General features: G+C 41.6%; 3 protein-coding genes and 1 long non-coding RNA gene across 11 annotated transcripts in view; 3 read left to right on the forward strand and 1 right to left on the reverse strand.

Annotated features, from left to right (window-relative positions):
- Positions 1-8102: 8102 nt before the first annotated feature.
- On the reverse strand, positions 8103-159349 carry pex5lb (peroxisomal biogenesis factor 5-like b). 7 transcript variants are annotated; one of them, XM_021612661.3, is made up of 14 exons: positions 158892-159347; positions 107390-107485; positions 96844-96958; positions 65819-66049; positions 61152-61281; positions 60721-60808; positions 60339-60437; positions 41153-41269; positions 32386-32529; positions 29900-29970; positions 27738-27953; positions 19361-19526; positions 19070-19227; positions 8103-14821 (listed from the first exon to the last, which is right to left on the reverse strand). In XM_021612661.3, exons 1-14 carry the CDS (start codon positions 158904-158906, stop codon positions 14626-14628), a joined length of 1842 nt encoding a protein of 613 aa, XP_021468336.3. In that variant the 5' UTR covers positions 158907-159347; the 3' UTR covers positions 8103-14625. The 7 variants fall into 7 exon arrangements, with proteins under 7 accessions (XP_021468336.3, XP_036841400.2, XP_090037887.1 ...); XM_036985505.2 differs by having other exon boundaries at positions 27738-28073; positions 158892-159318; XM_090181761.1 differs by lacking the exon at positions 107390-107485 and having other exon boundaries at positions 158892-159349.
- LOC118965520 (uncharacterized) lies at positions 71164-77333 on the forward strand. The gene is made up of 2 exons (XR_005052882.2): positions 71164-71425; positions 75488-77333. It is a non-coding gene; the product is annotated as an uncharacterized LOC118965520 (long non-coding RNA).
- Positions 159350-222246: 62897 nt separating the features above from the next.
- On the forward strand, positions 222247-257256 carry phb2a (prohibitin 2a). 2 transcript variants are annotated; one of them, XM_021612665.3, is made up of 11 exons: positions 222247-223816; positions 225804-225933; positions 240853-240937; positions 241233-241312; positions 242138-242322; positions 242668-242797; positions 250665-250768; positions 252062-252139; positions 254789-254874; positions 255673-256004; positions 256213-257256. In XM_021612665.3, the coding sequence occupies exons 1-10, from the start codon at positions 223796-223798 to the stop codon at positions 255995-255997; spliced, it is 1224 nt and encodes a 407-aa protein (XP_021468340.1). In that variant the 5' UTR covers positions 222247-223795; the 3' UTR covers positions 255998-256004; positions 256213-257256. The 2 variants fall into 2 exon arrangements, with proteins under 2 accessions (XP_021468340.1, XP_021468341.1); XM_021612666.3 differs by lacking the exon at positions 255673-256004.
- A 17723-nt stretch (positions 257257-274979) lies between these two features.
- Positions 274980-288358, forward strand: part of LOC110529968 (tetratricopeptide repeat protein 19, mitochondrial) — a 15952-nt gene continuing 2573 nt past the window's right edge. The window contains exons 1-7 of the mRNA XM_021612667.3: positions 274980-275662; positions 275931-276022; positions 277762-277872; positions 278055-278093; positions 281418-281474; positions 281765-281826; positions 284809-284903. Of these exons, the coding sequence (XP_021468342.2) occupies positions 275395-275662; positions 275931-276022; positions 277762-277872; positions 278055-278093; positions 281418-281474; positions 281765-281826; positions 284809-284903 (724 nt within the window). The 5' untranslated portion in view covers positions 274980-275394. The remainder of the gene's footprint in view (positions 275663-275930; positions 276023-277761; positions 277873-278054; positions 278094-281417; positions 281475-281764; positions 281827-284808; positions 284904-288358) is intronic.

Raw genomic sequence — 288358 nt, forward strand, 5'->3', positions numbered from 1 at the left:
GGGTTGTGTTTCTCTGTTGAAGCATGGGATGATATGACACGGTTACGAGTTATGTGATCCCTGCGCAAAGAAAATATTCCTTCAGGAAAAAAATAAAAAAGGACATTGTACAATAAAATGATTTGGTCAGTGAACTGGTAAAACAGTTGGTTATGATTGCGAAACCAGCTATACATTTAAAATTACATGGAGTAATGAAAAAATATTTTGATGGAGAAGAAATGTGTGTGTGTGTGTGTGTGTGTGTGTGTGTGTGTGTGTGTGTGTGTGTGTGTGTGTGTGTGTGTGTGTGTGTGTGTGTGTGTGTGTGTGTGTGTGTGTGTGTGTGTGTATTGACGAGACATTTATTTTAATGGACAAACGATTGACCGTATTTTGGTAATATGTGTTGTCAACCACAGTGATATTTGAAGCGCGAGACTGGTATAAGACATTAGGTCTTCCATGTTCTCTAGTAGTAAATTGGCAGACACTTTTGTATTGGTTCTAATACAAGGTATCAGGTGCCGTGACCAATTAAAAGGCACAAATACCATAACTATTCTCTGGGGAAGTGGGTATCACTAACTTGAAAATTGCAAAAATTGGCATATATTAAAACCATGAGTGAGGAAATCTAAACTCTGGACACTGTTGAGAGAGGTGCAGAAATAACCATCATAGAAGAGGTAAACTATAGCAAAGCAATAGAGGCACTAAAGGCAGTGCAAGAGAATTCTACCAATTCGTCTCGAATATGGGAAAAAAAACTAATCATGGATAAAATTGGGCAACATTTCTCTGCTGATGGAAAATTCCAATCTAATAAAGAATTCAGAGATGCTATTGTGAGTTGGCACAATGACATAAAATAAAAATCTAAAGCTCAATACATCAGCATTTTGATGTCAACGTTCTATCAACAAAGAACAAAAACCGTTAAAACCAAGTTTAGTACATTTAACATTACTCAGCATAACCGCACTAATCATACTATTTGTAAATTGAGTATGTAGTATGCTTATTGGTATTAAGATACAAATGAATAGATTTAACTAATTATGACTAATGTTAAGAACATGTTGAGCAATGTTATAAAGTAATGACTTTCATATAAAGTTATGTTGACTGACAATTTGTTGGTTACGCTATCCATATGAACCGTGTAACATGTCATTGCATCGAACTTGCTAGTATATTAACTATATGCTATTCAACTACCCAACGTTTTTTAACTTTATTATTCACGTCATTCTTCGCTTAGCTAAATGGTATTGTGCGTTCTCAATGGACATTGTTAAAACGGGTGCTTTGTAAATTCGCGCTGGCTATCTGCTCTGATTTCAGAGCACACTTGTCTGAATGTACCAGAGCCCAGACTAAGTGATGAATTTCCGAACGCTCAACACCCGTTGAATATGGCCGGTGTCATAACATGGAAAAAGCCTAACCAGCTCTGCTAGGGTGAGTAGAATGGTCAGAGTTAAGAGGCAGTTAGCTTGGGTGCTTGACTGCCTTTGTGAGATCAGAGAGCTTTGATCAACCCTTATCCTCATCCAGAGCGGGCAGTGTGCGCTCTGAAGAGTCTGACTTTCCAAAACACCTGATGTTGTAAAATGTCTAACTAGTCATTTGTTATGCTAACAAGCTACCAAGAGGCTGCATAGCAACAGCATCAACTTCCGGTAGACATGTAAAGCTCAACTGAAAGGTTACCGTCAAATCAAATCAAATCAAATGTATTTATATAGCCCTTCGTACATCAGCTGATATCTCAAAGTGCTGTACAGAAACCCAGCCTAAAACCCCAAACAGCAAGCAATGCAGGTGTAGAAGCACGGTGGCTAGGAAAAACTCCCTAGAAAGGCCAAAACCTAGGAAGAAACCTAGAGAGGAACCAGGCTATGTGGGGTGGCCAGTCCTCTTCTGGCTGTGCCGGGTGGAGATTATAACAAAACATGGTCAAGATGTTCAAATGTTCATAAATGACCAGCATGGTCGAATAATAATAAGGCAGAATAGTTGAAACTGGAGCAGCAGCACAGCCAGGTGGACTGGGGACAGCAAGGAGTCATCATGTCAGGTAGTCCTGGGGCATGGTCCTAGGGCTCAGGTCCTCCGAGAGAGAGAAAGAGAGAAGGAGAGAATTAGAGAACGCACACTTAGATTCACACAGGACACCAAATAGGACAGGAGAAGTACTCCAGATATAACAAACTGACCCTAGCCCCCCGACACATAAACTACTGCAGCATAAATACTGGAGGCCGAGACAGGAGGGGTCAGGAGACACTGTGGCCCCATCCGAGGACACCCCCGGACAGGGCCAAACAGGAAGGATATAACCCCACCCACTTTGCCAAAGCACAGCCCCCACACCACTAGAGGGATATCTTCAACCACCAACTTACCATCCTGAGACAAGGCTGAGTATAGCCCACAAAGACCTCCGCCACGGCACAACCCAAGGGGGGGGGGGGGGGGGCAACCCAGACAGGATGACCACATCAGTGACTCAACCCACTCAGGTGACGCACCCCCTCCAGGGACGGCATGAGAGAGCCCCAGTAAAGCCAGTGACTCAGCCCCTGTAATAGGGTTAGAGGCAGAGAATCCCAGTGGAAAGAGGGGGACCGGCCAGGCAAAGACAGCAAGGGCGGTTCGTTGCTCCAGAGCCTTTCCGTTCACCCTCCCACTCCTGGGCCAGACTACACTCAATCATATGACCCACTGAAGAGATGAGTCTTCAGTAGAGACTTAAAGGTTGAGACCGAGTTTGCGTCTCTGACATGGGTAGGCAGACCGTTCCATAAAAATGGAGCTCTATAGGAGAAAGCCCTGCCTCCAGCTGTTTGCTTAAAAATTCTAGGGACAATTAGGAGGCCTGCGTCTTGTGACCGTAGCGTACGTGTAGGTATGTACGGCAGGACCAAATCAGAGAGATAGGTAGGAGCAAGCCCATGTAATGCTTTGTAGGTTAGCAGTAAAACCTTGAAATCAGCCCTTGCTTTGACAGGAAGCCAGTGTAGAGAGGCTAGCACTGGAGTAATATGATCAAATTTTTTGGTTCTAGTCAGGATTCTAGCAGCCGTATTTAGCACTAACTGAAGTTTATTAGCCGGAAAGTAGAGCATTGCAGTAGTCTAACCTAGAAGTGACAAAAGCATGGATTCATTTTTCTGCATCATTTTTGGACAGAAAGTTTCTGATTTTTGCAATGTTACGTAGATGGAAAAAAGCTGTCCTTGAAATGGCCTTGATATTTTCTTCAAAAGAGAGATCAGGGTCCAGAGTAACGCCGAGGTCCTTCACAGTTTTATTTGAGACGACTGTACAACCATTAAGATTAATTGTCAGATTCAACAGAAGATCTCTTTGTTTCTTGGGACCTAGAACAAGCATCTCTGTTTTGTCCGAGTTTAAAAGTAGAAAGTTTGCAGCCATCCACTTCCTTATGTCTGAAACACATTCTTCTAGCAAGGGCAATTTTGGGGCTTCACCATGTTTAATTGAGATGTACAGCTGTGTGTCATCCGCATAGCAGTGAAAGTTAACATTATGTTTTTGAATAACATCCCCAAGAAGTAAAATATATAGTGAAAACAATAGTGGTCCTAAAACGGAACCTTGAGGAACACCGAAATTTACAGTTGATTTGTCAGAGGACAAACCATTCACAGAGACAAACTGATATCTTTCCGACAGATAAGATCTAAACCAGGCCAGAACTTGTCCGTGTAGACCAATTTGGGTTTCCAATCTCTCCAAAAGAGATTGTTTACAGTATACTAAACTCATAGTATGAAGTATATACTCATTAAGTCTGTAGTATACGTATCACGGTAGTCGTAGTCTGAAGAAGAGGAATCGGACCAAAGCACAGCATGGTAAGTGTATTTTTATTTGAACTGAACACTAAACAAAAATAACAAAGTGAATAAACGAAACCGAAACAGTCCTGTCAGGTGCAAAAGCACTAAAAAGAAAACAATTACCCACAAAACATATGTGGGAAAATTCTACCAAAATTTGGTTCCCAATCAGAGCAACGATAGTCAGCTGTCTCTGATTGAGAACCATACCTGGCCAAAACAAAGAAATACAAAACCTAGAAAAAGGAACATAGAATGCCCACCCAAATTACACCCTGACCAAACCAAAATAGAGACATGAAAAGCTCTAAGGTCAAGGCGTGACAATACGCTATATTAGTATTGGTATTCGAACACAGCTTGGGTATGTGAGTACATTGAAAGAATATGTACGTCTGCTTTGATGGCAGGTTTGAAACCTGTTATCAAAATGGATATTGTAGGGGTAGTGAAAAAAGCATAGTGTCATTGGAAAAGTGGATGTACGGGAAATAGAGCTTGAAATTGGTTAAATTAATGACAGGAAAAGTATTATATTTAGTGGGGAAACAGGCAGAATCGAAAGCAATGTGACTACTACCCATGTCTTTGAACATGGGACCAGCAACAATACCCAGATTATTTTACATGGCGATGGGTGTGGAACTGATTTTGAGCTTGGATAATCCTTGCGAGAATCAAAAACAGTGGATATTAGGTAACATATTAAAATTGGCTGTATATATGGGCGAGAGAACAAATTATGTTCTGAAAATAGTCTAACTTGTATCACCCCACATTTAAACAATCGCTAAATGGTGTGAATTTTAGGGTTCTGTGTTGATACAATATGTAGTGAATTTGAAACTCATATGCCAGACATCACCTCATTAGTAAACTATTTGGTAGAGCAGGGCCAAAAGGCATCATATGGGAACCAGCGAAACAAGATAACATATTTGGAGGTTTTCGATTTCAGAAGTTACGAAGCAAATTACACATGATCGAGTAGGAACAATGGAACTCAGGAAAATCCTAGGGGTTTTAATATCGTGAGACACCTTATTCCGAAATATATTAATAGAATTGATGAAAGGCAAGATGCGTCACAAGTAATTGAAGTGGCCTCCCTGTGAACAGAAATTATCATGTTTGTTTAGATTGTAATTTAAAACTTTTTGTTCATCTGGTATAGTAAGTTAATTGGAAAGTAAGAATTTCTAATTAGAATTGTTTGGACTGATTAAGATATAGCAAAATGGAAACAAATAAAATGTTCATTTCACTCCCTTTGAACTGTTTCCCGAGGCTGTTGCCTTGCGAGAGTAGTTAGTGAAATTCTGCAGTTTTATAAAAGTATCGGATCTGGCCATAGAGGGAGCTCCCAAATAAGTAAGGCCTGGCCATTGGTTTGTTTGTTTTGCCATATGTTTTACCAGCACAGGCGCACACAACTCCCCGGTTAGGATTATTTGTTAAGTCGTGTTAATACCATGTTTGATTTATTGTGTGGTGTCTTTTTATTTGGTTGTAAACTGGGTACGCAGAATGATGGAAGTGTTTTAAATGGTTTCTGAGGTACAGGGAAAGAAAAATAAAGAAAACACAATGGGGTTGAATGACCTCTGATTTGGCTCCCTGCTGAGGCCCGATCACCCTCACTAGAAAGACTGAGATTTAAATGGGCTATGTAAACACTAAAAATTAGGGAGAAGTTTATAATTTAGCAGTAGTCCCATGTGTTATTCGGAATACGAGAAGGAGAGAGCGAGCTGCCTTGAATGAGGAACACCTGTCTCTAGTCTATTTTACCATTACCTTATGGGATATACTTATTTCCTTATGGAGTTATCAATAGTTGTAATTCTAATTTGATTTGTTATTCTAATTTGGTTATTTTTGATTTAACAGACAGTGTTGTTTTTAATTACTGGTCCCCTGGGGCTTTTGGTAAATATGCTAATTTGTTTCTTCACATGTCTGCCTATGAAAGGAAGACAAGCTTTTCTTATCTCTAGTATTTTTGAAGAAGTGTATTGCTGTTGTTGTTGTTTTCGTCTTGTTTGACAAATCTCACCAGATTGGGACTGCTGTACGGTCTGGATTTCTCCCTAAGGGGTAACTCTGTGGGGAAGTCGCCAGTATGATAAGGGAATATAAACACATTTGCAAAATGGTTTCAACAAGTGTGTTATGCTCCTGAAGTTTGTCTTAGACATTTTGATATTAAAAAACTTCTTAGGGCTAGGCCCACTTTTTCCCTCAATTTCCGCCTGAATGACGTGCCCAAAGTAAACTGCCTGTTGCTCAGGCCCTGAAGTCAGGATATGCATAAAATTGGTACCATTGGAAAGAAAACACTTTGAAGTTTGTAGAAATGTTAAAATAATGTAGGAGAAAATCCAATCTGAATGTTGTTTTTGAGAGAGACCATCCTCTTACAATGGCAAGTATAATGTCATATGGGAAATTAGCTCCCTGGATGGAATTCCTCTGGCTTCCACAGAGTGTCAGCAGTCTATGTTCAAGGTTTAAGGCTTGTAACTTAAAAAATGAATAATAAATAACAGTTTTAGTACAGGGACACAATCTGAGAAATTCGTATTTGCGTGCGCCATGAAGACAGGATGCACCTGTTTCCTGTTGAACATACTTCTTTCCATAAGAAATATTATAGTTTGATTACATTTTAGGGTATCTGAAGAGTCAATAGGAACATATTTTGACTTGTTGAAATAAAGTTTAGCGGTAGATTTTCAGATTCCTTTCTCTGCATGTTGAGCGAGTGGATTGCTCAAATCGATGGCGCCAACTAAACAGAATTTTTGGGATATAACGACACTACATGTTATAGCTGGGACCCTTTGGATGACAAATCAGAGGAAGATTTTAAAAAAGTGAATATTTAATCGTAGTTGTGAATTTATGAAACCTGTGGCAGTAGAAAAATATTTTGATGTGCGGCGCCATCCTCAAACAATCGCATGGCATGTTTTTGCTGTAATAGCTTCTGTAAATCGGACAGTGCAGTTAGATTAACAAGAATCTAAGCTTTCAACCGATATAAGACACTTATACGTACCTTAATGTTTAATATCGATAATGTTTATAATTATTTATTTGAATTTGAATTGTTTCACCTTAAGAAGTATTTAATAGAAATCTAAATTACATCTGGGCTGGAATAATACATTATGGCCTTTCTCTTGCATTTCAAAGGTGATGTTTTTTTCAATGTATAATCTTTTACCAGATCTATTGTGTTATATTCTACTACATTTCTTTCTTATTTCCATAAACTTCAAATGTTTTCTTTCAAACTGTACCAAGAATATGTTTATCCTTGCTTCGGGGCCTGAGCTACAGGCAGTTAGATTTGGGTATGTCATTTTAGGCGAAAATTGAAAAAAAGGTGAGAACTGATTGTTTGAATCTCAGCTAATGCTTACTTATGCTATGGTGCTCGCTAACAGTTGATGCAACACTCAAGTTCCCTGTCTGAACTGGCTTTGCTTAATTCATCAAAACTATAATATGATAGTCTAAATTAAAATAAATTCATCAAAACAATACAACATAAAGATTAACAAACAAATGTATCTTGATTATAAACTGATTAAACATAAAGTAGGTCTTTCTTTTAAGAAATTACATTAGATTGAGATTTTCTTTGGTAAGAATGATTTTGTTCTGCATTTTTAATACAAGGTTTAAAACATGCAAAGTTATGGGCAATTACTCTAATTTTATGCATATTTCACCAAATGAAAAAGAAAATAAGCACAGGATTCCTGCATATTTATCTTCACAATCCAATCTTTTAAATGTATTTGTTATTTTACCAGGTAAATTGACTGAGAACACATTCTCATTTGAAGCAACAACCTGGGGAATAGTTACAGAGGAGAGGAGGGGGATTAATGAGCCAATTGTAAACTGGAGATTATTAGGTGACTGTGATGGTTTGAGGGCCAGATTGGGAATTTAGCCAGGACACCGGGGTTAACACCCCTACGTACCATGGGATCTTTAATGACCTCAGAGAGTCAGGACACCCTACACTACACAGGGCAATCACTGCCCTGGGGTATTGGGATATTTTTTTTAGACCAGAGGAAAGAGTGCCTCCTACTGGCCCTCCAAAACCACTTCCAGCAGCATCTGGTATCCCATCCAGGAACTGACCAGGACCAACCCTGCTTAGCTTCAGAAGCAAGCCAGCAGTGGTATGCAGGGTGGTATGCTGCTGGTAATAATAATACATAGGCCGGGTTGCTCACAGTGACTGTCACTGAAACAAGTTTATTTATTTTATTTTTGCAATAACTGTACTGTACAAAACACTGACATCATCTGGTGAGCACCATTACATTTAAAACAACTATGAGCAGGCAAAGTTAGTAAATTAACATTTTCCTGCTTAGTTGAATAATAAACCTCCTCTTGACTCAAACAAGGACAACAGTCTTGGCGTGTAGTGGTCCAGCTTCTCCATTATTAAGGTGAACTGAAGCTGGATGATTGTGATCCTTCTGATAAGTCACCAAAGTTACATATGTTGATGTTGGGGTGGTGCTGGAGATGATGAATAGTGGTGAGATTTCCATTTGAAGCATTTAACACAGTGTTGAAGATCAAGAGGAAAACTTATCCTAACCTTAACTTTAAAGAAGGATTAACACCTGTGGATTTATAGCATAGATAGAGCAAGGAGAGCTACATGTACTATTATTTCTTACACCTATCTAATACTCCCAGATCTCCACAAGTGCCAAGGGGGCAGGGCTCATAGGTTAAGCAGCCATACTTCTTTCCATTGTTGAAGTAATCACTGCTCTAACATCATTTGATATCTCTAAACAAAGGGTTCCATTGAATTTCTTTGACCCTAGTCATGTCAGATTAGGAAAGGAAGGAAGGATGCATTTTTTAGAGTATTTGAACAAGGCCCAGGTTTGTCACTCATAGCTGTGGCTAATTTTTCCACTACGCCATGCTGATGAAAAGAGGTATCAAATATCAAACGTCACCACTTGCTCACCTCAACTCAATTTGAAGAATTTGGATGTTCCAGATTTTTGGGGTCATACTTCAAAATTCTTTAAGCTCCAGACATTCTCTGGCTACTCTTGTTTTGTGGGACACTCTTAAAGTTATGGACATTCAATAGGATATAGAAGGCTTTGAGGATGAAGACATGTCCGATCTGGACTTGGACGATATAGAAACTTGGGAGTTTCTGGGCTTTTAAGATGATCTAGATTGCCTTGAGGCCATAAGCATGGTGAGAATGATGATCAATTGATTAATTGTTTTGTTGGATATCCTTTCCTTGTTTGTTCAAACTCATTTTGCCTAAAGATTTCCATGGAGTCAGAAGTTTACAAACACCTTAGCTAAATACATTTAAACTCAAACTTTCACAATTCCTGACATTCAATCCTAGTAAAAATTCCCTGTCTTAGGTCAGTTAGGATCACCACTTTATTTTAAGAATGTGAAATGTCAGAATAATAGTAGAGATAATGATGTATTTCAACTTTTCTTTCTTTCATCACATTCCCAGTGGGCCAGAAGTATACATACACTCAATTAGTATTTGATAGCATTGCCTTTAAATTGTTTAACTTGGGTCGAACGTTTCAGGTAGCCTTTCCACAAGCTTCCCACAATAAGTTGGCTCCTGACAGAGCTGGTGTAACAGTCGGGTTTGTAGGCTTCCTTGCTCGCACACGATTTTTCAGTTCTGCCCACACATTTTTTATAGGATTTAGGTCAGGGCTTTGTGATGGCAACTCCAATACCATGACTTTGTTGTCCGTAATTAAGCCATTTTGCCACAACTTTGGAAGTATGCTTGGGGTCATTGTCATTAAACCAAGCTTTAACTTCCTGACTGATATCTTGAGATGTTGCTTCAATATATCCACATATGTTTCCTATTTTAACAAGGGTTAAAAATAATTAACTTACTTGGGCCAAGAAACACGAGTAATGGAAATCTGTCTTTGGGCTGATGAGTCCAAATTTGAAGATTTTGGTTCCAACCGACGTGTCTATGTGAGATGCAGAGTAGGTGAACAGATGATCCCTGCATGTGTGGTTCCCACCATGAAGCATGGAGGAGGAGGTGTGATGGTGTGGGGGTGCTTTGCTGGTGAAACGGTCTGTGATTTATTTGGAGTTCAAGGCACAATCAAACAACATGTCTTCCACAGCATTCTGCAGCGATACACCATCCCATCTGGTTTGCGCTTAGTGGGACTATCATTTGTTTTTCAACAGGACAATGACCCAACACACCTCCAGGCTGTGTAAGGGCTATTTGACTAAGAACAAGAGTGATGGAGTGCTGCATCAGATGACCTGGCCTCCACAATCACCCGACAACCCAATTGAGATAGTTCAGGATGAGTTGGACCACAGAGTGAAGGAAAAGCAGCCAACAAGTGTTCAGCATATGTGGGAACTCCTTCAAGACTGTTGGAAAAGCATTCCAGGTGAAACTGGTTAAGAGAATACCAAGTGTGCAAAGCTGTCAAGGCAAAGGGTGGCTACTTTGAAGAATCTAAAATCTATTTTGTTTAACACTTTTTTGGTTACTACATGATTTCATATGTGTTATTTCATAGTTTTGATGTCTTCACTATTATTCTACAATGTAGAAAATAGTAAAAAGAAAGAGACCCATGAATGAGTAGGTGTCTCCAAACATTTGAATGGTACTGTATGTTTAATTTCAAATCAAGGATGTGGTAAGGATTCCAGTACAAGGGCGCCACTGGGCTGTAATAAGACTGTTATGTGTCTTATTTAATGAAAATGTGTTGCAGCTGTGAGACATCCAGAAAAAAACAATGGCATTCATCTTATGTAACAATACTTTAATTTCTAAAATATTATTTGAATATAGACAATAAACCCGTGTTTAATTTTTCTTTACAGGAATACTGTATGCTATACAGTGGCATGAACATTTGGAATAGCTAAGTGACAACTAATGATGGGTACATGCTTACAAAGGATATGACTTCACAACATGTTTACATGCTAAACATATTGCATATTGATAAGTACAGCTATTTTTAATTAAGTTGGCTTAAAGGGATAGTTCCGCAAATTACAAAGATAGATGATCAGATGTTTCTATTGACCAGAAGAGAATATTATCCATAGTGATGGCTGGCTCATAGTTGTTTTCTTATCATGCAAGTATACTAACTTATTTTGTAATTTGGGCAAACAATTCCTTTAATCACAAATATGCAAGTGCAGATTGAGTTTAAGTGCTTGTGGTTATAGGCGACATTTCAACTGTAGATTGTGAGTAAAATATATTCCGTTGCTAATACATGTAATAGTTGTTCTTAGAGAAATGCATTAAATATATATTGGTATTATCCTGTAAATACAATTTTTGATAGGTTTTGCTTTTTATGTACAGTGCCTTCAGAAAGTATTCAGACCCCTTGACTTTTTCCACATTTTGTTACGTTACAGCCTTATTCTAAAATTGACTTTAATTTATTTATTTTTTTATCTCAGCCATCTACACACAATACCCCATAACGACAAAGCAAAAAGTAGTTTTTAGATAATACAGAAATATTACATTTACATAAGTATTCAGACAATTTACTCAGTATTTTGTTGATGCAGCTTTGGCAGTCTTTTTTGGTATGACGGTGCAAGCTATGCACACCTATATTTGGGGAGTTTCTCCCATTCTTCTCTGCAGATCCTCTCAAGCTCTGTCTGGTTTTATGGGGAGCGTTTCTGCACAGCTATTTTCAGGTCTCTCCAGAGATGTTTGATTGGGTTCAAGCCCAGGCTCTGGCTGGGCCACTCAAGGACATTCAGAGATTTGTTCCGATGTCACTCCTGCGTTGTCTTGGCTGTGTGCATAGGGTCGTTGCCCTTTTGGAATGTGAACCTTCACCCGGGTCTGAGGTCCTGAGCCCTCTGGAGCAGGTTTTCATCAAGGATCTCTCTGTACTTTGCTCTGTTCATCTTTGCCTCGATCCTGACTAGTCTCCCGTCCCTGCCTCTGGAAAACATTACCACAGCAGGATGCTTCCACCACCGTGCTTCACCGTAGGGATGGTGCCAGGTTTCCTCCAGATGTGACGCTTGAAATTCACGACAAAGAATTCAATCTTGGTTTCTCACGATCTGAGAGTCTTTAGGTACCTTTTGGCAAACTCCAAACGGGCTGTCATGTGCCTTTTACTGAGGAGTGGCTTCTGTCTGGACACTCTACCAAAAAGGCCTGATTGGTGGAGTGCTGCAGAGATGGTTGTCCCTCGAAGTTTCTCCTACAGAGGAACTCAAGTGCTCTGTCAGAGTGACCATCGGGTTCTTTGTCACCTCCCTGACCAAGACCCTTATCCCCGATTACTCAGTTTTACTCAGCTGCTAGCTCTAGGAAGAGCCTTGGTGGTTCCAAACTTCTTCTATTTAAGAATGATGGAGGCCACTGTGTTTTTTGGGACCTTCAATGCCGCAGAATTATTTTGGTACCCTTCCCAAATTCCGTCAACCTCATCGCTTGGTTTTGGCTCTGTCAACTGTGGGACCATATATAGACAGGTGTGCCTTTCCAAATCATGTCCCATCAACTGAATTTTCCTTAGGTGGACTCCAAGTTGTAGAAACATCTCAAGGATCATCAATGGAAACAGGATGCACCTGAGCTCAATTTTGAGTCTCATAGGAAAGGGTCTGAATGCTTTGTCATTATGGGGTATTGTGTGTAGATTGAGCATTTTGTTTTTATTTAATCCATTTTAGAATTAGGCTGTAACTTTAATTTATACAGTGCATGCTATTTACAGTGTAGAAACAGTGGGGAAACTGTTTAGTAACTTTGCCATTTGATTTGTATGTACTGTACAATGTAAAAAATATTATTATACTACATTACACAAGCCAACATTCTCAAATTCCATGGCCAACATTCAACTTATTGAGAATCTGAGAAGGTAAAAATACCCAAAGTAAGTTCTAAGGAAATGGGGAATTGGTTAGTGTAAATCAGGGTCCACTTCCAGAGAAACAGGCTTTTGTTCCAGCCTGGCACTAAAAAAATATCGTAATGTCTTTAGCCTTTGCATGTGGACAGAAGTGCAAACTCCCAAAGAAACAATGTGTTTGGTTAATTGAACCAAATATGAGACAACAGTCAATGTTATACAAATATCCTGTATATTGCATAGGGAATTTACTGTCAATTCAACACACATGTCCACTACCAATTCAGTTGTATACCAATAATCACTTTAAACACCACACCTTTTTCTGGTAAGAAAGAGTAAACTGGAAAATCTATCATCAAAAACAGAATTTCTTAAAAAGCAGATGACTTATGCTTGAAATCATATCTCATCAAACACTGATTCGTAAAACCAATGAATGAACGGGTGACTTGCATAACTTGTTTTAAGGTCTTTTCAGTGCATTTTCCTCACTGTTGACTTAATCACTCTCATTTGAACATGACAGGCTGCTTTAGAGGGATTTCATTTTCAGCGGTTGTTGCCACAGTTTGAAGCCAGGATCACAAAGCACTGTTTGAACATCACTAGTTGCTACTGAGATGCTAGTAAAGATGAGAGGCAGAAATCCTTTCATGTGACTGATGTTGCAAAAACAGATGGAACAGGTGTCGCAAGCAGGTGTGTGCGGGTACTTACTACTTGAATAGTAAGTGGGTATTGTGGAAAAACACGACACTTATTGCTGTAGAGTGGTTGAAATAAAATCAAGCTACACACACACACACACACACACACACACACACACACACACACACACACACACACACACACACACACACACACACACACACACACACACACACACACACACACACACACACACACAAACACACACACACACACAAACACACCCCCCCCCCCCAAATGGTACAATGATTGTTCATCCAGAGGCAGTCTGTGTACCGACAAACGTGTGTGTATGTCCAAATTAGCTTATTTACTTTCCGGCCTATCGGACCTGTCAACCAGTCATTTATTACATACTGTACTTGGAGCAATGCATGGAAGTGATATTCCAAATAAATACAGGTATGTACAAAATGACAAAAAACTATACACAAGAGGACTCTAGTCTATACTATTACACACAATTTGACCATCAGTACCTGCTGTCTATAAAAGTGATTACGACTTGTGCATTTGATATAATTTCATTTAGTATAAGGCTTCAGTTCTTTCACAATGTGATTGCCGGGCATGCATGGCTTGTTTTTCCTCTACTTTACAGCAGACTCTGTCTTTCCTTTTCTCAGTCAACGTTGTGCTCTTCGGGGATAAAAATTAAATAGTAGTACCCCATTGCAGTGGTGCAAATCCGTTTCAACGGGTTAAAAACAATCTTCCCATCCACTTAAAGTAGATGGTATATGACCACACAGCAGAAGTTGTATACAGTGCCATACCAAAACAAATAGGGAATAAATGATCACGTTTGATCTATGGCTGCGTTATTGTAGCCTAATTTCAGCTGCTGGAGGCCAGTCTAAAATAAAAGAGTGTATTTATTTCCCAAGTTGGTTCAGGTCTTCCAATATTTCCACTATAATGGCATTTCAAATACTAGAACACCTCCATTATTCTACAATCCCACCTCTTTTTCCGATCTTCAATAACATTCATCTCTCTTCTGTCAGACATTAATTTAGCTTTACATTAACAGAAGCCATTCTTGGTCACCAATCTGGCAACCCTCTAGCCAATTAGCGAACTGTTTATCTGAGGAGCCCCACTAAACCTGGTCACATAACCCGCCCCATTTCGAAGGCCTTCATGAGTCGGTCCAGGTCTCCAAGGTTCGCAGCCTGGAAGAGCTCGGGCCGGTCCATCATGGAGAGGGCGATCCGAAGGGCAGCCCAGATGTTAGCCGACATGACTTGGTGACTCTGGCTCTGCCTCTGCTGGTTAAGGGCAGTCAGGAAGTTACTAGCTGCCTCCCTAAAAAAAAAAATCAGGAAAAAGATTTTAAAAAACAACAACTTTAAAGTATTTTAATTATTACTCTCTTTACTTTATCTTAAGAGAGAGTTCGCTGATATTACAATTTTACTTCATCTTAAAGGAATAGTTTTCCGTTATTACAACTTCAATTAATCTTATGGATAAGTAGAAAGTAGTACATGGACCAAGAGATTCTGTAACCCAAAATATGGGTTTGTTTACAAACAACTTTAATAGCATTAGCATTGTTCAGTGTAAAACAATTGGAGAGTTAGGACCCCTGTTAGCATTGGTAGGACGCCAAAGTATGGGATAGCTCAATTAAAAGTATATATACCTACTTTGATAGCAGTCTATGGACAAGGAAAGACTGTAATCATTGATTTGGTTTTGTCAAAGTAGCCAGTCCAGTCAGTCCCTCATTAGACTGCTTTCAAGGTATGGAAACAGTAAATTTGACTGAACTATCCCTTTAAACCTGGATATCCTATTCCTAACCCCACAGGACAGTAAGCCTTCAACAACATCGTTCTACAGTTGCCATGGCACCCTAGTAGCAGCCTAAGTGTAGCAGCGTGATGTTGTTCCCCTAGATTATGCACCAAGTCGCACACAAGGACCAATTCAAATTGGCCAGGTCAAGAGGGGATGTTAATAATTTGAAAATAATAATATTTCAGTGTGTATTTTATTTCATTACAGCTGCATAGCTAATGTTATTCTTTGGTGTACAAACACTTTTTTCATATCAATATTGTACACACAGTGAGGCAAAAAAGTATTTAGTCAGCCACCAATTGTGCAAGATCTCCCACTTAAAAAGATGTGAGAGGCCTGAAATGTTCATCATAGGTACACTTCAACTATGACAGAAAAAAAAATCCAGAAAATCACATTGCAGAATTTTTTATGTATTTATTTGCAAATTATGGTGGAAAATAAGGATTTGGTCAATAACACAAGTTTATCTCAATACTTTGTTATATACCCTTTGTTGGCAATGACAGAGGTCAAACGTTTTCTGTAAGTCTTCACAAGATGGTCAAACTGTTGCTGGTATTTTGGCCCATTGCTCCATGCAGATCTCCTCTAGAGCAGTGATGTTTTGGGGCTGTTGCTGGGCAACACGGACTTTCAACTCCCTCCAAAGATTTTCTATGGGGTTGAGATCTGGAGACTGGCTAGGCCACTCCAGGACCTTGAAATGCTTCTTACGAAGCAACTCCTTCTTTGCCCAGGCGGTGTGTTTGGGATCATTGTCATGCTGAAAGACCCAGCCACGTTTCATCTTCAATGCCCTTGCTTATGGAAGGTTTTCACTCAAAATCTCACGATACATGGCCCCATTCATTCTTTCCTTTACACGGATCAGGCGTCCTGGTCCATTTGCAGAAAAACAGCCCCAAAGCATGATGTTTCCACCCCCATGCTTCACAGTAGGTATGGTGTTCTTTGGATGCAACTCAGCATTCTTTGTCCTCCAAACACGACGAGTTGAGTTTTTACCAAAAAGTTATATTTTGGTTTCATCTGACCATATGACATTCTCCCAATCTTCTTCTGGATCATCCAAATGCTCTCTAGCAAACTTCAGACGGGCCTGGACATGTACTGGCTTAAGCAGGGGCACACGTCTGGCACTGCAGGATTTGAGTCCCTGGCGGAGTAGTGTGTTACTGATGGTAGGCTTTGTTACTTTGGTCCCAGCTTTCTGCAGGTCATTCACTAGGTCCCCCCGTGTGGTTCTGGGATTTTTGCTCACCGTTCTTGTGATCATTTTGACCCCACGGGGTGAGATCTTGCGTGGAGCCCCAGGTCGAGGGAGATTATCAGTGGTCTTGTATGTCTTCCATTTCCTAATAATTGCTCCCACAGTTGATTTCTTCAAACCAAGCTGCTTACCTATTGCAGATTCAGTCTTCCCAACCTGGTGCAGGTCTACAATTTTGTTTCTGGTATCCTTTGACAGCTCTTTGGTCTTGGCCATAGTGGAGTTTGGAGTGTGACTGTTTGAGGTTGTGGACAGGTGTCTTTTATACTGATAACAAGTTCAAACAGGTGCCATTAATACAGGTAAGGAGTGGAGGACAGAGGAACCTCTTAACCTTATCCGGGAGCGTAATCATAGCCTCAAGCTCATTACCATAACGCAACGTCAACTATTCATGAAAATCGCAAATGAAATTAAATAAATATATTGGCTCACAAGCTTAGCCTTTTGTTAACAACACTGTCATCTCAGATTTTCAAAATATGCTTTTCAACCATAGCTACACAAGCATTTGTGTAAGAGTATTGATAGCTAGCATAGCATTAAGCCTAGCATTCAGCAGGCAACATTTTCACAAAAACAAGAAAAGCATTCAAATAAAATCATTTACCTTTGAAGAACTTTGGATGTTTTCAATGAGGAGACTCTCAGTTAGATAGCAAATGTTCAGTTTTTCCAAAAATATTATTTGTGTAGGAGAAATCGCTCCGTTTTGTTCATCACGTTTGGCTAAGAAAAAAAAACGTAAATTCAGTCATGCCTGTAGCATCAGTTCTGTGGCACTCACAGATAATATCTTTGCAGATTTGGAAACGTCAGAGTGTTTTCTTTCCAAAGCTGTCAATTATATGCATGGTCGAGCATCTTTTCGTGACAAAATATCTTGTTTAAAACGGGAACGTTTTTTAATCCAAAAATTAAAAGAGCGCCCCCTATATCAAAGAAGTTAAATAAGAAGTTACAGGTCTGTGAGAGCCAGAAATCTTGCTTGTTTGTAGGTGACCAAATACTTATTTTCCACCATAATTTGCAAATAAATTCATTAAAAATCCTACAATGTGATTTTCTGGATTTTTTTTCTCATTTTGCCTGTCATAGTTGAAGTGTACCTATGATGAAAATTACAGGCCTCTCATCTTTTTAAGTGGGAGAACTTGCACAATTGGTGGCTGACTAAATACTTTTTTGCCCCACTGTACATGTGATTGTAAAAGTTTTGTTTATTTTGGTTTGGTCCATCGCGTACATCCGTACCCCCTTATTGTTCTCTTTTGCCTGACCTTCGGCTAGCAAGGTATGTTGTCCTTGTCTCCGCGATATTTCAATATAAAACCGTGGTAATGTTACACAATGTGCTGTTATGCAACCATAAGTGTGTTACAATGTGGACAAGATAAAGATTTATGTTAACAAGTTTCACCGAGCTCGCTAACTAGGGTATCTATTGTAACTTGTGAGTACTTGGGACCGTGTTTGAGTGAGTGTCCGTGTGCTTGCGCAGGTGCCTGAGCGCTATGACTGCGCCAAGGGCTAACATGTTGTGTGTTGTCTCTTCGTGTGCAGGTATGTCTTTTATTTTGTCTGAATTATGTTCTGTATCATTTTACTTGTATGGTATGGTGTGCTCTTGTGCACTGAATGTGTGCACGCAGCACCTGTTATTTCCTTTTGACGCTCTCTTTTGCCTGACCTTCGGCATAGCAAGGTGCCTGAGCACTATGACTGCGCCAAGGGCTAAAATATTGTGTGTCGTCTCCTCATGTGCAGGGCAAATAAAAACAATTCTACTAGCAGACCTCCAGTTGTGGCAGCGTCCTAATTAAAAGTACACAACGCAGAACGAACCACGCTACATAAGCCGAGTAACTTTTTTGTAAATATTTTTGTAATTCATTTGGAACAATTAGTATAGCTAATATCATCAGAATCCACCACAGCATTAAGACTGAAGCTGGCAAGTCATTTGTTTGTTTGGCTAGCAAGCTAATGTTAACAGGCTAGCTGGCAAATGTTTTGATTCAAATGCCAGCCAGTGTTCAGAGGTTGAGGATGAAGAGAAGCCTGAAAAGCATGACGGCAGAGGTGTCCAGTGATGAGGATCGTAGGGAGGACAAGTAGCATTATGAAATGTGGTGTGCTTTCTGGCGCCACGTGACTGCCGTAGCATCATCCAAGTGGGTGCTCCATTTCGGTAGTAGATGCGAGACACATTGATAAGACCGTGCTGCTTTCTTGCCCCCTCCCTCAGATGACCACTCAAGCCATGACCTTTCTAATGACTGTCCATCTCATGATGATGTGACGTTGTTTTTTCTAAATTGCATGTCTCATTTTAAACCTCAGATTCTTTAATGTAATGAAGAGCGCTATAAAGTAGAAAATTATTAATGCATCTGTTACTCCACTCTCTCCCTATCTGACTGCCCTCTCACTCAGCTCAACCCAACCCATCCCATCCCATACCCCTCGCCTACTTGTGCGCTCCCAGGTTGATGCAGCTGATGCCCAGGTTGTAGCGGGACCTGATGAAGCCCGGCTGGAGCTCCAGGGCCCGGGTGTATGCCTCCACTGCCTCCTCACTATGGTCCCCATTAGCCAGTGTGGCCCCCAGGCGGTTCCACAGCAGGTAGTCCTGACAGACACAACATAACCAGAATAGGTGGGGGTGAAAGGGTGTGTGTGTGCATGTGCGTGTGGTAGGTTTAGGTGTTTTTGTGATAGGTTTGTGCATAGTGTGTGTGTTTCTGTACTATATTAATGGATACCTCAGGTCTGACAGACAGGGCTGACTTGAAGGCCTCCACAGCCTTGTCAAACTCGGAGCTGAGGTTGAACAGGACCCCAAGGCCTGTCTGGAGGTCCGGGTCCACCCCATCTGTATTCAGCAAGACGGCCTCCTGATACAATCCCTTGACCTCCGCCAGCTGGCTGCTGCAAGCACACACACACACACTGTGACAATTGACACACTGTGCACTTGATGTGCTTCAAGACAGTAACCGAAGTGCATGGATTCAACAAGTTTAAGTAAATTATGCAGAAATGTTAAAATGAGCTCCATCAGAAACGAAGGACATAATCTTTTTGCCGGATAGGCTTAATATGTTAAGACATTGTTAAGATATCCTGAGATTGAAAGAAGTCATCTTGAGACTGAGGCTATCCTAAAATGGACACTTTACATTATAAAGGCTCATATATGCTTATAACAATGAATAATGCAATATATCTGCGAGCTATAGTGGTTCCTCCTTTAAAAGTTGTGTCATACTGCAGCACATCTTGCGGGCTGCTACAGCATTCTATGGCCCGTTATTTAATTGTCAGCCATTTTTTACGTTAATGCAAGTTAGTGCTAGTTTGACCACCAGAGGGCAACTTTGAGAAGCATTTGATAGTCTCCCATATTGGCATTACTAGAAAATGTTAAACCTTTTTTGTAATAACAGAGTACATGAGATTGATTTTTAAGAAATTTGGCTTAATTAATTTGATATTATCGTGTTTTTATTCCAAGAAAAACGAAACCCCCAGGATTTCCGTTAGAATTTAATGGAAAATATTGCGCTGTACAACGTGACGGTCGGGAGTAGACTACAGCATAGGAGGATTCTAAATTACTATCTAAGGGGTATAACATTTCCACACCCTAATTGTAGTGAAATAAATATTCATTTCACCTATGGTAGGCCTATAGCATATCTAAATTTATTTCAATGACAAGACTCTCTGCCAACAATTACATTTTCTGTTAGGATCTGTGAGACTTTAATATAATTCTAAATAAATAAATAATAATCACTTTCTTTAAAAAGTAACAATATTTTGGAGATTTCATTTTAATTTAACCTAGAGTGAGCGAGAAAAATGCAATTCTTGAACATGGTGAGACATCACTAATTTGTAAATAAAGCCAGTTTCTTATTTAAAATGATTTATTTCTGGAGAAACCTAACTTGATTATTTAGCAGACATCACTTGCTTATATTCAGTTAACACATTTATCTTAATATCATGGAATATAATTGAACATTTTCGTTTCACCATGCTTGTCTCAGAACAGTGCGAAACGGTGCTTAAATAGACGTCTAAAGGGGGAAGGTTATATACAGTTGAAGTGGGAAGTTTACATACACCTTAGCCAAATACATTAAACTCAGTTTTTCACAATTCCTGACATTTAATCCAAGTAAAAATTCCCTGTCTTAGGTCAGTTAGGATCACCACTTTATTTTAAGAATTGCCTTTAAATTGTTTAACTTGGGTCAAACGTTTCGGGTAGCCTTCCACAAGCTTCCCACAATAAGTTGGGTGAATGTTGTCCCATTCCTCCTGACAGAGCTGGTGTAACTGAGTCACGTTTGTAGGCCTCCTTGCTCGCACACACTTTTTCAGTTCTGTCCAAAAAATGTTCTATGGGATTGAGGTCAGGGCTTTGAGATGGCCACTCCAATACCTTGACTTTGTTGTCCTTAAGCCATTTTGCCACAACTTTGGAAGTATGCTTGGGGTCATTGTCCATTTGTTGGTTTTGGAGCAGTGGCTTCTTCCTTGCTGAGCGGCTTTTCAGGTTATGTCGATATAGGACTCATTTTACCGTGGATACAGATACTTTGTACCTGTTTCCTCCAGCATCTTCACAAGGTCCTTTGCTGTTGTTCTGGGATTGATTTGCAATTTTCACACCAAAGTAGGTTCATCTCTAGGAGACAGAACGCGTCTCCTTCCTGAGCGGTATGACGGCTGCATGGTCCCATGGTATTTATACTTGCATACTATTGTTTGTACAGATGAACGTGGTACCTTCAGGCGTTTGGAAATTGCTTCCAAGGATGAACCATTTTTTTTCCTGAGGTCTTTGGCTGATTTCTTTTGATTTTCCCATGATGTCAAGCAAATAGGCACTGAGTTTGAAGGTAGGCCTTGAAATACATCTACAGGTACACCTCCAATTGATTCAAATGATGTCAATTAGCCTATCAGAAGCTTCTAAAGCCATGACATAATTTTCAGCCTTTCATTCACTGCTCAATAGGGACGCATAGGAACGCAGAGCTTTCTAAATAAGAGTCCCTTCCTGATTGGACTTTTCTCAGGCTTTCGCCTGCAATATCAGTTCTGTTATACTCGCAGACAATATTATTAATTATATGCATATTCTAGCATCTTGTCCTGACAAAATAGCCGTTTACTTTGGGGACGTTATTTTTCCAAAAATGAAAATAGTGCCCCCTAGATTCAAGAGGTTAAAAGCCATTTAAAGGCACAGTCAACTTAGTGTATGTAAACTTCTGACCCACTGTAATTGTGATATAGTGAATTATAAGTTAAATAATCTGTCTGTAAACAACTGTTGGAAAAATTACTTGTGTCATGCACAAAGTAGATGTCATAACAGACTTACCAAAGCTATGGTTTGTTAACAATACATTTGTGGAGTGGTTGAAAAACAAGTTTAATTGACTCCAACCTAAGTGTTTGTAAACTTACGACTTCAACTGTATAATGACAGTGAGCGATTGTAATCTGAATAAAGGCCAAAATAATATTTATGAAAGCCAAAATATAGCCCTGCTAATAGCCATAATGATGCTGTACAACATGACCATGTGTGTTTGAAAGAGTATTTTCCAGTAAGCAACAATTTGTTTGCCTTCATTATACAACTTTGTTCCAATATTTCTGTAATTCAGTGCTATTTATTCTGACAATAATTTGTTATGGATCCGTAACTAAATCAACATCTGCATTTTGAAAGAGTATTTTTTATCATTATTTCATTAACAAAAGTATAAAGATGCTGATGATGAAATACAGTACTGTACAGTATATGCTTTTACATTTGGATAATAAAGCATTTAGAAGATATAAGTCACCTGCATTTGTTTATTAGGCTACTGTGCAGTCCGTCAAGTAAACAGCCTACAATACATACTGTAGAAAACATGGGAAGGTGCCTAATTCCTTACATAAGGGAGAGCAAGCCATGTCCAGACTTTCTTGGTGACCTCAAGTACCTTCAATAATGGCTGTACAAGAGAATGCTGGCACGCGGGAGACCGGGTTTCAATTCCCCGACGGGGAGGAGGAGTAGGTTGTCCTTGTAAATAAGAATTTATTCTTAACTGATTCCATATGTGTTATTTCATAGTTGTGATGTCTTCACTATTATTCTACAATGTAGAAAATAGTAAAAATAAAGAAAAATCCTGGAATAAGTAGGTGTATCCAAACTTTTGATTGGTACTTGGTACCCTCTGGGTTTCTGTTAGGATGGAACGGAAAAGATAGCGCTGTATAACGTGATGGTTGCCAGTACAGTATTGGGCTATTTAGCTAAAGAATCCCCATGTCCTGCGGGCAGGGCACGCAGAAGACCGGGGTTCAATTCCCCGACAGGGAGGAAGGAGTAGGCTATCCTTGTAAATAAGAATTTGTTCTTAAACGCCTTGCCTAGTTAAATAAAGGTTACACTAAGAGCATAACATTTCTGCACCCTCATTTTTTTATTCTAGTCTAACCAACACCCAAACGGAGATGAACTGAAAATAAAAATCTCATTGATTGATCAAGACCAGTCCCCATGTTTATCTCAGAGCAGCGCGAAACAGTGCTACAATAGTTGTAGGCTTATTGCTTTAACGTCAATATGCTCTTTAAATAAATAGGACCTACACCACTTTTAACAGCACATTACTCAACACTAGTGAGACTCATGTCACCTACAGTATATCGGAAAATATGACATGAATCTCCGCCAATAATTACATATAGAGGATTGGAGGACCCAGTTTTAGAGTTCTTTCTTTTCATACATTTTTACCTCCATTGCTGATAAACACACCCCGTTAAAGCGATTTAGGGTTAAAAAAAAATCTCCTCTGATTTGAAAATCCTTTTCCTGCAAAAGAATCAAGCATGGCTCTTGGCGAGGAATACTGGTGAAACAGCTGATTTTTTGGCAATTGAGAAATAAATGGACCCGAGGAATAAAAAAGGCCAAATCTAGTGCTATGACAGAGTCTGCTGGTGATCCCTCTAACTTATGGAAATCCGTTAACTCACTTAAAGGAGGAAACTCCTCGACGTCCCTACCAAAGCAAATTACATTAGAATCTGGGATCGTCAGTGACCAAACTGAAATTTGTGATGTTTTTAATAGGCACTTTATTTCTGCTGGTTTTCTTTTTGAAATAAAAAAATGGCCAATATGATCCTGACCGGTCTATTGTTTCAGCCCCTCGGCCACCAGCTGATGTGGAAAACAGTAAGCCGGTTTTTAATTTTCAAAAAGTCACAGAAGATGATGTCTTATCTGCTATAGATTCAAAGAAATCGTTAGGCGCTGATCATCTGGATCCATATTTACACAAGTGTGCAGCACCTATCATTGCTAGTGCAGTGACGCACATCTTCAAATCAAACATTAGTTGTAGGAAAGATTCCTGAAGCTTGGATAACAGCTTTTGTTATACCACTCCTCAAGGGAGGTGATGGTAGTGAATTGGATAATTATCGGCCCATCTCTAAGCTCTCCTGTTTGGCAAAATTTAATTGGTGAATAGGCAACTACAACCATTTTGAACTGTTATCAATACTCTTTCTAGCAATCAATCTGGCTTCAGACCTAAACACAGTACCACTTCGGCCACTGTGCATGTTGTAAATTATATTGCTAATGCCCTAGATAATAGAAAGTACAGTGTTCATAGATTTGTCTAAAGCTTTTGACACTGTAGGTCATGCGATACTTTTGGGTAAGCTGTCGTCAATAGGACTGGAATCGGATGCCTGTCGTTGGTTTCATGACTATCTAAAGGATAGAAGTCAGGCTGTTAGAGTTGACGCCATCCAGTCGGAGCCATTGGATTTGGTTAAAGGGGTGCCTCAAGGTTCAATACTTGGTCCATTATTGTTCACTCTCTGCATAAACAATATCGATGATGAGGTAATAGTGCCAAATTCATCTATATGCTGATGACACTGTCATGTACTCTATTGCTTCAACGGCTGACCAAGCATTATCACAGTTGGAGACCAATTTTAAGATATTACAAGGGTCTTTTTTACAGTTTAAACTTGTTTTAAATGCTAAGAAAACACATTTATGATTTTTAATAGGTCCAGTAAGTTGAAAATAGACTTGCACTTACGAGCTTAGATGGCTCTCAAATGAATCGGGTCTCTGCATATAAATACTTAGGGATATGGCTGGATGATAAACTGTCTTTTAAAATGCATGTTAATGAACATTGCAAAAAGCTAGGCTTCCTCTATAGAAACAGGACATGACAAATTGTGCAAGCTACTTTTATGTCTGTTATAGATCATGGGGATATTATTTACATGCATGCTACGGCATCCACACTTAAACCACTGGATGCTACTTATCGTTGTGCACTTAGGTTTATTACAGGTGCTAGTTACAGAACTCACCACTGTGTTTTAGATAAAAATGTGGGTTGGACTTCGCTGTCCATGAGACAAGAACAACATGATCCCATGTATGTCTATAAAGAACTTCTGAATAAACTACCTTCTTATTTATCATCATTGGAATTATAATTCATAAAACCAGGTCTCAAGCATGGATTACACTTAAGGCCCCTGAGATCTCTACAGAGTTGGGTATGGCTGCCTTTTCCTGTTACGCTCCTTGCTTATGGAATAGCCTGCAGACTAAACTTGAGACTTGTCCCCCTGTTGCACATTTTAAACATTTATTGGAGGATTTTTTGTATTGCTTGTAACTGCTTTGGGTAATGCAAGCTATTGTGCTATTAGGGGAATAACCTAACACTAACGTTCAAAAGTTTGGGGTCACTTAGAAATGACCTTGTTTTTGTCCATTAAAATAACAAATTGATCAGAAATACAGTTTAGACATTGTTCATGTTGTAAATGACTACTGTAGCTGGAAACAGCTGATTTGTAATGGAATATCTACATAGGTGTACAGAGGCCCATTATCAGCAACCATCACTCCTGTGTTCCAATGGCACGTTGTGTTAGCTAATCCAAGTGTATCATTTTAAATGGCTATTTGAATCATTAGAAAACACTTTTGCAATTATGTTAGCACAGCTGAAAACGTTTGTGCTGTTTAAAAACAGCAATAAAACTGTCCTTCTTTAGACGAGCTAAGTACCTGGAGCATCAGCATTTGTCGGTTTGATTACAAGCTCAAAATGGCCAGAAACAAATACCTTCCTTCTGAAACTGTCTATTCTTGTTCTGAGAAATGAAGGCTATTCCATGAGAGAAATTGCCAAGAAACTGAAGATCTCATACAACGCTGTGTACTACTCCCTTCACAGAACAGCGAAAACTGGCTTTAACCAGAATAGAAAGAGGAGTGGGAGGCCCCGGCGCACAACTGAGCAAGAGGACATATACATTAGTGTCCAGTTTCAGAAACAGATGCCTCACAAGTCTTCAACTGGCAGCTTCATTAAATAGTACCCGCAAAACACTAGTCTCAATGTCAACAGTGAAGAGGTGACTCCGGGATGCTGACCTTTCTAGGCAGAGTTGCAAAGAAAAAGCCATATCTCAGACTAGCCAATAAAAATAAAACACTGGACGGGAAGATTGGAAAAAAGTGTTATGGACAGACGACTCTAAGCTTGACGTGTTCGGATCACAAAGAAGAACATTTGTGAGACGAAGAAAAAATGAAAATATCCTGGTGGAGTGCTTGACGCCATCTGTCAAGCATGGTGAAGGCAATGTGATGGTCTGGGGGTGCTTTGGTGGTGGTAAAGTGGGAGAATTGTAAAGGGTAAAAGGGATCTTGAAGAAGGAAGGATATCACTCCATTTTGCAACGCCATGCCATACCCTGTGGATTGCACTTAATTGGAGCCAATTTCCTCCTACAACAGGACAATGACCCAAAGCACAGCTCCAAACTATGCACTAACTATTTAGGGAAGACGCAGTCAGCTGGCATTCTTTCTATAATGGAGTGGCCAGCACAGTCACCGTATCTCAACCCTATTGAGCTTTTGTGGGAGCAGCTTGACCATATGGTACGTAATTAGACGCTGTACAGTATCCTATTCATTTTGTCACTAATTTCTTGTTTTCATGGAAAACAAAGACATTTCTAATTGACTCAAAACTTTTGAACGGTAGTGTATGTGTAAATGTAACAATCTGCTGTTGTATTTTTTTAAATGTTATTTGTGATTTTTTTGTTTGTCTTGTGTAATTTTTTAATCACTGTACCTAAACTGTATGTGTAAACATGTATACGCAGGGCCCAGCTCAGTCTGTGTTCCTTGTTGAAATAAAGGTATAATAATAATATTTCTGTAATTTAGTGATTTTATTCCCATAGTAATTCGTTATGGATCCATAACTAAATAAACATCAGCATTTTGAAAGAGTATTTTATCATTATTTTATTAATGAAAGCATGAAGATGCCATTATTAGTTGCAATGTTTTAGTTTGAACGTGCAGACTGTCTCTAAGAACAGTGGGAACGTTTCCCTAGTCAGCACCATTATTAGTGCAGTGTCCCTTTAAATATTTTGGAGATTTGGTTTTCAAATAACGTAAAATTAGTGAAAAAAAGGTCATTCTTGAACATGGGGTGAGACGTTGTTACTAATTTGTAAATAAAGCCAGTTTGTTATTTGGAATAATTTATTTATGTTTTTAGACAGAGAAAAACCAAAAACCTACAGTCATCTCATGGGTCTCCCAGTTGAGGCCGGCACAGTTATTGAACCAGCATGTGTAGCAACACAGCTTGCACTGATATGCAGTGTCTTAGACCAATGCTCCACTCAGGCGCTGTACAATGTGACCGGTCGGGAGTGGCCTACAATACTACAGTAATAATCCAAACAAAATAAAATAATAAAAACCTTAGTGTAACAACAGTTTTAGTCAGTAATACTGAAGTCGCACACAATTTTCCATTTAGGTTTGTGTTGCCCAGTCAGTTAGAGCCACAGTAGGACCCAAAAGCATAATCAGTGCTCTAACTCCCCCCTGCACTAGTCTGGAGCAATGAAGTGGTGACGCAGGGTACTGTACTAAACAACAAATTACCTCTAAATCCTGCGGCGTAAGCTCGCAACTTTTAAAGGAGGAACCACTAAATATGCATTGTAACCAAGAGGTGGGCGTACCAAGAGGTTGGCGTATGGGGACGACCCCTACGCGGTGTGGTGGGGGACCCCTGCAGCAGTGGGCTCCGGCTCCCTGGCTGTAGGTGTTTATAACGGGGGTTGTGGCAGATCCATCGGTGCAGGGCCTTGCAAGCGTCCTGTTGCATGCCTGTGTTGGTCAAACTCACCGCCAGGGCCATGAGGGCCTGCAAGTTGTTGTGGTGGAGGTCTAGACACCTGCAGACAGGGACTGCTGTGATTTCTGTGCAAGGATGTGCTGGTTCTGTCTTTTTTGTGTGCACGCCAGGTGAGGTCGTTCCAGGTAGGATGGGGAGAGGATGGGGAGAATGCATCTTCCTTGGAAATGTTTTGAAATGTTTTAATAATCAAATTTTTTCTTTGCGAGAGACTCAATTTTTGCTGATGCACGTAACACCCATTGAATTAAGTTATTTGAGGATTGAAAAAAGGTAATGGATTAGGAATTTCCTTTTAAATTACTATGTTTGCTGTTAACCCTATCAAGTTAAACAACATAGTTGTGCTGTTGTAATGAAGGTGAGTTAGACTCTTACGACTTAAATCAGAACTGGAGACCAGGGTTCGATCCCACCTGTGACACTGTATACATGTATATACAGTGCTTTTCGTTAAGTACTCAGACCCTTTTACGTTTTCCACATTTTGTTACGTTACAGCCTTATTCTAAAATGTATTCAATTGTATTAAATCAAGCTACACAAAATACCCCATAATGATGAAGCAAAAAACAACATTTTTTTTTTTATTTTAGCACATTTACATATGTTTTCAGAACCTTTATTCAGTACTTTACTGAAACAACTTTGGCAGCGATTACAGCCTTGAGTCTTCTTGGCGCTGCAAGCTTGGAACACATGTATTTGGGGGGTTTCTCCCATTACTCTCTGCAGCTCCTATCAAGCTCTGTCAGGTTGAATGTGGAGGATTGGTGCACAGCTATTTTCAGGTCTCTCCAGAGATGTTTGATCGGGTTCAAGTCCAGGCTCTGTCTGGGCCACTCAAGGACATTCAGAGACTTGTTCCGAAGCCACTCCTGCGTTGTCTTGGCTGTGTGCTTAGGGTCATTGTCCTGTTGGAAGGTAAACCTTCGCCCTAGTCTGAGGTCCTGAGCCCTCTGGAGCAGGTTTTCATCAAGGATCTGTACGTTGATCCGTTACTCTTTGCCACGATCCTGTCTAGTCTCCCAGTCCCTGCAGCTGAAAAACATCGCCCACAGCATGATGCTGACACCTCAATGCTTTACCGTAGGGATGGTGACAGGTTTCTTCCAGATGTGATGCTTGACATTCAGGCCAAAGAGTTCAATCTTGGTTTCATCAGACCAGAGAAATTTGTTTCTCATGGTCTGAGAGTCTTTAGGTGCCTTTTGGCAAACTCCAAGCAGGCTGTCATGTGCCTTTTACTGAGGAGTGTCTTCCGTCTGGCCACTCTAACAAAGGCCTGATTGGTGGAGTGTGGCAGAGATGGTTGTCCTTCTGGAAGGTTATCCCATCTCCACAGAGGAACTCTAGCACTCCGTCAGAGTGACCATAGGGTTCTTGGTCACCCCCCTGACCAAGGCCCTTCTCCCCCGAAAGCTCAGTTTGCCCGTGCAGCCAGCTCTAGGAAGAGTCTTGGTGGTTCCAAATTTCTTCCATTTAAGAATGATGGAGGCAAATTTGCTCTTGAGAACCTTCAATGCTGCAAACATTTTTTGGTACACTTCCCCAGATCTGTGCCTCGACAAAATCCTGTCTTGGAGCTCTACGGACAATTCCTTCAACCTCATGGCTTGATTTTTGCTCTGACATGCACTGTCAACTGTGGGACCTTATATAGACAGGTGTGCCTTTCCAAATCATGTCCAATCAACTGAATGTACCACAGATGGACTCCAAGTTGTAGAAACATCTCAAGGATGATCAATGGAAAGAGGATGCAAAAAAATAATAATAATAATGTAAAAAGTGTGTTTTTTATTTTTAATACAATTGCAAAAATGTCTAAAAACCTGCTTTGCTTTGTCATTATGGGGTATTGTGTGTAGATTGCTGAGGATTTTTATTTATTTAATCAATTTCAGAATAAGGCTAACGTAACAAAATGTGGAAAAGGTCAAGGGGTCTGAAGGCATTGTAAGTAGAAACAACTCATTTTTTTACCTCTGGAGTGACACGATGGCTGCCTGCTCATTCTCATTCTCAGCCTGTGTGGTGCCCAGAACCTGCCAAGCCTAAAGACGCAGAAAGGGTTTCAACCAAACTAACACATCAAACAAAGTCAAACAATATTACATCAGTACTCCCGAGCTAACCAGTACTTCACTAAAGGAAATCTTATGCACAGTTCAAACATAGATTTTATGGCGAGTGGAACTGAATAGAAATTAAGAGCGGCCTGGCAAGGTTAAAAGCTTTGCTTGATGTACCGATTGGTTTCATACAACTGCTCTCAACACTGCAGCAGACTTCCTCGTTGGTTTTGGGGCGACATAACAGCAACCTCTTACAGAAGTCCTCCACCTGGAAATCCGAGACAATGATTGTGCTTCTGTTGTGGGTGTGGTAGTGAAGCAACTATTATTTGCATGCAATTAACACATATTAATATGTATTACCATATCTCCTGAAAGTGGAAGAACTGCTCTGATGTGCTGCATGAAACAAAAGCTTACTTCAACCGCACTGGGCCAAAAGAGAAGCTGCCGAACTATTGAAAGAATTTGAACGAGGCTCACTTAATGGTTTCAGACAGCTCTCTATCCCCGCTCTTCCAAAGAGAAATAGATTTTTTTGCGGCGATAGAGTGGTCTTTGAACTAGGGCTGAAACTCAACAAATACAAAGAAAATAAGACAAAATAACACACAAGATACATTTCTCGAATTGATTCAATAAAGTAAACTCAATACTTCACACAATGTTACCTACAATTAAAACAAATAAATGAGGCTGTTAACTGAACCTGAATTTCACAGGTTTCTGATTTCCCCCAAAAAGGCAAACTTTTTAAATAAAAAAACAAAAACAAATGTGGATGTTCTAAGTCCATTCTAAGTCCATAACAATGCTTTAACCACATCAGGAGACCACGTTTGAGGTCTGGGAAAAAATGCATGTCATTTATTTATTGTAGTTACCCTTTAGTTCAACTGCGCAGGCACCTAGAAATGTTGTTTGGTTAGTAGTGTTTCTTTAGCACATAAAATGGAAATTGCAAAAGAAATGGCCACCGGATTGACGCAAATAATCATGATATCATTATGCCAGGTAGGTGTGAAACGGATGTGAAACGGCTAGCTTAGTTAGCGGTGCGCGCTAAATAGTGTTTCAATCGGTGACGTCACTTGCTCTGAGACCTTGAAGTAGTGGTTCCCCTTGCTCTGCAAGGGCCGCGGCTTTTGTGGAGCGAACATTCAATTGAGAAGGTTTCTGAGAAAGCCTTTCCATCTACCAGAAGACGGTAACATCGCTACATTTTTCCTGTTTCTTAATTGTTTGAAACCTGGACGTTTTATTTCATATTCTAAGGCATGTCTTACCTTGCTTCAAAATACCTATAGCCAAAATTCCACCATAGAAACGTGTAGGCAATTATTTTATAGTCTTCCCCTATGTGTTCTCCTGTTCCATTGGTTTTCTTTCATTGTCTATCAGCCAAAGGCATTGTCCTATTCATATTAGAAATTAGTGATGAGCGATTATTGCTTTGAGGTTGGTTCGGATTCGGTTGGCTTATAAAAAAAAAGATCAGTTTTCCATATCAGTTTTTAAACATTAAATGCACAATGCATTTTGTGGGTTGAATGCAGTAAGAATACAAAATAATACAATTAATAAAAGTCCCATGATGGTAGTGACTGCACATTACTGATTATCACTTATCAATAATTTATTCACATTACTTTACTTCCATAAAATATTTCAGTTGTGTATATTACATTTGTTTTATTTGATGACTTCCAAGTCATCATCTCATCTCCATAGAGCTGTTACCTGACTGCTGAACTGCAACTATCAAATCACTTAGAGCATGTATTTTCAGTTAGAGATACCTCGCGAAGCATTCTTCTGTCTTCTTTTCATAGCAGGCTTTACCAAGTTTTCTGCACTAAACCATATAGAATATTGGCCTGTTGGAAACTACAACTCCCTACTACTACTTCGCATAGTTCTGGCTTGACCGGATGTATCTCTACAGAAACTGTGCAATGTGCACAAACAAAATGTCGGTTAATCGCTGAGCACTATTAGCAACCTGTGATAGTTCGTGCATCTTAAAATCTCCCCTTTCTAACGGATATTTCCATCTCTGTCCATGAAACCGCTTGTATGTGCAGTGCACATTTTAGAACAATGTTTTCTGCAAATTGCATTTTGGAACATTTGCGTGTAAGCCTACCTCTGTGTGTACATAGCTGCTCCTAAAATGTGAAGAAATAATAGTTTATCAACATTTTAAGCTAAACATTCTGATCTGTTCCATCAGACGTATTAATTTATACGACGTATACCTCCATTACACTACTTTAATAAGCATCGTGGGGATTAAGAAATAAATATACGCAATGCCCACTGAAAAATATGTGGGTATACGGCATATACTTGTGTATACCCTTCACTACACCACTGAACTCAACGATCTTTTACCTCCGAATCCGATGGGTCCTGCAAAATGGCCGCCTCCAGTAGCAGGACAGCATTGTTCAGGTCTCCATCTCTGGCCTTCTGCTGCCCTTCCTCAAAAGCATTGGGCCACTCTTTGTACGGGTTGTTGGTGTGAAAGTAGTAGCCCTGTAAATATCACAGGCATCTTTTTGAATGAATTGCATACGTTTGTGTAAATCATGTCTGCATGGTCATACGAATACAAGTACAATGGTTAATATGACATAATTGACAGTAGGGTATTTGCGGTATAACAGTTAATTCATGAAACAATACAAATGTATAATCTTCTGATCAGTGTTTCACACCTCGGTGTAATAACGGTCTCAGTGAGGCATTCAAATATGTGTTATTCATGAGGATCTATACTGTGTGGCTCATTCTATTTCAAATCATCCAATTATATGGATGAATTTCTATAACCGCAGCAAATGAAGTTAGGCATTGTGTTCAGGGCATAGCAGCAGTGTGCACCAGCGCCAGCCCTAACTGTCCCTCCACTCCCACCACTGCCCAACACTTACGCTAAGTCTCCATAAAGCAGATCATGAATTATTCTTATTCCATACCACAAGGGTAAAGATTTACTTTGACTACATATCATAACGCATTTATTACACATCTATAAGCATTTAATGAATGTGATATAACAGGTCCCAACAACATTTTTAAATGTAAGTGTATATCAATAGCATATCTATAATACATTCATGTCATGCAATAGTTCATATTACAATGACAATATAGTGTTATCATTATGGATGTTCTCAAAAGTGTTCGTGAATATTCCAAAAGGCCCAAACACATTTAGAAAATTATGCTGATATATAGGCCGGTATAGGCCCATAACTACTTCTTCTCAGAGGTTAATGGGGCATGAGGATCCCCACAGGGTTGAATCCTCCTATGTAGGAATTCTATGCGGTCAAAGTAAAGTTAAATCTATTTTCCTATTCCCATGAAGCATTTATAACGAAGCACTTCAAGGTAATTAACTGTAGTTTGCTACTGATCTATAACACCAACATTTAAGGTCTGAAGTGCTTAGTTGTGAGGTGCTTCTATGCAGTCATTGTACTGCCATTTGTATTTTCCCATTCATAAAGCATTTATAAATAATTTATAAACATGTGTCCGTATTATTTTTGATAAGTGAGACAACACAGAATGTTAAAGGAAATGTGAACATTTGATAGAAAATGAATCCTACTATTGACTATTCTTGAATATATTTAACAAAGATTCAAAATCCCATTTCAGACTCATAGCCATAACTTTTTTAGTGAGTAAACCATACAAACACAGGGTGGTAAAGCTAGCTAGAATTTCCTTGCCTGGCTACTCAAACTCCTTGCTCCGGCCAAACACTACGCCATGCCCACAGATGTTAGTTTCTTTTCCACAATGAGTCTGCTTCTGACGACCTCTCCGATGATTTCCAGAGCGCCTGACTAGTCAGGCAAGAACAAGCATAAGTAATGAGGTGTTTAGGAAATTTGTTATTGTCTTTGATTCATTTTATTTTTTACAACACTCCTCATTTTGACGTCACCACAAACAACTTCATTGATGGCAGTTTCAGATTGATGTACTGTATGTAGCGAACGATAGAGCAGTGGAATAATTCCATTTGAGTCGTCAGGCAAAGCATTTCCCCATTATTCACTAATGTTGCCTAACCGGCCACAAGATGGCAATATTATTCCTTTTACACCGTTTATCATCTTACGTACGACTTTAATGTACTCAGCCAGCAACACACTGCTTTCCCTCGTGGACCGGCTGGTACATAAAGCATCCTCCATTCAACTGCAAAGACATCGGTTTCCTCCTTAACCTGATTTACCTTGATTTAATGGCTCATCAGTAGAAATATCTTAACAAAAATACAATTTTCCACCACCATTTTCAGATTTTCTGACAACTTCCAGATGTTGCACATCGCGAGTCTGTTTATCCCTGGTTGAACGCAGACCGCAACACCAGCAAGTAGCATTAGCCACCCTAGCATGGTGGTGGAAAATTTTATTAAGATACTACAAATATTTTCACCATTTTTTTTCCCTCCAACGAGCCTTTAAAGAGAGTGTAGCACCTATTTCCCAATGCCAGAAATGCATATAATAATTACTAAGAGAACACAATGAAAACATTCCCAAATTGCAAACTTAAATCAATTGTTATACTATTGTAATGTTGTTTTAAAAGGTGAACTTTGGAAACAATCCCAAAGCCCCCCGCGGTCAGCGTCACACAGTGAAATGAAAAACTACATTCCTCTTAATTCAATACATTTGTGAGAATGAGGTGGTCGAATTGGGCGTCTACTCTCACGGATATCAATAATGGAAGGAGGGCTTCAAAAATAAGTTTCTTCTCAAAGTGGATGCTGTCCCTACCATCAACGTGACTTCTAAAGTAGGGGTGTGCCGAGTACTTGGGCAAAACGAGTATCGTAACAGATATGGAACATTTTCAGAATACGATTATGACAAGTATTTTTTGTAATTATCCGTGAAAGAAAAAATATAATAATTCAGCTGCCAGCACACTCTTTCACTCAAACAGTGTTAAGCGCTGTGTGCTTTAAACAACTATTGGCTAGTTATATTGTCTGTAAAGAATCAGATGGAGTATCAGTTGAGCCTGCTGCAACGATTGGATTAGAACAAGCCACTCTCCCTCTGCTCTCATTTCCCCATTTCACTCATCTCAGTGCACACGTCTCCCGATCTTCAAACATCATGTATGAATCAGAATCTGTAGCTAGTCATCGTTGTTCAATCTAGTTATTTCCTGTTGACTTTGCTGACACCATATGATTGTTTTTGTCTGTCTACTTGTCGTTGTTTAGTAGGCCTATGTTGTCTGTTCGTATAATTATTTCATTGCTGACGACGTCTGTCATTACGTCATGATCCAAGCCCAAGCTTGCTTGCTATTATTATTTATTCTCACCCAGGCATGTTTACCGAGCGACAGATCATTAGAAAATAAAATGACAAATGTAGATACTTTTTAAAATGTATTGTATAATGTTGGCTGGCATAAGTTGCGGGAGAGAAAAGTTTTGCTCCTCTCAAAAGTACAACAATATATAGCCGGCATTCATCTAAATCTGTGCCTGGAATAAATGCAGGCAGTAGTAGTACTATTTATTAGCCTATTTCATTAATAATTGAATAGAACTAAGTAAGTATCATGTGCATTTTCATCGGTCGGGGTCATTTAAAAGGAACATAATGCACTCTGAGATGCACTCTGAGTGAATGCGCACTTGTGGTATAGGAATTTACAGCACATTCCCGGGTTGTCTGATCACGACTAAATCCGATTATGACTATGAAGTGTGATAAAACGGATGCGATTATGAATACAATGAGATCGGCACACCCCTATTCTAAAACATCTCAAACAGCTAGCAGCATCAACAGAGAACAAGCATTTTTATAGGCTTCAGTGAGCATGGAAGTGAACAGGGTAAGGGAAAGACCTAAAGGTCAAGGACCTTTTAAAGGGTTCTTCGGCTGTCCCCATAGGAGAACCCTATGAAAAACCCTTGAAGCTGAAGAACTCTTTTGGAAACTTTTTTTTCTAAGAGTAACTATAGAGCTACCGTATTTAGCTCACGTTTTCCATCTAAATAACACAAACTAACCAAATGTAAACATGTCTGCCAGTTGTTGGTTGCTAACTGCTTGTGCTGTCATACTATAGATAGTACAAGCGTATGGGGAAGAGTAGTTTTGGCTGCGACTGAGGGACTGTGGATGGATGGCTTGTCAGATGGATCCACGTGGGTTGGCGAGACCCCTCCAGCATAATGTTATTCCGAAATCAGCTACGGGCTAGGGCATCTCGAACATATTCCCTACACTGGACTGATGGCAGATAATTTGGCCGTTCTGTGGCTCCAGGAGAGTTTTCTATGCGGCCTGTCGAGTGCAGGCTAAACTGAACTGCAAAGCTTCGGCCATGGATTCAATCGCGGATCTGGTGGAATTTCTGAGAAGCCCTGGGGCCAGGCTTTCTTTGGAGGGGGGGATTGTGGATTTTTTTGGGGGGGAAAGTTTTATTTATAAAAAAATGTTGTCTTACTCTTAGGATCGATTCTTGTTGAAGAAGCAGCAGCTAAGCTAACATTAGCTTGCTATAGCTAGCTATTCTCTTCCTCCGTTTTTGAATGAATGTGTTTTTTTTCTTTCTAGCTGGCAAAATAAGTGAGATAGATTTGGTTTGTATACTGCCAAAAGTCTATAACATAGCTAAGTTTGTCACTGGTATGAGCTAGTAAATATCCTAAACCTAGACAGTGATAGAATATCACCTGGGAGAGAAAGAGGAGAGAATTCACTTTCTGTTTCATCTGCTGCTGGCTTGCTAATGTTCACTTAAGTATGTTTTTTCACATGTAATTGATGAAATTAGATTTTTATTCTATAAAGATTGTAATTGTGTCAGTATGTTATGAATATTGTAGAAACATACCACTTGGTGCACACCAGGCTACAGGCAATATGTTCCTCCACTGTGTGAGTCATAGAAATTACCATCTTGCTTTCGGAGCTTTCCATCAGTCTTCGTGGTTTTTATATGGGGGGGAGCATAAATTGTACAGTTGTAAACTTTTCCAAGTTAGAATCCATTTTTCACGTTAGAACTCATTAGTTAATCTACAGCACCAACTACATAAATATATGACAGGGTCCATTATCTGCTACTTTAAATCGAGTTAAGGAGGAAACCAATGCCTTTGCAGCTTGAATGGAGGATGTTTTATGTATGAGCCGGTCCATGGGGGACATGTGTATTACCGGCTGGGCTGACTGTGTCCATACCTAACAGTAATACGACATCAGGAAGAACTACGCCCTCTAGGGGTTTCAGCGCTATCACTAATGTAGCTAGCTAGCTAAGCCCCTGGCACAATGTCAACACGTTAATAGTCATAATACTCGTTAAACATTTATTTCACAAGAGGTCAACAGGAAGTGATATTTCACTGACCTCTCACATTCTCCTCCTGATTAGCTTCACGTCAGGAGAAAGGGGCAGCTGCAGCCCAATATGGTGACCGGAGTATGGGCAAGTGGGTGTGTTGAAAGGAAAGTAGTGGGCGTGAGGAAAGGAGTGGGTGTGTCAAGCGCTCTACTATCTATAGTTTGATTTGATTGAGTTTTTTCCCTTCAGTTCCTTTAAGTTAGCACGCAACTATCATACGTTGAGCTACCGTACGGCGAGAGTTTGGACTTTGCTTTGAAGCCAGAGGATAAGTCTGAGTCGTATTTCACTGTTACAGAAATAATTGTAGATTTTCAGTTATAAAAGTGACAATGGTTTATTTTTGATTAAAAGTACTGATGATGGGTGTACTGTTTCTTGTATGTGTTGTCTGCTTACTGTGACTGTCACCCTGATATTGGCTACTAGGTAGCTACACTTCCCACGCCATTGCCAGTCAGTAGTGCTTGGCAAGCGGGAGCGAAGAGCACTGTGTCCCAGTGTTGTTGCCATTCATGCCCTCCCAATTGAGTAGTAGACTGTATGTATGTATCAAGGTGACATCTAGATTATTATCAATATTAGTTATTTATTGTGTAGGCTGCGATGCCGTAATACAGCTGCCCAGTGAGAAGCACCTCAGTTCGGCAGGCACGCTACAACACCGGTGCACTTGACTTGCCGGCTTATCGATCAGCCGTGCAGCAAAATCAGCTACGCAAGACTGTCTCGAGTGGCAAAAAAACAGCCCAATTAGCCGATTCGCATTTCATACACCCACTCCTTTCGACACACACACTCGCTGGGTTTCTTCACGGCATCCAAATCATAAATAGATTTAATGCATTGCTCAGTTATGTATAGAGCCATCGTGGAATGCTCTGCCACCAGAGGTTACTCAGGCAAAAAAAGCAAGGTTAGCTTTAAAAAACAGATAAAAACATATTGTATCACAGCGCCACCACTCTTTCTAAAGATCTAATTTAACTGTACTGTAAATAAGAATATGAATATGTATGTATGAATAGTGTGTATATAGTATTTTTGTTGTCTTTTGGTGACTTTTCTTTATATAACTCTTATTTTAATGAAATATCTTATCTTGTCCATTACTGTATGTTATGTGGACTCCAGGAAGAGTAGCTGCTCCTAACACACTCGCCCATACTCCAGTCACCATATTGGGCTGCAGCTACCCACATCCTTGACGACAACTTCCTTCACAACAGCTCTGTTCTGCAAAGTGCAAGAAGTATGAATGCCCTAATTTCTGCGGAGGCCAGATTGACCATGCGGACCCTTTAATTAAGGGGGAAATGCTAGCTAGCTTTACCACCCTGTGTTAGTACGTTTTACTCATAGTTATTGCTATGAGTCTGAAATGTGGAACTTGATTTCAATGCTTTGAATATTGATCTTTGCTAAATCTATTCAAGAAAAGTCCAAATGAAAAATGTCAATAGTAGGATTCTTCAGCAATTGTTTCTGTGTTACATCTGGAAAATGTAAATAAAATATTTCCCTTAAAGGGATACTTCTGGATTTTGGCAATGAGTCAGATGATACAATTTTTATCTCTGTGTGCAATTTGAAGGAAGTTGCTAACTAGCGTTAGTGTGCCGGTAGATAGCATAGACTTTCAGTCATTGCTCTATCACTAGTTAGCATTGACTAGAACAACTCTCTCTAACTTCCTGGATGCATGGTATCCATGAGTTCATCTGACTCTGGGGAAGTTGATAAAGGACTTCATTGCAAAAATGCTGAAATATCCTTTTAACATTTTGTGTTGTGTCCATATTCTTTTTGATAAGTGAAGCATGTTTATGAAAGAGAAAATAGAAATGACAGTATATTGACTGCATAGAATTCATACATAGACCTTTAATGTTGGTTTTATAGATCAGAGTGGCAAACTGCTCAGTTAAATGCCACGAAGTGCTTAGCTATAAATGGTTTGTGAATGGGAAAATTGATGACTACTTTGACTGCATAGAATTCATAAATAGACCCTTCATGTGTGCATTGAAGACCCGTTTGACCACCTTAATTGTGATGTAGAGGGCTGTTCATGAGTTACGAATGAGAACTACACCGTTTGAACCGTATCATTTACCAAGAGGATTCAACCCTGTGGGGATCTTTATGCACCATTGACCTCAGTGAGAAGAAGGTGGTAAGGTAAGTCCGTTGGGGGCAATGTCAGAAGCACACTTTGGAGAACAGCCATAATGATGACACTATGCTGTCATTGTAATGATGCATCTATTAAGATACATAATGAGCTCTTGCATACCATGACATGAATGTGGTATAGATGTCCTATGGATACATTTAATTAACCTTTAACAATGTGGTTTGGACCTGTTATAACACGTTCATAAAATGCTTATAGATCTGTAATAAATGCGTTATGATATGTAGTCAAAGTAAGTCTTTACCCATTATAGAAACAAAAGAGTATTTACCAGATCTGGGTTGAAATACTACAAATTGTATTTCAGTTATTTTAAGTAAGTATTTAGACAAACTTCCTTTGAAATTACACGTAGTAAAGTATGGACATGCATTTAAAAAAACTCAAACACAGAAAATAGCATTTTCAAATACAAATATTTAAATACTTTATGTATTTAAACCCAGGTCTGTTTGGTCCTATGGGTATTTGAAATGTATTTATAGAAAATTAGAGCCTTGTTCGATGCTGTTGACAGCAGCCATTTGTTTAGATAAGAATTCAAGAACAAAGGCAACCCTCCAATATATGAAGGTCTTTACCATGGAGGGTGAATAACCTATACAAAAATTGAAATATGATGCAAGTAATAACATAACGTAATAGCAATATAAATATGACAGATTTTCTTCATTTTGGGGAATGGATGTTGATTTAACATACCGGTATGTTTATTGTCATATACATTTTCACAATATATTCTGGCAGAATATGGTCGGGGCATTATGTGTTGTGGTGGGTAGTTATTATTACATATCAACTGGAGTGACAACTGCAGCATTATTTTTGATGAATGAATGTGAAACACAACCTTTCAGATTGAAAATAATAATAATTCCAGGAGGAAACATATTGACTGCAAAGAAAATAAGAAGTAAATGTATGTTATTAATAAGACTTAAACCAATGGGGGATAGTTGTCTACTATTCCACTACTGCCCCTTTCCATATCCCCTGTCTGTCTCTCTTCCTCCCTCTCCTTTTTTCTCCCTCATTATTGTGATCTCTCAACATTTGAGCAACAATCTGTTCCAATTGAGACAATAGTGGAGTTGAGAGAATTCTAGATTAAGTATCAGCCATCAGTGGTCTGTCATTCGAAGCAACACATCACTTTCTCATGTTAGCTCTACACTACCTATCACAAATGAGTGCAGTTGTGAGATTCCTAGGTTAGTGATAGGTTGAAGATGAATTCAAAGGTTTGGTGATTACATCGATATTACTGTTTTTCTCCATGTAAAATATTGGATTAGATAGCTTTGATGAAGGGATGGTGTTTTGTACCTACCATCGCTTGTGGTTTTAAAAGGTTATTTTGGGGGGTAATATCAGGGATTAGTATCAGGGATTATGGTCAGTAAGTGCATCTCTTTGAATGGATAGACATTTTGTGAATAAATTCTGGGATTGGTGGGAAAGTTTAGGTAAATGATATTGGAAACTCTAATGGGAGATTTTTCCAGATTAGTATTAGTGTTGAGGAAAGAATTAGGTGTTGGGGGAGTTTACCTTCTCAATTGGAGAGCTGCTGGGTGGTATCGGGCCTTCATTTTCTTCCTCGAGCCAATTCCTGCGAGCCAGTTCCTCCCATTCTGCCTGCATCTTATCCCAGAACTCTGTGTCCGACTGATGAGAACAGAAGAGAAAGAGGTGTTGGAATTGATTTCTGCTTCGTAATGGCCCAATCCCATAATCATCCACTGGACATATCCCATTCCCATGGCCCTTGGTGACACCCTTATGGGATCTAATGGGAGCTAGATACTACAGGGTCATGTTCATTAGAGCACACTGTAGCAAACTGTTTCTAAACAGAAAATGAGCGTTTCACCTTGTTCAGATAGAATATCCCCGTTTCACTCATTATTGATCTGTTTTCTTCCGTTTCGTTCATTTTGAAGTCAACTCTAGTGTAAGCAATATGGTATAAACTCCACATAGCCTTTGGTGTTTGTGACAATACAAAAAAACTATAAATACAATGCTAGTTAGCGCTAATAGGGAGGGACAACAATTAAAGGGTCTAGAGAGGTAAAAGCAATGGAATAGTTTAGGATTGGGTCATTGGCTTTATGTACCATTCTCTTCCAAATCTTCAATGAGCTATTTCCATTCTAACCATTATTGGCTGTCCCCGACCCAAAATAATATCTTGGTTGACAGAGGGTCATCTGTTCTTTCGACAAGTCAATTGGTAGATATTTTAAAACATGTATTTTTTCATTTATAAACATTTTAATAAAATCAACTATATGCACTGAGCTTGTTTGATGTTTAAGCACACTGTTTGATGAAATAATTAACACACACAAATGACTCAAGAGAGAGCCAGAGATAGAAGAGAAAAGAATTTGAAGAAAAATGTTCCCAACTCTCCTACTCCTGCTGCTACTGGCCTTCGCAGATTCTGCCGATAAACTCTTGAAGTTGCCGGGGGTCGGCAACCTTTTTCATGTGGAATGCCAATTTACAACTTATCTTACCATTTCTACCGATCTGCATGCAAGTTATGATTTTCAAAAGCATTTTCATGGAGCAGTTTCATGTAAATTTTTAGAACATCTTAGTATCTCAAAATCATTGTCATGTAGTTAATCTAAATTCTATCTAAATCGAAATGAAAATGATACAAATCAATCTAATGCAAGAGCACCAGCCTCTGCCAAATGAACACATTGTATGATAGCCTAAACCGTGAGCCATTAGCAGATAAATAACTTAGTGCAGAACACAGAGAGGCCTATATAACAATGCAAGTAACTTGTATTGCCAACTACGTAAAAGAAAACCGACAAATAAAAATAATTTTAGGTAGAAAATACCCTAATAAAAATAAATGTCCTTTAAATCACATTCGCTACGCATGGCAGTTTGTTCATGTTCTTTGAATCGCATCATCTCTCTACACCGCCTGTCTACAACGAACTTAAAATATTGTATCAACTATCAACTGGGTCCGGCCCACTGGATGAGGGATTGACATTTTTCCCTTTCACCCAGAGGCTCAGTGGTTATTGAAAGGGAGAGAGCTGGAAAGGTTTTTGAATACATTGAGGAACTATTGTCATTCTCAATAGATGTAAAAACAGACTTTACTTGCTGTTTAAGGTGAAGACACAATTACTTTTCATTCGTGGTGGTGAGATAAGACAATCAGAAATACTATCTGACATCCCCGAATGGCCACATTTATACATTTACGCACAGGATAGGTAGCCTATGCCTACCTCTATGCACAATCAGGTGTGCGTCCTTACTCAACATTGACAGGAGCGCTCCAAACAAAAGACAATGAATAAATTGACAAAACTAGTAAATTAAATAAACCAAAACGTGTCTTACTGGTATAGCATAGGTTGTGAGCTCTGCAAACAATGTGTCCACTCCGATAATGAGAACAGTAAACGACTGTAGAAATAAAATTGCCTATTGAATCTATTAACAGAAATTACCGAAACCAAAGAAACATTGTACATTAGAAATTATGGGGATTTATGGTAAATGTACTATTGGTGATATACACTACATGACCAAAAGTATGTGGACACCTGGTCGTCAAACATCTCATTCCAAAATCATGGGCATTAATATGGAGTTGGTCCCCCCTTTCCTGCTATAACAGCCTCCACTCTTCTCGGAAGGCTTTCCACTAGATGTTGGAACATTGCTGCAGGGAGTCATCCGTCAGACTTCCAGATGGTGAAGTGTGATTCATCCCTCCGGAAAACATCTTTCCACAGCTCCAGAGTCCAATGGTGGCGAGCTTTACACCACTTCAGCCGACGCTTGGCATTGCACATGATGATGTTGGGCTTGTGTGCGGATGCTCAGCCATGGAAATCCATTTCATGAAGCTCCCAACGAACAGTTCTTGTGCTGACTTTGCTTCCAGAGGCAATTTGGAACTTAGTAGTGAGTGTTGCGACCGAGGACAGACAAATCGTCTTTCCTCGGTTGCAACACTCACTACCAAGCTACAAGCTTCAGCACTTGGCTATCCAGTTCTGTGAGCTTGTGTGGCCTACCATTTTGTGGTTGAGCCATTGTTGTGCTTAGACATTCCACTTAACAAACTATGGAGATTGCATGGCTCAATTTTATACACCTGTCAGCAACAAGTGTGTCTGAAATAACCGAATCCATGAATTTGAAGGGGTGTCCACATACTTTTGTATATATAGTGTACGTAATGGGGAATTGATAGACAATAACAATCAAAGGGAAAAATGTTCACACAATTAAGGTATGAAACAATGAACGTGCACCAATTTGCAGGACAGATCGCATTCTGGAGGGAGACGTGCCTTGTGGATCTTAGCCACATTCCCCTTCTTCTTGACTCAACATTTGTATTTTTTTATTTCACCTTTATTTTACCAGGTAAGCTAGTTGAGAACAAGTTCTCATTTACAACTGCGACCTGGCCAAGATAAAGCAAAGCAGTGCGACACAAACAACAACAGAGTTACACATGGAATAAACAAGCGTACAGTCAAATTTAAAATGATTATCTTCACACATACTATACTATAGGTCTAAGGAAAACTTAAATGGTGTCATGTCCAAAGCAAAAGCTATTTATGGAAAAACCCATGCAATTTTGAAACAAATGCAATTTCCCTTTTTTTTCTTTATATTATAAAATTGCTTGGCGTGCCAAGGCAAATACCCTCGCGTGTGCCTTATGTTGCAGATGCCTGTTTTAGAGTGATGGACTGTGACATTCCCGAGGCCTCCGCAATGGATTAGTCCACTGAGACAGGCACGAATCAGACACGTGTTTCATGGGCCGCTCAACAAAAATAATCTGTCAACCAAAAGCCTTTTCAACAAACAACTGACCTGTTGGCTAAATGGGGTCAGCCCTAATATCCACAAACTTGCAAGGACCAAGCTAGTGCATTCGGAAAGTATTCAGACCCCTTCACTTTTTCCACATTTTGATATGTTACAGCCTTATTCTAAAATGGATTAAAATATTTTTTTCTTCAATCTACACACATACCCCAGAATGACAAAGCAAAAACAGGTACTTAAAAATGTTTTCATATTTATTCAAAATAAAAGTATTCAGACTCTGAAAAAAATAGAATCCAATTGCGTGTTTTGTTGCTTGTGTTTGCTTACTCAATTTGCATGCCCCCACTGGCCTCTGTCCAAGACAACACCCCAGAACAAAAATCCATAATTTCACCCATTTACTGAAGCATATTTCTCCCGCTGCTAAATGTGGGTCTTGTCAGTTCAAATTAGCCTCAATAGATAGATACGCTATATTTGGAAAGAAGCCATCTTCAATTGGAACAGAAGAAACAAATACATTGCCAAATCTTCCGATTACATTTTTTTAAGTAATCTTTTTTGGACAGAGAGTCTGCTGAGACCAAGGTCTATTGTACAGATGAGCCCTGTATCAAACAGACACATCAATATACAAAAAGCAAAACAAGAATATAAAACAAATGCATTCTTCAGTACAAAGGTCCTCAATCAGCCATCTGAATTGCCGTAGTGTTACAGTTTTCTGGTGAAAGAGAGGAGGACCAAAATGCAGTGTGGTTAGCTTTATACATCTTTAATGAAAAATGACCAAAACAAGAAACCGTGAAAAAACCGAAACAGCCCTATCTGGTGCAACAAAGACAGGAAACAATCACCCACGAAATACTCAAAGAATATGGCTGCCTAAATATGGTTCCCAATCAGAGACAACGATAAACACCTGCCTCTGATTGAGAACCACTCTAGGCAACCATAGACTTACCTAGAATACTATACTAAACACAACCCTATCAATCTACAAAACACCTAGACAAGACAAACACATGATCACCCATGTCACACCCTGGCCTGACCAAAATAATAAAGAAAACACAAAATACTAAGGCCAGGGCGTGACACCTAGTCACCAATTCTTCCAATTTTAGAATTTTGGAGATTATTCCATAAGTAAGGTGTAAAAAAAACTAGAAGCAAATTTACCTAACTCAGTGGAGATCGAAGGGATCTCCAGAGTAAACCATCCCTGAGGCTGAGTCTGGTAGCGCGTATGTCTGCAGGTTCCCAATGAAGTAAGACGGAAGTCTATGCAACAGTGCTTCATAAACAAAAAGAGTGCAATGCATCGATCTACAAGACTTCAAAGAGGGCCAGTCTACTTTCTGATACAGAAAGCAATGATGTGCACTGAACCTGTCACCCGTAATAAAGTGTAGTGCGTTACGATAAACTTTGTCCAGTGGTTTAAGCACAGTGGCAGCTGCATTCATATAAGCGATATCACCATAAACTATAACCGACATGAATGTTGACTGAATTATTTGTTTTCTGCTATTTAATGAAAGGCATCCTATTCCTCTCAAGGAACCCTGACTTAACACCATCAGAAGAAAAACATTGTGTCCTGTCTGTCAGGTAGTTTTCAAACCAAATGCAGGCTTCCTAACCCAGGCCAATTTCAGACAGTCGACAAATGAATAATGGTGACAGGTCAAGTGTCGAAAGCCTTCCACAAGCCTATAAGAAGGGCAGCACAATGCTGCCTTTTGTCCAAGCAATTTACAATGTAATTTATCACCAAAGAAGAAGCAGATATAGTACTGGCCTGAAATCAGACTGATGGACACTGGAAAATATCTAAGCTGTGTTGATTAAAGATTGAACATTTTTCAATAGGAAAGAGTTTAGAGATGAGGTGATAATTATTAATGTCAGAGCGGTCACCACCTTTCTGGAGAGGAGGCACATGGGCAGCCTTCCAGACCCTAGGGATAGCACCCAATATATTTCTCTGGTTTAAAATGTGTCAATCATTCTACAATTAGAGGAGCAGAATGCTGCAGCAAGAGAGGATCAAGCAAATTAGCCCCAGAAGTTGGATCTTCCTTCATGCCAACTAGAGGCTGGGAGAGGGAAAAGCAGTCGATTGACTGATCAGGGTAAATTAAACCACCATTTTTTTCAAATAAAAGTCCTGCGGAGATAACACATTGATTGAAATATTCACTTATCAAATGTTTCTCAGTAAATATGTTAGATCCACAGCTTTCTTAGGCAGGGAGAGATTCATTTTTGCATTAACTGTTTTCCAAAATTTAGACGGGACACCATCAGAATATGAGATAGAAAGTAGCATGATATAGCGTTCTTGATTGAGGAGGTGTATCTATTTCTCAATTGCCTGAAAAGCTGGCAATCAGCTAAAGAGTAAATCAATGAAACAGATAAATGCATATTTTGGTTTATGGCAAAACCTATAACCAAAAGTTTAAAATAAAAAAAAAAAATAATAATAATATGGGGATAGTGATATTTAGGTAACATGATGCCACAAGAGATGATTTCACATACTGTACCAGTCAAACGTTTGGACACACCTACACATTCAGGGGTTTTTCTTTATTTTTACTATTTTCTACATTGTAGAATAATAGTGGAAATCAAAACTATAAATAACATATATGGAATCATGTGGTAACCAAAAAAGTGTTTTTTATATTTGAGATTCTTCAAAGTAGCCACCCTTTCCCTTGATGACAGCTTTGCACACTCTTGGCATTCTCTCAACCAGCTTCATAAGGTAGTCAGTCACCTGGTATGCATATCAATTACTTGTTAAAATTTTAATTGTGGAATTTTTTCCTTCTTAATGCGTTTGAGCCAATCCGTTGTGTTGTAAGAAGGTAGGGGTGGTATACAGAGGATAGCCCTATTTGATAAAAGACCAAGTCCATATTATGGCAAGAACAGCTCAAATAAACAAAGATAAATGACAGTCCATCATTACTTTTGGACATGAAGGTCAGTCAGTCTGTACATTTTCAAGAACTTTGAAAGTTTCTTCAAGTGCAGTCGCAAAAACCATGAAGCGCTATGATGAAACTGGCTCTCATGAGGACCGGAAAGGAAGACCCAGAGTTACCTCTGCTGCAGAGAATACTTTCATTAGAGTTAACTGCACCTGAGATTGCAGCCCAAACAAATGAGTCAGAGTGCAAGTAACAGACACATCTCAACATCAACTGTTCAGAGGAGACTGAATGAATAAGGCCTTCATGGTCGAATTGCTGCAAAGAAACCATCACTAAAGGACACCAATAAGAAGAAGACACTTGCTTGGTCCAAGAAACATGAGCAATAGACTGGTGGAAATCTGTCCTTTGGTCTGATGATTCCAAATGTTTGAATTTTGGTTCCAAAAGCCGTGTCTTTGTGAGATGCAGAGTAGGTGAACGGATGACCTTTGCATGTGTTGTTCCCACTGTGAAGCATGAATCAGGAGGTGTGATGGTGAATTGCTGGTGACACTGTCAGTGATTTAATTAGAATTCAAGGCACACTTAACCAGCATGGCTACCATAGAATTCTGCATCCCATCTGCTTAGTGGGACTATCATTTGTTTTCAACAGGACAATGAACCAACACACTTACAGGATGTGTAAGGGCTACTTAACCGAGAAGGACAATAATGGAGTGCTGCATCAGATGACTCCACAATAACACAACCTCAACCCAATTGAGATGGTTTAGGATGATTTGGACCGCAGAATGAAGGAAAAACAACCAACAAGCGCTCAGCATATGTGGGAACTCGTTCAAGACTGTTGGAAAAGCTTTCCTCATGAAGCTGGTTGAGAGAATGCCAAGAGTGTACAAAGCTGTCATCAAGGAAAAGGGTGGGTACTTTGAAGAATCTAAAATAAAAAATATATTTTGATTTGTTTAACACTTTTTTGGTTACTACATGATTCCATATATGTTATTTCATTGCTTTGATGTCTTCAATATTATTCTACAATGTGGAAAATAGTCCAAACAAGAAAAACCCTTAAATGAGTACAGTGGTTGCTCCACTAAAAGTGTGATAATGCTGCGGGACTAATTTGTGGTTTAGTACGGTACCCTGCGTCACCACTTCATTGCTCCAGACCAGCGCAAGGGGGAGTTAGAGCACTGATTATGGTTTTGGGTCCTACTGTGTCTCTAACTGACAATGAATGGGCGACATAAACCTAAATAGAAACTGATAATTGTGTACAACTTCAGTATTACTTACTTAAACTGTTGTTACACTAAGGTTTTTATTATTTTATTTTGTCAGGATTATTTTCTCTTACTGTAGTACTGTAGGCCACTCCCGACCGGTCACATTATACAGCGTCTGAGTAGCGCAACAGTATAAGACACTACATAGCAGTGCAAGCTGTGTTACTACAGATGCTGGTTCAATACCTGTGCCGCCCATGACTGGGAGACCCATGAGATGATTGTAGGTTTTAAGTTTCTCTTGCTCTAAAATCAGAAAAATAATCCTAAATAACAAACTGGCTTTATTTACAAACTAGTAACAATGTCTCACCCCATGTTCAAGAATGGCCTTTTTCTTGCTCCTTTTACGTTATTTGAAAAAATGAAATAATCTCCAAAATATTTATATTTTTTTATACAAAGCGATTATTATTATTAATTTAGAATTATATAAAAGCCGTTGGATATTCTCAAAAAATATATTATTAACCTGTTATTAGCAGGACAATATACACTGCTCAAAAAAATAAAGGGAACACTTAAACATCACAATGTAACTCCAAGTCAATCACACTTCTGTGAAATCAAACTGTCCACTTAGGAAGCAACACTGATTGACAATACATTTCACATGCTGTTGTGCAAATGGAATAGACAACAGGTGGAAATTATAGGCAATTAGCAAGACACCCCGAATAAAGGAGTGGTTCTGCAGGTGGTGACCACAGACCACTTCTCAGTTCCTTTGCTTCCTGGCTGATGTTTTGGTCACTTTTGAATGCTGGCAGTGCTTTCACTCTAGTGGTACCATGAGAGTCTACAACCCACACAAGTGGCTCAGGTAGTGCAGCTCATCCAGGATGGCACATCAATGCGAGCTGTGGCAAGAAGGTTTGCTGTGTCTGTCAGCGTAGAGTCCAGAGCATGGAGGCGCTACCAGGAGACAGGCCAGTACATCAGGAGACGTGGAGGAGGCTGTAGGAGGGCAATAACCCAGCAGCAGGACCGCTACCTCCGCCTTTGTGCAAGGAGGAGCAGGAGGAGCACTGCCAGAGCCCTGCAAACTGACCTCCAGCAGGCCTCAAATGTGCATGTGTCTGCTCAAACGGTCAGAAACAGTCTCCATGAGGGTGGTATATGAGGGCCCGACGTCCACAGATGGGGGTTGTGCTTACAGCCCAACACCGTGCAGGACGTTTGGCATTTCTCAGAGTACACCAAGATCGGCAAATTCACCACTGGCGCCCTGTGCTCTTCACAGATGAAATCAGGTTCACACTGAGCACATGTGACAGACGTGACAGAGTCTGGAGACGCCGTGGAGAACGTTCTGCTGCCTGCAAAATCCTCCAGCATGACCGGTTTGGCGGTGGGTCAGTCATGGTATGGGGTGGCATTTTCTTTCCTCCATGTGCTCGCCAGAGGTAGCCTGACTGCCATGAGGTACCGAGATGAGATCCTCAGACCCCTTGTGAGACCATATGCTGGTGCGGTTGGCCCTGGGTTCCTCCTAATGCAAGACAATGCTAGACCTCATGTGGCTGGAGTGTGTCAGCAGTTCCTGCAAGAGGAAGGCATTGATGCTATGGACTGGCCCGCCCGTTCCCCAGACCTGAATCCAATTGAGCACATCTGGGACATCATGTCTCGCTTCATCCACCAACGCCACGTTGCACCACAGACTGTCCAGGAGTTGGCGGATGCTTTAGTCCAGGTCTGGGAGGAGATCCCTCAGAAGACCATCCGCCACCTCATCAGGAGCATGCCCAGGCGTTGTAGGGAGGTCATACAGGCACGTGGAGGCCACACACACTACCGAGCCTCATCTTGACTTGTTTTAAGGACATTACATCAAAGTTGGATCAGCCTGTAGTGTGGTTTTCCACTTTAATTTTGAGTCCAAATCCAGAACTCCATGGGTTGATGAATTTGATTTCCATTGATAATTTTTGTGTGATTTTGTTGTCAGCACATTCAACTATGTAAAGAAAAAAGTATTTAATAAGAATATTTCATTCATTCAGATCTAGGATGTTTTATTTTAGTGTTCCCTTTATTTTTTTGAGCAGTGTATATTGGTCATGGCTCCCGAGTGGCGCACAATGGGATTGCCTTGCAGTTCTCCAGCTGTATCCACTGAAAGTGTGCAAGGTTCAAGGCACGAGGGCATGGGATGGGCCGCAGAGCCACGTACAGACGATGGACCTAGCCCATGGGGAAGGAAGGAGGAGGAACCAGGAGGGGGGGTGGACCCCCACCCCGTGACACTGGCAACACTTTAAGGGGCATTGCACTAATAACGGAGCTGACTAGGGAAACGTTCCCGCTGTTCTGTTCTTTGTGCCAGTTTGCACGTTCAAACTAATAATGGAATCTTTATACTTTCGTTAATAAAATAAGGATATAAAAATACTCTTTCATAATGCCGGTGTTTATTTAGTTATGGATCCATAATGAATTACTATGGGAATAAATATCACTGAATTACAGAAATATCCTCCAATCCTCTATATGTTATTATTGGCGGAGAGTCATGTCATTTTTTTAGATATACTGTAGGCCTACTCTAGGCGACATGAGTCTCACTAATGTTGAGTAATGTTCTGTTAAAAGTGGTGTAGGTCTTATTTATTTAAAGAGAATATTGAAGTTAGAAGCAATAGGATTTGAAGCAATAGCCTACACATATTTTAGCACCGTTTCGTACTGCTCTGTGACAAGCATGGGGACTGGTCTTGATAAACCAATTATCTTTTATTTTCACTGAATCTCCATTTAGGTATTGGTTAGACAAGAACTAGAAAATTAGGCTGTAGAAATGTTATGCTCTAACTTTTATTTAACTAGGCAAGTCGAATAACTCGAATAAACGAATGTGCAGTTCGTAGCACACATAGCACTAGACCAAGACAAAACAATATCCCACAAACGCAGGTGGGAAAAGGACCACACTAAGTATGATCCCCAATTAGAGGCAACGATCATCAGCTGCCTCCAATTGGGAACCATACTCACACCAAAAATAGGAATTCAAGACTAAAACACCATAAAGTCACGCTCTGACCTATTGCACCATAGAGAACCCCAAGGGCTCTCTATGGTCAGGGCGTGACAGGATGTGTAGTGTCAGCATTTGTTTGTATGCCTAATTTTGCCAATGAAAAAATCATTAAAGTAGTTGCCAATATCAGTTGGTTTTGTGATGAATGTACCATCTGATTCAATGAATGATGGAGCCGAGTTTGCCTTTTTCCCAAAATGTAATTTAAGGTGCTCCAAACCTTTTTACTATCATTCTGTATGTAATTTACCTTTGTTTCATAGTGTAGTTATTTTTATTCAGTTTAGTCACATGATTTCACAATTTGCAACACGTTGTGCAGTCAGACTTATTTGCCATTCCTTTTGCCTCATCCCTGTCAAGCATAACATGTTTAAATTCCTCATCAATCCACTGGGATTTAACAGTTTTTACAGTCGTTTTCTTAATAGGTGCATGCTTATTAGTAACTGGAATAAGCAATTTCATAAATGTGTCAAATTAAGTGTCTGTTTGCTCCTCATTACACACCACGGACCAACAGATTCTTTAAATCATAAAACATAGGAATCACTACAAAACCTCTTGCATGACCTCTTATACACTATATTATGCCCAGCCTTTGGAACTTTGGTTTCCTAGATATGGCTACTATATTGTAATCACTACATCCAGTGGATCTGGATACTGCTTTAAAGCACATTTCTGCAGCATTAGTAAATATGTGATCAATACATGTTGATGATTTCATTCATGTGCTGTTTGTAACTACCCTGGTAGGTTGACTGATAATCTGAACCAGGTTGCAGGCACTGGTTACAGTTTGAAGCTTTTTCTTGAGTGGGCGAGCTTGATGAAAGCCAGTCAATAATTAAATCACCCAGAAAATATAATATCACATACATTATCAAGCATTTCAAACATTATCAAGCATTTCTGTAGCCATATTACTTCAACAGTATTTAACATGAGATCCTCTCTAATCTTTACAGGAATGTGGCTCTGAATATAAACAGCAACACCTCCACCATTGGCATTTCTATATTTTCTGTAAATGTTGTAACCTTGTATTGCTACCACTGTATCACCAAAGGCATTATCTAACTGAGTTTCAGAGATAGTCAGAATATGAATGTCATCTATTACTAGCAAATTATTGATTTCATGAACCTTGTTTCTAAGCTACATATGTTAACGTGGGCTATTTTGAGCACTTGTCTTCTGGGATGCTTACTTGTTTTATTGCTTTACTGGGAAGCTTATTATGTTATTTATGTTAGTGCAGGGTGAGCTGCATACAGTGGACTTCCTCCTAGGGCACACTGGATCAGTGCTAACAGTATAAATCTGGTTCATAGGCACATGATTACTGCATACAATAGCTGTAGGATAAGAGGCATTCAGAGCAGTTAGAGGGATATGAATTAGGTTACTTACATTGTATTTGCCAACGCCCCTGGTGTAATGTACATTTGTTGAAGCATTATGTCAACTCTGCGTGACAATGGTAGGGATTACCTGAGCTGGGCTTGGGTCATTGATAAGTCAGTCTCAACGCAGCCTTATAATGCTTTGAAAGGATCCAGGAACCCATATGATTTGGGTGGATCCCATCCCCTTTATAAAGGGAATTGTCTTTGCCTTTGTTTCTAAAAGGTATTGAAATTGTCAACGAAAGTTACACCCATTGAGCTGCAATAATCACGTAGCCAGTTGTGAAGAGAAAGAATCCTGCTAAAGCGATCAATGCCACGATTCAGAGAAGGCACAGGAGCAGATATTTGTTAGTGTCTAGCAGAGAGTCAATCAGCTCTTTAAAATCCAGTTTCAACTGCTCAGTGCTGCCCATCATAATGTAATTAAAACCCACATGGACTACGATACAATCAATTCCCATGTCCTGACGTAGTACATTCAGGAACAGCTTAGTAATGTAATTTACTCGAGTGCAGAATAAGTTGAGCCCGGCGCAGGCCTCCGACAGATGGAGAAGCCCACTCGATCCAGAGCAGGGACAGAAGGTTGCCGAAGTCGCCTTTGAAATTGTAGTAGTAGACATTGTGGCCCCACAGACACTGGCATCTCCAGCGAGGAGAGTGCAGGAAGATCAGGTTTCAGGACGGCAAAACTATTCATTGTTTGTATCCGCTCTGGGCCTCTCGTTGGGAGTGTAGACTGCTTTGCAAGAGGCAGATGTCTTCGGCTTCCTGGCTTGTAACATGTGACCATCTTTGATTGCCTTGCTCCTTTTACGGTGCAACTTCCATTCTGCTATCAGATGGGGGAGGTCCGGGCAACACTGGCGAACGCAAACGCCATCCTGCCACTGGCGTAGAAAATGTCACATTCCACTCCGCGTTTTCCCCAGTTTCTTACGTAGGCTGGCGACCAGCGTGATCAAAGAAGCAACCTCAAGCCTATAATCCTCGGCAAGTGCCGCATTGGAAGTCAGAATGATCCGGTTTGTCCTGAAACAAAGCGTAGTAGATACAGCTCTTACAGTGCTGGAACCGTTCATTTATTTCTCCAGACAGAGGGCTCCATTGCAAAACTCATCTGTTCCCAACTTTGTTAGTATGATGGCTAGCAGCTTAGCGTCTCCATCAAGCAGGCTTCAACCTGTCTGTCAAGCAGGCTTCAACAGGTCTAGAGCGGGATTCCGGCACAAGAAATAGCGACCCTAGCTGTTAAAAGCTAACCGTGTCGCGGAATCCATGCAAAAACAAGTTTGTAGACGTTGTAATCAGCAATGTCATGGTCCTTATCCGGGATCGAGCCATTTAGACAAGTCTCCAAGAGAATGAAAATATCCGGGCTCATGTCATGCACTCAGATATCAAGAAGGTCGATCTTTGACAAACTTTGCACGTTGATATGCAACAGCTCAAGCCTCCTACACGATTTAAAACAGTGGGGGTATCCATATTTATGGCATTTAAAGTATTAGCACTGGATGAGCTTACCACAGTGGGCTTCCCAAATGGACTAACAGTGGAATTGAACCTTATGGTCGCAAGATTATTACTGACAATACCTCTGGGAATATGGTTATCTTTTTTCAGTACGATGATATTCACTATTCACCTGTTTGATCACCTAAATTTAAATGACACGTGTCAAGAATTGTGCTGTTTAATGCAGCATAAATACAGCTTATATCAGTTGCAGAACAATTGGTGATTTAGCCAAAGTAAGGAAAGTGGGCTCGCTATTGTCTGAATTTCTTATCCTCTTTCTTACCTGACTGATGACTGAACTTGAAGCGAATGGTGGCGCACAGGAATAGCACACAGATCAAGAAAAAAAAGCAGTGGAACTGGCTTCGAGGTCCAGATTTGAAAATGATGGGTCAATAGTTGTTAATGAAATGGGATGCATACAGACACAGATGCATACACACATGGATGCACAGGTGAACACACACACATGCGCACCCACGTGCACACACACACACCTGGGACATTAATATGAGGGGATATTATTCCCTGGTCAAATTAACTAACTTTATAATGCATTGTGAGACAAATAAAGACAACTTCATTCACAATTGAACTTAACCATTGGAAAACAACACCTGCGGTAACATATCAGTTTGACAGCAAACAAAGAGGTCAGCATATTTACAGCACTGTACATATGGCATGGCAGAACTGATATCATGCCCCCATTAAACTGAAAGGGGAGACACAAGGGCGGAAAGGGGGAGAAGGTTAGGAGGAAGGTGAGGTGGAGAAGAATGAGGGCTCAACGGAGTAATCGAATACTTTGATGACATGCATCGTGTGCTTTGTTTCAGCTCCGATACCCAAACCTCCATAACATGTCCAGCTATTGGCTGTTGCAAGAGCTATAGATAGATATACAGAGAATCGTCAGATAATGGCAGTAAAAACTCATATACTGTATGTGACTTTTTTGTACTGTCTTATCAGCTTTGGCCTTTTATTTGCTTAGGATCAAGTAACAATTTTCCATACAGATGGAAAGGGGACGAGAGGCATACATTACATTCACCATTCACCAGACTTAGGTTCAAACCGTATTCAAAATCATTGCATTTGATTTGAATTACTATTTGAACCCGGGATGGACATTCACACACAAACAAATATCAATGCATACCTAACAAGATCTTTAAATATATCTTTAATATTTCTTGAATGACCCAAATATAATACAAACAACTTTGCATGCATTTAAAGTATACTGTGTCATGCATATTTTGAGCTATGGTAATTTCTATAAAACCCCTTTTCAGGACCCTGTCTTTCAAAGATCATTTGTAAAAATCCAAATGACTTCACAGATCTTCATTGTAAAGGGTTTAAAGACTGTTTCCCATGCTTGTTCAATGAACAATAAACAATTAATGAACATGCTGTTACGCGGAGTGGAACAGGGGAACCCAAGAGCAGACTCAGACGAGGAGACTGGCATGAAGTAACCAAGGTATTTTTTGAGACACAGGGGGGAGATGGGAGTGCAGGTCAAGGGAAGCTCGGCCGGGTTTCTGGAAACCAGGTGCGGAGGCTGAGGCTGGAGCGAGAGGGGTTGAGACAGGGTAAGTAGGTCCGGAGGGGAATCCAAGGGAGTAGCAGAGTGGGGAATCGAGGACAGAGTAGCAGGATGACGAGACGTGGACTGGAGACAGGGACCAGTGTCAGAGCGAACTGTAGCGGAGAGGAAAACAGGAACAAATGGATAACAGGGTCTGAATAGTAACAACCAGAGAGAGGGAGGGAGTACTGGGGGAGTGGCGGCAGGTCAAGGAGACACAGGATGAGCATTAAGAGGGCGTTGCAGGAGCAGATGGGACACAGGTGCCTGTGGAACGGTCGTTAAGACACTAACAGCTTACAGACGGTAGGCAATTAAGGTCACAGTTATGAAAACTTAGGACATTAAAGAGGCCTTTCTACTGACTCTGAAAAACACCAAAAGAAAGATGCCCAGTGTCCCTGCTCATCTGCGTGAACGTGCCTTAGACATCCTGCAAGGAGGCATGATGACTGCAGATGAGGCCAGGGCAATAAATTGCAATGTCCGTAATGAGAGACGCCTAAGACAGCGCTACAGGGAGACAGGACGGACAGCTGATCGTCCTTGCAGTGGCAGACCACGTGTAACAACACCTGCCCAAGTTACACCAGGAACGCACAATCCCTCCATCAGTGCTCACACTGTCCGCAATAGGCTGAGAGAGGCTGGACTGAGGGCTTGTAGGCCTGTTGTAAGGCAGGTCCTCCCCAGATATCACCGGCAACAACGTTGCCTATTTTTGCTGAGTTTACTTAAATCCGAACTGGTTCTCTAGCAGATTAGTAAGAATGGCCCACCCCATGTTCAAGAATGTCATTTTCTCCTTTATTCAGATTTCAACCTCTCACTTTGAAAATGTGAAAATATCGCTATTTTTAAAACAAGTCTTTGAAAGTTGGTTGCAATTTCAGTTTATTCCACCAGAAAATAACATATTACAACAAATATTACGACATAATCTTTGTAAATTATTTTCATAAATAGGACTGGTGGAGTTGTCACACATGCAGCTAACAAAAATATATGTAAATGTCTGCTCTACTCAAAATTACAACCACCTAATTGCAGCATTAAGGCAAAAATGAAGGAGGCAAGTGGAAGGGGGAGAAAGTAAGGAACTTATCTGTCTGCCCTGCATTAAAGACCAAAATTGGTAAAGACAATTGTGATAAATAAAAATGTATACTAGTTTAATTTAAGGACCAAAATACTGACAGCTGTACCATTCAGATAGCAAAATAGTTGGGAAGAGATTCTCTATGTACCGATTCCATGGCACATGGTTTATGAACTGATACACAAAACAACGCTGTGTTCAAAACGTAGAAATGTTCCATTTAAAATTATTATACAAAATTCTTGCAACCAATAGAATGTTATATATGGGAGATACAACCATCCCAGCTCTGCAACATTTACCTGGAGCTAACTCTGCAAATAGCACTGCTGGGTGATTTAAAAAGCAATAGTCAATCGATGAATAATATAATAATAATCTTAGCAAAAGTGTTTATCTTTAATTTGTAGAATCTATGAGAATAGAAAGGTTCAGAACTTTTGTGAAACATCACAGCCCAGTTGAAAAATATATGGCAAATATAAAAAACTGGATGGTGTTCAGAGATAGATGGGAGAGGTTGAGAGGAGCTGTAGGATGGGACTAAAAACAAATAAAATATAACTATTGTAAACTACTCTGTGTCCGTAAACTGTATATAGTATGTATAAGCTGGAAGTAGAAGCCTATGAGTTGTTTTTAATTTTTTAATGCTGATGAATTGCCTTGCACAAATAATCAAAATACTGGGAGGTGTTGGCAAGAGTCTATTGTCCTGCTAATAGCCCATAATGGCTATTAGCCTTTATGGGTCGGGAGTACGCTACAGTATTACAGTAAGAGCAAAATAATCCTAACATTTCCAATACCCTAATTGTAGTCTAACCAATACCCAAACGGAGACTTAGTGAAAATAAACATCTTGTTGATTTATCAAGACCAGTCCCCATGCTTGTCTCAGAGCAGTGCTGTCTTGACCTCTGAATGCTGTCTTTTCCCCCTTCCACTTGCCTCTTCCATTCATTTTTGAAATAGGTTTTTCCAGTAAGCAACAATTTGTTTACCTTCTTTAGCCTACTTTGTTCCAATATTTCTGTCATTCAGTGATATTTATTCCCATAGTAATTTGTTATGGATCCATATGGAAAATGATATGCGCAAGAAACGGTTGTAAAATTTTCCTTTTAGAGACACATGGTGTCCAGGTCAGAATAACCAAAACGTTTCTTTATTAAAGACTATCAGAAAGAATGTTGGTACTTATTTATTTTGATCCAAAGCCATGAATGAGTGAGTCACTCAGCTTTATGTATGTGCCGATGCTATATAACTGCGCCATCAACTTAATCATTTAGCAGACACTTGCTTCTATTCAGTCAATACATATATTTTAAGAATATCCTGGAATATAATTGAATTTTTTTGTTTCTTAGTGTAACAACAGTTTTAGTAAGTATGAATACTGATGAGTAGTAACAAAAAAATGTGTGCTTTTCCGGGTGTGCACGTGCAGGACAGAGGAAAAGCAATTCTTACATACTGGGTGGCAAATAGGCAAGTCAAACAAATTCTTATTTTCAATGACGGCCTGGGAACAGTGGGTTAACGGCCTGTTCAGGGGCAGAATGACAGATTTGTACCTTGTCAGCTCGGGGGTTTGAACTTGCAACCTTCCGGTTACTAGTACAACGCTCTAACCACTAGGCTACCCTGCCGCCCAGGGTCGCATGCGTCTGCGTTGCCAGGTGCTAAAATAGAAGTTGCTTCTATTTGTGGCACAGAACGTGCAGCAAGTCCTGCCTCTCCCATCTCCTCATTGGCTTTTAGAAGCATTTGCCCATGTGCCATCTCCTCATTGGTTATACCCACGTGGGTGATTGAGGTCAGTGGTGGTAATACACCTTATGAAAGTTAGTTGCCAATCGTCATATAAAGTCCAAAGAAGAAAAAGCCTGGAAGGAGGAGAGATGACTAGAAACGATTCAGTTGACCGTTTTATGTGTGGATTAATTGTCAGAGTAGAGAAATAACACCTCAACGTTCATAACAAATTAACTAGCAACAGCAAGCTAGCTAAATAGGACAAATTAGCTAGCAATTGCAAGCTAGCTAACTAAATTGCCATAAATGTTTAATGCTTTCCCGACCTGTCCCCAAATTAATATTCAGAGTTTGTTTTGATATTTCAACCTGCGTTTCGTGATCGCATTTGATGTGGGGGGACAAAATAAATTTGCACACGATGGCGCAAGCGGGTATGATATTACACTATTGTTCTCAATTCAATCACCTTCATCCTCATCATTCAGTTAATTGAAATTACATTTTGAAGAGTCGTGCACAATTATCAATTTCTATTTGGTTTATGTCACCCATTCATTGTCAGAGACACAGTAACGCCTTGGGACCCAAAATCATAATAAGTGTTCTAACTCCCCCTTGCGCTGGGCTTCAGAAATTAAGCAGTGATGCATGGTACCGTACCAAACCACAAATGACCTCTAAATCCCGCAGCATAATCTCAAAACCTTTAGTCGAGCAACCATAAGAACGAATCGAGGCGGTCGGTCACATATTACCATACGTATTTATATATTCCTGCTACCAGTCCCTTTTCAGCCATGTTTACATGTATATCCTACTACCAGTCACGTTTTATGTATAAACCCACCTCAACCACTCCAGTAGCCCTGCACATTGAATAAGGTACTGGTACTGACCTGGACTGTATACAAACTTGCATTCTTGTGTTTCTTTAACTCTCATTGTAGTTATTGTATGGCTTTTGTTTTTGCTTTCATTTTTTATTCTATTTCCTATTATTATCTACCGTATATTATTACTGCATTGTTCGGAAAGAGCTCTCAAGGTAAGTATTTCACTGTACCGTTTTACACCTGTTGTATCCTGTGCATGTGGAAACTTGTAGATAACAGATGTGTAGGATGTTTTTAAAGTTTTAGCCATTACCAAACTACTACTTCCAGCAAACAAATATCTTAGATTATGTGTGTGTGTATTAATCTCTCACCTCTACAGCAGCCTTTGCCCTTACAAACTCCTCCTCCTGGGAATGATGTCTGCCCAAGAGGTGACAGAGACTGGGCCGCACTTGTTGGGGTACTGGGTCCTGTAGGACACAGAAATGTGTACGTACACACACACACACACACACACACGCACACACACACAGAAATGCAAGATCAGCAAAAACACCCTCACCTGTAACTGTGTGAGGGGTCACACATAATCCCAGAAGGCAATGGAGACACCAATATATCATTTAAAATAGCTTTCAATACATCCTCACACTTTGTGATGAAACTTGACCTGTATATGGTTATTTTCAAGGAACATACCATAACTTCACATACTTTTCTATTAGTATACATGTTAATGGAGGTTCTGTAGACCTTTAGTGCTGATATGTGGTCCTCGTCATCATTGCTATTGACTTCAAATGAGTTTTTCACAGATGGATTTGTTTTAAACTCTGCTGACCTGGGGAGAAAGAAGGGTAAACATTTCTGGTATCGAAGGGAAATTATACTTCTACAATATACTCTAACACTACAGTTGTACAACAAAATAAAAAAATATGTTCACAACCACTATTCATATTTCTAGTAATATTTCATTTTTTATGTTTTGTTTCCTGTAACTTATAACACATAATTGATTGAACTCTATTTCTAATGTTGACGTTTAAAGTGGACAAGGTGGAAATTATAGCCATGGTAGGCCGTCAATGTAAATAAGAATTTGTTCTTAACTGACTTGCCTAGCTAAATAAAAGGTTAAATAACAAATAAAGCATTTTAAATGCTTATAAACATTTCTTTACCATATTAATTCACTGGAGGAGTGGTGTGAGGTGCACTTCTTTTCGTATCTTCTCTTCCTGCTGTCATTCAGGGCACCTTCAGGGTGAAGATTCACTTCCTCCCATTTCTCCAAAGGAGACGAGGAACTGACTGAGCAGAAGGAATAAAGGGTGTAGAACTGTTAGCAAAATGCTATCCACAAGATATAGGCAGAAACATAGAACTGTTAGCATAATGCTATCCACAAGATATAGACAGAAACATAGAACTGTTAGCATAATGCTATCCAACAACATGGACAAGAACATAGAACTGTTTGCATAATGCTATCCACAAAGTACTGTTAGCATAGTGCTATCCAACAATAGGAACATAACAGTGATGCAAATTTTCACACAAACCATACTAGAGCATATTCCAAGTAAATCACATATCTTGATGTTAAGTTCAAGATTTATAAATTACAATGGTTGGTGTGGATTTAGCTGTATGCGCAATTTACAATCAAATCTGTGTGTACGAAAGTTTTGAAAAATTGCCCCTAGGTCAGTCAGTGTCAGTAGCTAGGTTTACATTCATTTTCCCCCCAGTGGTGTGTTTCCCACCAAACAGACTTGTTGCGGATAGAAGTCAGTATGTGATGACATAGTGCACACAAAATGTAATTCTTTGCTTATGTTTTCCTGTACCAAATAAAGTTCAATGTGTTTCCCTCACATTTTTAACTCTACCGATAGTTTTGTCTCAAACTGTTGCGTTAAATAGCAAATGTGCCGATTCTAGTCTTGACACTTGCGCTCTAGCCAACAGCTCGCAGATACAGTGCAAGTAGGCTAGTCCCTGATGATGATTATTATGGATAAGAGCAAGAATAATTTTTATTTGTCAAGTGGCAGTCAAGCATCAATCATCATGTCACCAGAATAAGGCCCTCAATATTTATTAGAAAGGAGCATCAAGATCACTGTGCACTTTCACCACCCTGTGAAGTTCATTATAAATTATTTCATCTGTAGCCTAATAAACTACATGGTTTCCCAAGTCGTAGTAGGAGGACCACACACACCATATCATTGTGTGACTCAAAGTTTATTTCCATTTGATGGTTATTATATCAATATTTGCACAAAGGCGTTTCCAACTCCATTTCTCGCATAATTTATTTTACCAAAATAAAAAGATCCCACCACGTCGAATGAACAAATGATCTGTCAATATTTATACAATTTTACCGAAGCTACCTGTTTCCATCATAGCTTTCATGATTTTATTTTTTATACTGATTGACTTTACTGATTGACTTTAAAACTGTGGATGGAAACGTGGTTATAGAGACATCTAAATAAGACATTAGGCTAAGAACAGAGATTACAATCAATCAGCAGCAGCATTTAATCATGTCACAGCATAAATCAAATGACAGTACCATGATGATGTAGAAAATAGGATAGCTGTGTGGCTTGAGGCTTTGCACTGGTCAATTGACCAATTTATTACTTACTGGCAAACTGACATTTCCACATGAAAGGAATTTGTCAATCCAGTGAAACCTTAATCTGGCCTATTTTAAAGTAGCTCTGAGCAGTGATTTGGAACACAGGGATTTAAGCCAAAACAGTAATAGGAATGGAGTGAAGAGATTGTTATGCCTTTTGTATCCTTCTCATGAAAAGCACATTATTATTATTAAACACATTCAGTGCCTTCAGAAAGTATTTACACCCCTAGACTGTTTCCACATTTTGTTGTTACACAGTCTGAATTTAAAATTGAGCACATTAAAAATGAAAAGCTAAAATGCCTTGAGTCAATAAGTATCCAACCCCTTTGTTATGGCAAGCCTAAATATGTTAAGGAGTAAACATTTGCTTAACAATTAACATAAGTTGCCTGGACAATAACAGAGTTTAACATGATTCTTAAACAAATACCTAATCTCTGTACCCCACACGTACAATTATTTGTAAGGTCCCTCAGTCAAACAGTAAATTTCAAACACAGATTCAACCACAAAGACCAGGGAGGTTTTCCAATGCCTCGCAAAGACATTGAATATCACTTTGGGCATGGTGAAGTTATTAATTACACTTTGGATGGTGTATCAATACTCCCAGTCACTACAAAGATACAGGCGTCTTTCCTAACTAAGTTGCCCTAGAGGAAGGAAACCATTCAAGGATTTCACCATGAGGCCAATGTATAGAGTTTAATGGCTGTGATAAGGAGAAAACACTGTTGTTACTCCACAGAGTGAAAAGAAAGAAGCCTGTACATAATAAAATATTCCAAAACATGCATCCTGTTTGCAATAAGGCACTAAAGTAAAACTGCAAAGAATGTGGAAAGAAATTCACTTTATGTTCTGTTTACAAAGTGTTATGTTTGGGGAAAATCCAACACAACACATCACTGAGTACCACTCTTCATATTTTCAAGCATGGTGGTGGCTGAATCATGTTATGGGCATGCTTGTCATCAACAAAGACTAGGGAGTTTTTTATGGTAAAAAGAAATAAACATATCAAAAATATTTCAAGAGCCGGCTTTTTCATCTTCGCAACATTGCACATTGCACAAACCTGCTATCTCGAACCGCTCTTGCTCTCTTTTCTCTCCCTCTCTTCCCCCAGCACCTGCAGTCTTGACCTCTGAATGATAGGCTCTCCAACTGACAAATATTGTACAATTCTGTTGTGTAAATCTCTTAGAGCCTTTATTTTTTCTTATGGGGGAAAGAGATTAGAACCTTACCCAGAAAGACTTACAGCTGTAATCGCTGCTAAAGGTGACTAACAGTTTTACATTAGAGTATTTTGTGTACAGTGAGGGGGAAAAGTATTTGATCCCCTGCTGATTTTGTATGTTTGCCCACTGACTAAGAAATTATGAGTCTATATTTTTAATGGTACGTTTATTTGAACAGTGAGAGACAGAATAAGAACAAAAAATCCAGAAAAACGCACAACAAAAATGTTATAAATTGATTTGCATTTTAATGAGGGAAATAAGTATTTGACCCCCTCTCAATCAGAAAGATTTCTGGCTGCCAGGTGTCTTTTATACAGGTAACGAGCTGAGATTAGGAGCACGCTCTTAAAGGGAGTGCTCCTAATCTCAGTTTGTTACCTGTATAAAAGACACCTGTCCACAGAAGCAATCAATCAATCAATCAGATTCCAAACTCTCCACCATGGCCAAGACCAAAGAGCTCTCCAAGGATGTCAGGGACAAGATTGTAGACCTACACAAGGCTGGAATGGGCTACAAGACCATCGCCAAGCAGCTTGGTGAGAAGGTGACAACAGTTGGTGCGATTATTCGCAAATGTAAGAAACACAAAATAACTGTGAATCTCCCTTGGCCTGGGGCTCCATGCAAGATCTCACCTCGTGGAGTTGCAATGATCCTAAGAACGGTGAGGAATCAGCTCAGAACTACACGGGAGGATCTTGTCAATGATCTCGAGGCAGCTGGGACCATAGTCACCAAGAAAACCATTGGTAACACAATACGCCGTGAAGGACTGAAATCCTGCAGCACCCGCAAGGTCCCCCTGCTCAAGAACACACATATACATGCCCTTCTGAAGTTTGCCAATGAACATCTGAATGATTCAGAGGACAACTGGGTGAAAGTGTTGTGGTCAGATGAGACCAAAATGGAGCTCTTTGGCATCAACTCAACTTGCCGTGTTTGGAGGAGGAGGAATGCTGCCAATAACCCCAAGAACACCATCCCCCACCGTTGAACATGGAGGTGGAAACATTATGCTTTGAGGGTGTTTTTCTGCTAAGGGGACAGGACCACTTCACCGCATCAAAGGGACGATGGACGGGGCCATGTACCGTCAAATCTTGGGTGAGAACCTCTTTCCCTCAGCCAGGGCATTGAAAATGGGTCGTGGATGGGTATTCCAGCATGACAATGACCCAAAACACACGGCCAAGGCAACAAAGGAGTGGCTCAAGAAGAAGCACATTAGGGCCTGGAGTGGCCTAGCCAGTCTCCAGACCTTAATCCCATAGAAAATCTGTGGAGGGAGCTGAAGGTTCGAGTTCCCAAATATCAGCCTCAAAACCTTAATGACTTGGAGAAGATCTGCAAAGAGGAGTGGGACAAAATCCCTCCTGAGATGTTTGCAAACCTGGTGGCTAACTACAAGAAATGTCTGACCTCTGATTGCCAACAAGGGTTTTGCCACCAAGTACTAAGTCGTGTTTTGTAGAGGGGTCAAATACTTATTTCCCTCATTAAAATGCAAATCAATTTATAACATTTTTGACATGCATTTTTCTGGATGTTTTTTGTTGTTATTCTGTCTCTCACTGTTCAAATAAACCTACCATTAAAATTATAGACGGATAATTTCTTTGTCAGTGGGCAAACGTACAAAATCAGCAGGGGATCAAATACTTTTTTCCCTCACTGTAGATCATTGACAAAAAATGACAATTAAATCCATTTTAAACCTACTTTGTAACAACAAAATGTTGAAAAATTCAAGGGGTGTGAATACTTTCTGAAGGCACTGTAAGTGTCCTCCCAATATGAATGTCTAATGATATTGCTGTAGGTACACAGTATGAAGACAACTGCATGTTGTAACACTCAAACACACAACCCCCCCATGCACAAAACATTCACCCACCCCCCCTCAATCCAAACACACACATCTTGCAGTCAATACCTGACTCTAGGGAGACCCTCTCGGGGGCTCGTGTGGTGCGAGCACTCGATGAGCGCTCCACCTCCACATGGATGAGCTCTGTCTCATCTCGTCTATTCCCTCTCCGTGGGCTGTTTTTAGAATTTCCCTTACGGGGCCCCAAGGGGCTCGGACGCTCCCTGACGCTGACCTTCCTGCTACTGCGTTCACTGGGCTCGCTCAGGTCCACCAGGTCAAGGGCTGAGGATAGAACTGAGGAGACACACAAACAGAAGGTAATTTCTGTGTAGTCATAAATGTAGTTGTGTTACTGCTGAATTAACAACTTGGGTAACACTTTCTAGGAGAACATGTAATGCATACAAAAGACTTGTGAGACAACCTATTCTAATTATATCCATCCCCCTGACCCTATAACCCTTCCATGCTTGCAGATCTGAGTTGTCTGGATAAGTATAAGCAGACCGTGTAGTGGTAGGACTTCTACCATATTGTTTACTTCTTAAAGATCTGCAAACATCAAAGGGTTAGAGCAGTGTTTCCCAAACCTTTTACTTGAGTATTCTCCTCCCACTTCCACTTAGTTGATCTATTCGGTAACACTTTATTTGGATATTCCATCTATAGATGCTCAACAAACCATCTGTAGACTATCAGCAGCATTTCAACTGCATATCAGTTACATATTGGTTTCCTTTCATTGTAAGCCGTATATGGACAGCAATCCGTGCTTTGGTTTAGTTTCCTTAGCGGCACTGTTTCCACATGCTAATGCTTTAGCCTTTATAGCACAAATACCATTCAAGGCATGGCACCGATACTAGCATTTTTCACGCATAATGTTCAAATTATCTCAGTGACTTTGTTGAGCTTCACAATCGATTTTAGATACTTTCGTATGATTTGGACATGATGCGTGAAAGCCAATATCGTTCCAATGACTTGAATGTGATTTGAGCCACAAATGCTAAAACATTAGCATGTGGAAACAGTGTCAGAGAAACTAAACCGAAGCACGGATTGCTGTTATACCTTGTCCATAGACTGCTTACAGCAGAGGTATTCAAAGTCGGATTTGCAGTGGGGTCACCACTAGGAATTGCAAAAATTAAGAGTACAGTTTATTTTATGGGACAATATACATTGAGTGTACAAATTGAGACAATTGAAACATGGATTGTGTATGTGTGCCATTCAGAGGGTGGATGGGCAAGACAACAGATTTAAGTTCCTTTGAACAAGGTATGGTAGTAGGTGCCAGGCACACTGGTTTGTGTCAAGAACTCCAACGCTTGTTTTTTTACGCTCAACAGTTTCCTGTGTGTATCTAGAATGGACCACCAACAAAAGGACATCCAGCCAATGTCCAGCCAATTTAACACAACTGTGGGAAGCATTGGAGTCAACATGAGCCAGCATCCCTGTGGAACGCTTGACACCTTGTAGAGTTGACTCCAACTTGACACCCTGATGAACTGAGGGTGATCTGACGGGAAAAGGGGGAATGCAACTGAATATTAGTTTTCTTAATAATGTTTTATGTTTTATGTCTATCAACATTTTTGGCCTAATTGCTAAAGGCTGCCAGTGCATGTTGGGCCATTGCTCGAGGAGAGTGAGTGAAAGAGAGAGACATTGCAGCACCAGGGAAGTTGAATTCAATTTGGGGAAAAACTCAGGTACGTTTTTCTTTCTATCGAATGTAACAAAGTACAGTCTTCCTGCAACAAGGAAAACATGTTTTTCCTCATCTTAGTTGAAGGGGAAGTAGCTCCCCCTTTCTCTTCATCTCTGTGACCTTTACTTGATTATCACCCACCATGCATAACGTTGCCAGGGGTGTGTTCAGTTTGACAGAGTAGTGTGCAATGTATAATTAAAAGGAAACTGTACTGAACGACCAGTATAAGAACGGTGCGTTTATGGTGACCCATAGAGCGTTTGTGTATGTGTATGGTGTGTGCTGCACATGGGTGATGCACAAGTTTTGCGTTTCAAATGGTCAAAACCATCACAACCTCAGTTTTTCACATTCCTTATGTCCTTGAAAAGTCTACCAAGGACTCCATGTTTGTGTCTCCTGCCCCAACGTGTATCCACTCTATGAAGCAGAGCTTCCTCTTTAGGGACTTCTCTGACCGGTTTCCATGCCACACTTCCTTCTTGTAAATCTGCCACGCCCTCTCAATATTCTGAGTGTGCAGACCTGTAAGTGGGTCTACATAATTCTGACTGTGGTTGACCTGTAGTCCTCCTTTGAGAAACCTGCAAAGGCTCTCCACTTGTCACTGACTACCATAATCTAACGCTTCACATGCTTCTTGATGACTGCAACCAGGGTCTCCTTGTTCCTCCTCTTCACAAGCCGAGGGATTGTGACGACTGGAGTTGCACCGGATCGCCAACATTTCCGAACACCCATGTCTTTGTCCTCCATGTATTTCCAAAGTGTCCTCTGGTGTACTGGAATTAAATAGTGTCAAAGTATCGTTAGTGAACAAGGAATCAACCTACACATTAAAGAGGCAATCTGCAGTTCAAAAGATAAAGTGAAACCCCACCATAGTTTTGGTAAAGATCTGAACAGCAGTTTTCAAATAAAAAAGTTAGTTGTTATCACTGGAGTGTTTTGTTTATTTAGACTTACCATGAGAGCCAAAAGTATTGGGACACAGTAATGTGGATGCTACCATGATTACAAATAATCCTGAATTGTGAATAATTATGAGTTAGAAAGTTACCCCCCCCCCCAAAAAAAATGCTAACCTCCCCTTTTTCGTGGATATCCAAGTGGTAGTTACAGTCTAGTCCCATCGCTGCAACGAAGCGAAGGTCGAGACGCGGCCCTGAAGTTCGAAACACGGCCCTGCCAAGCCGCACTGCTTCTTGATACACTGCTTACTTAACCCGGAAGTCAGCCGCACCAATATTTTGGAGGAAACACTGTATAGCTTGCGACCGAAGTCAGCGTGCATGCGCCCGGCCCGCCACAGGATGCTCTAGAGCGCGATGGGACAAGGCCATCTCAGCCGCAAGACGCTGGGCCAATTGTGCGCTGCCTCATGTGCGGTCTCCCAGTCGCGGCTAGCTGCAACACAGCGTGGGATCGAACCCGGGTCTGTAGTGACGCCTCTTAGACTGCTGCGCCACATCAGGAGGCCCCTTTACTGTTCTTTATATATTCAGTTTCAATATGGTAACTATTGCATTCATTGTCTGTGTATCAAGTTAAAAACCATAATTTAAAGTTTACCAAAGTTTAATATATTCAACTTCTCAGATGCGTTCAGTTCTTAATTTCAGTTCTCTAATTTCAGATTCAAAACCAGAGACAACATCTTGGTACTGTACCTTGCCAGCAAGAAATGGTAAAAGAGAAAAGAGAATCAAACACTATGTTAAGCAGGTTTCTGGTGTTTTCTGAAGCCAATGTAGCATGGTGAATGTACAGTGCCTTCCGAAAGTATTCGGCCCCCTTGAACTTTGCGACCTTTTGCCACATTTCAGGCTTCAAACATAAAGATATAAAACTGTATTTTTTTGTGAAGAATCAACAACAAGTGGGACACAATCATGAAGTGGAAGACATTTATTGGATATTTCAAACTTTTTTAACAAATCAAAAACTGAAGAATTGGGCGTGCAGACAATGTAACTTGTCTCTGAAATGTTAGTTATCACGCAAATGTGGTCCCCGGACCACCTGTGTTACACTTCACCCCCCTTTGACATCTTCCTCGAAGAGACCAATCAAAGTAACATAACCAATGCCTAGGCTTTAGCTCAGTAGGCTAACAAAGTCTTAACCCAGTCACGTTACCCTTATAATGAGTACTTGAAACAAACCAATCTTCAGTTTCTCATCACATAAGCCTGGGTCACCAAAAAATTATCTTTTGATGATTAACCTTGCTGGATTATGCAGACTTGTATTAGTGTAGCAGATTGGGATCTGTGAAACTCACTCCTCAGCCTGAAGTGTGACCCCTTGCGCTATTGAAGAAGCCTTTTTTAAATGGCGTGATGGGATGGTATGGTACAGGAGGACGGTCACGTGTGTTTTTAAAGCAGAGGTCCCGAGTTTGAGTCTCTGTATAAGCTGAATCAGGGGGAAGCGGTACTCGCTAAGCAAGCTGGACTCTCACAACAGCCTGAAGTCACCCTATCAAGCCTAGCTAGCTAAGTTAGACCTGCTGGCTACTGGCCAAATTAGCTAACGTTCTTGATTCGAGTTAATAAGATAAATAAAACATCTCAAATTAGCTACTCACTTTAACTGCTTTGAGGTATTTTCTGAATAGTTTCTCACTTTGTTTTTCCAGTTGTCAGTTCGACCACAGCATTTACACACTCATTTGTGGCGCCCAAATAAAGAAAATGACGGTTTGTATTCTGCAGCAGAAAAAAAGTGGTTATTGTTGCTAGGCTACCAGTTACAGTGCTTGTAGCTTGCGGTTTGCACCTTTATGAATTATATGGATTTAATATATAACAAAGTATTGAGCATGTCCTCAAAACTCAAATAAACAGACAATGTAAATCAAAACGCATATCAAGATCCTGATACGGACCTCAGTCAAGAGCATATGCATTGTATTTGTTGAGAAAATATACTATGTAGCCCTATTGTTAGCCAACAGATCCGACCCACTTGCTTACAGTTGCAATAGGGTCAGACAGGCTTCCTGTATAGATTAAGACACTGTGGAGCCAGCGTGAGATATAGTTTGGAAAAAGTACATAAATCCAGGGATGAGAAATGCACTGTACTACGAATTGCCCCATTATTCCAACTACCCCAAGACGATTGAACTAATGCTAGTTTTTTGGTTTGTTATTAAAGTTGTATATATTTTTTCCACAAACACATTTTTTAAAAACAACATACAGCATAAAAATATTGAGCATGACATCCAGACATATCCTCTGAAGGGGTTAAACCAAGGCCTCATACCTTTTAAAGGTTTAATAAATTGTGTTAAATTGTGATAAACTGTAAGGAGACCTCTGGGTGTGTGGTAACATCTGTTTTGAGTGTTGTCCCCTTCAGACACTATCAGAAGGCGGAAACCGTGGCTATCTGAGTTTCTGCGAACACGACTGTTTCCCTGAGAACACAAGGCTGCCGCAGGCCTGATGAAAACAGCCTCCTGTCAGAAGATGCTTAGACTCGTCCACCTTGTTATGACCCTATTCTTGTGATGAAAAGTCATGTTTCGGTCAAACCCACTTCTGAGCTTTTAATTGCTGACAAGATGGTTGCTGCTGTCAGGGAGAGGTTAGATTTATTAAAATGTTGTTGCCAGGGAAAGTCACGCAAGGGGGACTGGGGAGGCTATATGAGTACAGGATGTCTTAGACACTGCAGAACCTGGGGAGAGAATCTTATACTGTACTCTGTACCAACTTCTGCCTATAATTGTATTACTAAAGGATATCTTAATACTTATTAAACAAAGAGTCAGTGTTTACTTTCTACTACAAATATATATATATAAGTTTGTAAATTATATAGACCTAATCATCTGTTGAAGAAATTGACCAACACTTTGGTGAGCTTTCCAGGATCGAGTGACCACTTCGCTAGACTGACCATTGATCCACGTGCAAGAGCTACAAAATTATAAGGTAAGCAAACGCATGTTATATCTAAAGTCTGTAAGTTTGCTATAGCACATTGTGGTTAATGAGTCATTCTGGCAAGTAAGTGGCACCTCGCTGTTAAATTTATACAAACCTACATTTCTGTGTAATGATGAAATAATTGAAAGTGTGAACCTATTGTTGTGAAATTCTTCAGAGGAAGCACAGACCGCCTAGGTAGAAATAGGTTATACATTCCTAGGTTAAATAACAAGTTAATGACTTTGACAAAGAAGATGAGATTTGGTGATAGGACTTAGGGCACAAATTCCAAGTATAAAACACTGATTGTTGAGATTATTGTGATGAGACTTGGTGATAGGGCATAAAATCCAAGTATAAAACACCGATATTTGATAGAATTGAGAGTTAAAATATCTTATAATAATTTAATTTGTAATTGTTCTGTTTATGATATTTTCTGTGTGTTATTACTGGATGGTGGGACATTTAATCAGGAGTTAATTATAAACAATATAATGCCCGTGTATTTGAGTTAACTGAGTGGACATTCGGATCAGACGCTCGAAGAGTTGCCTGTGGGGGTATAAACCTTAATGCATACACCCTGTTGTATTAGGAAATACACCTACCCGTGTGTTACTGACCCATGTTATTTTAGAAGGAACTAGTTTCGAAGTAGTAGTTTCTCCTTTGGAAGGAGAACATTATCACAGGGATACCAGAATCGTAGTGGGGGTTATACCGAAATTTATACCAGTTATAAATCATCTTGAACCTTTTACTGTTCCGTGGTTGCTCCATAGAGGATGTTTATATTACACCACCCATACATTACATGGTATTCAATTATCATTTACTTATCACCATGTTCTCAACACACTTACACGACGTAAGGGGTAGATTATACGCACATATAGGGATATTTTGCAGTTCATTTATCTTTACATTACACGCAGAGTCTAATTTAAAAAGAAATGGAAAACATTTTTGAGATAAGGCTGACGGGAGCTCAGAGTTGTCTCAACAGTTTTAAATTGGGAAATACCCCACTGTGGAAAAAGACAACCTGGGTTTTCAAGAAATGGCATGAGTGGACCAAAGAGGCTTTTGAATATAGATGGCCTACGGATGGATCATTTAACAAGACCAAATATCAACATGTGCAGGACATTGTGAAAAGAAGACAGGAAAATAAGTCCACCCTGTTTACCGTGACTGCTTTGGCAATGTTAAAAACTGAGGGTAACCTATTCTGGACTCAACAGAAAGCTACCCGTTTGAAAAAGGAATTGACAGAGATTAAAGACGCTGGCTCTCTTAAAAAAGAGAAGCTTCCTCTGGAGTGTAGCGCCCCTACCATATGTTCCACCGCCCCCTCCCTGCTGCGGAGATAGGTTTAAAAGAATGTATCCACTACTCCCAAACAAACTAGTAGCTCCAGGTGCTTGGTCTCCAGGACCAGAGGGAGGAAGAGCCCCGAGCCAAGGAGGGGATTCGGATGGTACCAGGAAGGTTGTCTTTACTGGAGACTTGACTTTTCTGAATTCGGAGACACGGGAATCTATTCCCCTGCCAGACCAAGTTGACAACTCTCCCCCACCACCAGGTAGAATGTATCAAGAACTAGGGGATATATGGAATGATGCCAGGGATCACTCAACACCTCTCTACCCTAGAGTTACCACAGCAAAGGTCCTCATGGCAGCTCAAGAAAAGAAGGTGCAGAGAGAAATGGATAAAGCTGTTGACAAAATCAGACGACATTGCAATGATGAAGACAGACAAAACGATGAGTGGAAGTAACATAAAGGAAGACTGAGGAAAGAGCAAGAAAGGCTGGACTTGACACACAGCTCAAGAAGGCCCAGCTAGCCCAGCTGGACAAAGGAAAGACCAACAACCTGACGGTGGCTGTAACTTCAGCCATCAAGTAACAACAACCACCAACACAACTTCCTCAACCACCTGCAGCTCAGTTCCCTCCTCAGCCATATGGGAACCCACAACGATACCTAGCACCACTTAGACAACTGCTGGTGTGCTGGAATTGTGGAATGACAGGTCATATGAGAAACATGTGCCCACAACAACCACAGCAGCAACTTTGGCAGCAGAGCGGAAGGTCAATGGAGAGGGAATGCTGGCAGAGAGAACTTGCAAGGTGGTAGAGGTGGAAGACCAGCCTACACTGGACAGCCTCAACCTGTTTCTTCCCCAGACTCTGAATGGTAGACAATATGGATGGCCCCAACAACCTCCTGCAACAAACCAGGCGTGGTTCCCACCGCAAAATAATCAACAATAGGGACGCCCTGACCCCCTTCTCCAGTGTCACCAGTACATATTCCCGGATGGTACCAAAGAACCAATCATTACTCTGAAGGTCAACGATCAAGAGGAATCATTTTTAATAGACGCTGGCGCTCACACCTCCTGCATTGGATCTACAGGCCAACACCTCGGCCTGGGACATCTAAGTCAGTGAAGACGATGGGAGTCGCTGGGATATCTCAAAAGCTGTACTGGACTGAAGATACAACAATTGACCTGGGGAAGGTAATACAATTAAGGCTCCCTTTCTGAACTCTCCAGCCACTCCCGTTAGCCTACTGGGTAGACATTTTCCTGATCAAGTCCAACATGATTCAAAGGCACGACCTGACCTTTATGATGAACCTCATGAGCTCCCTGATGTTGATCTCTTTGTTGAAGTCTCTGCCTTTATTGATAAGGACACTGGTAGGAAACATGCAGGTTTTGGTATAGTCTCACTGGATAGGTCACTGTTGACTGAACAGCCCATGCCTGAATATTGCTCTGCCCAACAAGCTGAGCTGTTGGCACTTACTGAAGCATGTCAATTATGTAGTGGTTTGAAGGTTAACATGTATTCTGACTCTGCATACACCATTGGTGTTTGCCTGTCTTGGATAGGGGTTTGGAAAGGTAGGGACTTTGTTAACGCGTCTGGTACTCCTATCAAGAACCGTATACAGATTGAATCCCTGATGGAGGCCATGTTGCTTCCAGCTGAGTTGGCTATTCTCAAGGTCCGTGCCCACACAGGCAACACTGATAGCATTAGTTTAGGTAATGCTGCTGCTGATGCTGCTAAGAATGCTGCTTCTCACTGCCATACTCATGCCGTTATGCTTACTACCCTGTGTAATTCTGAAATCCCTGATCTGGACCAACACCAGGCTACGGATGTACTTAATCACCCTTTGTGGGAGTCTAGAGGCTGCTCTAGGGCCCCTGATGGCCTTTGGAGGCAGTCCCTCTCTGGCAAACCTCTCGTCTCCTCTGAGTGTCGCTTGGCAAGGCGCCAAGGGGGAGATGGTAAGACTAATATCTGACACCTGGTTTTGTCCAAATCTGATTGGAATTTTCAAAACACACATGTATAAATGTACTACATGCACGCAATACAACATTGGTAAGTGTACCCTCGTGAAACCAGGGAAATGTCCAGCACCGGCCGGCCATTCATCCATTCATCCATTTAGCTATGGATTTCATAGACATGGCTGAACTAAAGGAAAGAAAGAGATACTGCCTGGTAATAATTGACTGCTTACCAGGTGGGTTGAAGCATTTCCAACCGTGCACTGTGATGCCAAAACGGTAGCAAAACTTCTGGTAAGGGAAATCATCCCTAGATTTGACCAGAAATTATTTCTGCAGACAATGACACCCATTTCACAGGAGATGTGGTTGCACAGGTGGCTGCCCAATTGGGGAGTTTGTCATCTACCAAGAGTTTGTTTGTATCTACCAACCACAAAGTAATGGGATTACTTTAAGAGCTAATCAAACCATAAAAGGGGGGTTTGCCAAAGCATGTCACTCCACAGGGCAGTCATGGGTAGAGTGTCTCTCCTTAGTCTTGATGAAAAAGCACAATAGCATAAACCGCAGAACAGGGCTTAGCCCACATGAGCGCTTATCTGACCATCCAATGAACATTCCTTTACACAGACCAATGACTCCAAAACTGACTGACCTGACTACACTGGATGATGATTTGAGTAAATATATGAAGGAACTAATCCATGCTGTTATGTCTTTGTATTCCCAACACAGGAAGGCCCAGGAAGTTCAAGAACAGGGCGACCCAGACAGCCTGCCTGTTGACGTTGGAGAGTGGATCAAGCTGAAGGTCCACAAACAAACATGGAACCACCCCAGATGGATGGGCCCATAACAGGTCATCTCAGCAACACCCACAGCAGTGAAGGTCCAGGAGCACCAGGGGTGGCACCACCTATCACACTGCCAGAAGACGTCACAGCCATCATAACAGATAAGAGTGCACAACCAGACCCAGATGTTGTCACACATGAACATTATGCTCACATTGTTAAAAACAAAACTTGGGGTAAACCTTTAAAAAGGTACATGTTTTTGGTTGTTCTTATTCTGCACCAGCAGTCTCTGCTCAGTGGAATAGAGATCCAGGAGAACCAATTGAAAACCAGTAATCAATGGGTAAACATGGTCCAAAACCAGAGTAGACGAGTCACGCCAAGTGGTTCGTATGTAGTCGTTTTGAAAAACCCTCGGAGTGAGTTGTTTGGATCAATTGTCGTAGGTGATTGGATTAACAACGTCACCTACTCCATGCAGGCCCATATGAATTTGACTATTGCTGGTTTTGCCCTCCTTTCCACTGATGTTCAGAGTCTTAAAGCTGTTACAGCCAGGTATAGCCTGGCATTAGACAACATCCTGGATAAGGAGGGGGGATACTGCAGGGCCCTAAATTCTATTTCCACCGACTGAATGTGCTATGCTTCTCCTTGACTCCTCTGACAGAGATTTTGAAAGAATTAACACGGTTGGCTGATACCTACACCCCCACAGGAGAAGACTCCTGGTTCCCGTTTGGGTGGTTGAAAGATAAATTAGGACATTTTGGATTTAAGTTGTTTTCCATTTTGGTTCCATTACTGCTCCCACTGATCGTTTTGTTAATTTGCATTTGTGCATTCTGTGCAGCTGGCAAATGTGTACTTCATAAGGCTATGCCAGGCATGTTTATGCTTCATGTTCCTCATCCCCCAGACCCTTATTTCTATTCTCAATCTCCTGAGGATTGCTTGCAATCTAACGCACCTTTTGTGGATGATTCTTATAATCATTATGCTTGAGTTACTTCACTTTTGTTGAGGCCTTGAGGCAGTTCGACCACAGCATTTACACACTCATTTGTGGCGCCCAAGTAAAAAAATGACGGTTTGAATTCTGCAGCAGAAAAAAAGTGGTTATTGTTGCTAGGCTAACAGTTACAGTGCTTGTAGCTTGCGGTTTTGCGCCTTTATGTCTAAGAATTATATGGCAATAATATTTCAAATTATATGTCAATAATATTTCAAATTATTGAACATGTCCTCAAAACTCAAATAAACAGAAAATGTAGTATATCAAAATGCACATAAATATCCTGATACGGAACTCAGTCAAAAAGCATATGTAGTGTATTTGTTGAGAATATATACTAAATTCGACAAAAAAAGACACGTCCCTTTTTCAGGAACCTGTCTTTCAAAGATAATTTGTAAAAATCCAAATAACTTCACAGATCTTCATTGTAGAGGGTTTGTAAAGGATAAACTGTTTCCCATGCTTGTTCAATGAACCATAAATAATTAATGAACATGCACCTGTGGAACGGTCATTAACACACTAACAGCTTACAGAAGGTAGGAAATTAAGGTCACAGGGCTTGTAGGCCTGTTGTAAGGCAGGTCCTCACCAGACATCACCAGCAATAGCATCGCCTATGGGCACAAACCCACCGTCGCTGGGCCAGAAAGGACTGGCAAAAAGTGCTCTTCTCTGGGGGTGATGGTCGGATTCGCGTTTATCATCAAAAGAATGAGCGTTACACCGAGGCCTGCACAATTTTAAAGGCACTGTACTACGAATTGCCCCATTATTCCAACTGTTACCCCAAGACGATTGAACTAATGCTAGTTTTTTGGTTTGTTATTAAAGTTGGATATATTGTTTTCCACAAACACATTTTTTTTTTTTAAATGTACAGCATAAAAATATTGAGCATGACATCCAGACATATCCTCTGAAGGGGTTAAACCAAGGCCTCATACCTTTTAAAGGGTTAATAAATTGAGTTATGATAAACTGTACAGAGACCTCTGGGTGTGTGGTAACATCTGTTTTGAGTGTTGTCCCCTTCAGACACTATCAGAAGGTGGAAACCGTGGCTATCTGAGTTTCTGCGAACAGCCTCCTGTCAGAAGATGCTTAGACTCGTTCACCTTGTTATGACCCTATACTTGTGATGAAAGGTCAAGTTTCGGTCAAACCCACTTCCGAGCTTTTAATTGCTGACAAGATGGTTGCTGCTGTCAGGGAGAGGTTATATTTATTAAAATGTTGTTGCCAGGGAAAGTCATGCAAGGGGGACTGGGGAGGCTAAATGAGTTACAGAATGTCTTAGCTCTCTCCCCAGGTCTTCGCCCCCCCCCCCCCCCCCAGTCATATACTGAACTCTGTACCAACTTCTGCCTACAATTGTATTACTGAGGGATAATCTACAGTGCCTTGCGAAAGTATTCGGTCCCCTTGAACTTTGCAACCTTTTGCCACATTTCAGGCTTCAAACATAAAGATATAAAACTGTATTTTTTTTGTGAAGAATCAACAACAAGTGGGACACAATCATGAAGTGGAACGACATTTATTGGATATTTCAAACTTTTTTAACAAATCAAAAACTGAAAAATTGGGCGTGCAAAATTATTCAGCCCCTTTACTTTCAGTGCAGCAAACTCTCTCCAGAAGTTCAGTGAGGATCTCTGAATGATCCAATGTTGACCTAAATGACTAATGATGATAAATACAATCCACCTGTGTTTAATCAAGTCTCCGTATAAATGCACCTGCACTGTGATAGTCTCAGAGGTCCGTTAAAAGCGCAGAGAGCATCATGAAGAACAAGGAACACACCAGGCAGGTCCGAGATACTGTTATGAAGAAGTTTAAAGCCGGATTTGGATACAAAAAGATTTCCCAAGCTTTAAACATCCCAAGGAGCACTGTGCAAGCGATAATATTGAAATGGAAGGAGTATCAGACCACTGCAAATCTACCAAGACCTGGCCGTCCCTCTAAACCTTCAGCTCATACAAGGAGAAGACTGATCAGAGATGCAGCCAAGAGGCCCATGATCACTCTGGATGACCTGCAGCGATCTACAGCTGAGGTGGGAGACTCTGTCCATAGGACAACAATCAAGTATATTGCACAAATCTGGCCTTTATGGAAGAGTGGCAAGAAGAAAGCCATTTCTTAAAGATATCCATAAAAAGTGCTGTTTAAAGTTTGCCACAAGCCACCTGGGAGACACACCAAACATGTGGAAGAAGGTGCTCTGGTCAGATGAAACCAAAATTGAACTTTTTGGCAACAATGCAAAACGTTATGTTTGGCGTAAAAGCAACACAGCTGAACACACCATCCCCACTGTCAAACATGGTGGTGGCAGCATCATGGTTTGGGCCTGTTTTTCTTCAGCAGGGACAGGGAAGATGGTTAAAATTGATGGGAAGATGGATGGAGCCAAATACAGGACCATTCTGGAAGAAAACCTGATGGAGTCTGCAAAAGACCTGAGACTGGGACAGAGATTTGTCTTCCAACAAGACAATGATCCAAAACATAAAGCAAAATCTACAATGGAATGGTTCAAAAATAAACATATCCAGGTGTTAGAATGGCCAAGTCAAAGTCCAGACCTGAATCCAATCGAGAATCTGTGGAAAGAACTGAAAACTGCTGTTAACAAATGCTCTCCATCCAACCTCACTGAGCTCGAGCTGTTTTGCAAGGAGGAATGGGAAAAAATGTCAGTCTCTCGATGTGCAAAACTGATAGAGACATACCCCAAGCGACTTACAGCTGTAATCGCAGCAAAAGGTGGTGCTACAAAGTATTAACTTAAGGGGGCTGAATAATTTTGCACGCCCAATTTTTCAGTTTTTGATTTGTTAAAAAAGTTTGAAATATCCAATAAATGTCTTTCCACTTCATGATTGTGTCCCACTTGTTGTTGATTCTTCACAAAAAAAATACAGTTTTATATCTTTATGTTTGAAGCCTGAAATGTGGCAAAAGGTCGCAAAGTTCAAGGGGGCCGAATACTTTCGCAAGGCACTGTAAATACTTAAACAAAGAGTCTGTTTCCTTTCTTCTACCAATATAAGTTTGATAATTATATAGACCTGATCATCTGTTGAAGAAATGGACCAACACCTCCAACATATCACATATAATCAGTCAAATAGTATCTTACAAGCTAAAATACTAAACTAAAATGGGTTCACACGCATAGGTTAATCACCTCCCAGTCTTAGAAACAACAACATGACAAATAAAATGCGACCAGCTTCTAGAATTGTCGTTTCTACCAGTGATCCTATCAAGCATTTGTTCATAAGATACTACCTCCAACATTGATTCTATCCACTGTTTTAGAGTAGGAGTGGCATGTAACGATAACAACAGCGATCAGTGCAAATTCATCATTTGTTACATTAGGTAACTCTGTTCTATCGCCCAAGAGACATTGGTATAACTGAAATTGTTAACCCCAACCATTCCTCCAGATATTTAAAAAACATCCTTCCAGAAAGGTAGCACTAATGTACATTGTCATATTGCATGTAAAAATGGCCCAGTGTCTTTTTGGCATTTCCAACACAGATACGTATGTTGGTCAAGCCCCATCTTATGAAGCCTTGTTGGAGTCCAATAAAACCTATGTAGTATCTTATATTGAGTAAGTTTCCCCCTGGCTTCCCTTATGTTCCTCCCTGAGCTGGACAAAACCTTCAACCAGGTATCAACACACTTAAGGTCAATTTCCATATTGTTGAGAGGTTTTTAGTCTTTACTCAGCAGATGACTAAATATTAAAAAGTAAAGTAAAAAAACATCTGCTTTATATTTGGGTAATTCCAAATATTCAGCTTTTGGGTTCTTTCCTGGATTTTGTTGATAGCCGTTTAACAAACACTCCCTCCATTGTGAATATTTCCAGAAATGTCCCTCGTCTCCCACATATTTTTGTACCAAAAGTATGACTTTAAAACATCTTCATTGTACAGATTACCTATAGTATGAATTATTTTCATTAGCCACTGTTTCCAGTACACAGACTTCTTTCCCATCAGTAGCCTAGGATTGTGCCACAAAGATGAGTACCCTTAGATGTGAAATTCTACATTGTGTACTGTTCTCCCCACCACTTGAGTGTAACAAATTTGGTTTGGGAGTTTCAACAGACCTCTCCCCTGTAGGACTATGTGACAGAGTATCAACAGGGGTGAAAGGATAACTTAGTTCTCATCCTATTGTTATCCAATCCAAGCCAGCATCCCTTTTACCCAATGCTTTGCCAATTTAGCCATTTCAAATGGTAAATTGTACAATTTAACATCTGGTAAAGCCAAGCCTCCTACATCCCTTGGTGAACACATCTTCATATTAATCCAGCATCTAAGGTGACAGCAGTGGTAGGAACTATGTTTGAGCGGTTTAACCACATGAGATGTAAGAGCCTCCTCATATTATCAGTTGAGGTCCTGTTCTTAATAAATCCTACTTGGTCACCATGTACGATATTAGGTAGTGCCTTCTCTAAGCATATCGCAAGGGTCTTAGTAAGAATCTTACAATCCACATTAAGGAGGTTGATAGCTCTAAATTTCCCAGGTTCTTTAGTATCGCTATCCTTTTTAGGGATAAGCGATATCAAAGCTTCATTAAAGGTGTCCGAAAGGGAGCCATTATTAATGACCCCTGTTAAACCACTGTCAATATAGGTACAAGAATGTCAATATACTTTTCAAAATATTCTACAGGAAGGCCATCCAGACCAGGTGACTTCCCAGCTTTCATACATAAAATGGCAGCTCTAACCTCATCTTCTGTTATAGCCAGGTAGACCTGGTCTGTACTATCTGATAATCTAGATAATACTATACCAGACAAAAAAGTATCCATATTTATGGGGCTTGCTGAACCGGAGGATGTATATTCGGAAAGTATTCAGACCCCTTCCTCCACATTTTGTTGCGTCACAGCCTTATTCTAAAATGTATTAAATAAAATGTTTTCCTCATCAATCTACATACAATACTCGATAATGACAAAGCTAAAACAGGTTATTAGACAGTTTGGGAAATGCATTTATAACAAAAAACAGGCCTGATTTACATAAGTATTTAGACTCTTTGCTATTAGCCTTGAAATTGAGCTCAGGTGCATCCTGTTTTCATTGATCATCCTTGATGTTTCTACAACGTCATTGGAGTCGACCTGTGATAAATTCAATTGATTGGACATGATTTGGAAAGGCACACACACCTGTCTATATAAAGTCCCACAGTTGGCAGTGCATGTCAGAGCAAAAACCAAGCCATGAGGTCGAATTAATTGTCTGTAGAGCTCCGAGACAGGATTGTGTCAAGGCACAGATCTGGGGAAGGGTACCAAAAAATTTCTGCAGCATTGAAGGTCCCCAAGAACACAGTGGCCTCCATCATTCTTAAATGGAAGAAGTTTTGAACCACCAAGACTCTCTCTAGAGCTGGCCATCCGGCCAAACTGAGCAATCAGGGGAGAAGGGCCTTGGTCAGGGAGGTGACCAAGAACCCGATGGTCACTCTTACAGAGCTCCAGAGTTCATCTGTGGAGATGGGAGTACCTTCCAGAAGGACAACCATCTCAGCAGCACTCCACCAATCAGGCATTTATGGTAGAGTGCCCAGACGGAAGCCCCTGCTCAGTAAAAGGCACGACAGCCCACTTGGAGTTTGCCAAAAGGCACTTAAAGGACTCTCAGACCATGAGAAACAATATTCTCTGGTTTGATGAAACCAAGAATGAACTATTTGGCCTGAATGCCAAGCGTCACATATGCAGGAAACCTGGCACCATCACTACTGTGAAGTATGGTGGTGGCAGCATCATGCTGTAGGGATGTTGCTGTGCTGCGACGCTCCCCATCCAACCTGACAGAGCTTGAGAGGATCTGCAGAGAAAAATGGGAGAAACTCACCAAATACAGGTGTGCCAAGCTTTTAGCGTCATACCCAAGAAGACTCGAGGCTGTAATCGCTGCCAAAGGTGCTTTAACAGAGTAATGAGTAAAGGGACAGAATACTCACGTAAATTTTTTAAAAATATATATACACACACATTTGCAAAAATGTCTAAAAACAAGTTTTTGCTTTGTCATTACAGGGTATTGTGTGTAGATTGATGAGGAACAAAAATGTAATCAATTTTAGAATAAGGCTGTAATGTAACAAATGTGGAAAAAATAGAGGAGTCTGAATACTTTCCGAACTGCACTGTAAATCACTTTTCTCCCAGGTAACCCGGGATTTCCTGCCAAAACCGTAAACATCATTCAAAAGCATAGGCCTGTGTCTGGATTTGATTGTAAATTCGAGCCTGATGCTAACTGAGCCTGATGAGCCATAATTCAAACAAATTTTATTAGCCCAACATTAAAGACATTTAATGAGCCCAAACCCAAAAATCACTAATGATTGAACCATAAAGGCATTCAAAAAGTATTAAGACCCCTTGACTAATTCCACATTTTGTTACGTTACAGCCTTATTCTAAAATTGTGTAACGATCCCACTTCTGACACCAATGTAATGAAACAGGCAGGGAGCAGGTCTCGAACCGTCGACCTTCTAGCCCGAGGTCCGGCGCGCTATCGACTGTGCCGCAAAAGCATGCTCGAGCAGCAGGGTCGATTTCCTCGCTTATAAACCCAGGGTCGTTACAATTGATTAAATTGTTAGTTTTTTTCCTCCAGACGTGACGCTTAGCATTCAAGCCAAAGAGTTCAAGTTGAGGGAGCATGCTTTTGGCATGCTGATTGCAGGAACGTCCACCCGAGCTGGTCCTAGAGAATTGATTGTTTCTTTACCATAAGCTGCCAACAACATAATTTTAGAGTATTTGGCAGTACGTTCAACTGGCTTTACAACCGCAGACCACGTGCGTGCATGGCGTCGTGTGGGTGAGCGGTTTACGGATGTCAACATTGTGAACAGAGTGCCCCATGGTGGGGTTATGGTATGGGCAGGCATACGCTATTGACAACGAAAACAATTGCATTTTATCGATGGTAATTTGAATGCACAGAGATACGGTGATGAGATCCTGAGAGCCTGATCCACACCAGACTTTTTTCAAAGTTATCTGTGACCAACAGATGCATATCTGTATTCCCAGTCATGTGAAATCCATTGATTAGGGCGTAATGAATTTATTTAATTTCACTGATTTTCTTATATGAACTGTAACTCAGTAAAATCGTATTTAATTGTATTACCTTTTCCTTAAAAAAAAAGCTAAATGTTCTTACTTTTTAAATCTGCATTGTTGGGAAAGGGCTCGTAAGTAACCATTTAATGGTAAAGTCTACACCTTTTGTATTCAGCGCATGTGCCAAATACAATTTAATTTGATTAGAACCATCCTTTCACCTCGTTTTGTTATAACATCTTTAGTCTGACAGGCGTTACTGTGACACCCAGAATGCATTGTTAGATGATAACAAACATGGTTCCACACTTAACTAGCAATTAGCTCATCATAACAGTACAACCTTGAAAAAGGATTTTACACACATCATACTGTATGTGTCCATTACAATCTATGCAAGAATCGGAATCCATGATTTGTCACCAGTACTTGAAAACATGTGAATAAAACACCACAAACCACTTTCTGATATTGATTTATTCATACAATTGGCGCGTGCCGGCAGTCAATCAAGTAAACTCTGACAGTCACTCAGAGAAATTCAGTGTTGTTGTTTATGTATGTAGCTAGTGGGCTAAGCTGTAGCATTAGCAATGTCTTTCAAAAGCAAAACATTCTAGAGATTTTCGTAAATTCTGAGTCGGAAAGTCAGGAATCAGTGAGGAGTTCAAGGAGAACGGTCAACAGCTGTATTTGTCCATGTCCTCTCCACTGTCCATATAGCAACCATGTTGCCACAGGAAAGGTGGACCACCTGACGGGAGAAAGAGCAAACCAGACTGCGTGCTTGACTAGAACATCAAAATGGGGACAGTGGATAAGGTGGACATGATAAACAGCTTTGTGGAATGTGCTCGGAAAACTACCAAGTGGTATAAGAATATATTTTTTCTTCAGGTCTACACTGCTGTTCTCAATGGCCACATAATTCACCGACAGCTAAGAGGGGAGATGAATATATAACAAGGATCCTTTGTAATTGGACATATAGTTCACATACAGTTCCTTTTATGCAATTATATTGACAATATCTCACCCACGTACCTACTCCCTCATTGGTGAGATGATCACCTACCAAAAGTATAGAGAGAACCTCATGAGAGAGCCGCTGAACGAGCACCACACACTTGTGTCCATCCACTGGCGGGTGTCCTGCTGATATGCCTCACGGCACTGCATTTTCCCTCCGAAGACCCTCAAACTGCTGCTCAAGGCAGTCGCATAAGGAGGCACTGCATAGTCTGCTTGTCCAGCATCAGGAGAAGGAAGCAGAGGATGTTCATAAAGGACATGTGTTTAGCTTGTGACGCACCCTGTGTTACGCCACGCTTTGGGGACTATTGAGCACATCTGCCGCAATTACTGACTGACTGTCTTGACAGGTGACCTGCCTTGATACTATGCCTTTAGAGGTGGGGGATGGGAATGCAGTTTTTGTTGTTCAATCACATTATTGAAATATGGGTTTTGCATATTAATAAGTTGTCAGTCTTTTCTTGCTGTTTCTGTTGCTCAATCACCACCAATACTTCAAAAAAAAATAGACAACCATTACATATAGACCTATTTTTTCCTCCACTAAAACTGTAAAGGAGTGTAAATTCAAACAGTATGTTGCTAGCATACAAAAGTTGGCCTCAATCTTCGGCAAGAAAGATGTCCAGTTATGATGTTCACAATTAATGTTTGTTACTGTTTATGTGTGTGGTTTCTGAAAGTACAGAATGAGGAATTGTTAGTAATTAGAATACAATATCAGGAAATAGCAATAAAACAATATTACAATGAAGTAACATAATAACACTGCTATAAAAATAAGTTGCAATAACAAAATCCCAATTATGAATTATATAAGAAACAGTAACTGAAGAGCTCCACAAGGGGGCAGGGCAGGGCTATGCTAAACAAGCCAAATCTTATTCTTAGATTTCTCACTTACCGTGCATATGTAACAACCTTCTTCATGTCTACCAGTCGTGTGTTCTCTCCCATTCTTCTCCCTACATCACGCCCAACCTGCATCCCAATCTGTCCTGGAATACCTGCTCTTCTAGGTGCTCTGCGTTTACAACCTTTACTGCTTCTGCATATGAGATTTCACGCTCACTCCTCACCTGCTGCACTTCTACTTGTCTTTTCATCACTGCACAGCAGTTTAACTGGATCTCCACATTCATGTTCGGCCCCACACTTCACAAATCTCATTTTCCCTTTAAACACCACTGCCACATACCCAAACCTTTAACAGTTATATCAATGCAATGGTTTCGGGAACATAAGCTTGCACATCTTAACTTTTTCTGCCAATACCGGATCCTCAAAGTTTAGTATCTCTGACAGGCTATCCACCTTCCCTTCTTTTGTCATCTGGAGGCACTTTGCATCAATAAGAGAGCCTCCCTTCAAGTGATTCTTTATTTAGTTTATGTTAACTATTTCTGGGTAAAATAATTCCTGTCAGCCACTACCTTCCGGTTTGATCCGGTATGCTACTATCAACCTCACGTTTACATACCTGCTTGAGTTTGAGAGCCTTCTCATGCTGTTTAGCATCAATACACACCACCACCAAACTTCCATCACAAAGACTTTTAGCAGACATACAAATACAGATACAAATCACGAGCCAATTCCATCGGACTCACCGCCATTACTCCACTCTTGTCCTTAAACTTAACCAACCCATTGAACTCCACTTCTCTCCATAAAACACTGATCGGAACCTCCCTCATTACCACTCTCCCCTGACGAGACCTGCAAAAGATCCTCAGTCTTCCGCTTCTTCATATCTACTCGCACTACTCTTCCTCCAACTTTCCCCCTCCACTGCTACACTCCATCACATCCTCCTCAAGTCCTAACCCCCTTACACTTCCATCCATCCATCTCTGCTCCAGTCACAGCGCAGTGAAGGATAAACACCTCCACATCAACACTCAAAAACCTGTCGCATTCCAATCCGAATCGGACACTGACAAAGCACAAACCAGCCGTCAACTGTTCGGTCTCCAGCTCCAACCAGAGTCTCTCCCGATTGGATCGAGCTAGCCCCAGCTGTCTCTCAGAATGGGCTTGCAGCAAATTCAAGATGGCACCTGTGGGTTGGACACGCCTCCAACCACATCCATAACTGCAGCCTTAAAGCACTACTACATAATAGGCCATTATAGTCACAACACAGTGTGTTAACATAGTCTTGTCGTGGCCAAAAGTTGAGAATGACAAAAATATAGATTTTCACAAAGTCTGCTGCCTCAGTTTGTATGATCGCAATTTGCAAATACTCCAGAATGTTATGAAGAGTGATCAGATGAATTGCAATTAATTGCAAAGTCCCTCTTTGCCATAAAAATAAACTGAATCCCCCCAAAAAACATTCACTGCATTTCAGCCCTGCCACAAAAGGACCAGCTGACATGTCAGTGATTCTCGTTAACACATGGGTAAGTGTTGACGAGGACAAGGCTGGAGATCATTCTGTCAAGCTGATGAGTTTGAATAATAGACTGGAAGCTTCAAAAGGAGGGTGGTGCTTGGAATTATTGTTCTTCCATGGTTACCTGCAAGGAAACACGTGCAGTCATCATTGCTTTGAACAAAAAGGGCTTCACAGGCAAGGATATTGCTGCCAGTAAGATTGCACCTAAATCAACCATTTATCAGATCATCAAGAACTTCAAGGAGAGCGGTTCAATTGTTGTGAAGAAGGCTTCAGGGCGCCCAAGAAAGTCCAGCAAGCACCTAAACTCCTAAAGTTGATTCAGCTGCAGGATCGGGGCACCACCAGTACAGAGCTTGCTCAGGAATGGCAGCAGGCAGGTGTGAGTGCATCTGCACACACGGTGAGGCGAAGACATTAGGAGGATGGCCTTGTGTCAAGAAGGGCAGCAAAGAAGCCACTTCTCTCCAGGAAAAACATCAGGGACAGACTGATATTCTGCAAAAGGTGCAGAGATTGGACTGCTAAGGACTGGGGTAAAGTCCTTTTCTCTGATGAATCCCCTTTCCGATTGTTTGGAGCGTCCGGAAAAAAGCTTGTCCGGAGAAGACAAGGTGAGCGGTACCATCAGTCCTGTGTCATGCAAACAGTAAAGCATCCTGAGACCATTCATGTGTGGGGTTGCTTCTCAGCCAAGGGAGTGGGCTCACTCACAATTTTGCCTAAGAACACAGCCATGAATAAAGAATGGTACCAACACATCCTCTGAGAGCAACTTCTCCCAACCATCCAGGAACAGTTTGGTGACGAACAATGCCTTTTCCAGCATGATGGAGCACCTTGCCATAAGGAAAAGGTGATAACTAAGTGGCTCGGGGAACAAAATATCAATATTTTGGGTTCATGGCCAGGAAACTCCCTAGACCTTAATCCCATTGAGAACTTGTGGTCAATCATCAAGAGCCGAGTGGACAAACAAAAACCCACAAATTCTTTCAAACTCCAAGCATTGATTATGCAAGAAAGGGCTGCCATCAGTCAGGATGTGGCCCAGAAGTTAATTGACAGCATGCCAGGGCGGATTGCAGAGGTATTGAAAAAGAAGGGTCAACACTGCAAATATTGACTCTTTGCATCAACTTCATGTAATTGTCAATAAAAGCCTTTGACACTTATGAAACGCTTGTAATTATACTTCAGTATTCCATTGTATATTTGTGTCATTCTCAACTTTTGATCACGACTGTACATCAACACATTATTTTCATATATTAATAATTTCATTTATTTTAGGGGCAACGTTTCATTTCACTTTCACGTTGTGCTTTCTTGGTAACGCATGTTACAATATAACATCCAAAAGTGCCTATCCAGATTTTTGGTGCCTATCCAGAAAACTCTAAAAACTCATTGGAAATTGTCTGTAATCTCTAGAATATCAATAACGTGTCATGTAAAGATGTCCCGTGTTATGGACACTTTTCACCCAGTGAAAAGTCTGACAATAATTATGTTTACACAAAAAAAGACCATTATAAGAAACTGGGTCTCTATGGACATGTAATAAATAATTTATAGCATGTATTATTGTCTAATGAAAATACAAAGCTATTTATTTTACATTTTCTTCACACATTTACCTCTCATCTCCCATTGTCAGTGATAACACAGAACTACCAGTGTATGTATTGCATCCACATAAAGAGGCTGGAGTGGGACCAGTACAAAATTGACCCAGTCACATATGACATGTATCGTATAATAACTAAACAGGGTTGCCAGGTCCTATTTGCTGTATCCATAGTCTGAAATGTGAAGACATTCCCAGTTTTCATAAATAGGAATTATAACGTACACAGGCCTTCAACAGGGGACATAGTTCCATGTTCTACCATTTAGTGTGATTACACAGTGGTGTCACCTATACGGTGGAGACCATATGTAACAGTATATCTTCCGTCCCTCTCCTCGCCCCTACCTGGGCTCGAACCAGGGACCCTCTGCACACACCAACAACTGACACCCACAAAGTACCCATCGTGCCACAACTACTTCAAGGTCTCAGAGCGAGTGATGTCACCGATTGAAACGCTATTAGCGCGCACCACCGCTAACTAACTGTACTCACTGGCTACTGCAGAACTCCACCACAGCAAATCAAATCGAAATGTATTTGTCAAGCGCTTAACTCTATTTCTTGAACTGCATTGTTGGATAAGAACATGTTTACTAAATAAATTAAAGTTAAAAAAAAGAATAAAAAGTAACAATCAAATAACATTAACGAGGCTATATACAGGGGGTACTGGTACTGAGTCAATGTGCGGGTGTACAGGTTAGTCGAAGTAATATTTACATGTAGGTAGGGGTAGAGTGACTATGCATAATGTGTCAATGTAAATAGTCCGGGGTGGCCATTTGATGAATTGTTCAGCAGTCTTATGGCTTGGGGGTAGAAGCTGTTGAAGAGCCTTTTGGACCACAAAAAAAACATTCAAAGCTCATATCTCTGAGTGACTCAGCAACACACCTCTCGGCCCAGACTGCAACACGATGGTTTATTAACATATCAGCTTGTTTTCCAGTTTATGGTCGACAAAAAATATTGATGGGCTGCATTATTACATATTTAAATTAAACATTGTTTCTAAAATAAATAAAAATACCACTTGCTTCCAGTTGATTAACACAGCTAACACTAGCTAACAATGACTTACCAGATGAAGATGTCTGTGCACTGGTATGACACCATCTTCATCTTCCGTCCACATTTCTTGCTTTTCATTTTTCCTTTCAGCAGACATTTCTCCTGCAGCCAGTTTATCAATTTCTATGTAGATTTTTTTTTTGTTTGACATAGACCATGCTAGTTAGTTTTATAACCAAACTATCCATTCGGGACAGGCTGGAATAATGGATAGTGTTTTGACTGGAATTGGCGTACCATTTGAATATAATTGGCACACTAATTTCATTGGCTGGGATCAAAGTGCATAACCATGCAGATAGATTTCACTGCTATCTTTCATGAGTGACGTCTATGTGGGTGTTAGTTTCTATGTCGAACAAGACGGGCCCCCTCTCCCCGCCTGCAGTAACGTTACATTCACCACTGCAACTGCATGAGGACCATATGGAGTGTCTACAAAGCAATAAAATAATATACAAGGTAAATTAATGTTAGGTGCCTAGCTACATTGTTGAAATATGATTCATGTCTGAGCTAAAAAATCTTGGCTAGCAAAATGTAAACTGCAAGTCAATTGCTGCTAGTATAATTGCTGTTGCTGTTTTCGGCCACAGCTAGTTAGCTACCTGGAGCTTGTTTAGCTAGCTAGCTCACGTTTTCATGTCCACTATCTTTTCTGCTCAGGGGACAAGAGCACGGATGTGTGACCATGCAAAGGAAGAGGACGAGGAGGGAGAATGTAAGTAATTAGCAAGCTACTAGCCTAGCTAATGTTAACAGTATAAGCAAAGATTATAAAACTAGCTAACCTCTTATCTATGGTATAAGCTATAAAAAGGTAGCTAGCTAACTAGCTAGAAAGCTAAACTTTGTGAAATACCATGTTTAGTTAGCCAGCTATACTTACCTAGCATTTGTCAATGTTAACGTTAACGATCACATGCTGAATCTCTTCAAGAGTTCAGATTGTAAAACATATATTTTCAGTCACCATTGGTCCTGAAATGGTGCTACAGTGAATAAAAAGCATGCAAACATAAAAAACAACCAAATTTGGTTATTGAATGTCTCGTGTCTGGCATGATGAACTTTCCCGTGCTATATTTTCCAACCAACTATACTGAACAAAAATATAAACACATGTAGTGTGTTGGTCCCACTTTTCATGAGCTGACATAAAAGATGCCAGAAATGTTCCATGTGCACAAAAAGCTATTTCTCTCAACGTCTGTGCACAAATGTGTTACCATCTGTTAGTGAATATTTCTCATTTGCCAAGATAATCCATCCGCCTGACAGTTGTGGCATATTATGAAGCTGATTAACCTGCATGATCGTTACACAAGTGCAACTTGTGCTGGGGACAATAAAACGCCATTCTAAAATGTGCAGTTTTGTCTCACAACACAATGTCACAGATGTTAATTTCTCTACCATAAACCACCTCCAACATTGTTTCAGAGAATTTGGCAGTACATCCAACAGGCTTCACAACTGCAGACCACGTGTAACCACACCACCCCAGGACCTCCACATTCGGCTTCTTCACTTGCGGGGTCGACTGAGAAGGGGGAGGGTGCTGAGGAGTATTTCTGTAATAAAGCCCTTTTGTTGGGAAAAACTCAATCTGATTGGCTGGGCCTAGCTCCCAGGTGGGTGGACCTGGCTCCCAAGTCGGTGGGCCTATGCCCTCCCAGCCCCATGGCTGCACCCCTGGACAGTCATGTGAAATCCATAGATTAGGGCCTCATTTATTTATTTCAATTGACTGATTTCCTTCTATGAACTGTAACTCAGTAAAATATATTTGAAATTGTTGCCTCTTGCGTTTATAATTTTATTCAGTTTATGTTGTTGAAGTTCAAGTGAAAAAATTAAGTAGATGAACCAGGAATTGGTTCAATGGAAGATTAAAGCAGAGATCCTCCAGGCTCCAGTGGAAGACCTGGAGGCTGATCGAGCATTTCTGGAGCAGCAACTGATCAAGTTGACTGCCGAAACAGAAGATAGGTGACATTATTCCAAATTAGGAACTCTGTTTAATTTAATATATTATGGTTTATGGATTCTCACTTAAATGTATTCTGTCAGTACAAAGAATACCAATAAGACAAATCTTCAGGTCTCTAGCACAACTCTCCCACTGACGATACACTCACACTTTCACTGGCAGCCTTTAAATCAAAACTCAGGATAAGACCCAGATGCAGACAGCTAGAGTCACAGAGGTTAATTGACCCAAACAGGGGGCAGGCAAATGACAGGACAAAGGCAGGCAGAGGTCCGTAAACCAAGGCAGAGTCAATAAGGTACAGAACGGCAGGCAGGCTCGGAGTCAGGGCAGGCAGAATGGTCAGAACCGGGGAAACTAGGGAACAGAACATGAGAAAGCAGGGAGATGGGAAAACGTGCTGGTAAGACAAAACAAACTGGCAACAGAGAACAAAAGGTATAAATACACTGCCGATAATTAGGAAGATGGGCGTCACCTGGAAGGGGTGGAGACAAGCACAAAGACAAGTGAAACAGACCAGGGTGTGACAGCAGCACCCCCCCTTCCATATACGGCGACATTACATCTGGGCCAAGGGTATGCCGACCTCTATCAGGGGCTGATACCCAAGAGAACACTCGAAAGTCGAGAGCCCAGTGGCAGAGCAGGGGAGGGTGTTGCGGGCGTATTCAACCCACACAAGTTGCTGGCTCCAGGTGGTGGGGTTGGCGGAGACAAGGCAGCAATGAGCCGTCTTCAGGTCGTGGTTGGCTTGCTCCGACTGGCCATTGGACTGCAGGTGGAACCCGGAGGACAGGCTGACGACCCAATGAGCGTGCAGAACTCCTTCCAGAACCGGGACGAGAACTGAGGACCCCGGTCGGAGACCATGTCCACTGGGAGTCCATGCAAACATTAGATGTGCTGCACCATGAGCTGGGCCATCTCTTTGGCAGAGGGTAGCTTGGGGAGAGGAATGAAGTGGGTGGCTTTGGAAAACCGGTCCACTACTGTCAGAATGGCGGTGTTGCCATCAGACGGGGGAAGACTCGTGATGAAGTCCAGGGACATGCGAGACCAGGGATGGTGAGGGACAGGCAATGGTTGAAGAATAGCCAGAGCTTGCCGAGGAGTCTTGTTCTGTGCAGAAACCGTGCAGGCGGCGACGAACGCGGAGAAGTCCGGGACCATACCACCAAAAGCGTTTCCGCACAAAGGTCAGTGTCTGACTGGAGCCCGGGTGGCAGGCAAGCCTGGAGGAGTGGGCCCACTCCAGGACCAAGGAGCGGACAGAGTCAGGCATAAACATCCAGATATCTGGGCCCCCTCCCCTGGGTTTGACTGGGAACGCTGTGCCTCACGAACCTGCTTCCCTATTCCCCAGATGAGTGCTGTCGCCAGACATGAGGTGGGAAGAATGGTCTCGGGATCTGAGAGTGTAGCGGTGGGGCTATAACGACGTGACAATGCATCCGGCTTGATGTTCTTGGATCCTGGTCGGTAGGAGAGGGAGAAGTTAAACCGGGTGAAAAGCAGGGCCCACCTGGCTTGCCTGGAATCTAGACGCTTGGCGGTCGGGAGATATTCCAGGTTCCTATCGTCTGTCCACACAATGAACGAATGTTCCACCCCCTCCAACCAGTGTCTCCACTCCTCCAATGCCATGTTTACAACGAGAAGTTCACGATTCCCCACATCGTAGTTCCTCTGTGGCGTTGAGGTGATGTGAGAAGGCGCAGAGATTTAACTTGAGGTACAGGGCAGAACGCTGGGACAGGACAGTCCCCACTCCGACATCCGAAGCATCGGCCTCCACCACGAACTGACGGGAGCAGTGGTGGCGTGGTGCTTAAAGTCCCGGAACGCCCGGTCAGCAGCTGCGAACCATGTGAACGAAACCTTCGGAAAGGTGAGTGCAGACGGGGGAAACTAGGGTGCTGTAACCCCGGCTAAAGCGGTGAATCCCAGGAAGCGTTGCAGCTGCATTCTGGACGTAAGCTGGGGCCAATCCCCCACTGCTCTCACCTTCCCGGGATCTGTACATTGCAGCGATGATGTAACCAAGGAAGCGGTTGGTGGGGCGATGGAATCCGTATTTCTCCGCTTTCACAAAAAGGCCCTGGAGGACCTATTGGACGTGGAGCACGTGTTCTTGGGCTGAATGGGAAGAAACAAGGATGTCATCAAGGTAGACGAAAACATACCAGCTCAACATGTCGTGGACAACGTCATTAACCAGGGCCTGGAACACAGCAGGGGCGTTGGTAAGTCCAAATGGCATTACCAGGTATTCGTAGTGGCCGCTGGCCATGTTGAAGGCAGTCTTCCAGTCATCCCCTTCCCGTAAACGCACCAAATGGTTGTTGTTCCGCAGGTCCAAAATGGAGAAAGCGGTGGGCCCCTGGAGCGGCTCAAAGGCCGAGCCGATGAAGGGTAGAGGTTAGTGGTTTTTCACCGTGATGTCATTGAGGACCAGGGCAACTTCGGTGCCTGCAGGAATATGTCCCGGGGCAGGCTGCCCCAGAGTCGGAGGGATTTTGACTGGTTCCCCCACAGCAGGATAGCATGGAAAGGTGTGCGAGTTAGGGGAGAGCAAAAGTTCTGTATGGCCCACTAGTGTACTCTTCTTTGATCACCTCCGATAATTTGTGAAGGAACATGTTTGAACAATGCTTACGGGTTCGAGGCACTCTCAGCAGCAAACGTGCAAAAATCAACCGCATAGTCTGCCACACTACGGGAGTCTTGATGTAGCTGGAGCAGCTAACAAGCAGCTAACAAGCAGCCGCTCTCCCGGACAACAAACAATCCTTCCAAACCTTCCGAACTGCTGCCACAAACTCCTCCAGACTGAGGCAGACGGTTGCACCAACACCACCACAGCCCAAGCGAGTGCCTTCCCGGATATCAGCGTTATGATGTACGCTATCCTCGAGCGGTCCAAGGGGAACGAAGAAGACTGCAGCTCAAAAATGAGGGAGCACTAGGAGAGAAAAGCATGGCAGGTTCCAGAATCTCCAGCGTAGCGCTCCGGAGGAGGCAAGCGGGGTCCTCGGGACACTGTGGTAGGCTGGGAGATTACTGGTGTGATCCGTTACCCAGTAGGGAATCTGTGGAATTGCTCCAGCAATGTATCAAACGCCTGGTCATGGTGTTCTACCAGGGTATGGAGTCTCTCCATAAGACATTGCAGTAGCTCCTTGTGTCTTCCAATGGTGGCTCCTTGCAGGGAGACGGCATTGTGGAGCTGGTCTGAGTGCTGGGTCAGTCAGGGCCAGTTCGTTCTATCAGAACTCAGGATAAGACCCAAATGCAGACAGCTAGTCACAGAGGTATATTGACCCAAACAGCAGGCAGGCAAAATCCAGGTCAAAAGCAGGCAGAGGTCAGTAATCCAGGTCAGAGTCAATAAGGTACAGAACAGAACAGCTTTATTTAGATGGTCCCAATGCATATCTACAGAGGGTTACTAGTGTTAGTCTGTAGACGTTCAACTAACTAAGTTGGATCTGGTTGGTCCCTAGATGGGAGACCAGATGCTGCTGGAAGTGGTGTTGAAGGGCCAGTAGGAGTCACTCTTTCCTCTGGTCTAAAAAAAGATCCCAATACCCCAGGGCAGTGATTGGGGACATTGCCTTCTGTAGGGTGTCGTCTTTCGTTAAACAAGTGTCCTAACTCTCTGTGGTCACTAAAGATCCCATGGCACTTAACGTAAGATTGGGGTGTTAACCCCGGTCTCCTGGCTAAATTCCCATACCATCACCCCCAGCTTCCAATTGGCTCATTCATCCACCTTCCACTCCACTGTAAACATTCCCCAGGTCGTTGCTGTAAATGAGAATGTCTTCCCAGTCAACTTACCTGGTATAATAAGGATTAAAAAAATATCAGGATGCATGTTCTCTGTACCAGCTTCCTTCTTTTCACTCTGTCATCTAGGTTAGTATTGTGGCGTAACTACAATGTTGATCCATCCTCGTCGCCTAAAATGACATACTCAAATCTAACTGCCTGTAGCTCAGGACCTGATGCAAGGATGTGCATATTCTTGATACCATTTGAAGTTTGTGGAAATGTGAAACATATTAGATCTGGTTAAAGATAATACAAAGAATAAAAGCGTATGTGTTTTTTTTCTTCTCCATCTTTGAAATACAACAGAAAGTGCAATATTTAACTTAGGAATCTAGGCACAATTTAGATTTTGGCCACTAGGTGACAGCAGTGTATATGCAAAGTTTGAGACTGATGCAATGAACCATTGTATTTCTGTTCAAAATGTTGTATCAAGACTGCCCAAATGTGCCTAATTGGTTTATTAATTCATTTTCAAGTTCATAACGGTGCACTCTCCTCAAACAATAGCATGGTATTCTTTCACTGTAATAGCTACTGTAAATTGGACAGTGCAGTTAGATTAACAATAATTAAAGCTTTCTGCCCATATCAGATATGTCTATGTCCTGGGAAATGTTCTTCATACTTAAAACATCATGCTAATCACATTAGCACACGTTAGCTCAACCGTCCCGTGGGGAGGGGGGGGGGACACACCAGGTTAACAAAGGGGTTGAATACTTACTGACTAATGAAATTTCAGTTTTACATTTTTTTTATGTGAAAAAAAAAACAATTCAACTTCAACATTATGGGGTATTGAGTGTGGGGTAGCTTTGAGATGCCTGCCAATTGGAACATTTGAGGTTTATTTGTATATTGAACGATGTCAAATGCCGTTGTTTAAAAACTCTGTGGATAGTCCTAAAACAATGACGTCATATCTGAATTCCGGCATCTTTATGAACCTTTGCCATTGATTCAGGTGTGCTTGTACTGGAATACTTCAAGTGTAACTGGCTGGGGGCCCTTGAGGAGAGCTATGGCAAACACTTGCCTAGGGGAAGGGTGGGGCAGGGAACAAATTGGGACTGGCTGAGAGAGAGAATGAGAGGAGAGGAGCAGATGAGGGCATTAATGAGTTGTGGGTAATGAGAGAGGGCTACCTGCTGTGTTGGAGGTGACCGGCCGGACAACAGGGCCATCAATGCGGCTCTCTGACAGGAAGTCGTCGATGGAGGGGCTCAGCAGCGGGCGGCTCTCTTGCTGCTCACCGACCAGCTGGGGAGGAGAGACGCAGTGAGGAAAACAGAAAACAAAAACGCTGCAGGAGAAGGATACTCCATAGTAGGAGTCTGCATCTCGTGGCTTGTGAGCCAAATCCAGCCCACAAACCGATTTGATGTGGAACACCAAGGTTGTCTTTTTTATGTTGGAGAATATCCCTGGTCAACAGTTGATGCCCTATTTTGTTTATGTATAACACTCTTAGGTTAGATACAGTAACGGAAGGCAAACTTGAGGGGGGCTAAAGTCCATTTCAATCTAAGAGTCAATTTAGAAACTACTATCAACTGGTTATGGAACACTTCAAGTTTATGCCTGAATTCATAGGGATTGAGATGAATCGGATCACAGCAAAGCTAAACACGTTGAGGATGAGGAAAATAACTGATTTTGATGAAGCAGAACCAAAAGAGGAGCGATGGTAAAACCTACACCTACACATAATGAAACAGCTGCCAACATCCCTTGACCATACGAGTTGAGAAACAGATCTTCAAATCATAAAACGGGAAAAATGAAATGTCATTTATGATTTTTCATTTGAGAATGAAATCTAAAAGTGAACGTGTAACCAAATTATATTTATTTACTTCACTAAATAGTGACCCTGAGTATTCCTTGATGTTCAATAAACACAGAGCAGCTTACAGTAAAATGTCATGTAATACAATATATGATATCCTTTACTTTCTATTGTTGTGGGATGATATATAGCACGACAGATATATATAGATCCCATATATGTCAGATTGTGCAACATTGGGGATGTTACATAGACCACTTACGGACATAAAACTATATATGGAACAGTGCATTGCCTTCAAACAGATAAGCAGGAGCTGGGAGATAGAGAGCACTGCTTCCTCTACCATAGACACCATCAAACCACTGTGCGTGTGTTTGTCCGTGCGTATTATGTTCGTCGAGGACATACATGCCCATGTGCACTATGGATGTTCGCCCATGTCTATTTGGGAAGGAAAATGATAGAGGGTCTGAGTGTGACCTAGAGTCATAACTGTCTCTGTGAGGTAGACTCTAATGACTCAGACATTACAACCCCTTTAATTAGGAATGAGAAAGACAATTTGGAATGGCTTTTATTTTTTAATTTCACCTTCATTTAACTAGGTAGGCTAGTTTACAACTGCGACCTGGCCAAGATAAAGCAAAGCAGTGCGACACAAACACAGAGTTACTCATGGAATAAACAAACATACAGGCAATAATACAATAGAAAAAGTATATACAGTGTGTGTAAATGAGGTAGGATAAGGGAGTTAAGGCAATAAATAGGCCATAGTGGCGAAATAATTACAATATAGCAATTAAACACTGGAGTGATAGATGTGCAGAAGATGAGTGTGCAAGTAGAGATACTGGGGTGCAAAGGAGCAAAATAAATAAAATAAATAACAGCATGGGGATGAGGTAGTTGGATGGGCAATTTACAGATGGGTTATGTACAGGTGCAGTGATCTGTAAACTGCTCTGACAGCTGGAGCTTAAAGATAGTGAGGAAGATATGAGTCTCCAGCTTCAGTGATTTTTGCAGTTCGTTCCAGTCATTGGCGACAGAGAACTGGAAGGAAAGGTGGCTAAAGGAGAGATTGGTTTTGGGGGTGACCAGGGAAATATACCTACTGGAGCACGTCCTACGGGTGGGTGCTGCTATGGTGACCAGCGAGCTGAGATAAGGCGGGGCTTTACCTAGCAAGGACTTATACATGACCTGGAGACAGTGGATTTGGCGACGAATATGAAGCGAGGGCCAGCTAACGAGAGCATACAGGTCGCAGTGGTAGGTAGTATATGGGGCTTTGGTGACAAAACGGACGGCACTGTGATAGCAAATTGGATGCAGTCTGAGTAGAGTGTTGGAGGCTATTTGGTAAATGACATCGCCGAATTCAAGGATCGGTAGGATAGTCAGTTTCACGAGGATATGTTTGGCAGCATGAGTAAAGGATGCTTTGTTGCGAAATAGGAAGCCAATTCTAGATTTAATTTTGGACTGGAGATGCTTAATGTGAGTCTGGAAGGAGAGTTTACAGTCTAACCAGACACCTAGGTATTTGTAGTTGTCCACATATTCTTAATCGGAACCGTCCAGAGTAGTGATGCAGGACGGGTGGGCAGGTACGGACAGCGATCGGTTGAAGAGCATGCATTTAGTTTTACTTGCATTTAAGAGCAGTTGGAGAGGGAGAGTTGTATGGCATTGAAGCTCATCTGGAGGTTAGTTAACACAGTGTCCAAAGAAGGGCCAGAGGTATACAGAATGGTATCGTCTGCGTAGAGGTGGATCAAAGAATCACCAGCAGCAAGAGCGACATCATTGATGTATACAGAGAAAAGAGTCGCCTGAGAATTGAAAAAAAGAGGCCTGAGGCCTGAGAATTGAACCCCCATAGAGACTGCCAGAGGTCCGGACAACAGGCCCTCCGATTTGACACACTGAACTCTGTCTGAGAAGTAGTTGGTGAACCAGGCGAGGCTGTCATTTGAGAAACCAAGGCTGTTGAGTCTACCGATAAGAATGTGGTGATTGACAGAGTCGAAAGCCTTGGCCAGGTCGATGAAAACAGCTGCACAGTATTGTCTCTTATCGATGGCGGTTATGATATCGTTTAGGACCTTGAGCGTGTCTGAGGTGCACCCATGACCAGCTCAGATACCAGATTGCATATCAGAGAAGGTACGGTGGAATTCGAAATGGTTGGTGATCTGTTTGTTAACTTGGCTTTCGAAGAACTTAGAAAAGGCAAGGTAGGATAGATATAGGTCTGTAACAGTTTGGGTCTAGAGTGTCTCCCCCTTTGGAAAGCTGCCGCAGTCATCCCCCCTCTTCAATTTTTGGGGATCTTGGACAATACGAAAGAGAGGTTGAAGAGGCTAGTAATAGGGGTTGCAATAATTTCGACACATAATTTTAGACGGAGAGGGTCCAGACTGTGTAGCCCGGCTGATTTGTAGGGGCCCAGATTTTGCAGCTCTTTCAGAACATTGGTTATCTGGATTTGGGTGAAGGAGAAATGGGGGAGGCTTGGGCAAGTTGCTGTGGGGGGTGCAGGGCTGTTGACCAGGGTAGGGGTAGCCAGGTGGAAATCATGGCCAGCCGTACTAAAATGCTTATTGAAATTCTCAATTACCGGGGATTTATCGGTGGTGACAGTGTATCCTAGCCTCAGTGCCGTGGGCAGCTGGGAGGAGGTGCTCTTATTCTCCATGGACTTTAGTGTCCCAGAACTTTTGGGAGTTTGTGCTACAGGATGCAAATTTCTGTTTGAAAAAGCTAGCCTTTGCTTTCCTAACTGCCTGTGTATATTGGTTCCTAACTTCCCTGAAAAGTTAAATATCGCGGGGGCAATACGCCACAGTATGTTTTTGTGCTTCTCAAGGGAAGTCAGGTCGGGAGTGAACCAAGGTCTATATCTGTTCATGGTTCTACATGTTTTGAATGTGGCATGCTTATTTAAGATGGTGAGGAAAGCACTTTTAAAGAATAACCAAGCATCCTCTACTGACGGAATGAGGTCAATATCCTTCCAGGATACCCGGGCTAGGTCGATTCGAAAGGCCTGCTTGTTGAAGTATTTTAGGGAGCGTTTGACAGTGATGGGGGTTGGTCGTTTGACCGCAGACCCATTACGGACACAGGCAATGAGGCAGTGATTGTTGAGATCCTGGTTGAAGACAGAAGAGGTGTATTTGGAGGGCAGGTTGGTTCGGATGATATCTATGAGGGTGACCGTGTTTACGGATTTGGGGTTATACCTGGTAGATTCATTGATCATTTGTGTGAGATTGAGGGCATTAAGCTTGGATTATAGGATGGCCGGGGTGTTAAGCATGTCCCAGTTTAGGTCACCTAACAGCACGAGCTCTGAAGATAGATGGCGGGCAATCAATTTACATATGGTGTCCAGGGCACAGCTGGGGGCAGAAGGTGGTCTATAGCAAGCAACAACAGTGAGAGACTTGTTTCTGGAAAGGTGGATTTTTAAAAGTAGAAACTCGAATTGTTTGGGCACAGACCTGGATAGTAAGACAGGACTCTGCAGGCTAACTCCGCCCAATTTGGCAGTTCTATCTTATCGGAAAATGTTATAGTTAGGGACGGAAATTTCAGAGTTTTTGGTGGCCTTCCTAAGCCAGGATTCAGATACGGCAAGGACATCCGGGTTGGCTAAAGCGGTGAATAAAACAAACCTAGGGAGGAGGCTTCTAATGTTAACATGCATGAAACCAAAGCTTTTACGGTTACAGAAGTTAACAAATGAGAACGCCTGGGGAATGAGAGTGGGGCTAGGAACTGCAGGGCCTGGACTGACCTCTACATCACCAAAGGAACAGAGGGGTAGGATAAGGGTACGGCTAAAGGCTATAAGAACTGGTCGACTAGCACGTTCGGAACAGAGAGTAAAAGGAGCAGGTTTCTGGGCAAGGTAGAATAGATTCAAGGCATAATGTACAGACAAGGTGTGGATGTGAAAACAGTGAAGGTAAACCTATGCATTGAGTGACGATGAGAGAGATAGTCACTTGGAGTCCACCTGTATTAAATTCAATTGATTGGACATGATTTGGAAAGGCACACACCTGTCTATATAAGGTCCTACAGTTGACAGCAAAAACCAAGCCATGAGATCGAAGGAATTGTCCGTAGAGCTCCAAGACAGGAATGTGTCAAGGCACAATTATGGGGCAGGGTACCATAACATTTCTGCAGTATTGAAGGTTCCCAAGAACACAGTGGCCTCTGACATTTTTAAATGGAAGAAGTTTGGAACCACCAAGACTTCTTAGAGCTGGCCACCCAGCCAAACTTGACAATCGGGGAGAAGGGAGTGAGGTGACCAAGAACCCAATGGTAACTGACAGAGCTGCAGAGTTCGTCTGTGGAGATGGGAGAACCTTCCAGAAGGACAACCATTGATGCAGCACTCCAACAATCAGATCTTTATGGTACAGTGTTTGGACGGAAGCCACTCCTCAGTAAAAGACGTGACAGCCCACTTGGAGTTTGCCAAAAGGTACCTAAAGGAAACAAGATTCTCTGATCTGATGAAACTAAGACTGAACTCTTTGACCTGAATGCCAAGTGTCACATCTAGAGGAAACCAAGCACCGCTCATCACCTGGCCAATACCATCCCCTCGGTGAAGCATGGTGGTGGCAGAATCATGCTGCGGGGATTTTTTCAGAGGCATGGACAGGGAGTCTAGTCAGGATCGAGGGAAAGACGAGAAGAGCAAAGTACAGAGAGATCCTTGATGAAAACCTGCTCCAGAGCACTCAGGACCTCAGACTGGAGCGAAGGTTCACCTTCCAGTAGGACAACAACCCTAGGCCCACAGCCAAGACAATGCAGAAATGGCTTCGGGGACAAGTCTCTGAATGTCCTTGAAGCACCCAGCCGGTGCCTGGACTTGAACCCGATCTAACATCTCTATAGAAACCTGAAAATAGCTGTGCATCGACGCTCACCATCCAACCTGACAGAGCTTGAGAGGATCTGAAGAGAAGAATGGGAGAAACTCCCCAAATACAAGTGTGCCACGCTTGTAGTGTCATACCCAAAAAGACTCGAGGCTGTAATCATTACCAAAGGTGTTTCAACAAAGTATTGAGTAAAGGGTCTGAATACTTACGTAAATGTGATATTCTATTAAAAAGATGTAAACCTGTTTTTGCTTTGTTTATTATAGGGTATTGTGTGGAGATTGACGAGGGAAAAAACAATTTAATTCATTTTAGAAATGTACATTTTTTGGGGAAAAAGTGAAGGGGTCTGAATACCTTCTGAATTTGATCTATTATCAAATCATAGAGGAGTAATCGTCCTACTCTTAAAGCTTAACCATGGCCTAATCCCTGGCTGTAAATATTGCCAGCATCACAGACGATCTGTTCTAGTCCCCAAATCTGCTCTGCTTTAGAAATCCTAATCACATTACATGAGATGTATGAAGTCAACTTCAATGTGAATGGCCGGAGACAGTACGTCACCAGGGTCGGGGTTAATTCCATTTAAATTCAATCAATTCAATGCTTTTCAATGAGGACAACTACGAAATTGACTCAATGTGCATAGAGTGGATACACATGGATGAGTGTCAAAATTGTAAACAGCACGTCAGTTTTGGATACATTGACACGGCAGGCACACTGTAGCTAGCAAAATAGGTGAAGAAGTGATTGCTAACTATTGTAAACAATTTTAGCTGGCGTACTAATCATCTTGAATAACTGTGGGGCGAAACAATTCACTTAAATCAGCCACCACAAATCTCTTTGCTAGCAAACACAACAGTTTCTCCAAAACGGCAAGGTAATTCCAGCAATGTTAACTTTTTGATTTTCTAAGCGTATTGAAATGGAATAGACTTCAACCCTGGTACCCATATTATTTGAAATGAATGATGAGGAGCAGCATATACGAGTGAAGTACTATGAAAGGAATCTTGTGTTATTGGAAGGAAAGCGACATTGCTCAGGTTAAGAAAAAAGGCTTTATAAATACATTTGATTGATTGATTGCCACTTTCTGTGATATATTTAATACTGGTTTAAGGCTCCAATTCCACAAACATTGGAGCTTCCAAAGATCATAGAGCACAAAAATACAGTTTACCATAGAATAATGCAGTATTTACTAGAGATCGGTCGATTATGATTTTTCAACACCGATACCGATTATTACCAACCAAAAAAAGCCAATACCGATTAAAATCGGCCGATTTTATATACATTTGAAATAATGAAAATTACAACAATACTGAATGAACAATTAACTTATTTTAACTTAATATAATACATCAATAAAATCTATTTAGTCTCAAATAAATAAAGAAACATGTTCAATTTGGTATAAATAATGCAAAAACACAGTGTTGGAGAAGAAAATAAAAAAGTGCAATATGTGCCATGAAAAAAAGCTAACGTTTAAGTTCCTTGCTCAGAACATATGAAAGCTGGTGGTTCCTTTAAACATGAGTCTTCATAAATCCCAGTTAAGAGGTTTTAGGTTGTAGTTATTAAAGAAATTATAGGACTTTTTCTCTCTATACCATTTGTATTTCATAGACCTTTTTTCTATTGAATGTTCTTATAAGCACTATCGTATTGCCAGCCTAATCTCGGGAGTTGATATGCTTGAAGTCATAAACAGCGCTGTGCTTCAAGCATTGCGAAAAGCTGCTGGCAAACGCAGGAACGTGCTGTTTGATTGAATGCTTACGAGCCTGCTGCTGCCTACCACCGCTCAGTCAGACTGCTCTATAAAATGTCAAATCATAGACTTAATTATAATATAATAAAGACAGAGATACAAGCCTTAGGTCATTAATATGGTCAAATCAGGAAACTATCATTTCTAAAACAAAACGTTTATTCCTTCAGTGATACGGAACCGTTCCGTATTTTATCGAAAGGGTGGCAACCCTAAGTCTAAATATTGCTGTTACATTGCACAACCTTCAATGTTATGTCATAATTATGTAACATTCTGGCAAATTAATCACGGTCTATGTTAGGAAGAAATGGTCTTCACGCAGTTCGCAACGAGCCAGTTCGCAACGGCCCAAACTGCTGTATATACCCTGACTCCGCTTACACTGAACCCAAGAGAAGTGACAATTTCAGGCACCGCATTGATTATATGCAACGCAGGACAAGCTAGTTAAATTAATAATATCAACCATGTGTAGTTAACTAGTGATTATGTTAAGATTGATTGTTTTTAATAAGATAAGTTTAATACTAGCTAGCAACTTACCATGGCTCCTTGCTGCCTGCACTCGCATAACAGGTGGTCAGCCTGACACGCAGTCTCCTCGTGAATTGCAATATAATCAGCCATAATCGGCGTCCAAAAATGCTGATCACCGATCGTTATGAAAGCTTGAAAAATCGGCCCTAATTCAAATCTGCCATTGCGCTGAATCGGTTGACCTCTAGTATTTACTATAGAATTCTGTAGTAAACTGCAGTATATTGCAGAAAATATAGTACACTCTGTAGTAGCCTTCAATCACGTGTAGTACTTACTATGTAATTGTGTAGTACACTGTAGAATACTATATTAACACTACAGTAATAGCTGAAAAAAAAAACACTAGTTAATATTATAGTAATGACCGCAAAAACACAACAGTTTAACTATAGTAATACTACAGTATTTAACTTGCATATACCCTGCCTATTCCCCTCGCACATATCGCAATGTGTGCCACCCATAAGTGAGAAACCTACATGTCAAGGATAGACCATAGACCAGCACTGGATGGACAAAACAGGGAAGTTTAAGTGGCGAAGATAGTTTATCATCACCTTTGTTGATAATATCAGATAATGTCAGATTTGGGCGTGTTCCATTTTAGATTGGCTTGGCACGCCGAGCACTTTGGTGCTGGATACCAAAGTGTGTGAACAGAGATGGATAATGGCAGTGGTGGGTCAGGATTGTGGCTGAAACAGGCGTACGTGACTTTGCACATTGTTGGGTTGAGCTTCATCTTGTTATGTTCTGACCAGTCAGCTAGTTGGTTAAGGAGCAGTTGTATGGTGGAAGTGTCACAATTTTTCCATGGGAAATTCCATAATTCTGTTGATGGTGGTGTAAAACACCGTCTCAGGCACCGCTCCAGAATCTCACATAAGTGTTCAATTGGGTTGAGATCTGGTGACTGAGATGACCATGACATATGGTTTACATTGTTTTCATGCTCAAAAAAACATTCAATGACCACTCGTGCCCTGTGGATGGGGGCATAGAAATGATTCACCACAGGTTGAAGGTGATCACTCAGAAAGGCTGCGCATTTATTGCCGTGTACCTTGCCCTCTAAGGGGTTGAGTGGCCTAAACCATGTCAGGAAAATGCACACCGTAACAGAGCCGCCAGAAGTGATTATTTATTTTGGCAGTTACTTGTATATAGGCTATACATATGTCAAGGAGTCATAAGGAAAATATACTGTAGAACTAACGGAAATGTAAGGGGCGAAACAGTGCATTCAGTGTGCTTCGAGACTGTTACTGGGGGCAACAAGCACATACATTTCTACCATCGGCATTTAAATAAAACAAGCTACTAAAACACCAAAAGCCTATTTCATTGCATAGTAGAATATATTGATGAGCCAAAATAGAAAAAATTTAATTATCCATTTCTGGGGTAACAAATATAGTATTACTGCATGGGATAACTAAGAGATCAGTTTTGCAAATACAGCATATTCGCAAAAATAAAATGTTGCATTAAAGCACACTTCACACACAAAATCATATAAAATAAAAACAAGATTGCTTGGATTGGAGCAGAAAAGAAAAGCTAAGCAGCATCTAAGTTTCTCATTTTGAATTTAAATGTTGAAATCATAGTCTGCATGCATGCATGTATAGATAGATATATTTATTTATTTATTTATTTATTTATGTACTTTTACCCCTTTTTCTCCCCAATTTCGGGATATCCAATTAGTATTTAGTCTTATCCCATCGCTGCGATTCCTGTACGGACTCGGTAGAGGCGAAGGTCGAGAGCCACGCGTCCTCCGAAACATGACCTTGACAAGTCGCACTGCTTCTTGACACACTGCACGCTTAACCCGGAAGCCAGCCGCACCAATGTGTTGGAGGAAACAACGTACAACTGGCGACCATGTCAGCGTGCAGGCGCTCGGCCAGCCACAGGAGTTGCTGGAGCCTGATGGGACAAGGAAATCTCAGCCGAATAAACCCTCCCCTAACAACGCTGGGCCAATTGTGCCTCACCTCATGGGACTCCAGTGTCTGTAGTGACACCTCAAGCACTGCGATGCAGTGACTTAGACTGCTGCGCCACTCGGGAGGCCCCTGGGGGTGGTTGAGTTTTAATTTAAAAAATATTACACATTAAGTAATTTCACCCCAGGTTTTCATGGTTTTAAAATTAACATGTGAAAATGTCATGCATTGTTTTAGAACGGTAATATAAATTGACGATACCAATATTTTTTAGAAGGCCTTGAGTGTATGTTGCAGTTTGTTTTCAGAAATAGAATGTTGCAGCTGCAGAACAGATTTGACATTCTCTTTTTACTTTTGATTGTTGTAAAGGGTCTAGACGCAGCTCCAGCTTGCAAAAATACAATCACATGCAGCCAGCAGCAAGCCAAGTAAACATTGGGAACAGCATTGGTGATATGTTGGTAGTTGTTTTAAGTCCCAAGGGGGCACTGCAAGAAACACTGCCACTGGCACTGCATTTAACCTTAATTGGTTCACTGCCAGGCTGTATATAAAAATGTGTGCAGAATTCTAAGTTGCTTAGCAGACACTGCAAGCCAAAGTAAAGAAATCGAAAAAAGCCGTTGTGTACAGTATACCAAACCAGGAAGTGATTGATTGCTGCTTCCTGTCGGTGGTCGTCATGCCCACCTTGGTTGTCACGGTGAGGAGGGGGTTTCCTTCTGAGGATGCCTTTTTACCCGGAAGCTCCTTCAGCACCATGGCAACAGCCCTTTCCCCTTTCCCCTATAACAGTGAGATCAACAATGACTTGTGTCAGCGGTGATAAATGGTTTCTATTCCACTTCCTCAATTTACCATTTAATGGCCTGTTATAACCATAGATATAGAATTACTAGAACAAAAAAAATTAATCTGACTGGCAACTTGACAGTGCACTCATGGGTAAACTCAATATGGCCACCTGTACACCTATCACAGAACATTGACTTGAATGTGAAAGTCCATTCTAATAATTCAAATTCTATGGTTTTAATTGAACTTATACTGTAGAAGAAAAAAACTGAAAGTGGATGCTGACAATGTCTTTTTATATCAAGGAATTTAATAGGCAGTTTGAAATAACTTAAACAGGTGGTCCACTACAGAAATCTGAATTTAAGTAGATCATTACCTTAAAAGGATTACTTAATATAAGGTTTCATGTTCAGATGATGACAAAAAGAAAAGGCATATAGAGTCTGATAAATGGATGGGCTGCCCCTTTAAACTGAAGACAACCGTGTGAGGGGCAGCATGACATAAGAGTTTAATAATCGTACCATAAAATATCAGGGTATCTTGAAATTGACTGACCTTCATGTCTTAAAGTAATGATTTACTGTCATTTCTCTTTGCTTATTTGAGCTGTTCTTGCGATAATATGGACTTGGTCTTTTACCAAATAGGGGTAGAATACAGAAGATAGCCCTACCTTCTCACAACACAACTGATTATCGCAAACACATTGAGGAAATGAATTACAGACATGAATTGAACAAGGCACACATGTTAATTGAAATGCATTCCAGGTGACCACCTCATGAAGCTGGTTGAGAGAATGCCAAGAGTGTGCAAAACTGTCATCAAGGCAAAGGGTGGCTTTTGCTAATATAAAATACATTTTGAAAAATATATTAAACAAAAAAATATATTTTGTTTAACACTATTTTTGGTTACTACATGATTCCAGGTGTTATTTCATAATGTTGTCTTCACTATTATTCTACATTGCAGAAATTTGTAAAAAAATAAAGAAAAAAAAGTCATGAATAAGGTGTCCAAACTTTTGACTGGTACTGTACGTACAGTGCAGTCAAAGTATTCAGACCTCAACTTTTTCCACATTGTTATGTTACAACCTTATTCTTAAATTAATTAAATCGTTTTCCCATCATCAATCTAGACACAATACCCCATTATGACAAAGAAAAAACCTTTAAGCCACTGAAATATCACATTAACATAAGTATTCAGACCCTTTACTCAGTACTTTGTTGAAGCACCTTTGGCAGAGATCTGGCTGGGCCACTCAAGGACATTCAGAGACTTGTCCTGAAGCTACTCCTGTGTTGTCTTGGCTGTGTGCTTAGGGTTGATGTCCTGTTGGAAGGTGAACTTTCACCCCAGTCGGAGGTCCTGAGAGCTCTGGAGAAGGTTTTCATCAAGGATCTCTGTACTTTTCTCAATTCATCTTTCCCTTGATCCTGACTAATATCCCCACAGCATGATGCTGCCACCACGCTTCACCGTAGCGATGGTGCCAGGTTTCCTCCAGACTTGACGCTTAGAATTCAGGCCAAAGATTTCAAGCTTGGATTCATCAGACTAGAGAATCTTGTTTCTCATGGTCAGAGTCCTTTAGGTGCCTTTTGGCAAACTCCAAGTGGGGTGCCATGTCCTTTTACTGAGGAGTGGCTTCCATCTGGCCACTCTACCATTAAAAAAGCCTAATTGGTGGAGTGCTGCAGAGATGGCTGTCCTTCTGGAATGTTCTGCCATCTTCACAGAGGAACTCTGATTCTTGGTCAACTCCCTGACGCATAGCCTACTCTCTGACGGTTGCTCAGTTTGGCCGGGGCGGCCAGCTCTAGGAAGAGTCTAGGTGGTTCAAAACTTCCTTTTAAGAATGATGGGGCCACTGTATTCTTGGGGACTATCAATGCTGCAGAAATGTTTTGGTACCCTTCCGCAGATATGGGTCTCAACAATTCTATTCGACCTCATGGTGTGGTTTTTGCTCTGACATACACTTTCAATTGTGGGACCTTATATAGACAACAGGTATGTATGTGCCTTTCCAAATCATGTCCAATAAATTGAATTTACCACAGGTGGACTCCAATCAAGTTGTAGAAACATCAAGGATGATCAATTGAAACAGGATGTACCTGAGCTCAATTTCTAGTGTCATAGTAAAGGGTCTGAACACTTACGTAAATAAGGTGTGTGTTTATTTTGTGTTTATTTTGCAAAAAATGTGGGGGTATATGGGGGTAATATTACCACGCAAAGGTTAAAGGCACAGTGTTGTATTTTGAGAGGTTATTGAGTAAGCTAAGTAGCCAATAGGCAGAGGGTAGCATAATTTGTCTGGTTCTCTGTAATAATGGTATGGGAATAATAACTATTTTGTAAAGTGTTTTTTTTTTATCAAACAAAACATTTTGTCACCCCCTTGTTTAAAGGACAAGTGGATAAACAGGTTAATGTTAAACCCTCCCTAGTCTCATGCAATGTAGGCCTACATTTTACACCAAACATTGGCTGGTACTGTAGGCTGAATAATAGAACAGCCATTTCCACGTAAAATGTTATAGAAAGCATTTTTTTTAATGGTATGCTAATCTGGTAGGTCTACATTATGATCAAATAGCCACAGTAGCCTACATGACAACTGTCTGAAACTAACTTAAAGCGGATACAGCCTCAGTGTGCATAGTAAACGCACACTGGAAGTTGCAGAATTTTCACTCAGAAGACAAAGAAATGTGCTTAACATTTGAGAGAACACTGGTCCAGGTTTCTATTATTACAACTCAATATAGAAATTAGTTGAGATGGAAAGATGAAATCAGTCTCCACTACAAGCCTTTGAGTGACAGAGCTAGAATCCTTAACTGCAACAATAACAAATCGTCTCCCTGCCCGTTTCACCCAAAAAGTTAAGGGATGGGGCTGGAGAAATGTAACCACACATTCATAGACAGAGCTATGGGTGCAAGGACTGACCATCCATGATATCAAATGCATAGTTTTAACCATGTTATGAGGCATAGTTTTAACCATGTTATGTTGTAAACAACATTTCTGTTGTTTACAAACAATGGAGTAAAACAAGATGATATATTTTGGGTTCTGATGAGGTACCGTTGAAATAAGCTCATGAGGCATTTGTAAATGATATATGCCCATTGATTATTGAAGAATATTATTAATATACAAGTCCTAAAATGGATGTAACAACTAAGGATTCTAGCTTTTGTTGGAATCGGGTTAAACTTTAAAACATTGAGATATTAAAGAAATGATAGATCAGAAGCATAGAATATAAGGAGTGGGTTTTATGTCAGAAGTTAATGGTTTTCTGTAGAAAGACAGATGGCTTTGGAATGTGTTGGGTGGACGGGAGGAGATCAAAGGATTGCTATAGAGGAAGCAGATGGACATCGGTGGATTAGGCGAAGGAGGGGTTGAAGTCAGGAGGTCAGGTCAGATCCCCTGAAGGGAGTAAAGGGTTTATTATCCTGTTACCCTCTTCCTGTGGAACTACAAGATGTAAGGATTGGAGAGAAGGAGGAGTGTATATATACACACACACCTGTGATGGTGAGAAATGTTTTTTTTTTGTTGTCTGAATACAGCTGTGTCGACACTTTGGGAAGAATTCAACTTTGTTAAGCTTCTCTAGTGTCCGTGAGTTATTTACTTTAAAAAATAAGATCCTAACACTTTAAAGAGTAAATAAGTATTTTGAAGTAGACACTCCACTTTAGTTATGATAAGGACATTGATCACCGAATGAGTGAATGTGATGCGTAACTTGTCTTGACAACTTACTCAACAATGTAAGAAATGATTGGTTCATTGCACTACATTTGCATGGTAAATAAACTTGTCTTAAACCTGAAGGCTCATGCTAGCTCCAAGAGCTAAACCAAGGCTTTAGCTCAGATGGCAAACAAGCTCTTCCATCATGCGGTCTGGGTTCGATACTTGGAGTGGAAAGAGTTCACTCTAGGACACCAGTGTCAACTCACAATTTCCTCACATCTGCACAGCCATATTTTAGGAAGCTTGGCAGCTAGTACTTTTACGGCTTGTCTCTCTGCTTTAGTATCTCCACTCATTTATTAAACATCTTGTTTCATAACAGCTCCCATAAAACTTTTCTTAAAAGATGACTAATAGTGGGAGGTGGATGAAATGTACATTTCAGTCAGTGACAGAGTTGCCACTGCTACAGTTGAAGTCAGAAGTTTACATACACTTAGGTTGGAGTCATTAAAACTCGATTTTCAACCACTCCACAAATGTCTTGTTAACAAACTATAGTTTTGGCAAGTCGGTTAGGACATTACTTTGTGCATGACAAGTCATTTTTCCAACCATTGTTTACAGAGATTATTTCACTTATAATTCACTGTATCACAATTCCAGTGGGTCAGAAGATTACATACACTAAGTTGACTGTGCCTTTAAACAGCTTGGAAAATTCCAGAAAATGATGTCATGGCTGTAGAAGCTTCCGATAGGCTAATTGACATCATTTGAGTCAATTGGAGGTGTACCTGTGGATGTATTTCAAGGCCTTACCTTCAAGCTCAGTGCCTCTTTGATTGACATCATGGAAAAAATCTAAAGAAATCAGCCAAGACCTCCACAAGTCTGGTTCATCCTTGGGAGCAATTTCCAAATGCCTGAAGGTACTGGAGGTCGACCAATGATTTTTCAACGCCGATACCGATTATTGGAGGACCAAAAAAAGCCGATACTGATTAAATCGGACGATTCAATTTTGTTTTTGTTGTAATAATGAAAATTACAACAATACTGAATAAACACTTATTTTAACTTAATAACACATCAATAAAATCAATTTAGCCTCAAATAAAAAATTAAACATGTTCAATTTGGTTTAAATAATGCAAAAACAGTGTTGGAGAAGAAAGTAAAAGTGCAATATGTGCCAAGTAAAAAAAATAAAAAAAAGCTAACGTTTAAGTTCCTTGCTCAGAACATGAGAACATATGGTGTTCATTTTCAATAGTCTTCAATATTCCCGGGTAAGAAGTTTTAGGTTGTAGTTGTTATAGGACTATTTCTCTCTATGTGATTTGTATTTCATATACCTTTGACTATTGGATGTTCTTATAGGTACTTTGGTATTGCCAGTGAAACAGTATAGTTTCCGTCCCTCTCCTCGCCCCTACCTGGGCTCGAACCAGGAACATATCGACAACAGCCACCCTCAAAGCAGCGTTACCCATGCAGAGCAAGGGGAACAACCACTCCAAGTCTCAGAGGGAGTGACGTTTGAAATGCAATTAGTGCGCACCCCGCTAATTAGCTAGCCATTTCACATCGGTTACACCAGCCTAATCTCGGGAGTTGATAGACTTGAAGTCATAAATAGCTCAATGCTTGAAGCACAGCGAAGAGCAGCTGGCAAAACGCATGAAAGTGCTGTTTGAAAGAATGAGCCTGCTGGTGCCTACCACCGCTCAGTCAGACTGCTCTATCAAATCATAGACTTAATTATAACATAATAACACACAGAAATACGAGCCTTAGGTCATTAATATGGTCGAATCTGGAAACTAACATCTCGAAAACAGTGAAATACGGGACCGTTCCCTATTTCATCTAACGGGTGGCATCCCTAAATCTAAATATTCCTGTTACATTGCACAACCTTCAATGTCATTTCATAATTTCGTAGAATTCTGGCAAATTAGGCAGCCCAAACTGTTGCATATACACCGACTCTGCGTGCAATGAACACAAGAGAAGTGACAATTTCATCTGGTAAATATTGCCTGCTAACCTGGATTTCTTTTAGCTAAATATGCAGGTTTAAAAATATATACTTCTGTCTATTGATTTTAAGAAATGCATTGATGTTTATGGTTAGGTACAGCAAATGCGCTTTTGTTAAATCATCCCCCGTTTGTCGAAGTTGGCTGTCTTTGTTAGGAAGAAAGTCTTCACAGTTCGCAACGAGTCATGTTAGCAGGCAATATTAACTACATATGCAGGTTTAAAAATATATACTTGTGTATTGATTTTAAGAAAAGGCATTGATGTTTATAGTTAGGTACCCGTTGGAGCAAAGACAGTGCTTTTTCGTGAATACGCACCGCATCAATTATATGCAACGCAGGACACGCTAGATAAACTAGTAATATCATCAACCATGTGTAGTTAACTAGTGATTATGATTGATTGATTGTTTTTTATAAGATAAGTTTAATGCTAGCTAGCAACTTACCTTGGCTTCTTACTGCATTCGCATAACAGGCAGTCTCCTCGTGGAGTGCAATGTAATCAGGTGGTTGGAGCGTTGGACTAGTTAACTGTAAGGTTGCAAGATTTAATCCCCGAGCTTACAAGGTAAAAATCTGTCATTCTGTCCCTGAACAAGGAGGTTAACCCACCGTTCCTAGGCCGTCATTGAAAATAAGAATGTGTTCTTAACTGACTTGCCTAGTTAAATAAAGGTGTAAAAAAAAAGATATATATATATATATATATATAATAATATGACAAATCGGTGTCCAAAAATACCGATTTCCGATTGATATGAAAACTTGAAATCGGCCCTAATTAATCAAACAATAGTACGCAAGTATAAACACCATGGGACCACACAGCCGTCACGCCGCTCAGGAAGGAGACGCGATCTTTCTCCTAGAGATGAACGTACTTTGATGCGAAAAGTGCATATCAATCCCAGAAAAACAGCAAAGGACTTTGTGAAGATGCTGGAGGAAACAGGCACAAAAGTATCTATATCCACAATAAAACAAGTCCTATATCGACATAACCTGAAAGGCCGCTCAGCAAGGAAGAAGCCACTGCTCCAAAACCGCCATAAAAAAGCCAGACTACGGTTTGCAACTGCACATAGGGACAAAGATCGTACTTTGGAGAAATGTCCTCTGGTCTGATGAAACAAAAATAGAACTGTTTGGAGGAAAAAGGGGTAGGCTTGCAAGCCGAAGAACACCATCCCAACCGTAAAGCACAGGGGTGGCAGCATCATGTTGTGGGGGTGCTTTGCTGCAGGAGGGTCTTGTGCACTTCACAAAAAAAGATGGCATCATGAGGCAGGAAAATTACGTGGATATATTGAAGCAACGTCTTAAGACCTCAGTCAGGAAGTTAAAGCTTGGTCGCAAATGGGTGTTCCAAATGGACAATGACCCCAAGCATACTTCCAAAGTTGTGGCAAAATGGCTTAAGGACAACAAAGTCAAGGTATTGGAGTGGCCATCACAAAGCCTTGACCTCAATCCTATGGAAAATTGGATGGCAGAATTGAAAAATCGTGTGTGAGCAAGGACACCTACAAACCGGACTCAGTTACACCAGCTCTGTCAGGAGGAATGGGCCCAAATTCACCCAACTTATTGTGGGAAGCTTGTGGAAAGCTTGTGGTTTGACCCAAATTAAACCATTTAAAGGCAATGCTATCACCAAATACTAATTGAGTATGTAAACTTCTGAACCACTGGGAATGTAATGAAATAAATAAAAGCTGAAATAAATCACTCTACACTATTATTCTGACATGTCACATTCTTAAAATAAAATGGTGATCCTAACTGACTTAAGACAGGGAATGTTTACTTGGATTAAATGTCAGGAATTGTGAAAAATTGAGTTTAAATGTATTTGGCTAAGGTGTATTCAAACTTCCGACTTCAACTGCATTTGTCCCACTTGAGATTTGATCTCACGTTAAATCCCTATGTGCCCCTTTCAACTTTGTTTTCCCTTCACTTATCTCCCATGGTTTCTACTGTCTGTCAATAAAGCATGAAAAAAATACTGGAGTGTGACTCTCCATGCTCCTTTATTAAAAAGAAAAGCAATGACACTTCACACTTCTAAAGCTAGTAAGCTAACCACTAGCCTGCCACAAACTGGTTGTGTCAACATAATGTGACGTAGAAAATATGTTGGATTTGAAAGAATTAACTGTTGTTTTGAGGGTGAAATTTAAAACCACAGGATAATGTCACCATTGTAACAAATTTTCAACATAGACAAACCTTATTGTAACGGCTGATTTCTTCCTCTGAAGAGGTGTAGCAAGGATCGGACCAAGATGCGGCGTGGTAAGTGTCCATGTTTAAATAAGAAAAACTCAACATGAACACAAAATACAAAAACAATAACTGTGAACAAACCGAAACAGTCCCATGTGGCACTGACACAGGAAACAATCACCCACAAACCAATAGTGAAAAACAGGTTGCCTATGTATGATTCTCAATCAGAGACAACTAACGACACCTGCCTCTGATTGAGAACCATACTAGTCTGAACACAGAATTTAGAAAGACATAGAAACACAAAACAGTCTGCCCACCCCAACTCACGCCCTGACCATACTAAAATAAAGACAAAACAAAGGAAATAAAGGTCAGAACGTGACACTTATATAAAATATGTTACATTTGTACCTTTGAAACAACGTAAGATCTTCAACGTTGTATCCACTATCCCCCCAAAAATAAGGCTGGGCAGTACCTACTACTGGAGAGTTGATCTAAGGCTATTCATTTAGTCTCCTATCCATGTTTTTAACCAAGCCCGGCTCTGCTTAGCTCTGCTTAACCAATGTTCTATCATGAGAATGATTATTAAGAGACCTCTTAATAACTAAATATATTCACTGTTGCTATCAAAGTCATTCCAAAGGGTAGGTTTAACAAAGCAAATTAAATGTAACCACAGCTTATAAGTCAGAAATCATGAATTATACTATTTAGGCCTATATATGATTTGCATCAACAGCTATCGTTTCAATTCAACCCAGGGTTCAACAAAAATTATAAACCGGGTTCTTCGAGCCATTAATGCTGAAAGCCGTGGTATATAAGACCATATACCATGGGTATGATACAAACGACTTGTTTACTGTTCTAATTACATTTGTAAAAATGTTATGATTTCAATAAGGCACCTCAGGGGTTTGTGGTATACGGCCAATATATCACGGCTAAGGGCTGTATCCAAGGCACTCGGCATTGCGTCGCGCATAAGAACAGCCTTTAGCCGTGGAATATTGGCCATATACCACACCTTTCGGGCCTTATTACTTGAATAGACAACATCCTGGTCCTGAAATTAAACTGGTATACTTTCCTATTTATGCTATTTTTATTCCTCCACCAGTTTTGATCCTTTATATTGGGCAGACAGACCACTTCCCTACCTCCTCCCGCTGCAACCTGCCTCTTCCATTTTTGGGGTAATGCTGAAATCAAATGGTTGTAATCTTCGATTGAGCAGACCTTCCCATAATATTCTGATAAACTCCATGAAAGACATAACGCTACCATTCCAATATCATTTAAAAACTAAATACCAATTTTCAAGCATATTTAAATACAGGTATTTTATCAACCAGAACATTTGAGTCCAGCCATTATATGTGTTCTATCTTTTCAAGCGGATGAAATTGTAGCCAGCTCTGCAATGCTTGTTTGAAAAAGAGAGATACTTCGAAAAAAAGTATTATTTTCAATTAATCAAAATTGAGACATGGCAATCTGCACAAAGGCAAAAAGGTCATTTAAAAAAAAAATTATAAGCTTTTCTTAGTAATCTACTTGGGAACCATTTAGGATACAAATACAACTTTTGAATAAGTGAAGCTTTTAGAGAGAGGTTCAATGCTTTTATATTTAATAATCTCAACCCACCCAGTTCATATTCGTTATATAGATCGGCATGCTTTGCTTTATCTTGTCTGGTTTAGCATCCCAGATAAAGCTAAATATATTTTGCTCATATGATTTGAAAAACAAATCATCAGGAGTAGGCAGCGCCATAAGTAAGTGAGTAAACTGATATGACTAACGAGTTATTCAGGGCAATTTATCCATAAATAGACAGGTATTTACCTCTCCATGGTTACAGGAGCTTGTCTATTTTTACTAGTTTTCTATTGAAATTCATTGTGGAGAGCTCATTTATATATTTTGTGATATGAATACCAAGTACGTCTACTTCACCTTCAGACCATTTTATAGGTAAACTGCAAGGTAATGTAAAAGTTGTATTTTTTATAGTTCCAATATGTAATATTGTACACTTATCATAATTAGGTTTTAGTCCAGTGTCCAGAAAAGTTATCTATATCTTCAATGAGACATTGCAGGAATTTAGCTTGCAGACTTAATATAGAATGTGAGTCATTGGCATACATGAACACCTTTGTTTTTAAGCCTTGGATTTCTAATCCTTCAATGTTATTTGATCTGATTTTAATAGCTAGCATTTCGATAGCCATAATGAATAGATATGGTGACAGCGGACACCCTTGTTTAACTACTTGACAATTCAAAACTCTGAGAAGTAGCCGCTATTTACATCTGGGGTTGCTATACATAACTTTTACCCATTTTATAAGGGAATCACCAAAATATAGATTAATGAGTTTTTCATCCACTTTCATATTCAAAAAGATTGCCCTTTCTTGCGAAACCATCCCACACCTGTATATTGACGCATCATTTTTGCAAGTCAACCATATCATGTCACTTGTTAACCTCCAGAAGAGCATATCAACATACGGGACTGTAGTGCAGCCACATGGGAAAAAATTGTTAAACCGTAACAGAGGTTCATTAATTTGGAATAAGCTTCTATTTTAATAAAATAAATGATATGTTAACATAAGACCAATAGTATTGTTAGGTTCTTAGTAAGTCACTCACGGACACTAGAGAAGCTTTAACCAAGTTTATTCTTCCCAAAAGGATCTGTACAGCTGTAACAAAGACACCCAACATTTTTCCCATCACAGATATATATATATTCCCCTTAAGACACTATTTCTCTCCAATCCTTACATCTTATGGTTCCACGGGAAACTGGTAGTAAACCTTTATTACTCCCTTCAGGGGATCTGACCTCACCTCCTGACCTCAACCCCTCCTTCGCCTAGTCCACAGATGTCCATCTGTCTCCCCTATGGCAATCCTTTGATCTCCTCCCGTCCACCCAGTCCACCCAGCACATTCCACATCCACTCGGTCTTTCTACAGATCTCACTCCTTACTATACTATCATGTCTTTAATATCTCAATGTTCAACATTTCGAATCCAACAGTTGGAATGACCAGGTACAATGCAACTCTGTAATCCAAGACTTCAATGTTTAATAGTAGAGTACTACTAATTAGGGAAAGGCAAAATCATAAAACCAGCATGGCACCTGCAGTCACACCAATCTCAAGACTGCCTAAATTAACATCTGCTCTTCTCTTAACCTCCAGAAGAGCATATCAAAATAAAAGTCACATGCTGTTCCTACAATAAAGGACCCACATTAACTTCTCTGCACTAGAGGCTTGTGGCCAGTTAGCATCCTCCATGTAGTCAGCACTTTTTTATGGATATAAGAAGGTAATGGATGTTGGCCTCACCTTAACTCGTCTCTTTCGTTCTCTCTCCAACTCTTTTACACATGCATGCATTTTATGCGGCTGTAAAGCTCTTCAGTATCGTTGTGGCTTGGGAGCTGCCGTCGCGTTTCAGACCTAAAAATAAACCTTCCATATGCTGAGCAAACAGTCTACCTCCGACCATTGAGACTCCCAGTAGTGCAGAGCCGAGCTGATCTGGGCTGAGGCTTAAACATTTTTTTCCCCACCACATCTGTTTCAACAAAACCATCCCACACCTGTATAATGATGCATCACTTTTGCAAGTCAAGCATATCATGTCACTTGTTAAATCCACTTCAAATCAGTGTAGATGAAGGGGAGGAGACAGGTTAAAGAAGTATTTTTAAGCCTTTAGACAATTGAGACATGGATGGTGTATGTGCGCCATTCAGAGGGTGAATGGGCAAGACAAAAAAATGTAAGTGCCTTTGAACATTCAGTAAATGTGTTAATATCGTCACACCTTTTGAGTTCCTTTGTCCATGACAGAAAATTATTTCACCACCCCATAACTTCATCAGGATGTAGTGAGTTTCCTATGTTATATTCCTATTATTTTAGCCACGTAAAGACTCATCTTCTCTTTTTATAATCTGCTACACCGTTACAATTATAACTGGCTATACTTATTTCACCCTTCACCATAACTAGATGCTATTCTCAGTCGAAATTTACCATAATAAGTGATTGTAAAGTTACTGCCATCAGAGTTATTATGAGGGTCAAAATGAGAGATTTCAAATGTCTGATATTTAGAATTCAAGAAACAGGTTCTAGCAATATTTGTTTTAGTCCCTTGCCTGTGAGCCAATGCCACAGATGTTAGAAAATTGGGTCAAGATATTGTGTGTAGTAAATCCGAGTAGGTTGATGTGTATGATATTAGATGTTATTAAGTAAGAGTGTGCACGATGTCTGGATAAAAGTAAGACTATAATGTGTGATGTCCAAATAAATAATAACCCAGCCAATTTGCATGTTTGAGTGTCTGTGTGTAACATGGAGTACAGTCTTAATATTCAGGATGATAATTGTAATCCCTATCGTATCACCATCATAGTTTCATCATAATTACCTTAAACATAATTTTCATAGAAAAACACATCCCAGCATTTCCATAGCAATTGATGTTTCACATGATAATGAAAGAGACCTTGCATTACTATAGAGACGGCTTCACTACAAACGTATCCCGTACAATGTTATTATTCCTCAATGTCGCTGTTCTGGTATCTTCCCCTTGTTTGTCGTAAACATAGATAAATATGTAGACAAAGACAGAAAAGATAAATTAGCAAAACACATTAAATTATAGAAAAGTTTGACAGAGAGAGAAAGAGAGGATAGAACAGAACAAGATCAAGTCTATCTGTCTGTGCGTGTGTGTAAGTGAGCATGTAATTGAGTGTGTGTGTGTTCATATCAACTTCATAGTGTTCAGATATTTTTACAGATCCCATACTTTTTTTTCTTTTTTTTGGAACCCTGACGTCTCCGTAGAATTTAGTACAGCCATGGTGTCATGGAGCTGTCTCGGAAGAGCTGTCCATCTATAAAGAGTTTGTCCACAATGAGAAAGGCACGCTTACCCCTCTCCCTTTGCTAACTCTGCACAGGATACAGCTTCTTGCAAAGTTCGTTTATCTCCCGGGGAAATTCGTCATTGAGAATTTGGTCTCTTCAAGCTCCCTTCCCCTGCTCTCGATCAGCTCCTTTTGTTGGTAGTGTTCAAATTTTGTGATGATAGGTTGGGGACTCTTGGTCTTGTCGCTCCAAGTCTGCACACTCGGTGGAAAGCCACCTTGTTTACAGCCTCTAAAGGAAGTTTCAAGGCGGATTGCATGAACTCTCTGATCACCCCCTCTGGATTATTGGGTGTCCTCGGGAATCCAAGAAAATATTTAGATTTTCATGCATGCTTTGTATGTCTAGTAGCGACTCCCTCATCGCTCTCTTTTCCCCGTGTAGACAACCCATGTTGGAATCAAGGGTGTTTACCTTGGCTGTAAGTACTTTGTTTTCTCCATGGAGTGTGAGAATTTCACTCTTGCGAAACTCCAAACTCCCCCTTAGCCCTTGTACCTCATCACACAACTTTAAGTGTTTCATAGATTCCAGAAAGAGCACTAGCCTCTAGTTCAACGGTAAGTAAATTGTCCGTGTCTATAGATGAACCTGTCTCTCTTTTCTTGTCAGGTTAGAGTTATTTTGTGAGTTAGCCAGATCTTTCCATGATGGAGTATGTTGATACTCATCGATTTCCCTCAGAATCTCCTTAGTATCCAGGTTGGCTCTGAACTGTAACCAGTTGTTTACAAATGTATTTAACGTTGCGTCTTTCCCACAACGACTGAAGATGTAATCATGAGTTGCAAAATGTTTCTCACAGTCAGAATCTTTAGGCGCCTTTTGGCAAACTACAAACAGGCTGTCGTGCCTTTTACTGAGGGGTGGCTTCTGTCAGGCCACTCAAACATAAAGGCCTGATTGTTGGAGTGCTGCATAGATGTTTGTCCTTCTGGAAGGTTCTCCCATATCCAGAGAGGAACTCTGGAGCGCTGTCAGATTGACTATCGCCCTGACCAAGGCGCTTCTTCCCCGATTGCTCAGTTTGGCCGGGTGGCCAGCTCTAGGAAGAGTCTTGGTGGTTCCAAACTTCTTCCATTTAAGAATGATGGAGGCCACTATTCTTGGGGACCTTCAATGCTACAGACATTTTATGGTACCCTTCCCCAGATCTGTGCCTCGAAAAAATCCTGTCTGGGAGCTCTACGGACAAATCCTTATAACTCATAGCGTGGTTTTTGCCCTGACATGCACTGTCAACTGTGGGACCTTATTTCGACAGGTGTGTGCCTTTCCAAATCATGTCCAATCAATTGAATTTACCACAGGTGGACTCCTATCAAGTTGAAGAAACATCAAGGATGATGAATGGAAACAAGATGCACCTGAGCCCCATAGCAAAGGGTCTGAATACTTATGTAAATAAGGTATCTGTTTTTTTATAGTTTGCAAACATTTCTAAAAACCTGTTTTCGCTTTTCCATTGTGGAGTATTGGGTGTAGATTATTTAAATAAAAATGTTTTCCTCATCAATTTTAGAATAAGTCTGTAACGGAACAAAATGTGGAAAAATCAAGGCGTTTGAATACTTTCCAAATGCACTGTATATTATTTGTTAAACTATCGAAGCATTAGATATTCTTTAAAAGTTGATATTTAGTTGCATTGTCAACCAAACACAATTCAATGATTTTGTAATACAGTAAATAGCCTAATGTAAGTGTTTATTCAACCTTAAAATGAGTAACATATCCATGGCCACATTGAGGTTAGCCTACTGTAAATATAAAAGTCTCATTTATGTAATCATAGAAGGCATGCATGTTCAAGATAGCATGCAAAGGTCGCAGGTCTGTGGCGATCCTCACAATTGCTGTAATAATCTGAACAGCATTGATCACTTGCACCATGTATTTTTTATGTAATCTCAACTACAATCCATGTCCTTTGGTTGTGCTTTTAGATGAAGCAAAGTGATAACATTACATTGCTGTAAAAATACAAAATATCTAACCTTGTTTTTCCATTGGAATTTGGTTTGCTTTTAGTTGTGGTTGAAAGAATAGTGATAACACATTGGGAATTCAACAAACTTCTGGCTGTCTGAGTGTGTGAATAAACTTCAACTTCTCAACCAAAATGTCCATGTTGAAATTATGTGGTGTGCCCAGTGGGATGGACCTGATCGGGCGATGGCGACACTACTTCAGGTCTCAGGGCAGGTAACCCACTGCACGATCAATGACAACACAGCCTAAGCTAGCAGTTTCACGCTTCTTTTCCATTTACTTTTCAGATATACACCAAAAACAGAAAAGGCTAAAAGGGACAGAAGTAAACAACAACAACAACAACCTCTAAACACCAAGCTGACATTTAGATTTTTTCCACTCCTCTGCCATGCTAACTTTAGGTTTGATCTCGTTTCTCAGTCTCTTTCTCCCTCAATCACGCTCAAACTGAGAGATGCACTTCTTTCGTCAATTGTTCGATGTTATTTGGCTTTCGACATCGAAAGTGTTGTTCAGTTTAAATGGCTCATGGTCCAAGTGCGAATTATACCTTAACATTCGGGGTATGTATGGGGCTAATAATAAAGACAGGAAAAAAGTAGGCTACCTGCACATGTTCATCCACTCCAAAATAATTCCAGCATCTATTTGATGAATGGAAAGAGACATCTGTTACAAAACACCAAAATTGTCTTGCTGACAAAATGATATTTTTTCTAGAGAAAAGTTGGGACACCTGAAAAGGGGCTGAGAAACAGGACTGTAATGCAGCCTCATGGGAAAAAAATAGTTCAACCATGACAGAGGTGGGGGGGCGGTTCATTTAATTTGAAATAAGCTTCTATTTTAATATATTTTTCTATGTTAACGTAAGACCGATAGCATGAATTATGACCAGGTACAATGCAACTCCGTAAGCCAATACTTTAATGTTTAATAAATAGCAGAGTACTACAATTTAGGGAAAGGCAAAATCATAAAACCAGCATGGCACCTACAGTCACACCAATCTCAAGACTGCCTAAATTAACATCTGCTCTTCTCTTAACCTCCAGAAGAGCATATCAAAATAAAATTCACATGCTGTTCCTACAATAAAGGACCCACATTAACTTCTCTGCACTAGAGGCTTGTGGCCAGTTAGCATCCTCCATGTAGTCAGCACTTTTTTATGGATATAAGAAGGTAATGGATGTTGGCCTCACCTTAACTCGTCTCTTTCGTTCTCTCTCCAACTCTTTTACCCATGCATGCATCTTATGCGGCTGTAAAGCTCTTCAGTATCGTTGTGGCTTGGGAGTTGCAGTCGCGTTTCAGATCTAAAAATAAACCTGTCGTATGCTGAGCAAACAGTCTACCTCCGACCATTGAGACTCCCAGTAGTGCAGAGCCGAGCTGATCTGGGCTGAGGCTTAAACGTTTTTTCCCCACCACATCTGTTTCGACAAAACCATCCCACACCTGTATAATGATGCATTACTTTTGCAAGTCAAGCATATCATGAGTCCCAATAGCCATGTCTGTGCCAGAATTAGAACCTGATTGGATTGAAAATCAATCCAACCAAATCATCTGCATTTGATTGAATAACCTGACCTCATGTTCTTTTAGAAACTTTGGAAATATTGGCAACACTTACACTGAGTGTATAAAACATTAGAAACCCCTTCCTAATATTTAGTTGCATAATATCCTTTCGAACAGCCTCAATTTGTCTGGACATGGACTCTACAAGGTGTCAAAAGACTTCCACAGGGATGCTGGCCCATATTGATGCCAGTGCTTCACACAGTTGTATCAAGTTGGTGATTTCCTTTGGGCAGTGGACCTTTCTTGAGACACACAAGAAATTGCTGAGAGTGAAAAACCCAGCAGCGTTGCTGTTCTTGACACACTCAAACAGGTGCGCCCGGCACCTACTACCATACCCTGTTCAAAGGAATTTACATGCTTTCTGTCTTGCCCATCCACCCTCTGAATGGCACACATACACAATCCAGGTCTCGATTGTCTAAAGGCTTAAAAATCCTTCTTTAACCTGTCTCCTCCCCTTTATCTACACTGATTGTAGTGGATTTAACAAGTGACATCAATAAGGGATCATGGCCTTCACCTGGATTCAACTGGTCAGTCTATGTCATGGAAAGACCATGTGTTCCTAATGTTTAGTACACATTATTCCAAGATTACTATGAGGTAATAGGTGATGTAATTATTGTGTACCAGGTACTGTATGCAAGTAAATGGATATCATTAGTGCTCATTGCTGTTTTTTTATTTTTAATGAAACACAATTAATACAGCACACATGCATGCAAGAGTCCTTGCGTATTCTAGGGTAATGACATACGCGGTATTCAACTGATACTGGGTCTCTGGAATGTGGCCAATATAATTTCGTGTGGGCATCACATTTCATAGTAGATGCAAACCGAAGTGCAGTGTTTTGTTTCAAAGACGTACATAAAAGGAAACATGGCCTATATCTATGTCACCACGACTCCTTCCCTTGTTCTCATTGGATCCAGTTAGTATTGAGGATAGGGATTCATTTGTAGTGCGTTTTCTGCAAGGACAGAATGGCATAAAATGAACATCCTCTTTGAGAAATTGCAGAAATGGTACTGAGTTGATATTAATTATTTAGGAAATGAATCATTCAACCTAATATGCATTATTATTTGCTGAGCTTTTAAAAATGTCAGACACTGATCATCAGCCTACTGCCAAGAGCATATGCATGCAGGCCAACAACCTCCTGAAAGCAAGCCAAGGGCAACAGGGGGAGGTGGGGACATGTCTCTAGCCACTGTCTATCACTGTGTGTCAGGTGAGGTTAAAAATTGTGTGGACTGAAATTAATTGACCCCAAAAGGTTTTATGTATTTATAACCACCAGTAATCAGGCAGAGTTCTTTCTAATAAATCTTGTATGAAAGCATCCCTCCTGTGGTTATTTCCACCTGAGTCTCTGTGACTAACTACAGTACAGATGCCCTAGAGGAGAGGACAGGCTCCCAGCTAAATAGTGGGAAGGTACTGTCCAAACCTGTCCAATAGGTTTGGATGGTGTGTGCCCTAATGAACACGACTACTTTTCAGGTGAGGATTGGGGTCTAATTTCCTGGCTCTAGTCTATTATGTGACGATGTCATTGTGTACCCTTGTAAAGGGGTTGAAATGGAGTGATGGAGTGGAGTAGTCACAGACCGTAGACAAGCCCGTCATACGTTCTTAATATCTACATCTAGATTATGGCTATGGTTGAGGTCAGTGATTGGGGGTAGGGGTTAGTTGTGCTAGGATTATTGTAGATTAAAGGCAGACAAAATTTGAAACATTAATTTCCCAGAATCTGCATATGCATTATTGTTCATTTTATAACGCATGGGTCAACCTCCGCAGTGGCATGCTCCAGTTCACCATTTACTGTAGACCACATATATGCACTCAACAGCATCATCTGCATTCTTTTTCCAGGATGGATTGAAAACCAGTGATGAAATTCCAGAAGGGTTGCAGCACTGTTATGGCACTTTAAATCAAGTCGCCTACATTAACACACAGTGTTCTATGGATTGGGAAGAATTGGTCATATGTCCACCATGAGGGTAGCTTAAAAAAAGCATCTGCCCAGCAATGCGAGCAAGAAAATGATGGACAAACATGGTATTTTATATTTTAACTAGAGCTTTAACTTGGAGAATGGACAGAGCAAGTGTGTTTGCGTATGTATGCAGCTGGCTGTGTTTTTGTGTTTTAAGTTAATGCGTTGGTTTATTAGTGAAAATGGACTGTCTTGTGAAGTGTGCAGACTGGCTTGGGGTCTTATTGAGTCGTATTGCTGGCTCCTGCCGTGCCCCACTTTAATACTGTGGAGCCTTAGAAAAAGCAATGCAAGTTAAAAAGGTTCTGTTTTTAACAAGCAATAAGAGTCAATGTGATAGGAAACAGCACTGCTACTGTACTTTGTAGGCTGCTATTTGGGCTGAATGCTTACCTTATCATTTGGAAACCTACTTTTGTAGCATTTCTGCCGCAGGCCTGAAATGTATGAAAATATAAAGGACCAGTGCAGTAAAACATTTGATTTTCATGTGTTTTATACACATTTCCACACTATAAAGTTGGAATAATACGGTGATAGTGAAAATGATAATGTCCTTTCAGTATAAGAGCTGTTTGAAAAGACAGACCATTTTAGTGGGATGGACTTTTGGCCTTCCTGGTGACATCACCAGGCAGGCCAATAATTAAGAATTCCAAACCACTCCACCAATACCAGCTAGTTTTCAGTTTTCCCATCCCCACTCATACCAATCCCAGAAAGTCTTAGCAAAATTCTTGCTTGAGAAATTGCTCTTATCTTATATGCTCTTTATTATTTTTGAACATTTCAATTGAAAAGTAAATTTCCTGAAAATATGCTCTTTATTATTTTTTTAACATTTCAATTGAAAACTAGAAAAAGTAAATTTCCTGAAAATGTGGTGTGCTGGCTTGTGAAGGACTGATTGATAGGATAACATGTACAAGTTTGTTTAGGTCCCTTTAGCTTGAACACTTCAAGAGTTTGTGTTAGTGGATATTTTTATTTTATGCAAATGTATATACAGTGCCTTGCGAAAGTATTCGGCCCCCTTGAACTTTGCGACCTTTTGCCACATTTCAGGCTTCAAACATAAAGATATAAAACTGTATTTTTTTTGTGAAGAATCAACAACAAGTGGGACACAATCGTGAAGTGGAACGACATTTATTGGATATTTCAAACTTTTTTAACAAATCAAAAACTGAAAAATTGGGCGTGCAAAATTATTCAGCCCCTTTACTTTCAGTGCAGCAAACTCTCTCCAGAAGTTCAGTGAGGATCTCTGAATGATCCAATGTTGACCTAAATGACTAATGATGATAAATACAATCCACCTGTGTGTAATCAAGTCTCCGTATAAATGCACCTGCCTTGTGATAGTCTCAGAGGTCCGTTAAAAGCGCAGAGAGCATCATGAAGAACAAGGAACACACCAGGCAGGTCCGAGATACTGTTGTGAAGAAGTTTAAAGCCGGATTTGGATACAAAAGATTTCCCAAGCTTTAATAAACATCCCAAGGAGCACTGTGCAAGCGATAATATTGAAATAGAAGGAGTATCAGACCACTACAAATCTACCAAGACCTGGCCGTCCCTCTAAACTTTCAGCTCATACAAGGAGAAGACTGATCAGAGATGCAGCCAAGAGGCCCATGATCACTCTGGATGAACTGCAGAGATCTACAGCTGAGGTGGGAGACTCTGTCCATAGGACAACAATCAGTCGTATATTGCACAAATCTGGCCTTTATGGAAGAGTGGCAAGAAGAAAGCCATTTCTTAAAGATATCCATAAAAAGTGTTGTTTAAAGTTTGCCACAAGCCACCTGGGAGACACACCAAACATGTGGAAGAAGGTGCTCTGGTCAGACGAAACCAAAATTGAACTTTTTGGCAACAATGCAAAACGTTATGTTTGGCGTAAAAGCAACACAGCTGAACACACCATCCCCACTGTCAAACATGGTGGTGGCAGCATCATGGTTTGGGCCTGCTTTTCTTCAGCAGGGACAGGGAAGATGGTTAAAATTGAGGGGAAGATGGATGGAGCCAAATACAGGACCATTCTGGAAGAAAACCTGATGGAGTCTGCAAAAGACCTGAGACTGGGACGGAGATTAGTCTTCCAACAAGACAATGATCCAAAACATAAAGCAAAATCTACAATGGAATGGTTCAAAAATAAACATATCCAGGTGTTAGAATGGCCAAGTCAAAGTCCAGACCTGAATCCAATCGAGAATCTGTGGAAAGAACTGAAAACTGCTGTTCACAAATGCTCTCCATCCAACCTCACTGAGCTCGAGCTGTTTTACAAGGAGGAATGGGAAAAAATGTCAGTCTCTCGATGTGCAAAACTGATAGAGACATACCCCAAGCGACTTACAGTTGTAATCGCAGCAAAAGGTGGTGCTACAAAGTATTAACTTAAGGGGGCTGAATAATTTTGCACGCCCAATTTTTCCGTTTTTGATTTGTTAAAAAAGTTTGAAATATCCAATAAATGTTGTTCCACTTTATGATTGTGTCCCACTTGTTGTTGATTCTTCACAAAAAAATATAGTTTTATATCTTTATGTTTGAAGCCTGAAATGTGGCAAAAGGTCGCAAAGTTCAAAGGGGCCGAATACTTTCGCAAGGCACTGTAGCTATGGTTGATATATAGTCATGTTAAATAGAGTTGAAGTAATATGGCTACAGGTTCATCTGCCTCGCCAAACGCCCATTCTGGTGGGAAGCTATCACCAAGTAAAGTCAGTATTTGGAGAACGTGTGAAATGCTTTATAATATATGTGATATCAACAGAGAAGTATATTTTCTGCATGATTTAAATAGACTGGCTTTCATCAGGCTGCCCACTCAAGAGAAACGTTCAAACTGTAACAAGTGCCTGCAACCTGATTCAGTTTATCAGTCAACCTACCAGGGTAGTTACAAACAGCACAGGAATGAAATTATCAACATGTATTGATCACATCTTTGCTAATGCTGCAGAAATGTGTATACATAAATAAAAAGATTATACACTATGAAACAAAGATAAATGACAGTAAAAACTTGCACATTGAATGACATTTTGGGCAAGGCAAACTCCGCTCCATCATTCATTGAATCAGATGGCTCATTCATCACAAAAAACGCTGATATTTCCAACTACTTTAATTTGTATTTTTTTTCCCATTGGCACGATAAGCAAATGTAGGCATGACATGCCACCACCAAACACTGACACTACATGTCCAAGTATATCTGACCAAATTATGAAAGACAAGCAATGTAATTCTGAAACTCGTATACGGAGTGTGGAAGAGGTGAAAAATGTTTCGTTGTCTATCAACAATGACAAGCCACCGGGGTCTGACAACTTGGATGGAAAATTACAATATTGCCACTCCTATTTGCCATGTCTTCAATTTAAGCCTACTAGAAGGTGTGCCCCCTCAGGCTTGGAGGGAAGCAAAAGTCATTCCGCTACCCAAGAATAGTAAAGCCTCCTTTACTGGCTCAATTTAGCCAACCAATGAGCCTGTTACCAACCCTAAGTACCTTTTTTGAAAAAATTGTGTTAGACCAGATATACATGCTATTTTACAGTAAACAAATTGCTTATAGGGAAAGAAATTCAACAAGCACACACAAATTACTGATGATTGGCAGAGAGAAATTGATGATACAAATATTGTGGGGGCTGTCTTGTTAGACTTCAGTGTGGCTTTTGACATTATCGATCAGTCAGCTGCTGAAAAAATGTGTGTAATGGCTTTACACCCCCTGCTATGTTGTGGATAAAGACTTAGAGAGGTAACAGAACACAGAGGAAGCCTATCCAACATAATCCAGGTAGAATCAGGAATTCTCTAGGGCAGATGTCTAGGCATCTTACTTTTTTCAATATTTACTAAAAACATGCCACTGGCTTGTCTATGTATGCGGATGACTCAACACTATACACGTCAGCTACTCAGCGACTGAAACATTTAAAGGGCTGCAGGTCAGAATGGGTGGCAAGGAATGAGTTCATCCTAAATAATTCAAAAACTAAAAGCATTGTATTTGAGACAAATCATTCACTAAACCCTAAATCTCACTAAATTGTTTCCATAATGTGGAAATTGATCAAGTTAAACTGACTAAACTGCGTGGAGTAACCCTGGATTGTAAACTGTCATGGTCAAAGCATATTGATACAACAATAGCTAAGATGGAGAGAAGTATGTCCATAATAAAGAGCTACTGTACCTTAACAACACTATCAACAAGGCAGGTCCTACAGGCCCTGGTTTTGTCACACCTTGACTACTGTTCAGTCGTGTGGTCAGGTGCCACAAAGAGTGACTTTGCAATTGGCTCAGAACAGAACATTAATATCATTAATAATATGCATGTCAATCTATCCTGGCTCAAAGTGGAGGAGAGATTGACTTCATCACTACTTGTACTTGTGAGAGGTATTGACATGTTGAATGCAACGAGCTGTCTGTTTGAGCTACTGGCACACAGCTCGGACACCCATGCATACCCCACAAGAGGTCTCTTCTCAGTCCCCAAGTCCAGAACAGACTATTGGAGGTGCACAGTACTACATAGAGAAATGACTACATGGAACTCTTTTCCACATCAAGTAACTCATACAAGCAGTAAAATTAGATAAAAAAAAAACAGATAAAAATACACCTTATGGAACAGTGGGGACTGTGAAGACAAAAGCATGGATACACACAATAACATACGCACTATACACACACACGTACACATAGATTTTGTGTTGAAGATATGTGGTAGTAGAGTGGGGGCCCTGAGGGCACACACTTAGTGTGTTGAGGGGTGTATTGTAATGTTTTTAAAATTGCATAAAAAAGTGTAACTGCAATAATTTTGCTGGACCCCAGGAAGACTGCTGCCATAGCAGAAGCTAATTGGCATCCATAATAAATACACATTTCAAGTTAGAATAGTCTGAACATATATATTATATACCTAGATTGCAGTGTTACTGTAATTCCAAAAGTGTACATTCAGATTTTATTTTATTTTGTATATTTTTTTTTATTTAGGCTGCTGATTTTGAACTTATTTCTGAACTTGATTTTTTTTTTTTGGTTTGGTGTCTCGAGCTTAACAGTTCAAAAGTTACTGTTGGTGAGTCATTTTATGCAAATGTATTCACATTTACAGTCATGTGAAAATGTACACCCTCTGGAAAGTTTTTACATATTTGGAAACATGGTTATTGCAGTGCTAGCTGTGCCACCAGAGACTCTGGGTTCGCGCCCACTGTCGGCTGCGCACAATTGGCCTAGCGACGTCCGGGTTTGGCCGGTATGGATATCCTTGCGCACCAGCGACTCCTGTGGCGGGCCGGGCGCAGTGCACGCTAACCAGGTCGCCAGATGTTTCCTCCGACACATTGGTGCGGCTGGCTTCCGGGTTGGATGCGCGTTGTGTTAAGAAGCAGTGCGGCTTGGTTGGGTTGTGTTTCGAAAGCATCTTTGTCAAAACAACAGCAGCAAACACTCCTGAAAACAGTGGGAAAGGAAATAAGGAAATAGCGGTGTATGGCCTCGGTTTGATCAATAGTGGTTCATAGAGATTACGGTCTTTAGAGACGTAGGAGACCACAACATTCTAATAGAGGCCAGGGATCAGATATTGCAGATTCCTTATGAGAAATTGGCTAAATTTGCCAAAGGAAAAACTATTTGGGGTTTTAGAATCTATACGATTCTAAAGAGGTAACAAATTTAAATTCTGTCCAAACACAAACAAACTTAGAAAACCTTGGGGTTTACATTTTATATCGTCTTATTCTGAAATTGATTTTAAGAACGGACGAAAGGGAGCAGTCATGAGGAATTAGATTGGAGTTAATTGTTCGTAGAGTTTAAAGAAGCAATTCCGTCAAGCGACAGCATTGGGGTTACAAAACCTAAAATTAACTTTTAAAATGTTTTGTTCGTGAACATGAAGGGCATTGTGGTGCAGTAGCATAGTGAATGCTAACAAAAAGTACACTTTTCCCGAAGACGGCGATTATCTCTTTGGGAAGTCTCCCAAGGCTAAGGTCAAGGCATATTCATGTGTGCGTTTTCGACCTACAATTTACCACACACACAAAACTCACCGGTTTGAATATGTGTCAGTGGTAGAGTTCGACCAATTATGATTTTTCAACGGTAATACCGATTATTGAAGGACCAAAAAAGCTGGTACCGATTACTCGGCCGATTTTTATATATATATATATAAAATCTACAATGGAATGGTTCAAAAATAAACATATCCAGGTGTTAGAATGGCCAAGTCAAAGTCCAGACCTGAATCCAATCGAGAATCTGTGCAAAGAACTGAAAACTGCTGTTCACAAATGCTCTCCATCCAACCTCACTGAGCTCGAGCTGTTTTGCAAGGAGGAATGGGAAAAAATGTCAGTCTCTCGATGTGCAAAACTGATAGAGACATACCCCAAGCGACTTACAGCTGTAATCGCAGCAAAAGGTGGCGCTACAAAGTATTAACTTAAGGGGGCTGAATAATTTTGCACGCCCAATTTTTCAGTTTTTGATTTGTTAAAAAAGTTTGAAATATCCAATAAATGTCGTTCCACTTCATGATTGTGTCACACTTGTTGTTGATTCTTCACAAAAAAATACAGTTTTATATCTTTATGTTTGAAGCCTGAAATGTGTCAAAAGGTCGCAAAGTTCAAGGGGGCCGAATACTTTCGCAAGGCACTGTATACTTGTATTGATTTTAAGAAAGGCATGGATGTTTATGGTTAGGTACACATTGGAGCAAAGACAGTCCTTGTTCGCAAATGTGATTGTTAAATCAACACCCATTTGGCAAAGTAGGCTGTGATTCGATGATAAATTAACAGGCACCGCATCGATTATATGCAACGCAGGACAAACTAGATAATCTAGTAATATCATCAACCATGTGTAGTTAACATAATCACTAGTTAAGATTGATTGTTCTTTATAAGATAAGTTTAATGTTAGCTAGCAACTTACCTTGGCTCCTTGCTGCACTCACGTAACAGGTAGTCAGCCTGCCACGGTCTCCTTGTGGAGTGCAATGTAATCAGCCAAAATCGGTGTCCAAAAATGCAGATTATCGATTGTTATGAAAGCTTGAAATCGGCCCTAATTAAATCGGCCATTCCGATGAATTGGTCGACCTCTAGTTAGTGGTGTTAATACAGTGGGATTTATTGTGTGGGGTCTTTTCAGTTTGGTTTTAAACTGGGTATGTAGAATGATGGAAATGTTTGAAATGTTTATAAATGATTTCTGAAGGACATGGAAAGAAAAGGGATAGGAGTGTGCAAAGCTGTCATCAAGGCAAAGGGTGGCTACTTTGAAGAATCTCAAATATAAAATATATTTGATTCGTTTAACAATTTTTAGGTTACAACAGGATTCCATATTGGTTATTTTGTAGTTTTGATGTCGTCACTATTATTCTACAAGGTAGAAACGGTAAAAAAAAAAAAAAAAAATGGAATGAGTAGGTGTGCCCAAACTTTTGACTGGTACTGTAAATATATATATTTTGAATACATTAACCAACATTTCTAAAAACCTATTTTCACTTCGTCATTACAGGGTAGTGTGTAGATTGATGGGTAAAAAAAAATATTTAATCCATTTCAGAATAAGGCTGTAACGTAACAAAATGTTGAAAAAGGGAAGGGGTCTGAATACTTTCCGAATGGATTAAGTATTGAAATATAGGCCTAAATGATGGTATTAAGACTAAACAGGATGCGCTCTTAGGCCTGCAGCTCAATGGTGGTTATACAAGGCTGCTATACTAAGCCTACTAATGATAACGACATTACTTATTATAATGATGATCATAATAATAACAACAACGAGATCAAGGAAGGGTTATAAATTTAACAATTTGGAACAGTGTAAACACTAAATAAATTATAATTCATACCGGAGAGGCTGTTCTAAAAACAAATGTTTAAAATGTTAAGCCTTTCTTACAGCATAGCAAATATTAAAAACAGCCGAATTTGTATACTTGTTCATCCGACATGTGGTTGCATGAGGCTTGGTGCTCACGGAATCAGTAGGCTATTAAACAAACACTCAAACAGGCAACACATGCAGGATATGCTTTATTTCTGTAGCTAGAGTTAGTCTGTTGATTATAGACCTAATTAAATTTGGGATTCCTCACTCCTCACTGTTCTTAGACAAATAAGTCAAGGGTTGTTTGCTCATCTCCTAAATCCACAGCTGCATTATTCTCAACACCAATATGCTGGGTAACTTTGCTACTATGCACATAGAAACATGTATAGGAAAAGGAGCCAATTCAACAACGCACTGATGTTTCAGAACCACGGACAGCGACCGCTACCCAATGCGGCAGAAGGTGAATTTGTTGTAAAATATTTTTATTAGTGTTGCACCATTGTTCTTATGTAATATAACCATATAAAATGTCAGTAGCAAATGCCTTTGAGTGATGGACTGTGCCATCCCCACGGCTTCAACAACAGACAGTGGTGTCTTTTTTTGTGCTACTGCTTGACTCAAAAAAAATCTCGGTCGACCAACAGCCTATCGATCAAACAATTGACCAGTCGCCTAAATCGGGGCAGCCCTAAATTGATGTAAAAAATATATATACAGTGGGGCAAAAAAGTATTTAGTCAGCCACCAATTGTGCAAGTTCTCCCACTTAAAAAGATGAGAGAGGCCTTTTCCACCATAATTTGCAAATAAATTCATTAAAAATCCTACAATGTGATTTTCTGGATTTCTTTTTCTCATTTTGTCTGTCATAGTTGAAGTGTACCTATGATGAAAATTACAGGCCTCTCTCATCTTTTTAAGTGGGAGAACTTGCACAATTGGTGGCTGACTAAACACTTTTTTGCCCCACTGTTACTGGAAGTTAGGATACCTTGAATATGTGTTGGCTTGGTGTCTCTAGCTTGAATATTTTATTTAACCAGGTAAGTTGACTGAGAACACATTCTCATTTACAGCAACGACCTGGGGAATAGTTACAGGGGAGAGGAGGGGCGGATGAATGAGCCAATTGTAAACTGGGGATGATTAGGTGGCCATGATGGTATGATGGTATGAAGGCCAGATTGAGAATTTAGCCAGGACACCAGGGTTAACACCCCTACTCTTACGATAAGTGCCATGGGATCTTTAGTGACCAGAGAGTCAGGACACCCGTTTAACGTCCCATCTGAAAGACGGTACCCTACACAGGGCAATGTCCCCAATCACTGCCTTGGGGCATTGTGATTTTCTTTAGAACAGAGGAAAGGGTGCCTACTACTAGTCCTCTAACACAACTTCCAGCAGAAGCTGGTGTCCCATCCAGGGAGACCAGGAGAAAAAAATAAAATAATTAAAGTCTATGGAGTGTTTTCCCCATTGAAATTCACTGAGCTAGCTAAATTAAATAGTTATATTTCCTCAAGCAATCTACATTGGGGCAGTCTGCATATTTGGAAGTTGGTTTGGTGTTAATATCTTAAAATTGTTTGAAACCAAGCCTAACAACATCTGCTCTGTCAACCTTATCCAACTGTCTGGAAGAGGTTAAATCCTGGCAGCAGAACAACTTCCTCCACGCATTAGTCTGGTCTGTAAAACGTAATTCTTTCACATGAAAAACATCTCCAGCCTAAGACCACTTCTGACGCTTTTTCAATTATTATGAATGCAGTACTTGGGTGCATGCCAGTAAACTCAATTAATAAATTACAGATTATTCAAAGCAGTGCTGCAAGGATTCTAACACCAACAAAAAAAACTCTGCTCACATCACCCCCATCCTTGACCACATCCATTGGCTACCTGTCCCTCAAAGAAATTACTTAAATTATTCTCCTGGTCTACAAAAGCCTAAATGAGATTGAATTTGCCTACCTGTCTGATCTACTCTCCCCCTATGAACCTCCACACACCCTACGGTCAAGCCTCACCAAACTGCTTCATGCACCCAGGACCTGGCTCCGAACAATGGGGAACCGTGCCTTTTCCTCCCACGCACCACGCCTTTGGAACTCCCTTCCTGTCAATCTCAGGGCTGTTCAGACTGTTTGAGATTTATCAGCTGTCCTACCTTTCCTCCTAGACGTTGTTGCTTTTATGATATGGTTATTTATGTTTGTTTGGGTAACTATTTTAACTTATTTTATGCAATTTGAGATTATTCTTGTATAATGAAAAGTGCTTAACAAATGTAATACATTATTATTATAAAAGTCTGATGATGTGCCATGAATGTCTCATGAGGGTTATGAATAACATTCGGCTCCAACGTCTACCCTGAAGTTAAGGCACCAATTTATTTCTCTACCTAAGAACCACGTGCTGCGTTCTTTCAGACAACCATCTGCTTTTTCTCTCAAGTAAATTGACAGGATGCATGACGAAGACCAATATCCAGAGCTTTAGGGTCCCTAGCCTGCTGATAAAGCATCCTCTGCTTTGATCATACTGAGCAGACAAAGTAGTTCTAATGTTGAACATTGAGCTTTCTCTCCGATTAAACCATTGTAGTGAGACACTTGAAACAGCCCTTTAGCAAAGTGGTGCCCTATGTCTGACCTTAACTGCACCTGGTAATGCATGTTTTTGTTATGTCTTTTCTTCTATACATCACACAATGTTTACGTTTCCACTACATCTCTCAAAAGCCATACAAGGCTTTGATTTTATTATTTGATGCTCTGTTGGTGAACAAAGACAAACACTGTTGCGAGACATAACATGTTCCGTGATTTTTGAACTGTTCAACATAATAGATCTTACAAAGAGCTTATGTCTTACAATGCATTATAACCACACCAGAACGCATTACATCTGTCAGATTTAAGAGGTACTACCAAACATCCTCAGTTTCTGCAGCTTCCTCCTTCCACCTACTCCTAGGAACCCAATCACAGCCCTTGGTGTTGGGGTATTCTCTGTCCATTGAGCGAACACCTTTTGATACTCGCTGTACAAATGTTTCATGACTCATGAGGATTACATGGGACTATACTCCTAATTTGAAGCAGTCAAAGGTCAACCTGATGCGAATCAGCATACTTACACATTCATAAAGTTTCCTTGAGTGTCCTTTACCTCACGTTGAGGTAAATCAAGTGACAGTTCAGGAGATTATGACCCAAAGTTTTAATGTGAATTCCCACTCACGCTGTCACTGTTGTATAGTTAGAAAAACCCTTTTTATTCCAGTTCTAGAAATCAACTCACTATACTTGTTAACAGAAAAGGGCAGCTTGTATTGACAGAGTAATAAAGAGCTTTGGGGCTTATTTCACACCCTCTGAATCTTCTCGGAGAACGTGAATGAGGTCTCTTTCAGAAGACTATGAGGAATTACAATATAAGCATGCTCAGTGAAGAGCAAAGAAAAAGGAATTGGAGTCACTGTCTTGAAACAGCTAACGGCTAAGGGAGAAAATTGCATGGACAACGCAAAATAAAAATACCCTTATACTGTAGAACTGTCTCTGTTTAGTACCATAAAAAAGGTGGAAATTAGGTTAAATCACTAATTGTAAGAACTCCCTGATGGGGCATACTAGGAATGCACGATATATCAGTAAGCATATCAGAATGGGACAGTATTAGCTAAAAATGCCAACGTCGGCATTGGCCCGATGTCAAGTTTGACGCCGACGAAGTAATGACGCCACATGAAATGCAGCGCTACACAGAACAAAAGTAGAAAAATACTAAGCACACACATCCTACAACCAAACAAATTCAAGTCGAGCAGACTTTTGAAAGAGTATGACATTTTCAGCGAGACAACTCAAAGGCGAAATCCGTCAAGATAATGGATTTCATTGCCAATCAACCGTTCTCTGTCGTGGATGATGTTGGCTTTCACCGACTGGTCGAGCACCGGTACACACTACCAAGTGAGCTATATTTCAGATGTTGCCCTACCGGAGTTACACAGTAATAGCGTCACTGCTATTAGCTTAACGACTGACTGACGATTTGGACCAGCGATGTCAGCCCCATGAGCATGTACAGTGGGTCGTGGAGGATTTCATACTGAGGAAAGTCGTATTGCATGCTCATGAATGTGCTGGTTGTCATACCACTGCTGCCATTTCAACATGTATGATGAAATCCTGGTTGAGACTGAACAAATAAACAACGACAGCACAGCAAGTAAGTGAAATAATCAAAACCTATTTATGTTTTACTGGTAATGGGGACATACGTAATGCCAACAAAATAACTTTTGGTCAATGTGTGTGTGTTTCAACTATTTAAATTGTACTAGAATGCTTAAAAAGGCCGCAAAACTTTTAAATATTGTTCTTTGGTATCGTTTTTTTTTTGGCAAGGAAAATATCAAATATCGGTATCGGCCAAAAATGTCATATCGGTGTCATATCAGAAGTATTCATAGGGCATACTTCTGTACCTAAAATAAAAAGCACTGCACCCGAATTCTGATCTCCAGTACCAGTCAAAAGTTTGGACACGTACTTATTCAAGGGTTTTTATATATTTTTACTATTTTCTACATTGCAGAATAATAGTGGAGACATCAAAACTATGAAATAACACATGGAATCATGTAGTAATCAAAAGTGTTAAACAAATCAAAATAGATTTTATATTTGAGATTCTTCAAAGTAGCCACCCTTTGCCTTGCATTCTCTCAACCATCTTCATGAGGTAGTCAACTGGAATATATTTCGATTAACAGGTGTGCCTTGTTAAAAAGTGAATATGTTGAATATATTTCCTTCTTAATGTGTTTGAGCAAATAAGTTGTGTTGTGACAAGGTAGGGGTGGTTTACAGAAGATGGTCTTTTACCAAATAGGGCTAAGTCCATATTATGGCAAGAACAGCTCAAATAAGCAAAGAGAAATGACAGTCCATCATTACTTTAAGACCTGAAGGTTAGTCAATCCGGAAAAGTTCAAAACCAGTCGCAAAAACCAAGCTCTGTGATGAAACTGGCCCTCATGAGGGCCGTCACAGGAAAGGAAGACAGAGTTCCCTCTGCTGCATAGGATAAGTTCATTAGAGTTACCAGCCTCAGAAATTGCAGCCCAAATAAATGCTATAGAGTTCAAGTAACAGACACATCAACTGTTCAGAGGAGACTGCGTGAATCAGGCCTCCATGGACGAATTGCTGCAAAGAAACCACTACTAAAAAGAAAACAATAAGAAGAATTTATTGGTGCAAGAAACACGAGCAATGGACATTAGACTGGTTTAAATATGTATTTTGGTCTGATGAGTCCAAATTTGAGATTTTTGTCTACCATCAATTTTTTTTCTCCAACTGCCATGTCTTTGTTAGATGCCGAGTAGATAAACGGATGACCTCCGCATGTGTGGTTCCCATCATGAAGCATGGAGGAGGTATGATGGTGTGGGGGTGATTTGCAGATGACACTGTCTGTGATTTATTTAGAAGTGAAGGCACACTTAATCAGCATGGCTACCACAGCATTCTGCATCTGGTTTGCGCTTAGTGGGACTATCATTTGTTTTTCAACAGGACAATGACCCAACACACCTCCAGGCTGTGTAAGGGCTATTTAACCAAGGAGAGTGATGTAGTGCTGTATCAGATGACCTGCCCTCCACAATCCCCCGACCTCAATCCAATTGAGATGGTTTGGGATGAATTGGACCGCAGAGTGAAGGAAAAGCAGCCAACAAGTGCTCAGCATATGTGGGAACTCCTTCAAGACTGTTGGAAAAGCATTTCTCTGAAGCTGGAGACTCACATCTCCCTCACTAGCTTTAATTAAGCTCCAGCTGTCAGAGCAGTTTACAGATCACTGCATCTGTACTTAGCCTATCTGTAAACAGCCCATCCACCTACCTCATCCCCATACTGGTATTTATTTATTTAGCTCCTTTGCACCCCAGTATCTCTACCTGCACATTCATCTTCTGTCGATCTACCATTCCAGTGTTTAATTGCTATATTGTAATTACTTCGCCACCATGGCCTATTTATTTCCTTAACTTACCTCATTTGCACTCACTGTATATATACTTTTTGTTTTCTTTTGTTCTACTGTATTATTGACTGTATGTTTTGTTTATTCTTGTGTAACTCGATGTTGTTGTATGTGTCGAATTGCTATGCTTTATCTTGGCCAGGTCGCAGTTGCAAATGAGAACTTGTTCTCAACTAGCCTAACTGGTTAAATAAAGGTGAAATAAAATAAAACAAATATTTACAAAATTAAGGTGAAGCTGGTTGAGATAATCCCAGGAGTGTGCAAAGCTGTCAGCAAGGCAAAGGGTGGCTACTTTGAAGAATCTAAAATATATTTAGATTTGTTTAACACATTTTTGGTTAATACATGATTCCATGTGTTATTTCATAGCTTTGATGTCTTCACCATTATTCTACAATGTAGAAGAAAAAAAACCTTGAAAGAGTCAGTGTTTCCAAACTTTTGACTGGTACTGTATATCAACTAAATATTAATACATTCACATCCAGGCTGAATGTAATCAATGACAGAATTATAGTTTTCTATCGCCATTATATGAGCACATTCATTCATACTTATGACACAATTGAAAAGAGTCTAATAAAGGCAAGCAATTGGTTAGACTAAGCCCCCAAGTCCATAATTTGTGGAGAGAAAATACCCTATTCCACACAGCACAGTCCTACACGGACAGGCTTCTCCTAATACAGCCTCGAGAAAAGCCATTTTAGCCTCAAGCCTATTTATTGCATTCATTTCAGAACCAAGGTCAGATTTGCCCTGTCCCTGTCACACTAGCTGCTCATTAAAATCCCCACCCATGCCAAAGAAATGTCTAAAGAAATATTCAACCCTGTCTGCAGAGGGTGGCTGGTCAGAATCTTCTATGCATTTTTCTTCTCTCCCACTGGGCACACCACGTCATTTAAACGCGGAAATGTGGGTCATATCTGGTTGAGACGTTGATCAATGAGATTTCAACCTCTAAAAAGGCCAGACAAAAGTTTGTTGAATTCCCAATGCATTATCACTATGCTTTCAACCATCTAAAAGCACAACCAAAATCCAACTTAAAAACAATGTCTGATTTTTGGTTTAGTTGTCATCTAAATGTGTTATCACTGCATTTTCAACCACAACAAAGTTCAAATGGGAATAAATTGTCAGATATTTTTGTATTTACAATAACAATGCGTTTTCACTATGCTTTATCTAATAGCACTTCTAAATAACCTGGATTGCAGTTGAGATTACATTAAATGTACATAGTGCAGGTGATCAATGCTGTTCGAGATTCTGCATAGATTACTATAGCAATTGTGAAGATTTCCACAGACCTGCGACCAATGCATGTTATGTTGAGCATGCACGCATTCTATGATTACATAAGACATTTATAGCTACAGTAACCGTAACATGGCCATGGATGTGTTAAATAAATACTGTTACATTAGTTTAAGACTGGCTATTTACTGTATTACAAAAGTAATATAGAATGTGTGTTTGACGAACGCAACCGAATATTAACATTTAAAATAGATCTAATGCTTGGATAGTTTTACTACTTTTATTTTACTACATTCCTTAAGAAAATATTGTACTTTTTGCTCCATACATTTTCCTTGACACCCAAAAGTACTCGTTACATTTTGAATGCTTAGCAGGACAGGAAAATAGTCAAATTCACCCACTTACCAACCCATCATCCCTACTGCCTCTGATCTGGCGGACTCACTAGACACATGCTTTGTTTGTAAATTAAGTCTGAATGTTGGAGTGTGCCCGTGGCTTTCCGTAAATTAAAAAAAACAAGAAAATGGTGCCATCTGGTTTAAGGAATTTGAAATTATTTATACTTTTACTTTTGATAAAGTATATTTTAAACCAAATACTTTTACTCAAGTAGAATTTTACTGGGTGACTTTTACTTGTCATTTTCTATTAATATTAAAAAGGTATCTTTACTTTTACTAAAGTATGATTGTTGGGTACTTTTCCCACCACTGCCTGTCAGGCCTAGAGTCAGTGTCCCTGTCAGGCCCAACGTTATCAGCACGAGGCTGCCAGCCTTCACAGCCGTTCTAGTTTTGCTATCTCCAGTCCTAAATCAGCCCTCAGTCCACTACTCCGCCAGACTTTAGGGTCGCTGCCATACTAGGTCCACAGCTTCTGCCCTCAGTTAGTCCGAAATCCCCAGCCTCAGTCGGCAAGCAGTCAGCTCCCTCATTGCTACAAGCCCAGCTCTGCCCCTCTAGTTCTGCAGTCTCTGCCCCCTGTCCTAATGCCAGGCACCAAGTTCCCTAGTCAGCTTGTTTCTCAGTCCCCTGCCCTGTCAGACCCTGGGTTTCCTTCCCTGCTAAGCCCTCAACCCCCTGACTTGGGGGACCCACCGTTTCCTGGCCTGGGGGCCCTGCTGTCACCAGATCTGGGGGGGCCACCCACCTTCTGCACTGGACGACCCCGACCCTCACACCTGGGAGACCACCTGACTGACTCTGGGGCCCAGCCTGCTCCTGCCTCCAGATCTCTCATAGGCCTCCCTGCTCCACCATGGGAGCCATTGCCTTCCTCTGCCACATTACGTAAGCCACCTCCTTCAGCTTTGGCCAGCCTCCGGCATCTTAATCAGTGCCCACAGATGTGCCCCAGCAGTCCTGCACCAGCTGAGTTACAGGATCCTCAGCCACCCGTGGCATTCCATGGGGCGGCCCAGGACTAACTCCACATCTCTGTGCACCTCCCTCATGGGGTCAGTCCCTAAGCTCCTTACGTGCGTTGGAGCCGGCACTCTCCTGGCCCCGATGGTTTTCTAGAGCAGTGTTTCCCAACTCGTCCTCGAGCACCCCCAACATCACACATTTTTGTTTTAACTCACCTGATTCAACTCAATGAGTGCATGATGAATAGTTGACAAGTTGATTCAGGTGTGCTTGTCCGGGGCTACAACAAAAATGTGTACTGTTGGGAATATTCAAGCAGTTGGGAAACCCTGCTCTAGAGTGACACTGGCTAACAGCTGCACCTCTAGTTCAGCCAAACATAAACAAGAACGAGAAAAGCAAACATTTAAAATTATGTGATCTTTCCGAGGCCAGTGTCATTAGTGGGACTTAGCACTTAAGCCAGAGCTTGACTACGTTCATCTTCCATTAGGATGGTTAGGTTAATGTGCACAGATGCATGCTTCCGTTGCTCCAAAACCACTACATAACAATAACCTTCAGTTTGATAAAAGATGGCATTCAGTTTTCCATGACCATAAATGACAATTCAAAACGAAGATTGTTTAACACATTTATAGCATGTTAATCCTATATAATTATATTACTTTCACTTTAAGCACTGCCCAGAATACAAGCAACCTTATATACACTGCTCAAAAAAATAAAGGGAACACTAAAATAACACATCCTAGATTTGAATGAATGAAATATTCTTATTAAATACTTTTTTCTTTACATAGTTGAATGTGCTGACAACAAAATCACACAAAAATTATCAATGGAAATCAAATTTATCAACCCATGGAGGTCTGGATTTGGAGTCACACTCAAAATTAAAGTGGAAAACCACACTACAGGCTGATCCAACTTTGATGTAATGTCCTTAATTAAAAGTCTAAATGGGGCTCAGTAGTGTGTGTGGCCTCCACGTGCCTGTATGACCTCCCTACAATGCCTGGGCATGCTCCTGATGAGGTGGCGGATGGTCTCCTGAGGGATCTCCTCCCAGACCTGGACTAAAGCATCCGCCAACTCCTGGACAGTCTGTGGTGCAACAGTTGGTGGATGGAGCGAGACATGATGTCCCAGATGTGCTCAATTGGATTCAGGTCTGGGGAACGGGCGGGTCAGTCCATAGCAAGAGGAAGGCATTGATGCAGGAACTGCTGACACACTCCAGCCACATGAGGTCTAGCATTGTCTCGCATTAGGAGGAACCCAGGGCCAACCGCACCAGCATATGGTCTCACAAGGGGTCTGAGGATCTCATCTCGGTACCTAATGGCAGTCAGGCTACCTCTGGCGAGCACATGGAGGGCTGTGCGGCCCCCCAAAGAAATTCCACCCCACACCATGACTGACCCACCACCAAACCGGTCATGCTGGAGGATGTTGCAGGCAGCAGAACGTTTTCCACGGCGTCTCCAGACTCTGTCACATGTGCTCAGTGTGAACCTGATTTCATCTGTGGAGAGCACAGGGCGCCAGTGGCGAATTTGCCAATCTTGGTGTTCTCTGGCAAATGCCAAACGTCCTGCACGGTGTTGGGCTGTAAGCACGGTGTTGGGCTGTAAGCACAACCCCCACCTGTGGACGTCGGGCTCTCATACCACCGCCATGGAGTCTGTTTCTGACCGCTTTAGCAGACACATGCACATTTGTGGCCTGCTGAAGGTCATTTTGCAGGGCTCTGGCAGTGCTCCTCCTGCTCCTCCTTGCACAAAGGCGGAGGTAGCGGTCTTGCTGCTGGGTTGTTGCCCTCCTAAGGCCTCCTCCACATCTCCTGATGTACTGGCCTGTCTCCTGGTAGCGCCTCCATGCTCTGGACACAACGCTGACAGACATAGCAAACCTTGCCACAGCTCGCATTGATGTGCCATCCTGGATGAGCTGCACTACCTGAGCCACTTGTGTGGGTTGTAGACTCCGTCTCATGCTACCACTAGAGTGAAAGCACCGCCAGCATTCAAAAGTGACCAAAACATCAGCCAGGAAGCATAGGAACTGAGAAGTGGTCTGTGGTCACCACCTGCAGAAGCACTCCTTTATTGGGGGTGTCTTGCTAATTGCCAATCATTTCCACCTGTTGTCTATTCCATTTGCACAACAGCATGTGAAATGTATTGTCAATCAGTGTTGCTTCCTAAGTGGACAGTTTGATTTCACAGAAGTGTGATTGACTTGGAGTTACATTGTGTTGTTTAAGTGTTCCCTTTATTATTTGAGCAGTGTATTATTGCTCAACAGCTTTGAAAAACAGCCAACCAATAACATCAAACCTCTGAACATTTCCTTTAAGTGTTACGTTTTACTGGTTTAAAATCAGAGATTGGTCAAAGTGATTTTTCCTCAGCGCAGGTGTGAAAAGTGTTAACTTAGGCTGAACAGTCAAGTGGAACCACATTGTATTGTCACACAGTTTTAAAAGACAGACCTCTGCAAACAAATTACAGAATCCCAACGCACTTAAGAGCATGTAATTGTGGCTAGAGCATTTTCGCTGTCCATTTTCTTATTTGAGCATTTATAGACAGCAAATCATAGGGTGTTCTGGTCATATAGGTTGTTTTACTTGGAAGCTGTGTTCTACAAAATGGACAGAGACATTTAAAAGGTAGGTTCACTTTTTAAACAGTTAGGATAGAGGCAGTATGGTTTGCATGTCCCAAATTTGTGGCCTAATCAGATCTTAGTAACTTCCAATCATGGCTTTTCTATGCAATTTTAAAATTGCGAACCACGCCCCTATCACTCCTATTGTTGTTTGGTTAGGTGGTGACTAACTTTGTTAGTCAGAAAGGATCTTGTTCAAAGCACTTTTTCCTTTTAAATCAGTGCTGGATTATAGTGATATTGTCTATATGCCTCAGCAAGTACCTTAACTCTGGACACAGTGTATCATGGTGCTTTAAAATGTATTACCAACGCTAGATCACTCACTCATCACTTATCTGTATGCTATTGTGCAATGGCCCTCTCTCTCCACCAGGAGGCTAAAGCACTGGGGCATTTCTGTGTACAAAGCATTGATGGGGCAAGTCCCTTTGTATCTCTGTTCCCTACTGACTAGATCAGTCACTCAATACAGTCTTCGTTCACAGTCGCTGCTGTCCTTGTCTGTTCCTAAGTTTAGAACTGAGATAGGTTTTGTATTTTATGTATTATATTTCCCCGTTTTGCCTTCTTGCCAGGTCACCCTTGCAAAAGAGGTTTTTAACCTCAATGGATCTTACCTTGTTGAATAAAAATGTAAAATAAACATTAGCTATGGTTATTTAAACAAATCTGAATCCAGGACTTAAACACTGTCTGAAAAACCATGAATATGTCTAAAAGGTCAACCTACCCTTTAAAAGCACATGCAAGACCAAGCCAGGAACAAGGACTGGACCTCAGACTCATTGAGTCACCAATATAGCCGTTTAGCCCAAATTAAACATTTAGCACTTTGTGCCGCCCGCACCTTTCACAATTGTTTTCTCTTCAGAGGCATCACCTTGACATGGCCATTAAATTCCTATCAAAGAGCTGGGACAAATCAACCTCGAGCCATAAACCGCAGGAGGGAGGACATTTATGAGTTAAGATGGGTCTCACCATCTTTTCTCCCCCTAAAGCTCATTCTTCAGCCCACAAAACAGCCATCTTCAGCTGCTGTGTCGTGCTCTCCCTTTGCCTCTTCGGCCACCCTCTGTAAAAATGTAGTCTCAAAACACCATGATTGTGTAATGAAACCATGAAAAGTAGTGCACCTAAGCTGAGATCTGGTGTTTGGAGGGTGTTTGAATGTAAACCCAATGTAGTGCTTTAATTAATACACAGAATGTGTTTTAAAACAGAAATGAAGTATACTAAAACACGCAAAGTGGTTATTCAACCTGAATATTGGTGTTTTTAAGAGAGCATTGTGAAAACACTTTCAGGGGATTCAATGCATGTAAAACGCAGAATCAAAATACAAAAACAATGTTTCTCATACAATCAATGGTTCAGAAATGCAAATGGTATATAGCCTAAAATTTGACTGATCAGGGCCTATGGAGAATATTTTTTGTGGATTTCCACCTTTATTTCTTTCCCCTGCTTTATTTAGACAGATTGGAAACAGGAGGGGTAATAAGATAGTACATTTCTTTGGAATGTTACCCACTCAACCACACTTAGAAATTATTCTGGGGTGAATTGAAATTGACAAAGAAAACAAAATAAACCTATTTAATAAAAATGAACGCACATCGTGCAGAGCCCGTGGTCTAGCAGTAACGCACCCGGCTTAGACACTTCATCCCTCTCCCTTCTGAAGACCGGGATTAAATTCCCCGCTCCAACCCTTCAAATCGTTTCCCCTACCAATCTGTACCCCCATGTCATTTCATAACTGTCTCAAAGTGTAAAAATAACCCCAAAAATCTATCTTTTTAAATGTGTGCAAGTTATTTCAATTTGTTCATTTAATTTTACCAAAAATAAATGCATGAAAAAATCCAACTTAATATATTGCTCAAATTGTAAGTATCTTCATGAGAATAACCAAAGAGAGAGAAAACAGTGATTGAACTAATCAGCTTGCATGTCCTATCTTGCCAGGAACTCTGTTTTTAAAGGATTGAGGGTAATTCAAAATTTGTAGACTTCATGATTCTTTCACACAATGTTGTATGCATGTTTGAAGAAAGAGTATATTTATATATTAGTATTAAGCTTGTTGTGCGATGAGGTGTACTGGATAATGATGAATGGATACCAAAACAGTCAGGCAAATTGCAGTTCAATAAGGACAGCACCCATTCATGATTGTCAACGGAAGAGGCAAGTGCAGAATCCTCAAATCTTGAATTTCTACCTCCAGTTACTGCTGGTGGTTTGAACACTGTGCTTGACAATACCAGCTAAAATGACAAATTATCAAATACATAAAACATTAAGACACTTCAGAAAAAGGGATCTAATTCTGTACTAAATGGAACTCGAAACACAAAAAAGGCATTTAAAATTGTTTCTGTTAGTGCTTCCAGTCCCTGGCAAGGTGTTGCACAAAACTTGATTTAGTAGTGTTACAAGAAACCATTTAATGTTTCAAAACATCTCAGGATGATGAGTTTCAAAACTCTAGCATAGTTAAGGTTTCGTCTCCTTCCAAGTTGTTTCTCTTACGAAGCACTTCATTTTAACAGCGCACTCTATACATCACCAACCCTCGAAGGCCCGAATTTGACATTGACGGAAATGGACAAGTACGCAGCCAATGCTTCTTCCATTAGAGATGACAGAGAGACAGACTTCTATGTGTATATAATAGCTATCGGTCAGACCTACATGACATATAGCCAGCCATGTGTGTAGGGTTGCAAAGGGTCGGAAAATTTCCGGGAAATTTTCCATGGGAAGTTAAGCCCTGGAATTTTGCTTAAATTCATTTAAAAAAAGTTAGCTTATAACAGTGAACCTTTTTTTGTGGGATACACATTAGGCAATTCTAGGTCTTGTGGCATATTTGGGTTAAACTATCCACAATTCAATGGAACTGCAACTATCTGCATGCACAGTGCATTCTTCCATCACATGTACAGCTGATTCTCAAGATCTTTCACACTAATGAGAAGCTATTGATCCCACACTACTACACTTTCTGAGCCAAGGACAACATGCTTTCTGGTAAGTTTTGATTACAACACTGGGTGGGGTATTGTAATCGAATAAAAGTCCCTCTATTTCTATTTGAGGTGAAAATGATGAATCAGACACCTTATCGATAGCAACAGCTCATGGTCATCCTGGAATCAGAAATTATTTGACTCAATGGAGGAACGTAGTCAGAGAAATGCTGATGAATGTCTTGCTTGAGCTGTGCATGCAACTGGTTCACCAACTGGCTCACAGGGAATGTGTATTGGAGGAGATTTCTGAATGTTCTTACCCCTCCAACCAGACATGCTTTATCTATTGATTTGCTGGATGCAGAGTTCAAGTGAAGGTCAAGCAAATCATAGAGAAAGCACAAAAGGACCAACTGACATGTAAGTGATTCTCTCGTTAACACAGGTGTGAGCGTTGACGAAGACAAGGCTAGAGATCACTCTGTCATGCTGATTGAGTTTGAATAACAGACTGGAAGCTTCAAAAGGAGGGTGGTGCTTGGAATCATTGTTCTTCCTCTGTCAACCATGGTTACCTGCAAGGAAACACGTGCCGTCATCATTGCTTTGCACAAAAAGGGCTTCACAGGCAAGGATATTGCTGCCAGTAAGATTGCACCTAAATCAACCATTTATAAGATCATCAAGAACTTCAAGGAGAGCAGTTCAATTGTTGTGAAGAAGGCTTCAGGGCGCCCAAGAAAGTCCAGCAAGCACCAGGACCGACTCCTAAAGTTGATTCAGCTGCAGGATCGGGGCACCACCAGTACAGAGCTTGCTCAGGAGGGGCAGCAGGCAGGTGTGAGTGCATCTGCACGCACAGTGAGGCGAATACTTTGAGGATGGCCTGGTGTCAAGAAGGGCAGCAAAGAAGCCACTTCTCTCCAGGAAAAACATCAGGGACAGACTGACACTCTTCAAAAGGTACAGGGATTGGACTCCTGAGGACTGGGGTAAAGTCATTTTCTCTGAATCCCCTTTCCGATTGTTTGGGGCATTCGGAAAAAAGCTTGTCCGGAGAAGACAAGGTGAGCGCTACCATCAGTCCTGTGTCATGCCAACAGTAAAGCATCCTGAGACCATTCATGTGTGGGGTTGCTTCTCAGCCAAGGGGAGTGGGCTCACTCACCATTTTACCTAAGAACACAGCCATGAATAAAGAATGGTACCAACACATCCTCCGAGAGCAACTTCTCCCGACCATCCAGGAACGGTTTGGTGACAAACAATGCCTTTTCCAGCATGATGGAGCACCTTGCCATAAGGCAAAAGTGATAACTAAGTGGCTCGGGGAACAAAACGTCAATATTTTGGGTTCATGGCCAGGAAACTCCCCAGACCTTAATCCCACTGAGAACTTGTGGTCAACCCTCAAGAGGCAGGTGGACAAACAAAAAAACACAAATTCTGACAAACTCCAAGCATTGATTATGCAAGAAGGGGCTGCCGTCAGTCAGGATGTGGCCCAGAAGTTAATTGACAGCATGCCAGGGCGGATTGCAGAGGTATTGAAAAAGAAGGGTCAACACTGCAAATATTGACTCTTTGCATCAACTTCATGTAATTGTCAATAAAAGCCTTTTGACACTTATGAAATGCTTGTAATTATACTTCAGTATTCCATAGTAACATCAGACAAAAATATCTAAAGACACTGAAGCAGCAAACGTTGTGGAAATTAATATTTGTGTCATTCTCAACTTTTGGCCATGACTGTACAAGAGGGCCAAGCAGCAATCTACCTCACCAAACAAAGTGAGAAGAATCAGTGCACCACATTGAAGCTGCCCAGCAACACCCGTTGGGGTGGTGTTGTCATAATGTTTGATAGTCTCCTGGAGGGGAAGGTGTCTCTGGCCATATCACAGTCTGCCGATATGAACAGCCCCATCAAGAGGATCTTCCTGGATGACGTATTTTGGGAGAGAGTGGTAAGCAGCCTGAAACCTATAGCAGTAGCCATTGCACAGATTGAGGGAGACAATGCCATCCTGTCTGATGTTCAGACTCTGCTTGCAGATGTAAGAGAAGAAATTCGTACTGCCCTGCCCACTTCACTGTTGCTCCAAGCAGAGGAAACTGCAGTTCTGAAATACAACAAAAAGCATGAAGACTTCTGCCTGAAGCCCATACACACCTCAGCGTACATGTTGGATCCCAAGTATGCTGGCAAGGGCATCCTGTCTGGTGCAGAGATCAACAAGGCCTATGGTGTCATCACTACCGTGTCTCGCCACCTTGGCCTGGGTGAGGGCAAGGTTCTTGGCAGTCTGGCGAAGTACACTTCCAAGTAAGGGCTTTGAGATGGAGATGCAATATGTCAGTCGTGCCAACATATCTCATCAGCCACCTGGTGGAAGGGACTTTGTGGATCTTAGGCTCTTTCCCCTCTTGCCTCCATCATCCTCCAAATCCCACCAACATCAGCCATTTTAGAGTGCAACTGGTCCTTGTTTGGAAACACACCAGCTGACCAACACAAGGGTTGAAAAATTGGTGGCCCTCTGGGCAAATGTGAGGCTTTTTGAGCCTGGCAACGAACCATCCTCAACAAGGCTGGAAAGTGACAGTGAAGATGAGGCCTCAGAGTCTGATGTTCAAGACGTGGACATTGAGGAGGTCCAGGGAGAAGAAGACATGGAAGCCTGACAGGAAGACAACCAAAGCTTTAGTTTCTAGAGTATAATTTTACAGATGTATGTTGAAAACATTTTTAGGAGATGGAATGGATCATTCAATATTCCCTTTTGTGTTCAGTGAAATCATCCCATGATATGGTAAATATATCCAGTGCAAAAAACATGGTATTAATATGTTTCTGTTAATTCCCACAGACAATTTCCACCTCTGAATATTCCCCAAAATGTGCAACCTTACATGTGAGGTAAAGGAATAGATCAATCTAGGGGGACTGAACAGGGAATCATGCACAGACAGGTTATAGTATAGAGAAGAAACAAATAGCCTACATGCCTGCCCTGGGTCACAACACCAATACACGTGCATGTAAGAAGCGAAAAGGTCTCCATTTTCACCATGATCAGAAATTAAATACTTGTGAGGATCAGTAATAAGGACCAGAATTATAGATTCTCATTGTTCCAACTTTGTTCTAACTTTCCATTACTGTGTACAGAATAGCTCTAGTAGCACTTGTGAAAGTTGTGTTGTGCAGATAATGCACCACCAATATTTAGGGCAGGGTTACTCAAAGCCGAGCTTTGCAAATTAATTACTTAAATATCATACAATGTGATTTTCTGGAATTTTGTTTTAGATTCCGTCTCTCACAGTTGAAGTGTACCTATGATAGAAATTACAGACCTCTACATGCTTTGCAATTAGGAAAACCTGCAAAATCGTCAGTGTATCAAATACTTGTTTTCCCACTGTATATACATTTTTGTAATAATGACAATTGCAACAATACTGAATGAGCAATGAACACTTTTAACTTAATATAATACATATTATGGGCTTTTGGATGGGTGTTCTTAAGGTGATTCCACAGGTTGGTGGTATTTTTTGATTTAGCCGTTGCTGACCCCATGCTTACATCTTTATCACAAATAAGACACCTTGCTTTCCCTGGTGCCAATTCCATGTAATAGTCCCACACTGGTGCTCTGCTTTTCTCTGCCATCTGTAAAACACACACACAGCTCTGAAGTGACAATGATACTGAAGAGTCTGCTTAGGAGACAAATACTCTCAACTGTTTGAATAAAAATAGAGCTTAAATTACCTGTGATGAATGTTGAAAACAAAAACTGTAATTTCTATATGCAGGAAATCCTATTTTAATAATGGACTACCAAAGTGCTAGTCATAATTCCCATGACACCTTCTAGCAAAATCTGAAAAGCGGTTCCTTCATTAATTTATTCCATAGGATATTTTTAGATTCACTTAAAATAAGGTCTGTGTTTCGTGTAGGATTACACCACCTTGCCAATTTTATAACTGTGTAGATATCCATAGGACAAGGTAACTCTGATCAATATTGGCTAAATATAAGCGAAGATTTAAAAAAATTGTAGTGGATTTATGAAAATATTTTGACAAACGTTACCTTATCCTAGTGAGATTTACACGGGTATCAAAACGCCAAGGTGGTTTAAGTTTGCCAACATCACCCACGACAGAGAAGGGCAATGAAATCCATTATCTTGGCGTTGTCTCGCTGAAATTTTCTTAATCTTTCAAATGACTCCTTGAGCCACACAGCAGACGTTGTGGGCTAGGTTAAGAATGCTGTGTTGCATGTGTAGCGCTACATTTTACGTGGTGTCATTGTCATGTGCCTACATTATATAGGTATGCACGTCAGCTTTGACATCGGTTTTGCACATCGGCGTTAAACTAGACATACATCGGCCGATTTCCGATAAGTTGACCAATATATCGTGCATCCCTAATCATGACATCACAATCTGATTATTTATTACCAATGATCAGAAAGCTTCTATTTGCATATGGATCCTCCTACTTTGAAGGGGTAAAGTCTACACCCCTCAAACTCAACTCTGGACCTCGAAGATAGTTCCACTGCATTTTTCCATTGTTCCGCTCTAATCAGGAACTGGTTTAAACCAGGGACGCCAGCTGTGTGCAATTAATTATCAGGTAGAATAGAAAACCAGCAAGCTCAGGACCTCGTATGGTAAGATTTGAGTACTCCTGGTCTAGACGATCCTATCCACCAATCAGGGCTGTGTATGTAAATATTTACAGTTGCATCAATACGCCCACACGATCAGACTGGGCATTTTAAATGGCAAAAGGACGCTCAGGGATATAAATAAGAAAAAATATATTTGGAGTTATTTTCATGAACAGTGACGATTTAAAAAATTTAATGTAAAAAAAAAAAGACTGCATGGGGTATTGTAAGTATTGTACAGATTGTCCACTTATCTGACTTCAAGGTTCTCACTGTCTCGTCTCAGTATTCAGGTGTATTTGCCCCTCCACCCTGACATCAGTATACTGTGCATTGAGTACTCATGTTCGTGAGATAAAACTTGATGCCTGCCAAATAGTGTCCCGTCATCATTTTTGCATGAGCTTGGTTTGAGGAGCATTGCAATATAGGAGGCTAGCATATGATGTATAGTGACAAAAAATGCACTTCCTTGGAATCTTCCAACAGACATGAATCAAATGCTGCAAACCTATCATGTTTGCCAACTTTTTCATCATATTCAGTCAGGGATCGTTACTCAAGATAATTCTTATCTAGTTTAAGTCTTTGCCTTGGCAAAATGCTTTTAAAAGATTAGAGCGCATAGTGCACAAAAAGGGATCTAAAAAGGCTTAAAGTGAAGTATCTGTAGCGCTAAATGTAGCGCTACACTTGCAACACAGCATTCTTAACCTAGCCCACAACGTCTGCTGTGTGGATCGAGCAGTCATTTGAAAGAATAAGAACTAGTTTCCATTGGCCATCCTTGAGATGTTTCTACAACTTCAATGGACTCCATCTGTGATAAATTAAATTGATTGGACATGATTTGGAAAGACACACACCTCTCTATATAAAGTCCCACAGTTGACAGTGCATGTCAGAGCAAAAACTAAGCCATGAGGTGGAAGGAATTGTCCGTAGAGCTCCTAGACAAGATTGTGTCCAGGCACAGCAGCATTGAAGGTCCCCAAGAACACAGTGGCCTCCGTTCTTCAATGGAAGAAAACTGGAACCACCAAGACTTCCTAGAGCTGGCCAAACTGAGCAATCAGGGGAGAAGGGAGGTGACCAAGAACACGATGGTCACTGGCACCGCTTCAAAGTTCCTCTGTGGAGAGGGGAGAACCTTCCAGAAGGACAACCATCTCTGCAGCCCACCACCAATCAGGTATTTATGGTAGAGTGGCCAGATGGAAGCCACCCCTCAGTAAAAGGCACGACAGCCCACTTGGAGTGTGCCAACAGGCACCTAAAAACATGAGGAAAAATTATCTTTGGTCTGATGAAACCAAGATTGAACTCTTTGGCCTGAATGCAAAGTGACACGTCTGGAGGAAGCATGGTGGTGGCTGCACCATGCTGTGGGGATGTTTTTCAGAGGGAGAGACTGGGAGACTAGTCAGGCTCGAGGGAGAGATGAACGGAGAGATCCTTGATGAAAACCTGCTCCAGAGGAGCTCAGGACCTCAGACTAGGGTGAAGGTTCACCTTCCAACAGGACAACGACCCTCAGCACACAGCCACGACAATGCAGGAGTATTTGTACTTATTATGGATCCCCATTAGCTGCTGCTTTAGGAAGAGCAGCTCTTCCTGGGGTCCAGCAAAATTAAGGCAGTTTATACATTTTAAAACATTACAATATATTCACAGAATTCAGAACACACTGTGTGCCCTCAAGCCCCTACCACATATATACAGTACTAAATCCATGTCTATGTACAGTGTGTATGTTATCATTTGTCTGTGCCAATGTTTGTGTTGCTTCACAGTCCCCGCTGTTCCATAAGGTGTTTTTTAAATCTAATTTTACTGCTTGCATCAGTTACTTGATGTGGAATAGAGTTCCATGTAGTCATGGCTCTATGTAGTACTGCACACCTCGGTCTATTCTAGAGGTTGACCGATTAATCGGAATGTCCGACAAATTAGAGCCGATTTTCATAATCTGCATTTTTGGACATCGATTGTGGACGATTTATTTTTTACCTTTATTTAACTAGGCAAGTCAGTTAAGAACACATTCTTATTTTCAATGACAGCCTACGAATGGTGGGTTAACTGCCTTGTTCAGGGGCAGAACGACAGATTTTTACCTTGTCAGCTCAGGGATTCGATCTTGCAACCTTCTGGTTCCTAGTCCAACGCTCTAACCGATAGGCTACCTGCCGCTTCTCTGGAGTGATGAATCACGCTTTACTAGTCCAACACTCTAACCACCTGCCTTACATTGCACTCCACGAGGAGCCTGTGTGGCAGGATGACTACCTGTTACGCGAGTGCAGCAAGAAGCCAAGGTAAGTTGCTAGCTAGCATTAAACTTATCTTATCAAAAACAATCAACCTTAACATAATCACTAGTTAAACTAGTAAATATCATCATCAGTAAATATGAGCTGCATATAATACTTTGCCAAACGGGTGATGATTTAACAAGCGCATTCGCAAAAAAAAGCACTGTCGTTGCACCAATGTGTACCTAACCATAAACATCAATGCCTTTCTTTAAAATCAATACACAAGTATATATTTTTAAACCTGCATATTTAGTTAATATTGCCTGCTAACATGACTTTTAACAAGAGAAATTGTGTCACCTCTCTTGCGTTCCGTGCAAGCAGAGTCGGGGTATATGCAGCAGTTTGGGCCGCCTGGCACGTTGCGAACTGTGTGAAGGCCATTTATTCCTAACAAAGACCGTAATTAATTTGCCTGAATTGTACATTATTATAACATAACATTGAAAGGTTGTACAATGTAACAGCAATATTATGCCACCCGTTAGATAAAATACGGAACGGTTCCGTATTTAACTGAAAGAATAAAACATTTGTTTTCTAAATTATGGTTTCCGGATCCGACCACATTAATGACCTAAGGCTCGCATTTCTGTGTGTTATTATGTTAAAATTAAATCTATGATTTGATAGAGCATTCTGACTGAGCGGTGGTAGGCAGCAGCAGGCTTCATTCAGTAAGCATTCATTCAAACAGCACTTTTGTGCGTTTGCCAGCAGCTCTTCGTTGTGCTTCAAGCATTGAAGTGTTTATGACTTCAAGCCTATCAACTCCCGAGATTAGGCTGGTGTAACTGATGTGAAATGGCTAGCTAGCCAGAGGGCTGCGCACTAATAGCATTTCAATCGGTGATGGCACTCGCTCTGAGACCTTGAATTAGTTGTTCCCCTTTCTCTGCAAGGGCCGCGGCATTTGTGGAGCAAAGGATAATGATGCTTCGAGGCTGGCTGTTTTCGATGTGTTCCTGGTTCGAGCCCAGGTAGGGGCGAGGAGAGGGACAGAAGCTATACGGTTACACTGGCAATACTAAAGTGCCTATAAAAACATCCAATAGTCAAAGGTATATGAAATACAAATGGTATAGAGAGAAATAGTCCTATAATAACTACAGCCTAAAACTTCTTACCTGGGAATATTGAAGACTGATGTTAAAAGGAACCACCAGCTTTCATATGTTCTCATGTTCTGAGCAAGGAACTTAAACGTTAGCTTTCTAACATGGCACATATTGCACTTTTACTTTCTTCTCCAACACTTTGTTTTTGCATTATTTAAACCAAATTGAACATGTTTCATTATTTATTTGAGGCTAAATTGATTTTATCAAATCAAAGACAATTATAATAACAGACAGAAATACGAACCTTAGGTTATTAATATGGTAAAATCCGGAAACGATAATTTCGAAAACAAAACGTTTATTCTTTCAGTGAAATACATAACCGTTCCCTATTTTATCTAACAGGTGGCATCCATAAGTCTAAATAGTGCTGTTGCATTGCACAACATTCAATGTCATGTCATAATTGCGTAGAATTCTGGCAAATTAGTTCGCAACGAGCCAGGCGACCCAAACTGCTGCATATACCCTGACTCTGCGTGCAATGAGAGCAAGAGAAGTTACACAATTTTCCTAGTTTAATATTGCCTGCTAACCTGAATTTCTTTTAACTAAATATGCAGGTTTAAAAATATACACTTGGGTATTGATTTTAATTAAGGCGTTGATGTTCATGGTTAAGTACACTTTGGTGCAACGACAGTGCTTTTTTCGCGAATGTGCTTGTTAAATCACCCGTTTGGCGAAGTAGGCTATGATTCAATGATAAATTAACAGGCACCGCATTGATTAAATGCAACGCAGGACAAGCTAGATAAACTAGTAATATCAATAATATCAACCATGTGTAGTTAACTGGTGATTATGTTAAGATTGTTTTTTTATAAGATACGTTTAATGCTAGCTAGCACCTTACCTTAGCTCTTTGCTGCACTCGCATAACAGGTAGTCAGCCTGCCACGCAGTCTCCTTGTGGAGTGCAATGTAATCGGCCATGATCGGTGTCCAAAAATGCTGATTACCGATTGTTATGAAAACTTGAAAATTGACCCTAATTAATTGGCCATTTCGATTAATCAGTCGACCTCTACTCCCCATCCAACCTGACAGCGTTTGAGAGGATCTGCAGAAAATAATGGTGGAAACTCCCCAAATACAGGTGTACCAAGCTTGTAGCATCATAACCAAGAAAACTCAAGACTGTAATCGCTACCAAAGGTGCTTCAACAAAGTACTGAGTAAAGGGTCTGAATACTTATGTAAATGTGATATTTCCGTTTTGTATTTTTATAAATTAGTAAACATTTCTAAAAACCAGTTTTTGCTTTGCTTTGCTTTGTAGTTATGGGGTAGTGTGTAGATTGAGGGGGGATTTTTTTTAAATCCATTTTAGAATAAGGCTGTAACATAACAAAATGTGGAAAAAGTCAAGGGGTCTGAATACTTCCCAAATGCACTGTAAGAGGGAGTGCTAAAATGTGCTTTCAGCAGGCACAGTCATGATACCTTAGATGTTGATAAGTGGTCCACTAATAGAAACCAAATAACGACTCACTCTCAATAAAGAAAACAGCAAGATAAACTGAAGTTTAAATCATTAAAAGATACATTGGTCTCACTCATTGAAGTAAAGGTTGTGGGCATTCCCTGGCTGGTACGTATAGACGGTGTACAAAACATGAACACCTTCCTAATAATTGAGTTTGCAGCCCCTTTGCCCTCAGGACAGCCTAAATTGGTCAGGCATGGACTCTACAAAGTGTCAAGACTTCCACAGGGATGCTGGCCCATGTTAACTCCAAAGCTTCCCATAGTTGTGTCAAATTGTATTAATGTCCTTTGGGTGGTGAACTATTCTTGATACACAAGAGAAACGGTTGAGCATGAAAAATCCAGCAGCGTTGCAGTTCTTGACTCACTTAAACCAATGCGCCTGGCACCTACTGCCATACCCCGTTCAAAGACAAATCTTGTCTTGCCCATTCAACCTCTGAATGGCACACATACACAATCCATTTCTCAATTGTCTCAAGGGTTAAACCCCCTTTATCAGGTCTCCTCCCCTTCATCTACACTGATCGAAATGGATTTAACAAGTGACATCAATAAGGGATCATAGCTTTCACCTGGTCAGTCTCATGGAAAGAGCAGATGTTCCTAATGTTTAGTACACTCAGTGTGTTACATGTTATTACTCTTGCAAAAACTACTTAATGTCTATCGTCATTCATCTTATGTCCGCACAATTTTTTTTATAGTAATTCATTTTACTTCCATAAAATGTCCTCAAGCAGTCTGTGGGCTATAGAATCACAGTTTTTTTACTAGGTTATGTAGCCTACACGTGCCATTATGGCGTGAAAAACTGGCTTTTGGAGGACTGCTTTTCAAATCGTAAGCTTACCTGCACCTGGTACATAATTCAGTCAAACAGGAGGATTGTTGAAGTCGAATAGGCTAGTTCAGCACTTGGTTGCTGAACCTTTTCACCACAGAAGGCTTTGACAGGCTGTCCCTTGCTCATGGAGTTCACTGAACACGGAGTTGACGCTGTTTTCGTATCCTGCTAGCTGCTACCCCATCGGCGAAGAGAGGTCCCGGACCATTAGTCAACGATCGGCGTTTCTCAAACCAGCCAAATTACTCACAAACTAACGTATTGATTCGGCAATGAGCCCGGGTCATGTTTCCAATATTTACACAATTGTAAATAGTATTAGTTTCAAAATTGCAGCAGCATTGCGCTCGGGGCTATATTTTTTAGTAGGATAGAATGAATGGAGCTTCGGTTGTCCCAACCCCTGAAGAGACAGCGCACTCTCGCTCTATGCGACTCGTCCGCTGACGTGCCCTCCGGAAATGAACGAGAATACAGCCCGAGTCAACGTGAGATGTCGTTAACCCGACATGGTCTTTTGAGAAGACGCGGCAACATGAATATTTTATGACATTTCATAACAAGTACTTGCACACAGTTGTGTTTTTACCCCCCCCCCCCCCCCCCCCCCCCCCCCCCAAAATGATATTCTACTATTTTGCACTGCAGACTGACACGTGTTATGAAGGTTATAAGAGCCTAAAAGCCAGCAAGATTCCCATGTCATCCATTTGTGCTTTTCAAAGAAATGGAGAAACAGAGCAGAATCTATGTAATTTTCCACTAGTCTACCAGAAGTGATAAAGAGTTAGGTTTGAGTGAAATCCCTTTCTAAGAATCATAAGTCAACCTCTCAACTGAGGCAGCCTAATCAATTTAGTCCTTGTCGGCAGTAGCTGAGACGTAATTTAGCCAAAACATGCAACCGTGGAGTGCAGGCAAGCTAGTGATGGGCGTTTCGGCTCTTTTCAGTGAGCCGGCTCGTTCGGCTCAGCTCACCAAAAAGAGCCGGCTCTTTTGGTTCCCAAACGGCTCTTTAAAAAGATGTTTTGTATTTTTTCAAGTCAAACAGTTTGCGATAGTTTGACTATGATTGGTGTTAAAACAATTCTAATTAAATTATTAAATGAAATCATACTCTAACTTAAGCACAATGTATTTAAAAATGCATTGGTTTGTTATGAAAAAGGATGCTATTAAACATTTGCATGTGAGCTGAGCTTGTGGAAGAACAAGGCCTCTGTCTACCGACAGCTTACTAAAGTCATGACAGGGAGACTCTGCATAGTGGCCTCATCCGTTCCTTCTCAAAAACAGGACAAATAATTACTGAGAGAAGAAACCGCATCAGCCCTTCGAAAGTGAGGCAGCTTGCATTTCTGAATGCAAATCGCTCATAAAAGCAACATATGGTCAGCATTGCTGTGTGCTGCTGGTTATAACATGGCAATAAAGAAGAGACAGAAAAGAGGGACCAGTTTAATGTTTTAAGTGGGATGCTGCAGTTTTGCACATTATTATTTATTTTTCTTTGATATGGTGCAATATTCTATTATTATGTTGTTCAGATTGTATTCATTTTGAATTGTTACATTTATATGCACTTTGTTTATAAACATTGAAAAAGTTATACTTTAAATGTACATGTGTAATAGCATCCTGCTTTTTTACATTCATTTCAATTTGTGGGATGCTGTTATTTTGCAAAAAAAAATATTTTTTTGATATGGTGCAATATTCTATTATGCTGTTCAGATTGTATTTGTTTTGAATGGTTAGATTTATATGCACATTGTTTATATACATTAAAAAGTTATACTGTAAATGCAAATGTTTAATAGCATCCTTTTTCAAAACAAACCAATGCATTTTTAAATACATTGTGCTTAAGGTAGAGTATGATTTAATTTAATAATTTCATTAGAATTGTTTTAACACCAATCATAGTCAAACTATCGCAAACTGTTTGACTTGAAAAAATACAAAACATATTTTTTTTAAAAGCCGTTTGGGAACCAAAAGAGCCGGCTCTTTTTGGTGAGCTAAGCCGAACGAGCCGGCTCACTGAAAATAGGCGGAATGCCCATCACTACAGGCAACCTTGTACCAATTTGCTCAGACAAGAATAGGAAACAGTCTGATTAAGTCCATTGAACTGAGAAATTGACTTTCCCTATCCCATAATTATTTACTGTATAAGATCTACTTGTGCAGTGGCAAGAGAATATCAGGCATCCCAATGAAAACTGATGTGGAATGAATGAAATGTGCTCTCTGTATTTTGCATAACATGTTTGTTTTTATTGGTTTATTTGGATCCCCATTAGCTTTTGCCGAAGCAGCAGCTATTCTTCCTGTTGTTGAGTGTTCATGTTATGCCTCTCTAGACGCTACTTTTTTTTTTTACTTAGTCTGCGTAGAAAATACATGTTTACACTTCCTGTATCAATGATTTAAGACCCTATTGACCCATATTTGCCCACATCATTATACTTAGGAAGGAAGATGGTTTTGTGTTGTGGATTTATAGGCTCAAAAAGACAACTGTTGACAAAAAGCTATTTCGATAGAGATTCTCCATTGACAGTCCTTTATAGTCCAGGACTAGGCTCAATCTGTTTCCCGGAAACCAGACAATATAACCTCTTCATTAAGCTTTTACTGACCTAAAACACTCCCACATCTACATCACAAAATACAACACAACATCATCACATTTTCCATGCATGACAATAATAGACCTTTGTTGACCTATCTATTTTCATCAAAGACTACCAAAGCAGCAGACTGGATTGGAGCCAGTCTCTTCATTTGGAACAGAGACCTCTGGATTACAGACAAATTTCCGTTTGGGATTAGGATTATCATTCAATTACATTTGATATTTTGTTCCCCCCATAAACAGCGAGACAATCTCATCCACAAATGGTGTGACCAAAAACTGGGCACCAGTCACCAATGTCAGAATCCCATTTTGGTGTGTTTACAGAGAAAGGGGCTTTCCCACTGGGCACACACCACATGATTTCATTGGGATAATATTTGGTTGAGACATTGATCATTAAGATTTCAATCTTTAGTCACCAATTTAAAAAGAAAGTTTGTTGAATTCCCAATGTGTTATTACTATGATTTCAACTATCTAAAAGCACAACAAAATTCTCATGGAAAAACAATGTCTGATTTTTGGTTTATTTGTCATCTAAATGTGTTATCACTGCACGTTCAACCATTTAAAAGCACAACAAAGTTCAAATATACAATGTCAGATATTTTGTATTTATACAACTTAATGTGTTATCACTATGCTTCATCTAATATCACAACCAAATAACCTGGATTGCAGTTGAGATTACATTAAATGTACATAGTGCAGGTGGTCAATGCTGTTCGAGATTCTGCATAGATTATTATAGCAATTGTGAAGATTTCCACAAACCTGTGATCTTTGCATGCTATGTTGAACATGCACGCTTTCTATGATTACATAAGAAGACATTTATAGCTACAGTAACCTCAACATGGCCATGGATGTGTTGAATAAATACTGTTACATTAGTTTAAGACAGCCTTCAATTTTCTCTCTTTACTGTATTACAAAAGTAATATTGAATTGTGTTTGGTTGACAACACAGCCAAATTTCAACATTTAAAATAGACATATCTAATGTTTCAAATCAAATCAAATTGTATTGGTCACATACACAGGCTTAGCAGATGTTAATGCGAGTGTAGCGAAACGCTTGTGCTTCTAGTTCTGACAGTACAGTAATATCTAACAAGTAATCTAACAATTCCACGACAACTACCTAATACACACAAATCTAAAGGGATGGAATAAGAATATGTACATATAAATATATGGATGAGCGATGACCGAGCGGTATAGGCAAGATGCAATAGATGGTATAATATTCAGTATATACATATGAGATCAGTAATGCAAGATATGTAAACATTATTGAAGTGGCATTATTAAAGTGACTAGTGATCCATTTATTAAAGTGGCCAATGATTTGAGTCTGTATGTAGGCAGCAGCCTCTCTGTGTCAATGATGGCTGTTTAAAGGTCTGATGGCCTTGAGATAGAAGCTGTTTTTCAGTCTCTCGGTCCCAGCTTTGATGCACCTGTATTGACCTCGCCTTCTGGATGGTAGCGGGGTGAACAGGCAGTGCCTCGGGTGGTTGTTGTCCTTGATTATCTTTTTGGCCTTCCTGTGACATCGGGTGCTGTAGGTGTTCTGGAGGAAAGGTAGTTTGCCCCCGGTGATGTGTTGTGCAGACCGCACCACCCTCTGGAGAGCCTTGTGGTTGAGGGCGGTGCAGTTGCTGTACCAGAATACAGCCCAACAGGAAGCTCTCAAATGTGCATCTGTAAATGTTTGTCAGGGTTTTAGGTGACAAGCCACATTTTTTGTCTGTGATGTGTACGCCGAGGAATTTAAAACGTTCCACCTTCTCCATTACATAGCTTCATCTGAGCCATTGGCTTAATCCTATTCTTTAACTTTTATTTTTGGTTTAGATGGAGATGTGAGTCCAACATATAATTTGTTAACTTGTCACCATTTAATTGGCTATTTACAGGGGCTGTGTGTGTCACGCCCTGACCATAGTAAATAGTTTATTCTCTATGTTGGTTGGGGCGTGATTGTGACTTGGGTGGGTCATCGAGGTGAATTGTATTTCTATGGTGGCCTGATATGGTTCCCAACCAGAAGCAGCTGTTTATCATTGTCTCTGATTGGGGATCATATTTAGGTAGCCATTTCCCCATTGTGATTCGTGGGATCTTGTCTACACGTCACGTTTTCGTTTGTACTTGTTTGTATTGTTTGGTGAGTTTCAGTTTATAAAAAAATGATGTGTAACTCTACTCACGCTGCGCCTTGGTCTACTCATTACAACGAACGTGACAGTGTGTCACGCCCTGACCTTAGAGATCCTAATTATTCTCTATGTTTGGTTAGGTCAGGGTGTGACTCGGGTGGGAAAGTCTATGTTTTCTATTTCTTTGTTTTTGGCCGTGTGTGTGCGTGTGTGTGTGTGTGTGTGTGTGTGTTTCCCAATCAGAAGCAGCTGTCTATCGTTGTCTCTGATTGGGGATCACATAAGTTGTCATTTTCCTTTTTGGTTTTGTGGGATCTTGTTTTTTGTTTCGTGTCTGTACCTGACAGAACTGTGCGCGGTCGCATTGTTATTTTGTTTAAGTGTTTGAATAAAAGGAATCATGAACACTTACCACGCTGCTCTTTGGTCCACTCTTCCTACCACCAACGAGAGCCGTAAAACTGTGACTATACCAGTATCGCAATATTTTGCCCATGGCAAAAATGAAAACACAAACCAAGCAGGCTAAACCCTTTGGTTTATGTAAACTATTGTGTGCTGTAGCTTGGAAAACAAAAAATAAAACTCTGGATGACATCATAAAGATGTTTGTTTCCAACATTAGGGCTATCGTCCCACGCTACTATTTACTGTATTGCAAAAGTGATATTGTGTTTGGTTGTCAATGCAAACAAATATCAACATTTGAAGGAGATGTATCTTTTGTGCCCCATACTTAGTCTGGTCTTAATTCAAGTTTGTCTACAGATGAATAATTTATATTTTGGATTCACATCTCCATCTCAACCAAAAATGGTTAATGAATTGAACTAAATCAAACGTTATAATTTAAAGTGCATTTAAAGTTGAAATGGAGACGTGAATCCAACCAATCTCTTATTCATTTGACAAACTGGAATTAAAGCCAGTTGCACAGATTGAACTATCAAAGCAGAAGATATATCTCCTTCAAATTATATTTGGTTGCGTTGACAACCAAAAACAATTCAATATCCAGTTTGTCCACAAACTAATAATTGCTGTGTTGGATTCACGTCTCCAGATGGAGACCAAATGGAAAGCTGTAGATAAACTCTCCAGTAGAAGGTGCTGCCCAGCCTTTTGTTTTTTTATAACATATAACATGATGACATAATTCTGTGGTTGAAATGTAACCTTAAAACAACCTTAAAATGAACCAATTTTCAACATAGAAAAACCCAAAATATGCTGAATTTGTACATAAAATCTGTTGTTGATTACTTTTTCAAATCCAATGTATTTTTCATGTAGATTCCACGTCACAATATGTTGACAAATTACGTTGAAACAATGTTGATTCAACCAGTTTGTGCCCACAGAGTTATTGCATTTTTGAGGCTTCTCGTGACCTTTTGTTGACCTTTGTTTCACGCATAGGAATCGGACCGAAATCAGACATAAATTGGTTTTCTATGTGAGTGATAGAGTAACTCGTTAGAAGAAGAGTTTTGTGATGAAATAGAAAGATCTTGGGGAAAAACAGAAAATAACTGAATAGAGCTACGGTTTGAGCTACTGAAATGAGCTATGAGGAAGAAACAAATTCCCCACAAACTAAAACAGCAGGGATGCCTAAGTAAAATCACTAGGGAAGACAAGCAAGGGGAAAAAAACGTATTGCAACCTATGTGTTGTAATAATTGCATTGTTTGCTCTTCAACCTGTTAGTTCATATGCCACCATAATATATAAGCATAGGGCAGAGACAATAAGAAGGCAGTCACACAGTAGTAGAATAAATTCAACAACTTGTTTCATCACAATACCGGAGAGCAACATCTGTCTAGTGAACAAAGCATATTGCATTTAACAAACAGTTACATGACCTACAGCATGGTCAAGCAAGTTAACATTTATGGACTACTAAACAACTACTGATTTAGAGCCACGAAGAGTTATCACCAGTCACAAAGAAAACAGGAGCTGCCTCCACCATTCCAGCATCATTTCAACTTCAACATTTCAATTGTAAATGAACAAAAATTTGACCAACTGGGGACATTTTGTTAGTCCCCATGAGGTCAAATGCTATTTCTAGGGGGTTTACGGTTAGGGTTAATGTTAGGGTTAAGGTTAATGCCAAGGTTAGAGTAAGGGTTAGGGTTTAAAAGGCTAGGGGGCAGTATTTGATGTTTGGATGAAAAACATGCCCAAAGTAAACTGCCTATTTCTCAGGCCCAGAAGCTAGAATATGCATACAATTGGCAGATTAGGATAGAAAACACTCTAAATTTTCCAAAACGGTCAAAATATTGTCTGTGAGTATAACAGAACTGATATAGCAGGCAAAAACCTGAGGAAAATCCATCCAGGAAGTGCTGTTTTTCTGAAACTTCTATTTTCCATTGCAAGTCTATCCTCCATTTAAAGGGATATCATCCAGATTCCTTTCCCTATGGCTTCCACAAGGTGTGAACAGTCTTTAGACTTTATTCTGAAAAATGAGCAAGAATGATCACATCGCAGCAGTGGATAGCCAGATGTCCTCAGATTTGTGCATGCATGCGCCGGGAGCGAGACCTTTTCTTTCTCTCTGCTATTGAAAAGGCTACTGTCCGGTTGAAATATTATTGATTATTTATTATAAAAACAACCTGAGGATTGATTATAAAAAACGTTTGACAAGTTTCTACGAACTTTACGGCTACTATTTGGAATTTTCGTCTGCCCGTCGTGACCGCATGAGTCTGTGGATTACTGAACAAAACGCGCCAACCAAATGGAGGTTTTTGGATATAAAGAGAATCTTTATCGAACAAAACAAACATTTATTGTGTAACTGGGAGTCTCGTGAGTGCAAACATACGAAGCTCATCAAAGTTAAGTGATTAATTTGATTGCTTTTCTGACTTTCTTGACCAATCTACTTTGCTGCTAGCTGTTTGTAATGTTTTGTCTGCTGAGAGCTGTCCTCACGTAATCGCATGGTTTGCTTTCACCGTAAAGCCCTTTTGAAATCTGACACGCCGGCTGGATTAACAACAAATTAAGCTGTGTTTTGGCGTATTGATTTCATGAAAATTAAATATTTTTAGTAATTTAATTTGAATTTGACGCTCTGCAATTCACCGGATATAGACGAAAATGATCCCGCTAAAGGGATCGGAGCGGCAAGAGGGGATTTTGAATGGGACTGAATTTTGTCCCCACAAGGTGACTTATACAAGACTGTGTGTTTGTGTGTGTGTGTGTGTGTGTGTGTGTGTGTGTGTGTGTGTGTGTGTGTGTGTGTGGACGTTTTTTACTATACTTGTGTAGACAACACAATAATTGTAAATGTACAAAAATGTCACCAGCTGGGGACATTTTATTAGCCCCCACAAGGTCGTATGCTATTTCTAGGGGGTTTACGGTTAAGGTTTAGGTTTAGGGTTAGGGTAGGGTTATGGTTAAGGGTTGGTGTTAGGGTTAGGGTTAGGTTTAAGGTTAGGGTTAGGGAAAATAGGATTTTGAATGGGACTGAATTGTATGTCCCCACAAGGTTACTTAAACAAGACTGTGTGTGTGCACGTGTGCGTGCAAGTAGAAAACACATGTTGACTCACCCTACTTGTAGAGGAACGCAAGTACCGTTCTCCTCTCTTTCATGTTGCCGAAACGGTCTATGACTCTGTCATACATGACACGCTTTTAGTTTTGTTGTCCTAGGCTCCCTGGCTAAAATGTTTGTTCGCTAGCCTAACTTCCTTTCATGGGCAACGAGGAGCCAGCTAGTTAACATTAGCCTACTACATCTAGCTACATATTGAACTTCCATCCTCTCAGGCCAGGGGCACAATGTATGAATTTTTGTTTGGATCCCAATCGCCTTTATAATCATTGGCCAGTACGGAGAATTAAGTGAAACAACAAGTCCAAATCCAAATCTCCATCCTATGGCTAATTTAGGAAAGGGATGATTTTAACTAGCTAGCTAGCCACCGGAGGACAACAACACAACGAGATGCAACAATTCACATTTTTTCTGTTTATTACGTTTTGCTTTCAAACTTATGTGATTGGTCTGAAGCCAAATTGGCTTCTCTTGACACTTTTGTTTGGTCTGCCAGGACCATTCACATTTGAGCCACTCAGTTTAGCTCAATGTTGATTGGCTATATTTTGTAATGTTTTTTTTTTTTATCAAGAGAGACCAAATGCTTGCTGGATTCCCTTGTTATTGAATTATATGCTACGGGCGGCAACAATGTCATACACCTTTTGGTCAGACTGTTTAACTTGGTGTTGTTTCACTCGTACGGAGGGTTTCTCCAGTGAGATACATTCAGCCTCTTGTGAATTGAAGGAAAATTATGAAAAAAGACGAAAGATAGTTTTTTATTTTGTAAAATGTTTTGTCCATTTTTTGGAGGGGGGCTTCCCTTGGCATCCATGAATGCACGCCACTGAACTACACTAAATCATGGCTGTTGTGTTATTTTATCAAATCAATTTTCTGTAATAATTATTTCATGATTAAACTAATCATGTAAATGCAATTAACTAGGAAGTCGGGGCACCAAGGAAAATCTAACTAATTACAAAGTTAGAATTTTCCTAATATAACTCTTCAGATATTTTAATAACTGATCAATTAGTCTTCTAATTAATGAATTATTCTTTACCTCACGTTAGTCTCATTCCAAACGTAGTAAATTGTTGGTAATCTGCACGAACCCAGCCTTTACTATGAATCATCCATACATCAATTGTCTTAATCATTTATTTGCCAACTCACTAAATAATCACAGGATTGCAAAAACAAACAACACAGTAGATATGGTTACAAGGAAATGATAAGGGAGGTGGGTTAAGCCGATATGATGGCTTGGTGGACAAAGGGATGTGGGTGTGGACTGAAAAGGCGGGAAAGAACAGAAGGAGTCGCTACACAGTTGATATTTATATTAATTGAAATGCTAATCCTTTGCACTTGAACGCTCACTCATTCGGGAATAATTGCAATCAATATATATTTACACCCTGTGTGTCGTCGTGATCTCTGTTGAAATCATCAGTCGTTCTGTTGGAAAGTTCATCCCAGCGCCTCTCTGCTTCCCTGAAGTCTTTCATGGTTAGATTGGATACTTCAGAGTGTCATTCAGAAATGTTCTTTATAGAATAGATGTTTCGGCGGTTGTAGGTCTTCGCATCCCAGGTTGACATAATTTCTAGCTGCAAACTAGTAAGTAGTATCTAAGATTTGCTCTTATTCTGTCAGGATCGATAGTCTCAGAGTTTAACCATTTCCCGCCATGTAGCCAATGCTCCACGTGGTATGGTTAGGAATTCAACAACCATTACAACCTAAGCTTATACTGAGGTTTTGTGGTCTGAACTCAACCTGTGCCCCCGGTGTTCATCGAGGGACATGTGGTCTGAAGAGGATTTCTTCAGGAGGGGGATTTATTCATAACAATAGGAAAGGGCTGTCCCATGAGCCAGATCATGTCGGTGCTCATGGGGCGGGCCAATGACTTAGTTCAACTTTAAAGGGAACACAATTCTCTCACAGTAACGGTTTAACGTCACATTACATCATTTCACAAATAGTTTAATCTTTACTCATTCATTTTAGGTGGCTTCTCCAAAACATGGATAATGTTGAGAACTGAACATGGATATTGTTCAGTTCTCAAGTTCTGTGATGTGGAAGGAGTTACTTTGTTCTACTGTTACAATCTTTCTGCATGGCCAGGGGAGAGAGTCTCCTCCAGGAATTTACAACCTGAGATAACAGAACCTGGGTGTAGGAGAGAGAGAGGGGGATGCCACGATCTATAACCAGAAAGGGCCACGTCATGACAGCTGCATCTCTATCTTCAAACCTAGCCCCATCCCTTTTTTCTTTGTTCATCTGTACTCCAAAATTCTGATCCCAGACCAGTGAAGGTTTCCCTAGGTAGGAAACAAAGGATAGAGCTCTGTAGATTTTTTTTTAGATTATATAACATACAGTGTATTTAATCTCCAGGCGCCCATCGTTTTCCCCACATACCACATTAGAGTAATGAGGTTGGTAGAACTCCTCACAGATAGCATGCTATTTGGCACATTACGCAGATTATGTAGTCCATAATCTCAAAATGATGTCGAGACAAGCAAATCCCACAAAAGTGAGCCTACATCTCATATTTATTTAACCCTCAACCTTCAACCCTTTAATCCTTTATTTAACCCTCAACATCGTATTAACTTGGTCCCAAATCTGTTTGTGCTGTACAATTGTAACAGTATAACTTTAGACCGTCCCCTCGCCCATACCCGGGCGCGAACCAGGGACCCTCTGCACACATCAACAACAGTCACCCACGAAGCATCGTTACCCATCGCTCCACAAAAGCCGCAGTCCTTGCAGAGCAAGGGGAACTACTACTTCAAGGTCTCAGAGCAAGTGACGTCACGGATTGAAACGCTATTTAGCTCGCACCACCGCTAACTAAGCTAGCTGTTTCACATCCGTTACACTCACCCCCCTTTTGACCTCCTCCTTTTCCGCAGCAACCAGTGATCCGGGTCAACAGCATCAATGTAACAGTATAACTTTAGACCGTTCCCTCGCCCATACCCGGGCGCGAACCAGGAACCCTCTGCACACATTAACAACAGTCACCCTCGAAGCATCGTTACCCATCGCTCCACAAAAGTCACGGCCCTTGCAGAGCAAGGGGAACTACTACTTCAAGGTCTCAGAGCAAGTGACGTCACCGATTGAAACGCTATTTAGCGCGCACCACCGCTAACTAAGCTAGCCATTTCACATTCGTTACACACACTTAGTAAAAAGGGTTCCAAAAGGGTTCTTTGGCCATCCCCTTAGAAGAACCCTTTTTGGTTCTAGGTTGAAACCTTTTTGGTTATATGTAGAACTCTTTCAACTTCCATGTAGAACCCTGTGTGGAAAGGGTTCTACATGGAACCCAAAATAGTTATACCTGGAACACAAAGGGTTCGACCTGGAACCAAAGGGTTCTCCTATGGGGACAGCCGGAGAATAAATCAAATTTCCATCAAATGTATTTATAAAGTCCTTTTTACATTAGCCGGTGTCACAAAGTGCTATACAGAAACGCAGCCTAAAACATCAAACAGCAAGCAATGCAGATGTAGAAGCACGGTGGCTAGGAAAAACTCTTTAGAAAAGCGGGAACCTAGGAAGAAACCTAGAGAGCAACCAGGCTCTAAGTGGTGGCCAGTCCTCTTCTGGCTGTGCCGGGTGGAGATTATAACAGTATATGGCCAAGATGTTTAAACGTTCATAGAAGACCAGCAGAGTCAAATAATAATAATCACAGTGGTTGTAGAGGGTGCAACAGGTCAGCACCTCAGGAGTAAATGTCAGTTGGCTTTTCATAGCCGATCATTCAGAGTTCAGCAGGCGCGGTAGAGAGAGAGAGTCGAAAACAGCATGTCCAGGACAAGGTAGCACGTCTGGTGAACAAGTCACAGTCCCATAACCGCAGGCAGAACAGTTGAAACTGGAGCCACAGCGCGACGAGGTGGACTGGGGATAGCAAGGAGTCATCAGGCCAGGTAGTCCTGAGGCATGGTTCTAGGGCTCAGATCCTCTGAGAGAAGAGGAAAAACTCCCTAGAAAGGCAGGAACCTCGGGAGAAACCTAGAGAGGAACCAAATTCACAAAGTAAACCAGATAAGACATAACAGATCTGACTGATCCTATAACAGACTGATCCTTTTTGTTTTTTTTATTCCGTCTCTCACAGTTGAAGTGTACCTATGATAAAAATGACAGACCTCTACATGCTTTGTAAGTAGGAAAACCTGCAAAATCGGCAGTGTATCAAATACTTGTTCTCCCCATTGTACATGTAAATATATGGATGAGCGGCGTAGGCAAGATGTAATAGATGGTATAGAATACAATATATTCATATGAGATGAGTAATGCAAGATATGTAAACATTATTAAAGTGGCATTATTAAAGTGACTGGTGATCCATTTATTAACTTCTTCGGGGTAGGTGACAGTATTCGGAAGTTTGGATGACTGAGGTGTCCAAAGTAAACTGCATGCTACTCAGGCCCAGAAGCTAGGATATGCATATAATTGGTAGTATTTGATGGAAAACACTCTGAAGTTTCTAAAACTGTTTGAATGATGTCTATGTGTATAACAGAACTTATTTGGCAGACGAAACCCCTTTTCCATTAGTTTTTTATGGGGATCTAGATTTGTAAAGCACTTACTTGCAGTTCCTATCGCTTTCACTGGATGTCAACAGTCTTTAGAAATTGGTTGATGTTTTTCCTTTGAGAAATTAAGAAGTGGCCCTGTTCAGAACGAGGGTAGAGTGAAGTGTACTGTTGTGGTTGGGGCGTGTGACCTGAAAGCTTTCATCCTGTATTGAACGCAGTTTATCCCGTCTTAAATTTGATTGATTATTTACGTAAAAAAATACTTAATGTTCTATTAGGAAAGTTGTTTGAAATGTTTGGACAAAGATTACAGGTAACTAATTAGGTATTTTGTAGTCATGTTGCGTGAGTTGGAACCAGTGTTTTTCTGGATCAAATGCGCCAAATAAATTGACATTTTGGAGATATAACGACGGAATTAATCACAAAAGGACCATTTGTGATGTTTATGGGACATATTAGAGTGCCAACAGAAGAAGCTCTTTAAAGGTAAGGCATGAATTATATCGTTATTTCTGAGTTTTGTGTAGCGCCTGGCGGGATGAAATATGATTGTCTGTGTTTGTTTCATGGGGTGCTGTCCTCAGATAATCGCATGGTTTGCTTTCACCGTAAAGCCTTCTTGAAATCTGACACCTTGGCTGGATTAACAAGAAGTTAAGCTTTAATTTGACATATTGCATGTGTATTTTAAAGAATGTTAAATATTTACAATTCTGTAGTTTGAATTTCGCGCTCTGCAATTTCACTGGATGTTGGCCAGGTGGGGGTCTACCGTCCCATGTACCCTAGAGAGGTTTTAAAGTGGCCAATGATTTCGAGTCTGTATGTAGGCAGCAGCGCCTCTGTGTCAATGATGGCTGTTTAACAGTCTGATGGCCTTGAGATAGAAGCTGTTTTTCAGTTTCTCGGTCCCAGATTTGATGCACCTGTTCTGACCTCACCTTCTGGATGGTAGCGGGGTGAACAGGCAGTGGCTCGGGTGATTGTTGTCCTTGATAATCTTTTTGGCCTCCCTGTGACATTGGGTGCTGTAGTGTCCTAAAGGGAAGGTAGTTTGCCCCAGGTGATGCATTGTACAGACCGCATCACACTTTGGAGAGCCTTGCGGTTGTGGGTGGTGCAATTGCTGTACCAGGCGGTGATACAGCCCGACAGGATGCTCTCAATTGTGCATTTGTAAAAGTTTGTGAGTGAGCCTTCTTCACCACACTCTCTGTGTGGGTGGACCATTTCAGTTTGTCTGTGATGTGTACGCCTAGGAACTTTCCACCTTCTCCACTGCTGTTCCATCGATGTGGATAGAGGGTTGCTCCCTCTGCTGTTTCCTGAAGTCCACGATCATCTCCTTTGTTAAGTTGACATTGAGTGAGAGGTTGTTTTCCTGACACCACACTCTGAGTGCCCTCACCTCCTCCCTGTAGGCTGTCTCATTGTTGTTGGTAATCAAGCCAACTACTGTTGTGTCATCTGCAAACTTGATGATAGAGTTGGAGGCGTGCATGGCCACGCAGTCATGGGTGAACAGGGAGTACAGGAGGGGGCTGAGCATGCACCCTTGTGGGGCTCCAGTGTTGAGGATCAGCAAAGTAGAGATGTTGTTTCCTACCTTCACCACCTGGGGGCGGCCTGTCAGGAAGTCCTGGACCCAATTGCACAGGGCGGGATTAAGACCGAGGGCCTCAAGCTTAATGATGAGCTTGGAGGGTACTATGGTGTTGAATGCTGAGCTGTAGTCGATGAACAGCATTGATTTGGTTGGGTCTAATTGTGTTGCTTTCCTGGGGCTCTGTGGGGCCTGTTTGTGCTCGTGAACAGAGCCCCAGGACCAGCTTGTTTAGAGGACTCTTCTCAAGGTTCACTCTCTGTAAGTGATGGCTTTGTTGTGGAAGGTTTGGGAATCGCTTCCTTTTAATTGGTTGTAGAATTTAACGGCTCTTTTCAATTGGTGGGTATCGGCCTAATTCATGCATTATTTGGTGTTTTATGTTGTACACGGATAATATTGTTTGCAGAATTCTGCATGCAGAGTCTCAATGTGGTGTTTGTCCTACTGTAAATTCTTCGTTGGTGAGTGGACCTCAGACCTCACAACCATAAAGGGCAATGGGTTCTATAACTGATTCAAATATTTTTTGTCAGATCCTAATTGGTATGTCGAATTTTATGTTCCTTTTGATGGCATAGGTCTTCTCTCTCAGCTCGTTCACAGCTTTGTGGAAGTTAACTGTGGTGCTGATGTTTAGGCTGAGGTATGTATAGTTTTCAGTGTGCTCTGGGGCAACGGTGTCTAGATGGAATTTATATTTGTAGTCCTGGCAATTGGACCTTTTTTGGAACACCATTATTTTTGTATTACTGAGATTTACTGTCAGGGCCCAGCTCTGGCAGAATCTGTGCATAAGATCCAGGTGCTGCTGTAGGCCCTCCTCTCTCTCTCTCTCTCTCTCTGGTCAAGTTAATAGGAGCATGTCAAGTTGGGTGTCAAATGAAAGCTAAGAGTCTATATTTTGTTAGAAATTAAGGCATATACACTAATATTTCGTTTTGGAGAAATTTCTTCTGCCTAAGTTTAAGGAACATTACCCTGTGCCTTGAAATTCTATTCTCAAAAACACATATATCTTAAAGATATTTTCTAATTTCTCTCCCTCATGAGGAGGGAGGATAATTGCATTTCACAGAAGTAAAAAGTAAAGGTAGACCTAGGTAAGGTAGACCTCAATTAGTTACAGTTGATTTACTGATATCAAATTTGCTGATGAATTACTGATTAAAACTTGAAATTCCATGACCGAATTGGAATTTCTGCAATAGAATTGGTTACAATGGGAAATCATAGTAGTCACAAACCACAGTTGGGTTCACAAGCTTGGACAGCACAGTACAGCACAGCACAGAAGAGCACAGTACAGTACAGTAAAGAAAGTATAGTTCAATACATTACAGTACAGTACACAGTAGAGCACACTATAATGTAATGTATTGTACTGTACTGTACCTTGCTCCATTAACCTTTCCCTCAATCTCCCAGTCCCTGCTACTGAAAAACCACCATGCTTCACTGTGGGGATGGTGCCAGGTTTTCTCCAGACTTGATGCTTGGCATTCAGTCCAAAGTGTTCAATCTTGGTTTCATCAGACCAGAGGTGGTCTGAGAGTCCTTTAGGTGCCTTTTGGCAAACTCCAAGCAGGCTGTTATGTGACTTTTACTGAGGAGTGGCTTCCGTTTGCACACTCAAGCATAAAGGCCTGATTGGTGGAGTGCTGCAAAGATGGTTGTTCTTCTGGAAGGTTGTGCTGTCAACTGTGGAACCTTATATAGGCATGTGTGTGCCTTTCCAAATAATGTCCAATCAATTGAATTTACCACAGGTGGACTCCAATCAAGTTGTAGAAACGGATGATCAATGGAAACAGAATGCACCTTGATCTCAATGTTGAGTGTCATAGCAAAGGGTCTGAATACTTATGTTAATAAGGTATTTCTGTTTTTTTTTATTTTTTATAAATCTGCAAACATTTCTAAAAAACAGTTTTTATTGCTGCAGAGGACAAGGTCATTTGTCAGAGTCTATCTAGAAGATAGCGAAGGAGTCAGGCGCAGGACACAGGTAAGAGTAAAAAAACAATCCAAGAACGGAACAAAAATCCCGTTATCAAACAAGGACAAAACAGGACTCGAACTCCAACACACGAAAGACAATCGCGCACAAAACAGAAAGGGAAACCAGAGGGTTAAATAAGGAACATAATTATGAGATGGGAACGAGGTGTGTAAACAGACAAAACAAAAGGAAAAATCAAACATGGATCGGTGGCAGCTAGAAAGCCGGTGACGTCGACAGCCGAATGCCACCCGAACAAGGAGAGGGAACAACTTCGGTGGAAGTCGTGACATCATTAGAGTTAATGGCACCTCAGATTGCAGCCCAAATAAATGCTTCACAGAGTTCAAGTAACAGACACATCTCAACATCAACTGTTCAGAGGAGACTGCGTGAATCAGGCCTTTATGGTTGAATTCTTGCAAAGAAACCACTACAAAAGGACACTAATAAGAAGAAGAGACTTGCTTGGGTCAAGAAACATGAGCAATGGACATTAGCCCGGTGGAAATCTGTCCTTTGGTCTGATGAGTCCAAATTTGCGATTTTTGGTTCCAACCGCCGTGTCTTTTTGAGACGCAGAGTAGGCGAATGGATGATCTCCGCATGTGTGGTTCCCACTGTGAAGCATGGAGGAGGAGGTGTGATGGTGTGGGGGTGCTTTGGTGGTGACACAGTCAGAGATTTATTTAGAATTTAAGGCACACTTAACCAGCATGGCTACCACAGCATTCTGCATCCCATCTGCTTTGTGCTTAGTGGGACTAACATATTTTTTTTCAACAGGCTGTGTAAGGGCTATTTGACCAAGAAGGAGAGTGATGGAGTGCTGCATTTTTTTATTTATTTATTTTATTTTACCTTTATTTAACCAGGCAAGTCAGTTAAGAACAAATTCTTATTTTCAATGACGGCCTGGGAACAGTGGGTTAACTGCCTGTTCAGGGGCAGAACGACAGATTTGTACCTTGTCAGCTCGGGGGTTTGAACTCGCAACCTTCCGGTTACTAGTCCAACGCTCTAACCACTAGGCTACCCTGCCGCATAAGATGACCTAGCCTCCACAGTCACCTGACCTCAACCCAATTGAGATGGTTTGGGATGAGTTGGACCGCAGAGTGAAGGAAAAGTATTCAACAAGTGCTCAGCATATGTTGGAACTCCTTCAGGACCATTGAAAAATAATTCCAGGTGAAGCTGGATGAGAGAATCCCAAGAGTGTGCAAAGCTGTCATCAAGGCAAAGTGTGGCTACTTTGAAGAATCTTAACACTTTTTTGGTTACTACATGATTCCATGTGTGTTATTTCATGGTTGTGATGTCTTCACTATTATTCTAGAAAGTAGAAAATAGTACAAATAAAGAAAAACTCTTGAATGAGTAGGTGTGTCCAAAATTTTGACTGGTACTGTATCTTCCCCAAAATATATGGGGGTTTGAAATTATGCAGATAATTACATTGATAGAAGCTACAATCTATCTGCAATATTAAAGCTGATCTACACCCTAAAAAAAATTCTAAATGAAAATGAAGGGAATGTGTCATGTCATAGCTGACACCCGATTATTTCTGCAGACATTGTTGAATCTTAATTCTTGTTTTTGGAAAACATGTACACATAAAAAAAACTGAGACATTTGACAGAAATTATCTTCCCAAACTTTGCATCTGCACAGTTCTCCCAGTAAATCCCTGTTTGTAAAATGTTCAATGTAAATTGTTAAAAGTAACTTTGAAATAAATGTTTTTTTGTTTCGAATTCTGACACCACTCTCTCACTCATGAACTATTTTTGTCAGTTTCATGAATTCTTACCAAGGACAAGTGATGTTGGCCTCTCAGGCAATCAAGTGGGTGAAAATCGATTAAGGGCCTGATTCTACCCTGGATTGTTGATTTGGAGGTAATACAATGACGGGGGCAGTCATCACTTCAGAATCACAAAGGAAGACGCTTGGTATCTCTCAGGATAGAGTCTCAAAGGTCTTACTGTGTGTGTGTCTGTACGTGTGTGTGTGTTTGTACGTGTGTGTGTCTGTGTGTGTGTTTGTACGTGTGTGTGTTTGTACGTGTGTGTGTCTGTGTGTGTTTGTACGTGTGTGTATCTGTGTGTGTGTTTGTATGTGTGTCTGTGTCTGTACGTGTGTCTGTGTGTGTGTGTGTTTGTACGTGTGTGTGTCTGTGTGTGTTTGTACGTGTGTGTATCTGTGTGTGTGTTTGTATGTGTGTCTGTGTCTGTACGTGTGTCTGTGTCTGTGTGTGTGTCTGTATGTCTGTGTGTCTGTGTGTGTGTTTGTACGTGTGTGTGTGTGTGCCTGTGTGTGTGTTTGTACGTGTGTCTGTATGTGTGTCTGTACGTGTGTGTGTGTGTGTGTGTGTGTGTGTGTGTGTGTGTGTGTGTGTGTGTGTGTGTGTGTGTGTGTGTGTGTGTGTGTGTGTGTGTGTGTGTGTGTGCATGCTTGTCCATGCTTGAGTACATGTAAATGTTTGTGTGCATGGTATTACAGTAAAGGGTGAGGAAATCCTGTGTAATAATTGAGAGGCTTTTCGGAATGCCTCGAGGTTCAAGTTTGGCAGCAGGGTTTGTGTGCTGCAGTATGTCTAAGCTGCTGTGAGATGCTAGCCTAGGGTGAAGTGGCATGGCTCTAAAAGGAGCACCCTCCGTAATAATTCACGAGGTCTACGTGGAATAATTCACGAGGGCTGTGTGTTTGTGTATGCGCACTGCACACTGTGTGTATGTCTCTGTATGTCTGTACACACAGATGCAGTGTGTACAGTACAATGACTAAGCACACATTCTACAAACAGAACAGAAGTTAACTTTAAAAAATTGCCATATATTTGCAAATTGCTTCTTTTTTTGGAGAGAAGGATTTTGTAAAAGTTATGACATACTGTAGCCTATTCATAGTGTGTGCATTATGACAATGACTATTTTTCTGTGTTGTATTGCCATCGACGTATGTTTGTTGTCGAATGCCGAAACCTGAACTAAAGACATCGGTTTGAGAGCTGACAGTGTTTTTATATACTTTTATATTATTTTGAATCCTGCGGCTCTGTTGGGCTAAATTACTATGAGCCCTGCTATCTGTCCTAGGATCTTGTCAGATTCCATATAGGGGAGAGACACGAAAGCCCAGCTCGCCTAGCTGGCTCGGCGGGCTCAAATGGAGGCCGCTATTGAACATTTCCAGCATTGCAGGAGCTCTGTTACTTTGCTTTGTTCAGGGACAATGTGGACCACGCTGACTTTCAATATAGCAACTGCTTGCTTGCGGAGGACAGGAGTGAAGTAGCTACTCTTAGCAAGTAAGAATCAAACCTACATAAGCTACTGGGGAACCCACGCCAACCTACATTTTATTTTTCTTCCACCCCAGTAGCAGGACGCCACTCTGGTCTGGTGGAAGTTTTGCCGCTGTGTCGACTCTCCACAGGCTGGTGCTCGGTATGGTTCCATCCCCGAAGGGGTGTCCCCTTCCCTGGAGAACAGGCTGTTCTCGACCCAACCAACCAGCCATGGAGGTACGTCACTCGCCGTGGAAGTCGAAGAAGGCGTCTCCATGAAGACGTTGAGCCCGGAACTGACACAGACCAGAAACAGCTTTGCTGCCCTGGATCCCGAGGTTCCTGCGCCTTCTTCCTTGGTGGCTTCCCAATCAAGATCGGATCCGGAGGTACCTGCGTCTTGGTTCTCGGTTCTGTCTCCCTCTCCGGTGACTTCTACCTCGGGTTCAGATCCTTGGAGCTCCCAGCCTCATCAGACCGTGAGGCTGCCTGAGATACCGGCCCTTTTCAACATCGCCAGCTGTCATCATAGGCAGCTCTATGGTGAGAAACATCTCGGTCCCCAAGGCAAAAACCCTGTGCTACCCAGTAGCACGAGTACAGGACATAACAAGGCTGCTTCCGACTGTTCTACCGCAGATTCTGGGAGCTGACACTGTCGTAGTCCATGTGGGGTCAAACGACATCAGGAGGACTAGCTCGGAACATTTGAAAATGGATTTTAAAGAACTGATTTTAGCAATTAAAGTCTACAAAAAACGGCCAATAATTTAACCTGATCCAGGTTGCAGACACTGGTTACAGTTTTAATTTTTTTCTTGAGTGGGCAGCTTAATGATAGCCAGTCAATATTTAAATCACCCAGAAAAAATACTTCTCTGTTGATATCACATTCATTATCAAGCATTTCACACATATTATCCAGATGCTGACTGTTATCACTTGGTGGTCTATAGCAGCTTCCCACAATAATGGGCTTTAGGTGAGGCAGATGAACCTGTAGCCATATAACTTCAATAGTATTTAACATTAGATCATCTCTAAGCTTTATAGGAATGTGGTTCTGAATATAGACCACAACTGTCATGTACTGTCATGTTGTGTCTTGTTTCTGTCCTTTCTCTTCACCCTGTCTCCCTCTGCTGGTCGTTTTAGGTTACCTTTTCTCCCCCTCTTTCCCCCAGCTGTTCCTTGTCTCCTCCTAACTACCTCGTCACCCCTTTTCCCACCTGTTCCCTTTTTCCCTCTGATTAGTCCTCTATATCTCTCTCTGTTTTTGTTTCTGTCTTTGTCGGATTCTTGTTTGTGTTATTCATGCCTGAACCAGACTATCGTCATGTTTGCTGCAACCTTGTCCTGTCCTGTCGGAATCTGCCGGTCCATCTGAGCCTACGTTTGTTTTGTAATTAAAGAAGCTCTGTTTACGTTAATTCGCTTTTGGGTCCTCATTCACGCACCGTAACAGAAGAATCCGACCAAGAATGGACCCAGCGACTTCGGATCCTCTCCACTCAGCCGTCGAGATCCAGGGAGCGATGCTAGGCAGACACGAGCAGGAATTGTCTGCTGCTCGACATGCCGTTGAGACCCTGGCCACCCAAGTCTCCAACCTCACAGAACAGGTTCACCATCTCCGCCTCGATCCACCGGCCACTTCCAGGGCTTTCGAATCTCCGGAGCCCAGAATCAATAACCCGCCGTGTTACTCTGGGGAGCCCACTGAATGCCGCTCGTTCCTCACCCAGTGTGATATTGTGTTTTCTCTCCAGCCCAACACTTACTCCAGGAGCACTGCTCGTGTCGCCTACGTCATATCTCTCCTTACTGGACGGGCTCGTGAGTGGGGCACGGCAATCTGGGAGGCAAGGGCTGAGTGTACTAACCAGTATCAGGACTTTAAGGAGGAGATGATACGGGTTTTTGATCGATCTGTTTTTGGGGAGGAGGCTTCCAGGGCCCTGTCTTCCCTATGTCAAGGTAATCGATCCATAACAGACTACTCTATTGAGTTTCGCACTCTTGCTGCCTCCAGTGGCTGGAACGAGCCGGCTTTGCTCGCTCGTTTTCTGGAGGGTCTCCGCGCAGAGGTAAAGGATGAGATTCTCTCCCGGGAGGTTCCTTCCAGCGTGGATTCCTTGATTGAACTCGCTATTCGCATTGAGCGACGGGTTGATCTTCGTCACCGAGCTCGTGGAAAGGAGCTCGCGTTCTCCGTTGCTCCCCTCTCCGCATCACTACCATCTTCCTCTGCCGGCTCGGGTGCTGAGCCTATGCAGCTGGGAGGTATCCGCATCTCGACTAAGGAGAGGGAACGGAGAATCACCAACCGCCTCTGTCTCTATTGCGGTTCTGCTGGTCATTTTGTCACTTCATGTCCAGTAAAAGCCAGAGCTCATCAGTAAGCGGAGGGCTACTGGTGAGCGCTACTACTCCTGTCTCTCCTTCAAGATCCTGCACTACCTTGTCGGTCCATCTACGCTGGACCGGTTCGTCAGCTTCCTGCAGTGCCTTAATAGACTCTGGGGCGGAGGGCTGTTTTATGGACGAGACCTGGGCTCGGGAACATGACATTCCTCTCAGACAGTTAAGGGAGTCCACAGCCTTGTTCGCCCTGGATGGTAGTCCTCTCCCCAGGATTCAGCGTGAGACGCTACCTTTAACCCTCACTGTTTCTGGTAATCACAGCGAAACCATTTCTTTTTTAATTTTTCGTTCACCTTTTACACCTGTTGTTTTGGGCCATCCCTGGCTAGTTTGTCATAATCCTTCCATTAATTGGTCTAGTAATTCTATCCTCTCCTGGAACGTCTCTTGTCATGTGAAATGTTTAATGTCTGCTATCCCTCCTGTTTCCTCTGTCTCTTCTTCACAGGAGGAGCCTGGTGATTTGACAGGGGTGCCGGAGGAATATCACGATCTGCGCACGGTGTTCAGTCGGTCCAGGGCCACCTCTCTTCCTCCACACCGGTCGTATGATTGTAGTATTGATCTCCTTCCGGGAACCACTCCTCCCCGGGGTAGACTATACTCTCTGTCGGCTCCCGAACGTAAGGCTCTCGAAGATTATTTGTCTGTAGCTCTTGCCGCCGGTACCATAGTCCCCTCCTCCTCTCCCGCCGGAGCGGGGGTTTTTTTTGTTAAGAAGAAGGACGGGTCCCTGCGCCCCTGCATAGATTATCGAGGGCTGAATGACATAACAGTGAAGAATCGTTATCCGCTTCCTCTTATGTCTTCAGCCTTCGAGATCCTGCAGGGAGCCAGGTTTTTCACTAAGTTGGACCTTCGTAACGCTTACCATCTCGTGCGCATCAGGGAGGGGGACGAGTGGAAGACGGCGTTTAACACTCCGTTAGGGCACTTTGAATACCGGGTTCTTCCTTTCGGCCTCGCTAACGCTCCAGCTGTCTTTCAGGCATTAGTCAATGATGTCCTGAGAGACATGCTGAACATCTTTGTCTTTGTTTACCTTGACGATATCCTGATTTTTTCACCGTCACTCCAGATTCATGTTCAGCACGTTCGACGTGTCCTCCAGCGCCTTTTAGAGAATTGTCTTTTTGTGAAGGCTGAGAAGTGCTCTTTTCATGCCTCCTCCGTCACATTTCTCGGTTCTGTTATTTCCGCTGAAGGCATTAAGATGGATCCCGCTAAGGTCCAAGCTGTCATTGATTGGCCCGTCCCTAAGTCACGCGTCGAGTTGCAGCGCTTTCTCGGCTTCGCGAATTTCTATCGTCGTTTCATCCGTAATTTCGGTCAGGTGGCAGCCCCTCTCACAGCCCTTACTTCTGTCAAGACGTGCTTTAAGTGGTCCGTTTCCGCCCAGGGAGCTTTTGATCTCCTCAAGAATCGTTTTACATCCGCACCTATCCTTGTTACACCTGACGTCTCTAGACAGTTCATTGTCGAGGTTGACGCGTCAGAGGTGGGCGTGGGAGCCATTCTTTCTCAGCGCTCCTTCTCTGACGACAAGGTCCACCCTTGCGCGTATTTTTCTCATCGCCTGTCGCCGTCGGAACGTAACTATGATGTGGGAAACCGCGAACTGCTCGCCATCCGCTTAGCCCTAGGCGAATGGCGACAGTGGTTGGAGGGGGCGACCGTTCCTTTTGTCGTTTGGACTGACCATAGGAACCTTGAGTACATCCGTTCTGCCAAACGACTTAATGCGCGTCAGGCGCGCTGGGCGCTGTTTTTCGCTCGTTTCGAGTTCGTGATTTCTTATCGTCCGGGCTCTAAGAACACCAAGCCTGATGCTTTATCTCGTCTCTTCAGTTCTTCAGTAGCCTCCACTGACCCCGAGGGGATTCTCCCTGAGGGGCGTGTTGTCGGGTTGACTGTCTGGGGAATTGAGAGGCAGGTAAAGCAAGCACTCACTCAAACTCCGTCGCCGCGCGCTTGTCCCAGGAACCTTCTTTTCGTTCCCGTTCCTACTCGTCTGGCCGTTCTTCAGTGGGCTCACTCTGCCAAGTTAGCCGGCCACCCTGGCGTTCGGGGTACGCTTGCTTCCATTCGCCAGCGCTTTTGGTGGCCCACCCGGGAGCATGACACGCGTCGCTTCGTGGCTGCTTGTTCGGTCTGCGCGCAGACTAAGTCCGGTAACTCCCCTCCTGCCGGCCGTCTCAGGCCGCTTCCCATTCCCTCTCGACCGTGGTCTCACATCGCCTTAGATTTTGTCACCGGACTGCCTTCGTCAGCGGGGAAGACTGTTATTCTTACGGTTGTCGACAGGTTCTCTAAGGCGGCTCATTTTATTCCCCTTGCTAAGCTTCCTTCTGCTAAAGAGACGGCACAAATCATCATCGAGAATGTTTTCAGAATTCATGGCCTTCCGTCAGACGTCGTTTCGGACAGAGGTCCGCAATTCACGTCTCAATTTTGGAGGGAGTTTTGCCGTTTGATTGGGGCTTCCGTCAGTCTCTCTTCCGGCTTTCACCCCCAGTCTAACGGTCAAGCAGAACGGGCCAATCAGACTATTGGTCGCATCTTACGCAGTCTTTCTTTTCGCAACCCTGCGTCTTGGTCAGAACAGCTCCCCTGGGCAGAATACGCCCACAACTCGCTTCCTTCGTCTGCGACCGGGCTATCTCCTTTTCAGAGTAGCCTCGGGTACCAGCCTCCGCTGTTCTCATCTCAGTTCGCCGAGTCCAGCGTCCCCTCCGCTCAGGCTTTTGTCCAATGTTGCGAGCGCACCTGGAAGAGGGTCAGGTCTGCACTTTGCCGTTATAGGGCGCAGACTGTGAGGGCTGCTAATAAGCGTAGAACTAAGAGTCCTAGATATTGTCGCGGTCAGAGAGTTTGGCTCTCCACTCAGAACCTTCCCCTTAAGACCGCTTCTCGCAAGTTGACCCCGCGGTTCATTGGTCCGTTCCGTATTTCTCGGATCATTAATCCTGTCGCAGTTCGACTTCTTCTTCCGCGATATCTTCGTCGCGTCCACCCGGTCTTCCATGTCTCCTGTGTCAAGCCCGTTCTTCGCGCCCCCGCTCGTCTTCCCCCCCCCCCCCCCCATCCTTGTCGAGGGCGCACCCATCTACAGGGTCCGTAGGATTTTGGACATGCGCCCTCGGGGCCGTGGTCATCAGTACCTAGTAGATTGGGAGGGGTACGGTCCTGAGGAGAGGAGTTGGGTTCCCTCTCGGGACGTGCTGGACCGTGCGCTGATCGATGATTTCCTCCGTTGCCGCCAGGTTTCCTCCTCGAGTGCGCCAGGAGGCGCTCGGTGAGTGGGGGGGTACTGTCATGTACTGTCATGTTGTGTCTTGTTTCTGTCCTTTCTCTTCACCCTGTCTCCCTCTGCTGGTCGTTTTAGGTTACCTTTTCTCCCCTTCTTTCCCCCAGCTGTTCCTTGTCTCCTCCTAACTACCTCGTCACCCCTTTTCCCACCTGTTCCCTTTTTCCCTCTGATTAGTCCTCTATATCTCTCTCTGTTTTTGTTTCTGTCTTTGTCGGATTCTTGTTTGTGTTATTCATGCCTGAACCAGACTATCGTCATGTTTGCTGCAACCTTGTCCTGTCCTGTCGGAATCTGCCGGTCCATCTGAGCCTACGTTTGTTTTGTAATTAAAGAAGCTCTGTTTACGTTAATTCGCTTTTGGGTCCTCATTCACGCACCGTAACAACAACACCGCCTCTGTTGGCATTTCTGTCTTTTCGGTAGATGTTATAACCATGTATTGCTACCACTGTATCGTCAAACATATTATCTAAGTGAGTTTCAGAGATAGTCAGAATAGGAATGTCATCTGTTACAAGCAAGTTATTGACTTCATGGACCTTGTTTCTTAGGCTACGTATGTAAATATGGGCTATTTTTAGCACTTTTCTCGATAATTTACCAGTCATTGTTTCAACGCAGCCTTGAAATGCGTGGAGAGAGTCCAGGAGTCAAGATGATTTGGGTGGACGTAATTTCGGTAGAGTATCTTCTGTTTCCAGAAGGTGTCAAAGCTATCGATAAAAGTGACTCCAGCAGAGCTACAGTAGTCTTTTATCCAGATGTGTAATGCCAGCAGTCTGCTGAATCTTTCACACCCGCGGCCCAACGATGGTACTGGACCTGAAATTAAGGTTGTCAGTCAATCTACCAGGGTGGTTAAAAACAACACAGGAATTAAATCATCAACATTTATTGATCATATCTTTACTAATGCTGCAGAAATTTGCTTTAAAGCAGTATCCAGATCCATAGGATGTAGTGATCACAATATAGTAGCCATATCTAGGACACCAAAGTTCCAAATGTTGGGTCTAATATAGTGTATACAATAAGTTTTGTAGTGATTCATATGTTGATGTAAATCATATTTGCTGGTCCATGGTATGTAATGAGGAGCAACCAGACACTGCACTTGACGCATTTATGAAACAACTACTTATTCCAGTTGCTAATAAGCACGCACCCATTAAGAAAATGACTGTAAAAAACTGTTAAATCTCCTTGGATTGATGAGGATTTAAAAAACAGATTAAAAAAACAACTTATGGAACAGTGGGCACTGTGAAGCAACACAAACATTGGCACACACACACACACACACACACACACACACACACAATAACATACGCACTATACATACACATGAATTTAGTAATGTAGATATGTGGTAGTGGTGGAGTAGGGCACACAGTGTGTTGTGAAATCTGTGAATGTATTTTTAAAATTGTATAAACTGCCTTAATTTTTCTGGACCCCATGAAGAGTAGCTGCTGCTTTGGCAGCTTAATTAAAGACTACAAAAAATGGCAAATAATTTAATAATTTCACATCTGTAATTTTATGTTGTTTACACCCAGGTTTCATTGAAATGAATGGGAGTGCCTCACGCTCTGCTAAAGTTCTGCATCCAGTGTAGCCTGCCTGTGAGACTCGCAGATTTGACATGACCGAACAGCAGTGTGACCAATGATATTACAGGAGCGCCAAGCAATATTGCAGCCTCTATCAGCAGAGTACACACCGGTACTCCCCGTGTCACCAACTGGGGTGGGTGTGAAAATGACTTTAATTGAATTTCCTCACATCCTGACGTGTCCCCACTAAGTTTGGCTCCGTTTCTATAGCTGCCCTGCTGAGTTGGAGAACTGAGTGCCAACTTTCAGAGCTCTGTCTGCCGTTCAGAATGGCAGCACTGGAGGGAGGGAAGGAAGGGGGGAGTATTGGGACATATGGGGTGCTGTCAAACCTCCATGCCTCTAAGGTCAGACGATGAGACAGCGATAACAGGGACATACTGTATGTCCCCAAAACAGCACCAGTAAAGTGAGAGACAACTTTCATTTAGGTCATTATCCACTACTCCCAAAACTGCAGCATGTTGGGAAATCTGGCGCTGTTGAAGATCGTCTTCATTACTTTGAACCAAAAGACAAAAAGCTTCTGGTATAGATTGTTGTTTGCACCTAAATCATCTGCTGACAACAAGTAACAGGTGATGGTCATTTCCATGTGCAGTAAAAAAAACATGAGCACCAACATGTGAAGTTCATATCAACACTTATATTTAGTTTTGGAGGAATTTCTCTTCCTTCTGTAAGTTTAAGAAAACATTGCCTTGTGCCTTGAAATTCAGTTTCCAAAAACATACATATCTTTAAGATATTTTCTAATTTCTCTACCTCATGAATAGGGAGGGAGGATAATGAAAGTTCAAGAAGTAAAAAGGTAAAGGTAGACCTATCAATTATTTATAGTGTTTTTACTGATATGAATTGCGTTTATGAATTATTAAGTGATTAAAACTCAGAATTCCTCGACCAAATCGGTAATGGAATTTCCCAAAAATTGGTAACGGAAGTTCTGCAATTGAATTGTCTACAATGGGAAATCATAGTAGTCACAAACCACAGTTGGATTCACAAGTTTAGACAGCAGAGTACAGCACAGCACAGTACAGTAAAGAAAAGTAGAGTATAGTTCAGTAGAGCGCACTATATTTTGAGTACCCTATAATCTACTGTACTGAACTATACTCTACTTTACTGTACTCAACTGTACTCTACTGTACTTTACTGAACTCTATTGTGCTGTACTGTTATGTCCAAACTTGTGAAACATATAGTAGATGTCTATGATTAGTTTAGATTTGGTGAGACCCGGACCAACCAAAATAATAGCCATTGTGTAGAATAATACCCAAATTTGCATAGGATATTGCATATTTACACATTTGTGTACCTATTTAAGATACATCACCATGAAGAGAATGACAATCGTATCCATAAGTATGCATTTCTGTGTAGTACAGATCAGGGACCCATGATGAAATTCTGTTAAAGCGGTATAACATACTATGGGGGAGACAATCACATTCAGCTGAAGAAAACTGAAATCAAACCAAAATAGCCAATGGATGCCGAGCCCGCCCTCGGATGCCCCCGCCTTCCTGGCAATAAATTATTCGCTCTTCAGCTCGCAACTTACAAACTTTTGAAGCACATGAAGACTACGAGATTTGACGCCCGACTTACGTGTAGGCTAGTGGAGCGAGAGTACTCGTCCCCCTAGATGTTGTGAGTTTTGGGTTTTGGTATCGGGTTTTGTGTTTGCTAAATGCTACTTGCTGCTTTGCTTGTGTAGCCAGTGCTTCCTTGCTTGAGTAAGATGGCCAGTGGTAAGAGTAAGTTCAAAAAGGCTAACCAGCCAAGTCCGGATTGTAGGGATGATATACTAGTCCTGGTTGGCTCTGGAGGGTTTTCAGAGTGTGAACTGGCTTTGGATTCAATGGGGGAGAGTGAACCATTGGTGGTTAATGCACCTTTGATATAGTTGTGTTGTAGGGTGGCAGATCACCCGGGGGTGGATTAGCCGTCTTATACCCCAGCTGTGAAGCGTTGTTTACTCTTGTTTAAAGATCTTTGCAGATGAGCTAAAGGCAACCTGGGATTCCCCTCATCCAGCCAGGCTGGTGCTAACATATTATGGCGAGTTCATGAATGTAGAGAGTTAAGGAGGGGGCCGGGCTCGTTTCCACATCACCAATAGATGGAAAGCTGATGAGTAACTCCTAGCATGGTGCTTCCGAATAAACAGTGCTGGCTCTCTGCAGATGAGCTGGGCAAAGTGTAACAGGCTGAGGGTGTTGCGACCCGGTCATTGAGTGTGGTCAAAATGCTGAAGATGTATCATTTCAATCTGCTGCAGGAGCTGAATAAGACCATGGAGGCGGGAAGCCGGTTTCAAAGATTCTTGATCAAATCTGGGCTGTGGCTGATTTTGTGCTGCATCTGTCCCGGCGGTACTATCATGGCTGTGGGGGGAAGTATGGGGATGACAGTGGTGGCTCAGTGCCACTTCTGGTTTAAATTGTCCCGGATTCCTGAGAGAAACAGGCAGATGTATTTGGATGAGCCAGTTTCGCCAACAAAGTTGTTTGGCTCGGCTATGGACTCCTTACAGGCGAGAAGAAACAAAAACAGGACGCTGCTCTACGGGTCCTTTTCCTACTAAAATCCTTCAATGTCCTAGTCCTTAGGGTGGCACTCTGCCCCTTTAAGAGATAAAGTATGGGAGACTGGCAGCGTGCTCCATCCAGAGGCAGGCATATGTAGTTTCTCTACTGGTGATGAGGAAGGTGACAAGGGGGTACGGTCTGTAGTTCGCTGCGTGTTCATGGTGTCATTACGTCATTGGTCCCAGAGGTCCTAGCGCCTGTCTTGAGAGAGGAGATTTCCACTCTCCTTCTAAAGCAGGCTATTTGGGTGGTCCCACGTGTCAAAAGTACAGAGCGTTTGGTACAACTGGTACTTCTTAGTTCCCAAGAGTGATGGAACGTTGCATCCCATCCTGGACTTGTGTACAAGCACCTCAACATTTGCAAGTTCAAAATGCTCACACTTTGAGGGTGTGGCCTACAAGTGTTTGGTCCTGCCTTTCGGGCCCTTCCTATCCCACGCACCTTGTCTATGGTGGTGGAGGCAGCTTCAGCACCGGTGGGGTGCCAGGGAGTCAGAGTATTGGCCTAGCTTGAATGATTGGCTGGTCGTAGAGGAGTCAAGGGAACAGGTGTAACTCCACACTGCCACAATGGTTTCCCATATTCAGTCTCTGGGGTTCATAGTGAATCACAAGAAAAGTTGTTTGACTCCTGCTCAGCGCATTCAGTTTCTGGGTCTTGTTCTGGACCCAGGTCTGAATCATGCGTTTTTGTCCTAACAGAGTGTTACGAACCTCGCCAAAGATGGTGCCTCTTCCTGTTCGGGCGGTGCTCGGCGGTCGTCGTCGCCGGCCTATTAGCTGCCATCGATTCCCTTTCCTTTGTTTTGGTTATTGGGTAATTGGGTACACCTGTTTTGTATTAGAGTTTGTTTGTAGGGTATTTAAGGGCACTACGCCCGCTGGGTATTTGTGCGGGCTTGTTTTTTGTTTCGCTGTGTTTGATGGTGTGATTTATTCGTGTCTCTATTCTCCGGACTATTTTTGTCCTGTTGTTTGGACTGGCAACTTATATACGCCCTGTGTGTTGGCGTGACTGTTTTGTTGCGCTGGTGAATAAATTTGACAAACGACTGAACCCTGCTCTCTGCGCCTGATTCCACCCACCACTCCTAGTTGATCGCAACAGAAGCCCGCACCACCAGAAATGGAGTCAGCAGGAGCAGCGACCACTCTTCTCCCTACTATGGAGGAGCGCGTCCATCACCACACAGCTGTCCTCCATCGGATTGGTACCGCGATGGACCAGATGATGGAGAGGATGGAACGATGGGAGAGGAGTGGTCTACCGACGTCTACCCCAGCTAGAGCTCTACCTGGCTACCGTGCGTCCGGCTCCCTCGGTGAGGAGAGTGTGAGCCTCCTCGTCTCCTGTTTAACGGGCAGGGCCCTGGACTGGGCTAACGCAATCTGGAACAGTCCAGACTCGGCTCGGGACAACTACCTGGAGTGCGACTGTTCCACCTCAGACAGGAGACGAGGAGCGCGCAGGACTTCGCGTTGGAGATTAGGACCCTAGCTGCTGGTGCTGGGTGGAATGACAGGGCCCTGATGGACCATTACCGGTGTAGTCTCCGGGAGGACGTCCGCCGGGAGCTAGCTTGCAGGGACACAACTCTCTCCCTGGATGAACTAATAGACATGTCTATTCGATTGGACAACCTGCTAGCTGCCCGCGGGCGTTCAGAAGGGGTCCTGTTAATTCCACCTTCCAGCTCTCCCACTTCCACTCCGATGGAGTTGGGAGGAGCTGCATCTAGGGGGATCAGAGGGGGCTCCTCCTGCTCCTATTGTGGACGGAGAGGACACACTTCGGACCGGTGTTGGAGGAGTCCCTCTGGGAGTCGAGATGGTCGGCGGAACACTCCTCGGCCAAACCAGGTGAGTAAGCACCAAACTCACCCAGAGCTCCCTGTTGGTCACATGTTTTTGTAAATTTTTTCCCCTGCGTTTTTCCCCTCTCTTCAGCATAAGGCGCTAGTCGATTCAGGCGCAGCTGGGAGTTTTATGGATCGTGGACTCGCCCGTAAATTGGGTATTCCGTTAGTGCAGATAGACCCACCTGTCCCCGTGCACTCCTTAGATAGCCGACCGTTAGGGTCAGGGCTGGTCAGGGAGGCCACGATTCCGCTGGACATGGTAACGCAGGGGAATCATAGGGAGAGGATCAGTTTCTACCTTATTGATTCACCTGGGTTTCCAGTGGTGTTGGGGGTTCCCTGGCTGGCTATTCACAATCCCCTTATTTCCTGGAAACAGGGGGCTCTTAAGGGGTGGTCAGACGAGTGTTCAGAGAGGTGTATAGGAGTTTCCATCGGTGCCACGACGGTGGAGAGTCCAGACCAGGTTTCCACTGTGCGCATTCCCCCAGAATATGCCGATTTGGCTATCGCTTTTAGTAAGAAGAAAGCGACCAAATTACCACCCCATCGACGGTGGGATTGCGTGATAAACCTCCAGGAGAACGCTGCACTTCCCCGGAGTCATGTGTACCCACTGTCACAGGAGGAGACGCTGGCTATGGAAACACATGTCACGGAAGCTCTGAGACAGGGGTGCATTCGGCCCTCCATGTCACCCGTCTCCTTGAGTTTATTTTTTGTGAGGAAAAAGGAGGGAGGTCTGCGTCCGTGCATTGATTATCGAGGTCTCAATTCGATCACAGTGGGTTTTAGTTATCCGCTACCTCTCATCGCTACGGCGGTGGAATCATTCCACGGAGAGCGTTTCTTCACAAAACTGGACCTCAGGGGTGCGTATAATCTGGTGCGTATTCGGGGAGGAGACAAGTGGAAAACAGCGTTTAGTACCACATCAGCCCACTATGAGTACCTCGTCATGCCGTATGGGTTGAAGAATGCTCCAGCCGTCTTCCAATCCTTTGTAGATGAGATTCTCAGGGACTTGCACGGGCAGGGTGTGGTAGTCTATATTGATGACATCTTGATTTATTCTACCACACGCATGTTTCCCTGGTGTGCAAGGTTCTTGGGCGACTGCTGGAGCATGACCTATACGTCAAGGCTGAGAAATGTGTGTTCTCCAAACCAGCCGTCTCCTTCCTGGGTTATCGCATTTCCAGCACGGGGATGATGATGGAGTGTGACCGCGTTAACGCTGTGCGTAATTGGCCGACTCCGACCACGGTAAAGGAGGTACAGCGGTTTTTAGGGTTTGCCAATTACTACCGGAGGTTTATCCGGGGTTTTGGTCAAGTAGCGGTGCCCATTACCTCACTGCTGAAGGGGGGGCCGGTGCGTCTGCGGTGGTCAGCAGAGGCTGATGGAGCCTTCAACCAGTTGAAGGCACTGTTCACTGGGGCTCCCGTGTTGGCGCATCCGGACCCTTCGTTAGCATTCATAGTGGAGGTGGATGCGTCCGAGGCTGGGGTTGGAGCCGTGCTGTCTCAGCGCTCGGGCACGCCACCGAAGCTCCGTCCCTGCGCTTTCTTTTCTAAGAAGCTGGGTCCGGCGGAGCGGAACTATGATGTGGGGGACCGGGAGTTACTAGCTATGGTAAAGGCCCTGAAGGTGTGGAGACACTGGCTAGAGGGGGCTAAACACCCTTTTCTCATCTGGACTGACCACCGTAATCTGGAGTATATTCGAGCAGCGAGGAGACTGAATCCGCGTCAGGCTAGGTGGACCATGTTCTTTACACGTTTTAGATTTACGATCACTTACAGACCAGGTTCCCTCAACACTAAGGCCGACGCGCTGTCCCGTCTCTATGACACCGAGGACCGGTCCATCGAACCCACTCCCATCCTTCCAGCCTCTCGGCTGGTGGCCCCAGTGGTATGGGAGGTGGACGCGGACATCGAGCGGGCGTTGAGGGTTGAACCTGCGCCTACACAGTGTCCGACTGGTTGAAGTTACGTACCGCTTGGTGTCCGTGATAAGTTGATTCGGTGGGCCCACACACTACCGTCTGCGGGTCATCCGGGGATTGATAGGACAGTGCGGGGTCTTAGGGGGAAATACTGGTGGCTCACCTTAGCTAGGGATGTGAGGCTCTATGTCTCTTCCTGTTCGGTATTCGCCCAGAGTAAGGCTCCTAGGCACCTTCCTAGAGGGAAGTTACAGCCCCTCCCGGTTCCACAACGGCCATGGTCCCATCTCTCGGTAGATATCCTTACTGATCTTCCCCCATCTCAGGGGAACACTACCGCTCTGGTCGTTGTGGATCGGTTCTCTAAGTCCTGCCGTCTCCTCCCATTGCCTGGTCTCCCTACGGCCCTACAGACTGCAGAGGCTCTATTTACCCACGTCTTCCGGCACTATGGGGTTCCAGAGGATATCGTCTCCGATCGGGGTCCCCAGTTCACGTCCCGGGTTTGGAAGGCGTTTATGGAGCGTCTGGGGATCTCGGTCAGCCTTACCTCTGGTTACCACCCCGAAAGTAATGGGCAGGTGGAGAGAGAAAACCAGGAAGTGGGTAGGTTTCTGAGGTCGTATTGCCAGGACCGGCCAGGAGAATGGGCGAGGTACGTCCCGTGGGCAGAGTTGGCCCAGAACTCTCTTCGGCATTCGTCCACGAATATGTCGCCATTCGAATGCGTACTGGGCTACCAGCCGGTCCTGGCTCCGTGGCATCAGAGTCAGACCGAGGCTCCTGCGGTGGAGGAGTGGGTACAGCGCTCTAGAGAGACCTGGCGGGCAGTCCAGGATTCTCTCAGGCAGGCCAGTGAACGGCAGAAGAGAGACGCTGACCGCCACCGCAGTGAGGCCCCGGTGTTCGCACCAGGGGACAGGGTCTGGCTCTCGACCCGAAACCTGCCCCTCCGCCTGCCCTGCCGGAAGCTGGGGCCGCAGTGTGTGGGGCCATTTAAAGTCCTGAGGAGGATAAACGAGGTGTGTTATAGATTGCAACTTCCCTCTTATTATCGTATTAACCCCTCGTTTCATGTGTCTCTCCTCAGGCCGGTGGTAGCTGGTCCCCTACAAGACAGTGAGGTACCGGAGGTCCCTCCACCCCCTCTGGACATCGAGGGGTCCCCGGCGTACACAGTACGAGCTATTCTGGACTCGAGACGCCGGGTGAGGGGCCTGCAGTACCTCGTGGACTGGGAGGGGTACGGTCCGGAGGAGAGGTGCTGGGTACCGGGGAGGGACATTTTAGATCCTTCCCTCTTGAGGGATTTCCACCACCTCCACCCGGATCGCCCTGCGCCTCGTCCTCCGGGTCGTCCTCGAGACCGTGGTCGGCGCGCTGCGGGAGCCGCGCGTCAGGGGGGGGGGGGGGGGTACTGTCACGAACCTCGCCGAAGATGGTGCCTCTTCCTGTTCGGGCGGTGCTCGGCGGTCGTCGTCGCAGGCCTATTAGCTGCCATCGATTCCCTTTCCGTTTGTTTTGGTTATTGGGTAATTGGGTACACCTGTTTTGTATTAGGGTTTGTTTGTAGGGTATTTAAGGGCACTAGGCCCGCTGGGTATTTGTGCGGGCTTGTTTTTTGTTTCGCTGTGTTTGATGGTGTGATTTATTCGTGTCTCTATTCTCCCGACTATTTTTGTCCTGTTGTTTGGACTGGCAACTTATATGTGTGTTGGCGTGACGCTTTTGTTGCGCTGGTGAATAAATTTGACAAACGACTGAACCCTGCTCTCTGCGCCTGATTCCACCCACCACTCCTAGTTGATCGTAACACAGAGGAGGGTCGCATTCCAGCTCTGTCTAGTACAGTTCCAGCTGAGGCACTCGGTGCCTTTTCACTTGAGCCTGTGATTATTGGGTCAGATGGCCTCTATGATAGCTGTGGTGCCTCTGGGACTTCTGTTGATGTGTCTGTTTCAATGCTAGGTGATTGCTATGCATCTGGAAGCATCTTGTGACTGCCATCGGTGGCTCAAAGTATCCCTGTCGTGCCTAAGGGACCTGCGACTGCTGTTGCATGGGGTTCTCATGAGCCGGGTAGTGTCCCACAAAGGTGATCACAACAGACGCATCCTTACTAGGAGGGGAGCGCTGTTTGTGGGCTACTCGAAAAGAGGGATTTGGTCAACAGCGTAAAGGGCACTGAATATCATTAATCTAGAGCTACTGATTGTTTTGCTAGCACTGAGGCATTTCCTTCCGATGTTGGAGAGCCAGCATGTGTTGGTAAGGTTCGACAACAGGATGGCAGTAGAGTACATCAACAGGCGAGGGGACGTGGTCTCTCTCTCTCCAAAACCTGGCCGTTATCTGCTTGTATGGAGCAGTGCACATTTCCTGTTGCTCAGGGTGACGTATCGTCCCCGATCCCTCAACGTGGGTGCGGATCTACTTTCAAGAGGGCTCATATCTCTCTGGGGTGGGGTTCGGCAGATCCAACGTTGATCTTTCCGCATCGCGCAAAAACGCACACTGTTGTCTGTACTTCTCAATGAGGGACCTTTGAGAATGGATGCTTTGGAGTATCTGATTCAGGCCACCGTGGAGAGGGTCCGTCAGGATGGTCTGCTGTTGAGTCTGGCGACTCTTCGTTGGTTCCCGGATATGAACTTCTTGTCAGGCGGGGATCCGTGGAGGGTTCCGTGTCTTCTGGATCTATTGTCCCAGGCGCACAGGAGAGTGTGGTACCCACGACCGCAGATATGGGATCTGTGGATTCGGCCCCTGAAAAGTTGAATTTGAGGCCTAGGGGTTTACCCTCGAACGTGATTACGACTATACAGTCGGCACGTGCTCTCTCTACGAGAGAGTTGTATACATACGTAGTTGTGCTGTTGTAGCAAAGGTGAGTCGGACTCTTCCGACTTATAAATCAGAACTGGAGACCAGGGTTCAATCCCACCTGTGACACTGTATACATGTATATACAGTGCATTTGGAAAGTATTCAGACCCCTTACCTTTTTCCACATTTTGTTCGTTACAGCCTTATTCCAAAATGGATGAAATACATTTTGTTCCTCAATCTACACACAATACCCCACAATGACAGAGGGAACGTGCTTTTAGAAATGTTTGCAAATTCATCACAAATAGAAACAGAAAACTTATTTACATACATTTTCAGACCCTTTGCTATGAGACACGAAATTGAGCTTAAGTACAACCTGTTTCCATTGATCATCCTGGAGATGTTTCTACAACTTGTTTGGAGTCCACCTATGGTCCATCTGTGGTAAATTCACCTGATTAGACATGATTTGGAAATTGTCCATAGAGATCCTAGAAAGGATTGTGCCGAGTCACAGATCTGGGGAAGGGTACTAAAAAGCATTAAAGGTCCCCAAGAACACAGGGCCTCCATCATTCTTAAATGGAAGGAGTTTGGAACCACCAAGACCCTTCCTAGAGCTGACCGCTATGCCAAACTGAGCAATCGATTCAGGAAACAGTAGTTATATTCATAACTGTACGTTTTCCTAGCCTATGGGAAAATACCACTTACCCATCAGATTTCATGTGAGGATTCAACTTGAGTTTACTTTCTGCATTGACATGGAACATTTCATTTCATTCCATAGAGTACTGTCACATGCTAAAAGCCAACCATGTTTAACAAGCTGGATGTGTCAATCAAAGATTAAATCGTCTGCCTAGAACTATGCCAGTTTCATAAAAGTTTGTGCCATCTGTTAACTTTATGCTATAACCATGCACTGGGCGAAATGAGTCAATATCAGGGGACAACTTTACATGACACGTTTTTGATATACTACAGAATTACAGGCCATTACCAATGCATATTTTCTGCTTTGTGGATATGCACCATATCCTGACCATTTCTGAATACAAATGTGTCTTTTAGACATATAGGATATTGGGATTACTCCGAATACCACATATGGACATTTTCTATGGCCGGATATGGACTCATTCAATATCCTGACATATGTGACATCCCATTTTCCCTCTTCATGTTGATTAAATACTGACTGTATATATATCACGTATCTGTGTTTTCTCAGTACATTCAAGATATGAAACTATATTGATTCCAGATGTGCTTATTTTGGCTGAGGTCCATATCCGGATTTTGAAATGCTGAAAATAAGGATGATTTCTGAGTTTTCACCACATGCTCAATCATTTCACAAACATGATATCCATATTTTTCTTTCATGCACAAATAATTGTTTGATACACTCTGGATTATATCTCCTGAGATGTGGACATTTATTTTCTCTTTATGATGACAAATACTGACAGTAGGGCTACATAGTATATATCCTCAGCACATAATGCATATTCTCCTATCAGGATAGGCTAAATAAGGACCATTTCTGATGCTTATTTGAGTTTTGAAGACATTCTCAATAATTTGACAAATATTAAATCAACATAATTCTTTCAGACACTAGTTATAACGTTTATATTCCTTATGGATAAAGCCATGCGCAAAACGCAAGCTAAAAAGCACTGTATTGATAGTTTAACAACAAGAATCACGTATTTTCTGCTGTGTACTTTCAACTGTCTTTTTAATTTTTTGGGGTGCCACAAATGAGTGTGTAAACGGTGTGTAGTCGAACTGACAACTGGATAAATAAAGAAGTGAGAAGCTGTTCAAAAAATACCTCAAAGAAGTTGACGCTAAAGTTAGTAGCTAATTTGAGAAGTTTTATTTCTCTTTATCTTGGGGGGGCAGGTAGCCTGGTGGTTAAAGCGTCAGGCCAGTAACCGAAAGGTTGGTGGATCGAATCCCCAAGCTGTTGTTCTACCCCTGAACAAGGCAGTTAGCCAACTGTTCCTAGGCCGTCATTGTAAATAAGAATTGGTTTTTGACATGCTTACCTAGTTTAAATAAAGGTTTGCAGCCAGTAGGGCTAACTAGCTATGCTTGATGGGGGGTAAAAGCTACCTGGTAGCTTAGCTAGCTAACAAATAACGAAATTGCCTTCCCTTCAGGGTAATGTCCCCTATCAATCCTCAAGGTGACAGCTAAGGTTTTAAATCGTTTAGGCGTATTTTCTATTACTGGTTAATATAAGCTAGCAAGTTTACTAACTTAGCTAACTAGCAACTTGGCCAGCTAGCTAGCTTCTTACAGTTAACGTTAGTTTTCTTGTTATGAATGAAGCAGGTAGAGTAACTACCTTGTGGTGTGGTTATTTTGATTAATGATTTATGTATTGACAGTTTGGAGTGGATCACAGACCAACACTAACACCACGTTGGGTCTGGACTGCGAGGAGGGGTATTGAGGCTGTGCAACTTTTATTTTCTGTTAAATAAATAAAAATACATTTTTAGCAATGATTGGTCTACGTTTGCATCTTTACAGAAAACATGTGTTGTGATTGGAGCTCTGGATTTGCTATACTGCATCTTTTTCCATACAGAAATAGCAGAGAGATGCTTTGGAAATAGCAACTTGGATTATATATGCCGATTTTTGCCTTTCCGTGTCTTGTGTAGCCTACTACAGAGTATGATGCAATTGTACGCTCAGATATGTCACCATGTGAAGAAGCACAATGGTTTTTGGCCCCTGAACAGGTAAAATGATTTGGTAATTCGACCTTCCTTTCATGAGTTGGATTTAGCTCATTTTCCATCATACATATTTGTATTTGTACTTATTATGGATCTCCATAAACTGATGCCAAAGCAGCAGCTACTCTTCCTGGGGTCCAGTAAAATTAAGGCTGTTTATACTATTTTAAAACATTACAATACATTCACAGATTTCACAACACACTCAGGCCCCTTTTTCACCACTACCACATGTCTACAGTACTAAATCCATGTGTATGTATAGTGCGTATGTTATCGTGTGTGTGTGTGTGTGTGTGTGTATGTGCCAATGTTTTTGTTGCTTCACAGTCCTCGCTGTTCCATAAGGTGTTTTTTTAATCTGTTTTTTTTAAACAAATTTTACTGCTTGCGTCAGTTACTTGATGTGGAATAGAGTTCCATGTAGTCATGGCTCTATGTTGTACCGTGTGCCTCCCATAGTCTGTTCTGGACTTGGGGACTGTGAAGAGACCTCTGGTGGCATGTCTTGTGGGGTATGGATGGGTGTCCGAGCTGTGTGCGAGTAGTTTAGACAGACAGCTTGGTGCATTCAGCATGTCAATCAATACCTCTCATAAATAAAAGTATTGGGAAAGTCAATCGCTCCTCCACTTTCAGCCAGGAGAGATTGACATACATATTATTAATATTAGCTCACTGTGTACATCCAAGAGCCAGCTGACCATTAATTATAATTCACAAAATTCACATTTCCTGTTGCTGCAGGATTATTTTCCTGCTGTAGCAAGTTGTAGCAAACTCAAATTAAGATCCTACATCTGTATAGCCATAGTTGGTAGTACCAATCACCATTCACATTTTTGATGTGAATAGTCCTAACCACCATGTGCAAAAGCATCATACCATTGTTACGTCTGTTTGTTTTTTTGGTCTTCCTGAAAACTAAAATGTCTGTGAGCCGAATTTCGAGGTAAATACTCTGAGCTGACCCTCTGAGCTGGCTCTAATCTCTTGATGCCTTCGGATTTCAGAGTAATCAAATAATATTCAATCAGCTCAGTTGGCAGCATGCTATGGCCAGAGTGGGCGGCCGGCAAAGGTCGCGGGCAACGTCTGGAATCTGGCAACCCAAGCTGGTGCTGACGTCAGGGCAGGCCTCTGGTGGATTGCCAGGTGTCTGTGGCGATGGGGAGGATTTCGGGCCAATGTAGAGGTCAGTCTGGGTTGGACATGGAGCTTGACAAAAAATACTCCCCCTCCTGTTCTCCCCACCCTTCCCCCTCTTTTTCTCCCTGTCTCTCTCTCTACCCCCCACCCCCCACCCCACCCTCTGTCCCCCTCTCACACTCTGTCAATGGCGATCCTCCCAGGGCCATCTGTCTCTCTGCAGACCTAAGCATAAATCTCTCTCAAGGTGGTGGGTAGCAGTCCATCTCTGAGGGGTAAGTACAACAAATGAAACTGGGTGGAAAGTCCTTTCACTAGGGAATGTCTAAAGGCCAAATTCAATCTGATCATGGTTAGTTCGCTATGCACGTTATGCACGCTATGCACGTTTTACTGACCACATTCACGGTAAACGCTGAATATGTTGGCTCAATTGGAAATGACCTATAAATGTCAATTGCATTATAACGAGGATGTACAATATTCTCTGTCGTTCCGTGCCGTTTTGGGTGCTAAATCCCTCACCTGTTCTGTGCGTGAGTACATTTGCATATTCATACAGAACCTGCACGAACTTGTTGTACGCATCAGCACATTTTCCCCCTGGCACACCTTTGCCTTTTGTTGTTTCCTAACCAATAATACATGTATGTGTGCTTTTATGCAACAGTAAGCACCTTACCATAATGCATATGTCCAAAACCAAAGTTATTTCAATCCCAATACCACAGACACAGGCAGGAGGCAGACTGTCAATGTTTACGGTTCTTTAATATCTCTATTTTTTTCTTAATATTAAAAGGGGGCTATTGTATGAAAGCAACACAGAACTAAACACAAGGACAGGCCCAGGCATACTCACACCACATACACTTTAGAGTCCATAGTTGTTTGGCATGGAGCGTTAGTTGCTTCAGCATCATGGGGTTCCGGGTCATGTCTGGAGAGGGTGGAGAAAGCTTCATCAGTAACGTCATCATACTGGAAACCATTGGTACGCCCTCACACGTCATTCGGCTCTTCATCCCGAGCAGGGTCACACTCAAATAGTCACTCAAACAAGTAAAAATAAATCAACCAAAACAAAAGCACACAATATGATAAATATTTAAAGCACACGAGGGAATAAAGCAAAACAAACTAAATAGAACCACAGGCACAAGTGACAAATATTTCCTTGTTGTATATTTCATTAAGTTTTCTACTTTAGCACACAAGTTAAACTAATCGCTAATTGATTTCAGTGGTGGCCTAATGCCCAATTGCGCATATGTATAGTGAATATGTAAATCATCATTAAGTGGAGACATTGACCACAGAACCCCTCTTCCTGAGGACCAACCTGTATAGTCTACCACACCCTGTCTCATTAGCACCACCAGTTGAAGAGAGTTTTCTCTCTAATTGTCTTTCCCGTGCCCTATATGAACTTGTCTATTATCTTTTTGTGATTATTCTCATAAAGGCCATTGAAGGCTGAAACGTTAATCTTCTAACCTTGCTTAAATAAACAATGCATTTTTAATGGTGCGCCTTTTCAACAGTATGCAGGGTTTTTGTTATAACCGCGGACATGTATTTTACCGCAAGGTATTTTTCATAACCTTTATTGCATCCTATTGTGTCCATGTGCTTATGTACATTCCTCCACTGGTTCTTTGTAACTTGTATGCGAATATGGAGATGGAGAATTGCTGGCTCCTATTGCTAATTGCACGTTCAAGACTAATCGGAACTTGGAAAACTCAGACATTTTCGACATGGAAACTCGTAGAAAGATGAGCTCCGAGTTTCTCACTTGGAAGATATCATAATCAACAAATAGGAAGCTCTACACCAAAAAAAGTTCTGATTTTCCGAGTTGTCTTGAAAGCACCACATGACTGCCTCCTTCCTCGTCGTTTGAAATTGCTGTCAGCTCCACGCTGAAAGCCATTTGGCCTGTTTAGTTATAGCTCTGCCCTGCCCCCTTGTGGAGCTTTACAGTTATGGTTTCCCTATGTGAATCACTGACTCAATTATAACTGTAATTGTTAATGTGACATATTATTGTGCTCTAGCAGTTATGTTACTTCATTGTAATATTGTACTATTGGTGATAACCCGATATTTTACAAAATCATCTTAATTCTGTACTACCAGAAACCAAATGTCTTTGCTCACGAACAAATAATATGTAATTAAACATCATAACTGGAACTGGAGTTGCTGACATTCTTCTTACCGAGAGTTTAGACAAAAAAATGTGTAAGACTAAAGACATTAGTGAACGTACACTCCTTTACAGCACATCTTCTGCAGTCTGGATTGAATCTAGGCTTAGGGTCATGATATGTGGGTTTGCCAAATTAAAGTTATTTCTTATGATTGTGTCCTTGTACAGTCTTTCAAAATCTATTTTTGTGACCGTGTCTGGAGAGAACAAGTGCAGCTCTCGCTCATGAAGTAAAAACATCCTTTATTTAGGAGAGTAAAAAAATATAGACATTTCGGACACCTTGGCCTACATCTGAATGAGAACACGTAGCAGACACAGAGTAAACATGTTGTAGACAATTAAGTAAAGTTGGTATCAGGTGTGTGTATGACTGGAGCTGTGATGACCCTGATGTTTTGTTGGGACTGATGTTTTTTTTAGCTAAGCCTAACCCAGCTACGGACAGAAATTACTTCATGTAGCAGGTTAGGAGAACTAACGCAGCAGATTAGGAGAGTTAACGCAGCAGATTAAGAGAATTCATGTAGTAGGTTACAAGAATGAGGTTAAGGTTAGGAAAAGGGTTAGGCTTGGCTAAAATGCTACAGTTGTCAACTGCTGTTAAACCCCTGACGCGACAACTAGATAGAGTTGTACTCCATTTATTTAACCTTTATTTGACTAGGTAAGTCAGTTAAGAACAGATTCTTATTTACAACGATGGCCTAGGCCAATTGTGCGCTGCCCTATGGGACTCCCAATAATGGGAGGTTGAGATACAGCCTGGAATCTAACCAGGGTCTGTAGTGACGCCTCTAGCACTGAGCTGCAGTGCCTTAGTCCACTGCGCCACTCGGTAACCCAAATCTAGCCACAACCTTACAAACCATCAGTATCATAACCCGGTTCAGCATGAGTCCATGCATTGACATACAGCACCACTATGCTGAAATTGTTTGAGCCCCATAGAGACTGTGCAGCACTTGAGGACAGCGACATGGTGCTGAAATGGGACCACAGAGCACTAGACTAGGTGACCATGTCTAAATCAGGTGCACTCTTACCTGTAACATTGTTCAGAACGTTTTTAAAGAAAGGAATGTTGCCATAAAGGGCAGGCAAATCAAGTGTTTTGTTCAGTATAGCTATGACTTCACTGTAAGGTAGAGAATTGGACTGCAACCATTGTCTGCCTACAGTGGTGTGCTGCCATGTCCTGTAGATGAGAAGTCAACACATATTGTCATATCAACATTTTCAGGGTGTAAAATCAAAATGCAAACCCAAAATGTTGTGTACTGTCAATTGTGTTCTACTAGTCATTCGTTGGAAAGATAGGATCATCCTACCTGCCCTTTTCTCCTTGCGTATGAATCTGCCTCTTATCTCTCACATTATTTTCCAGCAGTATGTATTTATTTTGCCTTTATTCAACCAGGTAAGTCATTCTCTAGACTAGACACCACATTGCCACAGTGTAAACTGCATTACATCAGCACTTTTCCAAATATCAGCACTTTTCATATGCAAATCTACATCATCCATAATTTAGCACATGCTCAAACTGCCTAGACCTGTAGCACTATACTCGCCAAGGTCAAAACTGAGTTGAAGCACCTTTTCTTACACATTCTGTAACTAAGCACTGATGACAATAACCTATTACATTAACCTATTAATTATGCCTTGTTCACACTGCAGGCCTTAACCCTCATACTATCAACATACAGTATTTCACATACTGAAATACTGTATGTCATTTTGGATGTCATTTTGACCCCAAAAATAAACTATTCGAGAAAACAACAATCATAGCTAAATATAAACTCAATTCTTATCAAAACATCATTAGACATGTAAATTATGTTATCTAAAAAAAACAGACTTAAGTACCTTTAATTTACATATTCTGTAAAACAAAAATATAAATGTTTCCCTTAAATAATGTGCAGCTTCTTGCCAAAGTACAATCCACATAAGTATCCACATAAAAAAAGCTAAAGCTAAAAAGTGATCCTATTTTTGTGGTAAAAATGACTGCAGTACACCAGAATTTGAAATACACTTAATTTATCCATTGATCCTGAGAGTCAATGACCAAAAATATGACTTAGTTTTATTAATCTACTTACCCCACAGCCAGCATTAGCATTGCTCCTAGTGAAGCAACTGGAGTGGAAGGGCCTATGGCAGGATGCTTAAAAAAGCATGCCCAAATCCTCAAAAGTCACTTCAAATCAAATGTTATAGCAACCCAAATACCATAATAGGTTGCACATACAGAATTTTTGAGAATATTATAGGAATTCTGATATTTATAAAACATTTCCTGTAGAATAACTTATTTGGGAGAGAATATACACCAATTGTCACACCCTGATCCATTTCACTTGTCTTGTGCTTGTCTCCACCTCCTCCAGGTGTCGTCCATTTCCCCCATTATCCCTTGTGTACCTGTGTTTTCTGTTTGTCTGTTGCCAGTTCGTCTTGTCTCGTCAAGCCTACCAGCGTCTTTCCCATACTCCTGTTTTTCTCTCTAATCCGTTTTCTAGTTTTCCCGGTTTCGACCATTCTGTTTGCCCTGACCGTGAGCTTGCCTGCCGTTCTGTACCTTGTGAGACTGCCCTGGATTACTGACCTCTGCCTGCCCTGACCCTGAGCCTGCCTGCTGTTCTGTACCTTTCGGACTTTGCCTGCCCCCTGTTTTTGTAATAAACTTTTGTTACTTCGAACTGTCTGCATCTGGGTCTTATCCTGAGGTCTGATAGTACGAACTGGTCATGACTGACCCAGCAGACTCGGACCAGCTCCACAACGCCATCTCCTCCCAAGGAGCCACGATTGGGAGACACGAGGAGTTACTCTGAGGTCTTATGAATGGATTCCAGGCCTTGGCAGAATGCCATGACTGTGCCTTGAATTCATTGCTGGAGCAATTCCGCTGATTATCTGTGAGGCCGCCGGCTACGACAGTAGCCGCCCAGCCCCCCAGCAACACCGCTGTCAGCAGTGCGTCTCTCCAGGCCACCCCTGCTTCCTGAGAACCCTGCTTACCTCCTCCGGAACGCTTCGCTGGACAGGCAGGAACCTCTCAGGCGTTTCTCTCCCAGTGTTCCCTCATCTTCGAGCTGCAGCCCTCGTCCTTCCTCTTGGACTGCTCGAAGACAGCCTATCTCATAATGCTAATGTCCGGGAGGGCTCTCGCCTGGGCTACTGCAGTGTGGGAACAACAATCTGCCGTGTGTTTCAGCCTGGAGCAGTTTGTGGCTGAGGTGAAAAAGGTTTTAGATTCTCCGTTGTCCGGGAGAGAGGATGCACTGAAGTTACTCCAGCTTCGCCAAGACTGCCGCAGTGTGGCGGACTATGCAGTTGATTTCCGCACGTCGGCTGCCGAGAGTGCCTGGAACCCGGAATTCCTGTTCAACACATCTCTTCATAGATTATTTGAGGAGGTTAAGGACGAGCTCGCAGCCCTGGAGCTGCCTATGGATCTCGATTCTCTTATCGCCTTGACCGTCCGGCTCGATGGGCGGTTACGGGAATGTAGGAGGGAGAGGAGGTCGGATTTTGGTCCCAATCCTTTGCCCAAGGATCCCACATTGCCTCTAAGGAACTACGGAAGTCCCTGGCATCTACGTCCCCAAGAGGATCTGAGCTTACCCGAGTTCCCCCGAGAGTCTCGGAGGTCTGCCGACTCTTTTCTCAGAGGCTCCAGCCGAACGCTTATGCAGACCCAGAGTTGTCTGTATTGCGGAACTGCCGGTCATTATGTGTCTACCTGTCCTTTAAAGAGATCGGGCTCATCAGTAGGAACGAATACTCTGGTGGGCCATAAGGAGAGTTTTTCTTCTCCCCTTACACAAACCTCTCTCCATGCCATCCTGCTGTGAGGTGACCAGTCTAAATCTCTCCGGGTTCTTATTGATTCTGGGGCTGACAAGAGTTTCATGGACGCCACACTGGTGTCTGAGCTGGGCATCCCCACTCAGCCCCTCTCCAGTCCCCTGGACGTTAGAGCACTGGATGGGCGCTCTATAGGCAGGGTTACCCACAAAACTACTCCTATCCACCTGCATGTTCCCGGGAACCACAGTGAGTCTATACAGTTTATGCTCATCAAATCTCCTCAGGTTCCTGTTGTATTGGGGTTTTCTTGGCTCCAGCGCCACAATCCCCTTATCAACTGGACTGCTGGTACTATCGTGGGCTGGAGCCCGTTCTGCCACGCCCATTGCCTAAAGTCGGCGCAGCCTGCCCCGGGACGTCTTCCTGTAGGCTTGGAAGAAGCCTCGGACCTCTCCGCTGTTCCTGCGGAGTTCCAGGATCTCCGGGAGGTTTTCAGCAAGGCCGGGGTCACTTCGCTTCCTCCGCATTGACCTTATCACTGCGGGATCGACCTACTCCTGGACACTACACCCCCCCGGGGACAGCTGTATTCACTGTCGGATCCGGAGACCAAGGCTATGGAGACGTACATCGAGGACTCCCTGGCTGCAAGGGTTATCCATCCTTCTGCCTCCCCCGCCGGCGCAGGGTTCTAATTTGTGAAGAAGAAGGACAAAACTCTGCGCCTGTGCATGGACTACCGGGGCCTCAATGACATCACGGTTAGGAACCGCTACCCGCTGCCACTCATCGCCTCGGCTTTCGAGTGGCTCCAGGGGGCCACTATCTTCTCTAAGTCAGACCTGCCGAACGCCTACCACCTGGTACGGATATGGGAAGGTGACAAGTGGTAGATAGACTTCAACACTGCTAGTGGACGCTATGAATACCTGGTGATGCCATTCGGTTTGACCAATGCTCCTGCTGTGTTCCAGGCCCTGGTTAATGACGTTCTCTGGGATATGCTGAACCGGTTTGTGTTCCTCAACAACATCCTCGTCTTTTCACACTCGTCTCAAGAACACTTCCTCCACGACCGACAAGCCCTCCAGCGTCTCCTGTCGAACCCTGGCCGTTGTGCTACAAAGCTTTTGGTTGCCCACCATGGTTCCGGACGTCTCCGCGTTCGTCGCCGCCTGCACTGTCTGTGCTCAGAACAAGACTCCTCGGCAAGCTCTGGCTGGCCTCCTTCAACCTCTTTCTGTCCCTCACCATCCCTGGTCAAATATATCCCTGGACTTCGTCACTGGTCTCCCTCCACCTGATGGCAATAACACTATCCTCGCAATGGTGGACAGGTTTTCCAAAACAGCCCATTTCATCCCCCTCCCCAAGCTAACTTCAGCCAAGGAGACGGCCCAGCTCATGGTGTAGAACGTCTTCCGGATTCATGGACTTCCGGTGGAGAGGAGGTAAACCCAGCCCCTGCATGTCCCCAGGCACCCTCATTTGTTGACTTCTGTGATTGAAAAAGCCTTGGTTTCATGCATGTCAACATCAGAAGCCTCCTCCCTAAGTTTGTTTTACTCACTGCTTTAGCACACTCTGCCAAACCTGATGTCCTTGCCGTGTCTGAATCCTGGCTTAGGAAGGCCACCAAAAATTCGGAGATTTCCACACCCAACTATTACATTTTCCGTCAAGATAGAACTGCCAAAGGGGGCGGAGTTGCAGTCTACTGCAGAGATAGCCTGCAAAGTAATGCCATACTTTCTAGGTCCATACCCAAACAGTTCGAACTACTCATTTAAAAAAATACTCTCTCCAGAAATAAGTCTCTCACTGTTGCCGCCTGCTACCGACCCCCCTCAGCTCCCAGCTGTGCCCTGGACACCATTTGTGAATTGATCGTCCCCCATCTAGCTTCAGAGATTGTTCTGTTAGGTGACCTAAACTGGGATATGCTTAACACCCCGGCAGTCCTACAATCTAAGCTAGATGCCCTCAATCTCACACAAATCATCAAGGAACCCACCAGTTACAACCCTAAATGTGTAAACAAGTGCACCCTCATAGACGTTATCCTGACCAACTGGCCCTCCAAATACACCTACGCTGTCTTCAATCAGGATCTCAGTGATCACTGCCTCATTGCCTGTATCCGCTACGGGTCCGCAGTCAAACGACCACCCCTCATCACTGTCAAACGCTCCCTAAAACACTTCTGTGAGCAGGCATTTCTAATCGACCTGGCCTGGGTATCCTGGAAGGATATTGACCTCATCCCGTCAGTTGAGGATGCCTGGTCATTCTTTAAAAGTAACTTCCTCACCATCTTAGATAAGCATGCTCCGTTCAGAAAATGCAGAACTAAGAACAGATATAGCCCTTGGTTCACTCCAGACCTGACTGCCCTCGACCAGTGGCGGACTGCAATAGCATTGAATAGTCCCCGCGATATGAAACTGTTCAGGGAAGTCAGGAACCAATACACGCAGTCAGTCAGGAAAGCAAAGGCCAGCTTTTTCAAGCAGAAATTTAACTCCAAAAAGTTATGGGACACTGTAAAGTCCATGGAGAACAAGAGCACCTCCTCCCAGCTGCCCACTGCACTGAGGCTAGGTAACACGGTCACCACTGATAAATCCATGATAATCGAAAACTTCAACAAGCATTTCTCAACGGCTGGTCATGCCTTCCTCCTGGCTACTCCAACCTTGGCCAACAGCTCTGCCCCCACCGCAGCTACTCGCCCAAGCCTACCCAGCTTCTCCTTTACCCAAATCCGGATAGCAGATGTTCTGAAAGAGCTGCAAAACCTGGACCCGTACAAATCAGCTGGTCTTGACAATCTGGACCCTCTATTTCTGAAACCATCCGCCGCCATTGTCGCAACCCCTATTACCAGCCTGTTCAACCTCTCTTTCATATCGTCTGAGATCCCCAAGGATTGGAAAGGTGCCGCAGTCATCCCCCTCTTCAAAGGGGGAGACACCCTGGACCCAAACTGTTACAGACCTATATCCATCCTGCCCTGCCTATCTAAGGTCTTTCGAAAGGCTAGTCAACAAACAGATCACTGACCATCTCGAATCGCACCGTACCTTCTCCGCTGTGCAATCTGGTTTCCGAGCCGGTCACGGGTACACCTCAACCACGCTCAAGGTACTAAACAATATCATAACCGCCATCAATAAAAGACAGTACTGTGCAGCCGTCTTCATCGACCTGGCCAAGGCTTTCGACTCTGTCAATCACCATATTCTTATCGGCAGACTCAGTAGCCTCGGTTTTTCTAATGACTGCCTTGCCTGGTTCACCAACTACTTTGCAGACAGAGTTCAGTGTGTCAAATCGGAGGGCATGTTGTCCGGTCCTCTGGCAGTCTCTATGGGGTGCCACAGGGTTCAATTCTCGGGCCGACTCTTTTCTCTGTATATATCAATGATGTTGCTCTTGCTGCGGGCGATTCCCTGATCCACCTCTACGCAGACGACACCATTCTGTATACTTCTGGCCCTTCCTTGGACACTGTGCTATCTAACCTCCAAACGAGCTTCAATGCCATACAACACTCCTTCCGTGGCCTCCAACGTTAGTAAAACCAAATGCATGCTTTTCAACCGTTCGCTGCCTGCACCCGCACGCCCGACTAGCATCACCACCCTGGATGGTTCCGACCTAGAATATGTGGACATCTGCAAGTACCTAGGTGTCTGGCTAGACTGTAAACTCTCCTTCCAGACTCATATCAAACATCTCCAATCTAAAATCAAATCTAGAGTCGGCTTTCTATTCTTCAACAAAGCCTCCTTCACTCACGCCGCCAAACTTACCCTAGTAAAACTGACTATCCTACCGATCCTCGACTTCGGCAATGTCATCTACAAAATAGCTTCCAATACTCTACTCAGCAAACTGGATGCAGTTTATCACAGTGCCATCCGTTTTGCTACTAAAGCACCTTATACCACCCACCACTGCGACCTGTATGCTCTAGTCGGCTGGTCCCTGCTACATATTCGTCGCCAGACCCACTGGCTCCAGGTCATCTACAAGTCCATGCTAGGTAAAGCTCCGCCTTATCTCATTTCAATGGTCACTGGTCACGATGGCAACACCCACCCGTAGCACGCGCTCTAGCAGGTGTATCTCACTGATTATCCCTAAAGCCAACACCTCATTTGGCCGCCTTTCCTTCCAGTTCTCTGCTGCCTGTGACTGGAACGAATTGCAAAAATCGCTGAAGTTGGAGACTTTTATCTCCCTCAAACATCTGCTATCTGAGCAGCTAACCGATCACTGCAGCTGTACATAGTCCATCGGTAAATAGCCCACCCAATTTACCTACCTCATCCCCATACTGTTTTTATTTATTTACTTTTCTGCTCTTTTGCACACTAGTATCTCTACCTGTACATGACCATCTGATCATTTATCACTCCAGTGTTAATCTGCTAAATTGTAATTATTTGCCTACCTCCTCATGCCTTTTGCACACAATGTATATAGACTCTTTTTTTTCTCTCTACTGTGTTATTGACTTGTTTATTGTTTACTCCATGTGTAACTCTGTGTTGTTGTCTGTTCACACTGCTATGCTTTATCTAGGCCAGGTTGCAGTTGTAAATGAGAACTTGTTCTCAACTAGCCTACCTGGTTAAATAAAGGTGAAATAAAAAAACATGGTTTCCGACCGTGGTCCTCAGTTCTCATCCCGGTTCTGGAAAGCGTTCTGCACACTCATTGGGTCGTCGGCCAGCCTGTCCCCTGGATTTCATCCCCAATCCAATGGCCAATCAGGATCATGCCAATCAGGACCTGGAGATGACTCTTCGGTGCCTCGTCTCGGCCAACCCCACCACCTGGAGCCAGCTGTCTACTCGGGATCTGCCCCTCTGGGTAGAGTCCCGCAAACTTTCCCCCCGTTTTATCTGCCCTTTCCCCATTTCCAAGATCCTTAGCTCCTCTGCTGTTTGTCTTCTGTTGCCCCGCACTCTCTGTATACATCCCACGTTTCATGGATCAAGGATCTGTCTCACAGCCCTCTGTCTCCCTGAGCCTGCATGCCATCCTTTACCTTGTGACACTGCCCTGGATTACTGACCTCTGCCTGCCCTGACCCTGCCTGCCGATCTGTACCTTTCGGACTCTGCTCTGGATTACTGACCTCTGCCTGCCCTTGACCTATAGTTTGCCTACCCCCTGTTTTTGTAATACATTTTTTGTTACCACAAACTGTCTGCATCTGGGTCTTATCCTAAGGTCTGATACCAATAGAGTGTACATTTAGAGGGTTGCTGATTTCTTCAGTTCTACCAAGTATTCATACCACTGATGTAATGATGTGCACTGAGAGTCGGGAAGCATGTTCAGGGAGTGAGTGTTTAAAAAATAAAAAATAAACATAATACAAAACAAGAAACACAAACAACGAACAGACGGGTATCAGCCTGGGGAAGGAACCAAAGGGAGTGACATATATAGGGCAGGTAATCAAGGAAGGGATGGAGTCCAGGTGAGTGATGAAGCACAGGTGCGTGTAACGATGGTGACCTCCACCCTACCTGACACCCTAGACCCACTCCAATTTGCTTACCGCCCAAATAGGTCCACAGACGATGCAATCTCAACCACACTGCACACTGCCCTAACCCATCTGGACAAGAGGAATACCTATGTGAGAATGCTGTTCATTGACTACAGTTCGGCATTCAACACCATAGTACCCTCCAAGCTCGTCATCAAGCTCGAGACCCTGGGTCTCGACCCCGCCCTGTGCAACTGGGTACTGGACTTCCTGACGGGCCGCCCCCAGGTGGTGAGGGTAGGCAACAACATCTCCTCCCCGCTGATCCTCAACACTAGGGCCCCACAAGGGTGCGTTCTGAGCCCTCTCCTGTACTCCCTGTTCACCCACGACTGCGTGGCCACGCACGCCTCCAACTCAATCATCAAGTTTGCGGACGACACAACAGTGGTAGGCTTGATTACCAACAACGACGAGACGGCCTACAGGGAGGAGGTGAGGGCCCTCGGAGTGTGGTGTCAGGAAAATAACCTCACACTCAACGTCAACAAAACTAAGGAGATGATTGTGGACTTCAGGAAACAGCAGAGGGAACACCCCCCTATCCACATCGATGGAACAGTAGTGGAGAGGGTAGCAAGTTTTAAGTTCCTCGGCATACACATCACAGACAAACTGAATTGGTCCACTCACACAGACAGCATTGTGAAGAAGGCGCAGCAGCGCCTCTTCAACCTCAGGAGGCTGAAGAAATTTGTCACCAAAACCACTCACAAACTTCTACAGATGCACAATCGAGAGCATCCTGGCGGGCTGTATCACCGCCTGGTACGGCAACTGCTCCGCCCTCAACCGTAAGGCTCTCCAGAGGGTAGTGAGGTCTGCACAACGCATCACCGGGGGCAAACTACCTGCCCTCCAGGACACCTACACCACCCGATGTCACAGGAAGGCCATAAAGATCATCAAGGACATCAACCACCCGAGCCACTGCCTGTTCACCACGCTATCATCCAGAAGGCGAGGTCAGTACAGGTGCATCAAAGCTGGGACCGAGAGACTGAAAAACAGCTTCTATCTCAAGGCCATCAGACTGTTAAACAGCCACCACTAACATTGAGTGGCTGCTGCCAACACACTGACACTGACTCAACTCCAGCCACTTTAATAATGGGAATTGATGGGAAATTATGTAAATATATCACTAGCCACTTTAAACAATGCTACCTTATATAATGTTACTTACCCTACATTATTCATCTCATATGCATACGTATATACTGTACTCTATATCATCGACTGTATCCTTATGTAATACATGTATCATTAGCCACTTCAACTATGCCACTTTGTTTACATACTCATCTCATATGTATATACTGTACTCGATACCATCTACTGTATCTTGCCTATGCTGCTCTGTACCATCACTCAGTCATATATCCTTATGTACATATTCTTTATCCCCTTACACTGTGTATAAGACAGTAGTTTTGGAATTGTTAGTTAGATTACTTGTTGGTTATTACTGCATTGTCGGAACTAGAAGCACAAGCATTTTGCTACACTCGCATTAACATCTGCTAACCATGTGTATGTGACAAAAAAAAATTGATTTGATTTGATTTAGGTGTGCGCCATAACGAGCAGCCTGGTGACCTAGAGGCCGGAGAGGGAGCACACTTGACAACTGACAGATGTTTATGAACTGTTTTGACTGCAACTAAGCATAAATGAAAGGCAATTTAGATGTTGTACATGGTCATACCTAGTGATAACCAGGTATAAACATAGGTGAGTACATAAGGTGCGCCATCTCTGCAGGTGATCTGTCTATTAGGTCAAGATCACTCCAACAGGTCCCCCGTCCACCCTCTAAGGATATGCATAACTTAATATTATGTCTCCAGGAAATCTGGATTCAAATTTTTTTTTTTCAGATTTGCCCTAGAATAACTACTTTCGGAGAATACACACCAATACATCTCTCTGCCTAGATTCAGAGCACATCGGAGTTCTGTATTGCAGTTCTATTAAGTATTTATACTGTTGACAGACATTGTGTTTTCTTTTGTGAACAACTTTTTATAATTTTGTACCTTTTTTGAGGGGCTCAAATCACACAGGCAATCTTTTTCAAAAAGTACTTAGGTCCCCCTCCCGGTGACCAGAGAAAAACCCTTCCCCATACCACCCCTTCGCTGTGGGCCTGAAATTAAAGAGAGTACAAAATATGAAAATAGGTATACAGTATATCTGTATATATAATGTATGTATGAGTTGGGCTTTATAGATGGTTTATTTATGTGTTTAGCTGAGATTATTTTTTACAGAGTCAAGTATATTTTTCCAGGCCTCAAATGTTCCATTCATTTTTGCTGTCGATAATTCTAATGCTATGACTTCTGAAAGTAACTGTATCCACTGGCGGATAGGGAGAGAGTGGGGTGATTGCCATCTAAAAGCCAACATATTGTTTGCGGCGGTGCTGCCTGCCAGTAGTAATCATCTCTGATTGAGACATTCAAGGAGCTAAGTAACATAGCAGAAGCAACAACATTGAATATTTATATTCATGCCCTTTGAAATAACTTTGTACCAGAAGCTTTTAACTGCAGGGCACTTCCAAATCATATCAAGGAATGTGCCAACCTGAATTAGGGGACACAGAGAACAGTTGGGATTTGGGGCCAATTTCATCGCAAAACTTTTCCTTGGTGTTAAATACAGTCTGTGAACAAATTTAAAATGTATACATTTATGGTTCGCATTACGAGATGCCAAGGTCATATTTTTTAATTTTCAGTTCCATAAAATCGCAAATGAAATGAAATAAATATATTCAAACACAAGCTTAGCCTTTTGTTAACAACACTGTCATCTCAGATTTTCAAAATATGCGTTACAGCCAACGCTAGACAAGCATTTGTGTAAGTTTATCATGGCATAATGCTATGCTAGCTCTGCTGGCAGCAGGCAAATTTTTCACGAAAATAAGAAAAGCAACCAAATTAAATAATTTACCTTTGAAGAACTTCAGATGCTTTCACTCAGGAGATTCCCAGTTAGATAGCAAATGTTCCTTTTTTCCAAAAACATTATTTTTGTAGGCGAAATACAGTGCCTTGCGAAAGTATTCGGCCCCCTTGAACTTTGCGACCTTTTGCCACATTTCAGGCTTCAAACATAAAGATATAAAACTGTATTTTTTTGTGAAGAATCAACAACAAGTGGGACACAATCATGAAGTGGAACGACATTTATTGGATATTTCAAACTTTTTTAACAAATCAAAAACTGAAAAATTGGGCGTGCAAAATTATTCAGCCCCTTTACTTTCAGTGCAGCAAACTCTCTCCAGAAGTTCAGTGAGGATCTCTGAATGATCCAATGTTGACCTAAATGACTAATGATGATAAATACAATCCACCTGTGTGTAATCAAGTCTCCGTATAAATGCACCTGCACTGTGATAGTCTCAGAGGTCCGTTAAAAGCGCAGAGAGCATCATGAAGAACAAGGAACACACCAGGCAGGTCCGAGATACTGTTTTAAAGCCGGATTTGGATACAAAAAGATTTCCCAAGCTTTAAACATCCCAAGGAGCACTGTGCAAGCGATAATATTGAAATGGAAGGAGTATCAGACCACTGCAAATCTACCAAGACCTGGCCGTCCCTCTAAACTTTCAGCTCATACAAGGAGAAGACTGATCAGAGATGCAGCCAAGAGGCCCATGATCACTCTGGATGAACTGCAGAGATCTACAGCTGAGTTGGGAGACTCTGTCCATAAGACAACAATCAGTCGTATATTGCACAAATCTGGCCTTTATGGAAGAGTGGCAAGAAGAAAGCCATTTCTTAAAGATATCCATAAAAAGTGTCGTTTAAAGTTTGCCACAAGCCACCTGGGAGACACACCAAACATGTGGAAGAAGGTGCTCTGGTCAGATGAAACCAAAATTGAACTTTTTGGCAACAATGCAAAACGTTATGTTTGGCGTAAAAGCAACACAGCTGAACACACCATCCCAACTGTCAAACATGGTGGTGGCAGCATCATGGTTTGGGCCTGCTTTTCTTCAGCAGGGACAGGGAAGATGGTTAAAATTGATGGGAAGATGGATGGAGCCAAATACAGGACCATTCTGGAAGAAAACCTGATGGAGTCTGCAAAAGACCTGAGACTGGGACGGAGATTTGTCTTCCAACAAGACAATGATCCAAAACATAAAGCAAAATCTACAATGGAATGGTTCAAAAATAAACATATTCAGGTGTTAGAATGGCCAAGTCAAAGTCCAGACCTGAATCCAATCGAGAATCTGTGGAAAGAACTGAAAACTGCTGTTCACAAATGCTCTCCATCCAACCTCACTGAGCTCGAGCTGTTTTGCAAGGAGGAATGGGAAAAAATGTCAGTCTCTCGATGTGCAAAACTGATAGAGACATACCCCAAGCGACTTACAGCTGTAATCGCAGCAAAAGGTGGCGCTACAAAGTATTAACTTAAGGGGGCTGAATAATTTTGCACGCCCAATTTTTCAGTTTTTGATTTGTTAAAAAAGTTTGAAATATCCAATAAATGTCGTTCCACTTAGCTCTATTCCATTTATTTTTATTTTAAAAACTCCCTTGTTTTTGCCGATGACAGCATTCCCTTAATATGATGCTCATCCATATCTTTATATATTCTTAATTCCATTCCTTTACTTAGATCAGTGTGTATTGTTGTGAAATATTTAGATATTACTTGTTACATACTACTGCACTGTTGGAGCTAGAAACGCAAGCATTTCTTTACACCCGCAATAACATCTGCATGTGACCAATAAAATTAGATTCGATGCCACCAAGCTTGAAAATACCGTATGAAGAGCGGCACTCAGTGATGTGTTGGATTTGCCCCAAACATAACACTTTGTAGGGGCTGAATAATTTTGCACGCCCAAATTTTCAGTTTTTGATTTGTTAAAAAAGTTTGAAATATCCAATAAATGTTGTTCCACTTCATGATTGTGTCCCACTTGTTGTTGATTCTTCACAAAAAAATACAGTTTTATATCTTTATGTTTGAAGCCTGAAATGTGGCAAAAGGTCGCAAAGTTCAAGGGGGCCGAATACTTTCGCAAGGCACTGTAGCTCCTGTTTCTTCATCGTGCTCGGCTGAGAAATCGACCGGAAAATGCTGCAACTATAACGCCAAACTTTTTTCAAAATTTGCTCCATAATATCGACAGAAACACGGCAAACGTTGTTTAGGATCCATCCTCAAGGTGTTTTTAACATATATATTCGATAATATATCGGTCGAGGCAATTGGTTTCTCATAAGAAGCGATTGGAAAAATGGCTACCTCAGTATTTTACGCGAGATTTTCTGCGGGAGACACCATGTGACCACATGCTATATATGGTCCCTGACGGCCATTCTTCAATGGAAATGCCTAAAAAGACGTCACAATGCTGTAGACACCTTGGGGAATACGTGGAAAACGTAAGCTCATTCGTAGCTTATCCACAGCCATATAAGGAGTCATTGGCATGAGGCGGTTTCAAAAAATGCTGCACTTCCTGGTTGGATTTTTATCTGGATTTCGCCTGTAACATCAGTTCTGTGGCACTCACAGACAATATCTTTGCAGTTTTGGAAACGTCAGAGTGTTTTCTTTCCAAAGCTGTCAATTATATGCATAGTCGAGCATCTTTTCGTGACAAAATATCTTGTTTAAAACGGGAACGTTTTTCATCCAAAAATTTTAATAGCGCCCCCTAATGCATAACTGGTTTTAAAACTTCTTAGGGCTTGGCCGCTTTTTTCTCCCACTTCCTGCCTGAATGACGTTGTCACGGTCTTCCTCCTCTTCATCTGAAGAGGAGAGGCGAGAAGGATCGGAGGACCAAAATGCGGCGTGGTTTGTGTTCATCTTGATATTTAATAAAGAAAACACTGAACACTGAAACACACTATACAAAAACAATAAACGAAATAACGACTGTGAAGCTAATGAGAACTGTGCTGACACAAGCAATCAACATAGACAATCACCCACAAACAAACAATGAAACCCAGACTACCTAAGTATGATTCTCAATCAGAGACAACTAATGACACCTGCCTCTGATTGAGAACCATACTAGGCCGAAACATACAAATCCCAAAATCATAGAAAAACAAACATAGACTGCCCACCCCAACTCACGCCCTGACCATACTAAATAATGACAAAACAACGGAAATAAAGGTCAGAACGTGACAGACGTGCCCAAAGTAAACTGCCTGTAGCTCAGGCCCTGAAGCCAGGATATGCAAGAAAACACTTTGAAGTTTGTAGAAATGTTAAAATAATGTAGGAGAATATAATACAATAGATATGGTAGGAGAAAATCCTAAATGAGAGACCATCCTCTTAGAAATTTAAGAGAAAGGTCATATTGAAAATTAGCTCTCTCGATGCAATTTCTATAGCAGCTTCCACATTGTGTCAGCAGTCTATGTTCAAGGTTTCATGCTTGTAATTTCAAAAATGAATGAGAAATAACAGTTTTAGTTGAGGGACACTGTCTTGGAAATTTGTGTTTGGTTGCGCCTTGAAGACATTATGCACCTGCTAAAATTTGTTTCCTATTGAACATACTTCTTTCTGAAATAAATATTATAGTTTGATTACATTTTAGGGTATCTGAGGAGTAAATAGAAATGTAGTTTGACTTGTTGAAACAAAGTTTAGGGGTAGATTTTCGGATTCGTTTCTCTGCAAGTTGATCGAGTGGATTACTCAAATCGATGGCGCCAACTAAACTGACTTTTTGGGATATAAAGAAGGATTTTATTTAACAAAATGACACTACATGTTATAGCTGGGACCCCTTGGATGACAAATCAGAGGACGATTTTCAAAAAGTAAGTGAATATTTTATTGTTATATGTGAATGTATGAAACTTGAGCCGGTGGAAAAATATTTTGATGCGGGGCGTCGTCCTCAAACAATCGCATGGCATGTTTTCGCTGTAATAGCTAATGTAAACCGGACAGTGCAGTTAGATTAACAATAATTTAAGCTTTCATCTGATATAAGACACGTATATGTACATAAATGTTTAAAATCCATAATATGTATGATTATTTATTTGAATTCCGCGCCCTCCAGTTTCACCGGAATTTGTCCCACTAGTGAAACACTGATCCTTAAGGTTGTTCAGATTCAGTTAGATCTGTGGACCATACTTTTTAATGGCTCAGAATATGAGCTTTCCAAAAGTTGCTTATACTTTAAAGAGATCAGTCCTTTCGGGAGCCAAGATAATATATTTATAAATCCCATCATTAGATGGTCCGGCAGTTGGGTTTCCTAAGGGATTCCATAGACCAGCATAGCTGACCTAAGTGGGCAAATGCAGAAAAAACAGAGTTGAACGGTAATGTGTATGTGTCTTTCAAATTTTGGAATGTGCTCAAACAATTACTGTCCATGTTTTCGGCAAGGGTACGGATTACACATTTGGACAATTGGGGGAATGCAAAAAAGGCTGTCGTTCAGATCGCAAGGAATTCTTGAAGTATTAGCATGCCATTTTGATACCCAGTTACATTGTTTTTCAATTTTGCATAAAACCAATTGTGTGAGCAATAATTGGGCCAAAGCGTAGTTGACATTGTTTATGGAATGTATCATGTCTAAACCTTTAGGATGGGATGAAATGCTAGTACCGGGAAATACAACTTAAAAGTTTGGTACGGATAGTCCTCCTGTAGTTGGATGGAAATGATCCAACCATTATGTAGAAATGATGTTGAATATAATCATAAACTACATTTATTCATCTGACTCCATTATTATGTGAATCAATGCAACAGGCTCTGTGAGTCTCTAGAGGATCTCGTGAAGGTAGCGAGCCTTGCGTCACCACTTAGTATGACTATAATGAACATGTGTCTAACTTGCACCATTATGCAATTATTAAGAGACTAGAATCAAATAACTAATCCTGGTGACCAATAATCTAGTATTAATTTGAGACAAGCAGATCTGCACTCTATACTACTCTGTAAACTGGTCATCTCTGTATACCCATCACAAGACCCACTGGTTGATGCTTATTTATAAAAACCCCTTAGGCCTCACTCCACCTTATCTGAGATACCTACTGCAGTCCTCATCCTCCACATACAACACCCGTTCTGCCAGTCACAATCTGTTAAAGGTTCCCAAAGCACACACATCCCTGGGTCGCTTGCAAAAAACACTCCAACTGGACCGTTTTATCTCTTCATTCAAAGACTCAATCATGGACGCTCTTACTGACAGTTGCTGCTTCGCGTGATGTATTGTTGTCTCTACCTTCTTGCCCTTTGTGCTGTTGTCTGTGCCCAAAAATGTTTGTATCATGTTTTGTGCTGCTACCATGTTGTGCTGCTGCCAAGTTATGTTTCTACCATGTTGTTGTCATGTTGTGTTGCTACCATGCTGTGTTTTCTTTTGAAGCCAGAAGGAGGCTAGTATCAGCTACATTCATGCCTATACTAGACTATGGGGATATTTTACATATGAATGCTTCCGGTCAGTGTTTGAGATCAATTGACACCATTTACCATGGAGCATTGAGATTTATTTTAAACTGCAAAACATTTACGCACCACTGCACTTTATTATATACCAGGGTTGGCTGGCCTTCTCTAGTCATTCATAGGCTCAGTCACTGGTATACTTTTATTTACAAAGCCATTTTGGGTTTACTACTATTTTATATGGGCATTTTTATTGTTCAGAAATGTGGTGGGTACTCTCTTCGTTCGCAAGACTTTATCCTGCACACTGTTCCAAATGTCTGAACTGAATTTGGTAAAAGGGCATTTATGTACTTTTAAACTGGAAGATCTTGTCCCGATTGGTGTTTTTAAAGCATTGATGAAGAATTTTGAGGCTGATTCCCTGACCTGTCAATGTTTTTAATTAGCTGTTTTATGATTTTATTATTCTCTTGTGAATGTTATGTTTTTTTACTAGATTACCTGTAGTTTTTCATGTTGTCTGTCTGTAATTGTGTAATGACTTTGTGCTGCCTATCTTGGCCAGGGCGCTCTTGAAAATTAGATTTCAAATCCCAATGAGCCTTTCCTGGTTAATTAAGGGTTAAATAAAATAAATATTTCAAACCAACATGGCTAAAATGGCAGCGAAATGAAAGAGGGCTGCCTTGCTTCTAGCTCTTAGGGCGGGACCTCAGTGGAGAAGGTGTACAAATCACTGACAAACTAAAATGGTCCATCCAAACAGATAGTGGCTGAAGGCTGAAGAAATTTGGCTTGGCACCTAAAACCCTCACAAGCTTTTACAGATGCACAATTGAGAGCATCCTGTCGGGCTGTATCACCGCTAGGTGTGGCAACTGCACCGCACGCAATCGCAGGGCTCTCCAGAGGGTGGTTCGGTCTGCATAACACATCACAGAGGGCAAACTACCTACCCTCCAGGACACCTACAGCACCAAAGATCACAGGAAGGCCAAAAAGATCAAGGACAACAACCACCTGAGCCACTGCCTGTTCACCCCACTATCATCCAGAAGGCGAGGTCAGTACAGGTGCATCAAAGCTGGGACCGAGAGACTGAAAAACAGCCAAGGCCACCAGACTGTTAAATAGCCATCACTAGCACATAGAGGCTGCTGCCTATATACACTACCGGTCAAAAGTTTTAGAACACCTACTCATTCAAGGGTTTTTCTTTATTTTTACTATTTTCTACATTGTAGAATAAAAGTGAAGACATCAACACTATTGAAATAACACATATGGAATCATGTAGTAACTGTCACGTTCTGACCTTAGTTCTTTTATCATGTCTTTGTTTTAGTATGGTCAGGGCATGAGTCGGGTGGGTTGTCTATGTTAGTTCTTCTATGATTTGCTATTTCTATGTTTGACCTGGTATGGTTCTCAATCAGAGGCAGCTGTCTATCGTTGTCCCTGATTGAGAACCATATTTAGGTGGGTTTTCTATTGTGTTTCGTGGGTGATTATTTTCTGTTGTCTGTTGTGTGTCTGCACCAGCCAGAACGGTTTTCGGTCGTTTCTCTTTGTTATTTTGGTTATTTCCGTGTTAATTCTAATAAATATGGACACATACCACGCTGCACTTTGGTCCTCACCTTCTTCCACCAACAACGGCCGTTACAGTAACCAAAAAAGTGTTAAACAAATCAAAATATATTTTATATTTGAGATTCTTCAAATAGCCAACCTTTGCCTTGATGACAGCTTTGCACACTCTTAGCATTCTCTCAACCAGCTTCACCCGGAATGCTTTTCCAACAGTCTTTAATGAGTTCCCACATATGCTGAGCACTTATTGGCTGCTTTTCCTTCACTCTGCGGTCCAACTCATCCCACACCATCTCAATTTGCTTGAGGTCAGGGGATTGTGGGGGTCAGGTCAATTGTTATAGCACTCCATCACTCTCCTTTTTGTTCAAATTTGAATTTCGCTATACCCGCAATAACATCTGCTAAACATGTGTATGTGACCAATAAAATTGTATTTATTTGACCTACGAAGGTGGTTTGAAACACCAGCACACCTCCTCCTCCATGCTTCACGGTGGGAACCACACATGCAGAGATCATCCGTTCACCTACTCTGCATCTCACAAAGAGATGGCGGTTGGAACCAAAAATCTCAAGTTTGGACTCATCAGACCAAAGGACAGATTTCTACTAGTCTAATGTCCAATGCTCGTGTTCTTGGCCCAAGCAAGTCTCTTCTTATTATTGGTGTCCTTTAGTAGGGGTTTCTTTGTAGCAATTCGACCTTGAAGATCTGATTCACACAGTCTCCTCTGAACAGTTGATGTTGATGTCAAATCAAAATCCAATTTTATTGGTCACCTACACACGGTTAGCAGATATTAATGCGAGTGTAACGAAATGCTTGTGATGTGTCTGTTACTTGAACCCTGAAGCATTTATTTTTAGGCTGCAATTTCTGAGGCTGGTAACTAATGCACTTATCCTCTGCAGCAAAGTTAACTCTGGGTCTTCCTTTCCTGTGGCGGTCCTCATGAGAGGCAGTTTCATCATAGTGCTTGATGGTTTTTGCGACTGCACTTGAAGAAACTTTCAAAGTTCTTGACATTTTCCAGATAGACTGACCTTCATGTCTTAAAGTAACGATGGACTGTTGTTTCTCTTTGCTTATTTGTGCTGTTCTTGCCATAATATGTAGTTGGTCTTTTACCAAATAGGGCCATCTTCTGTATACCACCGTTTGAGTCCATGACAACTGATTGGCTCAAAAGCAATAAGGAAAGAAATTCCACAGGCACACCTGTTAATTGAAATGCATTCCAGGTGACGACCTCATGAAGCTGGTTGAGAGAATTCCAAGAGTGTGCAAAGCTGTCAAAGGCAAAGTGTGGCTACTTTAAAGAATCGGTTTAACACTTTTTTTTTAATACTACATGATTCCATATGTGCTATTTTATCGTTTTGATGTCATCACTATTATTCTACAATGTAGAAAATAGTAAAAATAAAGAAAAAACCTTGAATGAGTAGGTGTTCTAAAACTTTTGACCGGTAGTGTATGTAACAGTATAACTTTAAATGGTCCCCTCGCCCATACCCGGGCTCGAACCAGGGACCCTCTGCACACATAAACAAGTCACCCACGAAGCATCGTTACCCTTCGCTCCACAAAAGCCGCGGCCCTTGCAGAGCAAGGGGAACCACTACTGCAAGGTCTCAGCGCAAGTGACGTCACCAATTGAAACGCTATTTAGCGCGCACCACCGCTAACTAGCTAGCTATTTCACATCCGTTACACTCACCCCCCTTTTGACCTCCTCCTTTTCTGCAGCAACCAGTGATCCGGGTCACGGCACCAATGTAACAGCAACTTTAAACCGTCCCCTCAGCCATATCCGGGCGCGAACCAGGGACCCTCTGCACACATCAACAACAGTCACCCACGAAGCATCGTTACCCATCGCTCCACAAAAGCCGCTGCCCTTGCAGAGCAAGGGGAACCACTACTTTAAGGTCTCAGCGCAAGTGACGTCACCGATTGAAACACTATTTAGCGCGCACCACCGCTAACTAGCTAGCTATTTCACATCCGTTACATGTACTTAGACTTGAAATCACTGGCCACTTTAATAAATGGAACACTAGTCACTTTAATAATGTTTTCATATCTTGCATGACTAATCTCATATGTATCAACTGTATTCTATACTATTCTACTGTATCTTAGTCTATGCCGCTCTGACATTGCTCGTCCATATATTTATATATTCTTAATTCTATTCCTTTACTTAGATTTGTGTGTATTGGGTATATGTTGTGAAATTGTTAGATATTAATTGTTAGATATTACTGCACTGTCAGAGCAAGAAACACAATTTCGCTACACCCGTAATAACATCTGCTAAACACGTGTTTGTGAGCAATAAAATTTGATTTGACCTATGAAGGTGGATTGAAATGTGTTTAGAAATATCTGATTGCATGTGCTTTTTGGCTGTTCAGACTGCAGGAAAGAGATCAGATTCAATTTGGCTATATACGGAACACTTGAGTTACTTCAAACTGCCAGTGTGAACAAGGCTTTAGAGACTCATAGGGGCCAATAGACCATGTAGGGACTGGATACATTTGAGTCACATTTATGTACAATGTGTAAAATGTAATTGTCTACAGTGAATTCAACTTCTGTACATTTCAGAATGAGACCATTGCTTTACCTCCGTTTTGTAATAATTGTACAATTTCAGCATACTGAATTGCATCATACTGGAATCTGTGCATTTTGAGCTTCTGTTTGCAGCAGCAGGTGTGTTTAGCTCGCTGAAATAAATAAAGCCTACATTTTTCAATGATGCTCCACCCACAGGAAGTGCTACTTTCAACACACGCGACCTTCGATTCACTTCAAGTTACGTTTTCCAACAAGAACAAAGCATGGCGAATAAAGAGCCCGGTGTAAGTTGAAACCGTCATTTTTAAGCAGCTAGCGAATACAGTAGCTACATTATTTGGGCAATTAACTTGTGCAATATTGAACAAACGGAACGCCGTAGAAGCAACCATGTTAGCCAGCTATGCAACCTAGCATTAGCTTTTGAATGAGAATGATAGCTGACTTAACTAGCAAGATAGACAGTGGTTTGCGAGGTAGACCATTCATAGCTGAGACACCAATTCGTATAGATAGTAACTACATTATCCTGTAAGTATACTGCAAGCTCGAGCTTATCCGTTTGAGAATCTTTGCTAGTTAACGTTAGTCCACACCCACTTGTTTTGTAATTGTCCATTATTACAGGATGAAGTTGAAGGTTGCCACGAAGATAACATGACACTAGTCTGATTAATCAGGCTGTAAAAAATCGTTACAGCCTGAGAAGTGTGCGCAAAATCGTAAATGTTCCTTACAAGCCAGAGTGTTGCATAAAAGTACAGTATACTCTACTCGAAATTTGAGACACAATATCCACAGTAAACTTGGTTCCAATAGTTTTTTGGCACCATTCATTTTCCCCATATGTGATTTTAGGAACACTTCAAATTAGGTCTCGGTTTCGTGTAGGCTTACCTTAGCATGACCTTTTGATAACCGTGTAAATCTCTCTCGGTCAAGGTGATGTATTTACTCCCCCAAAATGAAACGCTAATGTGGCTATCATTAAAAATGACAAATGCCATGATATGGCTGAGACTGCCGAAACGAGCCAAATGTAAGAATCTCTATCTAATGTTAGTTAAATGTAGTAATGAATCATCAATTGGTTACATTTCTTTAAATGGACAATTCTGTGCACTGTCTTGTGCAAGTTTTAAATTGACACAATTTAGCAAAGATGTCAGCTAGAGATGACCTGCAGGGATTTGTAGTCTTGCATGAATTCTATGTTGATGCCAATTTAGCAGTTTTTTTTATTTTTTTTTATCTGAAAGTAAATGGAGTCAAATATAAGGATGAAAGTCAGCTTGTCGGAGAGAGATTTACATGGTTATCAAAATGTCACGCCAGGGTAAGGCTACACGAATCACAGCCCTTATATTAAGTGTTTCTAAAATCCCTTATGGTGGAAAAACGATTGGAACCATTTCCCTGTTTGACCTCTAGGTTTTATTGGTATTATGTGGGGCTCTATTGTGTCAGTTCAAATCATGCACAAGACAGTTTACAGAATTGTCAATTTAAAGAGATACAACTACATTTAGCTGACATTAGATAGTTAATCCAGAGATTCTTCCCTTTGCCTCGATTCAGCAGTCTCATCCAGATCATGGCATATGTACATCTTTGTTAGCCATATTAGCAGTCAATTAGCATTTCATTTTTAGGGGGGTAAATACAGGCAAATATATTACACGGTTGTCAAAACGTCACCCCAGGGTATGCTTACATGAAACACAGCCATTTCTAAAATTCCCGTATGGTGAATTTGAACCATTTCCCTGTTTGCCATCAAGGTTTTATGGGTATTATGACTCAAACTGTGGTATTCTATATGGTTTTACCAAGGTAAAATTAGTTTTATATTCTGCCCTGATTCCAGATATACCACTTTCATTGTCATTAATTGAATATCAAAGATAAAAACTTTACCTCTGTGCCTAACTCGGGTAAAGCATAACCTCTTGTGGATATGTTGTCAAATTTTGAGTAGCAAAAGGAAAAACCGTGCTAACGTTACCGATATCGTAAGTTTAAATGTCATTCAACATTGTGGCTTGTAAGGAAAAGTTTGCACACAAATGATTAATCAGACCATCATAACAATATCTACAGATTTTGCTAGTAGTAGATGTTACACAATTTATTTTGAAGTCTGCTCCATTATGTGATAACCACATGCTCTTAAAGTCCAGCTAGCTACCACCGTGACTGATTTAATCTCTGTCTGACTGTCCTGTAACTGCCATTGTTTGAGCTTTCTCTTTTCTCTCCCTCATTTTACAGGGTTTGCTAGGGCAGTTGAGGCAGATGGCTAGCAGAATGGGCTCTGGTCCAAGGGGTGCAGGTCTTGGGTTCAAGCTGCTTATAGGGGCAGGAGCACTTGCCTATGGAGTCAAGGAAGCCACATACACAGGTAAAGGACAAGACATACTATTAGAGCCTGACCAATTTATCGGTTAGCCTTTCACCGATGTCTATGTGTATCGATTATTCCACCGATCGTGCCGATATAATGAACAAATACGCCTGCAACTTAAATGCGTTGATGTTCTAAAATGTTCAATGGTTGCCTGAAGAGGGTGCGCTACGTGAGCTGCTTATTGAATATCATTCAGTCCTGTGTTATAATGGGAGAAAGTATGGTGGTTTGATGTTGAGTGGCCTGCACTGCCAGAACATTTGAAATAATCAAAAGTACATTTCACCGAGCAAGCAGGCCTGTCCTTATCACGTCCTCACTTAGCTAGTTAACATTAACTGTCTAGTTAACCCTTGTAAATCTAGCCAGCCAGCTAGCTAGCAATCCTTTGCTGATGTGCTAACAGCTGTTAGCTAGTGCTGGGCTGGCGCATAAATGAACTCGTCTTTTGACTTAATACAAAAATAACACTTTCTGTCTGGGCTTGTCGGTTTAGTTAGCTTTCCGAAATATGCAATCTACAAAAAGCAACAGTTGGTGCAGTTCCTTTAGTCCATGTGCTTGCCTTCATGATAAGGTTGTTGTAACTAGCCAGCTACTGTTGACGAACCCCATTCCGTACGGCTTCAATGAAAACAAATGGGACTGATGCCAACAGTTGCTACAATCTGGACGTTTCTATTCTAGCGTTGATTTACATGGTAATAGCCCGATGAGTATTGGGGGAAAGTTGAAAATACTGACCACTCTGACGCTGTACGTTAAATTGTGACGTGTCATGACGTAACGTACAGCATGCATAATGCAACTTTTTCTGTCGTACAGCCTTTCTCCACCAGGTGTAGCGCTTCTCTCACAGATTAAAAACAAGAAGGGGATAGTGATCGGGTAACCTAGTCAATTGTACAACTGAATGCATTCGTTTTTTGCATCGAGACATCATGACTCTCAAAAGCCGCAACAGACGCTGTTTACTTCTGAGGATAACTTTAGCGCCACCCTAAAAACCTTATTCAAATTTGACACAAACCTTCAAATGGGTATGTAATGACACATTAACTCTTTAGTGTTTTATTTACATTTTAGAGGTGATAAGTTGGACAGATCAGGTATAAAAAGCAGTTTGCCCACACAGCTTATCTCCCCCTATCACGCTGTAGGTTTCGCTTCCCCACCTGCCATTTTTAAAAAGACCAGACGGAGCTCATTTTCTTCAATCATGCAGAGACGGGCAGCATGACGGTCTCGTCATTGATTTTGCTGGAAAGGGTCGAGATTGTGGTACTCAACTGTACTACAGTTGACCTGGAAGTATTATGTTTTTTGGGCGCTAATATAAGGTCAATTGTACGTTACAACGCGATGTACAAAAGTGCGTCAGCTAACTATAGCTTGCTAAATTAATAAATGCGTGTTATTAAAACCAGTGCAAGTGTTTGCCTGCATACATTTTTTTTTGTATTAATCAGTGCATGAAATTTGCAGTTGAGAGAGAGAGAGAGATATATATATATATATATATATATATATATCTCCATCCATCCATCCAATACTTTTTGTATTGAGTAACAGTGTAATATTCATAGGGTTTGGATAAGTAATGAACCGCTAACTTATGAGAGCTCTTGTGGCTGTGCCATCAAGTGGAAACAAAGTCAAAATTGTCTATTGTAAAGTTGGCTTCACTTAAGTTTAGGCATAAGGTTAGCACTGTGGTTAGGGTTATGTTTAAAATAACATTTTAAGAAGAGACATATTTTTAAGTGGGCCGGGATTCTGACTTTGTAACTAGTGATGACTGATTGTTTGCATGACCTTTGACTGTAGGAAAGCACTGTAGTAAATGTTCTCAATACAAATAGTGACGCTTAGTGCTAACATTATGAACTGCATGTTACTGCAATACATATTTCTGAACAGCACGTGTCAGCACACCCCCGCTGCTTTTTTATTTGTGCTTTTGTTGCTTCAGGATGCTCACGTCTGCATAGCCCTTATTTATTCACTGCCCTAGACAAAGCGTGAACTCGTAGCTAAGAAGGTAAACTAAATAAGTGTTATTTTTGTATTGTTCAATTAAAGAAAGAAATGCATAAAATACAATCAAAATGTAAAATAAAAACGATAACCCTTAACAAAAACATAGTGATACGAACAAGACTTGACAGACACCGGTTGGCTTGTTTGTGTATTTTGAAGGAATCAGTTTATACAGTGCATTCTGAAAGTATTCAGACCCCTTCCACATTTTGTTACATTACAGCCTTATTCTAAAATTGATTACGTTTATTTTTTTTCCATCAGTATACACACCACCATAATGGCAAAGCAACAACTGTTTTAATACATTTGAAAACTTTTTTTTTTTTTTTTTTTAAAGGTAAAAACGGATACCTTTTACATAAATATTCAGACCCTTTGCTATGAGACTGGAAATTGAGATTAGGTGCATCCTGTTGCCATTGATCATCCTTGAGATATTTTTACATGATTGGAGTCCACCTGTGTTAAATTCAATTGATTGGACCTGATTTCAAAATGCACACAACTGTCTATGTAAGGTCCCACAGTTGACAGTGCATGTCAGAGCAAGAACCAAGCCATGAGGTCGCAGGAGTTGTTCATAGAGCTCCGAGACAGGAATGTTGTCGAGGGACAGATCTGGGGAAGGACACAAAAATGTCTGCAGCTTTGAAGGTCCCCAAGAACAGTGGCTTACATCATTCTTAAATGGAAGAAGTTTGGAACCACCAAGACCTTTCCTAGAGCTGGCCGCCCGGCCAAACTGAGCAATTGGGGGAGAAGATCCTTGGTCAGGGAGGTGACCAAGAACCCAATGGTCACTCTGAAAGAGCTCTGAAATGGCACACACCTGTCCCACAGTGCATGTCAGAGCAAAAAAACAAGCCGTGAGGTTGAAGGAATTGTCCGTAGAGCACCAAGACAGGATGTTGAGGCACAGATCTGGGGAATGGTACCAAAACATTTATGCAGCATTAAAGGTCTCCAGGAACACAGTGGCATCCATCATTCTTAAATTGAGACGTTTGGAACCACTAAGACTGTTACTAGAGCTGCCCCACCAGCCAACCAGCAATCGGGGGAGAATGTCCTTGGTCAGGGAGGTGACCAAGAATCTGATGGTCACCCTGACAGAGCTCCAGAGTTCCTCTTTAGAGATGGGAGAACCTTCCAGAAGGACAACCATCTCTGCAGCACTTCACCAATCAGGCCTTTATGGTAGTGGCCAGGCGGAAGTCACTCCTCAGTAAAAGGAAAGATGAACAAAGCAAAGTACAGCAAGATCCTTCATAAAAATTTTAAAAAAGACCTGCTCCAAAGCGCTCAGACTGGGGCGAAGGTTCACCTTCTAACAGGACTACGATCCAAAGCACACAGCCAAGACGACGCAGGAGTGACTTCGGGACAAGTCTCTGAATGTCCTTGAGCGGCCCAGCCAGAGCCCGGGCTTGTACCTGATCGCCCATCCAAACCGACAGAGCATGAGAGAATCTGCAGAGAAGAATGGGAGAAACTCATACAGGTGTGTGAAGCTTATAGCGTCATACCCAAGAAGATTTGAGGCTGTAATCACTGCCAAATGTGCTTCAACAAGGTACTGAGCAAAGGGTCTGAATACTTGTGATATTAGACATGTGATATTAGACAATTCTATGTTCTTCCCAGACAGCTGCCCGAGGTTCTTCGTCTGTTGAGCAATATCTTTCTAGCGTTGTATTTTTCGTGTGTATAGAGTACCATTCAAACGTTTGGATGAACCTACTCATTCAAGAGGTTTTCTATATTTTTATTTTCTACATTGTAGATTAATGGTGAAGACATCACAACTATGAAATGACACAAATGTAATCATGTAGTAACCAAAAAAGTGTTAAACAAATCAAAATATATTTTAGATTTGTCAAAGTAGCCACCCTTTGACAGCTTTGCACAGTCTTGGGATCCTCTCAACCAGCTTCACCTGGAATACTTTTCCAACAGTCTTGAAGGAGTTCCCACATGCTGGGCACTTGTTGGCTGCTTTTCCTTCACTCTGCTGTCCAACTCATCCCAAACCATCTCAATTTGGTTGGTGTTGGGGGATTGTGGAGGCCAGGTCATCTGATGTAGTACTCCATCACTTTCCTTCTTGATCAAATAGCCCTTACACTGCCTGGGGGTGTGTTGGGTCATTGTCCTGTTGAAAAACAAATTTATAGTCCCACTAAGCGCAAACCAAATGCAGCCTTCAGAATGCTGTGGTAGGCATGCTGGTTAAGTGTGCCTTGAATTTTAAATAAATCACAGACCGTGTCACCAGCGACGCACCATCACAGCTCCTCCATGCTTCATGGTGGGAACCACACATGCGGCGGTCACCCGTTCACCTACACTGCATCTCTCAAAGACATGGCAGTTGGAACCAAAAATCTCAAATTTGGACTCATCTGACCCAAGACATTTCCATTGCTTGTTTCTTCACCCAAGCAATTCTCTTATTATTGGTGTCCTTTAGTAGTGGTTTCTTTGCTGCAATTCGACCATGACTGTTTCACGCAGTCTCCTCTGAAGTTGGCATTAAGATGTCTGTTATTTGAACTCTGTAGCAATTTTTGGCTGTAATCTGAGGCTGGTAACTCTAATGAACTTATCCTCTGCAGCAAAGGTAACTCTGGGTCTTCCTTTACTGTTAGGGTCCTCGCAAGGTCCAGTTTCATCATAGCGCTTGGTTTTTGCAAATGCACTTGACAAAACGCTAAGTCTTGACATGTTCCGGATTGACTGACCTTCTTAAAGTAATGGACTGTCATTTATCGTTGCTTTTTTTGAGCTGTTCTTGCCAATATGGACTTTGCCATATTTGGTAAAAGACCATCTTCCATATACCACCTTACCTTGTCACAACACAACTGATTGGCTCAAACGCATTAAGAAGGAAATAAATTCCACAAATTATCTTTTAAAAAGGCACACCTGTTAATTGAAATACATTCCAGGTGACTACCTCATGAAGCTGGTTAAGAGAAAGCGTAAAGCTGTCAAGGCAAAGGGTGGCAACTTTTTGAAGAATCTCACACAAAATATTTTTTTTTTTTGTTGGTTACTACAGGATTCCATATGTGTTAATGGTTTTGATGTCTTCAATTCTACAATGTAGGAAATAAAGAAACCCTTGAATGAGTAGGTGTCCTAACTTTTTTTGTGTATTGCGAGACCAGTTCTTTACATCCAAGATGTTTTATGTAGTCATTTATATCCTGTTTTAGTCTGACAAAAAGGAACAAATTCTAACGGACGCTATTGACTGACAGAACATTTGTCTTGGGTGATGCCTAATTTAATGCCTAATTTGTCTTGGGTGATGCCTAATTTTAAATTCCAATCGACCCTGACACAGCCATGGCACGATAGCCACGAATACATGCAGTACGGATCATCCAGAGCGAGGTAAAACCAACCCTCTCCACCCATATTTTGTGTTTATTCCATGGTCGTTTATCACCTCGGCTATTTTTTGTTTTAATTAGGGCAGAGTTTCAAGTTTTCATAACAATCGGTAATCAGCCTTTATGGACGCCGATTACATTACGAGGAGACCTGCTTGGCAGGCTGACCACCTGTTGTGGGTGCAGCATCAAAAGGACCTTCTGGCTGCAAGGAGCCAAAGTAAGTTTAATGGTAACTTCACATAACTAGTGGTTAACTACACGTGGTTGATATTACTAGGTTAACTAGCTTGTCCTGCGTTGCATATAATCAATGCGGTGCCTGTTAATTTATCATCGACTCACAGCCTACATCAACTTGATGATTTAACAAAAGCACATTCTTGAAAAAAGCACCATCGTTGCAATGTACCTAACCATCAATGCGTTACTTAAAATCAATACACAAGTTTATATTTTTTTTAAACCAGCATAAAAATGTCACTACACCAGCAGTAATAGGTGCCGCACACTTGAGTAAATATGGATCCAGATTGTCAGCGCCTAATGATTTCTTATAATCTATTGCAGATAAGACATCTTCTGACTTTGTGAAAATGTAAAAAACGGTTTACTGCTTTCCACATCAGCTAAAGGCTGAGGGGCTAAAAAATATACCAGTTGGCCATTTTTTCTTTCAAAAAGAAAACCAGCAGAAATAAAAATGCTTTTTAAAAACATCACAAATTTCAGCTCGGTCACTGATGAGCCCAGATTCCGATGTATTTTACTTCGGCAGGGAAGTCGGAGTTTCCTCGTTTAAGTGAGTTGACAGTTTTCCAGAATTTATCGGGTTCACCAGCAGACTCTGTCATAGCATCAAGGAAATACCTAGATTTTGCCTTTTTTATTCCCCCGGTCCATTTATTTCTCAATTGCCAAAAAAGCAGCCAATCACCAGTTTTCCTCGCCAAGGCCCATGCTTGATTATTTTGCAGAAAAATGATTTTCAAATCACAGAAGAACCAAGGATTAGTTCAATTTAAAAACATTTTTTTATATTTTTTTTACCCTAAGTCGCTTTAACGGGGCGTGTTTATCAGCCATGAAGGTAAAAATTGGTGAAAAGAAAGAACGCTAAAACTGGGTCCATTATGCAGTTTACGGATAAAAGCTAAAGGTCATGGATAAAGGCTTGCTCTGAGAAGTGTTTATAGTTTCTCTTAAGAATTATACGTGGGTCATGTTTTTTTAGCCTAGTATCTCTGATATATGCAATAGGGCAGTGGTCACTGATGTCATTAGCAAATAACCCACTAGCTATATATTTGTGAGGTGTATTTGTTAAGATAAGGTCTATTAATGTACATTTTGGGGGGTCTTTTGGATTAGGACTGGTAAGATTTATTTAGTTACAAATGTCTTTTAATTTAAACGATGCTGGCATGAGCCAATCCAGATTGAGATCTCTTATAATCAATTATTCAGAGTTTACAAAAGACATTAACTCAAGCAATTTTCTTAGTGCAGATACCAGAGCTGAGGGTGGGAGATAAGCTCCCACTAGCGTTAATAGTGCATTATGACCAAGGACCACATTTAGAACTAAGCATTCATACTGTTTCAGAACAGAAGTTGAAATGGACTCAGGATTCAAATATAATCATGTCAGCATGTGATTGTGAGACCAGTATTTCAATCAAATCTAGCTTTTGGCTCAAGCTTCTAGCATTCAAATGAAAAATTCCTAGGCCACTATTTCGAGAGCTCATATCAGATGGAGCATTCAAGGTAATATTAGATGAGCGACACTTCCTTGTGTAACTACTGACAGGCCTGAGTTGGATGGAAATAAGATTACTTCTAACAATACCCCTCTGCCTGTGTTAACCTGCACGCCACACACTAGTAGAGACAACAACCCTGTTGACAATACCCATTCCTTATTAATTTTTAATATTGGGATTTAGTTTAATGTAAAAGGATGACACCAATTATTTTAGGATCTTATAGGCCTACTCCAATAGAGAATCTAGGCACATTTTATTTAGCTCTATAATTCTTTATCCTAGCCCTACAATAGATCTCTACCTATTAAGTTTTATCTTAAAGCTAATCGTCTCATTCACATCCGTGAACAAGTGCCGCACTACATAACAGCTTTTAAGTCATTAATATACATGATCTCTACATTTAGCCATATGTCAAACAAACTACCTTGGTATTGCTAATGTACTACCTGTGCAATCCTCTTCAAATTTAATAAACAGCCAAAGAATGAAGGTCAGCCGGCTGACGACACCGCTCGCGTGTCCGAGCGTTGCAAAATAAATGTAGAAATCTGTTATTCAATTCATGCTCGCGCACCGCAAACGAGCGTGTTGCCAAGGGCTAAAATAGAAGTCAGTTCTATTTCTGACGCAGATCGCGCTGCAAGTCCTGCCTCTCCCATCTCCTCATTGGTTATACCCACGTGGGTGACAAAGACGACCGAGGTTAGTGGCGGTAATGCAACTAATCGCATTATGAAGTCAGGAAGGAGGAGAGATGACTAGAAACAACTCGGTTGACCGTTTTATGTGTGGATTAATTGTCGGATTAGAGGACCTTGTGCATTTCAGGTAAAATAACAACTCAATGTTTATCCCAGGACAAATTTGCGGGATAATGGGATATTAACCATATCATATGGAGACAGAAACATAAACCTTTTTCTTTAAGTAGACATATAGTTGAAATCGGAAGTTTACATACACTTAGGTTGGAGTCATTAAAACAAGTTTTTCAACCACTACCCAAATTTCTTGTGAACAAACTATAGTTTTGGCAAGTCGGTTAGGACATCTACATTGTGCATGACACAAGTAATTTTTCACTTATTTCACTGTATCACAATTCCAGTGGATCAGAAGTTTGCATACACTAAGTTGAATGCCTTTTAAACAGCTTGGAAAATTCCAGAAAATTGTCACGGCTTTAAAAGCTTCTGATAGCCTAATTTACATAATTTGAGTCAATTGTAGGTGTACCTGTGTATGTATTTCAAGGCATACCTTCAAACGCAGTGCCTCTTTGCTTGACATCGTGGGTAAATCAAAAGAAATCAGCCAAGACCTCAAATAATTGTAGGCCTCCAAGTCTGGTTCATCCTTGGGAGCAATTTCCAAATGCCTGAAGGTACCACGTTCATCTGTACAAACAATAGTACGCAAGTATAATCACCATGGGACCACGCAGCTGTCATATTGTCTCCTTGAGATGAACGTACTTTGATGCAAAAAGTGCATATTAATCCCAGAACAGCAAAGAACCTTGTGAGAATGCTAGAGGAAACGGGTACAAAAGTACCTATATCCACAGTAAAACGAGTCCGATATCAACATAACCAAAAAGGCAGCTAAGCAAGGAAGAAGCCACTGCTCCAAAACCGCCATAAAAAAGCCAGACTACGGTTTGAAAATGCACATGGGGAGAAAGATCGTTCTTCTTGGAGAATTGTCTGATGAAACAAAACTAGAAATGTTTGGCCATAATGCCCATCATCATGTTTGGAGGAAAAAGTGTGAGGCTTGCAAGACAAGGAACACCATCTCAACCATGACGCACGGGGGTGGCAGCATCATGTTGTGGTGGTGCTTTGCTGCAGGAGTGACTGGTGCACTTCACAAAATAGAACATTTGTGGGCAGAACTGAAAAAGCATGTGCGAGCAAGGAGGCCTTCAAACCTGACTCAGTTACACCAGCTCTGTTCGGAGGAATGGGCCACAATTCACCCAACTTATTGTGGGATGCGTGTGAAAGGCTACCTGACACCTTTGACCCAAGTTTAAAAAATTTAAAGGCAATGCTACCAAATGCTAATTGAGTGGATGTAAACTTCTGACCCACTGGGAATGTCTGAAAGAAATAAGCTGAAATTAATCATTCGCTCTAATGTTATTCTTACATTTCACATTCTTAAAATAAAGTGTTGATCCTAACTGACCTAAGACGGGACATTTTTACTAGGATTAACTGTCAGGAATTGTGAAACTGAGTTTAAATGTATTTGGCAAAGGTGTATGTAAACTTCTGACTTCAACTGGAGTTACAAATGTATTTAAATCCTTCCAATAGGAATACAATTTTGTTACGAATTGAACGTTAAATGAGTTGACTTCACATCGGATGATTTCACTGAACAAAAGGGAATATTGAATGATCCATTCCATCTCCTAAAAATGTTTTCAACATACATCTGTAAAATTATACTCCTTTTGGTTGTCTTCCCCTCAGGCTTCCATGTCTTCTCCCTGGACCTCCTCAATGTCCACCTCTTGAACATCAGACTCTGAGGCCTCATCTTCACTGTCTCTTTATTTTTCCAAACTGGTTGATGGCTCGTTGTCAGGCTCAAAACCTCAAATTTGCCCGGATGGCACCAATTTTTCAACCCTTGTTGGTCAGCCTGTTGCTTGCTTTGGTGTGTGTGTGTGCCCAAATGAGGACCAGTTGCGCTCTGAGGTGGCTGATGTTGGTGGGATTTGGAGGATGGAGGCCACAGGGGAAAGAGCCTCAGATCCACAAAGTCCCTTCCATAAGGTGGCTGATGAGATATGTTGGCACGACTGCAATATGCATCCCAAAGCCCTTGCTTGGATGTGCACTTCGCCAGACTGCCAAGAACCTTGCCGTGAGACATGGTAGTGATGACACCATAGGCCTTGTTGATCTCTGCACCAGACAGGATGCTATTGCCAGCGTACTTGGGGTCCAACATGTACGCTGAGGCATGTATGGGCTTCAGGCAGAAGTCTTCATGCTTTTGATGCATTTCAGAACTGCAGTTTCCTCTGCTTGGGGCAACAGTGAAGTGGGCAGGGCAGTATGGATTTCTTCTTACATCTGCAAGCAGAGTCTGAACATCAGACAGGATGGCATTGTCTCCCTCAATCTGTGCAATGGCTACTGCTATAGGTTTCAGGCTGCTTACCACACTCTCCTTAAATACATCATCCAGGAAGATCCTCTTGGTGGGGCTGTCCATATCGGCAGACTGTGATATGGCCATTTCTTGGAGAGACTCCTTCCCCTCCAGGAGACTGTCAAACATTACAACACCACCCCAACAGGTGTTGCTGGGCAGCTTCAATGTAGTGCTCTTATTCTTCTCACTTTGCTTGGTGAGGTAGATTGCTGCTATAACTTGATGACCCTTCACATACCTAACCATTTCCTTGGCTCTCTAGTAGTGTCCATTGTTTTACTCATGCATGAGCACCACAGCCAATGGGTGTGATGTGAGGGGTGTCCTCCAATGTAGACCAATCAGCCTTCATGTTCTCAGCATTTTCTGTCACCAGTGCAAATACCTTCTATGGTCAAGGTCATTGATGGCGGCTTTCAGCTCATCTGCAAAGTAGAGACCGGTGTGTCTTCTTCCTTGTGTCTGTGCTCTTGTAGAATACTGGTTGAGGGGTGGAGAGGTAGTGTAATTATTCCTTGCCCACAAACAAACATTTGACCACCCATCAGAGATGATTACAATACAGTCTGACCTTCAAGTGAAGGTCAAGCAACTCGGCATCCAGCGAATTAGTAGATAAAGCATATCTGGTTTGAGGTGTGTATGCTGGGCGAAGAACATTGAGTAATCTCTTCCAATATACATTGCCTTTGAGCATCAGGCGAACCAGTTGCATACACAGCTCGAGCAAGACATTCATCAGCATTTCTCTGACTACGTTCCTCCATTGAGTCAAACGTCTGATTCCAGGAGGACCATGAAATGTTGCTATCAATAAGGTGTAGAGGGACTTTTTGTCAGAGGCTGCTTGTTGTGAGTGTTAAGACACTCAATCAACGAAACAGCGGGCAAATCATTGGTACACAATGATGTCATGACTTGTCTTCAAATCGGTTTCTTTCAGTCAATACGTCCTGCGAAATGGCCCATCAGGTTTGATTGTGTTACAAACAAACCAGTTGATTGCAGTGAAACCAAACATGACTGGAAAAGTCACGTTCTGTGTGGGTTATTTACCTGGAATGTGTTGTCAAATGGAATGTGACGGAATTCACGACACACGCGGTTCACAAAATGTTTCGTGTTAGGCTATAAAAACGGATTTTATCAAACAAAAGATCATTCATTGTGTAACAATGAGCATTGGAATTGCAAACAGACGAAGATCGTCAAAGGTAAACAATTTATTTTAATGCAGTTTGATTGTTACGCCCATGCTGGTTAAAATTGTTTTTTTAATGGGGCCCTATGCTCAGATAATCGCATCGTATTATTTTGCATTAAATCCTTTTTTAAATCTGACAACGCAGTTGGATTAGGAAGGTTCTATGCTTTCGATACATGTGAGACACTTGTATTTTCATAAATGTTTAATATGACTATTTATGTAGCGATCACCGTATGTTGAATTTCAGCCCGCTAGCGGAGAGGTGCGCAGAGGTGTTAAGGGAACTTTATGCACTTGGCCAGATGATTCTGCATCTTTGTTGCATTCTTCACATATGATTTAGCACAGTATTTTTGCAAATGTACATAGCTTTTCCTTCTACATGCCACAGTACCCGTGGCATTTTCCTATAAAATAAAAAAATTACAATTCCATGTACAGATAAATATGTAAAATCTCTGAGGCCGCTACGTAAGCTTAAGGCTGCAGGGGCAGTATTGAGTAGCTTGGATGAAAAGGTGCCCAGAGTGAACTACCTGCTCCTCAGTCCCAGTTGCTAATATATGCATATTATTATTATTATTATTATTATTATTATTATTATTATTATTATTATTATTATTATTATTATTATTATTATTATTATTATTATTATTAGTATTGGATAGAAAACACTGAATTTTCTAAAACTATTTGAATTATGTCTGAGTATAACAACTCATGGCAGGCAAAAACCTGAGAAGAAATCTCCTGAGAGAAGATTGAGTCACAGGTCTGCCAGCAGTCACGCGCATTTCACATGAGAGCTAGCTGCGTTCCTTTGCTTTTCTGAAGACAGAAATTCTCCGGTTGGAATATTATTGAAGTTATGTTATAAACATCCTAAAGATTGATTCCATACATCGTTTTATCATACTGTAGTGTCTTTTAAAGGAGTCCACGGTAGTTTTCAATCTTATTTTCCGCTCGTATTTCTTCCATTTTATTACTGTAATCCATTCCTGTTTAAGGCCTCAACCTCCCTCAGTAGCCAGGCAATAGATCCAGCTTTTTTTAACCTCTTAGAGCCATGTGAGACGCTAGCGTCCCACCTAGTCAACAGGAAATGGAAGTGCAAAATGCTAATAGTATTCAATAAAACTCAAACTTTCATTAAAACACACATGCAGGGTACTGAATTAAAGCTACACTCGTTGTGAATCTAGCCAACATGTCAGATTTTTTAAATGCTTTTCGGCGAAAGCATGAGAAGCTATTATCTGATAGCATGCAACACCCCGAAATACCTGAAGGGGACGTAAACAAAAGAATTAGCGTAGCTGGCGCTACACAAAACGCAGAAATAAAACATTCATTACCTTTAACGAGCTTCTTTGTTGGCACTCCTATATGTCCCATAAACATCACAATTGGGTCTTTTTTCCGATTAAATCCGTTCATGTATACCCAAAATGTCCATTTATATAGCCCGTCTGATCCATGGAAAAGAACCATTCCAAAACGCAACATCAATTTTTTAAATTAAAAAAGTTGGCTATAAACTTTGACAAAACACTTCAAACTGCTTTTGTAACCCAACTTTAGGTATTTGTAAACGTTAATAATCGATCAAATTGATCACGGGGCGATCTGTATTCAATAGCAGCTACTCTTGAAATCATCGTCCATTGTCTCTCCCCCATAAGCCTCTTCCTGTATACTGGATGAGAGGACGGGTCTATTTCTCATTCCACCAAGTATTAAATCCCATGAAATTGACAGTACTGGCGACATCGTGTGGAAGCTGTAGGAACTGTCAACTGATCGCCATCTATTTTCTCTTGCCATAGACAATTCAGAGACTGGCGGATGAATACTTTTTTTTTTTTTTTTTTTTTGACCAGGTGTTTCTTGGGATTTCGCTTGCTGTTCACGTTCTGTTATAGTCACAGACATGATTTAACCAGTTTTAGAAACGTCAGTGTTTTCTATCCACACATACTAATCATATGCATATACTATATTCCTGGCATGAGTAGCAGGACGTTGAAATGTTGCGTGATTTTTAACAAAATGTTGAAAAAATGCAGGGGAGCCTTTTAACTGCTCACTTATGCTTGTAAGCAATGCTTTATCTTCTGGGGACGCAGTTATAAAGACAGCGGCTTCCTTTCAGTTTCACTCGCAGAGCTCGAGGAAAGGTCTTGTTCTCTTCGATGTATCTGATTCTTTTCGAGCATATCAAAATGCTGATCAATAAATAAAGGTTCTCTATATTATCCAGAATGTTTGTTTCAGTTATCATCAAATCCTCAATTATGATTAATTCATGGGACAATCTGTGCCTACCACGCTGCCACGTCATCAACTCACATTCGTCTTGAGACTTCTCCTTAGCAGCAGATTAATTTAAATGGTTGTAAAACACGTTCTCTAATCTCAAATATTTGGTCACATGATTAATTTTGTGTATGGTTTCCTAGAAAAAAGGCTTGGCTCAACTTACCATGCTCTTCCCAAATCAAAGTTATGTGCCTATAGTTAAAACGTGATAGCTGCAAGACCCAGTTTAGCCTCACTTCAATGCTCGAAGTTGTTGCGTAAATCAACCGTATATTGCTATTTTATTTAACTAGGCATGTCAGTTAAACAAATTCTTATTTACAATGACTGCCTACACCGGCCAAACCTGGACGAAGCTGGGCCAATTGTGTGCTACCCTATGGGACTCGCGATCACAGCCGGTTGTGATACAGCCTGGAATCGAACCAAGGTGTCTGTAGTGATGCATCAAGCACTGCGTTGCAGTGCCTTAGACCGCTGCGCCACTCGGGAGCCCGTGCTGACTCATTATTTTTAATGGTTAATGGACTACCTTTTAGCTGGGATAGCTTTGTAAATTAAAGGAGAATTGGGGGAGGTTGACCTTACTGCTTGACAGACTAGAGACAACACTGCGCTACAAGGACCCAAGGGCTCTTTCTCAATTCGTCTTAACTCGATTCCTATCTCCTTCACTCACCACCATCTCATACATTGGGGGAAAGGTTCAAAAGTAGTCATTGGATGTTCTCACGTGCGACTTAGAAGAGATCGGACAAGAGTAGAGGAAAGCACAGTGTTGTCTGTTTGTCAAACAGTACGGCCCCCTCCCCCTAATCAACCTTAATTCACACGGCTATCCCGGGGAGTTGTCAGACATTTTCTATTAACGCTATTGTATCGGTGGTCCTTATTACCATGGGATGCAAATAACCCCTGGATCATGTTTTGAAGCGTAATTGCTAAACTGTACTGCAACTGGTTTTAAATGAGTTGTTCCTTTTCTCCTCAGTGGAAGGTGGTCAGAGAGCCATCATCTTCAACAGGATTGGTGGGATGCAGATGGACACGGTACTCGCTGAGGGGCTCCACATTAGGTAGATGTCCTTCGTTATCACTCACCTTTTTGACCTTGACTGGCAGGGCGTTGTCGTGTTCATTAGGCTCATGATGGAGGAAAACTGCAATAGGGAGGGACTACCTGCACATGTCCAACAAGAAACTCATGTTCGTTTTCCTTTTGCGAAATGTTTTGTTTTCGGTTGTGTGCCCTAATGAACACGAACGACCCTGAACTGTTTTCACAGCGGGGGATGAGGGTGATCCATGTCTTTGGTGGACTGTTTAAACAAGGCTATATTCATTGTCCTCACCCTACATTCTTGTTGACAGGATACCATGGTTCCAGTACCCTGTCATCTATGACATAAGGGCGAGACCAAGAAAGATATCGTCCCTAACCGGAAGCAAAGGTGACTTGGTTGGACACGTATTTCTGAACATTTAATCCTGATCAAAATTATCCTTTGTCTTGGGATCAAATAAAACCTCTTGTTGCATATGAGATGTTGTTTAGTTTATGGAACACATCTAGGAACAAACTGTACCTTTTTTACAAAAATACTTTTTTGTGATTTGATTGACTCCACAACAGCACTTCAGTCTGGGCCATTCTAAACTATTGTATATTTGTGGAGAATGACATTCACCAAAACTAGATCCACATTTACTGAATTGTAACAAGGTCCATTATTCCTGCTGTTGCTATTGCAACACACTGATTCCATGGCAGGATGGATTTAATGGATTGATTTTTTTTAAATTATTGCTGTTCGTACAGAATGTATTCATAACAGTATCTTGCCTCCTGGCTGCAGTGAGACGAGTGGAAAAATATTGGATAAAGAACATTCATTATTTTCATAGAGAAGGAAAGAAAGACTGGCAAACAGTGAATGGAGGCTATGTTAAAGGACCACTCTGATATTTACAGCCATTTTAGCCTAGTGGTTAAGAGCGTTTAACCAATTACCAAAAGGTTGATGGTTTGAATCCCTGAGCCGGCACGATGGACAATCTGCTGTTCTGCCTTAGAGCAATGCAGTTAACCCCCCAAAACAACTGCACACCGGGTGTGGATGACATGGACGTTGATTAAGGCCTTGCCTCTCTGATACAGAGGGGTTGGGTTAAATGCAGATGACACATTTCGGTTTAATCCTTTCTCCTATTGAGTCTTGAATATCACCTAAAATGGCTCTGACTCGCTCTTCCTTATTGTCGCTGTCCTGGTACAGACCTGCAGATGGTGAACATCGCCCTGCGTGTGCTGTCCCGTCCTGTGGCCTCCAACCTGCCTGCCATGTACCAGCAGCTCGGCAAGGATTATGATGAGAAGGTGCTGCCATCCATCGTCAATGAGGTGCTGAAGAGTGTGGTGGCCAAGTTCAACGCCTCGCAGCTCATCACACAGAGAGCTCAGGTATACAGGAAGGGGTGGTTTTGGGAATGCTGTTTCTCTTAAAGTGCTATGGTAAAGTTGTAGTTGCCACATTAGACTTTTGCGCTATTGGTATGCACTTTATCACCTTTTATTTTGTAAAAAAAATTTTTTTTTTAGATTTGAGTCTGAAGAACTTTTCTGCGTTATACAAACATTTACACTACATTTGTCCTGGCTCCATGCACCTGCAGCTTACTGAATGTACTTTAATGAATTGAGCTCAGTAATGGCCTTCTCAATTGAAACAGGTTTTTATAGTTTTCCAATCGAAATGCATTTTAGAATGATGGACCAATGGCAATAAAAGGGTTCTTCTGTCGTTAGGTGTCCCTGATGATTCGGCGGGAGCTCTTTGAACGGGCCAAGGACTTCAACATCATCCTGGACGATGTGGCCATCACCGAGTTGAGCTTCAGCAGGGAGTACACTGCCGCGGTGGAAGCAAAGCAAGTCGGTGAGGAGGCTCACGCTCATTCCCTTGCTATTGCATATATAGTACACTACCTTTTTACCAGAACTCTATGGGATTTTTCAAATACTAAAAACTACATTCTGGTATTTGAAAAACTGAATTGGGCCCCCACTGTTTTTGTATACAGCCTATGGATGGGACTGGGGAAATGTAACCACTCAAATTCATAGACTGCACTCTAGAGTGGTGAAAAAACATACACGGAACAAAGAATAAGTAAAAAATATTAACTTGGCAGCAGAAAAAAATTCAGTTTCAAAGCTTATCTAATACAATTCTGCCATGGAGCTGAAAGAAAATGTTGCAGTTTCAAGCCAGTTTCCTGCAATTCTATACATTTTTGCCGTGTAGCTTGAATGTATTTTTCAGGAAAGCTAATTTCCTACAATTGTAGGAAATGATCAAGAAGTGACTGGTTGGTACGAATTCTCCGCTGCGCTCTATCAGCACCATGGACAACGCCCAACATACAAAAGCAAGATTTTGACCAACCAGCTAGATTGTTTCTTACCTTTTCAGAAGAGCAACATTTACGTGTCCTTTAAAAATAGCCTAGAACTAATTACTAAAACACTTCCTTATTTGGACCTGTAGTGTATGCAAAACTTCAGTCTATTTTATTGGTTTTTACTTTCCTAAAACAATTCATTACAGGAATCATAAGGATAATGTACTTTACTGTTTAACCAAATGGTTTTAGCCTCCTAAATAAATAGGATTTTTTTTAATGAGGTGAATGATTAATGATTTATTTTATTGACCAAAAGCCAGCAATTACCGGCTAATGGAAATCCTGCACCCCAGTGCCTTTGTATAGCCCCCCTACATGCTCCGTCCATTGTGCTGACATCGAGCAGTGAAGAAGCATATTTTTAGCTATTTTTATATGGGGACATAACTAAAATTGACCAGGTACACGTTTCAACTGAGGGGGCTAAGCCCCATTTTGCCCCATCGTTTAACCGGGTATGAGGTTCTCCATGATTTTCTATTTGGTTTAAATAGTTAAGTTTACACTGAAAGCCTTTTTTTATATATATCTCCATCCAGAAAATGTATTCCCCCCCCCAATGTCATTCCGCGACGTCCCGACCAACCGTTTGGGAACCACTGCTCTAGATGCAACGGATGACAGTCAATGATATCCAGTGGTGTAAAGTACTTAAGTAAAAAATACAACTTTTACTCCACTAAATTTCAGAAGAAAATACTTTTTACTCCATTCATGTTCCCTGACACCCAAAAGTACTTGTTACATTTTGAATGCTTAGTGAGACATGAAAATGGTCCAATTCACGCACTTATCAAGAGGTCATCCCTATTGCCTCTGATCTGGTGGACTCACTAAACACACATGCTTTGTTTGTAAATGGAATCTTAGTGTTGGCGTGTGCCCCTGGCTATCTGTAAATTAAACAAAAAAAAAGAGCATTGTGCCTTTATGTTAGATTAATATAATAAATTCAATGATTTTTTAAAACTTAAGTATATTAGCAATTTCTTGTTCAATTATTTTCACTTTTACTTGAGTAATTGTCTACGGTGTCTTTACTGTTACAATCAAATAGTGTCTATGGGGTCATATTGCACTTCCTAAGGCTTCCACTAGATGTCAAGTCTTTAGAACCTTGTTTCAGGCTTCTACTGTGAAGGAGGAGAGAATGAGAGCTGTTTCAACCAGAGGTCTGGCAGAGTGCCATGAGCTGATCACGCGCGCCCCTGTGAGTTAGCTATGTTCCATTGCATTTCTAAAGACAAAGGAATTCTCCGGTTGTAACATGAGGACTCGTTTTGCATCAAAGTACGTTCATCTCAAGGAGACGATAGGACAGCTGCGTGGTCCCATGGTGATTATACTTACGTACTATTGTTTGTACAGATGAACGTGTTACCTTCAGGCATTTGGAAATTGCTCCCAAGGATGAACCAGACTTGTGGAGATCTACAATTTTATTTTCTGAGGTCTTGGCTGATTTCTTTTGATTTTCCCATGATGTCAAGCAAAGAGGCACTGAGTTTGAAGGTAGGCCTTGAAATACACTGCTCAAAAAAATAAAGGGAACACTTAACTTCGATATAGGGGCGGTCTTTTAATTTTGGATAAAAAAAACGTACCCATTTTAAACAAGATATTTTGTCACAAAGCTGCTCGACTATGCATATAATTGACAGCTTTGGAAAGAAAACACTCTGACGTTTCCAAATCTGCAAAGATATTATCTGTGAGTGCCACAGAACTGATGCTACAGGCGAAACCAAGATGAAATTTCAAACAGGAAATGCCCCAGATTTTGAAGGCGCTGTGTTCCAATGTCTCCTTATATGGCTGTGAATGCGCAAGGAATGAGCTTACACTTTCTGTCGTTTCCCCAAGGTGTCTGCAGCATTGTGACGTATTTGTAGGCATATCATTGGAAGATTGACCATAAGAGACTACATTTACCAGGTGCTCGCTTGGTGTCCTCCGTTGCAATTATTGCGTAATCTCCACCTGCGTGTATTTTTCCATTTGCTTCAGAGGAGAAACCCAACTGCCACAAATGATTTATCATCGAATAGATATGTGAAAAACACCTTGAGGATTGATTCTAAACAACGTTTGCCATGTTTCTGTTGATATTATGGAGTTAATTTGGAAAAAAGTTCGGTGTTGTAATGACTGAATTTTCGGGTTTTTTTCTTAGCCTAACGTGATGAACAAAACGGAGCGATTTCTCCTACACATAATATAATACATAACATTTTGCTATCTGAGAGTCTCCTCATTGAAAACATCAAGTTCTTCAAAGGTAAATGATTTTATTTGAATGCTTTTCTTGTTTTTGCGAAAATGTTACCTGCTGAATGCTAGGCTTAATGCTATGCTAGCTATCAATACTCTTACACAAATGCTTGTGTAGCTATGGTTGAAAAGCATATTTTGAAAATCTGAGATGAGTGTTAACAAAAGGCTAAGCTTGTGAGCCAATATTTATTTCATTTCATTTGCGATTTTCATGAATAGTTAACGTTGCGTTATGGTAATGAGCTTGAGGCTATGATTACGCTCCCGGATACGGGATTGCTCGTCGCTAGAGGTTAAACAACACAATGTAACTCCAAGTCAATCACACTTCTGTGAAATCAAACTGTCCACTTAGGAAGCAACACTGATTGACAATAAATTTCACATGCTGTTGTGCAAATGGAATAGACAACAGGTGGAAATTATAGGCAATTAGCAAGACACCCCCAATAAAGGAGTGGTTCTGCAGGTGGTGACCACAGACCACTTCTCAGTTCCTATGCTGGCTGGCTGATGTTTTGGTCACTTTTGAATGCTGGCAGTGCTTTCACTCTAGTGGTAGCATGATACTGAGTCTGCAACCCACATACGTGGCTCAGGTAGTGCAGCTCATCCAGGATGGGACATCAATGCGAGCTGTGGCAAGGTTTGCTATGTCTGTCAGCGTTGTGTCCAGAGCATGGAGGCGCTACCAGGAGACAGGCCAGTACATCAGGAGACGTGGAGGAGGCCGTAGGAGAGCAACAACCCAGCAGCAGGACCGCTACCTCTGCCTTTGTGCAGGAGGAGCACTGCCAGAGCCCTGCAAAATGACCTCCAGCAGGCCACACATGTGCATGTGTCTGCTAAAACAGTCAGAAACAGACTCCATGAGGGTGGTATGAGGGCCCGACGTCCACAGGTGGGGGTTGTGCTTACAGCTCAACACTGTGCAGGACGTTTGGCATTTGCCAGAGAACACCAAGATTGACAAATTCGCCACTGGCGCCCTGTGCTCTTCACAGATGAAAGAAGGTTCACACTGAGCACGTGACAGACATGACAGAGTCTGGAGACGCCGTAGAGAACGTTCTGCTGCCTGCAACATCCTCCAGCATGACCGGTTTGGTGTGCCAGTCATGTGCTCGCCAGAGGTAGCCTGACTGCCATTAGGTACCGAGATGAGATCCTCAGACCCCTTGTGAGACCATATGCTGGTGCGGTTGGCCCTGGGTTCCTCCTAATGCAAGACAATGCTAGACCTCATGTGGCTGGAGTGTGTCAGCAGTTCCTGCAAGAGGAAGGCATTGAAGCTATGGACTGGCCCGCCCGTTCCCCAGACCTGAATCCAATTGAGCACATCTGGGACATCATGTCTCGCTCCATCCACCAACGCCACGTTGCACCACAGACTGTCCAGGAGTTGGCGGATGCTTTAGTCCAGGTCTGGGAGGAGATCCCTCAGGAGACCATCCGTCACCTCATCAGGAGCATGCCCAGGCATTGTAGGGAGGTCATACAGGCACGTGGAGGCCACACACACTACTGAGCCTCATTTTGACTTGTTTTAAGGACATTACATCAAAGTTGGATCAGCCTGTAGTGTGGTTTTCCACTTTAATTTTGAGTGTGACTCCAAATCCAGACCTCCATGGGTTGATTACATTTGATTTCCATTGATCATTTTCGTGTGATTTTGTTGTCAACACATTCAGCTATGTAAAGAAAAGTATTTAATAAGAATATTTCATTCATTCAGATCTAGGATGTGTTATTTTAGTGTTCCCTTTATTTTTTGGAGCAGTGTACAGGTACACCTACAATTGACTCAAATTATGTAAATTATCCCATCGGAAGCTTCTGAAGCCATGACATTGTTTTCTGGAAGTTTCCAAGCTGTTTAAAGACTCAGTCAACTTAGTGTATGTAAACTTCTGACCCACTGGAATTGTGATTAAGTTAAATAATCTGTCTGTAAACAAGTGTTGGAAAGATTTGATGTCCTAACCGACTTGCCAAATCTATATTTTGTAGTGTTTGGAAAATGAGTTTTAATGTTTCCAACCTAAGTGTATGTAAACTTCCGACTTCAACTGTAGCCTTAGGAACAAGGTCCATGAAGTAAATAACTTGCTTGTAACAGATGGCATTCATATTCTCTCTGACACTCACTTAGATAATACCTTTTGATACAGTGGTAGCAGTACATTGTTATAACATCTACCGAAAGGACAAATGCCAACGGAGACAGTGTTGCGGTCTATATTCAGAAACACATTCCTGTAAAGCTTGGAGACTATCTAATGTTAAATACTGTTGATGTAATATGGCTACAGGTTCATCTGCCTCATTATTGTGGGAAGCTGATGTAGACCACCAAGTGCTAACAGTCAGTATCTGGATAATTTGTGTGAAATGCTTGATAATGTATGTCAACAAGTATATTTTCTGGGTGATTTTTAAATCTTGACTGGCTATCATCAAGCTGCCAACTCAGGAAAAAAAAAACTGTCACCAGTCCCTGCAACCTGGATCAGGTTGACAGTCAACCTACTAGGGTAGTTATAAACATCACAGAAATTAAATCTTCAACATGTATTGATCACATCTTTACTGCAGATATTTGCTTTAAATCGGTATCCAAATCCATAGGATGTAGTAGTCATATCTAGGAAAGTTCCAAGCGCTGGGCCTAAAAGTATATGAGGTCATACAATAGTTTTTGGAGTGATTCATATGTTGATGATGTAAAGAATATTTGCTGGTGTGTAATGAGGAGCAACCAGACACTGCACTTGCCGCATTTATGAAACCACCACTTATTCCAGTTACTAATAAGCACGCACCCATTAAGAAAATGACTGTAAAAACTGTTAAATATCCTTGGATTGATGAGGAATTGAGAAGGATGAGGCAAAAGGTATGGCAAAAGGCAAAAGGTATGGCAATTAACTCTGGCAGCCCAACTGATTGGCAAATGTACTGCAAATGAAGAAATCATGTGACTAATAAAAATAAACTACACAATGAAATAAAGAATGATAGTAAAAAGCTTTGGGGCACCTTAAATGAAAAAGCGACCTCTGCTCCATTCATTGAATCAGATGGCTCATTCGTCACAAAGCCCACTGATATTGCAAACTACTTTAATGACTATTTCATTGGCAAAATAAGCAAACATAGGAATGACATGCTAGCAACAAACGCTGATGCTACACATCCAAGTATATCAGACCAATTTATGAAAGTCAATTGTACTTTTGAATTGGGTAAAGTTAGTGTGGAAGAGGTGAGAGTTGCCGATCAACAATGACAAGCCACATGGGTCTGACAATCTCTGGATGGAAAATTAGAGGATAATAGCACAAGATATTGCCTCTTCAATTTAAGCCTACTAGAGAGCGTGTGCCCTCAGACCTAGATGGAAGCTAAAGTCATTCCTCTACCCAAGAACAGTAAAGCCCCCTTTACCGGCTCAAATTGCTGACCAATCTGCCCGTTACCAACCCTTTAGTAAAGTTTTCTTTTTTTTTGTTTGTTTTCCCCTTCCCCTCATACAAAGCTATTTAACAGTAAACAAATTGACAACAGAATTTCAGCATGCTTATAGGGAAGGACACTCAACAAGCACAGCACTTACACAAATGACTGACTGGCTGAGAGAAATTGATAATGATTGTGGGGGCCGTCTTGTTAGACTTCAGTGCAGCTTTTGACATTTTATTGATCGTAGTCTGCTGCTGGAAAAACGTATGTTATGGCTTTACATCCCCTGCTATAATGTGGATAAAGAGTTAGACAAGTAACAGAACAGAGGGTGTTCTTTAATGGAGGCCTCAAATATAATCCAGTTAGAATCAGGAATTCTCCAGGGTAGCTGTTTAGGCCCCTTGCTTTAAAAAAACAACATTTTTATTAGCTACATGCCACTGAGTAAAGCCAGAGTGTAATATATGCGGATGACTCAACACTATACACGTCAGCTACTACAGCAACTGAAATGACAGCAACACTCAGAGCTGCAGTTATTCAGAGTGGGTGTCAAGGAATAAGTTAGCCCTAAATATTTCTAAAACTAAAAACATTGTATTTGGAACAAAACACTCACTAAACCTCAACGAAATCTTGTAATAAATAATGTGGAAATTGAGCAAGTTGAGTTGACTAAACTGCTTGGAGTAACACTAGATTGAAAACTGTCATTGTCAAAACATATTGATGCAGTAGTAGCTAAGATGGGGAGAAGTCTGTCTATAATAAAGCAATGCGCTGCTTTAACAACACTATCAAAAAGGCAGGCCTTAGTTTTGTCGCACCTGGACTACTGTTCAGTCATGTGGGCAGGTGCCTCAAAAAAGGACTTAGGAAAATTGCTAATGGCACAGAACGGGGCAGCACGGCTGGCCCTTGGATGTACACAGAGAGCTAATATTAATAATATGCATGTCAATCTCTCCTGGCTGAAAGTGGAGAAGAGATTGATTTATGAGAGAGCTCAGTGCAGTAAACATGTCTGTCTAAACTACTGGCACACAGCTCGGACATCCATGCATACCTCACAAGACATGCCACGAAGTCTCTTCACAGCCCCCAAGTCCAGAACATACTATGGGAGGCGCACAGCACTACATAGAGCCATGACTATATGGAACTCTGTTCCACATCAAGTAACTGACAGGAGCAATAAACTTAGATTTAAAAAACACCTTATGGAACAGCAGGGACTGTGAAGCAACACCCATATTGGCGCATACACACACACATACGCACTATACATGAATTTCGTACTGTATATATGTGGTGGAGTAGGGGCCTGAGGCACAGTGTGGTGTGAATGTAATGTTTTTTAAATTGTATAAACTGCCTTAATTTTGCTGGACCCCAGCTTCGGCAGCAGCTAATCGGGATCCATAATAAATATTTTAAATTGGGGTTGGACTGAAACGACAGGACAGTAGAGCTCCAAGAGGGTTGTGCAGCCCTGCTTTATGCTATGCTTCATTGAGCTTATCTGATGTAGTAAAGAAAGTTCTGCAATCAATTCTCTTGTCATGGTAATGTGACCACCTTGCTCTGTATTTTCAGCCCAGCAGGAGGCACAGAGGGCCTTCTTCTATGTGGAGAAAGCCTTGCAGGACCAGAGGCAGAAGATCATCCAGGCTGAAGGCGAGGCAGAGGCTGCTAAAATGGTGAACTCTGAAGAGGAGACTCCTCTGAACACGCACAGCTAAAGCCGGTCCCAAATCTCTTCCTAACCCTTCAATGTTATATATGAAGGGTTTGGTTAGGTTTAGTGGAAGAACCTCTACAATATTGCTACCACCTTTACAGATCTGCAAATATTGAAGGGCTTAGGCCAAATGGAGGTTTTAGGGAGTGATTTGGACCAGCTGTTACACATTCCCTTCCACTCATGTTGGTCGACCATACAGCTGAGTACACACACTGCTGTATCCATAGACATGGATGTATTATTTTATCTATTTCTATGGCAGCACATCATACTCTTGTGGTTTTTAGGTTAAACACTAGTGTGCTTTTGCTCTTAATTTTAATCTCACAGATGTCTCCAGTGGTGTATAGATAAGATTTGTGTTACGAAATTCTGGTCGTTTTCCAGAAATCCCATTTGGAAGATTCCCGGAATCAGAATGGAATAAGCAGGATTTCTGGAAAACCAGGGAATTCTGGGAAAGTTGCCAGAATTTTGCAACCCTAGATAAGATGGTAATGCTGGATAAAAAGGCATTGCAGGTATGAGACTGTTCATTGATTTGTTGTCTTTTTAAAAATCCAATACAGGCAGGGAGTAATGCATCTCCATATTTTGTAAAAGCAATGCTTAATTTGACTTCTCCAAATGGATGTTCAGTTCCTGTTTACATCAGTTGTAGTTCCATCTCAAACAAGATGCCAGAGACCTTTAGTCTCAAAAGTGATGTGCTCCTGTCTACCTTGGGAACTCTACATTATTGTCGCTTTAAGCTCTGACTGCTCTGAAGTGTTCTGACGAGATCAAGTGGATACGACATTTTGCTCACTGACGCTTATTTACGTTTCTAGATGTTTTCAAATATAGCTGATGTCTGTCAGGCTTTATTTTTTTGTCATAAAATGTTAGGTTAAAATGGAATACACTAAAGGTACCTTCCGTTCACCTTTTTTAAATTTATTTTAAAAACATGAACCATTTTGGGGCTATACATCATTGATTTAAAGAGAACAAGTGAACTGGGTTTATCCTAATTTCATTCACTTTGAAATACCTTTCTGCTTTTAGGACATGTGCGTGCCAAATTTAACTGACCCAACTTAATGAGTTGACTAGTGTGATTTGGGATCATGGCTGGATCATAGGCAAAGCCAGAGTCAGACCAGTAAAACCTGCTGGATGTGGACTAGGCTATGCCCTCCGGGGTATATTGAGGTGCCAAGATGGCATACATTAACTCATTTGCATTTTCTTATTTGTGTAACTATAGTTGGGTGAGGCGGTGACAAAGAACCCTGGCTACCTGAAACTCCGGAAGATCCGAGCAGCTCAGAACATTGCCAAGACGGTACGGAAATCCAGCTTTTTGTTAATCGTTCGTAGGCCCTGTTTTTAAATACTTTAAGATTGCGTTCTTCGTTCCTCCCTTACCTAATCTGACATGGTGGGATTGGTGAAAGCTATGTGATGAAACCAGTGTTACATCTATCAATTTGTGTGAGATCAGTGAACAAGGTAGGAAGGAAGGGTGGTCAAAAGGGCCATAGTGATTTTTCCTTAGCCCACTAGATGGTGCACAATGACCACTTTCTAAAGCAGGATGCATCTGGATTTTTATAGTCCTGTAGGCTACATTTGAGTGCAATGAGAAACCATTAGGTCTATTTTTATATTTGTATTTTTTTATTTTTTGAAACTATGTCTTAGGGCTATCTAAAGGTTTCTGGCAAGGACCTTAACTCGCTTGTGAATGTTGATGGCGGTTTGTAGTCTGTCCATCCTTTGCCCTGAATCTTTTTGCATATTCTGCAAGTGACTTTGGTCAGGTCTGCTGGCTCACCTTTTTCATTTGGCCTGAAACCTGAAGAACTGCAGAACTTGAGAAGATGTGCTTTTCTTTCCCACCAAGTCAGCTGTCATTTTTTCTGATTTAGCGTAAGGCAGGCTGTACTATAGTTACTAAGTGAAATCCCGTCACTTCCTTTTTTGTTTTTTTACTGTCGGAAAGCAACCTAATGGAAGAAAAAATATTGCAAATGCGCTTACCCAGATGAGCAAGATGAAATAACAATAGCCTACACTTGATACGTCTATAATATTTGTTTTCAAAAGGTAGGCTAATATCTGAGTATTTTTATGGACAAGAGAAACAGCCCTTCCAATTTGAAAATCATTCTGCAGCCTGGACTAGATTAAAACACAACTCCACCTAACACTGTTTTGAACAATTATTTAATTAGATTGTTTATCTATTGTAACCATTTGAATAAGAATTACATTACAGTGGGGCAAAAAAGTATTTAGTCAGCCACCAATTGTGCAAGTTCTCCCACTTAAAAAGATGAGAGGCCTGCAAAATCACATTGTAGGATTTTTAATGAATTTATTTGCAAATTATGGTGGAAAATAAGTATTTGGTCACCTACAAACAAGCAACATTTCTGGCTCTCACAGACCTGTAACAACTTCTTTAAGAGGCTCCTCTGTCCTCCACTCGTTACCTGTATTAATGGCACCTGTTTGAACTTGTTATCAGTATTAAAGACACCTGTCCACAACCTCAGTCACACTCCAAACTCCACTATGGCCAAGACCAAAGAGCTGTCAAAGGACACCAGAAACAAAATTGTAGACCTGCACCAGGCTGGGAAGACTGAATCTGCAATAGGTAAGCAGCTTGGTTTGAAGAAATCAACTGTGGGAGCAATTATTAGGAAATGGAAGACATACAAGACCACTGATAATCTCCCTCGATCTGGGGCTCCACACAAGATCTCACCCCGTGGGGTCAAAATGATCACAAGAACGGTGAGCAAAAATCCCAGAACCACACCTAGTGAATGACCTGCAGAGAGCTGGGACCAAAGTAACAAAGCCTACCATCAGTAACACACGACACCACCAGGGACTCAAATCCTGCAGTGCCAGACGTGTTCCCCTGCTTAAGCCAGTACATGTCCAGGCCAATCTGAAGTTTGCTAGAGAGCATTTGGATGATCCAGAAGAAGATTGGGAGAATGTCATATGGTCAGATGAAACCAAAATTATAACTTTTTGGTAAAAACTCAACTCGTCGTGTTTGGAGGACAAAGAATGCTGAGTTGCATCCAAAGAACACCATACCTACTGTGAAGCATGGGAGTGGAATCATCATGCTTTGGGGCTGTTTTTCTGCAAAGGGACCAGGACGACTGATCCGTGTAAAGGAAAGAATGAATGGGGCCATGTATCGTGAGATTTTGAGTGAACCTCCTTCCATCAGCAAGGGCATTGAAGATGAAACGTGGCTGGGTCTTTTCAGCATGACAATGATCCCAAACACACCGCCCGGGCAACGAAGGAGTGGCTTCGTAAGAAGCATTTCAAGGTCTTGGAGTGGCCTAGCCAGTCTCCAGATCTCAACCCCATAAATCTTTGGAGGGATTTGAAAGTCCGTGTTGCCCAGCAACAGCCCCAAAACATCACTGCTCTAGAGGAGATCTGCATGGAGGAATGGGCCAAAACACCAGCAACAGTGTGTGAAAACCTTGTGAAGACTTACAGAAAACGTTTGACCTCTGTCATTGCCAAGAAAGGGTATATAACAAAGTATTGAGAAACTTTTGTTATTGACCAAATACTTATTTTCCACCATAATTTGCAAAAAATTCATTAAAAATCCTACAATGTGATTTTCTGGATTTTCTTTTCTCATTTTGTCTGTCATAGTTGAAGTGTACCTATGATGACAATTACAGGCCTCATCTTTTTAAACGGGAGAACTTGCACAATTGGTGGCTAACTAAATACTTTTTTGCCCCACTGTATGCACCAAATAACAGTTCTGATATAACCAATGAGTCCTTTTTAAATTGCGTTCTTCTCGCAAATTGTCCCCTCTGTATGCAACAAATTGTTTTTTTACGATACAATCGTAGATCCACGCTGTTTGGACAGGACGTTGGGACAATGTCATTCCGGACATTGCCCAATCCTACTGACTGTGTCTGCTCTCCAGGTGGCGACATCGCAGAACAAGGTGTACCTGAGTGCAGATAACCTAGTGTTGAACCTCCAGGACAACACAAGCAACAGCTTCAGCAAGTAGGTTCCCTTCTGTTACCCTAAGACTGTTCCTATTTAACTGGGTCGTGTTCATTAGACACCAAATTGAAGACAACAGGGTGGAATTACTTAGACTTGTCCAATAAGAAACGCTCCTTGTTTTTCGTGTTGTAAAACATTTTCCATTGTGTGCCCTAATTGATTTATTTTATTTGTATAATAGCACTTTGGTTTAGTTTTAATCTCAAAGTGCATTAAATTATAAATCATATTAAAAATATAACAAAACAAGAAATATGACAATATAAGACTGATGTACACAGTTGACAAAAGGGGGAAGGTGGGCCAGGGGTGGAAATAAGCCTTAAAGGCTCAGTGTAGTCAAAAATGTGATTTCCCTGTGTTTTATATATATTTGCACACTGAGGTTGGAATAATTCTGTGATATTGTGAAAGTTATGATGATGCCCTTTTAGTATAAGAGCTTTTTGAAAAGACACTGACATTTCAGCCTGTTTTGGTGGGATGGTGTTTTGACCTGCCTGGTGACATAACCAGGTCGTAAAGTAGTTAATAAACCAATAAGACCGTTAAGTCTCTCTGCTAATAACAGCTAGTTTTCGGTTTTCCCTTTCCCTACTCAGACCACTCCCAGACAGTCCTAGCAAAATTCTTGTTTGAGAAATGGCTCTTTGCTAAGAAGCTATTTCTATTTTTTTATTTAAATAATTTAAATTGAAAGCAATCATTGGCACGGTACTTAATTGTTACCCAGAAATGATTTGATTTTTGAGATGAAAACGGCTGCAATTGGACCTACTTTAAATGCCCCAACAGTTTGAGCAGGTTGGGAGAAATAGGCTGGACGAGCCCTGAGATTATCAGCAAGGCTGTTCAAGAGACTCTTCCAGAGATTGAGGGAGAATTGAAGACCCCTGAGACAGCCAGTGTTCCTGCAATGCTTCCAGGGATTGAGGAACAACACTTCTCGAAGAGCCCTGATATTGTCAGCATGGCTGTTCCAAAGATTGAGGAGGAACATGAATTGAAGTTCCATGAGATGGTCGTTGTTCCAGAGACATGGAGTGAGGCGGGAGAATACCCGGTCCCCCATATTGCGGCGGCGGGTCCTGGGGACGTGGCGCAAAATGGCGAGGCTTGAACGTAGGGTGCGTGGATGGGGAGGGGTTAAGACAATATCTTACCCAATGGTGAAGAGAGAGTACTGGTAAAATGCATGGGAAAGAATAATTATTTGATCAACTAAAATATATACAAAGAATATCATCAAACTATCTGATTGCTTGTGAACGGCCTTGTCTTAAAATGTAGGTTTCCTCTTTTTATTGATATGCTTTTTTTCCATTTTTTTTTCAGTTTATCGTTGCCGAGGTAAAGGGAAGCGTCCCTGAAGAGTATGCATTCCGTATCTTCAATTTGAGCCATCTCTACACATTATACCTCTTCGCCACACAGTGGTTTTCAACACTAGTCCTGGAAGACCCCTATGCGTACAGGTTTTTCTGTCTAGTCATTCCCTTGAATAATGTTATGTTCAATTTGTCTTTGAAATGGCTTTCCACATATGGTATCATGTTACAGTTGCCTGGCTTTAAATGTAATGATGTACAGATGAATAGAAACCGGATTGTGCCGGGGTACTCACAGACCAGCACAAAGGAGCACTTATTTGTTTCTACAAAGTGTATCTCCTTGTCACAGTGCCTAACTCTTGGCCTGTATTCACAGAGCCTCAGAGTTGGTGTGCTGATATACAGTAGCATTAGTTTTAGATTATATAGAAAGAGAGCGCTGATCTAAGATCAGGTCCTCTTCTCCAATATGCTTTTTGGATGTGGGCCCTGGTTTGAGTTAACAACTCCATAGTGGCACGAAATCAACTAACTACACAGCAGGTGCAACCCAGTGGTTTCTTACACTCCAAGTGTCATCACCTCCCTGCCTTTATTATTTAGTTAAATTTCGATGTGACAACATCATGCATCGGAGAACCATCCACAGAGTCCTACTCTGACATTGCTAGGAGACGGGCTCCTCCGTACTTTTACTATATTTGTGTTCTGTAACACTCAACATAAGCCGTTTTTGTCCTGGATATACCTGTTGAAAGTGTCATGCCGGATCTTCGCGAAGTGTCGTGAATGAATACCAATGAATCTTAATGTCCTGTGTCACGAAACAATGTTACACCAGCGTAATACATCTAATTGTAATAAATGCTTATTTTCTTTGGTTCATGTCCCCCCCCCCCTTTTCATTTACATTTTTTTTTCACTGCATTTCAACCTATTTGTTCATCTTTGCTTGAGGAAAAAGGTCCTCATTACTGTGTTCGTAATCCTAACTAGAGGCTGAAGCACTCACATTGGGTTTGAATAAATACATGTTTTTGGATCACAACAGCGTCTACGTGATCTCTAACTTCTGACTTGATACAAAACTGTTTAATCCTTTATGCACAATAATATCAGACTGTCCTGTGCTGTCATGATACCATGCAACATTTGCAGCAGTGTGTTCCATAACCCTTATACTGGCTACTTTAACACATTTGGGTGTAGCAGATTCTAGGCTTGGGTGATATATTGGGTATTTTGAAATACTGATGGTATAAATTTCAATATCGTTTAAGCTGTTAGAGGAGTTGATCCTGGTTCGATAACACTGTCTTCCTTGAGCTCGTTAATAGTAGAATGTTAATATCTGAAGATGGCAGAAAGGCTTGTCTCTTTTTGGCAATGACATGGAGTGGAATGTTAGCTAAAAAGACTGGTACCAGACAAGACATTCAATCCACTCCTGGATCAAGATCCCTGTTGCCTAAAATTGTGTGCACTTCCAGAAATACCGTTTACCCCAGTATTGTACAGAAATGCTATGACTGTATTAAATTCTGGATACTGCCCAACCCTATCAGATGCCTTTAATGTGAATTTGTATTTATTTGTTTATTTTTTGTAGAGCAAAACATTTGAGTGGGCATGCCCCCTTGTAGAAGATGGGGATCTGTGAAACTCACTCCTTAGCCTGAAGTGTCGCCCATTGCGCCGTTGAAAAAAACGTTTTCAATAGTGCGATGGGTTGGAACACTTCAGGAGGGTGGTCTAGTGTTTGGGAGACAGAGGTCCTGAGTTGGCGTCTCAGTATGAGCTGAATCAAGGGGAAGCTGTACTCTAAGCATGCAGCGTGAAGTCCTTTGCACAGGCTGCTTTTATTGCACTGGCTACTATTTCATCGATTTCAGATCTAATTGTCACTATTGACCCTGATATTTTAGTAGTACTTTTCACACCCTTAAAGGGTGACACTTCCTGATTTAGCTTTGTAGCTTTTTAGATTGGGTTAATTTTAAGAAATACTAGTAGCCATGACAAAATGCAAAAGTGAGTTGTTTTCGGGGTGTGGTTTGATGTGTTCGGCAGGTGGGAAGATTTAGCCAAATTATTTCGGCAATTAGCTTCATCTGGCTGGTGTGCGACCATGGCAAAGTTGGTTTCACTTAGGCTATCCAAAGTGAAATCAATCTCCATGGCTAGTTAAGAACCGTCAATAAATTACACACTGTAAATGAGACTTATGTTGCACACCTTTTTTAGTTCTCCTTAAGTTCTTTCAATATTTGTATATATTATATTTCTACAATTTAGTTAGTTTGATTTTTAAATCATTGGAATTTTCGAATATTGTTCCATGTACATTGTGTAATTTACCTTAACTCAGCACGTTGGTGATATCCAAAGTTAACCCAAATGTACCACAGGCATTACGATTGGGTCACGTGCAGCTACGAATTGATGGTTACTTGTGGGCAGGTTTGACGCAAACCCAACCTTCATTTACAGTCATGACCACAAGTCTCAACTCAGTTTAGGATGAGACTGACTTCATGATCAAAATGTTCCTATTTACATTTTGTAGCAAAATTTGACAGTTGAATAAATGTTCCTTGTGCATATTGATGCCAAAGTCTGTTTTCTACATGAGAAGTTGGTTTTTATGGGCAGTTGCTCTATAAAGGCATAGTTCATTGATTGTTTGGTTAGAAAATGCTTACATTAGCTGTTTGGGGCTAGTTCAACAAAAACCAGAGCGTGGGTAGCAGTCTCTCCTTGTCCTTAGACTGCTTTCAATATAAGGAAATAAATGTAGACATTTGGCTGAATTATCCCTAAAGCCAGTGTTTCCCAAACTCGGTCCAAGGGGTTCATGTTTTTGTCCTAGCACTACACAGCTGATTCTCAAATAATCACTGCTTGATGATTAGTTGGTTATTTGAAACAGCTGTGTAGTGCTAGGGCCAAAATGTGCACCCCTTGCGGTCCCGAGGACAGAGTTTGGGAAACACTGCCTTAAGGCATACTATACTGAACAAAAACATATGTAGTGTGTTGGTTTTATGAGCTGAAATAAAAGATCCCAGAAATGTTCTACACACACACACAGCTTATTTCTCTAATTTTGTGCACAAATGTTTACATCCCTGTTAGTGAGCATTTCTCCTTTGCTAAAATAATCCATAGAGGTGACAGGTGTGGTATATCAATAAGCTAATTAAACAGCATGATCTTTACACAGGTGCACCTTTTGCTGGGGAGAATGAAAGGCCACTCTAAAATGTGCAATTTTGTCTCAAGTTATGAGGGAGCATGCAAAAGGCATGCTGACTGCAAGAATGTCCACCAGAGATGTTGCCAGAGAATATCCAGTCTCATTTTCGAGAATTTGCAGTCCAACCGACGTCACAACCTCAGGCCACGTGTACGGTGTCGTGGGCGTCAAGCAGTTTTCTGAAGTGAACAGAGTGACCCATTGTGGGGTTAGGTTATGGGCAGACATAAGCTACGTTGAAGAGGAGTGGGACAACATTCCACAGGCTGCAATTAACAGCCTAATCAACTCCATGCGAAGGAGATGTCGCACTGCATGAGGCAAATGGTGTTCACACCAGATGGTTCTGATCCATCCCCCTACCTTTTTTTTAAGGTATCTGTGACCAACTGATGCATATCTGTCTTCCTCGTCATGTGAATTCCATAGGTTAGGGCCTAAAGCATTTCAATTGGCTGACCGACTTAAGAGCAAAATATTTGACATTTTTGCATATTGTGATTTTGTTCTTTGTGCAGTATACTTATGCATAAGTACTCTGTATAGTGATTTACTCCTACAAAGAGCACATTGAATAAGAGAGAACTGTAGTGCTTTGAAGAAACTAGGGACTTCAAATGCTACTTTGTCAAAGGTTGTATTTAATTTTCCATTGGCATTCAGGTTACTATCTTAATAGGGGTTTCATTGATTGGTTCCCTCACAATGACTTTGCTTGAGAATAAGCCTGCAGACATTGAATTTTCCCTTCCCACAAGTCCCAGAGATTAAAGACAAGGCAGGAAGGAAGCCTTGCATTTGATTTAACTGGGCAAGTCAATTAAGAACAAATTCTTATTTTCAATGACCGCCTAAGAACAGCGGGGGCAGTTCAGGGGCAGAACGACAGATTTTTATCTTGTCAGCTCGGGGATTCGATCTCACAACCTTTCGGTTACAAGTCAAACGCTCTAACCACTAGGCTACCTGCCACCCCTATATGTTATTTCTATCTGCAAAGTCGTGAACATTTTGCCTCACTGAATACACCCATGGTGTTCTGTTCTCGTTCCTCAACTGAGAATTAGCGAGTCTACTCTTCAGGGTGGTTAAAAACGGGGGATAAGGGCTCTCGACAGAGCTCCAGAGTTCCTCTGTGGTGACGGGAGAATCTTCCAGAAGAATAACCATCCCTGCAGCACTCTACCAATCAGGCCATTATGCTAGAGGGGCCAGACGGAAGCCAATCCTCAGTAAAGGGCACATGACGGCCCGCTTGGAGTTTGCCAAAAGGCACCTAAACGACTCTCAGACCATGAGAAACAAGATTCTCTGGTCTGATGAAAAAAAGATTGAACTCTATGGCCTGAATGCCAAGTGTCACGTCTGGAGGAAACCTGGCACCATCCCTACGATGAAGCATGGTAGTGACCGCATCATCCTGTGGGGATGTTTTTCAGTGCTAGGGACCGAGACTGGTCCGAATCGAAGGCAAGATGAACAGAGCAAAGCGCAGAGAGATCCTTGATGAAAACCTGCTCCAGAGCGCTCAGGACCTCAGACTGGGGCGAAGGTTCACCTTCCAACAGGATAATGACCCAAAGGACACAGCCAAGACAAGGTAGGAGTGGCTTCGGGACAAGTATCTAAATGTCCTTGAGTGGCCCAGCCAGGGCCCGACTTGAACTCGATCTAACATCTCTGGAGAGACCTAAAAATAACTGTATACTTATGTACAGTGCCTTGCGAAAGTATTCGGCCCCCTTGAACTTTGCGACCTTTTGCCACATTTCAGGCTTCAAACATAAAGATATAAAACTGTATTTTTTTGTGAAGAATCAACAACAAGTGGGACACAATCATGAAGTGGAACGACATTTATTGGATATTTCAAACTTTTTTAACAAATCAAAAACTGAAAAATTGGGCGTGCAAAATTATTCAGCCCCTTTACTTTCAGTGCAGCAAACTCTCTCCAGAAGTTCAGTGAGGATCTCTGAATGATCCAATGTTGACCTAAATGACTAATGATGATAAATACAATCCACCTGTGTGTAATCAAGTCTCCGTATAAATGCACCTGCACTGTGATAGTCTCAGAGGTCCGTTAAAAGCGCAGAGAGCATCATGAAGAACAAGGAACACACCAGGCAGGTCCGAGATACTGTTTTAAAGCCGGATTTGGATACAAAAAGATTTCCCAAGCTTTAAACATCCCAAGGAGCACTGTGCAAGCGATAATATTGAAATGGAAGGAGTATCAGACCACTGCAAATCTACCAAGACCTGGCCGTCCCTCTAAACTTTCAGCTCATACAAGGAGAAGACTGATCAGAGATGCAGCCAAGAGGCCCATGATCACTCTGGATGAACTGCAGAGATCTACAGCTGAGTTGGGAGACTGTCCATAGGACAACAATCAGTCGTATATTGCACAAATCTGGCCTTTATGGAAGAGTGGCAAGAAGAAAGCCATTTCTTAAAGATATCCATAAAAAGTGTCGTTTAAAGTTTGCCACAAGCCACCTGGGAGACACACCAAACATGTGGAAGAAGGTGCTCTGGTCAGATGAAACCAAAATTGAACTTTTTGGCAACAATGCAAAACGTTATGTTTGGCGTAAAAGCAACACAGCTGAACACACCATCCCCACTGTCAAACATGGTGGTGGCAGCATCATGGTTTGGGCCTGCTTTTCTTCAGCAGGGACAGGGAAGATGGTTAAAATTGATGGGAAGATGGATGGAGCCAAATACAGGACCATTCTGGAAGAGAACCTGATGGAGTCTGCAAAAGACCTGAGACTGGGACGGAGATTTGTCTTCCAACAAGACAATGATCCAAAACATAAAGCAAAATCTACAATGGAATGGTTCAAAAATAAACATATTCAGGTGTTAGAATGGCCAAGTCAAAGTCCAGACCTGAATCCAATCGAGAATCTGTGGAAAGAACTGAAAACTGCTGTTCACAAATGCTCTCCATCCAACCTCACTGAGCTCGAGCTGTTTTGCAAGGAGGAATGGGAAAAAATGTCAGTCTCTCGATGTGCAAAACTGATAGAGACATACCCCAAGCGACTTACAGCTGTAATCGCAGCAAAAGGTGGCGCTACAAAGTATTAACTTAAGGGGGCTGAATAATTTTGCACGCCCAATTTTTCAGTTTTTGATTTGTTAAAAAAGTTTGAAATATCCAATAAATGTCGTTCCACTTCATGATTGTGTCCCACTTGTTGTTGATTCTTCACAAAAAAATACAGTTTTATATCTTTATGTTTGAAGCCTGAAATGTGGCAAAAGGTCGCAAAGTTCAAGGGGGCCGAATACTTTCGCAAGGCACTGTAAATGTGATATTTCCATTTGATTTTTTTTTTTATAAATTAGCAAAACAAAATCTAAAACCTGTGTTTTGCTTTGCCGTTATGAGGTATTTATTGTGTGTAGATTTATGAGGGGGAAAAACTATTTAATATATTTTAGAATAAGGCTGTAACGTAACAAAATATGGATAAAGTCAAGGGGTCTGAATGCACTGTAGGTGGTGGGCTGTAGCAAGCTATCTGCTATAGTTTTTCAGATGATTGATCTCGGTCAAGGGAGGACCTTGTTTTTACATATAGTGTATTTATTTCTTCTGAACACACTTCTGTTTGTTGGCAATGTCGATTCTTGCAAATCTTTTCAAAATACTTACTTTTATGGCCAACGCCACCGAGTACTCAACTGTAAACCAATGAAATAGTGTGTACTATCCATGGTACTCTCTCTGCTGATCACGTCTGATAATCACGTTATCCGTATCTAAGGTAGTAGACAGCTGGTGACACCTCGAGAGGGATCTCCGTCCAACAAAATACTACCAAGTAAAGAGATTTATCACTAGCTACTGTATCATTCCGGGAAAATGAGCATTTTAGCTTTGTTTATTCCAAGTAATAATTTAAGACCACAAAAATGTATAGGACAAGTAGTGTAAATCTGATACAGTCATCAAGGCAGGACCCAAACATTTCAGTCCCTACTGACAAATGAGAAATGCCACATTATCCCTGTCAATAGTTGGAGTGGATGATTGTTGAGCACCCTGCCGCTAGCTCGCAAACCACAATCCTTTTGCTGTGAATTATTTTATTCACTTTTGTATCTCACTTTTGCCTCACATGATCTATTCAGCTCTCCCGTGTCCTGCTCCCAGAGATCAACTTAGTGCTATTCACCAATAATGGGCTGATTCACTCACCTGTGAGGAGAACCATCCTACTGCAGTGTGATCTAGCCCTGCTGTCTCTTTTTAAACATTGGGACCACATTTGCATTAGCCTGTTTTTCTTTTTCTGGATTTTATCTTAGTCTAGTGCATTTTAGAGTTGACGAGCACCCACTACAGATACACATGCTTGATTGAGCATCTTTATTCATTATTGTCTCTCACTTTTGTCTCCCATGACCTATTCACCAAGTCCTGCAGTTTGAACTAGCCCTGACCTCCCTATTGAGACCTCTTACTGTACCTTCAAAAAGTATTCACACCCCTTGACTTTTTCCAAATTCGGTTGTGTTACAGCCTGAATTTAAAATGGATTAAATTGAGATGTTTTGTCACTGGTTTACACACAATACCACATAATGTCAAAGAGGAATTATGTTTGAGTCAATAAGTATTCAACCCCTTCGGTATGGCAAGCCTAAATAGGTTAAGGAGTAAAAAATGTCTTAACGAGTCACATAATGAGTTGCATGGCCTCACTCTGTGTGCAATAATAGTGTTTAACCCACACAATTATCCCTCAGGTCCCTCAGTCGAGCAGTGAGTTTCAAACACAGATTCAACCACAAAGACCAAGGAGGTTTTCCAGTGCTACGCAAAGAAGGACACTTATTGGTAGATGGGTAAAATAAAGGTTGACATTGAATTACACTTTGGATGGTGTGTAAATATATCCAGTCACTACAAAGATACAGGCATCCTTCCTAACTCAGTTGCCGGAGAGGAAGAAAACGGCTCAAGTACTTCACCGTGAGGCCAATGGGGACTTTAAAACAGTTAGAGTTTAATGGCTGTGATAGGAGAAAACTGAGGATGGATCAACAACATTGTAGTTACTACACAATACTAGAATAAAGACAGTGAAAAGAAGGAAGCATGTACGTAAAAATATTCCAAAACATGCATCCTGTTTGCAATAAGGCATTATAGTAAAACTACATGAAATGTGACAAAGAAATTAACTTAATGTCCTGAATACAAAGTGTTATGTTTGGGGCAAATCCAACACATCACTGAGTGCCGCTCTTTATACGGTATTTTCAAGCTTGGTGGCATCGAATCTAATTTTATTGGTCACATGCAGATGTTATTGCGGGTGTAAAGAAATGCTTGCGTTTCTAGCTCCAACAGTGCAGTAGTATGTAACAAGTAATATCTAAATATTTCACAACAATACACACTGATCTAAGTAAAGGAATGGAATTAAGAATATATAAAGATATGGATGAGCATCATATTAAGGGAATGCTGTCATCGGCAAAAACAAGGGAGTTTTTAAAATAAAAATAAATGGAATAGAGCTAAGCATAGGCAAAATCCTAGAGTAAAACCTGGTTCAGTCTGCTTTCCGTCTGCTTTCCAACAGACACTGGGAGACAAATTCACCTTTCAGCAGGACAATAACCTAAAACACCAAAAGGCCAAATATACACTGGAATTGCTTACCAAGATGATGGTGAATGTTCCTGAGTGGCCAAGTTACAGTTTAGACTTAAATCAGCTTGAAAATCTATGGTAAGACTTGAAATGGCTGTCTAGCAATGATCAACAACCAACTTTAAGAATGTTCAATACATTTGCTAAAACATGTTGGAATAAGTCAAGGGGTTTGAATACTTTCTGAAAGCACGGTATCTACTGCTTGGATAGTTCCATCTGAGCAACTGGCTTAATCTTTAACTGATTTTTGGTTGAGTTGGAGACGTGAACACAACATATTTGTTAACCTGTCAACAAGCTAGTAGGCTATTGGTTATCAATGCAACCAAACATCAACATTTGAAGGAGATTTATCTTCTACTTAGAACTATCTGTGCCACTGACTTAAAGGCTCTGCATTATCAATCTGACATCTGCAGTGTCCGTATAGCATTTACTCTGATGCGGCCTCCGCAGAAGTCAGAGCATTCATACTTCTTACAGGACCTCCTGCCCGCCCCCACCTACCGACAACCAATCATGTCAATGCGGAGCTATACGGAGCCCTCCGCATTGTTACAACAATTGCGTGACACTCCATACTGAGTCTCTCCGGGCCACATTGCTGGATCAAGCATAAATTGGCTTTTAGTCTGTCTTTAATTCCGTTTGTCTGCAAATTAATAATTGATACTGTATATGTTGGATTCACTTCTCCATCTCAACCAAAATAACAGTTAAATAAAGGTTTGATTTAGTCCTATTTTTTTTTTATCGTTTACACTTGTACACGTATAAGGGTTTATAATGGTAGATTTGGGCACTAATAAGTACCTAAATTGGAACGTAGTGGCTGTACAGTAACATTACGTCAGAGCTCTGGCTCTGCACTTCACAGCACTGTATGGGTTTTGACTGACAGCCGTTCTGAACTTGAGCACCGTGTGCAACAAGAAGGTGCCCCCCCATCCTCCCGGTAATTGGGCAACTTTTGCAAATTTTTGGTTGTCAGACTGAGGAAAATGCTGTAAATGAAGGTGACTCAATGCATTCTGAAAGATGAGACATTGAGGATTATAATACATGCAGGGCTCTGTTCCGAACACAACAACTACAAGTGTACTTAAGGCACAGCTAGGAGAGCTATAGTTGAAGACTTCATACGCTGATTAAAACACCTGTTTTTCTGAGCATTCTTTCAAATTATTAGGACATGTAAACAGCTTAATCGACGTTTCAGGGGTGTATTTGATCTGTGCATTTGCTAGCACCGGTTGCGAAAGCCTCCATCTCTTTGTTGTGTGAAGTGAGTTTTGAAAAACTGAAAGTATGCATCTTAGAGTTTTCACATACAAACTTTATATGTCCGATCTCAGAATCAAATAGGCTTTGCAAAAATAACATGGTCACTGTGGTAGAACATTTATTTTGATTGGTGATTTTCTGCATTTATCAAAAGTCCCATCAGGTAGCCTGATTTCAGATGTATCCATGTAAACAGGATTATTAGGGAAATCGTCAAATAGCATAGCTAAGCAGGGCTGGTCTTGGTTAAAACACTGGATGGGAGGCCAAAGGGTATCTGTAGATAGATCAATTCTTTCAGTAAGAGGTGCTGCCCAGCCGATAGTTTTTTTTCTGATAGTGGATATAACGTTGAAGATCTGATGTTTTGTAAGGTACAAATTCAACATATTTATACAAGGTTTGCCTATGTTGACATAATTCTGTAGTTGAAATTTCACCCTCAAAATTTCCCCCCCAAACAACAGTTGATTACTTTGTTCAAATATGAAACAGGAAGTACCCGCAATTAACTCCATTGAGAAATGGTCACCAGAATCAGAGGGGGTCCGGCTTCAGGCCTTTTGCCGAGAGAATGTGGCCATGGAAGTGGACGTCTTTCACCTTGAACTGCAGCTTCTTCAGGCCAAGATGAAGCTTAACTGATCGGCAGAGCTCCATCAGTGCCAGGAGCTTCACATCGTGGTCGCGTTCTGCTTCTTCGTCTGTGTCACCACAGCCTACGATCAGGACATCATCGGCGATGGGTTCAATGCCCTTGATGTAGTGGGATCGTTTCAGTGCTTGGTTCAGATGCTTTGGGTTGATGCAGACCCTCAGCTTCTCTGGTTTTTTCACTATGACCATATTGCTGATCCAGTCAATTGGTTCAGTCACAGATGTCATGTGGCCATCGGCCTCATACTTGTCCAGCTGGGCCTTCACAGCCACTTTCATTGCAATGGGCACATTGCGAGGAGCACACTGGACTGATGCTCTCATCCACTTCAAAGTGTACCTCCCCAGGCACAGATTCAATGGGCATGTTGAATACATCGTCATATCTGCTGAGTAGTTGTTCTTTGGACAGGGGTCCATGCTGGACATGATCCACAATGTGCAGGTAATTTGGTACAGTGAACTGCATCAGTCCCAGGCGTTCGCATGTAGAGCCTGAGAGGAGAGGATGTTGACTGGTTTTTACAATCTCAAACTCCAGCTTGTGTTTGCGTCCCCGAATAACACATTCGGTCTCAAAGGTGCCCATAGAGCTCATTAGCTCTCCTGAGTACAGCTTTAGTCTAGTATCGCTGGGCAATAGATGTGTGTCAGGTGCCAGATTGATTTTGTCTTTGTAGCTCATTACGTTGCATGTAGCACCAGAATCCAGTTGACATTGTTGTTGCTTGTTGTGTAATCGTAGTGTCACAAACCATTTCTTCCCTCTTGAGTGTACAGCCCCAATGGATTCATGCATGTAAATGACACTTTCACTGTTCAGCTCTGAACATTGAGTGACATCATCAACACAGTGAATCTTGCCCTCACTCACCCTTCTTTTGCTTTTGAGACACACTTTTGCAAAATGATTATTAGTTCCACAAGCACTGCATGGTTTTCCGTAGGCAGGGCAGTGCTCTTTGCCACGTGTGTGTGTATTCCCACAGTATTTACATGCTACGGGGCTCTCTGTGTTCACCGTTCGTGGTGAATTGCTCTGCCTCGATTGGTTTAGTCTGAATGTCTGCCTAGCAACAGCGTGAACAGTATCAACGTCGGAGCGTGAGGTTTCGATTTCCATTGCTCTCATTCTCATGTCAGTGACTTCAGCAGTGCGGCACATTTCGATGGCAGTTACTAATGTTAAGTCTCTCTCAGTAGACGCCGGCGTGTATCCTCATTTGCAATTCCCAGCACTATTTTGTCACGAATCAATTCATCTTTCAATCCCCCGTATTCACAAGTGGCGGATTTCTCTCTCAAACGGGTTACAAAGTTGTGTACTGACTCACCCTCTTCCTGTTTGCAGCTTCCGAAAACTAACCGCTCATAAATTAAGTTTCTGGCGGGTTTGAAATAATTCTCCAATGCATCCAATATAGCCTTTGCATCACACTGTTGTCGAGCTGTGAGGGTGAGATTGTGCCGGTAGATATGCCTGCATTCGCTGCCCATTAAACTCCTCAGAGTTGCAGCTTGTACCTCGTTGGGTTTCTCATGTAGACCGGTCGCCAGCGCATAGTCCTCATTCATCCCCGCACACAGAGCTATTGTAGACAACCCTGATGCTACGGCCGAGGACAGGAATAAGTACAAGAAGTCCTGCTATGGGACTATACCGGAATAAATACAAGAAGTCCTGCTATGGGACAATATAGGAATAAGGTGGAATCATGCCAGCCGCATGTGGCAGGGACTACAGTCCGCTACGGATTACAAAGAAAGACCAAACCGTGATCTGCCCAATGATGCCTCTCTACCAGACAAACTCAATGCATTTTATGCATGCTATGCCAACAACATCGAGCCTGCATTTCAAATAACAGGTGTGCCTTGTTAAAAGTTTATTTGTGGAATTTCTTTCCTTAATGCGTTTGAGCCAATCAGTTTGGTATATAGGTATGGTTGGTATATAAAAAATGGTATTTTACGAAAAGTCCATATTATGGTAAGAACAGCTCAAATAAGCAGAGAGAAACTACAGTCCATCATTACTTTAACACATGAAGGTCAGTCAATCCGGAAAATCTCAAGAACATTGAAAGTTTCTTCAAAATCCATCAAGTGCTATCATGAAACTGGCTCTCATGAGGACCACGAAAGGAAGACCAAGAGTTACCTCTGCTGCAGAGAATAAGTTCATTAAAATTACCAGCCTCAGAAATCGGCAATTAACTGCACCTCCGATTGCAGACCAAATAAATGCATCACATAGTTCAAGTAATAGACACATCTCAACATTAACTGTGAATGTTGTGAACTGTGAATGTTGACCTGTCTAAAGGTCTTACTCACGCTCTCCGCAGCCGATGTAAGTCCTATAGACAGATCAACATTCACAATGCCGCATGGCCATACGCATTACCAGGACGTGTACTGCGAGCATGCGCTGACCAACTGGCAAGTGTCTTCACTGACATTTTCAACCTCTCCCTGTCAGAGTCTGTAATACCAACATGTTTTAAGCAGACCACCATAGTCCCTCTGCCCAAGAACACTAAGGTAACCTGCCTAAATGACTACCGACCCGTAGCACTCACGTCTATAGCCATGAAATGCTTTGAAAGGTTGGTCAAGGCGCACATCAACACCATCATCCCAGAAACCCTAGACCAACTCCAATCTCTATTGCACTCCACACTGCCCTTTCCCATCTGGACAAAAGGAACACCTATGTGAGAATGCTATTCATTGACTACAGCTCTGCGTTCAACACCATAGTGCCCTCAAAGCTCATCAATAAGCTAAGGACCCTGGGACTAAACACCTCCCTCTGCAACTGGATCCTGGACTTCCTGACGGGCCGCCCCCAGGTGGTAAGGGTAGGTAACAACACATCCGCCATGCTGCTCCTAAACACAGGGGCCCCACAGGGGTGCGTGCTCAGTACTCCCTATTAACTCATATCTGCACGTTCAGGCACAACTCAAACACCATCATTATATTGGCCGATGACACAACAGTGGTAGGCCTGATCACTGACAACAACTAGACGGCCAGTAGCGAGGAGGTCAGAGACCTGGCTGTGTGGTGCCAGGACAACAACCTCTACCGCAACGTGATCAAGACAAAGGAGATGATTGTGGACAACAGAAAAAAGAGGACCGAGCATGCCCCCATTCTCATCGACGGGGCTGCAGTGGGAGCAGGTTGAGAGCTTCAAGTTCCTTGGTGTTACACATCACCAACAAACTAACATGGTCCAAGCACACAAGACAGTTGTCAAATCAAATCAAAGTTTATTTGTCACATGTGCTGAAAACAACAATACCTTACAGTGAAATGCTTACTTACAGGCTCTAATCAATAGTGCAAAAAAATTATTATGTGAACAATAGGTAGGTAAGGAAATAAAACAACAGTAAAATGACAGACAGTAGCGAGGCTATAGAAATAGCAAGGCTACATACAGACACCGGTTAGTCAGGCTGATTGAGGTAGTATGTACATGTAGATATAGTTAAAGTGACTATGCATATATGATAAACAGAGAGTAGCAGCAGAGTAAAAACGAGTTGGGGGGGGCACGCAATGCAAATAGTCCAGGTAGCCGTTTGATTACCTGTTCAGGAGTCTTATGGCTTGGGGGTAAAAACGGTTGAGAAGCCTTTTTGTCCTAGACTTGGCACTCCGGTACTGCATGCCATGCAGTAGTAGAGAGAACAGTCTATGACTGGGGTGGTTGGGGTCTTTGACAATTTTTAGGGCCTTCCTCTGACACTGGTTCTGGATGGCAGGCAGCTTAGCCCCAGTGATGTACTGGGCAGTACGCACTACCCTCTGTAGTGCCTTGCGGTTAGAGGCCGAGCAATTGCCGTACAGAGCAGCTGTAGAACTTTTTGAGGATCTCAGGACCCATGCCAAATATGTTTAGTTTTGCTGAGGGGGAATAGGCTTTGTTGTGCCCTCTTCACGACTGTCTTGGTATGTTTGGACCATTCTAGTTTGTTGTTGATTTGGACACCAAGGAACTTGAAGCTCTCAACCTGCTCCACTACAGCCCTGTCGATGAGAATGGGGCGTGCTCGGTCCTCCTTTTCCTGTAGTCCACAATCATCTCTTTAGTCTTGGTTACATTGAGGGATAGGTTGTTATTCTGGCACCACCGGGCCATGTTTCTGACTTCCTCCCTATAGGCTGTCTCGTCGTTGTCGGTGATCAGGCCTACCACTGTTGTGTCATCTGCAAACTTAATGATGGTGTTGGAGTCATGCCTGGCCATGCAGTCGTGGGTGAACAGGGAGTACAGGAGAGGACTGAGCAAGCACCCCTGGGGAGTTCCAGTGTTGAGGATCAGAGTGTTGCTACCTACCCTCACCACCTGGGGGCGGCCTGTCAGGAAGTCCAGGATCCAGTTGCAGAGGGAAGTGTTTAGTCCCAGGATCCTTAGCTTAGTGATAAGCTTTGAGGGCACTATGGTGTTGAACGCTGAACTGTAGTCAATGAATAGCATTCTCACATAAGTGTTCCTTTTGTCCAGGTGGGAAAGGGCAGTGTGGAGTGCAATAGAGATTGCATCATCTGTGGATATGTTTGGGCGGTATGCAAATTGGATTGGGTCTAGGGTTTCTGGGATAATGGTGTTGATGTGAGCAATTACCAACCTTTCAAAGCACTTCATGGCTACAGGCGGGAGTGCTACGGGTCTGTAGTCATTTAGTTAGGTTGCCTTTGTGTTCTTGGGCACAGGGACTATGATGGTCTGCTTGAAACATGTTGGTATTACAGACTCAATCAGGGACATGTTGAAAATGTCAGTGAATACACCTGCCAGTTGGTCAGCGCATGCCTGGAGCACACGTCCTGGTAATCCGTCTGGCCCCGCAGCCTTGTGTATGTTGACCTGTTTAAAGGTCTTACTCACGTCGGCTACGGAGAGCGTGATCACACAGTCATCCGGAACAGCTGATGCTCTCATGCATGCGTCAGTGTTGCTTGCTTCGAAGCAAGCATAGAAGTGATTTAGCTCGTCTGGTAGGCTCGTGTCACTGGGCAGCTAGCGGCTGTGCTTCCCTTTGTAGTCTAATAGTTTGCAAGCCCTGCCACATAAGACGAGTGTCGCAGCTCTACCCTTTTGCTCAGTTCAAATGTTGCCTGTATGGCTTCTGGTTGGGGTATGTACGTACAGTCACTGTGGGGACAACGTCCTCAATGCACTTATTGATGAAGCCAGTGACATAGAATATGTTCCAGTCTGTGAACACAAAACAATCCTGTAGTTTAGCATCTGCATCTTCTGACCACTTTTTTATTGACCGAGTCACTGGTGCTTCCTGATTAAATTTTTGCTTGTAAGCAGGAATCAGGAGGATAGAGTTGTGGTCGGATTTACCAACTGGAGGGCTAGTGAGTGCTTGGTACGCGTCTCTGTGTGTGGAGTACAGGTGATCTAGAAAAAACAATCCCTTTGGTTGCACATTTAACATGTTGATGGAAATTTGGAAGAACTGATTTAAGCTGGCACGACAAAACATATTCCCTGTCAGGAGACTGAAAAGATTTGGCATGGGTCCTCAGATCCTCAAAAGGTTCTACAGCTGCACCATCGAGAGCATCAAGACTGGTTGCATCGCTGCCTGCTTATGGCAACTGCTCGGCCTTCAATCGCAAGGCACTACAGAGTGTAGTGCGAACGGCCCAATACATCACTGGGGCCAAGCTTCCTGCCATCCAGGACCTCTATACCAGGCGGTGTCAGAGGAAGGCCCTAAAAATTGTCAAAGACTCCAGCCACCCTAGTCATAAACTGTTCTCTCTGCTACCGCACAGCAAGCGGTACCAGAGCGCCATGTCTAGTTCCAAGAGGCTTCTAAACAGCTTCTACCCCCAAGCCATAAGACTCCTGAACATCTAGTCAAATGGCTACCCAGACTATTTGCATTGCCCCCCCCCCCCCCCTCTCCACACCACTACCACTCTGTTATCATCAATGCATAGTCAATTTAATAACTCTACCTGCATGTACATACTACCTCAACTAACCGGTGCCCCCGCACATTGACTCTGTACCGGCACATGTATATAGATATTTTTTTACTGTTATTCTTTAATTACTTGTTACTTTTATCTCTTATTCTTTTTTTAAAAAATCTTTAAAAAAAAAATTGACCCCTTTTTCGTGGTATCCAATTGTTAGTAGCTACTATCTTGTCTCATCGCTACAACTCCCATACGGGCTCGGGAGAGACGAAGGTTGAAAGTCATGCGTCCTCCGATACACAACCCAACCAAGCCGCACTGCTTCTTAATTAACACAGCGCGCATCCAACCCGGAGGCCAGCCGCACCAATGTGTTGGAGGAAATACCGTGCACCTGGCAACCTTGGTTAGCATGCACTGCGCCCGGCCCGCCACAGGAGTCGCTGGTGCGCGATGAGACAAGGATATCCCTACCGGCCAAACCCTCCCTAACCTGGACGACGCTAGGCCAATTGTGCGTCGCCCCACGGACCTCTCTTATTCTTATCCGTATTTATTTTTTTAAGCTGCACTGTTGTTTAGGGGCTCGTAGATAAGCATTTCACTGTAAGTTCTACAGCTGTTGTATTTGTCGCATGTGACTCATAAGGTTTGATTTGATTTGAACTGTTCAGAGGAGACTGAGTGAATCAGGCCATCATGGTCGAATTTATGCAAAGAAACCATGACTAAAGGACACCAATAAGAAGACTTGCTTGGGCCAAGAAACACAAGCAATTGACATTAGATGGAAATTAAATGAGAGATTTTTGGTTCCAACCGCTGTGTCTTTGTGAGACGCAGAGTATTTATTTATTTTTTAAATTGGACTTTATTTAACTAGGCAAGTCAACTAAGAACAAGTTCTTATTTACAATGATGGCCTATACCGGCCAAAACCAGGATGATGCTGGACCAATTGTGCACCGCCCTATGGGACTCCCAATCACAGCCGTTTGTGATAGTCTGGATTCAAACCAGGGTGTCTGTAGTGACGCCTCTAACACTGAGATGCAGTGCCTTAGACCGATGTGCCACTCGGGAGTAGGTGAATGGATGATCTCTGCATTTGTGTTTCTCATCATGAAGCATGGAGGAGGTGATGGTGTTGGGGTTCTTTACTGGTGACACCGTCTGTAGTTTATTTAGAATGCAAGGCACACTTAACCAGCATGGCTACCACAGCATTCTGCAGCGATACCCCATCCCATCTGGTTTGGGCTTAGTGGTACAATAATTTGTATTTTAACAGGACAATGACCCAAAACACACCTACAGGCTGTGTAAGGGCTATTTGACCAAGGAGAGTGATGGGGAGCTGCAATCAGATGACCTGACCTCAACACAATTGAGATGGTTTGGGATGAGTTGGACTGCAGAGTAAAGGAAAAGCAGCCAACAAGTGCTCGCATTATGTGGGAACTCCTTCAAGACTGTTGGAAAAGCATTCCAGGTGACTACCTCATGAAGTAGGTTGAGAGAATGCCAAGAATGTGCAAAGCTTTCATCAAGGCAAATGGTGACTACTTTGAAGAATGTAAAATGACACTTTTTTGGTTACTACATGATTCCATATGTGTTATTTTATAGTTTTGATGTCTTCACTATAATTGTACAATGTAGAAAATAGTCAAAATAAATAAAATCCTTGAATGAGTATTAAGTGTCCAAACGTTTAACTGTTTTGTACAGATAATTATCAGACTCGGGTTACAAACGCTGGTAAACACTCTAATACATTTCGTTAAAAACAATCGACACAAGTAGTGCATTGGGCCTTTACTAGTCTTGTAGTAGAGGACCAATTTACATGTCTTCAAGGCAAGCCATCGTTATTTTATTGTTGCAATGTTTAGAATCCTGTTGACCTTGAACGTGGAGATTCATTTCCGGGTTATGTTTTTTCATGGCCTTCAAAATAAATGCCCTCTATAATTGAAAACTTGGATTTATTCAATAAATAGGCTAAAATATTTGTATGATGAATAATATTATTGTAACTATAAGGTACAAATGCACTTTGTGTGGTTGATCGCTTTTTAATTTGATTTCCGGAAGTAACTTTTTTTTCTGCCTCAAACTTCCGACGAATTGTTTACGACTAGAACGTTTACCGCTTGTGTCAAGTTAAAGTCTGAGTTGATTTTTCGTCGCAAATAAAAGGCAAACTTACGAAGCAGTTTATGAAAATTAACATGGCAGGTTAGCGTAATTTTATTGAAATTGTTGTGCTTTTTACTTACATTTTCCAATAACTGGATCCCTTCTAACCATTACCAACTGATTTTTTTATATATGATATGACGCTACCGGCTGTCAATCGTGCGCTCTTTGCTAATAGGAGTCAAATACAACTATTTATTTCAGAGGTCTTACGCAACCTGTCATTAAGTAGCCGATTCAATTTTAAGACACAATCATTGCAATGTCTGAAAACGGTGACTTCTCAATCTAATGCTGTTACGGTGCACAGAAGGTCACAGCTATACCGGCGGATATGCGAAAGCAATGGGGATGAAAATAGTCGTGCTACGAGTAACTGGACTTATGCAATGTGGAGTGCAATTGGTAAGTAAGTTATTGTCGTGTTAGATATGTTACAGTACTCTTCCTTATTGGGTGTCATTGTCAGTATTTTAAATTGCAGTCAAAAGGCTATCATCAATCATATTTTCCATTGATGTGCATATGATTTGCGTAGCTATGAGTGCTTTATGAAATGCAATTACAAGAACATGTATTTGTATTTCTACATGTGAATACTCATAACCGGCCATTTAAGTCATTAAGTGACATTAATGTTTTATAATGCATCCCTCCCTCTCCTTCGTGATAGCGTTTTCTCTCTTCAGCAAAGCTGAGGAGGACACCAGAACTGAGGCTCAGAAGAAAGAAGATGAGATCATTTTACTTTTGAAGAGAGCCAAGGTAGTTAATTGTCATCGCTGTAGGCAACTTTGAGAGCTGCACTACCGGTCAAAAGTTTTAGAACACCTACTCATTCAAGAGTTTTTCTTTAGTTTTACTATTCTCTACATTGTAAAATAATAGTGAAGACATCACAACTATGAAATAACACATATGGAATCATGTAATAACCAAAAAAGTGTTAGACAAATCAAGATATTTGAGATTCTTCAAATAGCCTCCCTTTGTCTTGATGACAGCTTTGCACACTCTTGGCATTCTCTCAACCAGCTTTGAGGTAGTCACCTGGAATACATTTTAATTAACATGTGTGCCTTGTTAAAAGTTAATTTGTGGAATTTCATTCTTCCTTAATGCATTTGAGCCAATAAGTTGTGCTGTGACAAGATAGGGGGAGTATACAGAAGATAGCCCTATTTGGTAAAAGACCAAGTCCATATTATGGCAAGAACAGCTCAAATAAGCAAAGAGAATTGACATATCATCATTACTTTAAGACATGAAGGTCAGTCAATTTCAGGAACTTTGAAAGTTTCTTCAAGTGCAGTCGCAAAAACCATCAAGCGCTATGATGAAACTGGCTCCCATGAGGACCGCCACAGGAATGGAAGACCCAGAGTTACCTCCGCTGCAGAGGATAAGTTCATTAGAGTTACCAGCCTCAGAAATTGCAGCCCAAATAAATGCTTCAGAGTTCAAATAACAGACACATGTCAACATCTGTTCAGAGGAGACTGTGGATCAGGCCTTCATGGTTTAATTACTGCGAAGAAACCACTACTCAAGGACACCAATAATAAGAAGAGACTTGCTTGGGCCAAGAAACACGAGCAATGGACATTAGACTGGTGGAAATTTGTCAATTTTAGATTTTTGGTTCCAACCGCCCGTGTCTTTGTGAGACTGGGTGAATGGATGACCTCCGCATGTGTATTTCCCACCGTAAAGCATGGAAGAAGAGGTGTTATCGTGTAGGTGTGCTTTGCTGGTGACACTGTCTGTGACTTATTTAGAATTCAAGGCACACTTAACCAGCATGGCTACCACAGCATTCTGCAACGATACGCTTTGGGCTTAGTGGGACTATCATTTGTTTTTCAACAGGACAATGACCCAACACACCTCCAGGCTGTGTAAGGGCTATTTAACCAAGAAGGCGAGTGATGTAGTGCTGCATCAGATGACCTGGCCTCCATAGTCACCCAACCCCGACCAAATTGAGATGGTTTGGGATGAGTCGGACCACAGAGTGAAGGAAATGCAGCCATAAATGGCTCAGCGTATGTGGGAACTCCTTCAAAACTGTTGGAAAAGCATTCCAGGTGAAGCTGGTTGAGAGAATGCCAAGAATGTGCAAAGCTGTCAAGGCAAAGGGTGGCTTTTTGAAGAATCTCAAATATAACATATAGTTTGATTTTGTATAGCACTTTTGTTTACTACATGATTCCATATGTGTTATTTCATAGTTTTGATGTCTTCACTATTCTACAATGTAGAAAATAGTAAAACTAAAGAAAACCCCTTGAATGAGTAGGTGTTCTAAAACTTTTGACCGGTAGTGTATGAAGCATGCTACTCTTTGCCAAAAGATGATATGCAATCTCATGAACCAAAAGTGTCAAGTCAATGACAATTTTTATTGCATCAATTCAGAGTGAACTGTTTATCTGTCAATGACATGTGTATAATGTCTTTCTTTACATTATGTCCGAGTAACATTGATGTGTCTTCTGTCCCAGCTCAGTATAATGCGTGGGCAGCTTCATGGAGCCAATGGATTCCTTCACCAGGCAATTGCGCTGGCCCACCAATCTCGCAATACACAAGCAATCATCTACACCTACAGCCTGGTAAAAGCCTTGATGATAAAAACAAATGTTTTTAAAGTCTCTTCTGTGCTCATGTTGTCAAGATGGAATAAGGTTTATTTTGCTTACGGAGGCATTTTTGTAAGTGTTTTTAATTTGTCATAGCAAAAAGGTTTGTATGAAAACTCTGCAGTAGATAATTTTATTTTCCCATGTCTCTACAGATGGCAAACCTTGCCTATGTCCAAGGTGAGCTGGATAATGTAAGTAATAGCAGAGGTTGCCATCTTTCTCGTTTCAGTGAACTATTTGCTCTCCCACTTTGGGTATTTACTTTTAAAGGCAATATGACAATGTCAGTCACTGCGTGGTAACTTCCTGCTGATCGAAATCAACAACAAAGTTGACTGCCACTATTTGCGCTTCCCTGTTTATGTATGCTTCAAAGGAGGGCAGAAATTAAGAGCCAATAGAGGAAGTCTTGGCATTTTTTATTTGTGTTGTCGATGTCTGTTAGCTAGAGGTCAAGGTGATGTCATATTGCGGAGTCTACCGTAAAAATAAATAATAATACATTTATTTTATATACAGTTGAGGTCGGACGTTTACGTACACTTAGTTTGGAGTCATTAAAACTAGTTTTTCAACCACTCCTCAAATTTCTTGTTAACAAACTATTGTTTTGGCAAGTCGGTTAGGACATCTACTTTGTGCAGGACACAAGTCATTTTTCCAACAATTGTTTACAGACAGATTATTTAATTTGTAATTCACTGTATCACAATTCCAGTGGGTCAGAAGTTCACATGCACTAAGTTGACTGTGCCTTTAAACAGCTTGGAACATTCCAGAAAATGTCATGGCTTTAATAGGCTAATTGACATCATTTGAGTCAATTGGAGGTGTACCTGTGGATGTATTTCTCGGCCTACCTTCAAACTCAGTTCCTCTTTGCTTGACATCATGAGAAAATCAAAAGTAATCAGCCAAGACTTCAGAAAAAAATTGTAGACCTCCACAAGTCTGGTTCATCCTTGGGAGCAATTTCCAAATGCCTGAAGGTACCATGTTCATCTGTACAAACAATAGTACGCAGGTATAAACACCATGGGACCACGCAGCCGTCATACCGCTCAGGAAGGAGCGGTGTTCTGTACTTTGGTGTGAAAAGTGCAAATCAATCCCAGAACAACAGCAAAGGACCTTGTGAAGATGCTGGAGGACACTGGTACAAACGTATCTATATCCACAGAAACAAGTCCAATATCAACATAACCTGAAAAGCCGCTCAGCAAGGAAGAAGCCACTGTTCCAAAACCACCGTAAAAAAGCCAGACTAAGGTTTGCAGCTGCACATGGGGACAAAGATTGTACTTTTTGGAGAAATCAGCTCTGAAACCAGATTGCATAGCGGAGAAGGTATGGTCAGTAATCTGTTTGTTGACTTGGCTTTCGAAGGCCTTAGAAAGGCAGGGTAGGATAGATATAGGTATGTAGCAGTTTTGGCCAAGAGTGTGTCCCCCTTTGAAGAGGGGGATGCTTTCCAATCTTTGGGAATCTCAGACGGCATGAAATAGAGGTTGAACAGGCTAGTAATAGGGGTTGCAACAATTTCTGCAGATAATTTTAGAAAGAAAGGGTCCATATTGTCTAGCCTGGCTGATTTGTAGGGTTCCAGATTTTGCAGCTCTTTCAGAACATCAGCTGACTGGATTTGGGAGAAGGAGAAATGGGGAAGGCTTGGGCGAGTTGCTGTGGGGGGTGCAGTGCTGTTGACCGGGGTAGGGGTAGCCAGGTGGAAAGCATTGCCAGCCGTAGAAAAATGCTTATTGAAATTCTCAATTATAGTGGATTTATCGGTGGTGACAGTGTTTCCTATCCTCAGTGCAGTGGGCAGCTGGGAGGAGGTGTTCTTATTTTCCATGGACTTCAGTGTCCCATACATTTTTTGAGTTTGTGATGCAGGAAGCAAATTTCTGCTTGAAAAAGCTAGCCTTGGCTTTTCTAACTGCCTGTGTATATTGGTTTCTAGCTTCCCTGAAAAGTTGCATATCACGGGGGCTGTTCGATGCTAATGCAGAACACCATAGGATGTTTTTGTGTTGGTTAAGGGCAGTCAGGTCTAGAGATTCTACATTTCTTGAATGGGGCATGCTTATTTAAGATGGTGAGGAGGGTCTTTTTTTTTTTTAAAGCCAGGCATCCTCTACTGACTGGATGAGATCAGGATACCCCGGCCAGGTCGATTAGAAAGGCCTGCTCGCTGAAGTGTTTCAGGGAGCGTTTGACCGCTGACCCATTACGAATGCAGGCAATGAGACAGTGATCGCTGAGATCTTGGTTGAAAATAGCAGAGGTGTATTTAGAGGGCAAGTTGGTTAGGATGATATCTATGAGGGTGCCCGTGTTTACGACTTTGGGGTGGTACCTGGTAGGTTCATTGATAATTTGTGCGAGATTGAGGGCATTAAGCTTAGATTGTAGGATGGCCGGGGTGTTAAACATGTTCTAGTTTAGGTCGCCTAGCAACACAAGCTCTGAAGATAGATGGGGGCAATCAGTTCACATATGGTGTCCAGAGGACAGCTGGGGGCAGAGGGTGGTCTGTAGCAGGCGGCAATGGTGAGAGACTTGTTTTTAGAGAGGTGGATTTTTAAAAGTATAAGTTCAAATTGTTTGGGTACAGACCTGGATAGTAGGACAGAACTGTGAACTCTGAACTCAGAATTTAAAGGCAATGCTACCAAATACTAATTGAATGTATGTAAACTTCTAACCCACTGGGAATGTGATGAAAGAAATAAAAGCTGAAATCACTCTACTATTATTCTGACATTTCACCTTCTTAAAAAAGTTGTGATCATAACTGACCTAAGACAGGACATTGTTTTTCACAATTCTTGACATTTAATCCTAATAAAATAGTTTTTAAATGTATTTGGCTAAGGTGTATGTAAACTTCCGACTTCAACTGTAGCTCTTTTCATTACAAACAATCTCAAAGACGCTTTAAAAACAAACATATGTAGGGGTTTGGCAGTTCATAGTTGGTCTTCCACAGCTTCAGATGTCTAGGCAGTTTGGAAAGGCATTAAGTCAGTTGGTGGCTTGAGTGGAGGGAGCATCAATGATACAGACGGGTAGGGAGACAACGTCAGTCAGATAATGGTAGACAGGCCCGGAGCTCTTCATCAGGCACCTTGTCTCCTTTTCCAGAAGTAGGCTCGGTCATCCACTATCAAAGCATAGCACCCACCTGGGTAATGTTTTGGCGACTGTAAAAGCGGCAGAAAAGACCAACACACTTCGACAATAGTCTGGAACGGGCGAGCCTCTGCCATTGCCTCACATCACAGTCCCCACATCCTTCCAGGAACCGGAACAGGTGGAACAAAAAGCCAGTGATGTGAAGCCATTCAGTTTTACTAAGCTCATAATGCATTAAGTATATTCTTAAAGAATCAATAGTATATAATTAATTGAAATGACCATTGAGCAGAGGTAAATATGCTAGATTGTACCATTTAAAAAATATATTTGGTGTTTTGCCTACTTCCAGTGGTCACCCCTGTGCTCTTCTCCCCCAGGCAGAGAAACTGTTCAAAGCGGCCATGAGTTTCATGTTGTCCGGAGGAACACCAGAGGTGAGGGTTGGTCATGTGTTTAAGTAATAGGTTAATAGAAGAGGAATGTTGTGACAACTGGACAGTAGAGTCACTGTGGCATCTTTCTGATTTTGAAATGAAGAGGATAATCTGTCATTTTACATCTTTTGTCAATCTGAACAAAGGAAGACTGTCTGGAATAAATAGGCTTTGGCTCATTCTGTTTCAAAATCATTGGTGTTGAATTGTTGTGGTGTATGTTGCGTTGTTGTCTAGACACTCAATGCTATTGCTACTTCAGTTTTTATTCCTTTTCCTTCTTTTCAAAGGACGACAATGGGGTCATTGAGATGTCCTTGAAGCTTGCTACCATATATGCCGGCCAGAATAAGTAAGTGGACTTCAAAAGTGGAGCAATTGAATCAATTTCGTTATTTTACAACCAAACGTACACTACCGTTCAAAAGTTTGGGGTCACTTAGAAATGTCCTTGTTTTCCATGAAAACATGCATGAAATTAGTTGCGAAATTAATAGGAAATATAGTCATGATGTTGACAAGTTTATAAATAATGTTTTTTTTTATTGAAATAATAATTGCTTCCTTCAAACTTTGCTTTTGTCAAAGAATCCTCCATTTGCAGCAGTTACAGCCTTGCAGATCTTTGGCATTCTAGTTGTCCATTTGTTGATCTAATCTGAAGAGATTTCACCCCATGCTTCCTGAAGCACCTTCCACAAATTGTATTGGCTTGATGGGCACTTCATACCATAAGGTCAAGCTGCTCCCACAACCGCTCAATAGGGTTGAGATGCGGTGACTGTGCTGGCCACACCATTATACACACCAGCTGACTGCTTCTTCCCTAAATACTTCTTGCATAGTTTGGAGCTGTGCTTTGGGTCATTGTCCTGTTGTAGGAGGAAATTGGCTCCAATTAGGCGCCGTCCATAGGGTACGGCATGGCGTGGCAAAATGGAGTGATAGCCTTTCTTCTTCAAGATCCCTTTTACTTTACCCTGTGCAAATCTCCTACTTTACCACCACCAAAGCACCCCCAGACCATCACATTGCCCCTACCATGCTTGTCAGATGGCGTCAAGCACTTCTCCAGCATCTTTTAATTTTTTCTGCATCTCACGAATGTTCTTCTTTGTGACCTGAACACCTCAAACTTAGATTTGTCTGTCCAAATCTTCCTCTGTTCAGTGTCTGTTCTTTTGTCCATCTTAATCTTTTATTTTTATTGGCCAGGCTGAGATATGACTTTTTCTTTGCAACTCTGCCTAGAAGGCCAGCATCCTGGAGTCGCCTCTTCACTGTTGACGTTGAGACTGGTGTTTTGCGGGTACTATTTAATGAAGCTGCCAGTTGAGGACTTGTGATGCGCCTGTTTCTCAAACTAGACACTCTAATGTACTTGTCCTCTTGCTCAGTTGTGCACCGGGGCCTCCCACTCCTCTTTCTACTCTGGTTAGAGCCAGTTTCCGCTGTTCTGTGAAGGGAGTAGTACACAGCGTTGTACGAGATCTTCAGTTTCTTGGCAATTTCTCGCATGGAATAGCCTTCATTTCTCAGAACAAGAATGGACTGATGAGTTTCAGAAGAAATTCTTTGTTTCTGAGCCTGTAATCGAACCCACAAATGCTGATGCTCCCGATACTCAACTAGTCTAAAGAAGGCCAGTTTTATTGCTTCTTTAATCAGAACAACAGTTTTCAGCTGTGCTAACATAATTGCAAAAGGGTTTTCTAATGATCAATTAGCCTTTTAAAATGATAAATTTGGATTAGCTAACACAACGCACCATTAGAACACAGGAGTGATGGTTGTTGATAATGGGCCCCTGTACGCTAATATAGATATTCCATAAAAAAATCTGTTTCCAGCTGCAATAGTCATTTACAACATTGAATGTCTACACTGTATTTCTGATACATTTGATGTTATTTTAATGGACAAAAAATGTTGCTTTTCTTTCAAGAACAAGGACATTTCTCAGTGACCCCAAACTTTTGAACGGTAGTGTATATATTTTTGCATGTAAATGGAAGGTTTTAGAAGTGTCCGGACACTGTTTTTGTTGTTGATTTCACTTGTTTTTGACCAACTTATGCCAACGAGCGATTCACTTCCTCATCCTCGTTGTGCAGTACGGGGGCTCTGAAAAAAACTGAACAAATGCTCCAAAAACACCCAAATACATCCTTTTAGAAAAGCAACATTTCTTCATACATTGATACAGGTATTTAGATATTGTACATATGAAATTGTGTAATTCTGAACTTTATCCGCAACGTTATATTTCATTTTGTGGCAACTCGAGTTATACCTTTCCGTCTATTCTAGCAGCAGGCTACACAGAGAATGAAACAGCTGGATAGGGAAAACGCCTTGAGTCGTGCCCAAATTGAACATTAGGAGGCACATTTGCTTCAAATTCCATTTAATAGATGTAAATACGCTTTGGATAGTAGCTAGCCAGCTTAGTTGAAGAGTGCCGTATACACCATTAAATAGGGTTTCAAGCCAAAGCCAAGCTTTTAAGTTGAGAAATCATTTTCTGTGGTTGGCTATAGTCAGATGGGCAGTATTTCTATTACATGTATTTGAAATAATTATTTGAATTACTTCTTAGTATTTTGTATGTTGTATTACACTGGATTTAACTATACTCAAATGTATTTTGTAACAAGATACTTTCGAAAGCTATAATTTGTTTTTTCAAAATAGTTTTATTTTCTCTTTTTTTTATTTTTATAGTGGTTCTCAATTTTGTGGCCCCTTTCACCCTACATTGGTATCGAAAGTCTGATGGCATGATGGTGTGGTAAGAGAATCTGCTAAATGAACTAAATTTAAGGACTATCCATTGCGCACTACAAATGAAGGTCATTTCCATTTGAGCCAACATAGGCAGCGTTTACCGTGTGCTTTGCAGTTCATTTATTTTTGGGGTCATTTAGCAGACACTCTTATCCAGAGTGACAGTGTATTCAACTAAGGTAGATAAACAACAACATATCGCAGTCGTAGCAAGAAAGACGTTTATGTAACCGTTACTGAGAATGTTGCTGCTGTTCGGCCGGCAACTTGCAAATGTATTTCAAAATACTAAATACATGTATTTTAAATACAATACTTTTGAAAAAGTATTGTTTGTATTAAAAATATTTTATTTTGATAAATTGGTCATTTGGGTATTTTGTGGTTGTATTTTGTCATTTTATGCCCATCCCTGGTTATAGTCCTGTAGTAGTATATTATTATAATGTGACTAGATTTCACGATCCACCCCCAAATTCTACATATCACAGTTCACCATGTATGATGTGTAACGTTATATTAATTGTATGTTTTTCTTTCTTCTCAGGAATGACCTGGCAGAGACTGGTTTCCAGTTTTGCACTGAATCCCTTGAAGCCAAGTTAGAGAAATTCAAGGAACTTTCCGCTGAGGAACAGTCAGGTATCTAATGACCTAACCATCAAATTTTTATTTTTTGCTGTAATAGCATAAGATTCTATGTTTTGTGGGTGTGTGTGTGGCACAACTTCCTAATGGTCCGCCACACTGATCCTCAACAGGGGGGCCCCACAGGGTAGCGTGCTCAGCCACCTCCTGTACTCCCTGTTCACCCACATCTCCAACTCAATCATCAAGTTTGCTGACAACACAACAGTGATAGGCCTGATTACCAACAACGACGACACTGCCTACGGGGAGGTGGTGAGAGCCCTGGCGGAGTGGTGCCAGTAAAATAACCTGCACCTTCAAGACTGCTGTCTTATCTACATAATCATTGAACACTGGTCACTTTAATAATGTTTACATGCTGTTTTACCCACTTTGTGTATATGCTGTATTCTAGTCATGGCGCATCCTATATATACTACTGCTATACACACCTTTTACTATTCACGTACTGTCCATACTGTATACTCACATTTACATAAGTACTCAGACCCTTTACTCAGTACTTTGTTGTACCACCTTTGGCAGTGATTACAGCCTCAATTCTTCTTGGTATGACGCTATAAGCTTGGCACATCTGTATTTAGGAAGTTTCTCCCATTCTTCTCTGCAGATCCTCTCAAGCTCTGTCAGGTTGGATGGGGAGCGTTGTTGCACAGCTATTTTCAGGTCTCCAGAGATGTTCGATCGGGTTCAAGTCCGGGCTCTGGCTGGGCCACTCAAGGACATTCAGAGACTTGTCCTGAAGCCACTTCTGCCTTGTCTTGGCTAAGTGCTTAGGGTCGTTGTCCTGTTGGAAGGTGAACCTTAGCCCTAATCTGAGGTCCTTAGTGCTTTGGAACAGGTTTTCATCAAGGATCTCTCTGTAGTCTGCTCCGTTCATCTTTCCCTCGACACTGACTTGTCTCCCAGTCCCTGCCATTGAAAAACATCCCCACAGCATGATGCTGCCACCACCATGCTTCATTATAGGGAGGGTGCCAGGCTTCCTCCAGACGTGACACTTTGCATTCAGGCCAAAAAGTTCAATCTTCATTTCATCAGACCAGAGAATCTTGTTTTTTATGGTCTGAGTATCCTTTTGTTGCCTTTTGGCAAACTCCACGTGGGCTGTCATGTGCCTATTTTACTGAGGAGTGATTTCTGTCTGGCCACTCTACCATAAAGGCCTGATTGGTGGCGAGCTGCGGAGATGGTTGTCCTTCTGGAAGGTTCTCCCATCTCCACAGAGAAACTCTGGAGCTCTGTCAGAGTGACCAGATTCTTGGTCACCTCCCTGACCAATGCCCTTCTCCCCCAATTGCTTAGTTTTGGTGGGCGGCCAGCTCTAGTGTTACGAATCCCTTTGGCCCGGCAGTCTAGAGGGGATGGTAACAAGACCCGTAACATAACTCATGCAAAGTGTAATAGTGACAGTAACGGTGCGAACAAAAAAAACAGACAACTTAATTACTGTCAAACACTCAGGGTTTATTTGAAAACACACGGTAAAGGGGGGGCAGGAAAAGGGCCGTGTGGTGGGAGGTGTGTCTTCTGATTAGCGACTGATTGGGGAATGATGATTGCCACCTGTGAGGAGGGGAGAAGGAGAGAAAAGAAATACACACACAGAATATTTGTATCCGTAACATATAGGAAGAGTCTTGGTGGTACCAAACATCTTCCATTTAAGATTGAAGGCCACTGTGTTCTTGGGGACCTTCAATGCTGCAGAAATGTTTTGGTACCCATCCCCAGATCTGTGCTTTGACACAATCCTGTCTCGGGGCTCTACATCCAATTCCTTCGACCTCATGGCTTGGTTTTTGCTCTGACATGCACTGTCAACTGTGGGACCTTGTATAGGTGTGTGCCTTTCCAAATCATGTCCAATCAATTGAATTTACTACAGGTGGACTCCCAAGTTGAGACATAGCTCAAGGATAATTAATGAAACAGGATGCACCTGAGCTCAATTTCGAGGCTCATCGCAAAGGGTCTGAATACACAAATGTCTAAACCTGTTTTTGCTATGTTATTCCGGACATTGTGTGGAGATTGAGGACATTATTTATTTAATACATTTTACAATGAGGCTGTAACAAAATGTGAAAAGAGTTAAGGGGTCTGAATAACTATGCATACAGTTGAAGTTGGAAGTTTACATACACTTAGGTTGGAGTCATTAAAACTCGTTTTTCAACCACTCCACAAATTTCTTGTTACCAAACTATAGTTTTGGCAAGTCGGTTAGGACATCTACTTTGTGCATGACACAAGTAATTTTTCCAACAATTGTTCACAGACAGATTATTTCACTAATAATTCACTGTATCACAATTTTTAAAAATGCATTTTACCTTTTTTATTTAGCTAGGCAAGTCAGTTAAGAACAAATTATTATTTTAAATGACGGCCTAGGAGCAGTGAGTTAACTGCCTTGTTCAGGGGCAGAAGGACAGATTTGTACCTTGTCAGCTCGGGGGTTCGATCTCGCAACCTTTTGGTTACTAGTCCAACGCTCTAACCACTAGGCAACCCTGCCGCCAAATTCCAGTGGGTCAGAAGTTTACATACACTGAGTTGACTGTGCCTTTTAAACAGCTTGGAAAATTCCAGAAAATTATTTAATGGCTTTAGAAGCTTTTGATAGGCTAATTGACATCATTTGAGTCAATTGGAGGTGTACCTGTGGATGTATTTCAAGGCCTACCTTCAAACTCCGTGCCTCTTTGCTTAACATCATGGGAAAATCAAAAGAAATCAGCCAAGGAAAAACATTTTTAAACCTCCACAAGTCTGGTTCATCCTTGGGAGCAATTTCCAAATGCCTAAAGGTACCACGTTCATCTGTACAAACAATAGTAATCCGGTATAAACACCATGGGACCACGCAGCCGTCATCCGCTCAGGAAGGAGCGGCGTTCTGTCTCCAAGAGCTGAATGTACTTTGGTGCGAAAAGTGCAACTCAATCACAGAACAAAAGGACCTGGTGAAGATGCTGGAGGACACTGGTACAAATCATACTTTTTGGAGAAATGTCCTCTGGTCTGATGAAACAAAAATAGAACTGTTTTGCCATAATGACCATTGTTATATTTGGAGGAAAAAAGGGGAGGCTTGCAAGCCCAAGAACACCATCCCAACCGTGAAGCACGGGGGTGGCAGCATCATGGGGGTGCTTTGCTGCAGGAGGGACTGGTGCACTTCACAAAATAAAGGGCATCATGAGGAAGGACAATTAAGTGGATACATTGAAGCAACATCTCACGCCACTTATTGTGGGAAACTTGTGGAAGGCTACCTGAAAATTTTGACCCAAGTTAAACAATTTAAAGGCAATGCTACCAATTACTAATTAGGTGTATGTGAACTTCTGACCCACTGGGAATGTGATGAAAGAAATAAAAGCTGAAATAAATCATTCTTTCTAATATTATTCTGGCATTTCACATTCTTAAAATAAAAT

The sequence above is a fragment of the Oncorhynchus mykiss genome, chromosome 8 (genome assembly GCF_057628025.1).
Source record: "Oncorhynchus mykiss isolate SJ-2025 chromosome 8, ASM5762802v1, whole genome shotgun sequence".
Classification (NCBI taxonomy): Eukaryota; Metazoa; Chordata; class Actinopteri; order Salmoniformes; family Salmonidae; genus Oncorhynchus; species Oncorhynchus mykiss.

What these genes read in the sequence shown, in the direction of transcription:
- phb2a (XM_021612665.3), top strand. Translation starts at nt 223,796, where the DNA reads ATGGCGAATAAAGAGCCCGGT. An exon ending in GGTGGAAGCAAAGCAAGTCG is followed by an intron (nt 242,798 to 250,664) that starts GTGAGGAGGCTC and finishes CTGTATTTTCAG; the next exon opens with CCCAGCAGGAGGCACAGAGG. An exon ending in CTCAGAACATTGCCAAGACG is followed by an intron (nt 252,140 to 254,788) that starts GTACGGAAATCC and finishes TCTGCTCTCCAG; the next exon opens with GTGGCGACATCGCAGAACAA.
- pex5lb (XM_036985505.2), bottom strand. An exon ending in TCCTCCAGTGAATTAATATG is followed by an intron (nt 60,809 to 61,151) that starts GTAAAGAAATGT and finishes CTTTCTCCCCAG; the next exon opens with GTCAGCAGAGTTTAAAACAA. An exon ending in ACCACATATCAGCACTAAAG is followed by an intron (nt 60,438 to 60,720) that starts GTCTACAGAACC and finishes TGTGTCCTACAG; the next exon opens with GACCCAGTACCCCAACAAGT.